This window comes from Chiloscyllium punctatum, chromosome 20, assembly GCF_047496795.1.
Source record: "Chiloscyllium punctatum isolate Juve2018m chromosome 20, sChiPun1.3, whole genome shotgun sequence".
In the NCBI taxonomy this organism is placed as follows: Eukaryota; Metazoa; Chordata; class Chondrichthyes; order Orectolobiformes; family Hemiscylliidae; genus Chiloscyllium; species Chiloscyllium punctatum.
Window position 1 is genome coordinate 87,631,228 of NC_092758.1, and position 288,358 is coordinate 87,919,585.

At 46.3% G+C, this 288,358-nt stretch overlaps 1 protein-coding gene, 1 long non-coding RNA gene and 1 other non-coding gene across 9 annotated transcripts; all 3 read left to right on the forward strand.

Annotated features, from left to right (window-relative positions):
• Positions 1 to 25,968: 25,968 nt before the first annotated feature.
• LOC140492242 (uncharacterized) lies at positions 25,969 to 36,453 on the forward strand. 5 transcript variants are annotated; one of them, XR_011963522.1, is made up of 5 exons: positions 25,969 to 26,029; positions 30,566 to 30,621; positions 34,546 to 34,601; positions 36,051 to 36,154; positions 36,255 to 36,453. It is a non-coding gene; the product is annotated as an uncharacterized lncRNA (long non-coding RNA). The 5 variants fall into 5 exon arrangements; XR_011963523.1 differs by having other exon boundaries at positions 25,980 to 26,117; XR_011963525.1 differs by having other exon boundaries at positions 26,013 to 26,034.
• On the forward strand, positions 28,573 to 28,778 carry LOC140492336 (small nucleolar RNA SNORA74). Its single transcript, XR_011963537.1, has one exon. It is a non-coding gene; the product is annotated as a small nucleolar RNA SNORA74 (small nucleolar RNA).
• Positions 36,454 to 47,686: 11,233 nt separating the features above from the next.
• LOC140492244 (fibroblast growth factor receptor-like 1) lies at positions 47,687 to 207,675 on the forward strand. 3 transcript variants are annotated; one of them, XM_072591158.1, is made up of 7 exons: positions 47,687 to 48,051; positions 54,853 to 54,955; positions 121,768 to 122,040; positions 196,605 to 196,700; positions 199,054 to 199,323; positions 203,315 to 203,668; positions 205,765 to 207,675. In XM_072591158.1, exons 2-7 carry the CDS (start codon positions 54,871 to 54,873, stop codon positions 206,145 to 206,147), a joined length of 1,461 nt encoding a protein of 486 aa, XP_072447259.1. In that variant the 5' UTR covers positions 47,687 to 48,051; positions 54,853 to 54,870; the 3' UTR covers positions 206,148 to 207,675. The 3 variants fall into 3 exon arrangements, with proteins under 3 accessions (XP_072447259.1, XP_072447260.1, XP_072447261.1); XM_072591159.1 differs by lacking the exon at positions 47,687 to 48,051 and adding an exon at positions 48,278 to 48,436; XM_072591160.1 differs by lacking the exon at positions 47,687 to 48,051 and having other exon boundaries at positions 54,906 to 55,061.
• The last annotated feature ends 80,683 nt before the right edge of the window (positions 207,676 to 288,358 follow it).

Here is a 288,358-nt window from a genome sequence, read left to right on the forward strand (position 1 = left end):
GGTAACATCGTCAGTGGTGACCTCCAAGTGAAGTGAAGCTGTTGTCTTCTGCTTTCTATTTATATCTTTCTCCCGGATGGGGTTCCTGGGGTTTGTGGTGATGTCATTTCCTGTTTGTTTTCTGAGGGGTTGATAGATGGCATCTAGATCTATGTGTTTGTTTATGGCGTTGTGGTTGGAGTGCCAGGCCTCTAGGAATTCTCTAGCATGTCTTTGCTTAGCCTGTCCCAGGATAGATGTGTTGTCCCAGTCGAAATGGTGTTTTTTTTTCCTCCGTGTGTAGGACTACGAGGGAGAGAGGGTTGTGTCTTTTTGTGGCTAGCTGGTATTCGTGTATCCTGGTGGCTAACATTCTTCCTGTTTGTCCAACGTAGTGTTTGTGGCAGTCCTTGCATGGAATTTTGTAGATAACGTTGGTTTTGTCCATGGGTTGTACTGGGTCTTTTAAGTTTGTTAGTTTTTGTTTGAGAATGTTGGTGGGTTTGTGTGCTACTAGGATTCCGAGGGGTACGTCTCCTCAGGGTTAACCGAGATGATCACCTGGTTTGTCAGGACTTTGCTGTGCTTCAATCATAAGGTGTCTGTCTCACAATTTTAACATCTCTGACTTACTACAGTATTTAAATCATAGTTTATAGCAATTCATGAGGGAAATAAACTGGCTTTCTTCAAGTTTGGGATGTTCTGCTCAGGCGGAGAAAGGACAGCTCCTTCCCTACCAGACATTCAATGGCACCTGCCCAAACAGCCACACCCACAAGCTGTTTGGTGCCTGGGAGCCAATCACATGGTTGTTGGCAGGCAGGGGACCTTTGACCTTGACAATGGGTCACCATTGTACAGATCAATCAGTTACTAGTTACTGACCGAAGCTCCAATCAGTTCCAGCTCATCTCCAGTAATCCTCCTCAGGGCTTGAGTAACCAGCTGTGTAAACAGCGTCTGCAATGAGTGAAAGGTAACTCGCTTTTAAAAGGTGTAGCAATCCCTTCCACAATACTTGTTTTTGAAACAATCCTTTTCCAGTTTCAATCACAATCAAAAACACTTAAAAAAATAAAAAGATACAGTCTGTACATTAGATCAAATGCAGTCGTTAATTACAAGATTTTCTTGCGTGGAAGAAAGAGAAAAATTATCACCTTCTAACATCAAGAAAAAGTAGGAAAAATATTACATCAGAGGGGGGACTGTCTGACACAAGCAGAAAAAACCAAAATGAGTGCAGTTCAAAAGTCACAAAACTACACAAGCTGTTACAGGTGGGGTCTCACCAAGGCCCTGCACAGCTGCAGGAAGACATCTGTGCCCTAAACTCAAATTCTCTTACACATAAGGCCAACACGCCAATTGCTTTCCTAACTACTTGCTCGGACCTGCACGCATGTTATCAGTGACTGGTGTACAAGGGCACCCATGTCCTTTTGTACGCCAACATTTCCCATCTCCCTCCATCTCTCTCTTTGTATCACCCTCTCTCTCTATCTCTCTCTCCCTATTTCTCTACCTTTTTCTGTCTCTCCCTCTATCTCTCCCTCTGTGTCTCTCCTTCTCTCACTCTTACTCCATTTCTGTCTCTATCTCACTCTAAATCTTTCCCTATATCTCTTTCTTTCAGCCTCTCCCTAGCTCTCTCTCTTTCAATTTCTCTCTATCTCACCCTCTATCTTTCTCTCTCTGACTGTCCCTGACTCTCGCTTTGTCTCTGTCTGTCTCACTTTTACTCTTTGTCTGTCTCTCTCTTTCCGTGTCTCCCTATCTCTCCCTTCCTCTCTCACTCTCTTTGTCTCACTGTCTCTAAGCTGTGCAGCCTTGCAGCTTCAGAGAAGTTCAATACTGATCTTATGCTTCCAGGTTAGTTTAGTGCTAGTCTGTAATGCTCTGTGTGTCTGCGTATTCTCCTCTCTTTGTGTCCATGTCTTGGGTGCCTGACAGAGAAAATGTTTAGAAGGGATAAAGTTTATGTTACATAAATTAGAGACGCTGTCCTTTATTAATTCTTGTTTAAGTTATACAATTATAGATCAGCAATTCATCCGACCTTCTTTCTGCATTGGCTAAAAACAGTTTGAATGCAATATATACTAATGTTCTTGTTTATGGGAAAACTCTGATATGTATATTGGCAATTCATGGTGTAGCTCTATAAGACTTTAGTCAGACTGCATTTGGAGTATTATATACAGTTTTGGGCACCACATTATAGGATAGATGTGGAGGCTTTGGAGAGGGTGCAGGAAGGTACATTACTACCTAAATGGAGTCAAGTTAGGTAAAGGGGCAGTACAAAGAGATCTGGGACACTCTGGAGGCAGGAAACATGTTTCCGCTGATGGGCGAGTGCCAAACCAGAGGACACAGCTTAAAAATACAGGGTAGACCATTTAGGATAGAGATGAGGAGAAACTTCTTCACCCAGAGAGTGGTGGCTGTGTGGAATGCTCTGCCCCAGAGGGCAGTGGAGGCCCAGTCTCTGGATTCATTTAAGAAAGAGTTGGATAGAACTCTCAAGGATTGTGGAATCAAGGGTTATGGAGATAAAGCAGGAACAGGATACTGATTAAGGATGATCAGCCATGATCATATTGAATGGTGGTGCAGGCTCGAAGGGCAGAATGGCCTACTCCTGCACCTATTGTCTATTGTCTATTATCTATGGGGTGTTCTTGTACACCAGTCAATGAAGGCAAGCATGCAGGTACAGCAGGTAGTGAAGAAAGCTAATAGTATGCTGGCCTTCATAACAAGAGGGATTGAGTATAGAAGCAAAGAGGTTCTTCTGCAGCTGTACAGGGCTCTGGTGAGACTGCACCTGGAATATTGTGTGCAGTTCTGGTCTCCAAATTTGAGGAAAGACATTCTGGCTATTGAGGGAGTGCAGCATAGGTTCACAAGGTCAATTCCTGGAATGGCGGGACTATCTTCTGTTGAAAGATTGGAGCAACTGGGCTTGTATACCCTTGAGTTTAGAAGACTGAGAGGGGATCTGATTGAGATGTATAAGATTATTAAAGGATTGGACACTCTGGAGGCAGGAGGTTACTATAGAATTTGGAAATTAGGAATCAGACAATAGACAATAGGTGCAGGAGTAGGCCATTCTGCCTTTCGAGCCTGCACCACCATTCATTATGATCATGACTGATCGTCCTCAATCAGTATGCTGTTCCTGCCTTATCTCCAAAACCCTTGATTCCACTATCCTTAAGACCTCTATCCAACTACTTTCTTAAACGAATCCAGAGACTGGGCCTCCACTGCCTTCTAGGGCAGAGCATTCCACACAGCCACCACTCTCTGGGTGAAGAAGTTTCTCCTCTCATCTCTGTCCTAAATGGTCTACCCCTTATTTTTAAGCTGTGTCCTCTGGTTCGGCACTCATCCGTCAGCGGATTCCCATAGCCAATCCACCCTAACCTGGACATCTTTGGACTGTGGGAGGAAACACACGCAGACACGGGGAGAGTGTGCAAACTCCACACAGACAGTCGCTCAAGGCTGGAATCGAACCTGGGACCCTGGTGCTGTGAGGCAGCAGTGCTAACCACTGAGCCACTGTGCCACCCACCGGCATTTAAAATTTCTTAAATTTTAAACATGACTTAATCCAAACTAAAGGCCAATCTTGCTTTAGAATAACTAACTGGTCATTACCAAGCTGCCTCCTTTGTTTTATTGGTTCCCAATGGGAAATCTTTACATTGCAATGTGAAATGACTCGAGGGTGCTTTCAAATATCATTCCTTTCCTGCTCATCCTGAAACTCAAGAAGATAGAGAAAGAAAAGAGCACCTCCCTCTCTTCCTCACCGAGCTTCCTTCATAGAGTCATCCAGCACGGAAACAGACCATTCAGCCCAACCAGTCCATGCTGACCATAATCCCAAACTAAACTCGTCCCACCTACCTGCTCCTGGCCCATTTCCCTCCAAACCTTTCCTATTCATGTATCTAACCAAACATCTTTTAAATGTTGTTAATGTACCCACATCTACCACTTCCTCTGGAAGTTCATTCCACACATGAACCACCAATTTGTGTAAAACAAATTGTCCCTCATGTCTTTTTCAAATCTTTCTCCTCTCTCCTTAAAAATATGCCCCCCCCCCCATACTTGAAATCCCCCACCCTAAGGAATAGACTTTGTCTATGCCCTTCATGATTTTATAAACCTCTATTAGGTCACCCTTCAATCTCCCACGCTCCAGTGAGAAAAAGGATAATAGTAAAATGAAGTTTGATTCTAAGTTTGATCTTAGAATAAAATAAAACATCAGGACAATATTGAGGGCCACAGTGCCTGTGCTATGCTATGCTGTTCTATGTTCTATCCAGCCTCTCCTTACAACTCAACCTTACATTCTTGAAAACGTCCTGGTAAAACTGTTCTGAACTGATTTCAGCTTAATAATATCTTTCTTATAACAAGACGGCCAGACCTGGACACAGTATTCCAGAAGAAGACTCACCAGTATCCTCAACATGATGTCCCAACTCTTGTACTCAAAGGACTGAGCAATGCAAACTTGCAACGATTGCACCCAGTACTGGCGTTTCATAATCTCATTGCGTTTAGAATTAAAATCACCGACCACACTCCATAGTTGGAAAGAGAGAAGAACTGGAGGAAAATCTTCAACTCTCCCAACTCCTCAATTCCAGGAAGTGTTTCTATCACTTTCTTGACTCTCGTCAAAGCACAGCACAAAGGTAGAAGGATCAGCTCTGGGTTCTGACATAATCTTGAAGCTGTGAACTAGCTCAGTTCAGATGGTTATAGAGTCTGTTGACACTGACTGTCTTGAAGCAAGGGAATAAGCAGGAGGTTGGAAGATCATGGTGAGCCAGGCAGCATCTGGAGGTGGAGAAGTCAACATTTCGGGTCTAACCCTTCTTCAGGACATGGGGGTGGGTGTGGGGAGAGCTGCAGTTAAAAGGGGTTGGGGGGGGCAAGGTAGTGAGGAAGGGCTAAGTGAAGAGAGGTAGAGGGTATGACCTCGTTGGTCAATGGAAGGAATGAAGCCAGTCCCACCAGTCTGGGAGGAGTGGTCAATAAGAAGATTGGAAGGGAGGGGGAGGGGTGGGCAGAGAGTCGGGGGATGGGAAGGGGGGTTATTTGAAATTGGAGAACTCAACATTGAGTCCTCTGGGCTGTTGGCTGACGAGGTGGAGGTTAAGATGTTGTTTCTCCAATTTGCGGTGTGGTCTGTTGTGGCAATGGAGGAGGCCAAAGATGATCATGTTGGGAAGGAGAGGGAAGGGGAATTAAAATGGACGGTGACTGGGAGGTCCGGTTGGTCCCTGCGGGCCCAGCTGAGATGCTCAGTGAACCATTCCCAGAGTTGGCATTTGGTCTCCCCGATGTAGAGAAGACCACGTTGGGAGCCCCTGATACAGTAAACGTGGAGCAAGGGGTTGGCTGTCGCTGAGAGTGGAAGTTTACATACTTGGGTGACGGTTTGCTGCTGTTAAGTGAGAGATGGCAAACCTGTCTATTTTTAATTATTACTCATTGTAAATTATCACAATTATAGTGGGGAGGTTTTGTACCTTTTGGCAGTAATGTGTGAAAATGTACTTCAGATGACATGGCTTATGTCAGCAGGAGCAGGAGGATGGCTTCCATTTATAGAATCCCTGCAGTCTGGAATCAGACCATTCAACCCATCAAGCCCACACTGACCCTCTGAAGCGCACCCAACCCAGCCCACCCACATTTCCCATGGCTAATCCACCCAGCTCGTACATTCCGGGACACCTTAGCACGGCCAATCCACAGAACCTGTACATCTTTGGACTGTGGAAGGAAACCCATGCAGACAGTCACCCGAGGGTGGAATCGAACCTGGGTCCCTGGCGCTGTGAAGCAGCAATGAGCCACCATATCACCACACATGGTGAAGTGTCCTGTGTTTAACTTCCAAGCAGGGAAAGGTTTTCAATAAAGAAAATAGTTTGGTAAAGGAGCAAATAATTTCTATTATTTTACTAAAACGTCAGGTATGTGTCAAAAACTTTCCTGTTCAGGATCTTCTCCCTCCCCCTCCCCCACCAAAACTGACCAACTCTCTCATCGGCTTACAACTGTAAACAATTCAAGGCTGCGAAAGATTGAGAACATCACAGCTTTACACTGTAGGAGATGCCAAAGCCTACAGAAAGATGCGCCAGCTCACAAAACAGTCCTGAACACAGCGGGTTGTCATTCTATTGTTTCCTGTCACCATGCCATTGTAATTCCACACCAGCCGCTCCTCTCCGAGAAAATTCTCACTTTCACAGGTTTGCAGCTAATGGCAATGTAAACGGATTTCCATTCAGTAATCCTCATGGACAGTATAATCACTGCTAGTCTCTCAGGGAGAAGTACTTAGGGGAGGGAGGCCAAGTGATAATCGCCGAAGAAAACAATACACAGACATTTTACAGTTTCCAAATTTTCATATTTTCTCTGCAGATTCGAGAAATTGAGAGGAAACCACAAAACATAGTTCCTCACCAGTTAGTAACCTCAGATTGAATAAAGCAAAAATATATCTTTCTCCAAAAGAGAATTTCAGAGTAGAATCAAATCAATGGTTTCAAGTGGTTTACATGCTGAATAATGGATAGCTTGGAATGTATTCGGGGATGGAATGTAATTGTGAGATTTAACCTAAAGAAATCACTGAGCAACTACAGATGTGCCAGTTGAGAGACAATTCTAGCCACATGCATTAACTTTGGAATAAAATAATTTATACACAATGCAGGCAAATGTACTTTACTGATACATTGATGTAACAAACATCCATTACCATACAGAATTAAATCTTACAATATGCCTCTCTCGCCAATGTTTGAAACTCGAGATGAATTTGTCTGCTACAGCATATCTCAGTGCTATGGCTAGGTCTGGATGGTCAGTCATTGCCCAATTTGTTTGAGCTATTGCTGAGAAAGTTGATTTGCAAAGTAGGATGTGTGAACACCTGCCATAAACTAAGATCGATCTTCTGGGCATTGTAACTATTAACCTGGGAGAACCCACCAGGTATATCATCTGGCCATTGCTCTAACCTAGTGGTTGCTTGACTCCATGTCTGCTCTTCCTTGCATTATGGTCATAACCTTTGAACTTCGCCGTGTAAAGATGAGTCCTATTTCTTTTGCTCCACTCCCCCACTGTTCGCTGAACAAGCAAAGACAGGAGGACCAAACAGCTCCTATTATAGAGCATCATGACGATGGGTCAGAACTCCAAAGGGTCACACATATTGTTACCTTTGAATGCCACCTAAAAAAGAAAGGTAGATGTAAATTCAGTTGCTCTGAATTAGTGGTGCTGGAAGAGCACAGCAGTTCAGGCAGCATCCAAGGAGCTTCGACATCGAAGCTCCTCGGATGCTGCCTGAACTGCTGTGCTCTTCCAGCACCACTAATCCAGAATCTGGTTTCCAGTATCTGCAGTCATTGTTTTTACCTCGTAAATTCAGTTGCTGTCTAACAAAGCCCTGTGTCAGGCCCATGAAATGTCGCACATGCAGTGTGCCAGGGAAAGTTCAAACGGAGAGAGACACAACAGGAAGAGATAATGATTGGGCTGACTCCCTCCTTCTGCTCAGCAGAAAGCCACCTCTTGCAGATTTGGTTTTGGTCCTTTCAAGAATCTACAAAGTCATGGATTAAAGCTGACTGAGAGACAGAGCTAGGTGTGTTAGTGCCCTGTCACCTTTAGTTTGTGGGCCATATGCTTCGAGAGTTTCAGCTCTGATAACAGCCAATTCAACATCTCTGTACTGCAGGTAAAACCAAAGGAATAGACTGTCTCTCACACTGAGCGCTACCAAAGTCAGAAGCCACATGAGACCAGGTTATAGTCCAACAGGTTTATTTGAAATTACAAGCTTTCAGAGCGCTGCCCCTTCATCAGGTGAAGTTGAGGAAAGTGCATAGGCATAGAATTTATATGCTGAGAGATAATGGCAAGATTTGAGACATACAACAATGCAGAATCGTTGAACAGAAACTGATAGCCACGTTCTGTACCCATGAGGACAGCCTCACTGTGATCTTAGGTTCATGAAACACTACAGGTGACCCCACCAGACTGCTCTGTGCAAAATCTGTTTTAACACCATCATCTTGATAACTTGTTATGATCTCTCTACCTTAGTTCATTTGTACAGTTTTGGATTACTTGTTACTTTGGTTATACCCTCAGCATAGTACTCTTATAGCTATCATGTTATTCTAGCCACTTGATTTGTTTCTAGCATCACCGTATATTTAATTTTCTAGCATTATATCTCACTGCCTTAATTAATCGGATTATAGGTCATCCTTTCACTTGTTATTCAGCTGTTGACACTTTACTCACACCATTTATATTTGTCTGTTGACACTCTTAATTACCCAGAATTATCTTGCCATTATCTCTCTGCCTATAAATTCTGTGCCTGTGTGTTCCCCTCCACTTCACCTGACAAAGGGACAGCGCTTCGTAAGCTTGTGATTTCAAATAAACCTGTTGCACTGCAACCTGGTGTCGTGTGACTTCTGACTGTGTCCACCCAGTTCAACACTGTCACACACTGGGTCAGATTGATGCAGCACACTGTCACACAGTGGGTCAGATTGACATCACACTGTCACACAGTGGGTCAGATTGACAACGCACTGTCACACAGAGGGTCAGATTGATGTAGCACACTGTCACACAGTGGGTCAGATTGATGTAGCACACTGTCACACAGTGGGTCAGATTGATGCAGCACACTGTCACACAGTGGGTCAGATTGACATCACACTGTCACACAGTGGGTCAGATTGACAACGCACTGTCACACAGAGGGTCAGATTGATGCAGCACACTGTCACACAGTGGGTCAGATTGATGTAGCACACTGTCACACAGTGGGTCAGATTGATGCAGCACACTGTCACACAGTGGGTCAGATTGACATCGCACTGTCACACAGTGGGTCAGATTGATGTAGCACACTGTCACACAGTGGGTCAGATTGACATCGCACTGTCACACAGTGGGTCAGATTGATGTAGCGCACTGTCACACACTGGGTCAGATTGATATAGCACACTATCACACAGTGTGCTCCCTCTGCTGATCAGCTATTGATTATGACAGCAAGCTGCCCAAACTTGTATCTCTCCATGCTTCAGGCTCACTGCCTTTATTCCTGATGAAGGGCTTTTGCCCGAAACGTCGATTTTGCTGCTCGTTGGATGCTGCCTGAACTGCTGTGCTCTTCCAGCACCACTAATCCAGTATTTGGTTTTCAGCATCTGCAGTCATTGTTTTTACCTTTTAAACTTGTGGAACAGTCCATCTTCCGCAGCTACACTGGCACCACCCCCCACCTTTTCCTCCGCTACATCGATGACTGTATCGGCGCTGCCTCATGCTCCCACGAGGAGGTTGAACAGTTCATCCACTTTACCAACACCTTCCACTCCGACCTCAAATTCACCTGGACCGTCTCAGACTCCTCCCTCCCCTTCCCAGACCTCTCCATTTCTATCTCGGACGACCGACTCAACACAGACATTTATTATAAACCAACCGACTCCCACAGCTACCTGGACTACACCTCCTCCCACCCTGCCCCCTGTAAAAACACCATCCCATATTCCCAATTCCTTCGTCTCCGCCGCATCTGCTCCCAGGAGGACCAGTTCCAATACCGAATAACCCAGATGGCCTCCTTCTTCAAAGACCACAATTTCCCCCCAGACGTGATCGACGATGCTCTCCACCGCATCTCCTCCACTTCCCGCTCCTCTCCCCTTGAGCCCCGCCCCTCCAATCGCCACCAGGACAGAACCCCACTGGTCCTCACCTCCCACCCCACCAACCTCCAGATACAGCGTATCATCCGCCGTCATTTCCGTCACCTCCAAACAGACCCCACCACCAGGGATATATTTCCCTCCCCTCCCCTATCAGCATTCCAAAAAGACCACTCCCTCCGTGACTCCCTCGTCAGGTCCACACCCCCCACCAACCCAACCTCCACTCCCGGCACCTTACTCTGCAACCACAAGAAATGCAAAACTTGCGCCCACACCTCCCCCCTCACTTCCCTCCAAGGCCCCAAGGGATCCTTCCATATCCACCACAAATTCACCTGCACCTCCACACACATCATTTATTGCATCTATATTGGGGAGACAGGCCGCCTACTTGCGGAACGTTTCAGAGAACACCTCTGGGACACCTGGACCAACCAACCCAACCACCCCATGGCTCAACACTTCAACTCCCCCGCCCACTCCTCCAAGGACATGCAGGTCCTTGGACTCCTCCATCGCCAGACCATAGCAACACGATGGTTGGAGGAAGAGCGCCTCATCTTCCTCCTGGGAACCCTCCAACCACAAGGGATGAACTCAGATTTCTCCAGTTTCCTCATTTCCCCTCCCCCCACCTTGTCTCAGTTAAATCCCTCAAACTCCGCACCGCCTTCCTAACCTGCAATCTTCTTCCTGACCTCTCCGCCCCCACTCCCACTCCGGCCTATCACCCTCACCTTGACCTCCTTCCACCTATCGCATTTCCAATGCCCCTCCCCCAAGTCCCTCCTCCCTACCTTTTATCTTAGCCTGCTTGGCACACCCTCCTCATTCCTGAAGAAGGGCTCATGCCTGAAACGTCGATTCTCCTGCTCCTTGGATGCTGCCTGACCTGCTGCGCTCTTCCAGCAACACATTTTCAGCTCTGATCTCCAGCATCTGCAGTCCCCACTTTCTCCTCCAGCTTTGTGCCTGCCCTGAACCACGGGACACGACACACAGCCTTTGAGTTTTGTCTTCGGGGGAGCGTTCTAAAGCAGATGTAGTCAACTCCACGTGTGTGTGCATGAAGAGTGCCGGTTATTAACCTTGCCCCAGTCCATGAACATCAAACATGGAACAGTGAGCACAGTTCAGGCCCTTCGGCCCTTGATATTGTGCTGACCATTTATACTGTTCTATGATCAGACTAATCTACATACCCTTCATTTTACTATCATCCATGTTCCTATCCAAGAGTCACTTAAATGTCCCTAATGCCTCTGACTCTGCTCCCACTGCTGGCAGGGCATTCCACACACCCTCCACTCCCTGAGTAAAGAACCTATCTCTGGCATCTCCTCTAAACCTTCCTCCAATCACCTTAAAATGATGCCCCCCCCCGCATGATAGGCATTTCCACCCTGGGGAAAAGTCTCTGTCTATCCACCCTATCTGTGCCTCTCAACATCTTGTACACCTCTATCAAGTCACCTCTTATCCTCCTTCGCTCCAATGAGAAAAGCCCCAGCTCCCTCAACCTTTCTTCATAAGACATGCCCTCCAGTCCAGGCAGCATCCTGGTAAATCTCCTCTGCACCCTCTCTAAAGCTTCCACATCTTCCCTATAATGAGGTGACCAGAACTGAACACAATATTCCAAGTGAGGTGGTTGCTTATCCTGTCCTGTCCTTGAGGCAGCATTGCATTGAAAGGGGCCAGTCTGCTCCAGAGTGCAGCACGGAATCCTTCCATAAGTGGGTCATATGCTGCCATAAAGATATCCTGGGAGCACATGTCAGGTGCCTAGATGCATGGAGGGGGGTGACTTCAGTCACTACTTACACAGCACGCCCTAGGTGCCAGTGACCAGGGTTCAGGAGTGTTTAGAGAAGCAAGAGGCAACCTGAGGTTGCTCGGCAACCACTCTGACATTCACACTGGGAGGTCTCGGTGTTTAGTTTCTGTCTGGTGGCTGGGTGAAGGGAAAAGCACATGGCAATGAGGTGATATCACTGTTGCCTCACTGTTGCCTCACAGTATCAGGGACCCGGGTTCGATTCCAGCCTCAGGCAACTGTCTGTGTGGAGTTTGTACATTCTCCCCGTGTCTGTGTGGTTTCCTCCCACAGTCCAAAGATGTCCCGGTTAGGGTGGATTGGCCATGCTAAATTGTCCCATAGTGTCCAGGGATGTACAGGTTAGGGTGTATTGCCCATGCTAAATTGTCCCATAGTGTCCAGGGATGTAGAGGTTAGGGTGGATTGGCCATGCTAAATTGTCCCATAGTGTCCAGGGATGTATGGGTTAGGGTGGATTGGCCATGCTAAATTGTTCCATCGTGTCCAGGGATGTAGAGGTTAGGGTGAATTGGCCATGCTAAATTGTCCCATAGTGTCCAGGGATGTAGAGGTTAGGGTGGATTGGCCATGCTAAATTGTCCCATAGTGTCCAGGGATGTATGGGTTAGGGTGGATTGGCCATGCTAAATTGTCCCATAGTGTCCAGGGATGTACACGTTAGGGTGAATTGGCCATGCTAAATTGTCCCATAGTGTCCAGGGATGTGTAGGTTAGGGTGGATTGGCCATGCTAAATTGTCCCATAGTGTCCAGGGATGTAGAGGTTAGGGTGGATTGGCCATGCTAAATTGTCCCATAGTGTCCAGGGATGTACAGGTTAGGGTGGATTGGCCGTGCTAAATTGTCCCATAGTGTTCAGGGATGTGTAGGTTAGGGTGAATTGGCCATGCTAAATTGTTCCATCGTGTCCAGGGATGTAGAGGTTAGGGTGAATTGGCCATGCTAAATTGTCCCATAGTGTCCAGGGATGTAGAGGTTAGGGTGGATTGGCCATGCTAAATTGTCCCATAGTGTCCAGGGATGTATGGGTTAGGGTGGATTGGCCATGCTAAATTGTCCCATAGTGTCCAGGGATGTACACGTTAGGGTGAATTGGCCATGCTAAATTGTCCCATAGTGTCCAGGGATGTAGAGGTTAGGGTGGATTGGCCATGCTAAATTGTCCCATAGTGTCCAGGGATGTACAGGTTAGGGTGGATTGGCCGTGCTAAATTGTCCCATAGTGTTCAGGGATGTGTAGGTTAGGGTGAATTGGCCATGCTAAATTGTTCCATCGTGTCCAGGGATGTAGAGGTTAGGGTGAATTGGCCATGCTAAATTGTCCCATAGTGTCCAGGGATGTGTAGGTTAGGGTGGATTGGCCATTCTAAATTGTTCCATAGTGTCCAGGGATGTACAGGTTAGGGTGGATTGGCCATGCTAAATTGTCCCATAGTGTCCAGGGATGTACAGGTTAGGGTGGATTGGCCGTGCTAAATTGTCCCATAGTGTCCAGGGATGTAGAGGTTAGGGTGGATTGGCCATGCTAAATTGTCCCATAGTGTCCAGGGATGTAGAGGTTAGGGTGAATGAGTAATGAGTGATGAGTGCTGCACACAGATCTCTCACTGTGCACAGGTGAGAATCTCATCACATTGGAAACCTGGGACTGGAAAATGAAGCTTCTTGCTCTGTAATGTCATGAACTGCACTCACTTATTATCTCAACAAATTGTCACAAGTTTCTCACCGTGGCCCGAGTCATTCAGGAGCTGGGAATTTAATGCCATGGTCTTTCATATGAATGTAATCTGTAACCCATTGTTAATCCGTTATATAAAGAAACTTCTTGCATCAATAGATATGGAGCTGGTAATACACAGCAAGTCATCCTCGGATTCTCTCTGACCTGTGGTGCTTTTCCAGCTTCACCTCAACTTCCAGCATCTGCAGGCCTCACTGCCTCCAAAAAACAACTTCTTGTTTTTAATATCAGATCCTCTTGTGTTTAGAATTGTGAGTGGTTTCCCTCTAACACATTACACGGCCTGTAGAGGACAGTGGTACATACCAATCACATGGTGATGTGATTGGCTCCCTGCTAGGCCCCCATCTCCCTGTACCCAAAGAGCTGAGGTAGCTGGGTGATAAACTCTACATTGGTTTCAGCTTTTGCTGTTCCCCATGTAAATGACAGCCCGTGACGTTCATTGACAAAGCGCATTTGGTATTTATTATTTCCAGAGCCCAGTACAATATGAACAGCAAAGACAGTGAAGTGGCAGCACCTGCCCTGATTCAGATTGAACACATTGTTTTGTACAACAAGCACTTTTTCATCTGCACTTTGGAGCAGGGTTTTGAAAATAAATCAAATCGCACAAACAAGCTGCTTGGTTTCGGCTTCTTGAAAAGTAGCAGCTAATCCTTCTCTCACTGGCTGCTGTTCTTACAGCCAGAAATATCAGGCTGTGTCTCTGGGAGATACACTGGAGACAGGGAAAGGATGGAGCATATCGGAAAGGAAATGGAGTGAAACTGGGGAAGTGTTACTCTCCATCGATAGTTGCTCTGTGCAGCTCCGGTGTAAATGAGGTTGCCACTCTGGAGGGAGTTTTGCTAACTGTCTCAGTTGGAAAAGCACCAGCAATATCAAAATGTGACAAAGCCTGCCAACTGATCAGGTCCACTCCCTGCTTTAGCTCTTTCCTCACCTTTCTCCCAGTCAAACCTAACCACTCAAGCCCCAGTGAGCGCCAACAGAAATCACACAAATCAAACTTAAAGCAGTTAGAGAGAATCCCCCCATAGGGCCCACAGCATCACAGATGCCAGTCTTCAGCAATTCAACTCACTGCACGCCACAAAGAATGGCTGGAGAGCAGGAGCTTGGAGCTTTTCTGCAGTGCTACACGCTCCAGACTGTGGTCACACTGTTCCAGGACAACATTGGCACTGATGGCACCACATGGAAATTTGCCTGGATCCACAAAAAGCAGGACCAATCCAAGCCAACCACTTACTGCCCTTTAGGGCCACTCTCGATTATCTCAGTAATGAAAGGGGGCAGTGTCAGTGCCATCACATGGCACTTGCTCCACAATCACCTGCTCACTGACTCTCAGCTCCTGACCCCATCATCCAAACTGCAGAGTTGAGCTTTTAGGGTCTGCCCTTGACATCAAGGCAAACGCGAGAACAATATGGAATCCAATAGGCCTTGCTCCATAATGTCCAGCATCCACTCAACCAGGCTCCCGCACCATCACCTTCCAAACCCTAACCTCTACCATTGCTTCCAAATAACCCTGTTGGACTATAACCTGGTGTTGTGTGATTTTTAACTTTGTCCACCCCCCCCCCCCCCCCCCTCCCAGTCCAACACTGGCTCCTCCACATCATGGCTACCATCCAGAAGGACAAGGCTAGCAGAAGGATGGAAACACTGCCACCTTGTGGATTGCCCTCAAAGCGCGCTGCCTTGGAAGTGCCTTCACCATCAAGTTTTCAAAATCATGGAGCTCACTTCCTATTGGCCCTGTGAATGTGCCAGTGAAGATGGATTGCAGAGGTTTAAGAAGACGGCTCACCACCGTCCCCTCAAGGGGCGTAGCCAAACAAATGCTGGTTTACCTAGTAATTCCCACATCCCATGAACATCCCCTTTCTCGGTGGTTCATGGCGGTGTCTTGGTTCAGTGTGTGAGTGGATCAGCCTGGGACATGTTCCTGAGGCACCGGGAGAGGGGGGCAGTTCCAGCTGCAGTAAGGGTGTCTGCAGCCATAGAGTATGGACAGCTGAGCAAGATTAGTGGAGGACTCATCAAAGACTACTGAACTTTTGACTTATACCTTTGTTTTCCCAGTTTAAACTGTGAAAGACTTTAACAGAAACTATTACTGATTTCTTTGGGAAATTCTACCATTGAGAGGATGTTTCCACTGGTAGGAGAGACTAGGACCCGAGGAATCAGCCTTAGAGCAAAGGGAAAATCTTTTCAAACGGAGATAAGGAGAAACGTCTTCAGCTAGAGAGTGGTGAATCTGTGGAATTCACTGCTACAGAAGGCTGTTGAGGCCAGGTCACTGAGTATATTTAAGACTGAGGTAGATAGGTTCTTGAGTATAAAGGGGATCAAGGGTTACAGGGAGAAAGTGGGAGAATGGGGTTGAGAAACTTATCAGCCATGATTGAATAGTGGAGCAGGCTCGATGGGCTGGATGGCCTAATTTATGCTCCTGTGTCTTGTGGTCTTATGGTCTTCTTATGGGCGGCACGGTGGCACAGTGGTTAGCACTGCTGCCTCGCAGCGCCGGAGACCCGGGTTCAATTCCCACCTCAGGCGACTGACTGTGTGGAGTTTGCACATTCTCCCCGTGTCTGTGTGGGTTTCCTCTGGGTGCTCTGGTTTCCTCCCACAGTCCAAAGATGTGCAGGTCAGGTGAATTGGCCATGCTAAATTGCCCGTAGTGTGAGGTAAGGGGTAGATGTAGATGTAGATGTAGGGGTATGGGTGGGTTACGCTTCGGCGGGGCGGTGTGGACTTGTTGGGCCGAAGGGCCCGTTTCCACACTGTAAGTAATCTAATCTAATCTAACCTTTCTCCTATTCTATGAAGTAAAGCTTAACTTTTTAACTCTCCTTTCTTTTCCTACTTTGTACCTAGGCGCCTTTGTCCCAAAGATGGCATGTGTGTGGCAACATTATACAATGTTCACTGTACTCCTGTACTTGAGTACACGTGGCAATAAAATCTCAGTCAAATAGTGAAAACAATGTTGTTTATGAGGGGTAGGAATGAAGGTTTGGAACCAACATGTCTATTAGACTCACTCTGATTTAATGAATGCCAGTATATTTCTCAGGACAGCCATTGGCATTTGTAATTAGCTGTTTCACTGTTTTGTATCATTTTCTTCAAGTCTATAACAAGTACGTGGAATGAATGAGATGTTACCACGGTAATGAGCACTGACAACAACTCATAGTGAAAGAGCAAGTAGAAACTGCAAATATCAGATCATAAGCGAGTGAGGTTGTTTAACAAGATTAATTCATGCTTATGCATAAACCCATTGAAGGCATTGTTTTCCTAAAAGGCCGTTTGTCTACTTGTCCCGTTGTTGTCACAGGGACTGGTAACTAACGCACAAATTGTGTGATAAGGAGAAATGTCAGTATCGAGGGTGTTTGGATCTATGTCACCTGCCAAAGAATGAACTCAACCTTATCAGTGAAATAACTGCAGCAAAATGTTCAGAACTCAAAGATCCCCAAGATATGTAGAGGCTAGCATGATGTAATGAATAATTTACCCTGTCAACGGTATAGAATGGGGCTGGCAAAGCTCCTCATCTTTCTCAACCTACCCTTGACATGTCCATCACACACTGCACCATCACCTCCTCCCCACTATTAAACTGGGAGGGGCTATACTGGCTGGGTTCCATCATTTTCCATCCAATTGTAAATGGGGACTCACGTGGAATGTCTTATCTCCCCACTCCTGCAGTGTTACCTCTGAAATCTCTCAAGCATCCATCTGGGAGCCTTTTTATTTCACATTTAAATGCTGCCCCTTGGTGGCATTCTCCAAAACTGCAGGCTCCATTTCCACAGGTACTCTGATGACACACAGTTCTGCACCTCACCGCCACCAGTGCATACATTGCCTGACTCTTTCAGCGTCTCTGTCCTATCAAATTGCCAGTCTGACATCTCTATCACATTTCAACCAATTAGGGAGAGCAAAGACAGCAGCCATCATCTTGAGTCCCCAACATTAACTCCATTCCATGCCTCCGTTCCACTTCCCGACAGCTACCTGAGTCTGAATTAGATAGTTTGCGACCTTGACTCGGAGTTGAACGCTTTGCCATCATTAAAATTGTCTGTTTCAGCCTCCATAGTTAGACACAACTCTAACACCAGCCTCAATCTATCTCCTACTGAAAGCTTCATCCGTGCCTTTACCTCCAGAGCAGATTATTCCTGAGCACCACTGGCTGCCTTTCCTAGTTCTATGACGTAGAGTGTTGGACGGGGGTGGGCAAAGTTAAAAATCCCACAACACCAGGTTATACTCTAACAGATTTACTTGGAAGTACTAGCTTTCGGAGTGCTGCTCCTTCATCACGTAGCTATGGGACAGGACCATAAGACACAGAATTTATAGCAAAAGATTACAATGTCATGCAACTCTAACGATACGTTGAACAAACCTAGATTGTTGTTAAGTCTTTCATCTTTTAGAATGAGATACAGGCGGACTCTAACCTCACACCTTTAATGCATTGTCTGAGCTAAGATGTCACTTTTTTTTATAAAACCTTAGGTAATCTCGAGAATGTGACTAGAAAGAAGTTCTGGAATTTACATATCAATAAACCGAAACCTGCAATCCATTTTAAAAGATGAAAGACTTAACACAATCTAGGTTTGTTCAATATATCATTTCAGTTGCATGACACTGTAATCTTTTGCTATAAATTCTGTGTCTTATGATCCTACTCCACAACCACCTGATGAAGGAGCACCGCTCTGAAAGCTAGTGCTTCTAAATAAACCTGTTGAACTATAACATGGTGTTGGGGATTTATAACTAAAATTATGAGGGGCAATGGATAAGGTAAATAGACACGGTCTTTTCCCTAGGGTGGGGGAGTCCAAAACTAGAGGGCATAGGTTTAAGGTGAGAGGGGAAGGATGTAGGGACCTAAGGGGCAACTTGTTCACACAGAGGGTGGTACGTGTATGCAATGAGCTGCCAGAGGAAGTGGTGGAGGCTGGTACCATTACAACATTTAAAAGGCATCTGGATGCGTGAATGAATAGGAAGGGTTTGGAGGGATATGGGCCGGTTGCTGGCAAATGGGACTAGATCAGTTTATGATATGGACGAGTTAGACCGAAGGGTCAAGATCAAGGGTAGCTCTTTGTTCGTCATTTCTACCAAATGCAACTGATACAGTAAAAACGAGGCAGCGTTCCTCCAGGACCAAGGGTGCTACATGGACAGCACAAAATACACACTCATACACAGGGCAGCATAAAGTGCATAACAAGGGCAAAACACCGCAAGACAGCACGGTAATTCCTGACATTTCAAGACAATAGACAGAGTGGTGTACAAATCACAGTGTAATAAAAGAATGATAATTAATAAAACATTGCTCTAGCAACAATTCAAAGTCATGCAAAGAGTTTCCGGTCTGGTTCCGTGCTCTACAACTCTATGACTCCATGTTATCCATGGGGCTTGCAATCAAAGGTTTAGACTTCTGAATACCTCATGGTCAATGAGTTGCTTGCCCAGAGACAACCATGATCATTGTATCTCCAACACGGTGACTGAGGAGGGGCAAACAGGGATCTGAATTCACCGCACTCCCTCTGAGAAGTGGGGGGTATTCGAGCTCATACCCCGAATAAATGGCCAGTTTCGGGCCTCCATCTCCTCCCTACTTCCCTCTTCCCATGGCTGATCACAAAATTAACTGAATGTGCTTGCTTGCCCTGTGTTCCCCCGATTGAGCTGCCTTCCCTAAAATTACATCCTAATTTGTTCAAGAGTTCTAAGTGGAAGCTTGGTTCAGCGCTTCGCAGTGAGTGAAAAGGAAAATAATCAATTATACCTGCAATTATTGATGTCTTGCAGAATTGTTACTGAGTTCCGGGACATTCAAAGCCACAGCTGACATTCTTAATGAGGGGGTTTGGGAAAAAAAACAGGTCTATGTAATGCAACTCAATTCACTCCAGCTCAAAATATCAGCCCATTGGTAGTCAGTTGACTCAGCCAGGGATTTAATGCTGATGGATTGTTCCTCACTCCATTAACCTTCCTATTCGGGTCTGTTGTGAAGCAAGTTTCTGTAATGTCATCCACTTATCCAATTAACGCCTGAGAAGGCACATAGGAGTGGCTCAGATTACACACCTCCTAAACCCTTGCAACACAATACAGATGAAGGCCATTCAGACTCCCTGATCCAGCACCGTGGCTCAGTGGTTAGCACTGCTGCCTCAGAGCGCCAGGGACCCAGGTTCGATTCCAGCCTTGAGACACTGTCTGTGTGGAGTTTGCACATTCTCTTCATGTCTGTGTGAGTTTGCTCCAATTTCCTCCCACAATCCAAAGATGTGCAGGTTAGGGTGGATTGGCCATGCTAAATTACCCATAGTGTCCAGGGATGTACAGGTTAGGGTGGATTGGCCGTGCTAAATTACCCATAGTGTCCAGGGATGTGTAGGTTAGGGTGGATTGGCCATGCTAAATTACCCATAGTGTCCGGGGATGTACAGGTTAGGGTGGATTGGCCATGCTAAATTGTCCTATAGTGTCCAGAGATGTACAGGTTAGGGTGGATTGGCCATGCTAAATTGTCCTATAGTGTCCAGGGATGTACAGGTTAGGGTGAATTGGCCGTGCTAAATTACCCATAGTGTCCAGGGATGTGCAGGTTAGGGTGGATTGGCCATGCTAAATTGTCCTATAGTGTCCAGAGATGTACAGGTTAGGGTGGATTGGCCATGCTAAATTACCCATAGTGTCCAGGGATGTACAGGTTAGGGTGGATTGGCCGTGCTAAATTACCCATAGTGTCCAGGGATGTGTAGGTTAGGGTGGATTGGCCATGCTAAATTACCCATAGTGTCCGGGGATGTACAGGTTAGGGTGGATTGGCCATGCTAAATTGTCCTATAGTGTCCAGAGATGTACAGGTTAGGGTGGATTGGCCATGCTAAATTGTCCTATAGTGTCCAGAGATGTACAGGTTAGGGTGAATTGGCCGTGCTAAATTACCCATAGTGTCCAGGGATGTACAGGTTAGAGTGGATTGGCCATGCTAAATTACCCATAGTGTCCAGGGATGTACAGGTTAGAGTGGATTGGCCATGCTAAATTACCCATAGTGTCCAGGGATGTACAGGTTAGGGTGGATTGGCCATGCTAAATTACCCATAGTGTCCAGGGATGTACAGGTTAGGGTGGATTGGCCGTGCTAAATTACCCATAGTGCTCAGGGATGTGTGGGTTAGCCATGGGGAATGTAGGGTTACTGGGGTGGGTCTGGGTGAGATGCCCTTCAAAGGGTCAGTGTGAACCTGCTGGGCTGAATGACCAGCTTCCACACTGTGGGGATTCTTTGACTGCTTTTCTGAAAGAGCTACATAATTAGCCCAAACCCCCTGCCTCTTTTGAATTACCTTTCACTGTTTACCATTCAAGCATTTACACTTTTATTTAAATTATTTTTCAAATCAACCCGCAGAGGGATGTAAATGCACACCTCTGGAGCGATGGGACTTGAACTCTGGGCCTCCCAGTGCAGGGGTAGGGACACTACAGTGCCTTAGGAATGAGAGCAGTATTTCCATAAAACATTGCTTCGAAGCTGAGTGGCACAGATGACTTCAAATGTTGTACAACAACAGACAGTGTCTATAACACGGCACAACTGCAGCAAGCAGAGTAACTAGTCAGCTAACAATAACAATTTTGTCCTGTACAAAGGTACAGTTGGCACGTGTATCACTTCGGTTTTTATTGATCTCGAAAGACTTCAGCGTCCCTGTTTCTATCGGTGGCTCATGCTGGGTTTGTGCATCTCAGTGCAGAGACGGAGGAAAGAAGCAGAGAAAGTAAGACTTGCATTTGCTTAGCACCTGGGGATAGCCCAAAGCCCTTTACACTTCATAAGAAAGGACAACAGCCAGTTTGGGCACAGCAAGCTCCCACAGAAAGCAGTTAACTAAATGACTGGTTAGGTAAAAACAATGACTGCAGATGCTGAAAATCAAATACTGGATTAGTGGTGCTGGAAGAGCACAGCAGTTCAGGCAGCATCCAACGAGCAGAGAAATCAACGTTTCGGGCAAAAGCCCTTCACGTTGATTTCGCTGCTCGTTGGATGCTGCCTGAACTGCTGTGCTCTTCCAGCACCACTAATCCAGTAAATGACTGGTTAACCTACTGTGGTGATGAGGCTTGAAGGATAAATGTTGACTGTGACAGCTGCAGTAAAGTGTTCCTATCGCATGAGTTACTTATTGAGAGAGACAATTCAAATTATTATTGGTCCAACTCACAGAGGAAGCAGTTTCTAAGCCGAGTTGAGTAAAAGTCTATAATCATGACTTTGACTGAGTAAATTGCCTCTGTTCCCTTTTACAGTCCTTCCTGTTTCGTATACTGATGTCAGGAGCAGTACCAGGCATACCTAAAAATTGTGAAGCCAAATTCATGAAGCTACAACATGGGACTATGTATATGTCAAACAGCAGCACGCGATAGACAGGGTTAAGTAATCCACATACAACAGACAAGATCAAACTCTGCAGTCCTGCCACATCCAACCAAAAACAACTAACAGAAAGAGGAGGTTCTGTGAATATCTCCATCCTGAATAATGGGGGCACACAGCACATTAGGGAAAAATCCATCTTCAACCAGATGTAGGTGATCCATTTTGACCTCCCTGAGTCCCCAACATCACAGACACCAGCCTGCAACCAGATTGGATTAGAATCCCTACAGTATGGAAACACACCAACCCTCCGAAGAGTCACCCATCCAGACCCATTCCCCTACTCTATATTTACGCCTGACTTGGAAATTTAGCATGACCAACCCATCCTAACCTGCACATCTTTTGGATTGTGGGAGGAAACCCATGCAGACATGAGAAGAATGTGCAACTCCACAGAGACAGTCGCCCGAGGTGGGAATCGAACCCAAGTCCCTGTTGCTGTGAGGCTGCAGTGCTAACCACTGAGCCACCATGACACCCTTCAAGTCATTCAACATGATATCAAGAAATGGCTGAAGATATTGGATGCTGCAAAGGCTGTGGACCCTGGCAACATTCTGGCAACAGCATCCGAGTTTTGTACTCCAGAACACACCACACCACTAGCCAAATTATTCCTGTTCAGCTACAGCCTTGGCATTCACTGGGCAATGTGGAAAATCTCCCAGGGAGCAGGACAACTCCAACCCAGCTAATTACAACCTCAACAGTTCACCCCTGACCATCAGTGAAATGTAGGAAGGAGTTGTCAACAGTAGTGTCAAGTGATACCAGCTCAGTAATAACCAGCTTACTGGCTCTCAGTTTGGGGACACTCAGCTCTAGATCACATTGTAGCCTTGATCCAGAGTTGGACAAAAGACCCGAACTTCAAAGATAAGGAAAGGTGAGAACAACTGTTGTTGCAATCAAGGCAACATTTGATCAAGTTTGGCATAAAGATCCCGAACAAGATTGGAATCATTGTGAATCTGAGAGGAACCCCTCCATCGATGGGAGTCTTGACCTAACAGAAAGGAGATTGTTGGGCTCATACAATCTAAACATGAGAGAAACTCAGCAGGTCTGATAGGGTTCTGTGGAAAGAGAAACAGAATTAGCATTTCAGGTCTAACATGATTCTTCTTCAGAATTTCTCAGATACTGAAACAGTCTCTGTCCACACACAACGAGATCAGAAAACAAAATAAAAACTGGACTATGAACAATTTAAGGAGAAAGTGAGGACTGCAGATGCTGGAGATCAGAGCTGAAAATGTGTTGCTGGAAAAGTGCAGCAGGTCAGGCAGCATCCAAGGAGCAGGAGAATCGACATTTCAGGCATGAGCCCTTCTTCAGGACCAAGGTTAACAGTATATGAACAATTCCTGAAGAAGGGCTCATGCCCGAAACATCGATTCTCCTGCTCCTTGGATGCTGCCTGACCTGCTGCGCTTTTCCAGCAACACATTTTGAGCTATGAACAATTTAAGACATGCGGTCCATTACAGGTTCTTGGGAGGAATGATGTGACTTTGCAAGCATGAGAAATCCTTTGTTTCATATTTAAAATCACACAACACCAGGTTATAGTCCAACTGGTTAGTTTGGAAGCACTAGCTTTCGGAGCGCAGCTCCTTCGTCAGGTGGTTGTGGAGTATAAAATCATAAGACACAGAATTTATAGCAAAATTATTATAAATTGCTAAAAGTTCTGTGTCTTACTATCTTATACTTCACATCTACCTGATGAAGGAACAGCGTTCTGAAAGCTAGTGTGCTTCCAAACTAACCTGTTGGACTATAACCTGGTGTTGTGTGATTTTTAACTTTGTACACCACAGTCCAACACCGGCATCTCCAAATCATTTGTTTCATGTCTGAGACGTAGAATCCCTTCAGCATGGGAGCAAGCCATTCAGTCTATCAAGTCCACACTGCCCCTGCAAAGGACATCCCTCCTCCCCACAACCCTGCATTTTCCATGGCTAATCCACCCAACCTGCATATCCCAGGAGAATATGCAAACTCCACACAGATTGTCGCCCAAGAGTGGAATTGAACCTGGGTCCCTGGCACTGTGAGGCAGCGGTGCTAACCACTATGCCATTCCAGTCTGATGGTAATATATTGATAGAGATTGATGGCTCAGATTAATCAACAGCCCTATTATCATTGTTTATTTTATGCAACTACCAGATGATAAACAAGATGGAGCTTGGTTATATCTCATTGAGGAATTGTGGTGCTCAATTGGAACGAAGCAAAGTGGAAGAGGGAGGAAACGGGAAAACTCTAATGCTGTATTTATTGTGCCGAAGGTTACATATGCAATATTGTGATGGTGGTAACAACAGTGTTTTACAAAGTGATAGCCAGCAGCCTCCACTTCTAGTGCAATTTCAAACATGAAAAGAAATCTGGTCAACTGGTATGTTCCTTCCAACTGCTAAGGTGTGTTTGGTAAGGAGGCGATCAGAATTTTGTTAACCTAGGATTTTATTTCCTAGGGTTGGGGACTCCAAAAGGAGTAGGGTGAGAGGGGAAAGATTTAAAAAGGATCTGAGGGGTAACTTTTTCACACAGAGGATGGTGCATGTATGGAATGAGCTGCCAGAGGAACTGGTGGAGGCTGGTACAACAACAACACTTAAAAGGCATCTAGATGGGTACATGAGTAGGAAGGGGTTAGAGGGATATGGGTCAAATGCTGGCAAATGGGACTAGGTTTAATTTTATTTGAAATCCTTAAGAATGAGTGGTGATAAGGTACTTGAGTGTACAGACAAACACAGTAAGAGTCAGAGTTTGAGCTCAGCTGTCTCTCTCAAACAGACAAACAAATTTTTTTTAAAATGTATTTCTGTAGCACTTTAACACAGGCAGTGAAATACTTGCTAATTGAAGCTACTTGTTGGAAGGTAAATATCAAAAATAATACGTTAGTGTTATAAGTGAAAAACACTAAAATGTAAGGCAACTTACCTGAAGGAAAAAAGTTAATGTTTGGCAGTGATAACTTTTTATCTGAACAGTGGCTCAGTGGTTAGCACTGCTGCCTCTCGGCGCCAGGGACCCAGGTCCAATTTCACCCTCAGGCAACACTCTGTGTGGAGTTTGTACATTCTCCCTGTGTCTGAAACCAAAAGAGAAAATGCTGGAAAATCTCAGCAGGTCTGGCAGCATCTGTAAGGAGAGAAAAGAGCTGACGTTTCTAGTCTAACTGACCCTTTGTCAAAGCTTTTTCTCCCTGTGTTTGTGTGGGTTTCCTTTCACCGTCTAAAGCCTTGCATGTTAGGTGGGTTGGTAATGCTAAATTGTCCAATGTATCCAGGGATGTGCAGGCTAGGCGGGTCAGCCATGGGCAATGCAGAGTTACAGAGATAGGGTGGGGGGTGGTGAGTCTGGGTGGGATGCCCTTTGGAGGGCTGGTGTGGACTCGATGGGCTGAATGGTCTGCTTCCATACTGTGGGAATTCTGTGATTCTATTTTATGATTTGCACCACCCAAGTGCCATCACCACCACCCTCTCAAAGGCGATTAGAGGAGAACGATTAACTGCTGGCAACCAGCAATGCCTAATTCTCAAGTTAACAAAAATGGTCTTTGGAATCTGTGCTGTAGGTTTCTCCATATTCTTTTATTTCTCAACATAAGAAAACACAAAAAGGTAACAAAATACAAAGGGAAAAAAGTGTTGAAGGCACAACATTGCTGTGTTTCTCTGGACGGAATAGAAGATTTAGGCATCTTATGTGATTTGCACTGAAATTTATGTATTTTGGTTTAGTTTAAGCACACATAGAATAATAGAATCTGCAGTGTGGAATTATTGAATTAATTGCTGTGGTTCCCGAGACTAGGAATTGCCCAGCTGAATCTTCACTTTCCCAGGCAATTCTTACAGATGAATTGGGTCTGTCACTCTTATACACCTAAGAGAGACTGGCGCTGGTCTTATGCCTTGATCAAAGATGGCGCACCGCGGGTGCGGCTCGTTAGAGCCAAGGCGACGCATGGGAGTATTCCGCCCGCCACGTTCTGACTCTCGCGAGAATTGTGAGAGGCCTTTAAGGGGACGGCCAGCGGCGCGGCCGGCCTCCATTTTGTCGTGTCCGCTGGCGGAGGTGAGGTGCGCGGGGGAAAAGGTGGTCGAGTGTAATCCGGTGCCATCCTGCGTGGGAGAGGCCTGTCTGGCCTCCGGGTTGCCACGGGGTAATGGAGCAGAGTGTGAGGGGTTGATATGCAGTGAAGGATGGGGCTTATTTTGTTTATTTTCTAGTTTTTTTGGGGGGTGGGGAGGTGAATAGCAATGGCTGCCGATCCCAGGTAAAGCCAGCTCCAGGGTTTGTGTTAACCCTCGGTTTGTGTGTCCTTACAATCTCGGGTACCTTCAGTAACTTAACAAATGCACTTAGTGTGTGATTGTAATCCCAGCCTTGGGAGGGGGGTGGGGGTTCCAGTATTTTGATCCATGCTCTGAACAACATGCTTGTGTTTCCAGGTTTGGGGTGTGGCATGGTGGTAATGTCCCTGCCTCTGGGCCAGGAGGTCTGGGTTCAACTCCCACCTGCTCCAGGCTGTTGGAATATTGTGTGCAATTCTGGTCTCCTTCCTATTGGAAGAATGTTGTGAAACTTGAAAGGGTTCAGAAAAGATTTACAAGGATGTTGCCAGCGTAAGTTAGACCATGTCTTTTCCCCTGGGGTGGGGGAGTCCAGAACTAGAGGGGCATAGGTTTAGGGTGAGAGGAGAGAGATGAGAGACCAAAGGGGCAACTTTTTCACGTATATGGTACGTGTATGGAATGAGCTGCCAGAGGATGTGGAGGGTGGTACAATTACAGCATTTAAGAGGCATTTGGATGGGTATATGTGAATAGGAAGGGTTTGGAGGGATATGGGCCAGGTCGGACTGTAGCAAGTGGGACTAGATTAAGTTGGGATATCTGGATGGGTTGGACTGAAGGGTCTGTTTCCATGCTGTACATCCTGACTGACTTCTGCCAGCTTATTCCATATGTACACCATTCTCTGAATGAAAATGTTGCCCCCTTAGGTCCCTTTTAAATCTTTCCCCTCACCCTAAAACTATGCCTTCCCGTTCAGGACTCTTCATCTCACGAACAGGCCCCGCTCCTTTTGCTCTATCCATGTCCCTCATAATATTTTATAAATGCACTTAGGCAGGTTGATTTCAAAATATTGTTTGTCCTTATCTCTGGTTATCATTCCTTGACTGGAATTGCCTGTGTTGAGGGTTGGGGTTTGCAAATTTTGACCTGGATCACTTGCTGAGTAAATGGTTTTGGGTGGCTGGCTTTCAACTTTTTTAAAAATCTGATGCTGAGCTGCGTAAAGATTGGTTACTGGGAGGTTGGTTGGACAGCTAGGTGTTAAATGGTGAATTAAAGATTTAGGTTGACAAATTTGGAGTGTGTCCCTTGGCAACTGAAAACACAGCTGTTTCTAGTGTATTTTCTGCCCATCCAATCAACATGGGTGACCCTAGTGGTATTATTGCTGGATTGTTAATCCTCAGCCGTTGGGGGCCTGAGCTTAAATTCAGCAGATGGTGGAACTTGAATAATCTAGAAACTAATCTAGTGATGGCCATAAATTAGTTTTAAGGAAAAACTCATCTGAATTCTTTGCATGGCCTTGTTTTCCTGTGAGTCCAGACCTGCAACCACATGCCAGCTAACATTGAGGAAACAAACTGCAGATGCTGAAATGTAAAGTAGATGAGCAAGCTGCTGGAAGAACACGGCAAGCCAGGCAGCGTCAGGAGGTGGAGAAGCTGACGTTTTGGATACAACCCTCCTTCAGAGTTGACTTCTCCACTTCCTGATGCTGCCTGGCTTGCTGTGCTCTTCCAGCCTCTTGCTTGTCTACAGCTAGTGTTTTGTGTAGATGACTCTTCAGAGCTCTGAATAATCTTGACTGTTAGCTTGTTCTGACTGCTGCTTGACCAGTACAGATTCCAGCATCTGTGGTAATTTGCATTCACAGCAATATGGTTGACTTTTAACTGTGCTCTGGGCAATTAGGGATGGGCAGTAAATGCTGGCCTAGGATATATTAAAATCTCAGGCTGTGCCAGCAATTTATTGTCTGTCCTTAACTGCCCAGTGGGCAGTTGTTAACCACACTTTTGGTCTGGAGTCACATGTCAGTCAGACAAGGTAAGGATGGCAGCTTCCTTCCCTAAAGGACATGAGTGAATCAGGTTGACTTTTTTCACAAAAATTGGCAATGATTTGTGGTCATTAGACCCTTAATTCCAGATTTTTAAAATTGAAATAAATTTCACAATTTGCCTTGGTGGGACTTGAACCTTGGTGTCCAGAACATTAGAGTTTCTGAATTAATAGTCAAATGATGATACTGCTGGCTGTTGCTCCTTTCCTTCCCGAAAGACTTGAGACCAGATGTTCAGGAGACCAGAATTGCAGGGATGGGATCTTAAAGGGATGTTTTGGGCTTGGGAGGGAAGCAGTTTCAAATGGCCTTCAGGGTTATTTGGAATTTCTTTTAAGATACACAAACCTTTCAATGGCATCACTGGTATCTGAGATTTTAAAAGGTGCATGCTATACAACTTGCTATAATTTAGCCTTTCCATGCACCTGTTGCTGCCAAGTGTTTTATATCTGCCTTGTTCAGTTCTTCCCAGTGGTATGTCAGCTGTCCAGTGCCACTCAGTGCCTGTGCCAGTGTTACACAGCTGGGAGATTAATGGGGTTGCTCTTTCACTGGCTGTTAGCTGTTACTGTTCTAGTCATGGCTAGTAGCTGGTCTGGGTAGTGTTGTGCATCCTTTTGAGAGTGGTCCATCGTTCACTGCTAAGGATGGCCCTAGTCTGGTTGCATACACTTTTTATATTTAAAAAAACTATAACAGCTTGATGTAATTTGAGTTGTGATTAAAATGTACAATTGAGATGTCCGTCTTATGAATTATCTCTCTGGTAGAGATTTTCTGGACTTGCAGTTATTTTAGGGAGTTGATCATCTTTGTTTCGGAGGGTGCATCTGGGTGATATAGAAATGCCAGGAATCCCGATTGAGCATCAAACATAGAACATTACAGTGTAGTGCAGGCCCTTTGGTCCTCTGTTACGCTAATCTGTGAAACCCATCTTACCTATACTATTCAACTATCATCCGTATGCTTATCCAATCACCATTTTTAAATGCCCTTAAAGTTTGAGAGTCTACTACTGTTGCAGCAGGGTATTCCACGCCCTTGATAAGTAAAGAACATACCCCTTACTTCTGTTATGTCTATCACCCCTCAATTTTAATACTATGTCCCCTCATGCAAGCCATCACCATCTGAGGCTCTCATTGTCCATTCTATCTAATCCTCTGATTATCTTGTACGTCTCTATTAAGTCACCCCTCTACCTTCTCTCTAATGAAGACAGCCTCAAGTCCCTCAGCCTTTCATCATAAGACATTCCCTCCAGACCCGGTGACATCCTGGTAAATATCCTCTGAGCCCTTGCCAAGGCTTCCACATCCTTCCTATAATGCAGCGACAAGAACTATGCCATACTTCTAAGTGTGGCTGCACCAGAGTTTTGTACAGTTGCATCACGACCTTGTGACTCCAAAACTCAATCCTTCTACCAATAAAAGCTAACACAGTATATGCTTTAACAATCCTATCGACCTGGGTGGCAATTTTCAGGGATCTAAGCACATGAACACCAATCTCTCTCTGCTTATCCACACTACCAAGAATCTTACCATTAGCCCAGTATTATTTATTCCTGTTCCTCCTTCCAAAGTGAATCACTTCTCTGCATTAAACTCAATTTGCAACCTCTCAGCCGATCTCTGCAGCTTATTGATATCCTGTAACCTGGAACATCTTCCGCATTGTCCACAACTCCACTACAAATTTACTAATCTATCCTTCTTTGCCCTCATCTGAGTCACTTATAAAAATGACAAACAGCAGTGGCCCAAAGCTGATACTTGCGGTACACCACTAGTAACTGAATTCCGGGGTGAACACTTCCCATCAACCGCCACCCTCTGTCGTCTTTCAGCTAGTCAATTTCTGATCCAAACTACTAAATCACCCTCAATCCCATGCCTCTATTTTCTGTAATAGTCTACTGTGGGGAACCTTGTCAAACGCCTTACGGGAATCCACATCAACTGCTTTACCCTCTCTCATCACTTTGGTCACCTTCTCAAAGAACTCAAGGTTTGTGAGGCACAATCTACCCTTCACAAAACTGTTGACTATCCCTGTTCAAGTATTCCTTTCTAGATGATTATAAATCCTATCTCTCAACTTTGTCCACCCAGTCTAATACTGGCACCTCCAAATTATAATTACTACGGTTGACTCTACTCCTTCTTGAATAAGGGGACAACACTTGCTGTTCTTCAGCCTTCTGGTGCTATTACTGTAGACGATGACCTAAAGATCAAAGATTCTGTAATCTCCTCCCCAGCTTCAATGAGAATCCTAGGTTATTAATTTTAAGCTTGTGGGGCTAGGCTGTACAAGGGCTAATATGTCTTTTTGTTTTAATGATTTAAAAGAAAATGGATGGAAAATAAGTGAAGTTTCAGGAATCCAGTGGGTCTTATAGCAGTTCTGTTGGTCCATGTGTTGAGTGTTTGTGGCATTTATTCTTTGCAGTGTTGAATGTTCATTTGTGATTTGGTGAGAAGCATGGACACTACCTGTCAGCTCAGGTGAGTTTTTTTCCTTTGCTTTACTGCTTTGTACTGTTCAGATTCTCAGTTTTGTAATATGTCCCAAATTTGGTGTTTTCAGCAAATTCACATTGCCTTGTGTACATTCTTGGGTTGTAATAACAAATTAGCAGTGGACCAAAATGTGCCAAATATCATGGTAAGATTGTGAATGAACTTTGCCCTCCTTTCCTATCTGAACTTTGATCGCACCAAAAAACTGCCATTGGTCTCAACCTTGGTGTTTTTAATTTCAGAGGGCTGTGGGTATGCTTCACCCAGTTGGTTCAATTAGAACCACAAGAGCTTCACGGTACTTCCCAGCATCTAATTTCAAATTTCTGCCTCATTGGTTGTGTGAAAGCAATCTTTGGGTCCTCTTTCTCTATTCCCCTCATTCATGGCATATAGGTGTTGCTGGCCAGGCCAACATTTTATTTCTTCCCTCCTAATTGCCCAGAGGACAGTCTCTATTCAGTCTTTTAAATCCCATGCTTCAGTCCCTTTCTTTAAAAACAGGGTCTTGTTGCAAGTTTTCAAGTGGTGAACACAAACTGTTTTAGTGTAAAACATGGATACTGTCTTCCCTTTACATGTGGAACAAAGTATGATTAGATTATTAGGATTGTACAAGAACTGTGGACATTGGCACTTGGAGAACCTTGCCAGATCTGGCAGCATCTTTTGGGGTGGGGGCACTTGATGTTTTGAAGGCAATGTGACAAGTGCAAAATACGCCGCCTGTAACACCAGATGCCATTTTGGCCCTCTATGCAGTAGTTCAATCACTCCCATTTCCCTATCCTGTCATAGAACATAGAAGAATACAGCGCAGTACAGGCCCTTTGGCCCTCGATGTTGCACCGATCCAAGCCCACCTAACCTACACTAACCCACTATCCTCCATATGCCTATCCAATGCCTGTTTAAATCTCCATAAAGAGGGAGAGTCCACCACTGCTACTGGCAGGGCATTCCATGAACTCACGACTCGCAGAGTAAAGAATTTCCCCCTAACATCTGTCCTATACCTACCACCCCTTAATTTAAAGCTATGCCCCCTCATAATAGCTGACTCCATATGTGGAAAAAGGTTCTCATGGTCAACCCTATCTAAACCCCTAATCATCTTGTACACCTCTATCAAGTCACCCCTAAACCTTCTTTTCTCCAATGAAAACAGCCCCAAGTGCCTCAGCCTTTCCTCATACGATCTTCCTACCATACCAGGCAACATCCTGGTAAACCTCCCCTGCACCAGTTCCAGTGCCTCCACATCCTTCCTATAGTATGGCGACCAAAACGGCACACAATACTCCAGATGCGGCCGCACCAGTGTCTTATACAACTGCATCATGACCTCAGGACTCCGGAACTCAACTCCTCTGCCAATAAAAGCCAGTATGCCATATGCCGCCTTCACCGCACTATTTACCTGGGTGGCAACTTTCAGAGATCTGTGTACATGGACACCAAGATCCCTCTGCTCATCCAAACTGTCAAATATCCGACCATTAGCCCAGTACCCCATCTTTTTGTTACTCTTAACAAAGTGAATCACCTCACTTAGCTACATTGAACTCCATTTGCCACCTTTCTGCCCAGCTCTGAAGCTTATCCATATCCCGCTGTAACCTGACACATCCTTCCTCACTGTCAACAACTCCACTGACTTTCGTATCGTCGGCAAACTTGCTCACCCAACCTTCTAGCCTCCCCTCCAGGTCATTTATAAAAATGACAAAACAGCAATGGTCCCAAAACAGATCCTTGCGGAACACCGCTAGTAACTGCACTCCAAGATGAACCTTACCATCAACTACTACCCTCTGTCATCTTCCAGCCAGCCAATTCCTAATCCAAACCTCCAACTCCCCCTCAATGCCATACCTCTGTATTTTTTGCAGTAGCCTACCATGGGGAACCTTATCAAACTCCTAAAATCCATATACACCACATCTACCACTTTCCTCGTCCACCCCCTTAGTCACTTTCTCGAAGAATTCAATAAGGTTTGTGAGGCACGACCTGCCCTTCACAAAACCATGCTGACTACCCTTGATCATATTATTCCTATCCAGATGTTCATAAATCCTATCCCTTACAATTCTCTCTAAGACTTTGCCCACAACAGAAGTGAGACTCACCGGCCTATAGTTACTAGGATTATCCCTACTCTCCCCTTCTTGAACAAGGGAACCACATTTGCTATCCTCCAGTCTTCTGGCACTATTCCTGGAGACAACGAGGACATAAAAATTAAGGTCAATGGCTCTTCAATCTCCTCCCTTGCTTCCCAGAGAATCCTAGGATAATGCCATCAGGCCCAGGGGACTTATCTATTTTCACCCTTTCCAGAATTTCCAACACCTCTTCCCTACATACCTCAAAGCCGTCCATTCTAATTACTTGTGACTTAGTATTCACATTGGCAACAATGTCCTGTTCCTGAGTGAATACTGACGAAAAGTATTCATTCAGTATCTCCCCAATCTCTTCAGCCTCCACACATGACTTCCCACTACTATCTTTGACTGGTTCCTACCCTAGTCATTCTTTTATTCCTAACATACCTATAGAAAGCCTTAGGGTTTTCCCTAATCCTACCAACTAAGGACTTTTCATGTCCCCTCCTTGCTGCTCTTGACTCTCTTCAGATCCTTCCTGGCTACCTTATAACACTCAAATGCCCCAATTGAACCTTCGCGCCTCATCTTTACCTAGGCCGCCCTCTTCCATTTAACAAGGGACTCCAATTCCTTATTAAACCACAGCTCCCTCACACGACCCTTTCCTCCCTGCCTGACAGGTACATACTTATCAAGGACACTCAATAGTTGCTCCTTGAACAAGCTCCACATATCAATTATGCCCTTGCCTTGAAGCCTACTTTTCTAAGCCACACATCCTAAGTCATGCCTCACTGCATCATAATTTCCCTGCCCCCAGCTATAACTCTTGCCCTGCAGTGCACGCTTATCCCTCTCCATCACTAGAGTAGAAAGTCACCGAATTGAGGTTACTGTCCCCAAAGTGCTTACCTACCTCTAATTCTAATACCTGGCCTGGTTCGTTACTCAGAACCAAATCCAGTATGGCCTCACCTCTTGTTGGCCTGTCTACATATTGTCAGAAACCCTCCTGCATACATTGGACAAACACCAACCCATCTAACAAACTCAAGCTATAGCTTTCCCAATCAATATCAGGAAAGTTAAAGTCCCCCATAACGACCACCTTACTACTTTCACTCTTCTCCTGAATCATCCTCTCAATCCTTTCTTCTACGTCTCTCGGACTACTAGGAGGCCTGTAGAAAACTCTTAACAGGGTGGCTTCACCTTTCCTATTCCTAACCTTGAAGTGTACACACTTCAAGCCACTTTCCTGTTTACAGGCACCCTCCTTTGAGATTGATGCCATGTGCCTAACCTCCCTACACTCCAGGTCCTGCACCCTAAAGCTACAGTCTAGGTTCCCATGCCCCTGCAGAGTTAGTTTAAACCCCCCCACAGAGCACTAGCAAACCTCCCGCCAAGGATACTGGTGCCCCTCAGGTTCAGGTAGCACTGGTATCCTGGTAGCACTGAGTTTATTTCCGTTCTTTATAAATAATTGACCATTGCTTAGTGTGACCGTGTGGAGTCCCAAGTTGCTACATTAGTTACGGTTTTGCTTTGGCGTTCTAAGGGCTTGGACAAATGAGACCCAACACCAATTCCTGAAGTGGGTGTCAGAACCACTTTACTACTACTGCCCTTGACTGGTTACCTACTTTTTTTAAAAAAAATCATTGGCTTCACAATTATGGCAAGTCATACAGATCTCCAGTAGGATTTCACACTGCAAAGCTTTTTTATAACCTGTGCCTAATTTTCTCCTTTGAAATGGTCATTTCTAATAAATCTGTTTTTAAATCTGTAGTGTGAATCATGTCTGGAGATGTCACTTCAGTGCTGTTTCTCAAGCTGTGAGCTAAGGTAAACAACTGTCATTAATCATTCTATATCTGTAGTTGGTCTGACTTAGCCAAAATGACTGAATTGTTGAAAGTGTTTTGAATGCTGACGTTGGTAAGTTTGTCTTATTTGTCAGCACTGTTTCTGTTTAATTTGAGAAGTGTCTAACTGCCTGCTGAGTTTTGTAACAATCCCTCAGTACTTGATGGAATTATCTGTTGCCTGCCTTTTTTAATGTATTAAAAAATTGAGCTTTTAAAGAAAGTGACTTTTATATTGAACTTGGAAGCTTGTGGCTTGAGTGTTGAGGTTCTTTGGAAATTGGGCTGATCCAAAAGAGGCCAGCCTCCTTTTGAATACTCCAGGGTGTGCGGGTTTCCTGAAGCTGTTTCAGGGCAACATCAGATGAGCCTAGATTCATTCAGAACAATGAGTTGGATGTATAGTAGATAACATTGCTGTCACTCTGAATACAACTAGACTAGTGTTAAGGGTTGGTATAGTGGGGGATATAACCAAGTCTGTACAATCACAGCATGAGCCAATCCTCTCTGTGATAATCTAAACTTGGGACATTATAAACAGGGCTTTGGCACGGGCTGCAGTGGCTCTTACCCCACAGGAGCCTGACTGAAAGACCTGTAACAAACATTCAGCGTTCACTTGTATTGCTTCTGAAATTTCTTCCTATATCTGTTATTTTGTGCCTTGGCAACTGTTCTGTACTTCTGAATGCCCTCGGACACTTTCTAGTTGAAAGATCTTGTACAAAAGGCAAGCTGTTGTTTTAGATTGGGGACCAGCAGTAAAGTGGTTTTTGACTGGCTCCAGTATTTAATGTTTAATTTTGACTATGTATGTAGAAGGGTCTAGTGTATCCACTCAGACTTGCAGAAACACTGGGTGTACACTACTTACACTTTGGGTTGTTGCTGGGAATGGAATGTTTGAGTTGTAGAAGTTGGATAGGGTTAGGCTGAGAGGTGACCTTGTTAGAAATCTCTAATGGGGAATGGCAGGTGTCTTTTCCCTAGGGTGAGGGATTTCAAGATGGGTAGTACACTTTTCTGAAGTATATGAAGGATTTAAAGAAATCGGGGGCATATTTTTAAGTGGTTCATATTGAATAAACTGTTAAAGGAAGTAGGTACAATATCTAATCCATTTTGATAAGTACACAAATGGGGTGGGCCAGGAGCTCACAGGTAGGACAAGTTTTAGTTTGGGGTTATGGTAGTGTGGACTGGTTAGATTGAAGGGTCTGTTTCTGTGCTGTATGACTCTGATCATCTACAAAATGTAGCACTAGCTGCACCATTGCTGCCACCCTATCCAGTCTTGTTGTGAGACATGACTGACAACAGCACATTTGAATACAGACATGTTAAAACAATGTCCTGTGCAGCTGATCTTAAATACATATGATCGTCCAGATGGTGCTATGATAACATTGTCACATTTTCTTTCCAGGGAGCACCAGAACATTAGGTTTGTTCCAGTCACTAATGAAGCTCCATCCCTAATATGGATCAGTTGCTTTGAGAGGTTCTCCAACTGTTTCTTCTCAGCTACTGGTAAATGTATTAAAATGCAAGGTGCTGTTTTAGTGATTTAGTGTTATAATTCAGTCATTTTGAATACTGTTTACTACAAATGTTGACTTTCTTTTTTCAGTACCTTTGGAATCTGGGGTCAACAGTATGCTGAAGATTCAGCTATCCACGATTTGTGCGCTGTGCTGGATGAGAAAGTAGTGCTGTTCGATTACTTTGAGAAAAGTAACAATTTTTAAAGTGGTGCATCTCAGCTGGTTAATGCTCAAAGTCTGCACTCTTTTATGTTGCACAAATAAAGATGAGTCCTCTGTAGTTCATGCATTTGTGTCCTAGTGACTTAAAGGTTGGCAACTAAATTTGAGATGGCACCATTTAAAATGGTAGTCTTCAAGAAACCAGGAAACATGTTAAACTGATCATGTCATAAACACTACAGATTTGTAGTTTGCAAAATTTAAGATTGGGGGGTCAGTTTGAATCACACCATTTTCTTGATGGAGCATCTATACACCGACTGGAACTTGATTTGGAATGATTCTTTCCTGATGACCTTGTGCTCCCCCCCCCCCCCCCCCCCCCCCCCCCCCCCCCCCCCCCCCAAAACGTTGACTCTCCTGCTCTGCTGCTGCTGCCTGATCATCTGTGCTTTTTCCAGCACCACACTCTTTGACTCTGATCTCTAATCTCCAGCATCTGCAGTCCTCGCTTTCTCCCTGGACTGGATTTGCCGTACTACTGGTTTGATAGCATAGTATGAATTGGCAGTGGGTTTTTAATCCCCATCCAGTTTTCCTTGAACTGAAGGTGTCTTTGCACAGTTGTATAATCAGTGCTGAGGAGAATTTTAAAGCATCCTGCCTTTTCTTGAGTTTAAGTCCTCGGTAGCCTGTTTGAGATCAGACCAAATGTCAGAATGATTACTGATATTTTCAAGACCGCAACTGCAAAAAAAAACCGTTTGCAGGATGTTCCATATTTTGAATCAGTGTGAAAAATGTTTGCAGTGTCGTTTCTTTGATCACATCTGTACTGTGGAGGCTTTTTCCTCTGGAGGCTGTAATAACAGGCTGGCATCTTTAGTAATTTTCTAAAATCTGCCTCATTGTCACTTGCATAGTGCTGGAGTAGTTTTACCATGTCAGCATCGTAGTCTAAAAGAAAATAACTATGTTCTGTTTCCACTTGAGGACCTTGTGGCTTAGGAAGATTGTGGTAAGAACCAGGATTCCAGTTGAAACTCAGTGAATCAGCACAGGATGTAAATTGCAATTTTAGTAATGACAGTAGAATGTAATAGCAAAACTTGCTAACCTTGAGGGAAAGTGATGACTGACTGGTAATCTCATGGGGAAATCTGAAACAATTACAGAAAATGCTGATGTACCAGGGACAGATGGCAGATGGTAAAATTTTGTAATGAAGAGTTAGCCTTGTAACCACTGTCAGGGGTACATTTAATGTGCATTTTTGCCTCGTCTCCCTGACTGATGTAAATCTCCAATGTAGCTTGACCTACCTGCCCTCTTCCAATTAATGGAAGTAAATTAATACAACCCTACAAGCATTCTGTTCCTGTCCTTGTTTGCTATGATTTGCCTGTACTGCTTGTGAAACAAGCTTTCAGACTCTACTTGAGTGCATGAGTACAGTAAAGCACATCAATGCCTGCATCCCATTAATAAGCTAGATTGTATTTAAGGTGGTCACTGCCGAACATGAATAGAAGTTGTCCTCGCCAGCCCAAACCTGAATCTTGTTGCATATTAGTACAAGACTGTATCGCTCAGTATCCTCCCATTGCATATCTTATGTAAGATCATTGGAGCAGTTAAAGATTAGTCTAGGATAGTATCCTGAGCAGCTCATGTTGCAGTGTCCTGGAGTGAGCTGATGAGCCTTCAGCAATTAAAGAAATGTTTCTTCATGTGCAATATTACTCAGTCTCCTGTTGCAGGCTATTTCATAACACCTGTTTGCCAATCCCAAACCTGGCCTTACTGACAACTGTTTCTTTTACTTCCAAAACTTGTGTAGAGCACAAACCTAGTAGCATCCTGGAAATGACTGAGGAATGCTACTGTCTGCCAATCTAAATCTTAACCACAACCTGTGGCATACACTTCATGAGCCAGCCTGTTCTGAGGAGTGGCATTGACCTTCCATGACCTTAAGTTTTGTTAGCAAACCTTTGAATCAATATTAAAGTTCAGCATAAATGTGTTATTGGGCTGAGAAATGATAGTTTAATTTAGATAAATAGGTGGTGCTGCATTTTGGGAAAGCAAATCTTAGCAGGACTTATACACCTTAATGGTAAGGTCCGAGGGACTGGTGTTGAACAGAGACCTTGGAGTGCAGGTTCGTAGCTCCTTGAGAGTGGAGTTGCAGGTAGATAGGATAGTGAAGGTGTTTGGTATGCTTTCCTTTATTGGTCAGAGTATTGAGTACAGGAGTTGGGAGGTCATGAGGCTGTACAGGACATTGGTTAGGCCACTGTTGGAATATTGTGTGAAATTCTGGTCTTCCTATTGGATGTTGCCAGTGTTGGAGGATTTAAGCGATAGGGAGAGATTGAACAGGCTGGGGCTGTTCTCCCTGGAGCATTGGAGGCTGAGGGGTGACCTTAGAGGGTTATGAAATCTGGAGAATGGATAGAATAAATAGACAAGGTCTTTTACCTGGGGTTGGGGGTGGGGGGGGGGGGGGGGGGAAGGAAGAGGAAAGAGTCCAGGACTAGTGGGCATAGGTTTAGGGTCAGGGAGCAAGATATAAAAGAGACTTAAGGGGCAACTTTTTCAGAGGGTGGTACGTGAATGGAATGAGCTGCCAGAGGAAGCAGGCCATTTGGCCCATCAGGTCCACACCAACCTTCTGAAGAGCATCACATCCAGACCCAACCCACTATCCTCTCTTTGTAACCCTGCACTTCCCATGGCTAATCCACCTGGCCTGCACATTCTTGGATAGTAAATGCAATTTAGCATGGCTATGCCTTTTCTGCATCATTTTATATCTTAATGTTTTCTATTCAACCTGTTCAGAAATGTTACTACACAACCTCCGAAGCAGGTGGGACTTGAACACAGGCCTCCTGGCTCTAAGGTAGGGATATTGCCACCACCCACAAAAGCCCTACGTTAAACATTTAAGCTTTCTTCGATTATCAAAAACACTCATTTCAATCTAATTTAGCTTCACAGACAGTATGCGGTGATTCACAAGGTATGAACACACCAGGGTTATTGGAGCGCAGAGTGATGTAGGTGGGAGATTCTGTACTGACAATGTGTTCTAGCACTAAACTACTTGTAGTGTGATGAAAAGAATTAAATAAGGTTATGCATTCTGTTTAATATGACCAAGGAGGTGTAAGTTAATTCCATCATTAAGTGAAACCTGATGTATTGACTTTCCACTCTTGTCTACTTTTTAACGGTGAATAGACTTGATTCAGTTTGCAGCTTAAATTGCAGTCTGGTTGAATGTTTATTCTTCCATTGCTGGCAGCCTAGGAAAACCCAATATTGTTTGTGTCAATTCATAAGCTAACTCTAACTACAGTAATAAGGATACCATCATTTTCAATCTGTAGCGCTAACACTTTGAATTTATGTAGTGCCAGTAACGTCACAAAAATATTGAAAGCTCCACAGAACCTACCTCTGACACTGTGCCGAACAGTTAAGTCACGTCAATATTGCCAATGTCTGTTAAATTTGATTTGATTTATTACTGTCCCATGGTACAGTGAAAAGCTTCTGCTTTGTGCACAGCACAGGTCAATCCTACCACACAAGGTGCGTTAGGGTAATAGATCAGAGTGAGGAGTACAATGTTACAGTCAGAGAAGGTGCACAGAGAGCAAGATTAACGTTAAGTTTAAAATTTGAAAGGTCCGTTCAGGAGTTGTTGCCGGGTGTGGAAGGTTTGAGTTATAAGGAGACGCTGGATAGGCTGGGACTTTGTTCACTAGAGCACAGGAGGTTGAAAGGTAACCTGATAGAAGTTAATAAAACAATGAGGGGTATAGATAGTGTTAATGGTAGGTGTCTTTTCCCTAAAATGGGGAATTTCAAGACTAGGAGGCACATTTTTAAGGTGAAAGGAGAGAGATTTTAAAAAGTCATGAGGGGCTATCTTTTACACGGTGGTTCATGTGTGGAATGAACTTCCTGAGGAAGTGGTGGATGTGGGTACAATTACAATGTTTAAAAGACATTTGGATAAGTATGTGAATAGGAAAGGTTTGGAGGGATATGGGCCAGGAGCAGGCAGGTGGGACTAGTGTGGTTTGGGATTATGGTCAGTATGGACTGGTTGAGCCAAAGGGACTGCTTCTGTGCTGGATGACTCAAAGTCTAATAACAGCTGGGAAGAAGCTGTTCTTGAATCTGTTGGTGTGTGTGTTTAAGCTTCAGTATCTTCTGCCTGATGGAAGAGTTTGGGAGAGATTATAACTGGAGGTTTGGGGGGGCGGGGGGGGGAAGAAATGTCTTTGTTGGCTGCCTTCCCAAGGGAGTGGGAAGTGTAGATGTTGTTAGGGCCAGTTGGTGATGGAGTGGGACAATAATGAGGGAGGAGCTGCCAAGTCCCTGGGGGGTAGTGTTGTGTGTGGGGGGGGGGGGGGGGGGGGGGGGGGGGCGCAGTGTTAGGGGATCTCCGTTTGGCTCTGGGTGCTGGCAGAGCTCCAGGATAGAGGGGTTCCAGGGGCGTATGGTCAAGGATGTGCATGAGGAGCTGTGGGTCATCTTAGCCATTACTAAGGTTCATCCCCAAGAAAAGAGATTATCCAGGGAGGGATTAGACAGCCATGGCTGACAAAGGAAGTCAGGAAATGTATTAAAGAAAAAGAGAGATCCTATAAAGTGGCCAAGAGCAGTGGGAAATCGGAAGATTGGGAAGGCTACAAAAACAGAGGATAGCAAAGAGTAATAAGAAAGGAGAGGATCAAATATGAAGGTAGGCTAGCCAGTAATATTAGAAACGATAGTAAAAGTTTCTTTCAATACATAAGAAACAAACGACAGACAAAAGTAGACATTGGACCACTTCAAACTGATGCTGGAAGCCTAGTGATGGGAGATAAGGAAATAGCAGGAGAACTTAACAAGTACTTTGTGTCAGTTTTCACAGTGGAAGACAGGAGTAATATCCCAACAATTAAAGGGAGTCAGGGGGCTGAGTTGAGTATGGTTGTCATTACAAAAGAGATAGTGCTAGAAAAGCTAAAAAGTCTTAAAATTGATAAATCTCCTGGCCCCGATGGGATACATCCTAGAGTTCTGAGAGAGGTGGCTGAGGAATTAGCGGAGGCATTGGTTGAGATCTTTCAAGAGTCACGGAAAGTCCCAGATGATTGGAAGATCACAGTTGTAACCCCATTGTTCAAGAAAGGATCAAGACAAAAGATGGAAAATTATAGGCCAATTAGCCTAACCTCGGTTGTTGGTAAAATTCTAGAATCCATCATTAAGGATGAAGTTTCTAAATTCTTAGAGCAGAGTCTGATTAGAACAAGTAAACATGGATTTACTAAGGGGAGGTCATGCCTGACAAACCTGTTGGTATTCTTTTGAAGAGGTGACAAGCAGGTTAGACCAGGGAAACCAGTGGATGTGGTCTATCTAGACTTCCAAAAGGCCTTTGATAAGGTGCCACATGGGAGGCTGCTGAGCAAGGTGAGGGCCCATGGTGTTCGAGGTGAGCTATTGGGATGGATTGAGGATTGGCTGTCTGACAGAAGGCAGAGAGTTGGGATAAAAGGTTCTCTTTCAGAATGGCAGCCGGTGACGAGCGGTGTCCCGCAGGGTTCAGTTTTGGGGCCACAGCTGTTCGCATTATATATTAATGATCTGGATGAAGGGACTGGGGGCATTCTAGCGAAGTTTGCCGATGATACGAAGATAGGTGGACAGGCAGGTAGTACTGAGGAAGTGGGGAGGCTGCAGAAGGATCTAGACAGTTTGGGAGAGTGGTCCAGGAAATGGCTGATGGAATTCAATGTGAACAAATTCGAGGTCTTGCACTTTGGCAAAAAGAATAAAAGCACAGACTACTTTCTAAACGGTGAGAAAATTCGTAAAGCCAAAGTACAAAGGGATCTGGGAGTGCTAGTCGAGGATTCTCTAAAGGTCAACATGCAGGGTGAATCCGTGATTAAGAAAGCAAATGCAATGTTGTCTCTTATCTCAAGAGGGTTGGAATATAAAAGCACCGTTGTGCTACTGAGACTTTATAAAGCTCTGGTTAGGCCCCATTTGGAGTACTGTGTCCAGTTTTGGTCCCCACACCTCAGGAAGGACATACTGGCACTGGAACGTGTCCAGCGGAGATTCACACGGATGATCCCTGGAATGGTAGGTCTAACATACGAGGAACAGCTGAGGATCCTGGGATTGTATTCATTGGAGTTTAGAAGATTAAGGGGAGACTTAATAGAGACGTACAAGATAATACATGGTTTGGAAAGGGTGGATGCTAGGAAATTGTTTCTGTTAGGTGAGGAGACTAGGACCTGTGGACACAGCCTTAGAATTAGAGGGGGTAAATTCAGAACAGAAATGCGGAGACATTTCTTCAGCCAGAGAGTGGTGGGCCTGTGGAATTCATTGCCGCAGAGTGCAGTGGAGGCCGGGACGCTAAATGTCTTCAAGCCGAGATTGATAGATTCTTGTTGTCTCTGGGAATTAAGGGCTACAGGGAGAATGTGGGTAAGTGGAGTTGAAGTGCCCAGCAGCTGTGATTGAATGGCGGAGTGGACTCGAGGGGCCGAATGGCCTGCCTTCCACTCCTATGTCCTATGGTCTTACTTTGGAGAGGTTCCAGATATTCAATCAGCTAACGTTTTCTGGGTAAGGATTAACTTTATGGGAGTGGAGCCCTGTGAATTCTGTGGTGTTTACTCTTCCAGGCTCAGGGGAGACGCCCATCTGAAACTTTAATTCTGGATTTTCAGATTTAGATTTAGACTTTATCGTCATGTGACCTGAAGAACGCAAGAACAGGAGTGTAGTTTCCAATGACGCCATACACAGCACCATCTTAGATACAAGTACCAACTACAAAACCTTAAGCACAAGGTAGAAAGAAATAAGAAACAATTACAGTTAGTATTAAGTCAAAACATAAAGAAATAAAGCTAAAGGTTCAGCCATTCGAGTCTTTCCATGATGGGGCCACATTTCCTTTGAGGACTCGATCTCTCTGCTCTTCGATGATTTCCCCGTGCTCCCCTGCCCTCATCGTCACTGTGGATGGTGGAGGAAATTCCATCCTCGTGTTGGATCTCTGACACTAAAGCCCCGATCCGGCCACCGTCCACACCAGGCCTCGGCCCTGCCTTCGGTCCACGTGCCGCGGGCATCGGGAACTCGCCGAGAGTCGCGGCCCAGGGTCCCCCACCACTGTCTCCTACTGGACGCCTCTCCGGCTGCCAGATTCAACGGCCTGATAAACTGCTGCTGCCTCTCTTCAGGAGGAACCACAAACCCAATAAAGACTAAAGAGAAGGAAACAAAAAAAGGGGGAGAAGAAAGAAGGGGAAGAGCAGGTGAGAGGTGCCAGAAATCCCCACACAGCCAGCTATGGCTGGAGTTCCCCCCGGTCCTGACCTGGGCCAGGAGAAAGTGAGGACTGCAGATGCTGGAGATCAGAGTCAAAACGTGTGGTGCTGGAAAAGCACAGCAGGTCGGGCAGCATCCGAAGAGCAGGAGAGTTGACAGACATTCCTGATGAAAATGTGTCAGTTTCTGTTGATGAGATGGAGAGGTCCAGGAAGGAGAGGGTGGTGTCAGAGATGGTCCAGGTGAATTTAAGGTCAGGGTGGAATGTGTTGGTGAAGTTGATGAACTCCTCAACCTCCTCGTACTCCCACAAGGTGGCACCGATGCAGTCAGACTGACTCGGCACTGACATTTTCTACAAACCCACTGACTCCCAAAGTTACAACTCCTCCCACCCTGCCTGCTGCAAAAACGCTATCCCTTATTCCCAATTCCTCCGCCTCCGCCGTATCTGCTCCCAGGAGGACCAGTTCCACCACAGAACACACCACATGGCCTCCTTCTTTAGAGACCGCAATTTCCCATCCCACGTGGTTGAAGATGCCCTCCAACGCATCTCATCCACATCCCGCACCTCCGCCCTCAGACCCCACCCCTCCAACCGTAACAAGGACAGAACGCCCCTGGTGCTCACCTTCCACCCTACCAACCTTCGCATAAACCAAATCATCTGCCGACATTTCCACCACCTCCAAACAGACCCCACCACCAGAGATATATTTCCCTCCCCACCCTATTCACTTTCCATAAAAACCATTCCCTCCACGACTCCCTCTTCAGGTCCACACCCCCCTACAAACCACCCTCCCCTCCCGGCACCCTCCCCTGCCACCGCTGGAATTGCAAAACCTGTGCCCACACCTCCTCCCTCACCTCCATCCAAGGCACCAAGGAGCCTTCCACATCCATCAAAGTTTTATCTGCACATCCGCCAGTGTCATTTATTGTATCCGTTGTTCCCGATGCGATCTCCTCTACATTGGGGAGACTGGGCGCCTCCTAGCAGAGCGCTTTAGGGAACATCTCTGGGACACCCGCACCAATCAACCACACCGCCCCATGGTCCAACATTTCAACTCCACCTCCCACTCTGCCGAGGACATGGAGGTCCTGGGCCACCTTCACCGCCGCTCCCTCACCACCAGACGCCTGGAGGAAGAACGCCTCATCTTCCGCCTCGGAACACTTCAACCCCAGGGCATCAATGTGGACTTCAACAGTTTCCACATTCCCCTTCCCCCACCTCACCCCAGTTCCAAACTTCCAGCTCAGTACCGCCCTCATGACCTGTCCCACTTGTTAATCTCCCTTCCCATCTATCTGCTCCACCCTCCTCTCTGACCTATCACCTTTCCCCCACCTCCACCCACCTATTGCACTCTCAGCTACCTTCACCCCAGCCCCACCCCCTCTCATTTATCTCACCACCCCCAAGACTCCTAGCCTCGTTCCTAATGAAGGGCTCATGCCCAAAACGTCGATTCTCCTGCTCCTCGGATGCTGCCTGACCTGCTGCGCTTTTCCAGTGCCACACTTTTTGACCAATATCTGGGCCATTCATTTCAGCTTTTGTAACCCTGCCCAGACCAGGCCGGGGACAGAACCTAATATCTTTATTGACCAAAGCAGTGGCCCCATATAGGAACAGGTTTAGCTCACTTCATTAGATGGCTAGTTTACATGCATTATGTACGGCAACAATGTGGGCTCAATTTCTGCACCAGCTGAGGTTAATGTGAAGGATTCTCTTTCAAGTGATTCTCTCACGTGAAGGACTCTCCTTCTCAACCTCTCCCCTCAACTGAGGTTTGGTGGCTCTGAGGTTTAATCACTGCTCGTTGTTCCTCTGTAATCAGAGAACAGCCCACTGGTCTGCTCAAACTATTGTGGCTTTAATTCGTATCAAGATATGCAGTGCACAATAGACAAAATCTCTTCCCTGAGTTTGGGGAGTCAGAACTAGAGGGTATAGGTTTAGAGTGAAAGGGGAAAGATATAAAAGAGACCTATGAGGAAACCTTTTCACGCAGAGGGTGGTACGTGTATGGAATGAGCTGCCAGAGGATGTGGTGGGGGCTGGTACAATTGCAACATTTAAAAGGCATCTGGATGGGGACGTGAATAGGAAAGGTTTGGAGGGAGATGGGGTAGGTGCTGCAGGTGGGACTAGATTGGGTTGGGATATCTGGTCGGCATGGACGGGTTGGACCGAAGGGTCTGTTTCCGTGCTGTACATCTCTATGACTCTACAGCTTATTGAACATTTCTAACATCAGAGGTTTTAGTAGGACGGAGGTTATTTGAAGACAAAAGAAGTCTGATCAGTAAGAAGGGCCCAGAATCAATTTCAAGCCAATGCTTAGATAACTGATATTTCCAGCAATTTTCAGTTTTAGTTACAAACCCATTCAGAATCGGATGGTGGCTCAGTAGTCAGCACTGCTGCCTCACTGTGCTAGGGATCCAGGGTTTAATTCCAGCCATGGGTAACTCTCTGTTAGGACATGATCTCCCCGTGTCTGTGTGGGTTTCCTCTGAGTGCTCTGGCTTCCTCCCACAGTCCGGAGATCTTGCAGGTTACGGTGGATTGGCCATGCTAAATTGCCCCACAGTGTCCAGGGATGTGCTTGGTGGATTAGCCATGGGAAATGCAGCATTACAGAAATAGGGTAGGTCAGTTTGAATTGACTTTTCTCCTGCTCCTCGGATGCTGCCTGGCCAGCTGTGCTTTTCCAGCACCACACTCTCGACTCTGATCTCCAACATCTGTGGTCCTCACTTTCTCTTAGGTCAGTGTGACTCAATGGGGAGAATGGCCCGATTCCACACTGTAGGGATTCTGGATGAGACTCGCCCAAGCCAGGGAGATGAGATCAGGAATCTATCCAGATCTCTCGCTCATGATTTCTGACAAATACCTGATGGAAAGTCATGATGTGGAGATGCCGGTGTTGAAAGTTAAAAATCACAGACAACCACCTGATGGAGGAGCAGCGCTCCGAAAGCTAGTGCTTCCAATTAAAGCTGTTGGACTATAACCTGGTGTTGTGTGATTTTTAACTCTGATGGAAAATGACGTTAAACCAGAGTAGGAACAGAAGACGCATCAAATGAATTACCTCAGGCTGAATGTCACATGACAGCATAAAGAATGGGGCGGGGTGGTTGCTGGTTTGATAAAGTAATGCTTTGGATCTTCAGCCACAATTCCCTTTTTTACAGAAAAAGGTAAATATTAACTATGCCTTGATTGGAAGCACTAGCTTTCGGAGCTCTGCTCCTTGATCAGGTGGTTGTGGAGTACACAACTGTAAGACACAGAATCTATAACGAAAGTTTACAGTGTGATGTAACTGAAATTATACATTGAAAAATACCTGGATTGTTGGGTCTTTCATCTGTTCAGGTTAACCTGAAAATGTAACTTCTAAAAAAAAGGTTTTGTGATTTACAGATGGAAGAAGTGAAACTATCATGGTATTCGAACAGATGAGAGACTCAACAAACAATTAAGTTATTTTTCAATGTATAATTTCAGTTACATCACACTGTAAACTTTCGTTATAGATTCTGTGTGTTAGGATTGAGCCCTCCACTACCACCTGATGAAGGAGTGATGCTCCGAAAGCTAGTGCTTCCAATTAAACCTGTTGGACTATAACCTGGTGTTGTGTGATTTTTAACTTTGTCCACCCCAGTCCAACACCGGCATCTCCAAATCATGCGTTGATTGACTTGATTCCTGAAGAAGGGCTCATGCCCGAAACGTCGATTCTCCTGTTCCTTGGACCTGCTGCACTTTTCCAGCAACACATTTTTCAGCTCTGATCTCCAGCATCTGCAAGTCCCCACTTTCTCCTCCTTGGTCCCTATCTCCCCTTCTTTGCAATACATGAAGCTTCCAGCAGAGGGCGGTGGACGGCAGAAGTTGCTGAAAAGTTTTGAGCAGCTGTGAAAGTTTTGAACTGTTTTCAGAGTGGACCAACAGTGTCCCGCACCGCCAACCTGACAGGGGAGGGGGCACTGTACCAGCTCGCAACCTCAGCGACAGAATTCCACCTCTACATGGAAAAGCAATTCAGTCACGACCAGTGTCAGTGCAGCCTTTAACATTGGGATAATTCAGACGCCTTGGGGACGGTACAGCGACAATTCAACCGCTGTTTCGGGACCAACAAATTCTGGAAATTAACAACCCCTGTTACAAAATATACAAATATATATATTTACTCACAAACCCTCCAGCTCTTTTTTTTTAAAAAGATGTTTTAGTATTGGAACACTGCCTGTGATGTTTGGGCATTGAGAGCTTTATGGAAAACCGTTTATACTGGTGGGCACAGACTTTGTGGGGTAAGTTGTATTTTTTTTTAAAAAAAGAAAAATAATATATATTTGGAGTGTTCGCGGATTGCTTTAAGGGAAGGGGGGTGTGTGTGAAAGAGAGTAAGAGTAACAGATGGACAGATACACACACACACACACACACACATAGTGAGGCAGATGGAGACCAGGCAAAAATCATTGGTAAAATCGGAGTTAGGAGCGGCTGAGTTTGAGAGTGGAGCGAAAATCGACAGAGACAGAAGACAAGAGGGGAAAGATGGAAAGAAAGGGACACGCGAATATGAGAAATGAGCCAAAGAGAGTGAGAAATATGACTCGGGGAAGCACTGAGGGCGAAAGGATTATTGAATGTGTCCAAGAAGCAAAGGGCGAAGGAACATTAGGAATTAAGGTGCAGTTTTCCAAGGACTTTGGTATCTCCTGGATAATTTGAATTTAATGCAGCTGGGTTATAATGGAGCATAAAGGGTTTCCTTCACTCAAAGCGCTGGGAATGGGAAGATCTGAACGCTGCTGTGTACTTGCAGTGCAATTTCAAAAGCATGTCATGGAATGAATGCTGCAGAAATCCCTCTGTCTTTGGTCCTGACATCATTAGTATGAAGAGCCACAGTCAGCTGTAATTTTAATTTCTGCTCTTCAGCTTTTGGAGTTCAGTTTACTATCTGAAAGAAAGTCATTCCGATTACTTTCTGTTTGGTCAGGTTCCAGACGTAATGTTTAGAAAAGCATATTGGAAATCTAAGAAATAAAGTTTCTATAAAGCAGCCTTTCAGTGATCCTAAGAATTTGCCGGTGAGGGCTAGGCAATAGGGAGGTATTTTCAATGTAATCAGTGTCATACAAGAATGTTACAATGGCATATGGGAGGCAGTGTTGCCCTGAATCTGTGGGACTTGAGTGGAGTTATTATGAGGAATGGAACGTTACCTCAAGGAATGTGGGGGGACATAATAGAGCAGTGAGAAGTCTGGAATAAATGATAATATATCATTGAGGAATGTGGAGTATATGTAACATTATATGGGGAGTGTGAAGTTTTTAATAATGTTACAGTGAGGAGTGCGGGGTTTATAATGTAAGAGTGAGGAGTATATCGTAATGTTACAGTGTGGAGTATATAAGAGTGTATTACACTGTGGACAGCAAGGCATCTAACCAAGTAATCCTGAAGTTTGAGAATTATGTGAGGATTAGAGTTAGGATTGTGGCACTAAGAAGCAGTTTTACTCTGAGGGCTGATGTGACTATTAGAGCGTTGTTATTATTACAAATACAGGATTTCAGAGGATTACATTTAAGTTTTAATATATATCCTAGTGTTACAAAGAGTGTTTGATTCAAGGTTACAGGAACAGTTGCAGGAATTGTTAGTTACATCAATCAGAGGCATCAGGGGCTATGATTTAAGGAAGGAAACAGAGGGTGGTAGTGGAGGGTTGATTTTGGATTGAAGGCCTGTGACCAGCTGTGTTCCCCAGGGATCGATACTAAGTGCACTTTGGTTTGTCATTTATATAAATAATTTGGATGAGGATATAGGAGGCTGGGTTAGTAAGTTTGAGGATGACATCAAAATTGGTGGTCAATGAATAAGGTTATCTAAGATTACAAGGGATCTTGATCAATTGGGTCAATGGGCTGAGGGGTGGCAGATGGAGTTTAATTTGGATAAGTGTAAGGTGTTGCATTTTGATAAAACAAACAAAGGAAGGAGTTAATGGTAGGGCCTTGGGTTGTTTTGTAAAACAGAGACCAAGGGGTTCACGTGCAGAGTTTGTTGAAATTTCCATCACAGGTAGACAAGGTGATTAAGAGGTGTTTAGCAAGCTTGCCTTCATTGCTCAGTCCCTTGAGTATAGGCGTTGGGGATGTCATGTTGAGGTTGTACAGGACATTGGTGAGGCTTGTGCTGGAATACTGTGTCCAGTTCTGGTCGCCCAGTTATAGGAAAGATATTCTTAAACTGGAGAGGGTTCAGAAAAAAAATTACCAGGATATTACCGGGTATGGAGGGTTTGAGATATAGAAATACACTGAAAGACTAGGATTTGTTTCTGGAGTGTGAGAAGATTGGAGGGTAACCTTATGGAGGTTTACAAAGTCATGAGGGGTGTGGATAAGGTGAATGACAAGGGCCTTTTCCCGAGGGTGGGGAGTTCAAAACTAGGGGGCATTTTTTAAGGAGAAGGGCAACTTTTTTTTAGAGAATGGTTAGCATGTGGGATAAACTGTCAGAGGAAATGGTGGATGCAGATATAGTTACAATGTTTCAGAGACATTTTGGATAAGTTCATGAATTAGAAAGGTTTGGAGGGATATGGAACAACTGCAGGTAGGTGGGACTGGTTTAATTTGGGAACATGGTCAGCGTGGACTGGTTGGACCAAAGGGTCTGTTTCCGTGCTGTAGGACTGTATGACTGTAAGAGTGATTTAGTGTGAGACGTGAAACATCGCAGGAGGTTACAGTAAGGAATGTAAAGTATATCAGACAGGTATGATAGTTTATGTCATAACATTTTCTTCCTGTTACCTAAGTTAATTAAAAAGATCACATGATTATATACATTTATTTTAACGCTGTACTTTTTTAAAAAGAAATAAGAGAGCTTTGGAATATGCTGGGGTGACAATTGATGTCATATAAATACAGTCCTTTAGCTCTTTTTAACTTCTGGGGTATACAATCAGGAACAGTGGCTCAGTGGTTAGTACTGCTGCCTCACAGCACCAGGGTCCAAGGTTTGATTCCAGCCTCGGGCGACTGTCTGTGTGGAGTTTGCACATTCTCCCCGTGTCTGTGTGGGTTTCCTCTGGGTGCTCCGGTTTCCTCCCACAGTCCAAAGATGTACAGGTTAGGATGGATTGGCCATGTTAAGTTGCCAGTAGTGTAAGGTGCATTAGTCAGAGGGAAATGGCTCTTTGGAGGGTCAGTGTGGGCCAAAGTTACCACACTGTAGGGAATCTAAAAAAAACAGATAAATTCTACGAGATTACTGAAGAACAACACCATTGTTTAATAAGCTATTTGATAGGGTAACACTCCACGTATTTTTTCTCTTGCATATAGTATAGAGAGGGCATATCTGTGCAATACATGTATAGTAACACTACCCTCTTTATTATATATTACATTATGTATATTGTAGGTCTCTTCCATCCAGAAGATGGTAATATTGCTTTGTGACTTTACACAGGAACACTTCTGTGTTACAATCACACAGCTATATATTGTAGGTTGTGAGGTTTTTCTATGTATCACGATGCAGGTTGTTCACGCATTATACACAGTAATACTGCAGTCTGATAAAGCCAGGCTACTGCGTGTAAAGAAAAAATGAATTACATTTATAGAATGGATTTTATGACTTTGGATCTTCCCAAAGGGTTTCACAGCCAATGCAGTCCTCACAAAGTGTTGGAAAAATAGCAGCCAGTTTGTTCACAGCACGATCCAAGTCACCAATGAGATCAAGGATCAGATCATTTCTTTGAGTGATATTGCTGAAGGACAAATTTTCCCCTGTGCACCGAGCGTTCTTCCCTGGGCTTCAACTAATGCAGCAGAGTTTTTGATGTCCAGCCGATGAGGCCTTGGTTTTGGATTTCAGCAGATCAGCAGCTTCTCTGATCATGCTGCTTCCCTTTAGTCCTGCATTCTAATCTCAGCCGAGATTTTGCATCGAAGCCTCTGGAGGGGAGTTTGAATCTGCAGCCTCCTGGGCCAGAGGCAAGAGGGCAGTCTCTTTCTCAGGATGTGATGTGTTTCATGTGTTTTATCACTCTCTAGATAATAAATAATAATAGGACGTCAGAGCAAATTCCTGCAGATGCTGGAATCTGAACTGAAGATAACAAATGCTGGAGCTCACAGTGGGTCAGACAGCATCCATGGAGAGAGAGCAAGCTATCGGTTCGAGTCTACGTGAACCTAATGAAGAGTCATCTAGACATGAAACGTTAGCTTACGCTCTCTCTCGCTTTCCCTCTCGCTCTCTCGCTCTCTCTCTCTCTCCCTCCCTCTCCACGGATGCTGCCTGACCTGCTGTGATCTCCAGCATTTATTGTTTTCAGTTTACAGTATATAATAGGACACTTGTATAATAGTCATGATGCTCTATGTTTGAGAAATGGCTTCATGTATTGCACATTGCATCTATTTTATATCATGGAGCGTAACATTATTTTAAGAGAAACTGCTCTGCCTAATAAAATAAAACTGGTGGAAAGAATGGCAAAGAATTCCCAATTTTATACAGCAGCTCGTCACCTCAGGCTATCCAGTTCCTGGTCATGAAGGACCTCTTTTATATACATAAGGACAATGCTCTCTTGTATACGACAGTACTGCTCTGGGTAGAACATAGAACATTCCAGCGCAGTACAGGCCCTTCAGCCGTTGATGTTGTGCTGACCTAAAGCCCATCTATCCTACACTATTCCATTCTCATCCATGTACCTCTCCAATGGCCATTTAAATGCCCTTAAAGTTGGCAACTCTACTATTATTGCAGGCAGTATGTTCCACACCCTCACTACTCTCTGAGTAAAGAACCTATCTCTGACATCTATCCTGTATCTATCACCCCTCAATTTAAAGCTATGTCCCCTCGTGCTCGCCATCTGAGGAAAAAGGCTCTCCCTGTCCACCCTATCTAACCCTCTGATTATCTTATATGTCTCAGTTAAGTAATCTTCTAACTTCCTTCTCTCTAATGAAAACAGCCTCAAGTCCCTCAGCCTTTCCTTGTAATACCTTCCCTCCAAACCAGGCAACATCCCAGTAAATCTCCTCTGCACCCTTTCCAAAGCTTCCACATCCTTCCTATAATGCACTGACCAGAACTGCACGCAGTAATAACATAATCACTGTACGTAAACAATATGACAGCTCTATGTATTACGTATGGTGATACACCTTTTTGTATCTGGTTCTGAATTGTTTAGAATGACAGTTCTGTATTATCTACAGAAACTCTATTCAGTGTGTACGGACTGAAACACTTCTGTATTTTACATAAGATCACAACACCATTATATACAGGAAAATTCTGGTATTATATACTGTAACACTGTTCTATTATGCACTGTAATGTAGTTTGTATGTACCATAGAATAGCTTTGTATTCTGTACAGTATTGTTGTTCTGAGCTGTAGACAATCTATGTATTAAATGGGGTCTTACAGCACAGAAACAGACCCTTCGATCCAACCAGTCCACACCAACCATGTTCCCAAACTAGTTCCACCTGCCTGCTGCTGGCTCATATCCCTCCAAACCTTACCGATTCATGAACTTATCCAAATGTCTTTTAAATGTTGTAACTGTACTTGCATCCACCACTTCCTCTGGCAGTTCATTCCACACACAAACCACCCTCTGTGTCTTAACGTTCCCTCCTACGTCCTTTTTAAATCTTTCTGTGCTCACCTTTAAAATATGCCTCCTAGTTCTGAACTCCCCCACCCTCAGGAAAAGACCCCAATCATTCACCTTATCTTGAGCCCCTTGTGATTTTATGAACCTCGGTAAGGTCACCCCTCGACCTTCAGTGAAAGAAGTCCCAGTCTTTCCAGTCTACTTTTATATCTCAAACCCTCCATTCTCAGAAACATCCTGGCAAATGTCCTTTTGGAAGGGAAACTGCCATCCTTATCTGGTCCGGCCTACAGCAATGTGGTTGACTCTGAACTGCCCTCTGGGCAATTAGGGATGGGCAATAAATGCTGGCCTAGCCAGCAATGTTTTCATCCTGCGAACGAATTTAAAAAAAATCTTTCCTGAATGCTCTCCATGTAACTGAATCCCTCCTATAACTGGGCGACCAGAACTGGACACAGAAAAGATCTCACCAACGTACTGTACAATGTCAACATGACATCCCAACCCCTGTACTTAAATCTCAATGGGTAATTGAACAACGTCAAGGGCTAGTCCTATCTCATATATGTGGAGAAAGTGAGGACTGCAGATGCTGGAAATCAGAATCGAGAGTGTGGTGCTGGAAAAGCACAGCTGGTCAGGCAGCATCTGAGGAGCAGGAGAATCAATGTTTTGGGCATAAGCCCTTCCTAATAAAGGGCTTATTAGGGGATCAATGTGAATTTCACCAGTTTCCTCATTTCCCCTCCACCTTATCGCAGCCCCAAGCCTCCAACTCAGCATCGCCCTCTTGACCTGTCCACTACCTTTCCCACCAATCCGCTCCAGCACCTTCTCCGACCTATCACACTCTCAGCTACCTTCCCCACCCACCCTCCCCTCAGCTCCTCCACGCCCCCTCCCATTTATCTCTCAGCTCCCCCCCACCAGCCCACAAGCCTCATTCCTGATGAAAGGCTTGTGCCTGAAACATTGATTCTCCTGATCCTCCGATGCTGCCTGACCTGCTGTGTTTTTCCAGCACCACACTCTCGACTATTATAAACAGCATGTTTGCTTCCTTAAAAGCTCTCTAATATCTGCAGTGAATTATATGCAGCCATCCGGCTGTGTATAATATAGTTCCTCCACTCTGTTATAGGTTGAAACAGTTCTGTGGTTATACACATTAAAGCTCTGCTGTATATAACAAGATGAATACTTTCCTTCCCTGGTTTGAGTGAGGGACACCGCCCAGGTGCTTTATCCTGTGGCAGAGTCTATCCTGAAGGACACTGTGTTGGCAATTCCAAATCTTGCCGGTGTGGTGGACGTTGATTTGCCTACACTGCCAACCTCAACATTCTGGCCGTGCCAGGAAACCACAGAAGAAAAGATCATACAGACTAATTCTTTCTCTTTTCTTTGTTTTATTTTCTATAGCCTTAAGCAGTGGTGTTGATGCACAGAGGCAATAGGCTGAGGATGGACTTATTGTATCTCCTGGCTTTCACAGTGGTGTTTGGACACTGCAGTGGTGTAAGGGGTGAGTAAAATACTCAACACTGACTGTTTTCTCTTGTTGAGCATTGAGGAATGAAAGGATGGGATCCATACGCTGGACACCAGAGTAATTCCAATGAAAATACAAGGTAAATCATGAATTAGGCGTTGGTCGCCAAGATTTAGAGTTAAAAGCGTTCAGATTGTAGAGCAGAGCATGTTTGAAAGTGTTTGGGCGTTCTTAGAGCCGTTTAAAGGAGAGAAGCTGATGGGATATGATTTCATTTCCAATTATTGTATAAATTGGAACGTTCGGTGGAAATTTGGGCAGCCAGGATTACCCATGACCGAATCGAGCTGACTTTCCCTGTGGAAAATACATCAAGTCTCCAGGGTATCCTGCCCAGTTACCCCCTCTCTTTTCTGCCCAGTGCAATAGCGGGCTGACACGGGAAGGAGTATGGAACAGTGGTGACCACAGCCGTAAGAGAATAAAAAGCACTTTGTATTTATGTGGCAAACTCAACCACTTTGGGAGGTCTCAAGACGTTTTGCAGACAATGAATAACTTTCTTAAACTTTGCGCAATGTAGGAAATATGCACAGCATGGCACCACAAGTAAAGGCAGAAGTCATAGAGATGTACAGCACAGAAACTGACCCTTCGGTCCAACCCGTCCATGCTGACCAGATATCCTAACCCAATCTCATCCCATTTGCTAGCTTTTGGCCCATATCCCTCCAAACCCTTTCTATTCATATACCCAGCCAGATGCCTTTTAAAATGCTGTAACTGTACCAGCCTCCACCACTTCCTCTGGCAGCTCATTCCATACACACACCACCCTCTGCGTGAAAACGTTGCCATTAGGTCTCTTTTAATTTGTTCCCTTCTCACCTTAACCCTATGCCCTCTAGTTCTGGACTCCCCCACCCCAGGGAAAAGACCTTGTCTATTTATCCTATCCATGCCCCTCATGATTTTATAAACCTCTATAAGGTCACCCCTCGGTCTCCGATGCTCAATTGATCAAGTAATGACCAGGGTCACTTGTTTTGGGCATTGGTTGAGGGATCGAGAGTGTGTTGCTGGGAAAACACAGCAGGTCAGGCAGCATCCGAGGAGCAGGAAAATCGATGTTTCTGGCATCAGCCCTTCATCAGGAATGTGGAAGAGTGATTAAGGTTTTGGTTGAGGGATGAGTGTTTGCCAAGAATCTGTGGAGAACTTTCTTCAAAATACTTCTATGGGATCTTTCGCGTTAATATAAGAAGGCAGACAGGACTTTAATTTATCATCTAATCCAAAAGACAGATCCTCTAGCATTCCCTCAGAACTGCATCTAATCTGCATATAGATATTGTGGTGATGACTGACACCTCTCAGTGTGTAGAGTAGGGCACAGTGAGTACCAATAGCACAACCAATTAGCAATGTTACAGCAACATAGTCAGGTTCACGACGACTTGATTAAAATGCCAACACAATACAGTAGAACCTCGATTATCCGAACATCAATTATCCAAATTTTGGATTATCCGAACAAGTTCTCAAGGTCCCGTAAAAACAGCATTAGGCAATTCAGCATTCAGTTATCGGCTAAACACCATTAGGGTGTGCATTGTCAGATAACCGGGGCAGGTTCAAATCCTAGCACTCATAAATTACCGCTTGTTTCCAGTTATCCAAACGATCAATTATCTGAACAAAATACTCTCTGCCCATCTCGTTTGGATAATTGAGGTCTTTGGTAAGAAGAACAAATAACTTTTCAAAGCAGGAAGCGTGAATATTGAGAGCTCAGAAGCATTGCTTTCCTTGCCTTGTCATGTTTATAGATACTTAACTTTTATAAAAAGAAACTATTTGCTGCCCTGGTTATCTGGTGCTAGTAACTACTCTTGGCCAAGGAACCGGTGTATGGACCTGGTGTTATGTTCAATGTTGTCTGATGTGCCCAGTGTGCACTGCTGGATTGATACAGACTTGGCTCCGGATTTATTTTAAAACTATTTTTGGGTTGTGGACATCATTGATAAGACTGGCGTGTTCTGCTCACCATCAGTGGCCCCCTGTCGGCTATCAGGGAGGGTTAAGGATTCTGCCAGAAGGTGATGATGGAATGGGGATATATTTTCAATCCATAATGGCAAATGGGACTGAAAGAAAATGTTGATAAGATCATAGGAAGTTGCGGTGGGAGTGGGCCATTTGACCCTTCATCCAAAGGATCACATCTGATCTGCTTGTGGCTTTAACTCCATCTCCCTGTCTGTCGCCCAATGACTTGTGACTGTGTTGTCAGTCAGAAGTCTGTCTAACACCAGCCTAGAAGGAATTCAATGTGAAACCATGCACCAGTTTCTCTTATCTTCCTAGAAGGTGCAAGTCGCAGGTTTGGAATGTGGTCAAAAGGGGGAAGCCTTTGATGGGAAAGGGAGGGAGACTGATTCACAGAAAGTTGATGTTTCTGAACAACGAGGGGGTGTGGGAATGAAGAACGACTATTTGAGTAATGGTTCCAGAGGGACTCACTCGTAAACGGTGCACTGGCACGTAAACAGCAATCCATCTTCTGGGCTGCTCTTGGTTGGAAGTGATCCTCTGCAGGATCTGTGAATTCTGGGCACATTTTGAGGTGCTGTAATTAAAGGAACAGTGCGTCCCATCATCCAATAAACCTTGTTCAACAGCCACATGTGAGGTTAATTGGTTTTTGCGTCACAAAATCCAGATTGAGGCTTGCTTCTCAGTTTTGCCCTTCTGCAGGGTATTGGAGATATCTGAGCTGGAGTAAGAAACCTCGTATCAATCAATTCAATGACTGAACTCTCATTGAGACATGCAGCGTTTAAACCGGGAGATAGGAATTATAATACTTAATTCAATGTAACATCATGAGACATAGAGTCATAAATTCATATTTAACTTTTTAAATCTCCATTCTGAAGGAATGAGCCTCCCTACTTGTAGAATTATAGTTTTGGTGCCACACAATAGACAATAGGTGCAGGAGTAGGCCATTCTGCCCTTCGAGCCTGCACCACCATTCAATATGATCATGGCTGATCATCCTCAATCAGTATCCTGTTCCTGCCTTATCTCCATAACCCTTGATTCCACTATCCTTGAGAGCTCTATCCAACTCTTTCTTAAATGAATCCAGAGACTGGGCCTCCATTGCCCTCTGGGGCAGAGCATTCCACACAGCCACCACTCTCTGAGTGAAGAGGTTTCTCCTCATCTCTGTCCTAAATGGTCTACCCCGTATTTTTAAGCTGTGTCCTCTGGTTCGGCACTCACCCATCAGCGGAAACATGTTCCTGCCTCCAGAGTGTCCAATCCTTTAATAATCCTATATGTCTCAATCAGATCCCCTCTCAGTCCTCTAAACTCAAGGGTATACAAGCCCAGTTGCTCCAGTCTTTCAGTGTAAGGTAGTCCCTTATTGGTTATTAAAAAAAAAGCATCAATGCTACATTTTTGCTTCTGACATATTGAGGAGGTCTCTATTAGCCGAATAAGCCATATCCTCATTTCCTTTATTGCAAAGACAGCTGAAGAACAAATCTGCTGAAGGAGCAGTCCAGATGTGATAGTGATTTGCAGATTTCCTTCTCTATTGAGATCTGCCGGTGTGCCTGAGGTTGCTTCATCATAATCACTGAGCACTGACAGCCTCACTACCAGTTCTTTGCAAAATCCAAGTGTACAACTTTCCTTGCACTAATTCTCCCCCAGCTGCACATTCCCTGTATTTTAGCTCCTGTGTGCCTTTTTTGTTGCTTTTCTGGCCATTCTCTCCCCACACCCTGTTATTATCTCTCGCACTGTGCTGCAAACTCCTCTCTCGGTCTGTCCCAAACTCTTTCTCTCCGACTATAATTTCAAAAGGGTTGTTTGAGATTCACCAAGAGGCAGGAAGGATCTCTGTGAAGGCTGAGAATGTCACTTTGATGACTGCAGCTGTCGGGTATATTTTAAACTTTGCAGGCTGTGAGATGACGTTCGGGAATGGATGAATTATCTGAAAGGGATTTGCTGTTCTTCCCTTTCATCATTTCACAGCAGGCCATATTTCGCAAGTTTCGCTTGCTTCCAGTAAACTGATTTTTGTGGGAACGTACATGGGGCACTTTATGTTGTGGTTGTTAGTTTAATGAAAGGGACAGTCAGGGTTCAACAGTAACAGGAATGAGGAACTTCAGAAGCTGGGCTCGTTTAATTTTTATGCGGGTGTCACTGACTAGGCCCAGCATTTATTGCCCGTCCTTAGTTGCCCCTGAGAAGGTGGGGTGAGCTACCTTCTTGAACCGCCACAATCCAAGTGCTGTAGGTAGACCCACAATACCCAGGAGGAGGGAATTCCAGGATTCTGACCCAGCAACAGTGAAGGAACCAGCGATATATTTCCAAGTCAGGTTGGTGAGTGACTTGGAGGGAACATGCAGGGTGTTCCCATGTATCTGCTGCCTTTGTCCTTCCAGATGGATGTGGTTGTAGAATTGGAAGGTGTTGTCTGAAGATCTTTCAGACCACGTGCGGGGCCCTGTGCTGAGCTTCCACACTGTAATGTCTATCTGAAATTTCCCACCTTACTGTAATATCAACCTTTTTAATGCTGTCCTATTTTTAACTTATTTTTCAACTCTGTCAGTAACGCAACTATTTGTATTCCTCTGCTGTATCCAAGAATTGTACCTAGCTACTTGAACCCAAGATGTCACCATAAGAAGACAGATATTGTAAAGGCTTTGCACTGGGCTCCTGTCATAGCGTTGGTGTGACAATTAAAGGATGTTGTATTGAAATCTCTGTTTTGTGTTATTTTGTTGCCAAAGCATTTATTATTGAGGGGGTAGTGAAGAGTCGGCCATGTTGCTGGGGTCACATGTCAGCCAGACCAGCAGAGGTGGACAGATTTCCTTCCCTAAAGGACATTTATGAACCTGATGGTTCATAAATGGTTTCACTGTCATCATTAGACTCATAATTCCAGATCCTTAACTGAATTCAGAGATCTGGATTTGAACCCAGGTGCCCCAGAGCATTAGCTGAGTTTCTGGATTAATAGCCTTGCGATAATACCACGAAGCCACTTGTGCTGCCAATTAAGTGGGTTGCTTTGTCCTGGAAAGTGTCAATCTTTTGAGTGTTGTTGGAGCTGCACCCATCCAGGGCAAGTGAGGAATACAGGCTTTGGGGAGTCAAGGGGTGAGTGACTCACCGCAGGATTCCTAGTCTCTAACCTTGTAGCCACAGTACTTACCTGACTAGTGCAGTTCAGTTTCTAGTCAATGGTAACCCCATGTATGTTGAGCTAGTGATGGTCTGCCATTGACTGTCAAGGATGATGGTTAGAGATGATCATTGTCATTTATTAGCTAAATCTAGGACAGTGTCACACAAATATTACTCACCCTTATCAGTCCAGGACTGTATGTTGTCCAGATCCTGTTACATGAGGATCAGGCTGCTCCAGTATTTGAGGAGACACACACGTGGTGCTGAATGCTCTGCAGTGTTCCCAATTCTGACCTTATGGTGAGGGAAGGTCAACAATGAAGCAGCTGAAAATGGTTGGGCCACAGGCACTACCCTGACCAAGTCCCCTGTTCTTCTGAGAACAAACAGGGGAAAGGGAAGAGTTGCAGAAAAGCAAAATCCTGCAGATGGTGGAAACCTGAAATAAAAACAGGAAGTGCTGGAGAAGCTCAGCAGGTCTGGCAGCATCTGTAGATCGAGAGAAAACAAAGTTAACATTTGGAGTCCAATGGCTTTTCTTTGGAAGTTGAAGAAAGTAAAATTGTGCACTTTTTAATGCTGTAGACAGAGGGGCAGGAGAGCCTGTGGAACAGATAATGGGGTGTCTAAGGCAAAAAACAGAGGCAGCGATAATGGGTGTAAATGAGGGATAGATCTGTAACATAGATGTAAATGTTGGCTGTGAATCAGAGAAAAGGGATCCACTCTGGATCAAGTGAGTGGATCCAATTGGGAACACACTGCCTGAAGGGTTGGTGCAGGCAGTTTTAACTGTTGGGTTCAAAGCATATACTGCCAGAGTTGGGCATTTACGAACCAGTCAGTCAGAGTGCAAACACTCAATGCTGTCCATAAACTTCAACCTGTACAGCAAGTTAGAGCCAATAGAGAGCAGATGTCACATCAATCGTACATGGTAAATATAAATGACTAAATATATGGCGACAACTGCAGAAATGTACATAGATTGGGAGAAGCTATTTCTTCAGAGTTGGCAATGAATCGGGAAGAGGTGATCTCCCTGCTTGTACAGAGGACAGAATGACCATCAGAGGTCCACCAGACCCCAGCAACGGAAATAGATGAGCAACAGCAATTATCATGGCAACAGAACTCTCCCCAGGAATGCCACACACCAGCGAAGGGGAATATAACCCCAGAAATGAGATGACAGAAGAACAGCCAACAACAATATAAACATCTCCCATTAGGAGACTTGCACAGCTGAACGACTATGCATGGAATGCATATGTAGAGACTGACAAAAGTCAAACAGAATAGAGTTAACACACTGCTCTGTTAATGATCATTTTCTTTGTGACCATGTTCATTGGGTAATTTGCATACATTTTGCGAATGATGGTGCATGCACTTTTTTTATGATAAGTGGGAGGTTTGGAGAAATGCAATTGAATTCCACAAACAAGCGCCTTTCCTTAGTCATGTCTTGTGAGTGTTTTTGTCTGCAATCTGGGGTAGCTATTACATAAACATCACAGAGACACCAAGCCGTCCAGCACGGAAACAGACCCTTCGGTCCAACCAGTCCATGCCGAACATAATCCCAAACTAAACTGGTCCCACCTGCCTGCTCCTGACCCCTATCCCTCCAAACCTTTCCTATTCAGGTACTTATCTGAATGTCTTTTAAATGTGGCAACTGTACCCACATCCACCACTTCCTCAGGAAGTTCATTCCACACACGAACCACCCTCTGTGTAACAAAATTACCCCTCGCGTCTTTTTTAAATCTCTCTCCTCTCACCTTAAAAATATACCCCCTCGTCTAGGAATCCCCAAATCTAGAGCAAAAATACTCTACGTGGACGGGTGGGACTGAAGGGTCTGTTTCCATGCTGTACACCTCAATGACTCTTTGACTCTATAACCCCATCTATACCCCTCATGATTGATATGTCTTTCATTCAATAAGGTCCCAGCTTACTTAAAAAGCCAAGGTAAGCTGATGTAGTTTTTATGAAGTGTGTCCAACAGGGACAACTGTGACCACTTACTGAGATCTCCTGACGAATTAGCACTTTATAATGCCATTACTGATTAGGAAGCGCAGTGTCTCCGTGAAGCAGTAACCTTTACCGTAGGGCAAGAGAGTGACTGAGGGTGAAATGGACATGGGATTTCAGGGAACTTTTTATGTTCCATCATGTTAACAAAGGCATTAACCTCTTAAACTAAAGAACTGCAGGTGCTGGAAATCAGAAACAAAAGTAGAGATTGGTGGGAAAACTCAGCAGGTCTGGTAGCATCCATGGAGAGAAAGCAGAGTTAACATTTTGGGTCCAGTGACTCTCCTTCAGAACTTAAACTATTTATTTTTAAATTATATAGCAGACAGAGAAACTTCATACAATTGTCTACATCCTACTACTTAGCTTGAAGCAAATAGTTAGACAATAGACAATAGACAATAGACAATAGACAATAGATGCAGGAGTAGGCCATTCTGCCCTTCGAGCCTGCACCGCCATTCAATATGATCATGGCTGATCATTCCTAATCAGTATCCTGTTCCAGCCTTATCTCCATACCCCTTGACTCCACTATCTTTAAGAGCTCTATCCAATTCTTTCTTAAATGAATCCAGAGACTGGGCCTCCACTGCCCTCTGGGGCAGAGCATTCCACACAGCCACCACTCTCTGGGTGAAGTAGTTTCTCCTCATCTCTGTCCTAAATGGTCTACCCCGTATTTTTAAGTTGTGTCCTCTGGTTCGGCACTCCCCCATCAACGGAAATATGTTCCCTCCTGCCAGAGTGTCCAGTCCTTTCATAAGCCTATATGTTTCAATCAGATCCCCTCTCAGTCTTCTAAACTCAAGGGTATACAAGCCCAGTCGCTTCAGTCTTTCCGTGTAAGGCAATCCTGCCATTCCAGGAATTGACCTCGTGAACCTACGCTGCACTCCCTCAATAGCCAGAATGTCTTTCCTCAAATTTGGAGACCAGAACTGTACACAGTACTCCAGGTGTGGTCTCACCAGGGCCCTGTACAGCTGCAGAAGCACCTCTTTGCTTCTATACTCAATCCCTCTTGTTATGAAGGCCAGCATGCTATTAGCCTTCTTCACGACCTGCTGTACCTGCATGCTTGCCTTCATTGACTGGTGGACAAGAACACCCAGATCTCTCTGAACAGCCCCTTTACCTAATTTGATACCATTGAGGTAGTAATCTGCCTTCCTGTTCTTGCCACCAAAGTGGATAACCAGACATTTATCCACATTAAACTGCATCTGCCATGCATCTGCCCACTCACCTAACTTGTCCAGGTCACCCTGTAATCCCCTAACATCCTCATCACACTTCACCCTACCACCTAGCTTTGTGTCATCAGCAAATTTGCTAATGTTATTGCTGATACCATCTTCTATATCATTTACATATATTGTAAAAAGCTGCGGTCCCAGCACGGATCCCTGCGGTACCCACTGGTCACTGCCTGCCATTTCGAAATGGAGCCGTTAATCACTACCCTTTGTTTCCTATTAGCCAACCAATTCTCTATCCAATCTAGTACTTTGCCCCCAATCCCGTGCGCCCTAATTTTACTCACTAACCTCTTGTGTGGGACTTTATCAAAAGCTTTCTGAAAGTCCAGGTACACTACATCCACTGGATCTCCCTCGTCCATCTTCCGAGTTACATCCTCAAAAAATTCAAGAAGATTAGTCAAGCATGATTTCCCCTTCATAAATCCATGCTGACTCTGTCCTATCCTGTTACTATTATCCAGATGTGCCGTAATTTCATCCTTTATAATAGACTCCAGCATCTTTCCCACCACTGAGGTCAGACTAACTGGTTAAGGGAACTATCTTGTTTGCATTGGAAGTGGTCAACTCCACGGCTAATTGTAGTGCTAGGGCAGAGATCAATGACTTGGTCTTGGGTAGTGGAGACACAAAATTGGTTTATTTATTATCACATGTACTGAGGTACAGTGAAAAGTTTTGTTTTGCGTGCAGTACAGGCAGATCATACTACATAACGATCATAGGATAATAGGACAGAGCGAGGAATACAATGTTATGGCTGCAGAGAAGGTGCACAGAGAGCTAGATTAGCATTAGATTTGAAATTTGAAATATCCATTCAGAAGTCTAACAAAAGCAGGGAAGAAGCTGTTCTTGAATCTGTTGGTGCGTGTGTTTAAGCCATTGTATCTTCTGCCTGGTGGAAAAGGGTGGGAGAGATTATAATAATTGGGGTAGGAGGGGTCTTTGATGATGTTGGCTCCTTTCCTGAGGCAGTGCAAAGTGTAGATGGAGTCAGTGGATGGAAGGTTGGCTTGTGTGATGGACTGGGCTGTGTTCGCCACTCTGTCTCTAGTTTCTTACTCAAACCTTATTGGTAACATGAGGTGGCAATAGGTGGGGAGTGAACAGTGAGGAAGCTTGTAAAGGGCTGTAGGAGGGGATGGTCTGAAACATAACATAGTCGGGTTCCAACATTGTGCAATGCCCAAGCTTTAAAACTAGGTGCACCTCTCCTGAAATATGTGTGAGCCAACAGCGCATGTTGAAGTGTTAATTGCTGACTTGTAACTCACTGATTTGTTCAACAAATACTTCCCTGTTATGAAACTGTTCAATTCACGCCAGTTGTACAATGTGATTATCTGAGGGAAACAGAGGGAATCAGAGTTAGGGAGTAGACCATTTGGCCCTTCAAGCCTGCTCCACCATTCAATAGGATCATGGGGAACCTGGATCTAACCCTGTGAATTCCAGATGTGTTTATGGTCAGCTTCAACGATGAAAGATGAAACTGCATCATCTACTGAAGGTTAGAGACTGAGGGGTGACCTTATTGAGGTTTATCAAAACATGAGGTGCATGGATAGGGTGAAGAGTCAAAGTCTTTTCTCCACAGTAGGGGAGTCCAAAACTAGAGGGCGTAGGTTTAAGGTGAGAGGGGAAGAATTTAAAAGGGACCTGAGGGTTAACTTTTACAAGTGGTGGAGGCTGGTACAATTAAAACATTTAAAAGGCATCTGGATTGGTATATGCATAGGAAGGGTTTGGAGGGATATGGGCCAAGTGCTGACAAATGGGACTAGATTAATTTAGGATATCTGGTTGGCATGGACGGGTTGGACTGAAGGCTCTATTGCCGTGCTGTACAGCTCCATGACTCTGTGAAAGAAACATTTGCCTCCGTTTATCCTGTGATGAGGGATGCAGCAAGGAAAGAGCATTTAACTCCCACCTTTATCCAAAGATGTACAGGTTAGGGTGGATTGCCCCATAGTGTCCATGAACATGCAGGCTAGGTGGGTTAGCCAAGGGAAAGGCAGGGTTACAGGGATAGGGTGGGGGGCTGGGTCAGAGTGGGATGCTCTTCAGAGGGTCGGTGCAGTCTCGATGGGTCGAATGACCTCTTCCCACTCTTTTGGGTTCTATGACTACATCATCTATCATCACTTGGTATGTTCACAGAGCTCCTCCTAAAGTCCTGCTGTGACTTCAGAGATTAGTGCTTGCATTGTTTGAGACTCTTTGTACCTTTTATTAGAGATTTAAAGCAGCTCTTTTACAGACTATGCAACCATTCTCCACCACACTCAACGTCCCACCCCACTGCGATTGGAGGAATGTAAAATCAGCCCAGGTGGGGCGGCTGAACTGATTAGCCTTCCTTTCAAACCTTGCCACGTGTTACAATCAATGCCTTTCTTATTGACTTTGGTAGATTCTCTGCTGATGTAAAAGCAGAGAATAGGGAAAGCTGCACAGATATTTCCAGGTCATATTTGTTTCGCTGAGGCACACACAGTGTACATTCGCACACAGAGTGCAAGCCAGGAAATCCCACTGACTAATAAATATTGCTTTGTTGGTGCAATTAACTTGACTGCTGTCTCCCAGCATGGAAGCGCAGTGCTCCTGACCTGGTCTTGAGTAGTTCCATATTAACTGCACACAGTGTTCTCTCACACAATGTGATATCTCCGTCTCAGATAAATGCACGCATGCATGCATACAGTAACTGCATGTACATTATACGCACTGCTCTGTCGCAGTCACTTACATACATGTGTGGTGGTACGGTGGCTCAGTGGTTAAAACTGCTTACCTCACAGCGCCAGGGAACCCGGTTCGATTCCCCAGCATCAGGCGACTGTGTGGGGTTTGCACGTCCTATCCAGGTCTGTGCGGGTTTCCTCCAGGTGCTCCGGTTTCCCCAAAAGATGTGCAGGTTACATGGATAGGCCATAGAGGGAGAAAGTGAGGACTGCAGATGCTGGAGAGTCAGAGTCGAAAAGGGTGGCGCTGGAAAAGCACAGCCGGTCAGGCAGCGTCTGAGGAGCAGGAGAATCAATGATGTCCAGGGATGTTTGGGTTAGCCATGGGGAATTCAGGGTTAGGAGGAGGAGGGGGGGGGGAAGGTGTTGGGTCTGGGTGGGAGTCTCTTCAGAGGGTTAGTGCAATCTCAGTGGACTGAATGGCATCTTTCCACATGTTGGGATTCGAATTGTATTGTGGTCACAGGCACACACCGTTTCGTTCTCTCTCTCTCTCGGGCACACAGACATGCTGTGGTTACACGTAGCATGTACACTGTTCTCTCTCACACACACAAGGTGCACGCTGTGCTCACAAGTACACACAGTTACTGTGCTACATCATCCTTTGTGTCTCCGTTGTCCATACTGAGTTAAAGTTCAGAATTGCCAATTGAAGCATCAGTGCACACATTTTATATAACACATTGCCCAGGCATTGTTTTATTGTGTGTGTGAGTAAGCTCCAATGTTAGTTAACGGAATCCGATGAACCGATTCGAGGTGAGAGGTGTCATGTTTTTGTGCCTGACCCAACAATTGCTGGTAAAGCTCAGCAGGTCTGGCAGCATCTGTGGAGAGAAATCAAGAGTTAACATTTCTGGTCCGGTGACCCTTCCTCAGAATGTTAACTCTGATTTCTCTCCACAGACGCTGCCGGACCTGCTGAGCTTTTCCTGTAATTGCCTTCTGCATTTCTGATTTCCAGCAGATGCAGTTCTTTCGGTTTTTACAAGGTAATGGCTTATTGAGCAGATCCCAGTACGTTGTAGTCAATTAGTGGAAGCAAGGGAAATGTTGGCGAGAGCCTCCGAACTGAAAATGGCAGGCAACTGAGTTTACTTCCTCAAATGGCGGTTTGTCTTGGTGAAGGTGTGTGTGGGGGGGCTGTGTCCAGTTCCAAAGGTCATCTACTGGTCAAGTTTCGGAGTAAAATAGTAGAGACACATAATTGATCAGAAAATCCTGAGTTGAGTTGATGGAAAGAATCTATAGTGTACTGAGTTCAATTCTGGTCACCACATTACAGGAAGGAGAGGCTTTGGAGAGGGTGCAGAAGAGGTTTACCAGGATGCTGCTGGGATTAGAGGGTATGAGCTCTAAGGAGAGGCTAGAATAATTCGGGTTGCTTTCTCTGGAGCAGTGGAGGCTGAGGGGAGACCTGATAGAAGTCTATAAAATTACAAATGCATCAATAGGGTTGATGGTCAGAGTTGAAATGTCTAATACAAGGGGGTATGCATTTAAAGGTGAGGGGGGGAAAATTCAAAGGAGATGGGAGGGGTTTGTTTTTCACACAGTGTGTGGTAGGAGTCTGGAACGCACTGCCAGGTGGGGTGGTGGTTGAGATGCGATAGGAGTGTTTGAGGGACTTTTAGATCAGCACATGAATGTGCAAGGAATGGAGGGATATAGGCCAAGGGCAGGCAAAAGGGATTAGTTTAATTTGACGTCATGTTCGGCACAAACATTGTGGGCCAAAGGGCCTGTTCCTGTGCTGTACTGTTCTATGTTCTAAAGTGGGAGCTGAGTTGCTGGGAGAGTCAGTCCTGGCTCTCTGAGTCAATCCAAATACTGTGTTAGCTTTAGAGTGGGACATCGATGGAGGGCATTCCAAACATTCAGCCACAACAAAGGATTTCCAAAGGGCATGATTGCTTTGAGCTTAATACGTGCCGTGATCTGATTGCAATCTTGTCAGAGGGTAGGAGGAAATGCTGCTTCTCAAACAGAAAATGAGAAAGGATTACTGAGTCTAGCCCTTCAGAAATGTTTCTGAAGCATTGTATCCCCGTTCTCGAAAATACAGTTCCCTAATTCTTCACTGACATTATCACCAAATCACGTTGCTGGAATACATGTTATCCCAGAACTACCTGTATATTCAGCCTTTCGAAATGGCAACACTTTGTGTTCTGCACACCAAAAAAACCACGTTCAACTATATTTTTTTCATATACATGTGACAATAAATCTAAATCGAATCTAATCTAAGGCTGGACTGTGACCCAACCCAACTCTTGAGTGATCCTAACAAACATCACCTCCCCAGGCTAACATATGACAATGGTCACTTGAACAAAATGGAGATATTGATATCGTCGGTATTGTAACCCAGCTTCGATCAAGACAGAGTGCGAGACTTTAAAATATGCAAATTCTTTTGAACATGAGCCCAAGCTTTTGTTGGCAGTCTTGGATCTGCTCGCTCTATCTGGTGCAGTTAAAACTGGGATGTGGAGGTGCCGGTGTTGAACTGGGTTGGGCAAAGTCAGGAGTCACAGGACACCAAGTTAGAGTCCAATAGGTTTAGTTGAAATCACAAGCTTTTGGAGTGCTGCCCCTTTGTCAGGTGTAGTGAGGAGTGTGTCAGGTGACAAAGGGGCAGCGCTCTGAAAGCTTGTGATTTCAAATAAACCTGTCGGTCTCTAACCTGGTGTCGTGTGACTTCTGACCAGAGAGGGTATCCAATTGAAACGCTGTTCTTTCTGGGAAGTGGACTAACAGTTGCACAAAAGCCTTTGAGTGACACTATTCCCCCTTTTAGGAAAGATTGCAGGATTTCTCACTGAAATTCTGACTCTACCAGAAACAGGTGCCCAGATCCCAGGACAGCTGTGACCGCTGACAGACTTGCTGATAATATTGTGCTCCACATTCCAAAACACTATTCTCTCTGTACATGACTCCCTCTGTCACTGCAAAGACCCAGCAGAAGTCTGGATCAACAGGCCCACAATGTCTGAAGTTCCTTTTTAATGCCAGATTGTTGGACTTAGCATTTTGGGTGAGGTGGGGACAGGACTTGAGGGTTGTCGGGTCGTGGGGAGGAATTGTGGTGGAGTCGTGGTTGGAAAGTTGCTCCTTCGCGGGAACTGTAGCTGGTCATCAGGAAAACTGCGTGATATGTCACAGACTGAAACTCTATGCAGGAGGGTCCCAAGTCTGGAGAGAGAGAATGAGGTAAAGTCGGGGAGGTGGGGGGGGGGGGGGTTGATTTAGAATACAATCCCAAACTGCTGCAAATGCTCAAGTGGGGCAGAGCAAATAGGGGAGGCAATGGCCTAGTGGTCTCGACTGTTAATCCAGAGACTCAGCAAACATTCTGGGGACGTGGGTTCAAATCCCACTACAGCAGATGGTGGAATTTGTATTCAATTTGAAAAATAAACATCTGTAATTAAGGGTCTAATCGCAGCACCTCTACAGTATGGAAGCAGGCCATTCAGCCCATCACGTCCACACTGACCCTCAAAAGAGCATGCCACCTGGACCTACCCTATCCCTGTAATTCCCATGGCCAATCCACCTCATCAACACACCCTTGGACCATGGCAGGAAAGCACACAGACAGTCACCCAACGCTGGGACTGAACCTGGGTCCCTGGCACTGTGAGGCAGCAGTGCAGACCACTGAGCCACTGTGTCACTCCATGATGGTCATGAACCCATTGTCAATTGTCAGGAAAACCCCATCTGGGTCACTAATGTCTTTTAAGGAAAGAAACAGCCATCCTTACCTGGTCTGGCCTACGTGTGGCTCCAGAACTACTGCAACGTGGTTGACTCTTAATTGCCCTCTGCGCAATTAGGGATGGGTAATAAATGCTGGCCTGGCCAGTGATGCCCTCATCCTGTGAATAAATGAAAATAAACATCTGTTGAGAAAGAAACTGAGCTAATGTGAAATTTCACATCCCGCCCACACTGGGATGAAGGAGGTTTTGGGTCTGGAGCCCACCATTTCCCTCTCCCCCTTCCCCATCTCCCTCTCACTCTTCCCCATCTCCCTCTCCCCTGTCCCACTCCCCCCGTCCCTCTCCCCCATCCCTCTCCCCCTCTCCCCCCATCCCTCTCCCCCATCCCTCTCCCCCCATCCCTCTCCCCCCATCCCTCTCCCCCCATCCCTCTCCCCCCATCCCTCTCCCCCCATCCCTCTCCCCCCATCCCTCACCCCCATCCCTCACCCCCATCCCTCACCCCCATCCCTCTCCCCCATCCCTTTCCCCCCATCCCTCTCCCCCATCCCTTTTCCCCCCATCCCTCTCCCCCATCCCTTTTCCCCCCATCCCTCTCCCCCATCCCTTTTCCCCCCATCCCTCTCCCCCATCCCTTTTCCCCCCATCCCTCTCCCCCATCCCTTTCCCCCCCATCCCTCTCCCCCATCCCTTTCCCCCCATCCCTCTCCCCCATCCCTTTCCCCCCATCCCTCTCCCCCATCCCTTTTCCCCCCATCCCTCTCCCCCCATCCCTCTCCCCCCATCCCTCTCCCCCCATCCCTCTGCCCCATCCCTCTGCCCCCATCCCTCTGCCCCCATCCCTCTGCCCCCATCTCTCTCCCCACCTCTCTCCCCCACCTCTCTCACCCATCCCTCTCTTCCCCCCATCCCTCTCCCCCCATCCCACTCCCCCCATCCCACTCCCCCCATCCCTCTCCCCCCATCCCTCTCCCCCCATCCCTCTCCCCCCATCCCTCTCCCCCCATCCCTCTCCCCCCATCCCTCTGCCCCCATCCCTCTGCCCCCATCTCTCTCCCCCACCTCTCTCCCCCATCCGTCTCTTATCCCCCATCCCTCTCTTCCCCCCATCCCTCTCTTCCCCCATCCCTCTCTTCCCCCCCATCCCTCTCTTCCCCCCCATCCCTCTCTTCCCCCCCATCCCTCTCTTCCCCCCCATCCCTCTCTTTCCCCCATCCCTCTCTTTCCCCCCATCCCTCTCTTTCCCCCCATCCCTCTCTTTCCCCCCATCCCTCTCTTTCCCCCCATCCCTCTCTTCCCCACCATCCCTCTCTTCCCCCCCATCCCTCTCTTTCCCCCCATCCCTCTCTTTCCCCCCATCCCTCTCTTCCCCACCATCCCTCTCTTCCCCCCCATCCCTCTCTTTCCCCCCATCCCTCTCTTTCCCCCATCCCTCTCTTTCCCCCCATCCCTCTCTTTCCCCCCATCCCTCTCTTTCCCCCCATCCCTCTCTTTCCCCCCATCCCTCTCTTCCCCCCATCCCTCTCTTCCCCCCCATCCCTCTCTTCCCCCCCATCCCTCTCTCCCCCCCCATCCCTCTCTCCCCCATCCCTCTCTCCCCCATCCCTCTCCCCCATTCCTCTCTCTCTGTCTCTCCCCCTCTCCCTCCCTCTTAACCCATCCATCTCCCACAGGAATGCCTGCACAAGATATTTTTTAAACACTTGCCTGACGAGGCACCCCTGGTCAAAGTGTCCTCCTGGATCTTTAACCTGAAACTGCAGCCTGCTGCAGGATCTTGAACGTTTCTTATTGGCCAAGAGGCTGCATCTCTCTGCCAATCAGAGGGCAATTCGCATAGACATGCGTTTGGAGCAACAGGATAATTACAGGCAGGAGGAGACCATTCAGCCCCTCCAGGCTGCCCTGGAGGATCATGGCTAATTTGATTGTGACCTTAACCTCAAGTTCCTGCCTGGAACCTCCTCACCCTCTTAACCCCTCACCCTCCACCAACCTCCCCATTACTGTATAAAAACAACGGAGTGAGGCTACGCATCTACAAATCATTGGTCAACCCATATTTGGAGGATTGTGTTCAGTTCTGGGCTCCTTATTTAAGGAAGAATGTTAAATGGGAGATTCAAAGGAGTTTTATTGGAATGATACCAGGAATGTGGGATTTTAGATACAAGGAAAGGTCAGAGAGATTGGGCTCTTTCTCCTTACTGAAGGTGTTTAAAATTATGACCAATTTTGACAGGGTAAAGGAGAATATTCTGTTTCCCCGGTTAGTATGTCAGTAACTGAAGGGGGGAGGTGGGGGGGGGGGTCACTGCATCAAGGTTGTCAACAAGAGAGCTCGAAGTAAGATCAGGAGAGATTTCTTTATTCAGAGAGCTGTTCCGATTTGGAATGTGTTGCCTGGGACAGTGAGTGAGGAGGTTTCAGAAGAAAGTTGGACATATATTTGGAAGTGATGAAGTGAGAGGGTTATGGCGATAGGGCTGGAGAGTGGGAATACCTGGGTAGCTCTTTCTAGAGCCAGTACAGATATGATGGGATATAGAGTCATAGAGATGTACAGCATGGAAACAAACCCCTCAGTCCAACTCGTCCATGCCGACCAGATATCCTAAATTAATCCAGTCCCATTTGCCAGCATTTGGTCCATACCCCTCTAAACCCTTCCTATTCATATACCCATCCAGATGCCTTTTAAATGCTGTAATTGCACCAGCCTCCACCACTTCCTCTGTCAGCTCATTCCAGACACGTACCACCCTCTGCGTGAAAAAGTTGTCCCTTGGGTTGAATGGCGATTTCCTGTACCGTAAAATTTGATGTTTCTATAAACCCTTGTAGATCAAAAGTGTACCCACCTCAGCCTTGAGATAGGTTTAATTTCCCATCTCCCACGGCTGGTTGGAGCCAGGGAATCCCAAACACTAACAGCCGTCTGAAGAAGTGAAACTCCACCTCATCCCCATCACCTGGGCGATTCCTTCTTTTCAAACAGTATGCCGTCATTCTAGCTAGCCCAGAAAGGGGGAGACACTCCCTCAGCGTCACCCCATCGAGGTGTGTGAATGGGGTAAGGACAATCCCAGTCTCTGTCTGCAGTGTGGGCTGAGCTGGCTGATTACTCGGGTAAGCTGTGACAGACCTTGGGATGGGGGAACGGCAGAGCTGCTGTCCCTGGTCATGGCCCCCAACACACACACCATTTTCCAGTCCCGTCTCATAGCTCCCCTACAGTGTGGAAACAGGCCCTTCGGCCCAACAAATCTTCACCGACCCTCCAAAGAGTAACCCATCCAGACACATTTCCCCTACCCTATTATCCTACACTTACCCCTGACCAATGCACCTACCCTACACATCCCTGAACACCATTGGCAATCTAGCATGGCCAATCTGCCATAACCTGCACACTTTGGATTGTGGGATGAAACCCGGAGCAAACCCACACAGACATGGGGAGAATGTGCAAACTCCACACAGACAGTTGCCCGAGGCTGGAATTGAACCTGGATCCTTGGTGCTGTGAGGCAGCAGTGCTAACCACTGTACCACTGTGCCATGTCCTTGGTAGCTAAGTGCGAGATGAGGCTGTCAATCATAACTCAACCACACAGGTTGGTGGGCCACAGCCACCAACACGGGCTGTTCATTTCTCTTGCTTGCAAGTGAGAGCACAATTGATGAAGAAGGTTGGAAGTCTTTAGCTGTGTTTCCGATTGAAAATAGCCTGAGGTGGTCTTCATCAATCAGAGTGTTTCACACATTAAAAAGTGACTTCCACATGATTAAGCCCACCATCGGAGTAATTTATGTCTGTTTGCTGTGGCACATGTGCTAGTGATATGTCTGAAGTCACTGAGTTTGCTTCATTAATACCACAGCGGCCTGTACAAGATCTGACTGAGGCGTATATTGCATTTGATGGCGCCTGACACTTCATGTGAGGGTAGAGGTAGGGAGGTATTGCCCAACATAGTCTTCAAACGTGGAGTGACAGTGAAGGTTAGCAACTCTGTAGAACCTGTGAGAGTTCTCCCCAACACAAGTGTATATGGCTGTGATCAATCACAGCCTGTCATCACTGCATCACAACAATACATCACTGTGACAGGCCCAGAAGCCAGGGCCTACTCATTTATCATCTTCGTCATTAGTGACAGGGTCCACAAAGCACCAAGCATTTTGTCTGTCAGATGGAGGCCTTGCACTCTCTGAGCCATTGAATCGAAGTGTGGCTGACCAGGAATTTTAAAACAACATTTAGACAGTTCTTAAAATAAAAAAGGACACGAGTTCAGAAAAGCCGTTGTGTTCCTTGTTCCAGGAGTGTCCAGCCATGTAATCCAGACTCAGCCCCCACCCCATCTCTGTAACCCCGCATTTGCCATGGCTAATCTACCTAATCTGCACATCCTGATACACCATGGGGCATGGCCAGTCCGTCTACCTGCTACATCCTTGTGGGAGGAAACCGGAGCAGGGTGGGATGGTCTGCAGAGGGTTGGTGCAGACTCGCTGGGCTGAATGGCCTCTTGCCACCCTGCAGAGATTCTGGGATTCTATGCAGGAGTTGGCACAGGTCTAGTACTCCCACAAACCTGGAGGCGCAGGAACCCTGCTCCACAGCACATTGGTTACACAGATCTGTTTTGTTAACGTTAGCGTTCTCATTTGGCATCTTCCGAAATCAAAGAGAGCCTGGAGTTGAAGAAAAGAGCAGACTGTGTATGGGTCACCTGGTCTTGTCATGAACACCTCGTGCAACAAAGACTCTATTGACTCAGTGTAGCTGTCACAAATGATTAAGTAGCCAGTGTGTCCCGTGTGAATAGAATGAAGTTTGAGTTGATTGGCTGTCAGTACATACATCACTGCTGCACCAGTAACCTCTTTAATATCTACACTCTGTATTACTGATGGTGGCTGTATTTTTTACCAGGTTGCTTTCGGAAGTGTGGAGCGATTTCCTTGTGACTGATTGACCATGCAACACTCTCTGCGTGACTCATTAACCCCTGCCCTGCTCCCCACAAAGCCCCTACCACCACCACCACCGTGTGACTCAGTAATCTCCCACCTTGTCATTGAGTAACCGTCACCAGTGCTGTGTGGACGAGAGTGCAGGGCGATGGATCGGTGCTGTCCTATAGCAGCTCCGCCACTGGGTTGGACTTAAGTGACACGGGGAGACTGCAGTCCTTTCAGCCAGTGAGTCAGTCAGCGAAGGAACCACACAGTTACAGGGTTGGGGTTGCAGTGTTAGCATCATGCAGCAGTAATAGGTCACACAGTAATAGGACTGTACTGTTACAGGATCACTCAGTTACATATTCACAGGACTGCATCATTACGGGGTGAGTTAATGACTCTGTAACAGTGCAGTTCTGTCATTAACTCACCTGCACTAATACTGGTTTCGACCCACAGTAAAAGGACCCTTTCACAGAGGGTCTGGCTCAGTGTAAGTCTATTGCTGCCTGACCTGAAGAAGGGTTATACCCGAAACATTGACTTCTCCACCTCCTGATGCTGCCTGGCTTGCTGTGGTCTTCCAGCCTCCTGCCTGTCTACCTTGGATTCTGACTTTGTAATAGAGCAGATCTGTTGCTGTCTGCTGGGCCCTTTACTGGAGGTCAACACCCCTGCCTTTACCTTCTGGGGTTAGAGGTCACGGCACCATATTCAGGGGCAGCAGCAGCACAGACACTTAATCTCTGCAAGCATCAGTTAAACTTCCCGAGCAGGTGCTAAACATCCTAGACTTTCCACTCCTTTCCAGGTAGTCCCCACCCGGGGTTACCCTAGAATCCCTACAATGTGGAAAGAGGCCATTCAGCCCGTTGATTCTACATGGACTTTCCGAACAGCAATCCACCCAAATCTACACCTGTAACCCTACATTTTTCATGGTCAATCCACCCTAACCAGCTCACCCCAGGCACTATATCATGGTCAATCCACCCTAACCTGCACATCCTGGACACTATATCATGGTCAATCCACCCTAACCTGCACACCTTTGGACCGTGGGAGATAACCAGAGCAAACCTGCACAGACACGGGGAGAATGTGCAAACTCCACACAGACAGTCGCCTGAGGCTGGAATCGAACCCAGATCCCTGACACCATGGCATCAGTGTTAACCACTGAGCCAGCATGCCACCTAACCTACATCCTTTCCGCTGCAGCCTCCTTCCCTCAGCGATCCTCTGTGCCTGTGCCACTTCAGCTATTGCTAACCAATGTCAATCTTGGCCTGGCAATGACAATGCTCTCCAAAGAGGACAAAGCAGTACCACCTCACTCCTACCTCGGGCAAGGGCAGTACCTCACCTACTGCACACCTCAGACATGTGGTGGTCACTCTGAATGCAGATGTGACTCACTCTTGGACAATGTAATTGGGAAGGGGATCTTAATTCCAAGGAGCCAGCCTTTTACTTTTTTTAAGATCTTATTTCTTTTCTTTTCTTTTTTATATATGTTGTACATTAGTTGTGCTTACATCACCCCCACAGCACCCATTTTTGAGTGGGTGAGAGAATGTGTGAGAGAGTGAATGAGTTCATGTGTGAGAGCGAGTGTGTGAGTGAGTGAGAGCACGTGTTCGTGAGTACATGACAGCACGTGTATTTGTGAGTGAGAGCGCGTGTGTGTGAGTGATAGCATGTGTGTGAATGAGTGAGAGCATATGTGTCTGTGTGTGCGTGTGTGTGCGTGTGTGTCTGTGTGTGTGCGTGTGTATGTTTGTGCGTGTGTGTCTGTGTGTGCATGTGTGCGCGTGCGTGTATGTTTGTGTGTGCGTGTCTGCGTGTGTGTGTGCGTGTCTGCGCATGTGTGTATGTTTGTTGGTGTGTGCGTGTGTGTGTTTTTGCAGGGACTCAGTGAGGACACACATGTGCAAAAGATTTTATTCAATATTTCCAGCAACAGGGAAACACCCATGTGATCAGGGAACCAGGAACAAGGAAGGCCTGATCGGGGGCAAAGGACGATAAAATGTGGAGCTGGAAAAGCGCAGCAGGTTAGACAGCAGAGTTCTGAGTCAGGACCTGACCCGAAACGTCGATGTTTCTGCTCCTCTGATGCTATCTGGCCTGCTGCGCTTTTCCAGCCCCACATTTTATCAACTATGACTTCCAGCACCTGCGGTCGTTACTGGCTCCGATGGGGGCAATGCTTGGAGAAAAATAAAGTGGAGGGGGTAGGGACGAAATTAAAATGGAGTTGGGAGGGTGGGGACGCGTGCAGTAAGTGGATGTAAAGCACTCCAGCCCCTACAGTGCCCACCTCTCTCTAAAGGCATTGACAGCATTAATAGACACCGTGCACTTCATCTCCAGGGACACCTGGGCCTGAAGGTAACCATGGCGATCGGCCCTAACGACCCCCTCCAGGGTCCGCTGCCTGTTTGTGGCCATTTTGGCCAAGCCCAGGAGTAGTCCCACAGGGAGCTCCTCTTCCCCCTCCCCCTCCCACACCTCTGCCCAAGGTGCCCAGGTGGGACTGAAGTGCAACCAAAAAAAGAGCAGAAGGTTCTTTGGGTAACTAAAAAGGGAGGAGCTGGCTTTTACTGAGCATGAATGGCATGCAGATCCATGAGAAAGGATTTCCTGACACTTGCCAATGCTCTTTCAGTTTGAATCTGCTCCCACAGCACAGGCACCTGTCTGAGAGGGGTCCTTGTCAACTTGCCTGACATCAGAGAAATGAAGAGAAGTGACTCACCAATTACCTGTTCCCTGCTCTCTTTACTTCTCCGTGTCATTCCCTCGTTTAGGTTTAATTGCTCTGGTCAGGGACCAGCACAGTGCGCAGTCCTGTAAAATTCTTTAGTGCCTTACTTGGATTTAATCATTAACGCCCATAAAGTAAATGACTTAACGATGTCATTAGACCTGTCCACAAAGGAATTTCGTGTGACTGCATTAACCAGGTTGGTATTAGGAAAAGACGTTTTAAAAAGCCCCTAAGGTAAAACGGCGAACTGCAGAGGCTGAACATCTGAAACAGAAATTGCTGGAGAAACTCAGCAGGTCAGGTAGTATCTGTGGAGAGAAAGCAGAGTTAACATTTCAGGTCCAGTGAGCCTTCCAGATGACACGGCAAAGGCTATAGGTCCAGGCTGCATCACAGCAATAGTCCTAAAGACTGGTCTCTAGAACAAACTGCCCAGCCAAGCTGTTCCACAATAGGTGCAATGCCTTGTGCAATATTTCCCAGCTATCTCTCACTCAGAAGAGACAGGAGAAGTCCTCACTGGTGAATTATCACACCATCACCCTCCTCTCAATCAGCAACAAAGTGATAGCATTGTTGATGATGTCCATCCAGTGACACTCCATTGCAATACCCTGCTCATTGAGGCTCATTTTGGGTTCTGTCAGAGCCACTCAGTTCCAGGCCTCATGACAGCCTTCTCCCAAAATGTTCAAAAGAGCTGAGAAGACGTTCGCAGGTCAGAGTGATTGTCCTTGGCACCAAGGCAGCACTTGAGCAAACGTGGCATCAAGGAGCCCTGGCAAAACTGAAGGGACTGAGAATGAGGAGGGGGTGGGGGGGAGGGCACTCTGCTGGCTGGACTGATGCCTGTTACAAAAGGAAGATAGTCTAGTTGTTGGAGATCAGTCAGCCCAGCTCTGCAGGAGTTCCTCAGGGTAGTGCGAGCCATCTTTAGCTTCTTCCTCAGTGACCTTCAGTCCTTCAGTAGACTGGGAGGGGGCTTGCTCGTTCAGGATTGCAGTGTCCTGTACCTTTCAAAATTCCTCAGATACTGAACCAATCCGTATGCAACAAATTCTGGATGGGATCAAGGAATGCGATGGCATTATCCCCAATTACTGGCATCCTGGGGTTACCACTGACGTGGATGTTTAACGTTGTCCCTCCAATAGTACCTACAAGTTGTGACCTCTGAGGCAGGCCTGACTCCGCAGAGTCTGTCCACCATCGACAAGGCACAAGTCAGGAGTGTGATGGAATACTCCCCACTTGCCCTGGATGTGGGCAGCTCCAACAACACTAAAAAAACTTGACACCTTTATGAAGCTTGGTTACTAGCTCAGTGGTTAGCACTGCTACCTCACAGCCTTGAGGACGTAGGTTCAATTCCAGCCCCGGGCAACTGTCTCTGTGGAATTTGCACATTCTCCCCGTGTCTATGTGGGTTTCCTCCGGGTGCTCCGGTTTCCTCCCACAGTCCAAAGATGTGCAGGCTAGGGTGGATTGGCCATGCTAAATTGCCCTGTGGTGTCCAGAGATGTGCAAGGCTGGGTGGGTAAGGACCCCATTTGGGGTAACAAGGATGAAATGGGCTGCTCTTCAGAGGGTCAGTGTAGACTCAGTGGGCCAAATAGCCTCTTTCTGCACTGTAGGGATTCTATCATTCAATCATCTTTGACTGAGCTGCGTTCTGTCCAACACCTTTAACATTCACTCTCTCCAACATCGGCATGTAGTGGCTTCCATCTACAAGACAGACAGCAGCAGCTTAGAGTCTCCTTTGGCAGCACCTTCCAAATCCGAAACCTCTAGGTAGAAAGACAAGAACAGAAGATGCATTGGAACAACAGGTTGTCATCTTGACTTGAAACCACATCCTGATTGCTCCACTCGATGAGTGAATGGGTTAAAATTGACCCACATACTCTCATCCTGAAAACAGAGTTGTAGCAGCAAATGGTGTGTTTTGTCTGAAGGTGCAGCTGGTGAGTCTAATTGCTCACAGTCTGTGACTGGGTGAGATTTTATTCAGGCAGAATCCCCCCCCCAACCCCAGCCCCATCGCAGATGAGGGTAGGTGCTACTACCAGTGACCTGTTTTAACTGAAGCTTGAGGCAGGTTACTCGCTGAATGGTGAGAGATTTACAGCTTTTCTTTTCCCAGTTGTGCCAGGTGATCCCGGTTAACTTTCCCGCCTGGTGTGGGGGGTGGGGGCGGCTGACGCCAGGTGAGATGAACTTAATCGGTGCCCACCACGAAGGTTGCAAACTCGGACCTGCTGGTCTGCGTGCCACACACCCGGTTATCGTCCAGGGGCACAGCTCCTAACAAATCACTGTCAGACTTTGGAGCTCTGACAGGTGGGAGTCGGTACTGATATCCCCTGCTTTTTGAAAGTTCGCTTGACATCACTTCACTTTCACAAAAGACCTATGTTAGTACGGGTTACACTAATCGAAAGAAATCTGAAGTGGATTTTCACTTTTACGAGAAAAGGTGAAATCTTTCCCACATAAGTCAATGCTTCTTTTCCTTATACCATTTCAGCTTACGGAAGGTTTCTTGGGAACGCTCTACTTTCAGATAATGGGGGATACCTGTTTTTCTTAAATATTGGATTAGATTCCCTACAGTGTGGAAACAGGCCCTTCGGCCCAACAAGTCCACACCAACCCTCCCAAGAGTCACCCACCCAGACTCATTTCCTCTGACTAATGCACCTAACACTATGGGCAATTCAGCATGGCCAATCCACCCTAACCTACACGTCTTTGGAATGTGGGAGGAAGCCCATGCAGACTGGGGAGAATGTGCAAACTCCACACAGAGAGTCACCCAAGGCTGGAATCGAACCTGGGACCCTAGTGCTGTGAGGCAGCAGTGCTAACCGCTGAGCCACTCATTATTTGAAAGCAGATGTCTATGATCCCTCTAACCTGAGTTTGCCCCCTTTCCAGGAGTCAACCTTCTTGATACGACTGCAGGAGAAAACCATAGGGAAACTAAAATTGTGACTTTTTTGTTTTCAAAGTTTTCATTTATTCGTTGCTTAAATATTGGATGGAGGCACAAGATTTGATTGACTGACCAGGCAGCCAATTGGGTGTAGAGCAATCCATTCGATTCCCAATTGGCAGGGGAAGCTGCCCTCTGTGAGGGTCAATGTCTCACTGACTAATGGCAGGGATGGATGGCATGGTGGCTCAGGGGTCAGCACTGCTGCCTCACAGTGCCAGGGACCCAGGTTCGATTCCAGCCTTGGGTGACTGTCTGTGTGGAGTTCACACATTCTTCCTGTGTCTGTGTGGGTTTCCTCCAGGTGCTCCAGTTCCGTCCCACAGTCCAAAGATGTACAGGTCAGGGTGGATTGGCCATGGGAAATTGCCCCATAGTGTTCAGTGATGTGTAGGCTAGATGCATTAGTCAGAGGTAACTGTAGACTAATAGGGTAGGGGAATGGGTCTAGGTGGGTTACTCTTCAGAGGGTTGGTGTGGATTTGTTGGGTTGAATGGCCTGTTTCAAAACTGTAAGGATTCTAAAAGTATAGGGGTGCAATTGTTGGCAATGAGAGGTCCCCCATCGGGGAATCAGTTTGTACAACCTCTGCTAGCCTGGAGTAGACCATCAGGACAAACGGTTCCTGAGTTAACCTCTTTGGTATGACGACTATTGTTTACTGACCAACACTCTCTCTCACCCACGTTATAAAATGTTATAATTGAAGCTAAAATCTACTGGGCACTCTGTCAAACTGAGGTTCTTGGTAATATACACAGATTAAACAGCATTGCTAAATATTCAAGAGATGACTACATGCTCTGCCAATTGTCCCTTTCAACTGCAAATAGGTTAGCTTGTGTAAAAAAAGGGACAGGAGTAGGCCACTCTGCCCCTCAAATCTGTGGTGACACTTAGAAGCAGTGAATCTGTCTCAGATTTCAAAGTAACATTAATAACTGATCCAGTAAGCCTTGACTCAGAACCAAGTACAGATTCTGATTTAAAATGGGTGAATTTCGTGGGTCAACTCCAAATGTTTGAAATGAGCTTCTATTTCTTTAAATTTAGTTTTCTCTTCAACCTGTTCAGAGATGTTATCTCTGGAGCAGGTGGGACTTGAACCTGGGCCGCTCAGTCCAGGGGTGGGGACTCTACCCTTGCAAGAGCCTTTTGCAATGATCTGCCGTTGGAAGTGGGATACAGATTGGGAGTGGCATGCAGCAGCGATATGAGGAATCCTGAATCTCTTGTCCCAGCCCTCCTAACGCCTGTGTTTCACTAGTTAACAGCAACGGTGCTGCGGTAACCAGTCAGGTCTTTATTGTTCAGTGCAAGTCAGCCTTAACCAGAGCACCATGAGCTTGGCCGAGAGCTTGTTTGTACAGCTGTTGAGATGATGGTGCTGGTTGCATGCCTGAGGTGAATAAGGCAGAGAGAATGGTTGTCAGCTGACTCCAGCTCTCAAAGGGTCTGTCTGCAGAAACTGCTGGTGGCCAGTGATGAGGAAGGACGGGCAAGGGCTCTGAATGTTGCATGCGTGCGTGGTGACAGACACTGCACAGGCTGCTGAATGGCTCTCAGACTTCAAAGGAACATTTGGCTCTTTCTGAAGAGAAACCTGCGGATAATTTAGATGGTCCAGATTCCGACCTGGAATCAATCGATGCTATCATGAAAGACCTCTGATTATCCAGAACTGGAGACACCTTCCGTCAGTTATAAATAGAAACACCCCAATTTGCTATGGCCACCCCTCCCCCACCCCCCCAAACCCTTTCCTAAACAATAGCCAGACTTACTGAATGACCTCCAAATGAAGAAATTACTGACGAGTTCCTACATTTTTGTAGCACTGACTTTAACGCACGTCAGAATCAACTCAAATTGCTCAGGAATTAACATGCAAATGATACTTCAAATAAAAAGGTAAGTGCTGTTTTAATTAGGAATGTGACAAAATTCTGTCTTAATCAAATGTAAGCATTTCCAACAACCGCCCCCCCCATGTAAAAGGAGCACTACATAATGACTCAATCTCCCCCGCCCCCATCCCCCCAATATTCCGTTCCCTATTCAGAGTGGGTTGGTGGTCCGAACAGCAGCCTTCACCTCCAGGTGGCATAAATGCAATTGATCATCTGCAAGACACACTTTGACAAATCCTGTCCTGATCAGGCCTTTCCAGAGATATTTTTCAACCAAATGACCAGTTTATGGTATGTCCATTTCCGGGAGAGCACCCAGCTCTCTCTTTTCTGAGCTGTACATGCAGTGTTCTAGACTGTAGACCCTTTTAGCTAGCTCACACATTGCCTCCAATAGCTCCTGTCCCCGTTTGTACCAAAAGGAAAGCCTGACCTCTTCCTGAGGGAGAATTGTTTCTCCTCACAAGAATTCCATGTTCCCCTCCCTGTCTCTGCCTTCTTTCTCTTCATATCTGTATCTGTGTGCTGACCTCCTTTCAATTAGATTGCCTACAGTATGGAAACAGGCCACACCGACCCTCCGAAGGGCAACCCAAGACCCACTTCCCTTTGACTAATGCACCTAGCACTGTGGCCAATTCACCTAACCTGCATATCTTTGGACTGTGGGAGGAAACCGGAGCAAACGCACGCAGACACGGGGAGAATGTGCAAACTCCGCACAGAGAGTCACCCGAGGCTGGAATTGAACCTGGATTCCCGGCGCTGAGATGCAGCAGTACTAACCACTGTGCCACTGTGTTTGGTTCTTTTCCTTGAGATTCTTACACACTTGATGCAACTGCAAAACGCCAACTTCTGTGAACAGCCAAAATTTATTAAACAAGTACAAGCTTTGGCTGATCACTTAACACTGCTCACAACACCTGTGAAGTGTGTCAAGAGAAGCTCTCTGAGCAAAGGAACCAGTTCTTCCTTTACACAGTACAAGGGTTTCACATCATAGTCAGTAACACCCACACGACAACCCCCAGCCATTCCCCCACAGTCACATGCTACTCGAGGTATAATGTAGTGATCGCATCATTTCCAGAGGTAATGTGATCAAGTCATTCCTTAATGGCAAGACCTGGTGTAAATTATACTTTTTTTTGTAACTGTAGGGTACGGTCAGAATTTTAACTGCAATGTTCTTATTGATTCTGAATACGGGATGATGATGCAAATGGTTCTAAATGGCAAGGGATGGGAATGTAAATTCCTTACATTCTACCTGTAAGACAAAGGCATCCCACCCTAAGACAGGCATGTCACCCTACCCAGGGACATCCAATTTCCTGCAGGTCAGCAGAGCAAATTAACCCTTTAATATCCTCCAATGTCTTTGCCGGTGATTCTCCTTTATGTCAGCCATTTGCACACAATCGCAGAATTGTTACAGCAGGCAAGGAGGCCATTCAACCCATCTGCTCTTTGCCTCCAAATGCAACTTTATCCTGATCCATTCCTCAGCCCCCTCCCTGAAACCATACACTCCCTTCCTTCCAACCCAATCGCCTCTTAAATGCTTTGATGGAATCTGCCTCTGCCACACTCTCAGACAGTGCTTCCCAGAGTTTAGCTCCATTTTCTTCCTCGCACTTCTTTCGACAATTACTGCAGATCCGTTTCCTCTTGTTTTCAATTTTTTCCACCAATGGGAACAAAGTTTTCCCAACCCACTTTGTCCAGATTCCTCACGATTTTGCAAAGCTCTGTCAAACCTTCTGTCTGATTTCATTTCAGCCAGGAAATAGTCCTACCTTCTGCAATGTGAGTCACTGCCATATTAGAGGGATTCTACGTGAACAAGACAGGCTATTTGGGTGATGGATCAATTGGTTGCATCAGATGTATGACATCATGTCAACCTGGACAGTTTTGATAGCATTTATATTCTCACGTTGTCTCTTCAATGTCAAGTATGCTCAAGGATAGGGATACAAAACAGGGTCAGGCTTGATGACCATGATCTCCATAACCGAATACAATTTGGTAAATTCCATTATTCCCAATGGATTGAGATGAAAATCTGCAGGAGTCCTTCGTGCAGAGAGAGCCAACATGGATTAAAAAATGATGAGGATCAAGAGTCCCATGAGAAAGAGAAAATATCCGATTGGAAAGTAAAGATTAGAACGGGCTCCCTCGGAAAGCTCCCCAGATATATTCCTCCTTATGCCATTACAAAGCCAGACTGAGGAATTTAGTGGGAAGGTCTTCCCAAAAGCATCCGGTAATGTCAGTGCTGCCAATAGAGAACCATGTTCAGAGAATCGGGATTATCATCCCAAGATGTTTTCAGATTTGGTACTCCACTGGGACCACTGACTTTAACTTCATGTTTATGTGTGTTCTTAGTGTAGTAATTGCAATAAAGTCAGGCAGGTAGGCCTCAGAATATGAGTTTTCTGATTGATTGGAGCTGTTAATCTGGTCCAACCGGGGAGCCCTGGCTGACACACAAGAACAGGAGTGTCAAACACCCAGTTTGCTCTGAGAGCTGGCTCAGAGGGAGCTGCATCAGTGTCAAAGATCCTCCATTTATTCATATAGGCCGACTTGAAAATGGGATACCAGCATCCGCGGAGTTCTTTCAGTGGCAATGGGAGTTAAGCACATTCCTGTGGAAATTCACTCGTATTGGTCATCTTTGAGTTAGGGTAAGCATTTCTTACATCATGTCTTTGGGAAGCTTGACTTGTTCAATCCTGCCTTCAAAGGCTGGGCCCAGTATGTGGAAAGAATGGGTTATTTTTTCGAAGTAAATGACATTGGAGCGAATGGAAAGCAACGAGTAATTCTCCCGACAGCTTGTGGACCCACAGCTTTTTCAGTTATTAGGAGCCTAACCTTCCCTGAGGCACCAGATACTAAAACCTTTCAAGAGTTATCGACTTTACTCGGTAATTTGGGAACCGGTGGAATCTGTATCAGGATTTTTGACAAGGTTATGATGACTGGTAGAGGCACGTTACTTTGATTTGCCTTTTAGTGAAATGCTGAGAGACCGTTTGGTATGTCGGATTAATGATGTAACCATGCCAACTAACTGAAGCCCAGCTGGACTTCAATCAAGCACTGCAACTGGCTTTATCATTAGAAAATAAGGAGCGTATGAGTTGCAGGGTACTCCAATGGAAGTGGACACCCTCGCTAGTCCAACTGAGCTTGGGGGACACCACTTGAGTGAAAACAATTACATAGCCTCCGTCAGGACATATCCTGAACAGAGAGACCCTCGGTCAACCCCCAACAAAACCCTAAACAAAGCCAAGCCTCAGTCAAATGGTTCACATTTTCTTCAGGAGCTAGGCTGGCAAGCCATTGTAGCTGCTTCCAGGTAAGCAAGATGCGAGACAACAAAGGAGTCCCACTCGACCTAAATGGTGTAAGAAACCCCATAGACTGGTACCCAGGAGAGTGCACACTCTGGAAAGCCCACCTACATGTGGTTTGGAACAGTTACATTGCTTAGCAACATCCAATTCAGAGCCAATCAAGACAAATGTTTGGTTCAGTGGTCACCTGGTTGTAATGGAGGTCAATACTGGGGCAGCCATATCAGTGATCGTGGAATCAGTCTTTAACAAACTTCACTCCAGACTCCAGCCCTTACATTTGCACACACTCTCGACTAGACTGAGAATCAATGCCCAAGAACTCCTACAGATCAAGAGTAAACTTTGGTTCCGGTCTCTTCTGAGGAGCAGGTGGTTCAGTTCCCACTGAGTGTAGTAAAAGGCTCAGGACCAAACCTGATAGGGTGCAATTGGTTGAGAAAGATTCACCTTGATTGGATCAACTTTTTTTCAATTAGAAAATGGCTGCCTGAGTGAAGTCCTAATTAAATACCCGGATGTTTTTCAGGAAGGTCTCGGGGTTATCAAAGGAGCCAAGGCCACCTTGCAGGTTGACCAGGAAGCAATTCCATGATTCTGCAAGGCCTGCCCAGTGCCATTTGCCTTAAGGGGAAAACTAGAGACTGGAACCAGGGGGCTGGAAAGTGAAGGAATCAAACCAGTGCAGTTTGGGAATGGGCAGCTTCAGTCGTACTGATGGTGATATCCAATGGTTTGGTTCGCCTTTGTGGGAATTTTAAACAAAGGGTAAACTGCTTTTTACAGCTTTTCAGTGGATGATGGAGAACATTTTACAAGGTCTACTCCCGGTCGCCACTTATCTGGATGATTGTGTAATAACAGGAAAGATCAATAAGGAGCACTTAAAGCACTTGGACACAGTCCTTTGACATTTCTCCCAAGTGGGCATGTACCTTCGAAGGGAAAAATGTGTCTTCCTGGCACCCCAAGTGACCTCCTTGGGCTAAAGTGTTGCTAAGACTGGGTTACACCCATTAGAAGATAAAGTGAGGACAATCAAAGGTATCCCACATCAGTACTGGAGCTTTGGCCTTTCCTTGGGCTGGCGAACTATTACGGAAAGTTCATACATAACCTGGCCTCCATCCTGGCACCTTTGCATCAACTCTGAAAATAAGAGTCAGCCTTGGAAATGGTCATGCAGCCAAGCGATGGCTTTCAGGGAAGTGAAGGAACAGTTTATCATTCTCTAAGGTGTTGGCACACTATGATGCAAAGAGAGGTCTGGTGTTGACATGCAATGATTTCTCGTAGAGGGTAGTATTAGGTGGCAATGAAGAGAAAAGCCCAAACGCATGTGCTATCCAGGACTTTGGAAATGCAGAGTGTAAATACACCCAGATAGAGAAGGGAGGTTTGGCAGTCATAATTAGAGTTAGGAAGTTCCACCAATATATTTACGGAAGTCCATTAGTAATAGTAACAGACAACAAACCCCTGCATGGTCTAATTAAAGAGGACATGGCAGTGCCACCCGTAGCTATAGATCAAATTCAGTGATGAGCTGCGATGCTAAATGCATAGAATTACAAATTGGAACACCATCTGGGAGGCCAAGTAGCAAATGCAGGTGCATTGAGCAGCTCCCCGCTGCCAGATACACCACTGGCAGTGCCGCTATTGGAAGAGTCCCTCATGGTTTTAAACTTTCTGGACATTTCCAGTCACAGCTGACAATATCAGACTTTGGAAGCGGAAAGATCCAGCCCTGGCAAAACTGAAACAGTTTGTGGTGCTGGGGGACACCAAAGGGCCATCGCACCACCAGAACTGAAACCTTTTTTGGACCCAGAGAGGCCAAATCACAGTAGACGATGGCATATTTTTATGGGGAGCAAGAGTGATTGTCCAGCGCAAAGGTCACTGCCACATACTGGCTGAACTCCACCAGGGTCATCCAGGGGGGTTTCCAAAAGGGAAGATGTTGGTGGGAAGTTATGTCTGGGTGGTCAGGATTGGATGCAGACAAGAACGCGATGGTGGGGCAGTGCCCAGAGCGCCAAACATTGCTACCAGGAGCTCTCCGACATTCATGGGATTGGCCAGGTAAACCCTGGACTCGGTTAAACATCAACCATGCCTGTCCTTTCATGGGCCCAATATTCTTAGTCATTATGGATGGACACACACAGAGTTCATTTGTCAAACGTGGGGATGACAATAGAAAAACTGCATATATGTTTGCAGACTCCCGGAAGTATTGGTAAACAGGTAATGGGCCCTGTTTACCAGCAGGGAATAAAGCTGAATGGTATTTGACATATAAGGACTGTGAAGTCACGCTTAAACAAACAGCCTTCAACTTCACTCAATACCAAACCATCCCGTTTCCTGTTTGATATCGAACCACCCCTCGTGCAACGATAGGGAAAGCTCCAGCAGATTTGCTAACAGGGAGAAGACTATGCACCAGGTGAAATCTGATCTTTCCCGGACTTTTGGGGGGGTTGGGGGTGGGAGGTGAAACAGCACCAGGAATGTCAATGCCAGATACAAGACTCCGCTAAGCGAGAGAGACCGTTTTACTTCAGGGGACAAGGCTTGTTGTAGGAATCACTGGAATGGCATGGGAAGAGGCAGGGTTGAAGCAAGGTCAGTTCCAGTGACTTGTGGAGTTCAGGAAGGTGCAACAGTCCTCAACAAACACGTGGACTGTATGAAAGCTGCAAACTTGCAAACGGTGTGGAGCAAAACATACCCGGTTCCATGACAGCTTTTCCAACTGTTCTTGAAACCATGGGTTCTCTCCCTCCACTAAGTGTGAAAGACACCTCAGAATCTGAGATGGACACAGCGGATTTCACCGCCTTGATGCTTTTACTGCCTGAAGAAGAGAATGAATTTCTCCGGAGATGCTCCGGGTGCAAGAGGCGAGCTACTGTGTGATACATGCTGCCCATATCCCAGGCAGGGCTGGAGGAATCTGACCCGGTGCTAAAACGCCCCAGGAGGAGCTTTCGTAAAAAAGACCCAGTCTGTGTCCTCAGACTCAGAGGGGGAGGGATGTACTGATTGTAATGAGGTCTGCCAGGTGGATCAGAGAGAATCTGAGTTCCTTGATTGGTGCTGTTAATCTGGATCAATCAGGGAGCCCTGGCTGACAGATACAAACAGGAGTGTCAGGGGTTCTGTTCACACTGAGAGCTGGCTCTGAGGAAGCTGGATCAGTGTCAAGGACTCTCTGTGTGTAAATGAAGGGGGACTTGGTTACGGGATACTGGCCTCTGGGGTGTTATTTCAGACAGCATTAATCAGGAAGGATCATGGGATCCCTACAGTGTGGAAACTGGCCATTCAGCCCAACAAGTCCATACCGACCCTCTGAAGAGTATCCCACATAAACCCATTCCCTGTCCCTACTAGCACATCCCTGAACACTATGGGCTATTTAGCATGGCCAGTTCACCCTAACCTGCATATCTTTGGACTATGGGAGGAAACCGGAGCACCCAGAGGAAACCCGCACAGACACTGAGAGAATGTGCAAACTCCACACAGAGAGTCGCCCGAGGCTGGAATCGAACCTGGGTCCCTGGCACTGTAAGGCAGCAGTGCCAACCACTGAGCCGCTGTGCTGCCCAAAGAGAACCATGGCGATAGGACATGTCAGTGGAATTGAGGATTATCAGATCAGGCATGATCTCATTGAATGGTGGAGAAGGCTTGATGGGCCAAATGACTTCTCCAACTCCTACATCTTAAGGTGTTAAGATCTTAACATCTGATTTCAATCAGGCTAGCCCGAGACTGGACAGCTGTCTGCTTGTTCAGTCTGGGCAGGAATTGTCTGCTGTACAAACCTGATAAGCAGTGTATTTGTTAAGATAAGGATGTTCACAATCAGTGACTCTGTATTAAAGGAAGCTTCCCGAGTACATTAAAGACTTTTGACAGCAGCAACCCATCTCGGGAACAACCTGTTCTAAATCTGTCTGAATTTGACATTGCATTGCCTTTTTAACCCCCTCTTTATACCCCACAACAATCTTAGCAGTTAGTAACATATTTTCGCTGTTGGGTTAAATGGAATGTGCTATTCCCGGAGTGGGGTTTCATACGTGTTTCGGGAAGAGAGGGGAATAGATAAGGCTATACCTCATACTTAACAATAATTATTTGTAAAGTGGAAACCATTTGGTGCAAGGAAGCTTCAATGGCATTAACACAGTCACAGACAGTCAGCTCAGGACTCTCAGCAATAGGACTGTGCTTTCATAGTCATAGAGTCATACAGCACAGAAAAGGCCCATCAAGTCTGCACTGACATAATTATTTCCAAAGGCACGGTAATCCCAATTTCCTGCATTTGTCCCATATCTTTGAATGTTATGTTATATCAAATGCTCATCCAAACAGTTTGTTTAGAGGGTGTAAGGTTTCCGGACTTTGCTACTGTCCCAGGAAGCGCATTCCAAATTCCAGCCACCCTTTGAATGAAAAGGTTTCCTTCCAAATCCCTTCTGAATCTCTTGCCCCTTACCCCAAAAGTACACCCTCTTAATGATGGACCCATCAATCTTAGGGGACCAGCTGCTCTCTATTAACCCTGCCCATAGCCCCGCCTAATCTTATAAGCTTTTGATTGAATGATTAATCTTAAAAAAGACCTTTTCAGGAGGGGTGGGGTTGTTGCTTTCTTCAACATTTTTCTGATAAATCAGTTGCGATTCATCACGAGCCAACCAGGTTTCAATTATGTGTAACAAGTAGCAGTGTTGAAAATCGAGTAATGGGGATTATTCTAAGGCCTGTTTTCAATTTGGTTTTGTGTATAGCTAGGCTGGCTCATCCCTGATGACAGCAACAAAAAGGGATTTTCTTTTTCCCTCTCCGATCTTCCCGCTAATAACCCAGCATGGATCAATAAAGATTTCCCAGCAGCACCCAGTGAGTGCAGACGAGAGATGTACTGAGGGGCAAGTTCCTGAGGGTTTTCATGTGACGTGTGAGTGATTACACATGAAAGCTTGTGAAAACTTTGACTGAAAGCTTGCAGTTCTGGTGCGAACTACAGAGCAGGCACAGTGGATCCACACTGTGCGGAATAAGATGTATGTGTTCTATTAGATGCATATTTGAACAGTCTTTAACATCCAGCAGGACTGTGGTTGCAAGGCACTTGAAGGTTAGCTCTGGATTTCTCTTCTCTGACAGGTTTCCTTCAGGAATGTGATTGAATTCAAATATCAGAAATGCACTGGAGACCCAGTGGGACCACACTGGCTGATAGATGCATTGGAGACCCAGTGGGACCACACTGGCTGGTGGATGCATTGGAGACCCAGTGAGGGCACACTGGCCGGTAGGTGCACTGGAGACCCAGTGGGACCACACTGGCTGGTAGATGCATTGGAGACCCAGTGGGACCACACTGGCTGGTAGATGCACTGGAGACCCAGTGGGACCACACTGGCTGGTAGATGCACTGGAGACCCAGTGGGACCACACTGGCTGGTAGATGCACTGGAGACCCAGTGAGGGCACACTGGCTGGTAGATGCACTGGAGACTCAGTGGGACCACACTGGCCGGTAGGTACACGTGTGGCACAGTGAAACCTTTCTCCATAACTGGCACCTCTTTTTCCTGAGATGATGATAATGAATCTTAGCTCTACCCAGATTCTGACCTTTATATAATGAACAGCTTCTGCTCCAAGTATGGTTTGATCAATGCCTTGCACAAATTCAGCATCGCAGGGACATCACTGGGCTCTGGATCATTCATGCTTTTGGTGTGATAAGGTCCTTCAGCTTTAAAAATGACATCTCACTCTAGATTGGCATTGCTCGAGGCCCCTTTAGTTGTAACAGTGTCAGTGTGTGTCTAATGTCTGACAGCAGAGTCCAGAACAGGCACACCGTGACATCAATCGGCACGCACAGTTAATCATGACACACTCTGCTCCTCCCAGACACGCATGTCATGTCAAAGGATTATCAGTTACTTCTCGGTAAATTGCTCATTTATCTCTTCACGCTGCGATGGGACCACAATTTGTTAAAATTAAAATGTTCTTTAGGGAGTGGCATGGCTGAAGCCAAAAGACTTTTTCCTTTACTGCTTTAGACTTCTGCATCAGTACATTGACATGGGGGCTTCGCGTCCACATTGAGTTCAGAGCCTCAGCCATGAGCAATGCAGTCAGTCCCTGTCCTGTTCTGAGAATAGGGGAGTATCACACAGAGTAGGACCTACTGCCAGAAGACAGAGCAGAAGGAGGAAACAAGGAGCTCTCTGTAGAACACCATATCCACAGTCTTTTTCTTTTTAAAAGAACGCTTCCTGTACCTGGCTTTCAGTGAGAAACAACATTTCAATATCACTGAGATCTACCGACCGATACATCCTCACAGCAAGGAAAGGATCACAATGCCCCCTAACTTGCCCAAGTGACTGTGGCTCTGAGCAGGTATGTGTTGCTATCATAGTAAAGAGCAATATCATTCCGTTAGCAGGACATTGCTGCATAAGGAGTGCCTCTGTAACTCCTCACAAAGAGAGGCACTTCGCTTCACTCGCTCTCTCCAGGCCGTGGGTTCACAGGGATTACAGACTAGCCCATTCTGTAGGATGGAATCAGCTGCCTGCGCATTGCTTTGTGGGCACTGTCTGTCAAAATGGAGATGAAAGGACTCCATTCCCTCAATATGCACCTCACATGCGAACACAGGCAGCACCTGAGTAATTGTCAGTATCCTGTTAGCGATCGTGGTCTGAGCCTGTTCTCTGTGCCACCCGACACCCACCACAAGCCAAAAGTTGATTGATGGGGCACATGGCTTATCCACTGTTGACAGAGCAGGGCAGTGGCTAGCACAGCTGCCTCACGGTGCCAGGGACCCAGGTTCGATTCCACCCTCTGGTGACTGTCTGTGTGGAGTTTGCACATTCTCCCCATCTCTGGGTGGGTTTCCTCCTACAGTCTAAAGATGTGTAGGTTAGAGTGGATTTTCCATCCTAAATCGCCCATAGTATCCAGGGATATGTTGGCTAGGAGGATTGGCCATGCTAAAAATAGTTCTGCACTGTGCAATGACTCCTCTGTTGCCTCCAGAGGGGTTATTGCAGCAGGTCTGTCATGGGAGACAGTCTTTTCCACTGTCTACCAGCCAAGAAACTGAGGGAAAAGTGGAGGGACAAGGGCCTGGGCTGTATCTAACATAATGCTTGGATTAAGGTAGCAATACCATCATTCCTCAGTCATGTGCAATCCCAAAATCCCTAGCTTTCTTTAGTTACTGCTCGTCACGTCCTCCTCACTCCCACAAAGCAAGAATAAAAGTTGGTATAAAGTACACATTCCAATCCAAATTTACGAGTGAAATCATGTCGCGTTGCACAAACAAATCGCCCTTGCACATTCTGTTAGTGTCCTTCCTGTAGGTGGTTTTTGCCAGTTGTGCTGGTTGTGCACAGTGCGATCCCAGTGGTTGATGTGTGGCTGGTGAAAGGTTGCTAATTTCCCCAGACAGAGACTGCAGGGAAACAGATTCTGTGATTGATTCTGTCACAGAATGTGGGCATCATTGGCAAGGTCACTCATTGCCCATGCCCTTGAAACTGAGTATGCCATGAGGCCATTTCAGAGGATAGTTAAGAGTCAACTACATTGCTGTGGTGTAAGGGTGGTAGACTTGCTCACTGATAGTTTCATGGCCATCATTACTGAGAGTAACCTTCAGTTCATGGATAGCTGGCACCAGTACCGGGGGAGAAGGGAGCTCTTTGGGTGGAATGGACTTCACTTGAACTGTGTTGGGACCAATGTCCTAATGGTTAAAATACCTAGGCTGTAGAGAGAACTTTAAACTAATTGAAGAGGGGTAGGGTTTGGGAGAGGGAAATGTAGGCTTGGTAAGCAGGAGGATGTGGCAACATTACAGGGAGCAATTTGGATAATGATATCTAGAGTGTTCAAAAGGAAAAAAGGATTACAGGGAGGAAAAAAATGATAAAAAGGCAAAATTAATGGCTGTTTACCTGAAAGACCATGGTATCAGGAGGAAAATAGATGAATCAGCAGCAAAAATGCAGGTTAATTGGTATGATCTTATAGCCATTGTGGAGACATGGTTAGAAGGAGATGTGTACAGATCTAATCGCCCAGTTATAGGAAGGATATTATTAAACTGGAGAGGCTTCAGAAGAGATTTACCAGGGTCTTTCCCGGACTGGAGGTTTGAGTTATAAAGAAAGGCTGGATAGGAAGCTGAGAGGTGACTGTGTAGAGGTTTATAAAATCATGAAGGGTAAAAAACAGGGTTAATGGTAACTGTCTTTTCCTTAGGGAGGGGAACTTCAAGACTAGGTAGTATATTTTTAAGGTGTGAGGAGAAATATTTAAAACAGACATGAGGGGCAGCACTTTTACACCGGGAGCGGTTCGTGTGTGGAATGAAAGTCCTGAGGAAGTGATGGATGCGGGTACAGTTACAACATTTGAAAGACATTTGGATAAGTACATGGATAGGAGAGGTTTGGAAGGATATGGGCCAGGAGCAGGCAGGTGGGACTAGTGTAGTTTGGGATTATGGTCAGCATGGACTGGTTGGACCGAAGGGTCTGTTTCCGTGCTGGATGGCTTTTTGAGGAAAGGCTGATGGGATAACATTGTTAGTGCGAGATGGAATAAGTACAGCAGCAAGAAATAATCTTGGATTGGATAAGGTAGACACCATAGAGGTGGAGGCCAGAAATGGGAAGGGGAAGAAAATACTGGTGTGAGTAAATTGTGCCCTCCACCTCCAACAGTAGCTGTGTGGTGGAATAAATCAGGAGATAATGAGGGCTTGTTAAAAAGACAATACATTAATCATGGATGACTTTAATCTTCACGTTGATTGAGATAGTCAGACTGAGAGAGGTCACTTAAGGAAGAATTCATGGAGCATGTTTGGGACAGTTGTCGAAAACAATCTGTTGTGGATCCAACAAGGGATCAGGTTATTTTGGATCTTGTGATGAGTAATGAGGCAGGGTCTAATAAATAATGTCAGTGTATAAGATCCTGTCTGAAACAGTGAGCACAACATAGTAGAACTTAGTTTGAGAGGGAGGATCTTGGGCCAGAAACAACTGTGCTAAACTTAAATAAGGGTAATTTGAAACAAATGAGAGTGTATCTGGCTGGAGTGGGCTGGGATGGAGGTTGGCTGCAAAACCAGTTGAGGAACAATGGCAGACATTTCAGAAAATAGTTAACGGCTCACCTCGAAGATTGTTCACAATGAGAACGAAGGATTCCAGGTAGGGAATGAACCAACCAGGGTTAACCAGGCAAGTTAAGGATAGCATCAAATTGAAAGAGAAAACATACAATGTGGTTATGGTTACTGGTAAGCCAGAGGATTAGGAAATTTTAAAAACCAACAAAAGACAATCAGAAAATATACTTTGAGGGTAAGCTTGCAAGTAATATTACAACAGAGATCAAGAGCTTATTTAAATATCTAAAATGGAAAAGAGTTTACTGATCAATCTCCTACTATCCCTGGGGGTGACCATTACCCAGAAACTTAACTGGACTGCTCACATAATCACAGTGGCTACGAGAGCAGGTCAGAGGCTGGGAATAGTGCGGTGAGTAATTCACCTCTGACTCCCATCATGTCCAAAACAAAGTCAGGAGTGTGGTGGAATACTCCCCACTTCTCTGGATGGGCACAGTTCCAACAACACTCACAAAGCATGATACCATCCAGGACAAAGCAGCCCGCCTGATTGGTACCACATCCACTCCCTTCAGTGGCAGCAGTGTCTACTATCTACAAGATGCACTGCAGAAACTCACCAAGCCTCCAAATCCACAATCTAGAAGGACAGGGGCAGCAGATACATGGGAACACCACCCCTTGCAAGTTCCCCTCCAAGTCACTCCCCATCCTGACTTAGAAGTATATCGCCATTCCTTCACTGTCGCTGGGTCAAAATCCTGGAATTCCCTCCCCCAGGGCATTGTGGGTCAACCCACAGCAGATGGACTGCAGCTCACCCCCACCTTCTTAAGGGGCAACTAGGGACGGGCAATAAATGCTGAGCCCAATCAGTGATGCTTGCATCCCATAAAGTGAATGAATAGAAAAATGTGGAAAAGTTGTTTCCCCTTGTGGAAGAATCTAGAACCAAAGGATATAAACTCAGAATAAATGTCACACATCTCAAAGAGAGAAAGGAAGAATGTTATCTCTCCTATGGGAGTGAATCTGTGAAATTCTTTACTGCAGATGGCTGTAGAGACTAGCTCATTAAGTATATTCAAGGCTGAGACAAGGACATGTTTAATCAGTGAGGGAATTTAAGGTTTATGGGGAAAAAGCAGGAAGGTGGAGTTGCAGGTGATCAGATCAGCCACGATCTCCTGGAAAGGTAGATTGGACTTGGTCGGCTAAATGACTCACTTCTGTTTCTTATGGTCAGTTCTCGGTTTGTTCAGTCAATTTCAGTTCTGGGGTGGGAATTGAACCCACGTCCCCAGCGCATTAGCCTGGGCCTCTGGATTACTAGTCCAGTGACGTTATCATTTCCTCTGCTCCACTTGCACATCTTGGCCTTGGCTGGCAGGTTGGAAAGGCAGCAGCAAGGGCAGTGGTGAAGGGAAAGGGGCTGCGGGGAGTGAGAGAACATATGCTATCATAGTGAGAAAGGACAGCAGCTTCAAATGCTGTTGGGGGGAGTCATTACCACTTCCCCGGTCACTCACTGGACAGTAAGTAGCTGCAGCATTATGACTCCACCCATGAGCAGCCACTGCAGAATATGGCACCTGACTCCATTCGGAAGTTGGAGACCAACCTTTCCAATATGGACTGGCTGCGTACCTCCACCAATTGTCAATAGACCCCCACCTTGATGTGGTATCTGATGACTGGTCTTAATGTCCATTGCCATCTGACTAGTTCAGCCTACTACCACAGAGGTTCAGGCCTCTGTACGATGGTTCCTATACCTCCAATGTGTGAAGGGGATTCCAAGGCCCTACAGCAAATCTCCTTTCGCGACATCGGAATGCCACAGTGCCTCTTTCGTATCCCGGAGCCCCATTGGGATTTAATGACAAACCTTAATATTATCTATGTACTTGCAGAACGTTGGACTCAACCCACATACGGCTGAGTTGTTGTCTGGGAAAGGGAGGTGGGGCCTCTGTTCATGCAGTCAAGGTTAAATCGTGAGAATCATAAAACAGGAGGAGACCATCATATTTTAACACTTGTCATGTTATCACAGCTTTTCTGTAAGCTATAAGGATTATTCCCTTTGAAAGTGTATTGAAGAGAGCATATCTATATATCAGTGTTTCAACAAGTTGCTTGTCCTCTTTTATAACAAGACCTTGCTACTTTGATCATCGATAAAGTCCTCTGATTATTCTCACAATTTCCACTGCTGCCAGTCTGGAAGATCTCTGTGTCTCACCCCCTAGAGACGGTGCTCTTTGATGAAGGGAAGCCAAGTGACGTGTTACCTGTTGGGGGATGCACTGTGCAAGAGCCTGGGCCAATCCAGCAACGCGCCTCCGACAAGAGCCGGGGGGACACCCTCTTTCCCTGGCATTGATCTCGTGTAATCCTGAGTCAATCCCAGCTCAGCTGGCCCAGGTCCAAGTCCCTTTCTGGAACCTCTTATCTGCAGGCCCATGGAAAATGTGCAGTTCAAGGTTTCATGAGGGAACTTCAAAGAATAGTAGAGGTCAGACAGGCAATGAAGAAATAACATTGGCTTCGCTTTCCGATTTATAAAGTCTGTTAAAAGATGGTGGGTTGGGTAATATAATATTTCACACATAAAGGGCTCTTTTATTTATTTCATCTGTACTTTTCACTTGCCTTTATTATTTTCTCACAGTGGCATGCCTTTGTGTTTATATTAAAGACCTAGTTTGGTGTTGATATCTTGCCCGGATCTAGTGCTGCAACATTAATCCAATACTCTTAGTTATGACTAAGGGAGCACCACCACTGACTCACCACCCAATTAACACAAGACAGATATTCAGAGACGCGTACAGCACAGAAAAGGCCATTTGGCCCATCGGATCCACACCAACATAACTACCACGGGGAGTGTCCTAATCCCAATTTCCTGCACTTGTCCCATATCCTTGTCCCATCTCTAATAGGAATCATTGAGACTTTTAACATATGTTGTCTTATATTCCGTTGACAGCAGGGTAGCACATTGATTGAACTTCTCGCTCAGGTAGCTGGGTTTGTAATTCAGCTGAGTGAAATAACCCCACAGAAGCCGGTATCCCCCCTCCAAGTCACGCTTAATTTACACCTGCATTGTATCTTGACCCAGCTCCCTCGGATCCAGCTCACAGAGTGAATAGAATCCCTGACACTCCTGTTTCTACCTGTCAGCCAAGGCTCCCTGATTGGACCAGGTTAACAGCCCCAATCAGGGAACTCCTGTTCTATGAGGTCCACCTGGCTGACCTCATTCCAATCACTGCAGTGAATCCCAGTCTATTACATCCAACGTGCGAGTCATCATCGTTCCTACTTTATTGGGAACGTCTGTGTCACTCTCCTCTGAGGAATGAGCCTGGTTTTAGCCACTGAGAAAAGACTCCGGAAGTTTCTGCCTGAAACATTCTAGTTTGCCTTTCCCTAACGAACAGCGTGGTTGCAAAGACAAAGTGTTTTGGGGTTAATGGGCACGATTAGAGGTTAGAGTTAAAGTTCTTTTAGACAGCCTTTTTTTTAACAATTATGGACGCCGTGGGCAATTTAGCACGGCCAATCCGCCCTAACCTGCATATCCCTGGACATTACGGGCAATTTAGCACGGCCAATCCGCCCTAACCTGCATATCCCTGGACATTACGGGCAATTTAGCACGACCAATCCGCCCTAACCTGCATATCCCTGGACATTACGGGCAATTTAGCATGGCCAATCCACCCTAACCTGCATATCCCTGGGCATTACAGGCAATTTAGCACAGCTAAAACACCAAGCCTGCATAGTCTTGGGACAGTGGGAAGCAACCACACAGACACGCAAAGAACGTGCAAACTCCACACAGTCACCCAAGGCTGGAATTGAACCCAGATCCCTGGCGCTGTGAGGCAGCAGTGCTGACCATTTGAGCCACTCTAACACCTGCTGGGGCTGGAGACTTTTCTCTCCCACCCGCACTGGGTGTCACCTCAAGGCTGGGAGTCTGCACTGGATGTCACCTCAAGGTCGTGAATCTGCACTGGGTGTCACCTCGAGGCTGGAAGTCTTTGAGGCCAGGAATCCATTGAGTCCATGCTGGGTCACCTCTCCATCAGTGCAGCCTCCTAAGGAATAGGAAGGTAAATAGAGAGATAGGAAGGAGAAAACAAGCAAAAAAAAACAAAAAAAAAGAAAAGAGAAAAAAAGAAGGAAAACAAAATGGGTGGAGTAGACGAGCTCCACTTTAAGAGCCTACTCAACCACCATTTTGTTTCTGATGTATCATCCTCTTGGGAAAGTGCACTGAAATGAAAGGCCTACTAATCCAGGGGTCACCACAACAATTTAGGATTTAATCACATTATTTAAAGTCCCCAATATACCTGCCTGGTAATCTCAGGTTAATCGAATACAACAGCCAGGTTTTGGTAAAAACCAAAAGAACTGCAGATGTTTGAACAGACCGTGATATCTTGATTCAGTCAGAAACCACCCACTCCTGAATAAAAACTGAAAGAACTCCTCTTGCTGTAAACCAGAAATGAGAACAGAAGTTGCTGGAAAAGCTCAGCAGGTCTGGCAGCATCTGTGGAGAGAAATCAGAGTTAACGTTTTGGGTCTGGTGATTCTTCCTCACTGACTAGGTTTTGGCAATAATCAATAAACTGTTGCTCATGACAAACAAATCAGTTTGAACCACAGGCAAACAAAACATAACTTATCAACTTATAACTCACTAACTTAAACTATCCCTTCTTAAACCCCTTGACAAATATGTAGACAACTGAGATTAGAGTGGTGCTGGAAAAGCACAGCAGGTCAGGCAGCATCCGAGGAGCAGGAAAATCGACGTTTCGGGCAAAAGCCCTTCATCAGGAATACAGGCCTTTTGCTCGATGAAGGGCTTTTGCCCAAAACGTCGATTTTCCTGCTCCTCGGATGCTGCCTGACCTGCTGTGCTTTTCCAGCACCACTCTAATCTTGACTGTGATCTCCAGCATCTGCAATCCTCACTTTCACTACATATGTCGATATGCACAGATAAACAAAAAAAAATAGATATTATAGGTAGAAGGAAATGATATTCAGGGAATAATGCTCAATAATATCCAGAGGATTCATTGAATTGTCCTTAGCTCCTTCTGAGTTTTTCTGATCTCTGATCTTTTCAATTCACTGAAGAAACTGGGCACTGGGATACCTATTGTTCTGTCTTTCAGTCACATACTAGAGACAGCAGGTTATAGGCAAATGGTGAGTGAGAATAGTTAGCTATCTTGCAATTCTTTGTTGTTTCCCTGCGAGGAGAGAGAGAGATTATTGTCCCGTTAGGATCTGGAGGCTTTCTGCTGGTCTACTGCTCATGCACAGGCTGTCCATCTGTCCATAAGCTAATCAGGGAGTCGTCATCAAGCTGGGAACTCACGCCTCACACAAAGGGTCCTGACTGTAAAGCCAACTTGAAGATTGTCTCACCCCACTGCTAGAACACGGTAACAGTGCAAACACAGCTCACAATGAAGCCCAGTAACCTGTTTTAGAAACAGCAACGTCTTCTTCCATGGTTTCCTTGGTTTAAAGCAGTACTCCTTTCCCCCATTTTGGTCCACAATCCAAAAATAAATAGAAGGTAACGCCACCGATGGTTTCCCAATGGGAAGCACTCTGTGGGAGGAAACCCAATAGAAAGTCGGGAAGTTGGTCAGGTCATTGCAGAGATGTTCTATACCCAATAGCTGGTACTCCCAGTTCAAGGTAAATGGGGCTGACTTTCATAGACTGAGTGAACAATTTCTAAAGCTGGACAGTAACTGCAAAGTCAAACATTTAATGGCTGAGGAAATCTTCAAACCCACTCGGATCACAGTGGGCCAATGGTATTGACTAAGAGGAGTTAAACCAGCACATATCAAAGGCCAGAGTACTCAGCTTGGCTACACCTATCCGTGAGATCCTGTGACCTGCATTCTGAAGGCAAAGCATCCTGTCTGTGCATCACAGCATGGGGTGGCAACTGCTCTGCTCGAGACCACAAGAAACTACAGAGAGTGGTGAACACAGGCCAGTCCATCACACAAACCAGCCTTCCAGCCCAGTCCATCACACAAACCAGCCTTCCATCCATTGACTCCATCTATACTTCCTGCAACCTTGGGAAAGCAGCCAGCATCATCACAGAGCCCTCCCACCCCAGTTATAATCTCTTCCATCTCTTCCAACCTCTTCCATCAGGCAGAAGGTACAAAAGTTTAAAAACACATAGCCACAGATTTAAGAGCAGCATCTTCCCCACTGCTATCAGACTTATGAACGGACCTCTCATATATCAGAGATGATCTTTCTCTGCACCTTCTCTATAGCTGTAACACTATATTCTGATGTACTTACATTAGGGATGATTTGTCTGTTCCCGTGCTCTATGACTCTATAAGGTTGGATGCCAATGTCTATGGATGTTTGGTACACATGGCCAGTACCTATGATGCCTACCCTGAGATGTTGGTGTCCAACATGGAGAGCAAATGGAGAGCTGAACTTACCAGGTATCTGCTCTAACTTCCATATTAAAGAAAATCAACATTTGTCTTGTTCGACGCATCTTCTAAGAGAGGGAGCTGAATATTAACCAAACGACACCAGGTTGCAGTCCAACAGGTTTATTTGAAATCACAAGCTTTCAGAGCACTGGTCTTTCATCAGGTGACTTCACCTGACCAAGGGGCAGCGCTCCGAAAGCTTGTGATTTCAAATAAACCTGTTGGACTATAACCTGGTGTCGTGTGAGTTCTGACTGTGTCCACCCCAGTGCAACACTGGCACCTCCACATCCTGAACATCCTGATAATTGTGGCATTATTAAGGTGGTTAGCAAGCTGTAATCTGCCTTAATTGGCAACTCACTGCCGCCTAGCAAGAAACCCCCCTCACTTGTTGGCAAATGCATGAAAAATACATTGAGTTACTCCCAACATTGAGATAGGTTTCACAGGGTTTCTTGTCGAACTCTGTCACACATCTTGCTACACATCACATCCCTCAGATCCCCTGTAAGATTCTGCCCTCTGTTTATTGGAAGCACGTTTAAAGTTTAGCAAATGACAGAGAAAAGAAAGGATTACTAATATACCACTGACGTACCAATACAACTTTAACTACCATACCCCATGAACCCCCTACACTCTCACACCCATGCACAGACTCTCACACACACAGGCACAAACACATACACAGACACACACCCGCACAGAGGCACACACACACACACGCACACACACACAGGCACACAGACAGACACACACACACACAGAGCACACACGCACACAGGCACACAAACAGACAGAGGCACACAGACAGACAGACACACACACAGGCACACACACAGACAGACAGGCACACAAAGGCACACAGACACACTCACAGGCACACAGATACACACACGCAGGCGCACAGACAGACAGACACACACACACACACAGGCACATAGACATACACACGCAGAGGCACACAAACAGACATACGCACTTACACACGTACGCACACCCACAGGCACATGCACATGTGCACACACATTCACAATCACACACACACATCCACAGTCTCTCTCACACTTCCACAGTCTCACACACACAATCACACAAACAGACACACAAACACAAACATGCTAATGATTATCACGGATGGATTAACATAAATATCACAGGAGGAAATTTACTGACAGGGGAAACAAAATTCTGAAGATCAGAAATGCAGATCTCAGGGGTAGGTTCACAAAAGTTTTGATTTTACCAATGATGACAAGCTGTTGTTTCCATGTTGATGATCATACCTCAGTTTGGGAGTTGATCAGGTGGATTTACGTCGCTTCTTGTACTAGAATTCTTTCTTATAAGTTTCTTGGTCATCTTATGTCTTTACGCTCACATCAGGAGAAGGGGGAAAGATATTTTCTGTTTTCTGGCCCTTGGCTGCACTGCACCAACCAATCTGTAATAAACTACAGCTCAACCAATCAGAGGCCTGTTGCCAGGCAGTTCTCCCCAACTCAAAGACTCCTGGTGCCACTCTGTCTGAACGCTATAAGAATCTCTCTGCTCCAACAGCAACATAGACCTGTACGGTGAAAAATGTGCACCGCTTAATTTTTCCGAGTGATGAAACTCTACTATTTTTGAGCATTATTAGCCGAGCTGCTCCCCTTCTAGTTAATTGTCCAAAAAGAGAAGCCAGATAGTCTCTCACATTGGAGAGGTCTAGAGAAACAGATGCATAAATCATTCGAAGTATGGGTGGGCTAAAGGAGCCATTTAAAAGGCAAGCCAAGCACTGGAGCTTCTTTCAAATGAGAGAATCGAAAAGCAAAGAAGTGATGTTCAAAGTGTGTTAAACCTTGTTCAGGCGTGTGATGGAATACTCCCCACGGGCCTGGATGAATGCAGCTCCAGCAACACTCAAGAAGCTCAACACCATGCAGGACAATACCGACATTGATTGGCACCATATCCCTCCACCACTAACCACTCCCTCCACGGTTGATCATCTAACTCAGTAATCTCTTCCCACTTTTTCTCCATGCCCTTCAATACCCTACGGCTGGGTAGCAGAAGTGAATGCTGTTTACAAATTGATACCATCGCAACCTGACATCCTTCCTTTGCGGAAACTTCCAACACAAAACCCCTGTGAGGTAGGAAGACAGAAGTAGTGGGTGGAGGGGAATACCACCATCTGTAAGCTCCCCCTTCTGAGCTAGACACCTTCCTGACTTGGAACTACATCAGCATTCCCTCACTGTCACTGGGATGGAACCCTGGAACTCTCTAACACCAGTTCAAGAGTATGGCTCACCACTCACCTCCCAAGAATGAACTTTTAAACAGGACTGAGCGATGAAAACTATCCAGGATGATTGAGCAAGGGTTGACTTTTATTTTCACTTGAAAAGGCCAAGACTAGATCTGAGACTTAGAGACCTTTGTCTTGATGAAAGAGTCTGATCAGATAGATGCAGCGAAGACAGTTCTGTTTGTAGGAGAGATCTGAACTAGGAGCCATAACTATAAAACCCAATAAGGATTCCTTCTGAGAAAACGAACAGGCAATGACATCACAGGAAATGATGTCACCAATCCAAGGAAATCTGAACACATAAATAGAAAGCAAGTCACTAACACCAGTGCTTCACGAAGGCTCACTGATGATATTACCTGGTATGGTGATGAAATGTCTGAAAACAAACCTTTCAGCTCAGCGAGCAAACTTATGTCCAAAACATCAACCTGAGCTACAAATCTTCTCAAAACTCGCTAACCCAATAAGGAATTCAGAAGACACAGAGTCATACAGCACAGAAACAGACCCTTTGGTCCAATTTATCCATGCTAAACCAAGTTTCCCAAACTAAACTCGTCCCATCTGGCTGCATTTGGCTCATTGCCCTCTCAAACTTTCCTATTCACGTAGCTGTTCAAACATCTTTTAAATGGTGTAACTCTACCTGCATCCACCACTTCCTCTGGTAGTTCATTCCACAAGTGAACCACCCTGTGTGTAAACATTTTGCCCCAAGGTCCCTTTTTAAATTTTTCTCCTCTCACCTTAAAAATATGGCCCCTAGTTTTGAACTCCCTTACCCTGGGGTAAAGACCTTCATTATTCACCTTATCGATGCCCCTCATAATTGTATAGATCTCTGTGTAAGGTCACCCCTCAGCCTCCAAAGCTCAATAGAAAACAGTCCCAGCCTCTCCTTATAACTCAAACCCCCAGTCACTGCAACATCCTATTAAATCTCTTCTGAACTCTCACCAATTAAATAATAACTTTCCTTTAACAGGGCACACAGTATTCCAGAAGAGATCTCACCTATGTCCTGTACTACCTCAACATGACATCTCAACTCTTACTTGCAATGGTCTGAGTAATGAAGGCAAATGCTTTCTTAACTACCCTGTCTACCTGTGACACAACATTCAAAAAATTGTGTATCTGAACTCCTAGGTCTGTCTGTTCGCCAACACTACCCATTGTCCTACTATGTAAGTCCTGTCCTTGCTTGTTTTACCAAAATGCAATACCTTTGCATTTATCCAACTTAAACTCCATCTGCCACTCCTTGGCCCATTGACTCAATTGATCAAAATCCCTTTGTAATCTGAGATAAGCTTCTTCACTGTCCACTATACTGCCAATTTTTCTGTCATCCACAAATTTACTAACCATGCCTCCTAAATTCTCATCCAAATCACTCATATAAATGACAAACAAAAGTAGACCCAGGATCAATCCCTGCTGAACACTGCTGGTCACAAACCTCCACTCCGAAAAACAACTCTCCACCATGCTGTCTCCTATCGTCAAGTCAATTTTATATCCAGTTGGCAACCTCTTGTTGAACCTCATGTGAACTACGTTTACGAATCAGACTACCACATGGAACCTTGGGTGGCTACTGGGCGGCACAGTGGCTCAGTGGTTAGCACTGCTGCCTTACAGTGCCAGGAACTTGGGTTCAATTCCCATCTCGGGTGACTGTCTGTGTAGAATTTGTACGTTCTCCCTATATCTGTGTGGGTTTGCTCCGGTTTCTTCCCACAATCCAAAGATGTGCAAGTCAGGTGATTTGGCTGTGCTAAATTGCACATAGTCAGGGATAAATATAGGGTAGGGGAATGAGTCTGGGTGGGTTACTCTTTGGAGGGCTGATGTGGACTTGTTGGGCCTGGTTCCCTACTGTAGGGAGTCTAATCTAATCAAAGGCTTTACTAAAGTCCATTTAGACAACAACTACTGCTCTGCCCTCATCAATCCTTTTGACTATGTTCTCAAAAAACTCAGTCAAGTCAGACACAATTTCCCACGCACAAAGCCATGCTGACTATCCCTAATCAGTCCTTGCCTCTCCAAATGCCTGTAAATCTTCTCTTACCCACCACTTATGTCAGACTCACAGCTCAATAGTTTGCTGGCTTCTCCTTACAGTCTTTCTTAAATAAGGCACAACATCTTAAAGATAGTGGAGTCAAGGGGTATGGAGATAAGGCTGGAACAGGATACTGATTAGGAATGATCAGCCATGATCATATTGAATGGCGGTGCAGGCTCGAAGGGCAGAATGGCCTACTCCTGCATCTATTGTCTATTGTCTATTGTCTATTGTCTATTAGCCACCCTCCAACCCTCACCTCACCCGTGGCAGTAGATGATACAAATATCTCTGCTCGGGATCCCCAATTTCTTCCATAACTTCCCACAATATCCTGGGATACACAGAGTCATAGAGATGTACAGCACAGAAACTGACCCTTCGGCCCAACTCGTCCATGCCGACCAGATATCCTAAATTCTACTCCCATTTTGCTAGCAAATGACCCATATCCCTCTAAACCCTTCCTATTCATATACCCATCCAGATGCCTTTTAAATGCTGTCATTGTCCCAGCCTCCACCACTTCCTTTGATAACTCATTTCATACTTGATCAGGTGCCAGAGATTCATCCCCTTTAATGTTTTTTAAGACCGCTAGCACCTCCTCTCCTGTAGTGGGGACTGTTTCCGAGACGTCAATATTTCTTTCCCCCAAGTTCTGAAGCCTCCATTTCTTTCTCCACTGTAAAAACTGATGTGAAATATACATTTAGAATCTCTTGCATCTCCTGTGGTTCCACACAAAGACAACGCCGTTGATCTTTAAGGGGCCCGATTCTCTCCTTCATTGCCCTTTTGCTATAATATATTTATAAAATCTCTTTGGATTAACCTTAGACTTATCTGTCAAGGCTATCTCATATCCCCTCTGTGGCCCTCCTGATTTCCCTGTTAAGAATGCCCCTACATGCTTATACTCTTCAAGAGATTTACTTGATCCCTGTTGTCTACGCTTTCAGTCGAACAGGAATATGATATCTCTGAACTCTCATTATCACACTTATGAAAGCCTCTCAGTTGCTGCTTATCCCTTTACCTGCAAACAGTTTACTCCATCAACTTTTGGAAGCTTCTGTCTCATACCATTAAAATTGGCCTTACTCCAATTAAGAACTTTAATGTTTATACATGGCCTATCCCTTTCCATAACTAATAGAATCATGATCGTTGCTGCCAAAGCGCTGCCCCACTAATACCCTAGTCACTTTCCCTGCCTTATCTCCCAACAGAAGGCTACATTTTACTCCTTTGCTAGTAGATACAACTACACATTGAGAAAGAAAATTTTCTTGAACACATTTAATAAATTCCTCATCATCCAAGCCCTTAAACCATGGCAGTCCCAGCCTATGTTTGGAAAGTTACAATCCCCTGTCCTTACAACCCTATCATTCTTACATATATCTGAAATCTCTCAACATATTTACTCATCAACTTCCCATTGACCATTGGGGGCCCTATCGAACAATCCTAGCAAGGTGATCATCCCTTTCTTATTTCTGAGTTCCACCCATATAGCTTCATTGGACTATCCCTCAGAAATATCCTCTCTAAGTAGAGCAGTAATGTTTTCCCGAAGCAAAACACCACTCTCCCTCCTCTTTTGCCTCCCTTTCTATCCTCCCTGTAGCATATTGAACCCAGGAACATTGAGTTGCCTGTTAGTCCCTCCCTCAGCCATGTTTCTGTAATTGCTAGATTATCCCAGTCCAGTGTTCCCATCACTGATTGATTGGTCAAGCAGGGACAATGGTGAGGCTGACAGTCACCATCAGATCATCCAGGGAAATTTTGCTGAGGGTAATTCAAAACAAATTATTTATTAGTTTATGGACCAGGCCAGACCCACCTCAAAGCATTTTAAGAAGGTAGACCAGAGCCTAATCTTTTGAGATGTTTTAAGCAGATGTAAGGTGAATATTCCAGGAGCAATGCAACTGGCGAAAAGGTAAATCTGAACATGAGTTCTTACAGGAGAGAGATGTCAGAGAGAGAGAGAGAGAAAGAGGATCAGTATGGACCTGTTTCTTTGGGTCTCTAGCTAAAACCTGACCAGCAGCTACAAACCAGAGCACGGTGCTATCAATTAGGAGAAAGTGAGGGCTGCAGATGCTCTATGGATGCTGCCTGGCATGCTGCGCTTTCCCAGCACCACACTTTTCAACCATGGTTCTATCAATATCAAGCTCATGAGTTCAAGTCCCACACTTGCCAAACGTAGATGGCATTTTAAAAATTTATTGCTGTCACATGTGCCAGGATACAGTGAAAAACGATGTTTCGTGTGCTCTATAGTCAGATAATATGCATCAGGGTAGTAGGACAGAGTGCAGAGTACAGTATTACAATGACAGAGAAGGTGCAGAGAGACAGAGAGAGAGAGAGATCAGCATTAACATTTGAGAGGTCTGTTCAAAAGTCTGATAACACCGGGGAAGACACTGTTCTTGAATCTGGTGGCACATGTATTCAAGATGTATTCACATGGCCCGGTGGAAGAGAATACACCCAGGGTGGGAGGGGTTTTTGATGATGTTAGTTGCTTTCCCACCATAGTGGGAAGTAAAGATGGAGTCAATGGATGGAAGGCTGGTTTGTGTAATGGACTGAGCTGTAAGACTGGTTTGTGTGATGGACTGGGCTGTAAGGCTGGTTTGTGTGATGGACTGAGCTGTAAGACTGGTTTGTGTGATGGACTGGGCTGTAAGGCTGGTTTGTGTAATGGACTGAGCTGTAAGGCTGGTTTGTGTGATGGACTGGGCTGTAAGACTGGTTTGTGTAATGGACTGAGCTGTAAGGCTGGTTTGTGTGATGGACTGGGCTGTAAGGCTGGTTTGTGTGATGGACTGGGCTGTAAGACTGGTTTGTGTGATGGACTGGGCTGTAAGACTGGTTTGTGTGATGGACTGGACTGTAAGGCTGGTTTGTGTGATGGACTGGACTGTAAGACTGATTTGTGTAATGGACTGGACTGTAAGACTGGTTTGTGCAATGCACTGAGCTGTAAGACTGGTTTGTGTGATGGACTGGACTGTAAGGCTGGTTTGTGTGATGGACTGGACTGTAAGACTGATTTGTGTAATGGACTGGACTGTAAGGCTGGTTTGTGCAATGCACTGAGCTGTAAGACTGGTTTGTGTGATGGACGGGGCTGTAAGACTGGTTTGTGTGATGGACTGGACTGTAAGGCTGGTTTGTGTGATGGACTGGACTGTAAGACTGATTTGTGTAATGGACTGGACTGTAAGACTGGTTTGTGCAATGCACTGAGCTGTAAGACTGGTTTGTGTGATGGACTGGACTGTAAGGCTGGTTTGTGTGATGGACTGGACTGTAAGACTGGTTTGTGCGATGGACTGAGCCTGTAAGGCTGGTTTGTGTGATGGACTGAGCTGTAAGGCTGGTTTGTGTGATGGACTGAGCTGTAAGACTGGTTTGTGTGATGGACTGGGCTGTAAGGCTGGTTTGTGTGATGGACTGAGCTGTAAGGCTGGTTTGTGTGATGGACTGGGCTGTAAGGCTGGTTTGTGTGATGGACTGAGCTGTAAGACTGGTTTGTGCGATGTACTGAGCTGTAAGACTGGTTAGTGTGATGGACTGGGCTGTGTTCACAGATGTGGGCCTGGGAAGAGCAGTAGCCTCAATTCTACATGTTCTGAAGAAGTATCACTGGACCCAATTGTTGACCCTGCTTTTTCTCCACAGAATGCTGCTGGACCTGCTGAGTTTTTCTAGTAAGTTTAGTTGTTGTTTCTGATTTCTGGCATCTGCTGTTCTTCATTAATTTGAAGGGGTTGATTGTAATGCAAAGTAACTCCCAACAGCATGTGTTGAATTCCATCACCAGTTGAGGTTTCCATGCAGGACTCTCCCTTCCAACCTCTCCCCTCGCCTGAGGCACAGTGACCCTCAGATCAAACCACCACCAAAGAGTCATAGAGCTGTATCAGCACGGAAACAGACCCTTCAGTCCAACTTGTCCATGCCAACCAGATATCCTAAATTAATCTAGTCCCATTTGCCAGCACCTGGCCCATATCCCTCTAAACCCTTCCTATTCATATACCCATCCAGATGCCTTTTAAATGCTGTAATTGTACCAGCCTCCATCACTTCCTCTGGCAGCTCATTCCATAAACACACCACCCTCTGTGGGAAAAAGTTGCCCTTTTACATTATTCCCTTCTCACTCTAAACCTATGCCCCTGAATTCTGGACTCCCCCACCCCAGGGAAAAGTACTTGTCCATTTACCTAATCCATGCCCCTCATGATTTTGTAAACCTCTATAAGGTCACCCCTCAGCCTCCAACACTCCAGGGAAAACAGCCCCAGCCTGTTCAGCCTCTCCCTGTAGCTCAAACCCTCCAGCTCTGGCAAAAGTCTAGTAAGTCTTTTCTGAATCCTTTCAAGTTTCACAGCATCTTACCAGTTGCCTTTCTCTGTGGCCATTTGATCCCTTTAAAGCTGGAGACTGAGAAGATTTGTAGACCCACCAATAGTGAGGGAATGGAGGGGGTTTAATTGGTTGCAATGGAAAGGTGTGGGTGAGGGACGGTGAACAGAACTCTGTGGGACCTGACTCACAAAATGTTCTGCACTCTGATTAATGGGAAGCCATTGTCTTCATATTTTTCAAGAAATTCTTTTGAAACGAAGTTTCCACCCTGCCATTGCAATACTCAAATACAGGTGGCTTTCAATCCACTAAAGTCCTCCAAATAAAAATGAAATACTGAGGATGCTGGAGTCCTGAAATAAAATCTGAACTCCAAGGCCGAAATAGAGTTCCACCAGACTCAAGACATTAACTCTGTTTCTCTCTCCACAATTGCTGCCAGATCTGCTGGGTTTCTTCAGTATTTTCTGTTTCTATTTTATGCAACCAATATCCTTAACATTTCTCACTTTCACTCGGGTTCAGGGTCACTGTTGCAACATTTAATTCCCAGAATGATGTTTCTCATACCATCTCCCTTTCAGATCGGTACTTCTGTGAGGAAATATTTTGCAGACAATATTCCAAAGTTTGATTTTTGGTATTACTGACCATTCACCATATTTAGACACAGTCAGCTCTGATATAAAGTGATAGTTCTGGTCTCATGTGATCTCACCTTATTAAGAAGATTGCACAATAACTGTGCCATTTAAGTTGATGGGGCCAGAATCACATTATAGCTAATCCAGGTAAGGTAAGTTTGCATTCTACAAATAATGGTGTAAATTCTTCAATTGTGTTAAAACCAATTCACATTGAAGAAGCACACCTTATGGTCAAACTGACTGTACATGCTTTCAAATGGCCAACATTTGGGAGGCCCTGGGCTCAATCAGAGAGACCTTTTCACTCTTCTGTGTTGTTCTCGAACTTTCTGGAACAGCTCACCATATTTATCCCCCCTAGTGTTAAGTAGGTAGATTGTACACTTTCTTAGACTGAAAATTTCCCGTACAATAGATAATCAAACAGATGTCACTGTCCCTATTAACATTCAGCTCAGTATTCTTAAAAACAATAAGGTATGCCAGCAAAGGGCTCTATCTTTGTCCTCTTCTGTTTCTCTCTCCCTCTTTAACGTCTCTCTTTAGTTGTTTCAATGGTCCCATGTTGTCTGCAGACATATGCCTGAACCATTTGTCTTTAATGAGTGTCCATCTCTTTCTCTTTAGCATCTATCTTGGTGGTCTCTCTCTCTCTCTGTCTCTCTCTCTCTCTCTCTTTCTCTCTCTATCTCTTTCTCTCACTATTTCTTTCTCTCCCTCTCTCCATCTCTCTCTCTCTTTCTCTATCTTTCTATCTCTCTATCTTTCTCTCTCTATTTATATCTGTCTCACTCTCTCTGTATCTCTATCTCACTCTCTATCTCTCTCTCTCTCTATCTCTCTCTTGCTCTATATCTCTATCTATCTCTCATTCTGTCCATCTCTTGCTCTATTTCGCTCTATCTATCTCTCGCTCTATCTATCTCTGTCTCCATATCTCTCTGTCCCCATCTCTCTCTAGCAGACTCTTGTCTGGTGCCGAGTGGCTTTATGTCAGGTTTTGTACCCTGTGTCCGTTGAGCTGTGACAGAACCTTTTTATTCATTCTTTTCCCCATTCACAGAAGCCTCAGAATTAACACAGGAAACAGGGTGGCCCTCCCCAGAGGGAGTGCAACAAACGCAGACCAGACTGATCACTGGGGTCTCAGGATCGTCCTAGAGGAAAGATTGAGGAAACTGAGCCTATCTTCTCCAGCATTTAGACCCAGAGATCTCGTTGACAAGTACATAAAGGCCTCGGCAGGTTAGAGGAAGGAATGATGATTTCCCCGGCTTAGAGTGTTCCACAATCAGAGGACAGGGTCTCTGAAAAAGGGGTAACCATTTAGAGCTGAGATGAGGACTTTCTTCGCTCAGAGTCCTGTTACTCACTGGGTCTGAAACAGATGATGCAGAGACTCAACAGCCTTTGAGAGAGAGACACACAAGTTTGATGTTTCAAGTCCAATCTAAAGAAGGGTCAGCCTGGACTCAAAACCTGAACGGGGAAAAAGTGCAGACTGCAGATGCTGGAGATCAGAGTCAAGAGTGTGGTGCTGCAAAAGCACAGCAGGTCAGGCAGCATCCGAGGAGCAGGAGAATCGACGTTTCAGGCAAACATTGACTCCCCTGCTCCTCAGATGCTGCCTGACCTGCTGTGCTTTTCCAGCACCACACTCTTCAACTCAAAACCTGAACAGTTTCTCTCTTCACCATCCTGTTGACATTCTCCAGTATCCTCAGTGCTTGTTTCAGATTTCCAGCATTCACAGTATTTTCCTTTTATTCCAGATGTTAAATTGCTCTGTTATGTATCTAATCCCTCTTTTCCTCAGCTGTATATTTCTTCTTTACCTGCCTTATCCCATCTTAAGCTCCAGCTTGATTTCCTTTCTCTTTCTCGTCCCTCTTCTTTGCTGTTAATTCACAATTCTATCTGGGTGTATCACAGCTTGGTATGGTAACTGCTCTGCCCAGGACTGTAAGAAACTACAGAGAAACTACACAGCCCAGTCCATCACACAAACCCAACCTTCCATCCACTGACTCCATCTACACTTCTCACTGCCTTGGGAAGACAGCCAACATCATCAAAGACCCCTCCCACCCCATTTATAATCTCTCCCAACCTCTTCCTTCAGTCAGAAGATACAGAAGCTTAAACACATGTACCAACAGATTCAGGAACAGCTTCTTCCCCTCTGTTATTAGACTGCTGAATGGACCTCTCTAAGTTCAAATCGAATGTTGCTTTTGCTTTTTGTGCAGCTTCTCTGGAACGGTAACTTTGTGTTCCTCACTCTGTGATCTTTGTACGGTATGATCTGCCTGCATTGCATGCAAAACAAAACTTGTCACTGTACTTAGGTACATGGGACAATAATCAATTAAATCAAATTAAGTCAAATCAAATCAAATCAATTCACTCTTTGCTTCCCATTTCAAACATTTTCCCTCTCACCCTGTGAGTGTATAGACGACAATGAATCAAGGGTGTCACCCAACTCCACCTTCCTAAGATAATTCCGTTGATGATATCAGAGGCAAGGAGCATCTCCAGTGTCCAAGAGAATGTGCTTTTTCATGTACCCAGCATCTGAGTAGAATGGTTTAATAATAGTTTGCAGTTCTGTCGCATCTTTAACTGTCTTGGAGCACAGTGGGATGTGTCCCTACTTCTTGACCTCAGAACCTCCAGGTTCAAGTCCCACTCCTGGGTCTAAATGGCCAAGGGAGATACATTCTGTATGGAATGAGCTGCCAGAGGAAGTGGTGGAGGCTGGTGCGATTGCAACATTTAAGAGGCATCTGGATGGGTATATGAATAGGAAGGGTTTGGAGGGATATGGGCCGGATGCTGGCAGGTGGGACTAGATTGGGTTGGGATATCTGGTCAGCATGGACGGATTGGACCGAAGAGTCTTTTTCTGTGCTGTACATCTCTATGACTTTAAGTGACATTTAACCCTTTCCTTCCTGCCCAGGAATGCAAAAGCAGCCTGTTTTGTTTTGCCTTGTTACTTTAACCAGGATTGGGAAGCTCAGTGTAGACCTCAGCAAGTATTTGTGCCTCTATAGTGCTCTCCCTGCATACTCTGTGCCAAATGGAGAAATTCAGTGAACTGGAGGGCAGCAACGAAGGAGTTGCTTTTGGGGAGGGTGGCTGGGAGAGATGGACCTCAGAGCACCATCGGTCAAACCAGCCACCAAACAGATCGTCAACTTGCAAAACCTTCCAAGATAAGCCAAAGGCAGGCAGTAAGAAGGAGAAAGTTTTCTTGGTGTGTCATGAACCTTTATCATTGCTGTTCTTAGCCCCAGGCTCTGCCCCAAGCCAGACTCTCTGCTGACCTATAAATGGATGGATCAGAAGCAGATCTACAAGCTTCCTCTGCCAGTCAATAAAACGGGACCTCCACATTCCTCACTACCTCCAACAAGCTTCCAGCCCTTCACTAATCCAAGATCTGAACTGGAACATGCCATCACCAGTATCTTCAGCCTCGGGAAACCATCCCAACGTACTGCACAGGAGCATTGCCAAAGGGGACATGTTTGGTCAGCTAGCCTCCAGCATCCTCACGTTCACCTCTCAGCTAGCCAGAGGCTTGGTGGTAGGGGCTTTTTAAAGGAGCAGGTGGGGTGGATCCGAGTGGCGTCACATTGGGATTACCGAGCCACACATACAACTGAAAGCATGGTCACCCAAGGCTGGAGCGATGGTACTCCGCGATGTTGAGAGGACAAGGGTAGAGGAGGACGTTTTGAGCCAGGGCCTTTTTCAGCCCCAGTGCCTTTCCGGGAATCAGGGAGCCTGAGGATGGTGAGCAGGGGGAGGAGTATTCACCCAGCCTGAGGGAGAACCTGAAAACACAAAGACTGAGGAGAAATATTATCGTTGGACCAAGATGATGGATGGAAGTGTTATACCTGGCTTGAGAATTCTAAATCATATGAAGAAAGTGGAAACGGTTTGATGTATTAGAATTCCATTCTGGAATTATGTTGGAATTGTACTTGGATCTGAATTGCAATTATCAGGCACGGTTTGAAGAAATAAATAAATATAAGAAGGAGCAGGCAGAGGGATTCTAAGAAAAGTCTTTGTTTTTATTGTTTATTATTTTGCTTACTGGATGTTTTCAACTCCGAGGCAGCCTAACCTGTGTGAGAGACAAGAAAGAAACTCTTTTGTATTTTGCTTTGTTTTCCAGAAAGGGGTTTTAAGTTCCCTTGCCAGCTCAGTTGGCAAACACGTCTTCGCCCAGGGTCACCGGGTCAACCAACCCCTGCCGCCTCGAACCCCATCTCAGAATTCCTTCACCTCTGTCCCCCCCCCCCCCCCACCCCTTTCCTGTCTCCTCAAGAGATACATTGCTTTGACCGATGGTGCTCTGAGGTCCATCTCTCCCAGCCACCCTCCCTAAAAGCAACTCCTTCGTTGCTGCCCTCAAGTTCACTGCATTTGGCACAGGGAGAGTGCTACATAGGCTACACTGAGTTTCCCAATCCTGGTTGAAGTAACAAGGCAAGACATAACAGACTGCGTTAGCATTCCTGGGCGGGAAGGAAAGAATTAAATGTCGCTTGCAGGGATGATTCCCAGAACTGTCTATTGTTTGACAACCCGCTGCAAAATGAGCATTTCTCAGAGTGATGGCTGCAGTCAGATTCATACATGATGCTCACTCACATCAAACAGAACAAACAGTACATATTAAAGCACAGAGCAGGTAGAACTGGTACAGCATGTGGAAAAGAAGGGAAAATGTGAAAGACCGGTTTAAAGAGATACAATCGATTACTGTGATTCTGGCCTTTTGTCACAGAGTCCTGGTAGTTATTTTAAGCCTCAGTTTCACCCTGGCCCTGTGACACATACACACACGCACAGAACTAAAAATCACACCCATTAACAAATGACCCATTCACATCTGAAGTGAAAATGAGAGGTTGCTGTTTGGAATAAGCTGGTAATGCAACAGGAAATGATTTGAATAAATGTGAAGGTACAGAGGCGTCCAAGGTACACACTTGCCAGGTTTCTGGCACAGAAACTTTCCGACATCAATGCAGTGAGAGAATCTCCAGGGAAGGGGAGAGCCAGGAATGGGAAGGTTAAGAATGAGGCGCGAGGGAGGGAGACTAGGGCCACCACCATTTCCAAGAAACACAGCCTCGGAGCTGAAATCCATTTCAGTAAAACATCACATGATGTTTTTACTTTCCGTTAACCTTTGCCCTGCTGAATAAATAAGGAGCGCGTGTGTATGAGAGAGAGAGCGTGAGTGAGTGAGAGAGAGAGAGAGAGAGTAGTGACTGAGTGTGAGTGTGTTTGTGTCTGTGTGTCTGTGAGTGCGTATCTTTGTGTTTATGAGTCTGTGCATGTGTGTGTTTGTAAGTCTTTGTGTCTGTGCTTAACAGTGTGTGTGCGCGTGTGTGTGCATGTGTACATGTGAGTCTCTGTGTGTGTGTTTGAGAGTCTGTGTGTGTGTGTTTGTGAGTCTGTGTGTTTGTGCTTAACAGTGTGTGCGCGCGTGTGTGTGCATGTGTACATGTGAGTCTCTGTGTGTGTGTTTGAGAGTCTGTGTGTGTGTTTGTGAGTCTGTGTGTCTGTGCTTAACAGTGTGTGCGCACGTGTGTGTGCATGTGTACATGTGAGTCTCTGTGTGTGTGTTTGAGAGTCTGTATGTGTGTGAGTCTGTGTGTCTGTGCTTGACAGTGTGTGTACGTGTGTATGTGCTGTCGGTGCTTGACAGCGTGTGTATGTGTGAGTCTGTGTGTGTATGTGTTTGTGAGTCTGTGAGTGTGTGTGTGTTCATGTCTTTGTGTGAGTCTCTGTGTGTGTGTTTGAGAGTCTGTGTGTGTGTTTGTAAGTATGTGTGTGCATGTCTATGTGTGTCTGTGCTTGACAGTTTGTGTGCGTGTGCATGTGTATGTGTATGTGTGAGTCTGTGTGTATGGGTTTGAGAGTTTGTGTGTATGTGTGTGTGTGTTTGTGAGTCTGTGTGTGTGTCTGTGCTTGACAGTGTGTGTGCGTGTGTATGTGTGTGACTGTGTCTGCCTGTCTGTGGGTGTGGGTGTGTATGTGTGAGTCTGTGTGTTTGTGAGTTTGTCTGTGTGCGTGTGTGTGGATGGTTGGCACAGCAAATGCTGTGAGAAGCAGTTTATGATCCAGAATAATGTATCACTGTTGAGCACAAAAATGTCATTTTTCAAAAAAGACTTTTTTTTTCAAGGTGCTGGGGAATAGAAAAGGGAATTGGGTGGGTGGTCACATTTGAGTGTGAATGATTAACCTTCATCTCCAGTCGCTGCTTTTAAATGCAAACCAGAAGGAATGGGTTGTTCTGAGGAAGGCTAACTCCAAACTGTAACATTCACTCTGACTTCTCTCCACAGATGCTGCCAGACCTGCTGAGTTTTTCTAGCAATTTCTGTGTTTGTTTCTGATTTACAGCAAGTGGAGTTCTTTTGTTTTTTTATTCAGGAGTGGGTGGTTTCTGACTGAATCAAGATACCACGGTCTGTTCAAACAGTGAACTCTACAGATCCCAGCAGAGGGCTGCACTCTGACAACTGGTCCAATCATGTCTCACTGACTAATGCTCCTGGCTATTGTGGGCTCCCACTGGGAGATGGGCTATGAAGACCAGGAAAACACTGCCACATAGACACCCAAAATGACCAGGGGTACCATCTCTGCCCTCCCTTCTGCAATCAATTGCAGAACCGTTATTCCAACCTATTTACAAAGCAAATATACAATTATATTTCCATAGTTACAGATGTGCAGAAGCACACATGCCTTTGCACATGCCCATTGGAGCACGCAAACTCTTTGCATGCATGCACTCAATATGCATTTTGAGGCCACCAGACCTGTCTATTTTGCAGCTTCTGGAGCTTCCTGCTTTAATGTTGAAGTGCTAAGCTCTAGTCATGGGAAATACAGGGACAGAAGAATTGCTTCACACTAATTCAGATTGGCTGCTACTTGTTTCAGGACAGTGCGCTGACTTTTTGTTTTATCATGGGATGTGGCCGTTGTTGGCTGGGCCAGCATTTATTACTGGTTCCTTGTTACCCCTGGAGAAGGTGTTCGTGAGCTGCTGCCTTGAACTACAGCAGTCCATGAGATATAGGAACGCCCACCTTGCTGCTCAAAAGGCAGTTCCAGGATTTTGGCCCAGCGATAGTGAAGGAACAGCGATACATTTCCAAGTCAGGATGCCGAGTGGCTTGGAAGGGAACTTAAAGATAGGGTAGTGGTCTTCCCACTAAATTGCATGTTCCCATGTATCTGCTGCTGCTGTCCTTCTGAATGGTATTGGCCATAGCTTTGGAAGATGCTGCCTAAGGAGACTTGGTTAATTTCTGCAGTGCATCTTGTAGATGATAAACACTGCTGCTACTGAGTGTCAGTGGATGTGGTGGTAAACAAGTGGACTGTTTTATCCTGAACTGAGCCAAGTATCCTGGGTGTTGTTGGAGCTGCCCCCATCCAGGCAAGTGGGGACAATTCCATCACACTCCTGACTTGTGCCCTGTAGATGGTGAACGGGTTTTGGGGAGTCAGGAGGTGACTTATTCACTGCAGTATTCCTATCTCTGACCTGGTCTTTAGCTAATGTGTTTATGTAGTTAGTCAAGTTGAGTTTCTGGTCAATGATAACCCCCAGGGATGTTGACAGTGGGGCTGCTCAGTGATTGTAATGCTATTGGGTATCAAGGAGTGATGGGCTTTTTTTTTGTCTCTTATTGGAGGTGGTATTGGAAAGACATTTGTGTGGCACAAGTGTTACTTACCATTTGTCAGCCCAAGCCTGGATATTGTCCAGATCTTGTTGCATTTGACTATGGATGACTACAGTGTCTGAGGAGTGACGAATGGTACTGAACATTGACGAACATCCTCAATTCTGATGTTATGATGGAGGGAAGGTCATTGATGAAGCAGCTGAAGATGGTTGGGCCTAGGACACTATCCTGAGGAACTCCTGCAGAGATGTCCTGAAGCTGAGATAACTGACCTCCAACAACCATCTTTGTATGTGCCAGTAATGGCTCCAACCTGTCGAGCGTTTACCCCCGATACCCATTGATTCGGGTTGTATTGTTAGGGCTCCTCGATGCCACATTTGGTCGAATGTGGCCTTGATGTCAAGGGCTGTCACTCTCATCTCACGTTGGGAATTCAACTCTGTTATCCGTGTGTGAACCAAGGCTGGAATGAAGTCAGGAGCTGGGTGTCCCTTTGGCAGAACACAAACTGAACAGGAGTGACTTAGCACCTTTCCTTACTGATGTCTAATATAGGATTGGATCAAACAGCAACCATTCAAAATGCACCACAGTAAATTATGGTTTAATAATAGCAGAGTAACACATTTGGTTACCTTTGTAAAAGGTACATAGCAAAATGGACATGGTTTGTTGGGTTAGCAGCTGAGTTTCAGCTTTGGTAACCCCTTCAAACATATTCCTAGGAATGGAATTATTTCACTGTGTTTGTCCACTGTTCAATGACTGGTTGGGTTCAGTTCTGACACACCCTGGGATAGCTTCCCCGTGGAGTGTGCAAATTCCCCTCCAAACCATTCACCATGCAGACTTGAAATTTTATCGCCGTTCCTTCAGAGTCACTCAGGCAAAACCCAGGAACTCACTCCCTAAGGGCATTGTGGGTCTACCTACAGCACACAGAGTGCAGCGGTTCCAGAAGGCAGCTCAACTACACCTTCTCAAGGGCTAACTAGGGACGGGCAATGAATGCTGGGCCCAGCCAGCAATGCCGACATCTTATGAATGATTTTGTTAAAATAAAAGATGTTGAGGGTGGTTTGCAGGTGGAATGAACTTCCTGAGGAAGTGGTGGGTGTGAGTACAGTTACAACATTCAAAAGACATTTGGATAAGTACATGAATAGGAAAGGGTTGGAGGGATATGGGCCAGGAGAAGGCAGGTGGAACAAGATTAGTTTGAGATTATGTTTGGCATGGACTGGTTGGGCCGAAGGGTCTGTTTCTGTGCTGTATGACTCTATATTCAGAGCTCTCTTCCACCAATGGTAATTGATGCTAAGTCAGTTGTTAATCTGAGATCTGAGAAGTATGATTCTTGTTAGCTAAAGATATAAGAGATTATGAGGCAAAGGCTCATTTGAAGGTAGTCACAGAAAACCATGTGTCAAAATGGCCATCTTCTTTTCCCAAAAATGATGGGGTCAGTTGACGTACTGACTTGACATGGGTCATTTGGCAGATTTCAGGCTGGTTCGGGTAAAAGCACAAGATATTCTTGTTTATTTATTATGTCTTAAGCTACGTTAAGTAATCACCTCAAGGAATTGGGACACTCATCTCCATTTTCCAGGCTGCCTATGGAGTTGGTCCAGCCTGTAAGATATGATAGCAAATGGTCTGGGACACCAATAACTAATAATCGCTTATCCACCAATCAAGGATTTACAAGGATGTTGCCGGCGTTGGAGGGTTTGAGCTACAGGGAGAGGCTGAATAGGCTAGGGTTATTTTCCCTGGAGTATCGGACGCCATGGGGTCATGAGGTTTATAAAATCATGAGGGGCACAGATAGGGTAAATAGATGAAGGGTGGGAAAATCCAAAACTAGAGGGTGTAAGTTTAAGGTGAGAGGGGAAAGATTTAAAAGGGAGCTAAGGGGCAATGTTTTCACACAATGGGTGGTACGTGTATGGAATGAGCTGCCAGAAGAAGTGGTGGAAGGTGGTATAATTACAATATTTAAAAGGCATCTAGATTTGTACATGAGTTGGAAGGGTTTAGAGGGATATGGGCCAAGTGCTGGCAAATGGAATTAGATTAATTTAGGATATCTGGTCAGCATGGACGAGTTTAGATTAGATTAGATTACATTACTTACAGTGTGAAAACAGGTCCTTCAGCCCAACAAGTCCATACCGACCCTCCGAAGAGCAACCCACCCAGACCCATTCCACTACATTTTACCCCTTCACCTAACACTACGGGCAATTTAGCATGGCCAATTCACCTAACCTGCAGTTTTTTGGACTGTGGGAGGAAACCAGAGCACCCGGAGGAAACCCATGCAGACGCGGGGAGAACGTGCAAACTCCACACAGTCAGTCGCCTGAGGCGAGAATTGAACCCGGGTCCCCGGCGCTGTGAGGCAGCAGTGCTAACCACTGTGCCACCGTGCCGCCAAAGTTGGACCAAAGGGTCTGTTTCCATGCTGTACATCTTTGTAACTGCAACAATAACTGCGGGTCAGTATAGCATATTGTTGTGAATGCCAATGAGACAGTCTATACTCAGGTATGTACCCATCGCGAGCTGAAGCCTCAAGTGTACCAGGCAATGCTATATTTTCCTGCCTTGTACCATCAATGGCACCATAGAGGGGTAGTCTGTGAGATAACACCACCCCAGTCCCAATGGATCCTATAGATCTCAGATCAATGGGCAAGATCCAGGATCTATAAGCAGTTTGGAGGATACCAGAGATGCTGGAAGTTGATGAGTGGATTTCATTATAATGCCTTTCCCCGAGATTTCAGGCCAGCTCCCCCCTTGTAGCCTTACTGACCGCTGATCCTCTCTCTTTAATGTCCAGGCCCCCCGAGGATTGCTAAGAAAGTGATGAGCAGGCAGGCGGTCAAGCTTGGCCGCACGGTCAGGTTGGCCTGTCCTGTCGAGGGTGACCCTCCCCCGCTGACCATGTGGATCAAAGATGGCCGCACCATCCACAGTGGCTGGACTAGGTTCCGAGTCCTTCAGCACGGTCTCAAAATCAAGGAGGTGGAAATGGAGGACGCGGGAGTGTACGTCTGCAGAGCAACCAATGGCTTTGGCAGCATCCATCTCAACTACACCCTCATCATCATCAGTAAGTAGACCGACCGCCTTTGATCTCGATCTTGTTTGGTATGGTTCCTTCTTCCCTCAGTTCACACGCCTTGTCAAATGCTGGGACATACTGCTTTACTGGGTTCCGTGACACACACCAATACTTTTGCTGAAGGATTTACAAAATAAAACTTTACATCTATGCGCAGTCTTGCTTGCCCTCAGGGCTTTGCAAAGTGTTTCCTCAGTCAATGGATGGCATTGGAAGTCTAGTTGCTGTTGTATTTTGTTGGAGGTCTGTTAGGAAGTTGATAAAGCTTTGCAATGTACAAAATGGCCGTCTCTCTCTCTCTCTCTCTCTCTCTCTCTCTCTCTCTTTCTCTCTCTTTCTGTCTCTCTCTCTCTCTCTCTCTCTCTCTCGTGAATACCATTTCCCAATGGAGGTCACAAAGTACTCTAGACCCTGTCCTTCCATTAAATCTGGGAGAATGTTTGTTTATTTATTTACTCTTTCATGGGATGTGGATGTTCCTGGTTAGGCCAACATTTATTGCCCATCCCTATTTGTTAAGGAAGTTAAGAGTCAATCACATTGCTATGGGTCTGGAGTCACGGTTAAGCCAGTCTAGGTAAGGATGGCAGTTTCCTTCCATAAAGGGCATTTGTGAACGTGATGGGCTTTCCCCCAATAATCGCTTCATGGTCATTATTCATAATTCCAGATTTTTTAATGAACTCAAATTCCACCATCAACTGTGGCAGGATTCGAACCCAGGTCCCCGGAACATTCTGGATGAGTCGTCTAGTGGTAGAATATAGAACAATACTGCACAAGGACGGGGTCTTGGGCCCACGATGTTGTGCTGAACATGATGCCAAACTAAATTAATCCCTTCTGCCCTTAGTCCATATCCCTCCATTCCTTGCGTACCCATGTGCTTATTTAAAAGTCCTTTAAACACCCCTACATTATCTACCTCCTCCACCACCCCTAGCAGCGCGTTCCAGACTCTTACCTCTCTCTGTGTAAAAAAGCTTGCCCATGTCTCATTTGAACATCTCCCCCACCCCCTCACCTTAAATGCATGCCCCCAAGTTTTAAAGATTTCAATTGTGGGGAAAAGATTCTGACTGTCAAATCTATCTATGCATCTCACAACTTTATAGACTTCTATCAAGTCTCTCCTCAGCCTCCACTGCTCCAGAGAAAACAACCTGAGTTTTTCTAGTCTCTCCTTCGAGCTCATACTCTCTAATCCCGGCAGCACCCTAGTAAACCTCTTCTGCACCCCCCCGGTCCAAAGCCTCCACTTCCTTCCTGTCATGTGGCAACTGGAATTGTCTGCTGTACTCTCAGAATGGCCTAACCAAAGTCTTATAAAGCTGCAATATGACATCCTGACTCTTGTACCCAATAGTGATAATACTACTAAACTGTTGGAAATCACACAACATCAAGTTATAGTCCAACAGGTTTATTTGGAAGCTCTAGCTTTCAGAACGCTGCTCCTTCATCAGGTGGTGTGTGCTTCCAAATAAACCTGGTGGACTATAACCTGGTGCTGTGTGATTTCTAACCTTGTCCACCCCAGTCCAACACCAGCGGCTCCAAATTGTGGCTGAACTATTGCCTCCCCATGTTGCCACATTGAGGCAATGAGCAAGGAAGATTTTTAACGTCGACAATTTTGACCAAAATCAAAACAAATTGGCATTTGGGTTATCAGCCGGATAACCTGACTATCCCGTCCCCAAATTCTCCATCAGCCTGTTCATTTTCCAGGGTGGAAAGTCTCACAGCAGCATGTACAAAAGTGTAAAATTCCTGCCTCCTTCTTTAATGTTGCTGAGGTAATGTCAACCCGTTCCAAAACAGAACCTTGACTTACTAACAAAACCTTTTTGTCTTCAAAAATAGTACATTTGGCACTGAATTATTTGTTAAAGTGCCAATCTAACCCACTGTGCAACTGGTGCTACATACAAATCATCTGCTTTTGTGAATCCAATTATAATCACTATTAGACAGATGAGTAAAACAGACACTGACGTTGGAAAGGATCCACAGTGACAAACAGAAGCTAAAGAACCACAGATCAACTAAGAACGAAAGTGTGTGAGGGAGAAAGACAGACAGGGAGAAAGAGAGAGTGAGAGAGAGGTACAGATTGGAGAGATAAAACAGAGACAGGAAGATAAAGTAAGGATGTTATAGATATCGAATGGGGCAGGAAGGAGAAGGAAGAACAGAGCAGGAACGATGTAAATTAGGATAAATTTCCGTGAAAGAGAAAGAGAAGGGAATGAAGAACACATAGAAGGAAAGGGGGTAACCGATGGGCAGGTAAGGGGATATGGACAGTGCAGAGGAGAAAGAGCAAACAGGAGAAAAGAAAACAGTGAATAGACAAAACAGTATTCAGTCAAAACATTTGGAAAAGGAACTGGATGGTCTTTTGAAAAGGAATAAAGTACTGAGTTACAGGAAGAAAGCAGGAGGACAGCTCAATGTGAATTGTTCATTCAGAGAGCTGGGCCAGACATAATCAGTCAATTTCCTCCTTCTGCACCCTAACAGTTTGACGATTGGGTGAAGTACAGAGGGAAGATACAGAGAGCAAGGGAGAGGTAAAGCTGCAGTACTGAGAGTGTGAGATAATAGGACATGGTTAAAGAGAGAAAGTAAAGATACACAGACAAATATCACTGATGCATGGAGAATGTGGGTATTCTTTCTCAAGTACTTAGAGTCATAGAATTATGATGATGGACAGCATGGAAACAGACCCTTCTGTCCAACTTGTCCATGCTGACCAGATTTCTTAAACTAAATTAGTCCCATTTGCCAGCATTTGGCCCATTTCCCTCTAAACTTTCCTTTTCATATATCTATCCAAATACCTTTTAAATGCTGTAATTGTACCAGCCTCCATCACATCCTCTGGTAGCTCATTCCATACACACACCACCCTCTGTGTGAAAAAGTTGCCCCTTAGGTCCCTTTTAAATCTTTCCCTTCTCACCTTAATATGGAGGTGGCGGTGTTGGACTGGGATGGACAAAGTCAGAAGTCACATGACACCAGGTTATAGTCCAATAAGTTTATTTGAAATCACAAGCTTTCAGAATGGACAGTGCTCCAAAAGCTTGTGATTTCAAATAAACCTGAAGTTGTGTGACTTCTGACCCTCTCACCTTAAACCTTATGCCCTGTAGTTTTGGACTCCCCCACCCCTGGGGAAAAGACCAGGGCTATTCACTTTATCGAGGCTTATATACTTGTATGACAATAGACAATAGACAATAGATGCAGGAGTAGGCCATTCAGCCCTTCGAGCCTGCACCGCCATTCAATATGATCATGGCTGATCATTCCCAATCAGTATCCTGTTCCAGCCTTATCTCCATAACCCTTGACTCCACTATCTTTAAGAGCTCTATCCAATTCTTTCTTAAATGAATCCAGAGACTGGGCCTCCACTGCCCTCTGGGGCAGAGCATTCCACACAGCCACCACTCTCTGGGTGAAGAAGTTTCTCCTCATCTCTGTCCTAAATGGTCGACCCCGTATTTTTAAGTTGTGTCCTCTGGTTCGGCACTCCCCCATCAGCGGAAATATGTTTCCTCCTGCCAGAGTGTCCGGTCCTTTCATAATCCTATACGTTTCAATCAGATCCCCTCTCAGTCTTCTAAACTCAAGGGTATACAAGCCCAGTCACTTCAGTCTTTCCGTGTAAGGCAATCCTGCCATTCCAGGAATTGACCTCGTGAACCTACGCTGCACTCCCTCAATAGCCAGAATGTCTTTCCTCAAATTTGGAGACCAGAACTGTACACAGTACTCCAGGTGTGGTCTCACCAGGGCCCTGTACAGCTGCAGAAGCACCTCTTTGCTTCTATACTCAATTCCTCTTGTTATGAAGGCCAGCATGCTATTAGCCTTCTTCACGACCTGCTGTACCTGCATGCTTACCTTCATTGACTGGTGTACAAGAACACCCAGATCCCTCTGAACAGCCCCTTTACCTAATTTGATACCATTGAGGTAGTAATCTGCCTTCCTGTTCTTGCCACCAAAGTGGATAACCAGACATTTATCCACATTAAACTGCATCTGCCATGCATCTGCCCACTCACCTAACCTGTCCAGGTCACCCTGTAATCTCCTAACATCCTCATCACATTTCACCCTACCACGCAGCTTTGTATCATCAGCAAATTTGCTAATGTTATTGCTGATACCATCTTCTATATCATTTATATATATTGTAAAAAGCTGCGGTCCCAGCACGGATCCCTGCGGTACCCCACTGGTCACTGCCTGCCATTCCGAAATGGAGCCGTTAATCACTACCCTTTGTTTCCTATTAGCCAACCAATTCTCTATCCAATCTAGTACTTTGCCGCCAATACCGTGCGCCCTAATTTTACTCACTAACCTCTTGTGTGGGACTTTATCAAAAGCTTTCTGAAAGTCCAGGTACACTACATCCACCGGATCTCCCCCGTCCATCCTCCGAGTTACATCCTCAAAAAATTCAAGAAGATTAGTCAAGCATGATTTCCCCTTCATAAATCCATGCTGACTCTGTCCTATCCTGTTACTATTATCCAGATGTGCCGTAATTTCATCCTTTATAATAGACTCCAGCATCTTTCCCACCACTGAGGTCAGACTAACTGGTCTATAATTTCCTGCTTTCTCCCGCCCACCCTTCTTAAAAAGTGGCACAACATTAGCCGCCCTCCAATCCTCAGGAACCGACCCCGATTCTATTGAACTCTGGAAAATAATCACCAGCGCATCCACGATTTCCCGAGCCACCTCCTTCAGTACCCTGGGATGCAGGCCATCAGGTCCCGGAGACTTATCAACCTTCAGACCTAACAGTCTCTCCAACACCAAATCCTGGCAAATATAAATTCCCTTAAGTTCAGGTCCTTCTGCCACTGTTACCTCAGGGAGATTGCTTGTGTCTTCCCCAGTGAACACAGATCTGAAGTACCCATTTAATTCCTCTGCCATTTCTTTGTTCCCAATAATATATTCCCCTGTTTCTGTCTTCAAGGGCCCAATTTTTGTCCTAACCATTTTTTTGCCTTGGACATACCTAAAAAAGCTTTTACTATCCTCCTTTATATTCTTGGCCAGTTTACCTTCGTACCTCATTTTTTCTCTGCGTATTTCCTTCTTACTAATCCTCTGTTGTTCTTTAAAAGCTTCCCAGTCCTCAGTTTTCCCACTTATCTTCGCTAAGTTATACTTTTTCTCTTTTAACTTTATATGTTTCTTTACTTCCCTCGTCAGCCATGGCCGCCCATGTCTCCTCCTGGGATCTTTCTTCCTTTTAGGAATGAACTGATCCTGCAACTTCTGCATTATACACAGAAATATCCGCCATTGTTCCTCCACGGTCTTCCCTGTTAAGGTATTGCACCATTGAACTTTGGCCAGTTGCTCCCTCATAGCTCCATATTTCCCTTTATTCAACTGAAATATTGTCACTTCCGATTGTACCCACTCCCTCTCAAATTGCAGATCGAAGCTTATTGTATGCTATCCTGTCCAGCTATGGGTGAAAACACAGTTATAAAATATGGGAGTCAATCTTGCTGCCAAGTATTGGGGTGCAGTCTATTTTGAACTGACCTCTATCCAGGTGAATAGACTATCCACCAAGAATGTGAATCTCTGATGGTCAACAGATTTACATTTGAAAGTGTGACTGAAGCGAATCTGTGGATTCGAGATACTGGTAGTTCTGCTGTTATGCGATAGTACCTAACACTATGGACAATTTAGCATGGCCAATCCACCTGACCTGTGGGAGGAAACCAGAGCACCCTGAGGAAACCCATGCAGACATGGGAGAATGTGCAAACTCCACATGGACAGTTGCCCAAGGCTGGCATTGAACCTGGGAGCCTGGTGCTGTGAGGCAGCAGTGCTAACCACTGAGCCACCATGCCATCCAAACGTCAGACACAGTCCCCTATTTGTCCATACAGCGAATCCACGTTGACTGAATGTGCATTATAAGAGAAGGAGCCTGCATCCCTCAAAGGGTTAATGGGTCAAGAGTTGGTGATGAATACATGCCTTCCTTCAGTACGGTGGGGGGGGTGGTGGGGGGGGGGGGGGAGGGGAGGGGAGCGAGACAGAACCATCTGACAAACAGAATATATTAGAAAATGGAAACTTTCAAAACAGAACTTGAAGTAACAAAACATCCAGTATTTGTGGATTTATCTTCTCCTGTTGGGATCGGCTTGACAGTGACTCGTGTAACATTGACCGACAGCCAAAGGAAGGAGCTGGGCCCACTCAGTCCATAACCTTTCCTGCTTTCAATTGTCCCCAGAGCCAAACTGAAGGGGGATCATGTGCTGAAAGTCTCAATGTGTTCACTGAAAATGCAGCAGGCTCTTTTTTTAAAATCGTCTCCCAAGAAATGCTGGCAGAGTGCACAGGGAGGGATTGGGGATAGCGTGCCTGTTAGCTTAGTAACTGTCAGCTCTTTGAGCACAACTGCACTTGGACTCGACTGCCCTCTCCCCCATTACTCTGCTTATTGTTCCTGGGAAAGGAGTGATATGCAGAGTGACAGGGGAGAGGGCAGACAAAGTGCCGGCCTCTTAACAATTCTGCAATTTTGTGACTTCTGACCTCCCCACGGTCCACTTCAATCTGCAAGCTTTCAAAATCATCTTCCCTCTCTCTTCAGCCTTGTGCTCCCCTCACAGCAGAGCTACTGCTTGAGCATCATGTGGCTCTGTGGGTTAGTGTTGCTGCTTCACAATGCTACAGACCTGGGACCACAATCCCAGCCTCAGGTGACTGCCTGTGTGGGGTTTGCATATTCTCCCTGTGACTGCGTGGGGTTCCTCCAAGTGTGCACAGGTTAGGTGGATTGTCCATGCTAAAGTGTCTGGGGGCTGTGCAGGCTTGATGGATTAACCATGGGAATCACAGGGTATGGGTCTGGATGGGGTTCTCTTCAGAGAATTGGTGTGGCCTGCTTCCACAGTGTAGGAGTTCTGTTTGATTATTGTGTGCATGAATGTATATATTGTGGAAAATAATGTGAAAGTTTGACCTTAACTCAAAAAAAATTGCATTATTTGTGACTCAGTTGGCAATACTCTTAACAATGAGTCAGGAAGTTCGTGGGTTCAAGTTCCACTCCAGGATTGAAGTGCAGAAATGAAACTTGATGCACCAGCAGAGCACTGAGAGAATTCTGCACTATTTGAGGTCCATTGCTCAGCTGGGATACCCAGCCCAGAGACCCTGCCACAGGTAGATGTACAATAGGGCATTAGCTATTTGCAAAAGGAGCAGAGGAGTTATTCCTGCTGTCCTGGCCCTCAATTACCACCTGCCATTATCTGGTCCTATTTATGGCATTTTGCTTTTTGAGTATTAATGTTTACAACAGTGCCCACACTTCCGAAGCTGTCTACAAAACAGTTTGAGGTATCTGCGTTTGTGAATAGTGCGACTTGGCTGCTGTTTGTCAGGCCAGTATATGGGAAGGTCAGGAAATTGGGAAAATGCCCACTGCCTATGTTTGGATTTGGATCATTAATCAGAGTTTTGCTAAACCCCTTGCATAACGCAGGAACAGCAGTGAAACCATTCAGGCCCGAAGACGGGGTCCCCTGTTCAATTGGATCAAGACTTTGCTCTATCATCATTCATACCCTGGCCGAACACAATCTGTCCATCTCAGTTTGGAAATGTTCAATTAACCAACTCTCAGAGGCTTTCATGGGGAGGAATTTCTAGCTGTTCACAACCCTTCACATAAATGAGGACTTCCTGATTTCAGCCATTGATCTAATTAAAAGATTAGACTTTGGGTTCCCTCTGCCAGATGATATCGTCCTCCGTCCATCCTGTCAAATCCTTTAATCATCGTGACCTTCTCAATTAGATCACCCCATAATCTTCGAAATTCAAGGGAATGTAAGCCTTCTGTATTCACCCTATCCTTATAATTTAAAAATCACACAACACCAGGTTATAGTCCAACAGGTTTAATTGGAAGCACACTAGCAATGCTCCTTCATCAGGTGATAGTGGAGGGCTTGATTGTAACGCAGAATTTATAATTTAACACATTTAACCAAGTATTATTCTAATCGATCTACACTACAATCTCTCCAAAGTCAGTACATCCGTGCTAAGGGATGGTGCACAGGACTGAAAGCAGTTTTTTTTTTCAAACTATGTTACAGGGCTAACAGCTGTACGTGTCTGTAAAGTCGGAATTCACATCACACCAGGTTACAGGGCGTTCTGCTATAGCACAACAGTTGTGCTCATCTGCAAACCTGTGCTATAGAGAATCGCGCTATCACTGCGGAAAATCACTCTGTGGAAGATTACTAATAGAAAATCGCGATACCCGTTCAGTAGAAAGTTTGCATTATCCAAACAGCATCCACAATTCGTCAATCGCGTTATAGCCAATTTGCGTTGAGGAAACGCGCTTTGTACCAAAGCGACCTGTATAGTACAACAGGTTTTTTTGAAATCACAAGCTTTCAAAGGGCTGCCCCTTCATCAAATGAAGGGGGGGAAAATGTGCAGACACAGAATTTATAGGCGGAGAGATCATTGCAAGATCATTTTGGGTAATTAGGTTGGTAAGTCACTGATTTCAGATGCTGCAGCAGCTTGGTTGTAGGCAGAATCTCTTTGCAATGTAACTGGTGTTTGGGAATGGTGCTACCCAATGTTAAATTCCCATCATTGCTCCTTCAGTGACAGATACAAAGCTGCTGTCCACTTGAAGAACCGTGCACTGTTATGATCAAGCAGTGTCTCAGCTGGCATTGTAGCAGGTGATGGTGTGTTTGAGGATTATCCATGCCATCCAAGATTGGCCCTTGTAAGGTCTCAACCAGGAAAGGGAAAACATAATAGATGAAAAAATTAAAACATTGGAACATGAAATTGTTCAGCTGGAGAAGGTTCAGAAGAGGTTTACCAGGATGTTGCCTGGAATGGAGGACTGAGTTATAAGGAGAGGCTGGATAGACTAGGACTTCTTTCACTGGAGCTTAGGAGGCTGAGGGGTGACTGTATAGAGGTTTATAAAATCATGAAGGACACGGATGAGTTAACTGACGGGTGTCTTTTCCCAAGGGTGGGGGATTTCAAGACTAGGGGGCATTGTTTTAAGGTGAGAGGAGACAGATTTAAAAAAGACATGAGGGCAATCTTTTGACACAGAGGGTGGTTTGCATGTGGAATTAACTTCCTGAGGAAGTGGTGGGTGTGGGTACAGTTACAACATTTAAAAGACATTTGAATAAGTACATAATTAGAAAAGGGTTGGAGAGATACAGGCTAGGAGCAGGCAGGTGGGACTAGCAGTAAGTTTGGGATTATGTTTGGACCAAAGGATCTGTTTCCATGCTGTGTGACTCTATGACAAGATAGCAATCTTGTTGATGAATATTTCGTAATTCAACTCCATTCAATGACGCCAAGTCCCTCACCACACCCTGTACCCGAGTCCTCTCACCCCTCACTCGCACTCCTTTCTTGTAGACGACGCATTGGACAGGCACTGCTGAATCTCAGGTCCTTCTTACTAGGCAAGCATTCACAGTATCACAGAAGTCTTACTGTACAGAAAAAGGCCATTTGGCCCATCGTACCTTTGCTGAATGAGCCTCATTTCTCTACTACCAACCTCTTGCCTACTCCCGATATCCTTGCAAAGTATTTTTTAATCATCCAAAGCCCCAACTGAACCTTGCCCCACCACACTTCCAACCAGTGCATTCCATACCCTGACTAATCGTTCAGTGTAAAAATGTTTCCTCACTTCCCTCTTGCTTCTTTCACTGATCACTCTAACTCAATGCTTTTTACACAAGGGAAGAGTTTCTCCTTATCTACTTTTTCCAACCCACTCCTGATTGTGAAGATCTTTATCAAATCCAAGGAGAACAGACCCAATCTCTTCAGTCTATCCTCCTCACTGAAGTTTCTCATCCCCTGGAACCAGTTTTGTAAACCGTTTCTGGATCCTCTCCAGATGCTTTCACATCCTTCCTATAATGTGGTGTTCAATCCTACTCCAGACACAAGAAGATTATTCCTGTCACTTCCAAACCTTGTGCCCGTCCTCCTCTCACCCCACCCCCGATTCATGATAACAGCTTTAAACTTGCACTGGTATAGTGAACAGCAGTGGTAAAGATAAACCAGTAGCCCTGTTGAAGCCCATGGGCAATGAGAACAATTGTAATAACATCAACTAGCAAAGGTTTATCACTCAAATCTGGATGAAATTGAGGTTTTTATCCCTTAGTGCTAAAAGATCTGTCAGGCACCATTAAGGGGATTGTCAGTTAATGAGATTTGCAAAGCAGATTTCCACTTTGAAATACTATTGTCTGTAAAAATTAATATTAACAGGCTCCTTTAACAGAGGAAAATTCTCCGTCCACTGGTGAAAATAAATAAGTATATCCCTTAAATGGTTCCTGTCACTGAGACCCGCTGCCTCTCCGGTACTTCGGGCTGTGGATAATAAACAGAAGGTTTTGGCATTAATTCTGGTTCAGAAAGAAATGCTTGAAGGTCAGGGGAAAGGAAAGGAGTAAAGAGTCTGGAACCTAGATTTGGATAAAGGGCTTCTCTGTTGAGAGCGGAATCCAATATCACAAGGGAAGATCCGGAATCTGGAAAGGGGTCAGGTAAAACAGACAAAATAAGCTCCAGCCAGCAGGCACAGGTAGAGCAGCTGATGGGAAGCCCACACACCAGGAGGAACCTGGTAAGTCTTGTTCTTGCAAGTCATAGAGTCATAGAGATGTATAACACAGAAACAGACCCTTCGGTCCAACTCGTCCATGCCGACCCGATATCCTAACCGAATCTAGTTCCATTTGCCAGCACTTGGCCCATATCCCTCTAAACCCTTCCTATTCATGGACCCAGCCAGACGCCTTTTAAATGTTGTCATCGTACCAGCCTCCACCACTTCCTCTGGCAGCTCATTCCATACACACTACACCCTCTGTGTGAAAACGTTGCCCCTTAGATCCCTTTTATATCTTTCCCCTCTCACCCTAACCTATGCTGTCTAGTTCTGGACTCTCCCGCCCCAGGGTAAAGACCTTGTCTATTCACCTTATCCAAGCTCCTCGAGATTTTAGAAACCTCTATAAAGTCATCCCTCAGCCTCCAACACACTCCAATAGACATTTCAGCCTATTCAGTCTCTCTCTCTACAGTCATGTAAACTGAGGAGTAAGCACTTGTAATCTAAGGTTTCCATGTAGACCCTGTGTATCGTACACCCTCCTGTCCTCAGGAGTGTCTCGGCTGATGGAAAATACAATTGAGCCCTTCAGAAATGTGAAAGGATCTGGTCCTTATTGTGTCTGCAGACTTGGCCAGTTTCAGTGGGGAATCTCATACAAGCTCCTCCTTAGGTAGAATAAGGTTTTGGAATGGACAAATGCATTGATTTATCGCAGCATTGCAAACCAGTGGGAAGGGATGTTTTGTTATGTGCTCACGAGGACGATAAAACGAACACAAGCCCTTTCTAAAAATTCGAAGAATTGCAGATGCTGCAAATCAGAAAGTAAAACGGATATTGCTGGAAAAGCTCAGCAGGTCTGGCAGCATCCGTGGAGAGAAATCAGGGTTAACTTTTCAGGTGGAGTGACCCTTTCCCAGACCATTCTAATTAGATTTACCAGTGCAATGTACTGTCAGAGGAAGTGGTAGATGCAGGTGCAGTTACAACATTTGAACTGGTTCAGGAGTAGGAAAGGTTGGGAGGGATATGGGCCAGGAGCAGGCAAGTGGGACTAGATTATTTTGGGAAACTTGGTCAGCATGGACTGGTTGGACCGAAGGGTCTGTTTCTGTGCTGGATGACTCTTTAAGTTAGTGGCATTGTAATTAAACAGTGCCCTACCTTTATGCTACCTTTTCAAATTTTCCCTTTTCCGACTGGAGTCCACACTATTCCGGGGTCAGGAAGCCAAGCAGATGATCGTACCCAGTCACCAGTATTGCTTCACCTTCACTTTTCAACTCCTTGTTGCCCTGGGCTGTGGTCCTCCAGTGCTATGTAGTATTTGCCACCTCTCCCAGAATGTGGTACTGGACCAGTGTAGTTCAAGGCAGTTCACTTGCACTAACCCTCCTTTGTCTTTGTTTTGTTTTGGGCCTATCTAAAAATTAGTGGTAAAGAATGCACCACCGTCGAGGTCCAAAGATTTATTTCTGTACATAATTCTTTGAAGTTTGCATCACATATAGACAGAGTGGTTAAAAAGTCATTTGGCACACTTGCCTTCATTGCTCTGTCCTTTGAGTATAGGAGATGGGACGTTATATTAAGGTTGTACAGGATATTGGTGAGGCCTCTTCTGGAATACTGTGTCCCATTCTGGTCGCCTAGTTATAGGAAGGATATGATTAAGCTGGAGAGGGTTCAGAAGAGATCTACCAGGATGTTGCCGGGTAAGGAAGGTGTGAGTTATAAAGAGAGGCTTGATAGGCTGGGACTTTTTCACTGGAGCGTAGGAGGTTGAGAGGTGACCGGCTAGAAGTTTATAAAGTCATGAGGGGTATAGATAAGTTAGTGGTAGATGTCTTTTCCCTCGGATGGGGAATTTCAAGACTAGGGGGCGCATTTTTAAGGTGAGAGGAGAGGAATTTAAAAAAGACATGAGGGTCCAATTTTTTCCACAGAGGGTGGTTCGCGTATGGAATGTACTTCCTGAGGAAGTGGTGGATGTGGGTGCAGTTAGAATGTTTAAAAGACATTAGGGTAAACACATGAATAGGAAAAATTTGGAGGGATATGGGCAAGTGAGACAAATTTAATTTGGGATTATGGTCGGCATGGAACTGGTTGGGCCGAAGGGTCTGCTTCCATGCTGTATGGTTCTCTGATCGCAGTAAATACCATTACATTTGGTTAGTCTTAACTATGAGGTCCTTAAGGCGCTGGTGCAGATACATATGCTTCCTTTTATAGCTGGAGGAGCTCTTTCTTCATCTCAGTGGAATCAATGGAGCAAATGTAACATGAACGTTAAACCTTTAAGGACCATAGCCTTGTTCAAAACTGGATACAATATATAGCAGAACTTTCCTCAGGCAGATCTGAATCATGCGATGTGCGGTATTTGAGATGAAATTTAAGATGAAAATCGCAAATTTATCCAGATCTGTTTTGCCATATGCTGCCTATTAACTGTACAGAATAATAGTGTTCAACAAGATTCAGTGTAACACAGAATGTACTGTAACACACCATGCCGCATATTTTCATACAGAGAAAGTAATTCCATAATTCTGAATTCCCAAAAGGAGCGAGTATGGGACAGAGAGAGGGCTGCAAGGTTACAATCGATTTCTTTGTTGCGTGCTTTCTGCACAGCTCTGCTTTGGAATTATAGAATTATCGTCAATCAATGGTATATAATACATTGCTATGTTTCACAAGTGTTTCCCTGTGCATAGTATAGACTTTATATCGTTCACTGTTATGTGCATTCATATGTTATATGAATGAATACGTTAGGAGGAGAAACAGGCTAATCAACCTCTTTCAGTTTGTCCACACTCTGTAAGATCATGGCTGATCTGTCTATGTTTTAAATACCATGTTCCCATCTATCCCGATAAACCTTTGACAATAATCTGTTCTTATTCCTGATGAAGGGTTTTCACCTGAAATGTCGATGCTGCCTGACCTGTGCTTTTCCAGCACCACTCTAATCCTGACAATAATCTGACTTACTCCACCTTAAAAGTGTCTGATGACTGCACCTCCACCACCTTCTAATTCTAATTCTGCACAACTCTCGGAGAGAGAAAAGGAAAATTCAATCTCAAAGTCCTAAAGGTGTGACCCCTAAAAATATGACGGCGTGCCCCAGTTCTGGACTCACCCACAAGAGGAACCATCCTTCCCGAGTCCACCTCGACAAAACTGTTCAGCACCTTATGCACTTCACCTTCTTAACTGCTCGACCTACATGCTAACCCTTCATGTCTCAGTTAGGTCACTCAGTGTCTCAAATTGCTCCAGTCATTTTCCATTTAAGTAATACGCTGATTTTTTTAAAAAATCCTACCTGCCAAAGAAACAACTCCACACTTTCCCGCATCATACATTATCTACTGGATTTTTGCCCACTCGCTTGTCCACATCTATATCTGTCTGCACTTTTTTTTAATTATTACTCTATGAGAAATGTGCATTGTTGACTCGTTCAACCTTTATTACCCGTCCCTAGTTGTCCCTTGAGAAGGTGGGGGTGAGTTGCCTTCTTGAACTGCTGTAGTCCCACCTGCTGTGGATTGACCCACAATGCCCCGGGGGAGGGAATTCCAGGATTTTGACCCAGTGCCAGCAAAGGAACGACGATGTATTCCCTTGTCAGGATGGTTAGTGGCTTGGAGGGGAAGTTGAAGGTGGTGATGATCCCATGTATCTGCTACCCTTGTCCTTCCAGGTGGAAGTGGTCATGGGTTTGGAAGGTGCTCTTTGAGGGTCTTTGGTGAATTTCTACAATGCATCTTTAGATAGTGCACACTACTGCTACTGAGCGTCAGTGGTGGAGGGAGTGGAGGTTTGTGGATGTGGTGCCAATCAAGCAGGGGCTACTTTGTCCCAATTGGTGTCAAGCCTCTTGAGTGTTCAAAGTTAAAACTCACACAACACCAGGTTATAGTCCAACAGGTTTAATTGGAAACAACCACCTGATGAAGGAGCAGCGCTCCGAAAACTAGTATTTCCAATTAAACCTGTTGGACTATAACCTGGTGTTGTGTGGTTCTTAGCTTTGTCCACCCCAATCCAACACCTGCATCTCCACATCATTCTTGTGTGTTGTTGGAGCTGCCCCCATCCAGGGCAAGTGGAGAGTATTCCATCACACTCCTGACTTTGTGCTTTGTCGATGGTGGACAGGCTTTGGGGTCAGTGTTCTTGCCAAAGTATTCCAATTCTAAGTCCTGTTCTTGTAGCCATTGTGTTTATATGGATAGTGCAGTTCGGTTTCTGGGCAATGATCACCCCCAGGATGTTGGTAGTGGGGGAGTCAGTGATGGTAATGTGCTTGAACATCAAAGGGGCAGTGGTTAGATTGTCTCTTATTGGAGATGGTCATTGCCTGGCACTAGTCTAGCACAAATGTTACTTGCCACTTGTCAGCCCGAGTGTGGATATTGTCCAGTTCTTGCTGCATTTCAACATCTTCCTTGTGTCCTCTTCACTACCTCTGTTTGTGTTTTCCAAATATTTAGCTTATATGTCTCCACTCTCTCCTTTTAAGCTATTAATTTAAATTGTAAAAAGCCAAGGCCAGATATCACTGCAATTTATTATAGGCCTGTGTATTACATGCAGGGTCTAATGGTATATATTGTCACATTACTGGATAATGCAATATGCCTTGCATTTTATACAGGGCACTACTACACATAGTGTTCTGCACATCACACCTACTGCATAAGATTATTGTAGTGTGTAATAATTTATCACATTCTGGCTAGTTGTTATGATGTTACACTTCCAGTAGAGCATGCTATGTATTGTTACAATTTGTTATAGCAGACTATTTTATTTACAATTGTTACAATATGGGGTAAACCCTTCTGCTTAATTTAAAACAAGCAACACAAAAAAAAATTATCCCATGCAGTAATCTGTAAAAATTTGAGTGGCCAAGAACTGTTTAAAGTAAAAATTCACAACTTTATTTCTTAAAGTATAACAGAGAATAACTACCTAACAACTATTTACAACTCCTTCCTCTAACCTATCTTTTACTTTCCATTCTATAATACTGGTCTGATAAAACTCCCAATTAAGATTTACAAAACCATACTTCTTATCTTGAAACCAGGCAGCTTTTGTACTTCTATTCAGATCATCCTGTGTCATCTTTTCTTTTACTTAGGAATTTCTGCGTCACAAGTTATTGATCGAAGAGATACCTTTTTAAGAGAGCTATTTTTCAGGCAGTCTGGTTACATGCTGGGCTTGGCAGTTTTCCTCTCAACTGTTCAATTTTCCCCTGTCATATACCCCAGAGCATCGGATTGTGTCATTGGCTTTTAAGATTGTCAGATCTAGTTCAAACTAGATTGGAGTTTGATATTTTTCGGGGTATCATTTAACTGATTGGCCAAATTCAAATTTGTTTTTGTATCCAGACAATGAGCTAATCGGGTTGTTTGAGCAAGTGTTACATTGTTACCTTATTGAGAACACTTGGTGCTGTGTCTGCTGCTTTCAGTTCACAATAACACAATGTATGGTCATATAATATACAGCAATCATAGCATCTTAGACATTTCAGCCGATTATCGCTGTCTCTATTCCAATATTTGGGGTGCTGTTTGTGCCTATTCCTGTGCGTTTGCGATCTCCACATCCGGTTACCTCACTTTACAAATTTACTCCTCGTACTTTTCTCTTGAAATGTTTGCTAATTGCTGAGATTTGATACCAGATGTTGTTTGAGAGAGAGCATTCCATGTTTTCATGTCCCTGGGGGGATTAAATGTTTCTGAGACTTCCCGAATCCTAATTCCCACTGGAGCAGCTGGAGGCTCTGGGGACTCCTGTGAAATTCTCCCAAAGATTCCATGTGCAGGTATTCCAATTCCATGACCCATTGGAGGGCAACTGGGACATTCCCTAAGCTGACATCTTTATCTCTCCTCATTCAACAGCCGTGATATTTCATTCCCCAACACCAGCCCCACCACCCCCCCACCTCTGCAGGTGAAGGTGTGCCTGTCACCTGTATCAGAGAGAGAGGTAAATGCTGCATCAGCTGCCATCTGTATCAGAGAGAGAGGTAAATGCTGCCATCAGCTGCCATCTGTATCAGAGAGAGAGGTAAATGCTGCCATCAGCTGCCATCTGTATCAGAGAGAGAGGTAAATGCTCTGCGATGGCCGGGGAATAGGCAGTCTCCATGCCTGTGTCCTCTACAGTGCCTATCACCCTGTTCCTCAAAAGGCTTCTGAGTGTTACTTGGTGCAGCCTCTCTCTCACTCACTCACACCAGGAAGATGTGAGGGCTGCAGATGCTGAAGATCAGAGTCGAGAGTGCGATGCTGGAAAGGTACAGCCAGTCAGGCAGCATCCGAGGAGGAGGAAAATCAACGATTCAGGCATAAGTTCTTCCTCAGGAATTTGATTCCCATCTGATACCCCATTCCTGATGAAGGGCTTATGCCTGAAACGTCGATTCTCCTGCTCTTCGGATGCTGCCTGACTTTTTGAGCTTTTCCAGCGCCACACTCTTGACTCACTCACACCACCCAGTCTGAGTGTGCCAAAAGCCATCTCCTTCCCATTGCTCATGTTTAATTCCAGACGACAGTGAGCGCTCCTCTTGGGGCAGCTTCCGGCCTCCACCTGACTGTGTCAGGTAACCCCCACTCACCACCTCCCCCAAACATCCATGTCCCCTTTCCATCCCCTCAATTCCACAGACATCACAGTTCCTCCAGTGTCTACCCAACCCATCTACATGTGCTTACCACCCGGGCGCTAGTGGAGGCGGGGGGAGTATCAATGGTGGCTGTTCCCTGTTCTCGCATCTGGCTCTTGCCGACGACAGGTGACCCCCACCACCCCAGTCATTAATCAGCCAGGCTGAACCGTACTCCCCCTCCTACATATCCTTCCCAAATGTCATCGGTCCTTCCTCAGACCTTGGTATTTGTTGCTGTCTCGCGAGACCATGCCACTCGTGAAAAGGTGGAGGGAGATGCTCTTGACATTGAGCTGGCTCTTGTTGACGTCCTGTCTGATTCTGCCACCCATCTTGCCACAGCCCCATGTGGCTCAGTGGCTAGCACGGCTACTTCACAGCGCCAGGGACCTGGGTTTGATTCCAGCCTTGGGCAATTGTCTGTTTGGCATTTCCTGCATGGGTTTCCTCCCAGAGTCCAAAGATGTGCAGGTTAGGGTGGATTGGCCATGCGATGTTCAGGGATGTGTAGGTTAGATAGAGTAATAGGGAAGGGGAATGGGTCTGGGTGGGTTACTCTTTGGAGGGTCAGTGTGGACTTGCTGGGCCGAAGGGCCTGTCTCCACACTTAGGGATTATTTGAGCCCTGTGGGATTCCACCCAAGCATGTCGTTGTGTGTTTTTTTATTTACTCGGTCTGACGAGTGTCGCTGGGCAGGTAGAGTCTCAATATCCCAATGTGCACCCTCGGCGAGGTGTAGGTTGGCGCATATTTGACAGGAAGGGGAAGGGCTTTATTTTGCACTGACAAGTTCGACAATCTAAATCTGTAAATGTCCATGGAAGGTTACAGCTGCTGCAGTTGTAGCTGGATATTTCTTTATTTGAATTCAAGGCACGGTCATCCTCAAGGTCTTCTGCCAGGCACAGCCGTTCAGGATGAGTGATTATTTTATCAGCAGCTTCAAGCCGAGACACTGCTGGGCACCAGTTTCAGGTTACTGACACATGACAGATGCCTCTCTTTTCTTTCTGTAATTTTTTGGGGCCTAGTAGAGGTCAAGGCCTGAAAGGTCAAGGTTCTTCTGTCTAAAGGAATGCTTGCCTCCAAATCACAAGGTTAACAAGACTCCCAAGGTTGCCAAGCAACAGGGAGGCCTTTCCCTCCTCAATACTGAAAGGCCTCAGACCTGTTAGCAATTATTACATTTATATTCAAGGTATTGAAAATGTCATCCTTTTTTAAAAAACTGATAAGAGCTAGTGAGAAAGCCATTTTTCTTTAAGGTAGTGTTTTGTATAATATGGAGATGTAGTGCTGACTAACAGTGGGAGGTGATGACCTAGTGGTATTATCACTCGACTGTTAATCTAGAGACCCAGGTGTTATGTGGGGACCTGGGTTCAATTCCTGCCACAGCAGATGGTGGAATTTGGATTTAAGGGGAAAAATTCTGTGAGTCATTAATAGTGACTATGAAGCCATTGCTGAGTGTGTCAGGGTGAAAAATGCATCTGGTTCACTAATGTCCTTCAGGGAAGGAAGCTGTTGGCCTCCCTGTGGGTCAGCAGTGTGGTTAACACTTAACTTCTGGGCAGTTAGTGATGAGTGATGCCCTCATCCTATGAATGAATTTTAAAAAAGCACACCGATAATGAACAAATATCCTCTCCCTTTTTGATGACATCAGATGCCTTTTAAATAGGAGCACAACGCAGCAGATATCAATAGATGTGAAGCTGGAAAAGCACAGCAGGTCAGACAGCATCTGAGGAGCAGGAAAACCAATGTTTCAGGCCAAAAACCCTTCTTCAGGGCTGAGGAGGGGTATTGGCCTGTAATGATTACTTTCCTGCTCCTTAGATGCTGTCTGACCCGCTGTGCTATTAACACTGGCCTCCAGCATCTGCAGTCCATACTGTCTCCAATTCACAATATGGCAGATGCTGGAAATCTGAAATGGGCACAGAAATTTCTGGAGAAACTCTTGTAGGTTCTGGCAGCATCTGTGGAGACAGACCCAGAGATGACATTTAGAGTCCGCCCTCATTTTCAGAACCTTTCAATAGGTGCTGTCATCCAGTGAAACGATGGGGAGTTGGGGTGACTTGCCTGGATGAGTTGGATTGTGTTTACAAAGCTTGCCTTTGCTTACATGGAAGGGAAGAAAGGCAGCACAGTGGCTCAGTGGTTAGCACTACCGCCTCACGTCGCCAGGGATCTGGGGTCGATTCCAGCCTAGGATGTCTCTGTAGAGTTCGCACATTCTCCCCATGTCTGTGAGGGGTTTCCTCCCACAGTCCAAAGATGCGCAGGTTAGGGTGGATTGGCCATGCTAAATTATCTATAGTATCCAGGAATGTGTAGGTTTGCCATGGGCAATATAGGGGGATAGGTCTGGATGGGATACTCTTCAGAGAGTTGTTGTGGACTTGTTGGGCATGATTGGCCTGTTTCCACACTGTTGGACTCTATTAAAGAGATTGGGCCTACTTTGTATGAGAACGAAATAGGTTAGGAGGTGATCCAGTCGATGTGTTCAGATTCTCAAGCAGTCTTGAGAGTCATATAAATGTACAACATGGAAACAGGCCCTTCAGCCCAACTCGGAGAAAGTGAGGACTGCAGATTAGAATCGAGGGTGTGGTGCTGGAAAAGCACATCAGGTCAGGCAACATCCGAGGAGTAGGAGAATCAACATTTCAGGCATAAGCCCTCCATCAGGAATGAGGTTGGGAGTCTTCAGTCCAACTTGTCCATGCCGACCAGATATCCTAGCCTAGTCAAGTCCCATATGCCAGCACTTGGCCCATATCCTTCTAAACCCTTCCTATTCATATATCAATCCAAACGCCTTTTAAATGTTGTCATTGTACCAGCCTCCACCATTTCCTCTGGCAGCTCATTCCATACACGTACCACCTTCTGTGTGAAAAAGTTGCCCCTTTGGTTTCTTTTACATTTTTCCCCTCTCACCCTAAACCTAGGGAACAGCTTGTTCCATTGGCTGGTGAATCGTTACTGGAGTGCATTGATTTATACCTGTGGTTACCGTCAGGAGTACAATGGCAGGGATTGGGGAAGTGCAACATTCCTCCCTGGGATAGTGTGGAAGCCGACTCTGTGGTAATTCTGAGCAAGGAAGCCATAAAATATTTGAAAGATAAACATACGAAAAGGGTTTGAGGGACAAGAAGCAAGCAAGGAATTGCAACAAAGCTTGTTCAGTGTTGGTGATGGCAAGAGCAGTGAAAATGGCTCAGTTGTGACGACACTATTAAGAACTGGGAGGGAGGGGGCTGTGGAGAGGGCCCAGAGCTATTTCAGAGGAAGGAAAAAAATAGATGTTGAGTACCTCATCGCCCATGCCCAGTATAGCGGTGACCCTGCCTAGAGGTCATGTGATGCCACACCGGACCATCTCTTCCACACAAAGCCCTGCAGAAACCAACAAAAGGTGTTCTGTCTATTGGACCCTGGCCCCAATCCTGCACAGAGCCATTTCTGTTTAGGTTTGGAGAAAGATTTCCTCTGCTTGTGTATCTTGGCGGACTGTGTGCTGTTTGTGCTATGTCCACTTTCTGGAATTCAGAAACACTTTCTCTCAGTTTTCTTTACCAAGGTATCTGCAAGGGGAGGGAGGGATGAAAAAAACGAACAAGAAGGGGTCTCTAGTTTTCCCTGCTGTGCTGGCAGGAGCACGGTGTGTTGGTTAGATTTTGCAAGGGCCAGCTCTGTCTGTAACACAGTAATTTCCTGTGTTCTACAGCGGAGAGAACACTTGCAGGCGAGCCAGATTTCAGAACCGGTGCTTCGAATCTCAGCACAAAGGGGAAGGTATTTCCACTTCACACTTTGTAGAATCTGCAACATTTTATTTTTGCGCAGATGATGCTCGTTTGGAGCAGGCAGGAGCACGTGGGTACGTAGCCTGCTGTTCAGATTGTGGTTTGTTGATGAGTTGATCCCAGCCAGATGTGGCGCCCAAGTCTTTGAGGTTCTCACTTTCTGGAGTTATGTCGTTGCAGAGTTCCCAGAGTTCCACCTGATTTGAAGTCCAGTAGTTGGCCACAGCTCAATCTTTAGTACGATGGGGCAAGTGACCTCATGGAGGCATGCGATCTGCATGATTGTGTCACATTTTGGAAGACTTCACCGCTTCATCAGATCTCCACACAATTAATTCCCGTTGTGAGGTAGGAATGTGGTCGCTGGATAGCAGTTGGAGTTTGTTCTTTCCCTTCCCTAACCTGGCCAATGGCAGAGCCCCTACAGCTGAAACCAATGATCCAGCACAGAACCAGACCCTTCGGTCCAATCTGTGCAGATATCCCAACCCAACCTAGTCCCACATGCCAACACCCGGCCCATATCTCTCCAAACCCTTCCAATTCATGTACCAATCTAGATGCCTTTGAAATGTTGTCATTGTACCAGCCTCCACCACTTCCTCTGGCAGCTCATTCCATACACATACCACCCTCTGCGTGAAAAGGTTGCCCCTTAGGTCTCTTTTAAATCTTTCCCCTCTCACTCTAAACCTATGCCCTCTAGTTCTGGACTCCCCCACCCCAGGGAAAAGACTCAGGGAAAAATCCAGGGAAAATCCCATCCATGCCCCTCATGATTTTGAAAACCTCTATAAGGTCACCCCTCAGCCTCCGATGCTCCAGGGAACACAGCCCCAGCCTGTTCAACCTCTCCCTGTAGCTCAAATCCTCAACATCCTGGCAACATCCTTGTAAATCTTTTGTGGCACGGTGGCACAGTGGTTAGCACTGCTGCCTCACAGCGCCAGAGACCCGGGTTCAATTCCCGCCTCAGGTGACTGACTGTGTGGAGTTTGCACATTCTCCCCGTGTCTGCGTGGGTTTCCTCCGGGTGCTCCGGTTTCCTCCCACAGTCCAAAGATGTGCAGGTCAGGTGAATTGGCCATGCTAAAATTGTCCGTAGTGTTAGGTAAGGGGTAAATGTAGGGGTATGGGTGGGTTGCGCTTCGGCGGGTCGGTGTGGACTTGTTGGGCCGAAGGGCCTGTTTCCACACTGTAAAGTAATCTAAAGTAATCTAATCCAAACCCTTTCAAGTTTCACAACATCCTTCCAATAAGAAGGAGACCAGAATTGCATGCGATATTCCAACAGTGGCCTAACTAATGTCCTGTACAGCCGCAACATGACCTCCCAATTCCTGTACTCAATACTCTGACCAATAAAGGAAAGCATACCAAACGCCTTCTTCACTATCCTATCTACCTGCAACTCTACTTTCAATGAGCTATGAACTTGCACTTGAAACTTCTTAAAAATCATAGAGTCCCTACAGTGTGGGAGCAGGCCATTCAGCCCATGGAGTTGACACTGACCCTCTGAACAAAGAGTCATACCAGACTCAAAACATTGGCTGTCTTCTGCTCTGCCCTCACAGGTGCTGCCGAGTTTATCCAGCACTTCCTCTTTGTCTCAGACGCGCTGTCAGTATTTTGGTTTTAGTACCATCCCTCATTTGGGGAGTAACCAATTCCAATGACCTTGCTTTCTGCCATCGCTGAAGAATCATTTAGCAGGCATCCTCAGCAGTCCACACGTGCAAATTATTTTTACGCAATGGAGGAGGTTTAATTGAAAATAAGACAATTCTATCCATCCTGCACTAACCAGCATTCACGGTCAGTGAACCAAGTCTGTCTCGGCCATCATCAATGTCATGTTGTCTTCCAGCACATTTCTCTGCACTGGTGTGTTTATTCCACAAAGTGTTTTTCTCCTGAGATTTGAACTATGAAGCAAAAAATGACTTATTCGTTGTGTCTCTCTCCCTTATTGCCCTTGACAAGGTGGTGCTCAGCAAATCTCCTTAAAACCGCTGAGGTCTGTGTGGTGAAGATATCACACAGCGCTGTGAGGTCATGGGTGGCAAGATTTAGACCCAATGATAACAATGCAGACTGAATTCAGAAAGTTATGTGGCTTGGAGGGGATCTTGCAAATGGTGACATTCCCTTACAACAGCTGTCATCGAGTCAGAGAGATGTACAGACACTTTGGTCCAACTCGTCCATGCCGACCAGATGTCCTAAATACATTTGCCAGCATTTGGCCCATATCCCTCTAAACCCTTCCTATTCATATACCCATCCAGATGCCTTTTAAATGTTGTAATTATACCAGCCTCCACCACTTCCTCTGGCAGCTCATTCTGTACATACACCACCTCCTGAGTGAAAAAGTTACCTCTTAGGTCTCTTTTATATCTTTCCCCTCTCACTCTAAACCTATGCCCTCTGGTTCTGGACTCCCTCACCCCAGGGAAATGACCTTGTCTATTTACCCTATCCATGCCCCTCATGATTTTATAAGCCTCTATAAGGTCACCCCTCAGCCTCCGACGCTCCAGGGAAAACAGGTCCAGCCTGTTCAGCCTCTCCCTATAGCTCTGATCCTCGAACTCTGGCAACATCCTTGTAAATCTCTTCTGAAGCCTTTCAAGTTTCACAACATCCTTCCTAGAGCAAGGAGGCCAGATTTGAACATAGTATTCCAAAAGTGGCCTAACCAATAAGCTCAGCTGCAAACAATACCTCCCAACTCCTACACTCAATGCACTGACCAATTAAGGCAATCATACCAAACACATCCTTCACCATCCTATTTACCTGTGACTCCATTTGTCCTTCTTGGTAGTAGAGGTCTGGGGAAGGATACTGTCACAGGCGTCTTGGCGAGATGCTGCAGTATACCTTGCAGATGGTACTCACTGCTGTGTGTTTCAGTGGTGGGAAAAGGTGAACTGTTGGGCTGGTGGATGGGATATGGCCCAAGTGGGTTGGTTTGGCCTCAATGGGGCCACTCCTCTTGAGCCTGATTGGAATAAAACTCACCCAGGGGGCAAGTGGAGCATATTCTACCTCCTGACTTGCACCGTGTCGATGGTGCACGGATTTTGGCAAATCTTGAGGTGATTAACTCGCCACAGAATTCCCAGTTTCTGACCTCGTGTTGCAACCACAGTACTTATGTGGCTGGTCCAGCCAAATCCCTGGTCAGGTGGTCACCCCCACGGTGTTGATGGTGGAGAATTCACTAATGATAATGCCATCCAATGTCACAGGAAAGTGGATAAAGCATCACTTGCTCAAGATACTCACTGACTGTCATTTGTGTGGTGAGAATGTCGCTTACCACTCACTCTTTGAGACAACTGTCAAGATGGAAGGGTAGACTCTCCTCTAGAGTATCGCCTTTGTCATTAGAATGGGCTAAGAATTGAATTGGGACCATCAGCAATTTGCTCAAAAGTTGTGGGTCTGAAATAATTTTCACAGCTGCCCAATGATAGGAAGAATCCATCCACTGAGGAAGGAAAGTAAATGGAGAGAAGGAAATATATTTTCTGCTTGAAAGCAAAGTCAACAAGACTGGACAAACAGATATTTTGTGTTCTTCACTTGCATTTTTCCAAGGGATAGTCAACCAGAAGCAAACAACCATATAAAAATTTGAACAATATAAGTAGTCATCTACTAAACAGCATGGCGTGGTTCCAGTCTGTCTGGGTTTGTAACTCACTTCAGAAATTGTTTGCTCCACATTTGCAGACCATTAACTAACACATGCTTTCATTCAACAGGAAGAAAAAAGCATAGCCTGGACCAGTGTAGGGTCACAGTGCCCAGCTTTCTCTCTCCCCACGGTGGGAGACAGTCTGTGTTCTCAGTCACCGTTACGGGAGTGAGTCTGTATCTCCCAGTCACTAACACAGGAGAGGTTCACATTTCTCAGTCACTATTACAGAAAAGAGTCGTGGAGTTATGCAGCATGGAAACAGACCCTTCGGTCCAACCCATCCGCACCATCCAGCTATCTCAATCTCACCATTTGGCAGCACTTGGCCCATATCCCTCCAAACCCTTCCTGTTCATATAACCATCCAGGTGCCTTTTAAATGTTGTAATTGTACCAGCCTCTACCACTTCCTCTGGCAGCTCATTCCATACACGTACCACCCTCTGTGTGAAAACATTGCCCCTGAGGTTCCTTTTAATTGTTGCTAGGCTTGGAGGGTTTGAGCTATCGGGAGAGATTGAACAGGCTGGGGCTGTTTTCCCTGGAGCGTTGGAGGATGAGGGGTGACCTTATAGAGGTTTATAAAATCATGGGGGGCATGGATAGGGTAAATAGACAAAGCCTTTTTCTTAAGTTAGGGGAGTCCATAACTAGAGAGCACAGGTTTAAGGGGCAATGTTTTCATGCAGAGGGTGATGTGTATATGGAATGAGCTGCCAGAGGAAGTGGTGGAGGCTGGCATAACATTTATAAAGCTGGAGGGGAACATGAATGGGAAGGGTTTAGAGGGATATGGGCCAAATATTAGCAAATGGTACAAGTTTAATTTAGGATATGTGGTCAACATGGATGAGTTAGACCAAAAGGTCTATATCGATATTATGTATCTCTATGACTCAAAATTCATCACTGAGGTCTGTGTTGACCACATCTGCTATTCAGTGTGCTTTGTGAGATCTTCCCCTCAACCACAGGTTTCCCTGTTACCCATATTCACCCCATGTTCATTCTCAATTTTAAATATACGTTTGTATTGCAGGCTGTATTGCAACTTTGACTTTGTCTGGTAGATATTATTTTTGTTTGTTCAGAACCTTGGAATCCTGTGGCCTTATTCTCTTAGTAAGTACCAGGGATCTCAAATACTGCCTACTTTAAACAGAACAAAACCCCCAGCCAGCTCATAACATGAATTTGGTGCTTATGTCACGAGGCGTAAGACATTTCTACCGATAGAGATCGGTAACCTCTAACACATTGAAAGTCCCAAGGCCACAGATATGTGGGAACACCACCATCTGCAAGTCCCCCTCCAGCCACACACCATCCTGACTTAGAACTGTATCATTGTTCCTTCATTGTGGCTGGGTCCGAACTCTGGCTCTCCCTCCCGTCTGGTATTGTGGAGATGTGACTATATCCTGGGAATACAATGGGTCAAACAGGCACCACCAACTCCAGGGCAATTAGTGATGGGCAACAAACGCTGGTCTAGCCAATGGCACCCACATCCTGTGAAAGAATGTTGTAAAAAGGAAGCTGGACAATTCATAAGGAAGAGAGAGAACAACAATGGGATCAGCTGATGAAGGTCTTTTCCCCAGGGTCCAGAACTAGACTAGACTAAGTATCTACCAGACAAAGTCAAAGTTGCAATACAGCCTGCAATACAAACGTACATTTAAAATCGAGAATGAACATGAGGTCTAAGGTGAGAGGGGAAAGAGGGGCAACGTTTTCGCTCAAAGGTTGGTACATTATGAAATGAGGAAGTGGTGGAGGCTGGTACAATTCCAACATTTAAAAGGCATCTGGATGGAAAATATGAATAGGAAGAGTTTAGAGGGATATGGGCCAAATGCTGGCCAATGGGACTAGATTAATTACAGATACCTGGTTGGCATGGATGAGTTGGACTGAAGGGTCTATTTCCATGCTGTACATCTCTAAGACTATGACTATAAATGAACAAAACTGGGATGGGAGGATCTTAGGGAGAACATTAGCTCTGGCCTTGACTGATTGTGCTGAATGATTGTGAGCTGGGCTTTCTGCATAATTCAACTTCAAAAAATACACGTGAAATTCTACAATTGCATACTAGATTTAAGCAATATGTTCTGGTATTACCAACGATACTTACTGGCTTGCTATAGTTATTTCAATCCCAGACACACAGTTACAAACCTAGACATGGCTCTGTGTCAGCAGCTCTGTCACCACCTTCAGCTCAACTCGTTTCGAGCAAGTGCTCAGTCAATGAGACACATATTCTTTTAATATGGGGACTCTGAAATATAACTTCTGGTAAAATAAAGATTAAAAGCTCCTACTGGAGCATGAAATCCAGACAACTCTGCTTGTCCCCATGCCAATTCTGCCATGTTGGAAAGGAGCCAGTTTAAGAAGTTGGGTCTGACTATGACTAATTCCTACTGCCTGATTTCATTTCCACGGCAGTTTACTCCAGCAGTTTATGTTACTATATCTGAAGCTCTCTGGGCCTTAATTAGGAAGACTATCAATAGAGTATATTTATTCTCCTGCTTGCCTCCCTTCCTCCCCAGCCCCCACCTCCCAGAATTCTCCTCAATCCCTCCTGAAAGAAAGATTGGAAAACCTGCATTTGTAAACACACCTTTTCTTGACCATAGGGCGTCCCAGGCATTTCACAGCTAAAATGTGAAGTTTAGTCGCTGTTTCAAAGTGAGAAAGTGGCCTATTCCAGCATAGCTAGCTCCCAAAAACAGCAGTCTGATAAGAACTAGGAACAAGAGTAGGCCATTCAGCCCATCGAGCCTGCTCCCCCATTCAATAAGATCATGGCTGATCTTTTCATGGACTCAGCTCCACTTCCCCACCCGCTCACCATAATCCTTAATTCCTTTACTGTTCAAAAATCTATCTTTGCCTGAAAAACATTCAGTGAGGTAGCCTCAACTGCTTCACTAGGCAAGGAATTCCAAAGCCCAGTGCTTCAGAGAACATCTCCGGGACACCCGCACCAACCAACCCCACCACCCCATGGCCGAACATTTCAATTCCCCCTCCCACTCCACCGAGGACATGCAAGTCCTGGGCCTCCTCCATCACCACTCCCTCACCACCCGATGCCTGGAGGAAGAAAGCCTCACCTTCAACCTCGGGACCCTCCAACCCCAGGGCATCAATGTGGACTTCACCAGTTTCCTCCTTTCCCTTCCCTCCACATTATCCAAGATCCAACCTTCCAGCTCAACACAGTCCTCATGACCTGTCCTACCTGTCCATCTTCCTTCCCATCTATCCACTCCACCCTCCTCTCTGACCTATCACCTTTACCCCCACCTACTGCACTCTCAGCTACCTTCTCCCCAGACCCACCTCATCCCCCCTCCCATTTACCTCTCCACCCCTGAGGTTCCCAGCCTCATTCCTGATGAAGGGCTCTGGCCCGAAACATCGATTTTCCTGCTCCTCGGATGCTGCCTGACCTGCTGTGCTGTTCCAGCACCACACTCTCAAGTCACATGTAGGCCCAGACCAGGTAAGGATGGTAGTTTCCTTCCCTAAAGGACATTAGTGAAGGGTTTTTCCAAACAATCTGCAATGGATTCATGGTCATCATTATATTCGTAATTCGAGATATTTATTGATTTCAAATTCCACTATCTGCCGTGGTGGGACTCAAACCTGGGTCCTCAGAACATTACCTGGGTCTCTGGGTGATCAGCCCAGCAACAATACCAGTAGGCCATCACCTCCCACATAATTTTATATGTTTCTATAAGACTTCCCCCCTCATTCTTCTAAATAATGATTCATTTTCCTTGGTATTGTTGGTCAAGGGATAGATTTTGACAGGGAAAAGTCACGGGTTGTTTCCTAAAGTAGGCAGGATGTCGGTTTTAATGTTTCATCTGGAGACGATACAGGAGTAAAGTCCAATGTTTTGTTCTGCAGTTGTGCTTGGGTGGACAGGGTGCGCGAACCCACAACCTTTTGGTGCAGTGACAGGAGTGACAGATGCTAGGAGTGTCATGCTGGGGTGTATCTCCAAAGGTTGCACTTTGCTGTTGGAAGTGGACAGCCTTCACAAAGGGCACCTCACGTACCTGTGCATGTCCCACACAGAGTCTCCAAATAGTGACCTGCAGTGAGGGACAATGGCTGTGTATCTCCTTCCATCATCCAGAGTGTGGGAAGCTGTCCACAGCATTACAAACACTTCCCTGCTTGAACCCTATGACCTTGCAACCGAGCCAGCCTCAAACCCGGGCATCTGAAGTTTTTGCTCACCTATAAACCATGCACTTTGGTGAAACAAACAAAAACGAGCCTCATGCAATTAAAAGTAGAGCCTTGGGTAGTGTTGTAGAACAGGGAGACCTTGGGGATCAGGTATATAATTTGTTGAAGTATAGTTAAATTGGTTAAGATTAGATTACCTACAGTGTGGAAACAGGCCCTTCGGCCCAACCAGTCCACACCGACCCTCCGAAGAGCAACCCACACAGACCCACTTCCCTCTGACTAATGCACCTAACACTATGGCCAATTCACCTGACCTGCACATCTTTAGATTGTGGGAGGAAACCCACACAGACACGGGGAGAATGTGCAGACTCCACACAGACAGTTACCCGAGACTGGAATTGAACCTGGGAACCTGGACCTGGCAGCAGTGCCACCCACTGAGCTACCATTTAGTATGCTTGCCTTCATTGCACAGACCTTTAAGTTGTAGGAGTTGAGATATTATGTTAAGGTTGTACAGGACATTGGTGAGATCTCTTCTGGAGTACTGTGTCCAGTTCTGGTCGCCCTGTTATAGGAAGGATATTATTAAGCTGGAGAGGGTTCAGAGAAGATTTATCAAGGTGTTGCCGGGAATGGAGGGTTTGAGTTATAAGAGAGAGATTGGATAGATTGGGACTGTTTTCACCGGAGTACAGGAAGTTGAGGACAGCCTTATAAACACCTTACAGATGTTTATAAAATAATGAAGGGCATAGATAAGGTGAAAGGCAGGTGTCGTTTCCCTACGGTGGGGGATTTCAAAGCTAGGGGACATATTTTTAAGATGAGAGGAGAAAGATTTGAAAAGGGCTTAAAAGGCATTTTTTTTCACAGAAAGTGTGTGGAATTAACTTCCTGAGGAAGTGGTGGGTGTGGGTACAATTACAATGTTTAAAAGACATTTGGATAAGTACATGAATAGGAAAGGTTTGGAGGGACAGGGGCCAGGAGCAGGCAGGTGGGACTAGTTGAGTTTGGGATTATGGTCTGTTTCCATGCTGGGTGACTTGATGACTAATTGCTGTCTGCCTTTCCATACCGAGCCATGAAGAAGCTCTCCAATCTGTGCTGAGCTAACGATATTCATTTCTTCACTGTTCCTCCATTACTCCAGGCCCTTCACAGTCTGCTCTGTAGTAATCCTGACATCTGTTTCGCCTGCTTGTTTCCTATGAATGAGTTGACACACCCCCTGGATCATGTACAATGAATGGACTGATTTTCTGTACCTTGTTAATCGCACCACAAACCCGATTCCACAAACCCTATCCGATGGGGGCTTTAGGAAAATAAACATGTTAGTGCATTAAGGAATCAGCACACACAGTCTCTCTCTCTCTCTCTCCCTCTCTCTCTCACACACACACGCACACACACACATACACACACTTACATACACACAGAGTTTTGCTAAGTCATCTACTTATGCTGGAAATGGATTCAGGTCACTGTGTAACTACAGTGGGTCCTTTGTACAGCTGTCTTTGGGAGACTTATGGACAGCTCGATCTGTGCTTTACTTAGGGGCAGTCCGTAAATGTCATTGTTGTCAGTGGAGTGTAAAGAGTAGAGAGAGAAAGCATGTGATCAAAGCTCTGAGCTCCTGTCTGCTCTCTCCATGAAAGGAGGGCAGTGCAGATTTACCAGAAAGACTGGGGCTCAAACAGTTAAATTATGAGCATAAACCACACTTGTATTCCATTGACTGGAACGATTAATGGGTGATTTAATTGAGCTATTTAAGATAATTAAAGGAGTTGATAGAGTAGATAGGAAGAAACAGTTTCCTGGGGTGGTGGAGTCTGAACAAGGAGGAAGGGAGACTCTTAAAGTTACAACTCAGCTGTACAGGGGCTAATGTCAGTGAGTTCTTCCTCAGACAACAGAAAAAGCAACGTCTAGAACTCTCACCCCACAAAGAGACTACTTTCATTGAAAATTCAAACGTTGGACGGATTTGCTGTTAAGCAATGGTATCAAGGTTGTGGAATAAAGATCAAAAGATGGAGCAGAGTCACCAGCTACAATCGAACAATGAAGCAGACTTCAGGGCTGAATGGTCTGCTCCAAACCCCATGTTATTTTAACCCCTGTAAACTCACTCAGGAGCAAAGACACTAACTTGCATTGAGATGTCACCATTCAGTGTCCAAACTCATTATACATCACTCACGTGACCCATCTCAATGAGCAATGGTACAGCTGTGAGGAGGGGGAAAGGGAGGGGGAGTGCAGTCCACATAGACTGCCAACACAAGAGCATGGCTCAGTGGTTAGAACCAGTACCTCACAGCACTAGGAACCTGGGTTCGATTCCACCCTTGGGTGATGGTCTATGTGGAGATTGCATGTTCTCCCTGTGTCTGTGTGGGCTCCCTCCAGGTGCCCTGGTTTCCTCCCACAGCCAAAGGTTAGGGTTGGTTTGGCCATGGGAAATGCAGGGTTAGAGGGTGGCTGTGTCTGTGTAGGATGCTCTTCAGTGGGTTGGTGTGGGACTTGATAGGCCAAATGGCCTGCTTCCACACTGCAGGGATTGTATGGACCATCTGTTTTCTTTTAAGGGCTAGCACTGAGGCAGAATATCCAAATGTGAGGAAACAATTTGAGATATTTTTAATCAACCTGCTCTGACATGTTATGGTGGAGCTGGGATTTGAGCCCAGGTTTCCTGACTCAGAGATAGGTACAAAAGCCCTAACTAGATCTGAGCCCAATATTTTGGGTAAAGCTAGTAGTGTACCAATGACCCCTAGATTGGCAGCCAAATGTAGTGATTGTAACTAGGTCAGCCAGGTGGACCTCACAGAGTGTGAGTTGCCTGACTGGGGCTGGTAATCTGGTCCAATCAGGGAGCCCTGGCTGACAGAGAGAAACAGGAATGTCAGAGGTTCTGTTGACTCAGAGAGCTGGCACTGAGGGAGCTGTGTGTGTAAATAAAGGGGACTTGGTGATGGGATACTGGACTCTGTGGACTTATTTCACCAAATAAGATTAAGATTCTAAAATGGTGGACGAAGAGTAGTATTCCTGAAGAAGGGTTCATGCCGAAACATCGACTCTCCTGCTCCTTGGATGCTGCCTGACCTGCTGCGCTTTTCCAGCAACACATTTTCAGCTCCGATCTCCAGCATCTGCAGTCCTCACTTTCTCCTAGAAGAGTAGTATTGGTCTTGCAGCTGCCCCTGGGAGTCAAGCTTATTTCTAGATTTGCTTCTAGATTTCTTACAGTTAGTACATCTCAGTAGTATAAGATTTTTATTTTGATTCATTTTTAATAAGAAATGTTTGGAGGGATATGGGCCAGGAGCAGGCAAGTGGGACTAGTTTAGTTTGGGATTAAGGTCGGCATGGACTGGTTGGGCCGAAGGGTCTGTTTCCGTGCTGTATGACTCTAAATACATCCCCAGCGGAGTTACTTCAGTTGACTAAATTATAAACAACCCGTTCAGGCATGATATGAGGAAGAGTGACTGGATTTGAAATGCTAACTCTGATTTTTCTCCATTGATGTTGCCAGACCTGCTGAGCTTTTCCAGCAACGTCTGTGTATGTTTATGATATGATACAACTCAAGGGCAGATGGGGCTTGAACCCAGACCTCCTGGTCATGAGGTAAAGATGCTACCACTGCGCCACAAGACCCTGGATGAGGCGCGACAGCCTTCTTTTTAAGTTCCTACCCAATGGCATTCAGCAGAGTATTAATTTGGACACTGACTGGGTGCTGAATCTGGGATTTAATGGCAAGTTCCTCACTGGCTGTAATAGTTAGTGTCTGAACCACTGGGGCAAGCCTTGTTTGGTCCTGTATGTCTTTGTGGTGAGCATTCTTTCTTAAAATAAAACGGCAACCTATTGGCAGCAGAGTCTGAACAAAGAAGTATTCTTCCTGCTGTTATGAAAAGGGAGTTAACACATAAAAAAGTGAGAGGTCTGAGTCGGATTTTCAAGTTCCTTACAGGGCATGATGAAACTTGTGGTGAAACCTGGCAAACAGACACAAATACCGATTGAAAACATAGACTCGCTGCTGGCCTTTATCCCACGTTTGGTGATGGGGAGGTTTGCTATTCAAAGAGCCCAAGCTAAGCATCCAACATTGGTCTTGACTCCATCTGGGGCACTGCAGAGGGCCTGGGAACCACACCTCTCAAGGTCTACCTCAGGGTTCAGAGAAGGTTTATCAGAGTGATGCTGGGGCTTCAGGACTTAAATTAACAAGGGGCAACTTCCATTTACTTAGTCCAAAGTGACACCGCATCAGGTTATAGACCAATAGGTTTATTTGAAATCACAAGCTTTCGGAGCGCTGCTCCATCGTCAGGTGAAGGCACAAGTCAGGAGTGTGATGGAATACTCCCCACTTGCCCTGGATGGGTGCAGCTCTACAACCCCAAGAAACTTGACACCATCCAGGACAAAGCAGCCCACTTGATTGGTACCACATCCTCACGCGTCCATTCCCTCCACCACCGACGCTCAGTAGCAGCAGTGTGTACCATCTACAAGGTGCACTGCAGGAATCCACCAACATTTATATGACACCTTCCAACCCACGGTCACTTCCATCTCAGAGGACAAGGGCAGCAGGTACATGGGAACACCAGTCCCTGCAAGTTCCCCTCCAAGCCACTCTCCCATCCTGACTTGGAAATATATCGCCGTTCCTTCACTGTCACTGGGTCAAAATACTGGAATTCCCTCTCTAAGAGCATTGTGGTTACAGCAAGTGGTCTGCAGCGGTTCAAGAACACAGCTCACCACTACCACCTTCTCAAAGGACAACTAGGAACGGGCAATAAATACCAGCCCAGTGAGTGAAGCTCACAACCCAGGAATGAAACAGAAAAGGTCACATTCCAGTGACTGGAGGACAAAAATCTGGGATGACACCAGCTCCCCCCCAGGCCCCCTGGTGTGGTAATGAGGGACAACAGAATTACACAATATTTACCCTCCGACCTGCATTGTTTCAAAAGGAGGGTAGAATAATCCAATCGCACTGTTTCAAAGATTAGCAAAGTTATCTGGGGTGTTGCTTGCGGTGTAATGATAGCAAGTTTGATCATAAGCTGGCCATGTACCAGTGACATCCATAGTCCTGTGCAAGCAACTTGTGAAAAGGTAGACAAGTTTGTGTCAGTGAGAGATGTACTTGCTCAGAAGAGTCTATGAACAATATAAAACTGTTTGCAGATATCTACAGGAATGTGGCATGGGAAGGTGAAACCAATACAGGCCCACAATCAACAGTCAGCCTGGTATGGTGGCTCAGTGGTTACTATTGCAGCCTCACAGCGCCAGGGACACAGGTTTGATTCTACCCTTGGGCAACTGTCTGTGTGGAGTTTGTACATTCTCCCTGTGTCTGTGTGGGTTTCCTCCGGGTGCTCTGGTTTCCTCCCACAGTCCAGAGATGTCCAGGTCAGGTGAATTGGACATGCTAAATTGCCCCTAGTGTTCAGGGATGTGTAGGCTAGACATAGTAGTCGGGAGTAAATGTAAAGTAACAGGGGAATGGGTCTGGGTGGGTTACTCTTCAGAGGGTTTGGGTGGATTTGCTGGGCCGAAGGGCCTTTTTCCACACTGTTTGGATTGTCTGCTCAATAATCAGAGTAGAACCCTAGAACATGAGCCATTCTGGTCTCTGTTTACCATTTAATCAACTTCACAAAACAAATTATTTTTTCATTGTCGCATTATTATTTGGGGGAGCTTGTCGAATGCAAATTGGTTTCTGCACTTCACCCAGCACAGCATAGCAAGCACATCCTTGGTTGGAAAGTGCTTCCTGACAGCCTAAAGGTGCTATAGCAATGCAAGTCTTTCTGTTGTGAATGCCTGAGTTTGTCTGAGGTTCAGGAGAGTTGTGTTGGGGGTCCAGCATTGATTCAAGTGAGGATGGTGAGTGTGTGAGGTAGAGGGTAACAGAACGCTGAGGGTGCTTTAACTCTGAGGGGATTGTCAGGAGAGTGTAAAATGCAGTGAGTATGCTGAGCAGAAAATAATACCGAGCCCGGAGTCACTGTTCGAGATGAGTTGAGCGTATGGCAAAGCAATAATGTCTACACAGAGATCAGACAGCATTGCAAACAAGGGGTTTATTGATTCAGAACAACAGGGGAAGACTGCAGAAGTTTTCCACGCCACTCAAATTGGGGTGACATGTAATTTTAGGAAACACACGATGTACATTCCAGCAGTGTAAATCGTTGGTCTTCATTTGAAGCTGTGGATTGCAATGTGGCTTATTAAACTGAACATAATTACAGACTAGGGCTCAGCGCTGATTGGGAAGTTGACTTCTGGAAGTGAAGTCTGTGGGTCTTGTACAGTCTGCCTTGTTGTGGGTGCAGCGGGTTGCACAGAGCTGCTGTGTGCCACTAATCAAGGACCTTGTGCCTTGCCCCATGTTTTATTTTAACCCCTCGTGAGCTTGGTTTACTGATTCACCAGGCGGAGGTGGGAGTGAGGAAATGGGCGGATCATGCAGAGGGAAAGGAGACATTTGGGAATGGCATGTTGTTGTCCAACTAATGCTCAGGTCTCCCCGCCTAAGTAGTTTAAAGTGTCAGTTTTGCTTAGGCCGCAGAAGTCCTTTTGTATGACAAATTGTTATACTTCTGCGGGTGCCCTAGTTGTGCAAACTTCAGGGCTATGTCTGTCATACAGCACGAAAACAGACCCTTCGGCCCAACTCATCCATGCCGACCAGATTTCCTGAACTGAACTAGTCCCATTTGTTTGCATTGTGGACTGCAGCGGTTCAAGAAGGCAGCTCAACCCTACCTTCTCAAGGGGCAACTAGGGACAGGCAATAAATACTGGGCCCAGCCAGTGACACCCTCATCCCACAAATTAATTTTAATTTTTTAAAAAAATTTTGTCCATATCCCTCTAAACCCTTCCTATTCCTAAAGCCATCCAGATGCCTTTTAAATGTTCCATTTGTACCAGCCTCTACCACTTCCTCTGGCAGCTCATCCTATACACGCAACCACCCTCTGTGTGAAATAAGTTGCCCTCAGATCCCTTTGAAATCTTACCCCTCTCATCCTAACTCTACCTCTCTAGTTTTCGACTCTCCCACCCTGGGGAAAAGACCTTGGCTGTTCCCCTTATCTATACCCCTCATGATTTTATAAGCCTCTTTAAGGTCATCCCTCACTCTCCCACACTCCAGGGAAATAAAACTCCCAGCTTTTTCAGTCTCTCCTTATAACTCAAGTGAGTTGCTTAAACCAGCACACTATTTTATGACCCATGAGATAGTGTAAGAAATTAGAGAATTGGTGTTTGGTTGATTGATTTATTGTCATATGTACCGAAGTACAGTGAGAAGGTTTGTTTTCCGAGCAGTGCAGGCAGTTCATAGTAAGCAAGGATGTACAGAACAAAAGACTTAGACAGAGGCATATAGGTAGCATTGCAAGAGAGATCAACGTTAGCAAGGTCAGCATTATTTGATGTGGAAGGGGCAGTGCTGGACTGGGGTGAACAAACTTAAAAATCACACAACACCAGATAATAGTCCAACACGTTTATTTGGAAGCACTAGCTTTCGGAGCGCTATTCCACTACCTGATGAAGGAGCAGCGCTCCAAAAGCTAGTGCTTCCAAATAAACGTGTTGGACTATAATCTGGTGTTGTGTGATTTTTTTTAAAGCATTACTTGAGGCGAGAGAGTCCATTCATAAGTTTAATAACAGCAGGGAAGAAATTGTTCCTGAAGCTACTGGCGCATGTGTTCAGGCTTTTGTATCTTCTGCCTGACGGGAGAGGTTGTAGGAGATCCTTACAGGGGTGCTAAGGGTCTTTGATGATGTTGGCAGATGTCCGGGGCGGTGAGATGTGTAGGTGAAGACAATGGATGGAAGGTTGGCTTCCGCGATGGTCTGGGCAGAGCAGATGCCATACCAGGCTGTTATACACTGGGACAGTCTGCTTTACTTGCTGTTTGAAGCTATTCTCTCGGATTCGCTAGCCAATAATGGAAATGTCATCAAAATTGCTCCTGGTCTGCCCATTTCTTTGCGTGTGTTAGCCGCAGTGATGGTTGCTGAGGTGGTGGGGAGGGGAAGGACAGGTCACACAAAGCAAAAATGTCTCGAATGCTTCCCTCCATATTGAATTTCTGTTCCAAGCCTACTGAACATTCATTAGTGGCAACCCTTCACCATCCGTGATTGCCAAGCAATACCTCACCCGAGAGCTATCGCAAACTTTTACGTTTGTTGCTTGTTTTCTTTTTGTGTGAGCAGAATCGGAAGAAAGTCTGCCGAGGCTGAGCCAGTAGGTGAGGGAACAAGCGAAGCGAGCTAGCAAGCCGAAGGAGGGATGTGTGCATTTTCGGAAAACAAGAGTTGGGGCCACTGCACCAATTAAAAAGGGACTCAGAAATGTGTCCAGGCTCTTGTTAGTACAAGATCAAATTTATCAAAGGGCACACTAAAGGAGCTGGGGTCACGACAGCGGGGCAGTGGGAGTACTAATGAGAGGAGAGAGAGAGAGAGAGGGGAGTGAAGGGAAGCAGCAGGAGGCAAAATGGACAGCCTGAAGTTGAAAGGCTGCTCTATTTTGGTTTTCTTTGCTGGGAGGATTTGTGTAATTTGTTCACATTTGGAAGAGGGGGAGTGGCTGTGGGTCACAGTTGAAGAGAAAGGGGATGGAAATGGGAAAGGCTAAGCTGGGGTGTGAAGGAGGAATGTGCTTGATGTGTCGGAGCAGACATGTGGCTGTCTTTCAAACCGCAAACAACAAAGGCAGAAACTTGTCTTTGGAATTTATTCTCCTGCTGCACTTGTACCGAAGCGGTAAATAGACAGAGATCTTAGAGGACTGAAGGGAATCCAGTAACTCCCCAGCATGTGTCTCACATTAATCCAACGGCGAGAGTGATTCTCATGACCAGGCCTTCTCTGTTTCATCAAGCTCTTCCTCTTGAAGATTTCTTTCTCTCATATTCTTCTAATGTACTGCTGTCTGATTTTGGAGTAGGTTTCTACTCCTGTCTGCTTGATAGTGTAATCTTCTCGATCTTGTTGTGGGCGTTCGAAGCTACTTACAGAGGTAAGGGAAACCTTAACATTATTGCCAGGGCACCTTCCTGTGGCTTCATTGATTAGATTAGATTCCCTACAGTATGGAAACAGGCCCTTCGGCCCAGCAAGTCCACACTGACCCTCCAAAGAGTAACCCATCCAGACCCATTCCCCTACCATGTATTTATCCCTGACCAATGCACCTAACGCTATGGAAACTTAGCATGGCCAGTCCGCCCTGACCTGCACAACTTTGGATTGTGGGAGGAAACCCTGGCAGACACGGGGAGAACGTGCAAAATCTACACAGACAATCGCCCGAGGCTGGAATCGAACCCAGGTCCCTGGCGCAGTAGTGCTAACCACCCAGCCACCATGTTGCTATGAAAATGAAAGAGAAGACAAGATCAGGTGACATTGCATCACTTCATAGAATCGTAGAGTTATAGAGCTGTACAGCACGGAAAAAGACCCTTCGGTCCAACTCGTCCATGCCAACCATATATCCCAACTTAATTTAGTCCCATTTGCCAGCACTTGGCCCATATCCCTCTAAACCCTTCCTATCCATATACCCATCCAGATGCCTTTTAAATGCTGTAATTGTACCAGCCTCCACCACTTCCTCTGGCAGCTCATTCCATACATGCACCACCCTCTGGTTCCTTTTAAATCTTTCCCATCTCACCCTAAAACTATACCCTCGAGTTCTTGAGGATTCCTGGCACAGTGAAGTAGCAGTGGTAACCACTGAGCCACTGTGTATTCCATATTTGTTCATGTGTGTCACTGGGTTAAGTATTTTTCTGCAACAGAAAGGTAATATTGGACAGGAGAGTTCACTGCTTCTCAGCAATAGGGCACGTAAACCTTGAATCTTCAGTGTGCCTAGGCAGGCAATGTATATACGGGATGGTGCACAGGTATAACCTCTCCCGTCATGTTGAGAGTTACAGATAGTAGGAAACCTATATTTTCAATAATCTGAATGGTCATAGCCCTATTAGAAGTGCCCAAAGTAGCGAGAGAAAGGTTTGCACTTGGTATTGCTGGTTATCTGGTATGGAGTAGATAATCTTCACTCCACGGGGACGTTCACTGGTCAGTTTGGTTAACTTGGATGGACAGCACTAAAACTGAGACTGTGCAAAGAAGAGTTTACAGGACAAAAACGGATCATTTAGCCCAACAGCTCCACGAATTATCCACAAGGTCAAAATGTGTGGCACTGGAAGAGCACAGTCGGTCAGGCAGCATCCGAGGAGCAGGAGAGTCGATGTTTCGAGCATAAGCTCTCCATCAGGAAGGGTTAATTCCTGATGGAGAGCTTATGCCCAAAACGTTGACTCTCCTGCTCCTCAGATGCTGCCTGATCGGCTGTGTTTTTCCAGCACCACACATTTTGACTCTGATCTCCAGCATCTGCAGTCCTCACTTTCTCCTTATTATCCACATAATACTCCAACTTATTCCATCAATGTTCCTCCAGGTGCTGACCCAGCTTGCAGAGCAGGTTGGGCCAGGACAGTTACTCCATCAGCACCGACTCAGTCAGCAAGCTGTTCACCCCACCAAAGATGTTTCCTCCAAAGTCACGTGCCCTATATACTATTTAGGAGCAATGTGCACAAGCCTGGCATCTGTGACCTTCGCCATCCAACATGGCACAGCAAGTCATTGGCCATCAGCCCCCAGGAGATCCATTGCCCAGTCTGCTGTTGACAAGAGACCCAGCCAAGGTAGGTGGCTCCAAGCAAAACTGAACATCGCACTCAATACAGAGAAAGGCCTCCATGTTCTAACACTCCAGTCAATGAGAGAATGGCTCCAAACCAGACTGTAGGTGGCAAATTCCCCACTGCCATTATGATCAACTTGAGCTTCCTCCATCTTCTCTCGGCTAAATCTGACACCCAAGCCTTTCTCCTCTTCCATGTGCTTGGATTAGTGTTCACAGTTTGTCTCTGCTGTTCATTCAACTACTCCCTGTGGCAGCCAGTTACACATTCTCACCACTCTTGGATTCATTGATGACTGTTACATATTGTTGGAAATATTCTCTCGATCCGATTTTAAAGGCCTCTATTAAGTCACTCTTTTTAAATCAAGAGAAATGTGACCCATCTTGTCAATTCTCCCCTCGTATGTATCCCCACACTATGAAAAGAGGCCAGTTGGCATTCGCAAACCCTTCCCTTTAACAACAAGCCATCAGGACATTAGCTCCTTTGCAGGGAGATGATGGCCTAGAGGTATTATCCATGGACTGTTAATCCAAAGACCCAGATGATGTTCTGGGGGACCCGGGTTCAAATCCTGCGGTGACGGCTGGTGGAATTTGCATTCAGTTAAAGTTAAAAAGTCTGCAATTAAGAGTTTAATCATGGAACTGTTGCTGGGTGGGGAGAGGAACCATCTGGTTCACTAATCCTCTTTAGGGAAGGAATCTATTATTCTCACCTTATATGACTTCAAATCCATGGCAATATGGGTGACTCTTAAGTGCCCTCTCGGGAATAAATACTGCCTTAGCCAGCGATGCCCACCTCCCTGTGAATGAATAAAGAAAGAGAATAAACCCTGTATTCTGACCATGTTGAACAGAGCAATGGTGTGAACTCCAATGGGTACCTCACTGTTTAACATGACGCCAATCCTTTCCAATACAGCAAGTAAAAGACAGTCAGTCTTGCATTTGTGTAGCACCTGTCACACAAATGTTGGGTGCCTGACAGCACTTTCCAGCCAATGACGCGCTTTTCAAAATGTGGTCGCCGTGGTCAGGTCAAATAGGCGTGGAAGCCAATTTGCGGACAGCAGGCTGCCACAAACCAATCAGCACCTCCAACCTTGCACGGGCAGAGAGCAGGCTAGGCCCTGAGTTCAACCGAGCCTTCCTGCATCCGAGACCCTTCACAGTCACACTCTCTATCTCTCTCTCTCGCACACACACACACATCCTTGTCAACAGGAGCAGGGGCACTAGAAAAATGGACAGGTGACCATTAAACAAGCACCTCCTGCCCACTAGTGATGCTGATGTAGAGATCACAGAATCTCTACTGTGTAGAAACATGCCACTCGGCCCAACAAGTCCACACCAACCCTCCGAGGAGCATGGCACCCCACCACCCTATCCCCATAATCCTGTGTTTCCCATGGCTAACCCACCCAGCCTACACATCACTGGACACTATGGGCAATTTAGCATGGCCAATCCACCCTATCCACATCTTTGGACTGTGGGAGGAAACCCACATAGACACGGGGGAATGTGAAAACTCCACACAGACAGTTACCCAAGGCTGAGAATCGAACCCAGGTCCCTGGCGCTGTGAGGTAGCAGTGCTAACCACTGAGCCAGTTTAGGCTGGTGACAGTACTACCCAGTAATCTTTGCCATATTAAGCTGGAGAATGTGATTAAAATTGAAATGAAACAAGGCAAGGAGCTGGAGGGAGAAATGGCCTTTTCCAAGCTTCCCTCGCTTAACACATGAAAAGCGAGATTGTCAGATCAAATTGTTCCCATCTGTCTTCGGTTAATGCTTCCATTTTCCTCTCATTACATGAAGTACAGGAATTGTCAAGCTACAGAAAGTGCCAGCTATTTGTTTAACCTTTCAGCAAAATGTTCATTTTGTTCAAGAGAAAACACAGCAATTAAAGAAGGAGCCATTCGGCATTTCTGAATGAGGATTTTTTTTCAGGCATGGAAACTGCCAAATAAACCCTTCTCTATTCTCACAGACTGGTCTTTGTGAAGGCTTCCACTGAAAAATCACTGATACTGTAATACTAGCGGAGGGTTGTGTTTGAGCTTCACATAGAGGAGTGTAGGTTGCGTGTTAATACTGAGACCACCCTGTACGTTCAGTGCTGCAGAGGGTGGTGGAATTACTCAATACTGTAGTCCAGCACGACTTGCAATAGTTGAAGCCTCACACAGTACGTGACAGTGGTGCCAATGGCTGCAACATTGCCCTGGGATTTCCAGGACTTTTTTCAAAAGCCATTCACGGGATGTGGGTCTCACTGGCTGGACCAGCATCTATTGACCATCCTTAGTTGTCCTTGAGAAGGTTGGGCTGAGCTGACCCCCCTGGAAATACTAAACTCCATTTGGTGCAGGCTATTAGAAAGGTAATTGCAGGGTTTTGACCCAGTGACACAGAAGGAACAATGATGCGGTTCCAAGTCAGGGCGGTGAGTGGCTTGAGGGGAACTAGCCAATGGTGGTGTACCCATGTATCTACTGCCTTTGGTCTTCTAGATGGTAGACATCATGTGCTTGAATGGTCCACATCCTGCTATTCCCTGCCTGTTCATATGTCTGTCTCAATGTGTCTTTACCACTGTTACCATATCTACTTCCAACACCTTCCCCAACAACAAGGGAAATTACGATGCTGTAAGACAGGATTTGAGGAGCATACGTTGGGAGCATAGGCTGTCAGGGAAGGATGTGGTGGAAATGTGGAACTTTTTCAAGGAGCAGATACGACGTGTCCTTGATATGTATGTACCGATCAGGCAGGAAAGAAATGGTCGTGTGAGGGAGCCTTGGTTGACGAGGGAGGTTGAATGTCTAGTAAAGAGGAAGAAGGAGGCTTACATAAGGTTGAGGAAACAAGGTTCAGACAGCGCAGTGGAGGGATACAGGATAGCCAGAAGGGACCTGAAGAAAGGGATTAGGAGAGCTAAGAGAGGGCATGAAAAATCCCTGGCGGATAGGATCAAGGATAACCCCAAGGCATTCTATGCGTATGTGAGAAACCTGAGAATGACGAGAACGAGGGTAGGTCCGATCAAGGACAGTGGTGGGAGACTGTGTATTGAGTCGGAAGAGATAGGAGAGGTCTTGAACAAGTACTTCTCTTCAGTATTTACGAACGAGAGGGACCGTATTGTTGAAGAGGAGAGTGTGAAACGGACTGATAAGCTAGAAGAGATACCTGCTAGGAAGGAAGATGTGTTGGGCATTTTGAACAACTTGAGGATAGACAAGTCCTCCGGGCCTGACGGGATATATCCTAGGATTATGTGGGAAGCAAGAGAGGAAATTGCAGTACCGTTGGCAATGATCTTCTCGTCTTCACTGGCAACTGGGGTGGTACCAGGGGACTGGAGAGTAGCGAATGTTGTGCCCCTGTTCAAAAAAGGGAATAGGGATAACCCCGGGAATTACAGGCCAGTTAGTCTTACTTCTGTGGTAGGCAAAGTAATGGAAAGGGTACTGAGGGATAGGATTTACGAGTATCTGGAACGGCACTGCTTGATTAGGGACAGCCAGCACGGATTTGTGAAGGGTAGGTCTTGCCTTACAAGTCTTATTGAATTCTTCGAGGAGGTGACCAAGCATGTGGATGAGGGTAGAGCAGTGGATGTAGTGTACATGGATTTTAGTAAGGCCTTTGATAAGGTTCCCCATGGTAGGCTTATGCGGAAAGTCAGGAGGCATGGGATAGAGGGAAATTTGGCCAATTGGATAGAAAACTGGGTAACCGGTCGAAGTCAGAGAGTGGTGGTAGATGGTAAATATTCAGCATGGAGTCCAGTTACAAGTGGAGTTCCGCAGGGATCAGTTCTGGGTCCTCTGCTGTTTGTAATTTTTATTAATGACTTAGATGAGGGAGTCGAAGGGTGGGTCAGTAAATTTGCAGATGATACAAAGATAGGTGGAGTTGTGGACAGTGAGGAGGGCTGTTGTCGGCTGCAGAGGGACTTAGATATGATGCAGAGCTGGGCTGAGGAGTGGCAGATGGAGTTCAACCCTGCCAAGTGTGAGGTTGTCCATTTTGGAAGGACAAATAAGAATGCGGAATACAGGGTTAACGGTAGGGTTCTTAGTAAGGTAGAGGGATCTTGGGGTCTATGTTCATAGATCTTTGAAGGTTGCCACACAGGTGGATAGAGTTTGTAAGAAGGCCTATGGAGTATTATCGTTCATTAGCAGAGGGATTGAATTCAAGAGTCGTGAGGTGATGTTGCAGCTGTACAGGACTTTGGTTAGGCCACATTTGGAGTACTGTGTGCAGTTCTGGTCGCCTCACTTTAGGAAAGATGTGGAAGCTTTGGAGAGGGTGCAGAGAAGATTTACCAGGATGTTGCCTGGAATGGAGAGTAGGTCGTACGAGGATAGGTTGAGAGTTCTCGGCCTTTTCTCGTTGGAACGGCGAAGGATGAGGGGTGACTTGATAGAGGTTTATAAGATGATCAGAGGAATAGATAGAGTAGACAGTCAGAAACTTTTTCCCCGGGTACAGAGTGTTTCAAGGGGACATAAATTTAAGGTGAAGGGTGGAAGGTATAGGGGGGATGTCAGGGGTAGGTTCTTTACCCAGAGAGTGGTGGGGGCATGGAATGCGCTGCCCGTGGGAGTGGAAGAGTCAGATTCATTGGCGACCTTTAAGCGGCATTTGGATAGGTACATGGATGGGTGCTTAATCTAGGATAGAAGTTCGGCACAACATCGTGGGCCGAAGGGCCTGTTCTGTGCTGTATTGTTCTATGTTCTATGTTCTAACACGTTCCAGGCACCTACCACCCTCTGTGTAAAAAAACAGTCATCACACATCTCCTTTAAATTTTCTCCATCTCATTACGCCCCTCGTAATTGACTTTTCAATGCTGAGAAAAGACTCCAACTCTCCACCCTATCCATGCCTCGCTATTACATAAACTTCTCTTGGGTCATTCCCTCAGCCTCCAAAGCTCTCACGAAAACAATCCAAGTCTGTCCAAACTCTCCTTATAGCTAATACGCTTCAATCCAGGGAATCCCCTTGTCTTTTGCATCCTCTCCACATCCATCCTGTAGTCTTGTGTCCAGAGGTCCACACAATGCTCCAAATATGGCTGAACCATGTGGGATTAGTTTAGAATGGCATCATGGTTGGCACAGTCATGATGGGCCGAAGGGCCTGTTGCTATACTGTAATCTTCTATGTTCTATGTAGAATCATAGAGTCATACAGCACAGAAACAAACCCATTAGTCCAACCAATCCATGCTGACCACGTTCCCAAACTAAACTAGTCCCACCTGCCTGCTCCTGGCCCTCCAAACCTTTCCTGTTCATGTATTTATGCAAAAGTCTTTTAAATGTTGTACCTGCATCCACCACTTCCTCAGGAAGTTCATTTCACACACAATCCACTGTCTGTATAAACGTTGCCCCTCATGTCCTTTTTAAATCTTACTCCCCTCACCTTAAAACCATGCCCCCTAGGTGAGAACTCCCTCGCTCTTGCCATTCAATTTATCCATGGCCCCCCATGATTTTATAAACCTCTACAAGATCATCCCTCAGCCTCCCACATTCCAATGAGAAAAGTTTCAGCCTATGCAGCCTTTCCTTGTATTTCAACATTCCATTCCCAGCAACATCCTGGTAAATCTTTTCCGAACCCCTTCCAGTTTAATAATGATCATTCCTTAACTTACTCATCCACCTATGGTTTCACCCAGCTCAGTTCTATCCCGTTGAAGACAATGGGGGTTCTACCAGCATGGGGTCTCACAGCCTGTGCCCAACTGGTCAAGGAATGGGCAGGTCTAGCAGCTGGTCCCTACCTCCATGTGGGCCCATGGTGGTCAAGTTGGAAATAACTTCTACGGCCATTTCTGCAGATAGGTTTTGTCATAAACTGAGGGTGATGGAGAGTGAGGGACAAATTGGCTTCTCCAGGTACCAAAGGAACCCTTCCATTTCACAGAGCTCCCTCTCTACTTCCTGTCCAGTTCCAGGTGTAAAGTAGGTGATATCAGATCGGTCACTCTCAAAAACAGGGTAAAGTCAGTACACCACTACAGGACCAGAGGGCTGCTGTCTGACGAAAGAGACAGAGAGAACTGGTAGTGGTTTAACCTCAGGTAAGGGAGAGGTTGAGCAGGAGAGTAGCCTCAGCCAGTACGGGAATTGAACCCAGGCTGTTGGCATCACTCAGCATCTAGCCAACTAAGCTAACCAATGTCCATGGGCAGGGCACTGGCAGTTATCTAATGGGCACACAGGTGGGTAACTGCTGAGGTGTAGAGGTGTATAATAGGAGTATCTCATGAGTGGGTATATAGCAGGTGGGATTCATATAGATAGGGCGTATAATACATAGGACCACACAGCACACGAACAAACCCTTCGGCTCACGATTTTGTGCTAAACATGACTCCAAATTACACTAATCCCTTCTGCCTGCCCTTGGTCCATATCCCCCATTCCTTGCATATTCATGTGTTTATCTAAAAGTCCCTTAAACGCCCCTATTGTATCTGCCCCTACCACTACCCCTGGCAACACGGTCCACATTCCTATCACTCTCAGTGTAAAAAACTTACCCCTCACATCTCTTTTGAATTCCCCCCTCCCCCCCACCTTTAAATACATGCCCTCCCAGTATTAGACATTTCAACTCTGGGAAAGAGATTCTGACCATCAACCCTATCTATGCATCTGATCATTTTATAGACTTCTATCAAGTCTCCCCTCAACCTCTGCCATTCCAGAGAAAACCACCCGATGTTTTCTAGCCTCTCCTTTTAGCTCCTACCCTCTAATCCTGGTAAACCTCTTCTGCACCCGCTCTAAAGCCTCCATATCCTTCCTGTAGTGTGGCGACCAGAGTTGAATAGAGTGCCCTAGTGTGGCCTAACCAAATTCTTATAAAGCTGCAACATGACATCCTGACTCTTGTACTGAACTCCCTGACCAATAAAGGCCATACACCATCTTTACCACCCTATCCACTTGCGTGGCTGCTTTCAGGAAGCTACAGATTTGAACCCCAAGATCCCTCTGTACATCAATGCTGTTCAGGGTCCTGCCATTAACTGTAGATAATGGTTTTGTACCCTGGGCTGGAGTGTAATATACAGGGTGTTATTGGGCAGGGTGTACCAGACATGGGGTTTACAGCAAGCGGGGTAGATCATGGCTGCGTTGTGCAGGAAACAGAATGCGTTACGGGGTGAAGGGCAGCAGTTTATTGCAAGCGGGGAGTGTAATTATTGGAAGAGGCACCTTTTTCAATATTCAATGGGAGTCACCACATTATGGTGATATAAATCATGGTATTTCAAAGATAAAATCAACCCATTATAGAGATACCATCATCATTATAGAGATATGATCACTGCATTATAGCGATACAATCAGTATTCACTGTTTTATTGAACGGAAAAGAAAGACTGCAATTTAAACTGAGCCTTTCATGCACTTTATGGGGAATGAATTACTTTTGAAGTATACTCACTGTTGTAATGCAGCCTATTGCATTGATACAATCACCCTTCTATTCCTACTTCCCTCATTTGCTTATCTGCCTCCCCTTTAATGTATCAATGCAATTTGCCTGAACTACTCCATGTGGTAGCACATTTCAAAGTCTTTGGGTTTCTCTGGAATTCCATCCTGGGTTTCTGGTGGCTATCTTACGTTAATGGCCCAGGTCTTTAAATCCTCTATGGATGGACACTCTATGTTGATGGACACACGACCTATCAACAGTTCCAGAGGAAGGTGACACACCCTGCTCTGAGTATACTGATAGGTGTAAGCTCTTGGTTCGGGTACGTGATCTGGGGAGATGTTGTTGTGCTAAAGGAATTAGACTTCGCCTCCCAGTGTAATGCTCTGACAACAAAGTCAATCCCACTATGGCAGCTTCTGTTCAATTAATGAAGAAAACGTTTAGATTTGAAAGCTAGCATTGCAAATGAAATTATCATCAATTATCGTAAAACACCCATCCAGTTCACTAATGTCCATTAGGGAAAGGAATCTGTCATAGAGTCATAGAGCACGGAAACAGACCCTTCGGTCTAACCAGACCATGCTGAACATAATCCCAAACTAAATAAATCACAGACCCACAGCAATTTTATTTACTGCTCTCTGAAATGACCCAGCAAACCATCAGATAAGGTCAAATAAGGAAGGGCAACAAATATTGGCTTTTCCAGTGATGCCCATGTCCCGTAGAAGAATAAAACCAATTTTCTTTTTGCAGCCTCGCCACTATTTACTTTTATAAATCGCAAGTCCAAAGAGTCCACATACTTTAGATGTGGCCTGACAAAGTTGAATGTGACATATCTGCCTTTCAATCTACTGCCCAAGAAATGAGATTAGTTACAGTGTGGAAACAGGCCCCGCGGCCCAACAAGTCCACACCAACCCGCCGAAGCGCAACACAGTGCTTGATTTGTTGTAGTTATTGGTCTTATTAAACTGCATCTCTGCTTTTGCTGACATCTCCACCTGTACCAATGTCCCTCCGACCCCCACCTAAGCAGTAAGTAACTTCCCTAATCTCCTTACTAAAGTATGTCTCAATCTTTCCTCATACAGATCCACGTTGACATCATTTCTCAAGTGATACTCGTTCTGCATGTTTATTAATATATTCTTGTATTTTCTCACAATATTCACTTGTATCAACAGCACTCAATTTGTGGTATCTTCTGCAAATTTGCAATTCTACTCTCAATCCCTGAGATCAAATTATTAACCTAAATTGGAAACACCAATGGTCACACCACAGAATCCTGTGGAGCCCCACTTCCCATTGTTTACCAATTTAAGGAGCTGTCCTTCATTCCTGATTCTTCATTTTCAGTTTTGTAGGGTCCATTTCTCTACTTTTCCACAGGCTCTGCATGCCTGATTTTAACCATCATGCATTTTATGAAGCTGTTATGGGAAGCCTTTTGAAAATCCAATCCACTAGATTACCTTTGTCAGCGTCTTCTGTTGTTTTATCAAAAGATTCCGAAGACCTATGCATCTGAGTTGAATACTGACCACTACTAAATTTTCAATTTCTTGATGTTTTTCAACTCCATAAATATTTTCCTGCTGCTTATATGCAGCTACTGGTGGCACAGTAATAAGCACTGTTGCCTCACAGCACCAGGGACCCAGGTTCAGCTTCCACCTCAGGCAGCTGTCTGCATGGAGTTTGCGCATTCTCCCTACGTCTGTGTGGGTTTCCTCCCACAATCCAAAGATGTGAATTGCCCGTAGTGTTAGTCAGGGGTAAACATAGGGTAGGAGAATGGGTCTGGGATTGAACTCTTCAGAGGGTCAGTGTGGACTTTTTGGGCTGAAGGGCCTGTTTCCATGCTGTAGGAAATCTAATTTAATTTGTCTTTCATTCCCTAGACTTATTTAATCTGTCAGCTTAGATATTGGGATAATATTAGCTGTTTGCCTGTGTTAAAGACTACACCATTTTCAAACAAAATTTTTGATGTGTGTGTGTGTGCGCACGTATCTGCACCGTCTTTTCAAACTTCTGCAGAGGTGTGCAGAGAGACAATCCCTGGACTGAAGAGATACAAACAGTGTTATAGACATTCTAATCAATGAATCAATTCAATCCTTTGATGAGGATAATTCCATTGATGTTATGTATGCGCAATTGCAAAAGGCACTTAATAAAGTACATTGTGACATAAGTGTTAATTAAACTGAAGTATCTCCATGAAGATAAAATTGGCTCATTGACAGAAAACAGGGATTGGGGTGAACTGCTTGTCCTCAGACCCCAAAGTCAATGCTTCTCCTGCCTGGAAGACATCTGCTCCCTTCATACCAAGACCCGCTGGTGTCCTCAGAGCTGCCCGATTGGTGGCACGGTGGTTCAGTGGTTCGCACTGCTGCCTCACAGCACCAGGGACCCAGGTTCAATTCTACTCTCAGGAGACTGTTTGTGTGACACTTGCACATTCTCCTTGTGTCTGCGTAGGTTTCCTCCCACAGTCTAAAGATGTGTAGGTTAGGGTGAATTGGCTATGCTAAATTGCCCCATAGTGTCTAGGCATGTGCAGGCTGGGTAGGTTAGCAATGGCAAATGCAGGGTTACAGGGATAGAGTGGGATTCTGTTTGGAGGGTCAGTGTGGACTTGATGAGGTGAATGGCCTAGTTCCACGTTACAGGGATTCTGTGATTTGGTTTCTTCATCAGGCAGTACCTGAGACACTACCAGACTCAAAGAGTCAACCCTGAATCTGTACCCAAAATCTTTGAGGTCAAGTTAGGAAGAGAGGTTCATATAGACAAGAGGCTTTTGGTTTTTTCACTAGAGAAACAGGATACAAAAACAAGCAACTTATTTCTGTTTTTAATTCAGTCATGGGATGAGTGTTTTAATGGATAGGCCAGCATTTATTACCCATCCCTAATTGCACAGACAGCAGTTCGGAGTCAACCATATTGCAGTGGATCTGGAGTCAAATGTGGGCCAGACAAGATAAGGATGGCAAATTTCCGTCCCTAAAGAGCATTACGTGGGTTTTTCCTGACAACTGACTCATCGTCATCAGCTCTGATGAGGAGTTGTCTAGACTTGAAATGTTAGCTTGTGCTCTCTCTATGACTGGCTGTGATCTCCAGCATTTGTTGTTTTTAGTACAGACTCCAGCAGTAATTTCCTCCTTCATGGTCAACATTGGACTCTTAATTCCAGAATTTTTCCCTTCAATTCAAATTCCACCATCTGCTGTGGCAGAGATTCGAACCCAGCTCCCCAGAACATTACCTGGGTCTCTGGATTAACAATCCATTGATAATACCATTGGTCCATTAGCCTCCCCTTTTCAATGCTTGTAAAAGCGATCGTTCAGAGAGAGCACTACCTCTTCAGATGTCAAGATCTTCAAGAGAGAGAGTTACAGCGATGAAAGCTGCATGTACAATTTGGCAGAATCATTGTAGAATCCCTACAGTATGGAAACAGGCCCTTCAGCCCAACCAGTCCACACCAACCCTCCAAAGAGTAACCCACCCTGACCTATTCCCCATTACTCTACATTTACCCCTAACTAATGCACCTAACCCCACATCCCTGAACACAATGGGCAATTTAGCATGGCCAATTCACCTAATCTGCATATCTTCGGTGCACCCAGAGGAAACCCACGCAGACACGGGGAGAATGTGCAAACTCCACACAGGCAGTCGTCTGAGGCTGGAATCGAACCGGGGTCCCTGGTGCTGTGAGTCAGTAGTGTTACTGTGCCAGCAGAGGAAGGGTTAATGGGAAGTCTCGCTTATTTCACTGGTGTGCATTCTTACAATGCAGGGGTTTGACATCGGCCCGCTGTTCACGAGAGAACTTTCATGATTTCGGTCTGAAAAAGCACAACTTCCCTCGCTGGTCTGAGCACTTGTGTCACACAGCACCTGCTGTCTATAAATACCGCGGAGGCCCCCTTTATCTTCTGGAGCTCCAATACCGGCCCATTTGACGTCAGCCTGTATGACTGTCAGCTGGCACCGGTGTCCGGCTCTCACTAACCTCCCCCCCCACCCCACCCCCTTTCCATAGGGCCACCTGCTCCAGGATTCCAGATGCCAGGCTGCAGCCTGTGAGGGAGTAGCTTTGGTCTCTCTCTCGCTCCCTGTGCGGTTCGGTTCCCAAACAGTTCCCTCCTTGCCGTGATTCTCTCAAACTGACAAAACCTGAGTGTGGGTGGGTGGGCAGCAGAACGACTATCCTGGTCTGAACACTTCACCATCGCCTCTTGCAGCTCCCATTTATGGGGGGGGGGGGGGAGGCGAGGAGGAAACTGCAGGATGAAATGGTCACCATCGGCGAGGGTTAGTGAAGGAGAGATGAGATCCTAGTAACAGCAGAGACTTCGAGGATAAGTGGGGAAAGGTTGAGGGAGCCAGGGCTTTTCTCGTTGGAGCGAAGAAGGATGAGAGGTGACTTGATGGAGGTGTACAAGATGTTGACAGGCACAGATAGGGTGGATAGTCAGAGACTTTTTCCCAGGGTGGAAATGGCTATCATGAGAGGGCATCAATTTAAGGTGAAGGGAGGAAGGTTTAGGGATGATGTCAGAGGCAGGTCCTTTACACAGAGAGTGATGGGTGAGTGGAATGCACTGCCAGCAGTGGTAACAGAGTCAGATCATCAGGGACATTTAAGCGAATCTTGGAAAGGCACATGGATGATAATACAATGAAGAGGATGTAGGTTAGTCTGATCTTAGAGTTGGATAAAAGGCCAGCACAACATCAAAGGCCAAAGGGCCTATGCTGTGCTGTACTGTTCTATGTTCTATATTGGGTTGGCTGGCTTGGTGGCTCAGTGGTTAGCACTGCTGCCTCACAGCACCAAAGACCCTGGTTCAATTCCACCCTCGGGTGACTGTCTGTGTGGTGTTTGCACATTCTCCCAGTGTCTACATGGCTGTCCTCTGGGTACTCTGGTTTCGTCCCACAATCCAAAGATACTGAGGCTAGGTGGATTGTCATGTAGTGTGTAGGGAGGTGCAGGATAGGTGGGTCAGCCATGGGAAATGCAGTGTTATGGGGATTGGGTGGGATGCTCTTTGAACGGTTTGTGCAGACCTGCTGGGCTGTATAGCCTCTATCTGCACTGTGTGGATTCTGGGATGTACAAGGGTCACAGAGGAGATCTAACCGACATGCAGTTAGTTACACTCAGGGTCTGAGAGAAATGCTGTTGTAACATAGAGGGTTTAAGAGACAGGTATATTTACAGTTCTCCAGGCTCTGATGTGTAGTTACCCTTGCAGGTAAGTATGACTCAGGATATTACCATTTATATTTGATTGCTGATGGCAACATGGTACAAGCTTGTGAATGGGATCTGAAAATTTAATATTGCTGTATGCCTCAAACTTACCCTACACCCCATGAAATCCCCAATCTTTGTTTCTGTCTCTCCAAATTTTCTTGTGATGCCTCCACTGTTCCATAAATTTATTTGCTGTTTCCCTCGGAGATATGAATGTCCCTCCTATTTTCTTATACTTTTCTCTCTCTCTCTGCACATGTGTGTATGTGTGCACGCTGGCATGCATGTGTCTGTGTGTGTGTGAGAGTGTGTTTATGGGTGGATATCTGTGTGTATATGTGTGTTTGTGAATGTGTGTGTTGAAAATGTGTGTGAGTGTGCCTGTGTGTGATAATGCATGCAAGTGTGTCTGAGTGTGTGTGAGAGACTGTGAGTGAGTGTGGGTGTGGTTGATGTACAGCACAGAGTGGTGAATGTGCAACATGTAATTACAGAAGCTGTCATTGCTACTCAAATAAAATGTTAAGATAAATAATTCAATCAAAGAGCCAGGCTTCTTATTTAACTTCCAAAAAGAAGATTGCAAGGCCCTTGGAACGTTTACCCAGAGATTGGTGGGGGCATGGAATGCGCTGCCTGTGGGAGTGGCAGAGTCAGAATCATTGGCGACAAATGCTTTCTTCTCTATCCTGTCTACCTGAAACTCAACTTTCAAGAAACGATGAACCTGCACTCCAAGGTCTCTTTGTTCAGCAACGGTCCCCAGGACCTTACTATTAACCTGGACAGGTTGGACCAAAGGGTCTGTTTCCATGCTGTACATCTTTAAGTACATAAGCCCTGTCCTGATTTGCTTTTTCAAAATGCAGCCCCTCATATTTATCTAAACTAAACTCCATCTGCCACTCCTCAGCCCATTGGCCCATTGGATCCAGATCCCGCTCCACTCTGAGCTGGTCTAGGAGGGATGCACTTCAGAGGGTTGGGGGGAACTCAATGGGTCGAATGGTCTATTCCCACACTGTAGGGATTTGACAATTTTGTTCTCCACAACTGGGTTCCACCTGTCCAAAGTTCTCATGGGACTCAAATCTTTCACAGGCCCTGAGCGAAACATAGCTCCTAGCATCTCCAACGTGACTGCCTATATTTAGCCTCGGCGGATTACCTTGATCCCCAGTTCAATGGGCACGATGCCTGGGATTAGTGTTTGCACCGATGGCAGTGCCCTCTCCTCTAGCCTGCAGCTCAGCTCCTCCCAGCGGTTAAGCCCCATTGGTTCTGAAGTGGCTGAATTTGTTTCCGTTTCAGTAGAAATCGTCTGGTGTGTGCATTATGCTGCTTTTCCTGCTCAGATCATCAAAGGCTCTGATCAGAGCCCAGGAGACCTCTCAGCAGGTTTGGAGTTTCTCAGAACCCCAGAGAGTCCAGGAGATTCAGAGCCGCTGTGAATCTTTACTCATTCTAACTTTATTTTAGTTTTAAACAAATAAGCTTTGGTACCACAAAACCTCGTGGCCTTTCAGATAAACAGAACAAAACAGACACAAAAGCTGAGGGAGAGGCCGGGGCTGTTTTCCCTGGAGCATCGGAGGCTGAGGGGTGACCTTATAGAGGTTTACAAAATCATGAGGGGCATGGATAGGGTAAATAGACAAGGTCTTTTCCCTGGGGTGGGGGAGTCCAGAACTAGAAGGGCATAGGTTTAGGGTGAGGGGCGAGAGATATAAAAGGAAACTGTGGGGCAACATTTTCATGCAGGGGGTGGTATGTGTATGGAATGAGCTGCCAGAGGAAGTGGTGGAGGCTGATACAATTACAACATTTCAAAGGCATCTGGATGGGTATATGAATAGGAAGGATTTAGATGAATATGGGACAAGTGCTGGCAAATGGAACTAGATTAATTTAGGATATCTGTTTTGCATGGACGAGTTGGACTGAAGGGTCTGTTTCCGTGCTGTCCATCTCTTTGACTCTATGATACACACCAACAGACTCAAGAATAACTTCCTCCCTGCTGTTATTAGACTTCTGAATGGAGTACTCAAATGTCAAATCTAATGTCGACCTTGCTCTCTGTGCACATTCTCTGCAGCCATAACATTGTATTCCTTGTTCTGTTCTATCACTCTATGATCTTTGTATGGCATGATCTGCCTGTGCAGCACGCAAAACAAAACCTTTCACAGTGCCTAGGCACATGTGACAATAATAAATTAAATCAAAAACACATTACACTCACAGTATAAAGCAAAATCTCCAGGTTTACATGATAACATCTTCACTGTGTTCTGTACAACCTACTCAATGCCCTTAGGGAGGGAATTCCAGGATTTTGACCCAGTAACAGTGAAGGAACCAGCGCTATATTTCCAAGTCGGGATAGTGTGTGAATTGGTGGGAAACCTAGAGTCACAGAGATGTACAGCACAGAAACAGACTCTTCAGTCCAACTCGTCCATGCCGACCAGATATCCCAACCCAATCTAGTCCCATTTGCCAGCATTTGGCCCATATTCCTTTCAACCCTTCCTATTCATATACCTATATGGGCGGCACGGTGGCACAGTGGTTAGCACTGCTGCCTCGTAGCGCCAGAGACCCGGGTTCAAATCCCGCCTCAGGCGACTGTCTGTGTGGAGTTTGCACGTTCTCCCCGTGTCTGCGTGGGTTTCCTCTGGGTGCTCCGGTTTCCTCCCACAGTCCAAAAAATGTGCAGGTTAGGTGAATTGCCCATGCTAAATTGCCCGTAGTGTTAGGTAAGGGGTAGATGTAGATGTAGGGGTATGGGTAGGTTACGCTTCGGCGGGGCGGTGTGGACTTGTTGGGCCGAAGGGCCTGTTTCCACACTGTAAGTAATCTAAGCTAAACTATCCAGATGAAATGCTATAATTGTACTAGTCTCTACCACTTCCTCTTGCAGCTCATTTCGTACATGCTCTGTGTTGCCCGTTAGGCAACTTTCAATTCTTTCCCCTGTCACCTTAAACTTCTGCCCAAACCTGCCTATTGCGTAGAGTTTATAAAATAGAGACAGGCCATTCAGCCCATTTTAATGCCTCACTCAAGCTTCTTCCATCTCTGAGTGATTGGCACACAATCTTTAAAACCAGTCAGTTTGAGGGGCAGGTAGTTCTGACAGAAACCATGCTGGTATTAACCCCTCATCTCGCTCCACAGTGAAACTGGTTCTCCATAAATCCTTCACTCCTGCCTGAATCTACTCTGTCCAGTCTCCTAAGAATCTTGATCTTTCAATAAGGTCACCTTGCAATCTTCTGAATTTCAATGACTACAGGCCCAACCTACTCTATACCACCCTTCATCAGACAGACCCTTCATCCCTAGGATCAGCCAAGTGAATCTTCTCTGGAGTGCCTCCAATACCAGTATATCTTTCCTCAGGTAAGGAGCCCAACACTGTTCACAGTCTCCCAGCTGTGATCTGATTAGTGTCCATGCCAACCAGACATCCTAACCTAATCTTGTCCCATTTGCCAGCATTTGATCCATATCCCTCTAAACCCTTCCTATTCATATACGCATCCAATGTTCTAATTGTACCAGCCTCCACCACTTCCTCTGGCAGCTCATTCCATACACGTACCACCCTCTGTGTTGCCCCTTAGGTCCCTTTCAAGTCTTTCCCCTGTCACCTTAAACCTATAGTTTTAGCAAAACCTCCCCACTTTTATACTCCATTCCCTTTGAATTAAAGTTCAACATCCCACTTGTCTTCTGTATTACCCGGTGAGCTAACTGTTTTTTGTGATTCAGAGACAAGGACTCCCAATTCCCTCTGCTCTGCAGTTTTATGCAGTCTTTCTTAAATAATATTCAGCTCCTCTCTTCTTCCTGCCAAAGTGCACAACCTTATGTTTCCCCACATGATAGTCCATCTGCCAAGTTTTTGCCCGCTCGCTTAGCCCGTCCATATCCCTTCGTGTGTCGTCCCCACAACTTGCCTTCCCCCTCTATTTTTGTGTCCTAGACAAACTTGGCTGGGGTGCTTTCACTTTCCTTATCCAAGTCATGAGTACAACCGTCCAAATCAGGTTAATGCACTTACTCCTGGCAGCTATGGAGCTCAGGCACAAAGGGAGTGGGGTGGCAGGAGCATGAGCGAGATGGAGAAAGAGTTAGAAATCTTGCTATACTGCAGACAAGAGTACATTTCAAACCCTGAGCTCATAGGAGTCGCAGTTTGGGTTTAATTAGGTTCCCCTGATTTCCTGCGCAGGGTTACAAAAACATAGCTCCATGCTAAGTTTACAATAGTGACCTTTCTCTGTGGAAAATAAGCAAGAGGTGTTACAAAGGAGTACTGTCCTACACTTGCACCCCCTCAACCTCCCCCACCCAACACACACACGCACACACAGACTGAAGACCCTGAGGAAATGGAACTTTCTCAAGCCTTAAATAACTCTTTCTTCCCACTTTTAATACCTCTGTGTTTCTCAACTACTCATTGTGAAGACACAGAGAATTTAATGTTTTACATAAATCTCATTCTACGCCCCCCGACACACACACACACACACACACACACACACACACACTCTTCACATGGACGTCACTTGGTGCCAACTGGCTCTGGAAGTGTGGAAGAGACAGCAATATTGGTTGTGGAACAGGCTGCTACTTTTCATACAGTTGTTTCCATTTGCGTTTCTTTCAATCGGGAATCCAGAGCCATAGGTTAATGTTCTGGGGACACAGGGTGAAATCCTGCCCTGGCTGCTGATAGAATTTAAATTCAATTCATAAATAGCTTGCCTCAGTAATGGGGACCATGAAACTGCCATCAGTCATTCAAAAGACCCATTCAATTCTCTAATGTCTTTCCGGGACGGAAATGTTCCATCCTTGGAGACAAAAGTGCTGGAAAGACACAGCAGGGTCAGGCAGGTAGGGGATTATTGCAATTGGTCAGTCGGAAGGGTGGGGCAGATAGGTGAGTGGAAAGATGGACAGGTCACGTCAGGGAGGCAAGAGGGAAGGGGAGAGTTGGACATGGGATAAGGCTGGGGGAGGAAGGAGCTTGAAGCTGGCGAAGTCAATATCGAGGCCTTTGGGCTGTACATTCCCCAGGTGAAATATCAGGTATTGTTCGTCCAGTTTACGCTTGGCCTCACACTGACAGCGGAAAAGGCTAAGGATGGGCATGTCGTTGAAGGGAGTGGGAGGGCAGAGTTAAAATGGATGGCGACCAGAAGGTGGGAGTTGGTTGATGTCTGGTCTGCTGGCTCCAGCCACACTGCAAAATGGTTTCCTCTTAACTGCCCTCCGAAGTGTCCAAGAAAGTCGCTCAGTCCCAGGGAATGTAGGTGAAAGTGAGGACTGCAGATGCTGGAGATCAGAGTCGAGAGTGTGGTGCTGGAAAAGCACGGCAGGCCAGGCAGCATCCGAGGAGCAGGACAGTCAATGTTTCAGGCATAAGCCCTTCATCAGGAATGAGATCATTCCAGAGAATGTAGGGTTGGGTAACATTCTTACTAAAGATGCTTGCATCTCATTTTGGAATAAAGGAGAAAGAAATATTTAAACATCTTGGCTCCAATTTTGAGACAGTGCGACGTATTCCCTAGCACAACGCAGTTAGACTGGGGTTCATCTCCAAAACAAGACAGAATTGCGAATCTAGACCCCGCTGACAAGCCAGGACCATCCTGAGGAAGTGCTGCCATGTTGATGGTGGGATCAAGGTAAGAAACCTTGGTCGAATGGACAAGATCCTGTGGCCCAACTGGACAAAAGTGCTGGAAAGTTCTTCCCTAACACCTGGTCTACATTTATCCCTCAAGAACCTCACAAATGGCACGGTCACATCTGTGTGAGCTTGCTGTGTACACAAAATGGCTGCCCACACCTTCTCTGCTCCAACATTTGGCTGCAAAGAAATTTGAGATGTTGCAAGGTTTCAGAAAAGCACAACTTGACGCATTTTCTTTTTCCTTCCGTGATCTGTTAGCAGAAAGCTCTTACAAAAGTCCATCCGCACTTTGGAGGGCTCGATCAGTCGGTCAGGTGATCAGAGTTGGCCTAGTCAGCTCAGGCTGAGTGAAATCTTTGCTGCCTGGTTCAGCGCTCGCTCACCGTGTCTCGGTGATAGAAACAAGCAAATGTATCTGGAGGGTTTAAGTATGGAAGAGTGCTCACCAAGGAACAATCTTCCTCATTCAGCTCTGGTGCTGCACAAATTAGACCAGGAAAAGCAGTCAGCAGCTCGCTCATTAAACACTGCGAGCTTTTTAAAAGCAAAGATCTGGCATGTCATCCCACAGTGGTTTCCAGACTTCTGTCACTTATTTTGCTTTTTTTTCCCTCTCAAGCATAGAATGACGAAGCTGGTCTCTCTGTAATTAGGTTTTGAACTCTGCCCACACCGACCCAATTTGTGGATGATTTCGTTGCTTCGATTTTTAAACAATGACCCAGTTGCGATCAGCAGGGGGTGTTGTAGGGTGGCACGGTGGCTCAGTGGTTAGCACTGCTGCCCCACAGCACTCGAGACCCAGGCCCGATTCCAGCCTTGAGCGACTGTCTGTGTGGAGTTTGCACATTCTCTCCGCGTCTGCGTGGGTTTCCTCCGGGTGCTCCGGTTTCCTCCCACAATCCAAAGATGTGCAGGTTAGGTGAATTGGCCATGCTAAATTGCCCCATAGTGTTCAGGGAAATGTGCAGGCTAGGTGTTTTAGTCAGAAGAAATGTAGAGAAATGGGTCTGGGTGGGTTGCTCTTTGGAGGGTCAGTGTGGACTTGATGGGCCAAATGGCCTGTTTCCATACTGTAGGGATTCTAACCTTCACTCGTCCAGGCAGGAGGGTTGTGCCTTTTGCCCATCCAACCACCCCCCGCCCCCCTTTGAAGATTCCATCACATTCCAGACGCTGCGGGATCCAGTTCCACTTTCCGGGAATGCGGTTTTACAAATCACGCCTGCACCCCGTTCCCAGCGATTGAGAATCCAGCCCGTGATGCTGGTGCAAAGTAAAGTCAGGCAGGATGCAAAGGCTGATATCTGATCCAGGGCCACGCCATTTCCACTAGACCACTTGTGCTGCTTACTGTTCTCTCAGAGCATTAACCCTTTCACTCCAGATTCTTCACCACTGCTGGGGTCAGGGTTCTGAAGGAATAGGCAAAGGAATTCCAGGCTAACTTGCCTCAGGAACAATACTGCTCCTTTAAACAATCACATGTTGTGCACTAACCCCAGTTCACACTCTATTCACAAAAACAGCTTCCTGCCTTCCTATTCCAACACTGAGCAAATTGAGATCATTCCCCTCATTTGCAATGGACTCACCCCAACTTGGACTGTTCCATTTTCACATGCCTTCCTCTCAGGACTATCCCATTGGTAGCCCCACCATTAGTTACAGATCAGGCTTGAGTCTGGCTCAGGGATTGGTGCAAAGCTCTGCGTCATTGAGTCACTGAGCCATCCAGCACGGAAACAGACGCTTAAGTCCAACCAGTCCATGCCAAACATAATCCCAAACTGAACTAGTCCCACCTGCCTGCTCCTGATCCATATCCCTCCAACCCTTTCCTATCCATTTTCTTAACCAAATGTCTTTTAGACATTGTAACTGTACCCACATCCACCACTTCCTCAGCAAGTTAATTCCACACGCGAACCACCCTCTGTGTAAAAAAGTTGCCTCTCACGTCTTTTTTAAATCTCTCTCCTCTCACCTGAGAAATGTGCCCCCTAGTCTTGAAATCCCCCATCCGAGGGAAAAGACAACCTCCATTAAACCTAACTATGCCCTTCATGATTTTGTAAACATCTACAAGGTCATCTCTCAGCCCCCTACGCTCCAGTGAAAATAGTCCCAGTCTATCCAGCCTTTCTTTGTCACTCAAACTTTCCATACCCAGCAAATTCCTGGTAAATCTCTTCTGATCCCTCTCCAGCTTCATGATATCCTTCCCATAACAGGGCAAACTAGAACTGGACACAGTATTCCAGAAGAGGCCTGTCAAAAAGTAACCTGAGGTGATTAATGGGGCGCACGGTGGCACAGTGGTTAGCACTGCTGCCTCACAGCGCCTGAGACCCGGGTTCAATTCCCGCCTCAGGCGACTGACTGTGTGGAGTTTGCATGTTCTCCCTGTGTCTGCGTGGGTTTCCTCCGGGTGCTCCGGTTTCCTCCCACACTCCAAAGATGTGCAGGTCAGGTGAATTGGCCATGCTAAATTGCCCGTAGTGTGAGGTAAGGGGTAGATGTAGATGTAGGGGTATGGGTGGGTTACGCTTCGGCGGGGCGGTGTGGACTTGTTGGGCCGAAGGGCCTGTTTCCACACTGTAAGTAATCTAATCTAAGTAATCTAATCTAATCTAAAAAAAACCCATGTCTCTGCAACGCCTGGCTCACCCACAGCATCGGGGATGGGGGACACATCTCTGCGTTGAAGGCAGATTCAGGCTGATATTGTTGCCACGTCTGCTGTCAAATCAGCTGGGGGGGGCGGGGTCACACACCCCCTCACCGCTCTCCCCCTCTCCAGCTTGCGGGTCTGGAGTCACATGTAGGCCAGACCAGGTAAGGCTGCCAGTTTCCTTCCCTTAAGGACATCAGTGAACCAGATGGGTTTTCCCAACAATCGACAATGAATTTGTGGGTCATCTCTTAAGTCCAGATTTTTAAAAATTGAATTCAAATTCTATCATCTGCCGGGATTCGAACCTGGGTCATAGAATCATAGAATCCCTACAGTGTGGAAGCAGGCCATTCGGCCCATCAAGCGCTCATTGACCCTCAGAAGAGCATCCCACCCAGACCCGCTTCCTACCTCTGCAGCACTGCAGACCCACTTGCGCAGAGTCTCCGAAATCCCTCCTCTTCTGGGAGAGGACCTGGTTCATGATGCTGCCTCTTTCTAACCAGTCCTTGAGCTGGGCTGGCTGTGTGTTGAACCTAAAAGCTCCTCCTGCATTCTCTTATTTTCCAGTGACTACGTATTGAAATCCTAACACTCCCAGCCCACTCTCAGCTAATGTGGTGTACAAGTGGAGATGCTGATGGCGGGAGATGGGGGACAGGTGGGGAGAGTATGGAACAGGAGAGACTTCAGATGGTTCCAGTAGTACCATGGATGCCCTTGGTCAGATTCCCATGAAGTCATGGTATTTGTTAAAAGCAACTTAATCCCCAGGGGAATTCTAGGACGCTGTGAGCCCATCAGCCAGTCAGGGCTTGTCTTGTCTATTCCTATCAAATATCAGCTGTGCGTCAAATGGAGCAAGGCAATTAACCCATTAGGGGCTGTACAGCAGGAAAAGGGAAAAGATATTTGAAAATGTCCCCATTAAACTCTGTAAGAGTGGGCCCACATTATGTGTGGAATGAATATTTTGCAACAGAGTCACTGATATTGTGAGATCATGGGGCAGGACAGGCAATGACCTCGTGGTATTATCACTGATAATCCAGATTCCCAAGCAATGTTCTGGGGACTCGGGTCTGCGTGGGTTTTCTCCGGGTGCTCCGGTTTCTTCCCACAGTCCAAAGATGTGCAGGTCAGGCTAAATTGACTACGGTGTCCTGGGATGGGCAGGCTAGGTGGGTTAGCCATGGGGAGTGCAGTGTTACAGAAGTGGGTGGGTGGGTCTGGGTGGGATGCTCTTCTGAGGGTCAGTGTGCACTCGATGGGCCGAATGGCCTGCTCCTACACTGTAGGGATTCTACGATTCTACAACCCACGTTGAGCAGAGATTCACATGGATGATCCCTGGAATGTTAGGCCTAACATCTGATGAACGGCTGAGGATCCTGGGATTGTATTCATTAGAGTTTAGAAGGTTGAGGGGAGATCCAATAGAAACTTACACGATAATGCATGGCTTAGAAAGGGTGGACGCTGGGAAGTTGTTTCCATTAGGCAGGGAGACTAGGACCCGTGGGCACGGCCTTAGAATTAGAGGGGATCAATTTTGCACGGAAATAAGGAGACATTTCTTCAGCCAGAGAGTGGTGGGCCTGTGGAATTCATTGCCACGGAGCGCAGTGGAGGCCAGGATGTTAAATGTCTTCAAGGCAAAGATTGATAAATTCTTGATCTCAAAAGAAATTAAGAAATATGGGGAAAGTGCAGGTGAGTGGAGTTGAAATGCCCATCAGCCATGATTGAATGACAGAGTGGACTCGACGGGCCAAATGGCCTTACTTCCACTCCAAGGTCTTATGGTCCTGTGGACCCGGGTTTGAATCCCGCCAGGGCAGATGGTGGAATTTGGATTCAATAAAAAAAAAATCTGGATTTAAGAGTCTAATGATGACCCACAAATTCATTGTCAATTGTTGAAAAAACCCAACTGGGTCACTAATGTCCTTCAGGGAAATAAACTACCACCCTTACCTGGTCTGGGCCTACATGTGACTCCAAACCCACAGCAATGTGCTTAATTCTTAACAGTCCTCTGGGGCAATTAGGAATGGGCAATAAATACTGGTCTAGCTTCATCCCATGAATGAATAATAAAGTTATAAGCTTTATTTTACATGCAAATGTGTACCATATAGCTGCACAAGGCAGTCGTTGTACGTTATGGTCCAAGGTGTGTGCAGATGTAAGCTAGTTGCTGGGCGCTAATAGTTTAAACAGGAGAGCATTAAAACCAAGTGTAATTCTCCCTCTAACCAGTGTTGCATGCATTAAAATATCAATGTTTCTTAAATACTTTGTAAGAATTCTCTGTGGTGCTGTCATGCTGCAGACCTGTCACCAAGTTAATGGGACAAGCAACGTGATCATCACTGCACTGCACGATCAGAGTAGGATGGTCACAAAATTCTGAACCCAAACTGAGTCGGTGACAGGAACAACTCAACCTGGAAATAGCTCATAATTCACAGTCCCAGAAATATAGGAGAGCTCCCCTGGTCAGGGGGCGTAGGATCCCACACATAGGAGCAAATCACAGAAACCTTACCTTAGAAGCAGCCATTCAACCAATCGCGTCCACGTCATTCCTCAGAGGAGCATCCCCCCAAACCCACCACCCTACCTCTGCATTTCCCATGGCCAATCCTCCTACCCTGCGCATCCCTGGACCCTATGGGGTAATTTCCCATGGCCAATCCACCTTAATCTGCACATCTTTGGACTGTGGGAGGAAACCAGAGCACCCGGAGGAAACCCACGCAGCCACGGGGAGAATGTACAAACTCCGCACATACAGTCGTCCAAGGCTGGAATCGAACCTGGGACCCTAGTGCTGTGAGGCAGCAGTGCTAACCACTGAGCCATCCATGGTGGCATAATTGAAGTTACAGATTGCATCCATTCAGAGACTTGTAACAAACACTGAGAACATTTTAATGGGAAACTTTGTTTTCCATCAGTCAGACCAGAATAGCTCAAATCCAAAAGGTCTAAACAAAATCAAATCCGACGAACAGCAGCTGCTGGAAATCAGAAACAAAGTCAGAAATTGTTGGAAAAATTCAGCAGGTCAGGCAGCATCTGTGAAGAGAAAGCAGAGTTAACATTCTGGCTCCAGTGACTCTACTCCAGAATTGGGAGTTGTGGGTCACTGGACCCAAAACATTAACAGTGCTTTCTCTCCACAGGTTCTGCCTGACCTGCTGAGTTTTCCCAACAATTTCTGATTCTGTTTCAAATCCAAAAGGTGTTGATTTGGTTGAATGCATGCCGGGTAGTTTTTTGCAACAATATTTCTGAGCTACCAGGAGAACACACCATACCATACCATACCACATCTAATTAATGACCTGGTGAGAGAACATTGTTCTAACAGTGATCAACATTTGACTGAAAGCATTGCTATATTTGCAAAAGAGAAATGTGACACACTTACTTGGATTCTGGAAATTCACACAATTAAGTTTAATAGGATGAGACAGAGACTGGTGAATGTATAACTGGTGAGGTGCTGCATTTTGGAAAAGCAAATCTTAGCAGGACTTATACACTTAATGGGAGTGTTGCTGAACAAAGAGACCTTGGAGCGCAGGTTCGTTGCTCCTGGAAAGTAGAGTCGCAGGTAAATAGAATATTGAAAAAGGCGTTTGGTATGCTTGCCTTTGTTGGTCAGGGTATTGAGTACAGGAGTTGGGAGGTCATGTTGCAGCTGTACAGGACGTTGGTTAGGCCACTTTTGGAATATTGCACGCAATTCGTTTCTCTCTCCTATCGGAAAGATGTTGTGAAACTGAAAAGGGTTCAGAAAAGATTTACAAGGATGTTGCCAGGGTTGGAGTATTTCAGTTAGAGAGTGAGTCTGAATAAGCTGAGGCTGTTTTCCCTGGACTGTCAGAGGCTGAGGGGTGACCTTATTGAGATTTATAAAATCATGAGGGGCATGGATAGGGCGAATAGAGAAAGTCTTTACCCAGGGGTGGGAGAGACCAGATCTGGAAGGCATAGGTTTAGGGAGAGGGGAAAGATATAAAAGGGAACTAAGGGGCAACATTTTCACACAGAGGGGTTGAACGTGTATTAAGTGAGCTGCCAGAGGATGTGGTGGAGGCTGGTACAATTATAGCATTTAAAAGGCATCTGGATGGGTATAAGAATAGGAAGGGTTTAGAGGGATATGGGCCAAGTGCTGGCAAATGGGACTAGATTAGTTTAAGATACCTGTTGGACGAGTTGGACCAAAGGGTCTCAGCGACTAATTAAGAGGTAAAACGACTGATGAACGGTTTTCCAAAGCGGTATTTGGCCTGTATATATCTAAGAGGAAAAAGCTGTACTTACCATACAAAATGGCCAAAGTTAACAAAGAGCTGAACAATAACATAAAGCTAAAGGAAAAAGCACACCAAAATATGAGAAATAACACAGATCCAGGCAACTGAGAGAATTATAAAGTACAGTATAGGAAAATAAAAATGATGCAAGTTGCAGAACAGAGGCTTGATGAGAGCGTTAAAAAAGCATCAAGATTAAGGCAAGATATTTTACATTTATAATGTTTTAAAGGTGACGGAGACTCTTTAATAACAATAATATCACAATGTAGTGGTATTGGAAATTAAAATAAGCAAACGGCAAACTTGTTGAATAACTACTTTGTGTTGAGTAAATTCACTGTGGAGCTGGGATAATTTCCATGACATTCCAGGGAAATTAATAATGTATCAACTGGAACTTACTAAAGTCAACATGACTGAAAAGGTGGTATTTGGACAAACACTGGCACTAGAGAAAAACAAGGGCCCCAGCAAGTGATGCTTTCCACACCATCTCTTAACGGAGGTCAGTGCGGAAATTGCAAACGTTTTGTTTTTCCAAAGCTCTCTTGAATTCGGGAGTGGTTCCTTCAGATTGGAAAATTCCAAATGTTTTTTTTTCCAATTGCATTATTTAAAAAGGTGAGAGAGTAAAACTCAGAGATTTTAGATTTGTTAGTCCAACAGCTGTTTTGGGGAAGTTACTGGAATCTATAGTAACGCACATGCTTTAAGCATAGAGAGCACGTCAGAAAAGTTTGAACTAATTTGAGACAGCCAACATTGCTTCTTAAAGGGCAGGTTGTATTTGAAAAAACTGATTTGACATTTTGAGGAAATAACTACAGTCGTAGAGAGGAATGTTGTTTATGAGCGTGGTTTTCAGGAAGCACATAATAACGTTCCACATAAGAGACTGTTAACTAAAGTTAAAACTCATTAAATTGAAGACTGTTTCTTAACCTGGTTAGGACAGTGGTTAGGCATTAGAAGCTGGATAGCAGGAATGGGTGTGTACTCAACTTAGAAGGTAGTTACGAGCAACCTAGAGATTGCCACTATTCCCTGTGTTTATTAATGACTTACATTACGTTACAAAACAAGTTTATCCAAGGTTATTGATGAACTCAAGGGCTGGTGAGGTAGTAATTGCTGTGGACAGATTAAGTGAATGATTGTGGCAGACACATTTCAACACAAGTAAACAGAATCTCAGAGTCATCGAGATGTACAGCACAGAAACAGACCTTTTCATGCAACTTGTCCATCCAATCAGCTGTCTGAAATTAATCTAATTCCATTTGACAACATTTGGCCCATATTCCTTTAAAACATTCTTATTCATATACCCATCCAAATGCCTTTTAAATGTTGCAATTGTACCAGCCTCCACCACTTCCTCTGGCAACTCATTCCATACACGTACCACCCTCTGTGTGAAAAGGTTGCCCCTTAGGTCTCTTTTAAATCTTTCCCTTCTCACCCTTAACCTATGCCCACTGGTTTTGGACTCCACCACCCCAGGGAAAAGACCTCATCTATTCACTCTTTCCATGCCCCTCATAATTTATAAATGTCTATAAGGCCATCTCTCAGCCTCCGACGCTCCAGGGTAAACAGCCCCAGCCTCTTCAGCCTCTCCCTATAGCTCAAACCCTCCAACCCTGGCAACATCCTTGTAAATCTTTTCTGAACCCTTCCAAATTTCACAACATACGAAGCTATAACAGGGAGACCAGAATTGCATGCAGTATTCCAAAGGTGGCCTAATCTATGTCCTGTATAGTTGCAACATGACCTCCCAACTCCTACACTCAATGCTCTAACCAACAAAGGAAAGCATACAAAATGCCTTCTTCACTATCCTATCTACGTGTGACTCAATTTTCAGGGAACTATGAATCTGCACTCCAAGGTCTCTTTGTTCAGCAACATTCCCTAGGACTTTACCATTAAATGTATAAGTCCTGCCCTGATTTGCCTTTCCAAAATGCAGCACCTCGCATTTGTCTAAATCAAACTCCATTTACCACTCCTCAGCCCATTGGCCCATCTGATCAAGATCCCATTGTAATCTGAGGTAACCTTATTCATTCCCACTAAACCTCCAATTTTGGTGTCACCTGCAAACTTGCTAACTCTACCTCCTCTGTTCACATCCAAATCATTTATATAAATTACGAAAAGCAGTGGACCCAGCACAGATCCTTGTGGCGCACCACTGGTCATAGGGGCCCAGTCTGAAATGGTCTCGTCATCTGTTATAGATTAGGAAAGAATTGATCAGAGCATTTTTTTTAAACATCGCAGTCATCGGAAAAGTGAAAACTTAAAGAGGTTTGGAAGGGTATCATTGAAAAATAGCAGTCATGTACAAAACAAATCAAAAATGCTAATGAAATATTTGGAGCAGATTACAGCAGATGGTGGAAAATGTACTGAAAACAATAAATGCTGGAGATCACAGCAGGTCAGGCAGCATCCGTGGAGAGAGAGCACGCTAACATTTTGAGTCCAGATGACTCTTCATCATAGCAGGAATATGAACCTTTGTAAGTGGAGGTATCAAACATAAAGGGAGTAAATGTACCTGGGAATAGTATCTGGAATATTGTGGACAATTCGAAACTCTGCTTCTTAGAAACAGTCTACTGGTCTTGGAAGCACAACAGTGCCGATTCGCCATAATGTTACCAGGGCTCCCAGGGTTAAATTATAAGGTGAGGATATATAAGCTAGAATTGTTCTCCTTGGAATATTGAAGGTTAAAGAGTGAATGAGGTTTCTAGGATTTTTGAAAGGACTCAATGGTACAGGTGAGGAGAAAATAATTCTACCTCTTTTTTTCATTCTTTCATCATCGCTAGCAAGGCCAATACCTGCTTCTATCCCGAATTACCTTTTAATCGAATGTCTTGCTTAGCCAATGAAAACTGAGTGTAACCGTTAGCGGTGTAGATCTGCAGTCATGTGGGAAAGGCTGGGAGTATTCCTTCACTAATGCAGCTTAGTGAATGAGGTGGGTTTTAATATTAAAAGTTAACTATGGTCACCTATACTCAGACAAAAATGGAATTTTCAGCAATTTCTATTTTTGTCTCTGACTTACAGCATCTACAGTTCTTTTGGGTTTCACCATTACTCAGACTAGCTTTGTAAATCATTTGTATTCATTGAATTCAAACTCCACTAGCTGCCATGGTTGAACATTTGCTTCTGAAGGATTAGCTTGGGCCCTGTAGGGATCAGCAGTGTAGTAACCTTACCTCTATACCCCCCAATCACCTTGTCCCAGCTGGTATGGAGACCTCATAAAATCAGAGCCAAGTAATCAGGTTAAGAAAGAATTAGGAAATAGACCATCATACAAGAGGTGATAGAACTATGGATGCAGAAAATGGGAGGTACTAACAAAAGTATTTTGCATCAGAGTGTCCTGTAGAAAAGGATATGGAAGCTCGAGAACGTGAGGAAATAAATAGCAACATCTTGAATAATGTCCATATCACAGAGGAGGTGGTGCTGGATGTCTTAAAATCCCCAGGATCTGATCAGGTGTACCCTAGTGGGCCGCACAGTGACTCAGTGGTTAGCACTGCTGCCTCACAGCACCAGAGACCTGGGTTCAATTCCCGCCTCAGGTGACTCTCTGTGTAGAGTTTGCACATTCTCCCCGTGTCTGCGTGGGTTTCCTCCGGGTGCTCCGGTTTCCTCCCACAGTCCAAAAAACTGCAGGTTAGGTGAATTGGCCAAGTTAAATTGCCCGTAGTGTTAGGTGAAGGGGTAAATGTAGGGGACTGGGTCTGAGTGGGTTGCACTTCGGCGAGTCGGTGTGGACTTGTTGGGCCGAAGGGCCTGTTTCCACACTGTAAGTAATCTAATCTTAAAAAAAAACTCTGCGGGAAGCTAGGGAAGTGATTGCTGGGGCCCTTGCTGAGACGTTTGTGTCATCGATAGTCACAGGTGAGGTACCAGAAGACTGGAGGTTGGCTAACGTGGTGCCACTGTTTAAGAAAGGTGGTAAGGACAAGCCAGGGAACTACAGACCAGTGAGACTGACGTCAGTGGTGGGCATGTTATTGGAGGGAAATCTGAACGACAGGATTTACATATTTGGAAAGGCAAAGACTGATTAGGGATAGTCAACATGTCTCACAAAATTGATTGAGTTTTTTTGATGAAGTGAAGAAGTAATGAATGGGATTGATGAGGGCAGAGTGGTGAACATGATCTATGTTGACTTCAGTAAGGCGTTTGACAACGTTAGACTGGTTAGCAAAGTTAGGTCACATGAAATAGAGGGAGGACTAGCTATTTGGACACAGAACTGGCTTCAAGGTAGAAGACAGAGGGTGCTGTGGAGCCCCTGGATCCCTGAGACCCCTGTGACCAGTGGAGTGCCACAAGGATCGGTGCTGGGTCCACTACTTTTCATCATTTATATAAATGATTTGGATGTGAGCATAAGAGATATAGTTACTAAGTTTGCAGATGACACCAAAATTGGAGGTGTGATGGACAGCAAAGAAGGTTACCTCAGAATACAATGGGATTTTGATCAGATGGGCCAATGGACTGAGGAGTGGCAGATGGAGCTTAATTTAGATAAATGCGAGGTGCTGCATTTTGGGAAAGCAAATCTTACCAGGACTTATACACTTATTGGTAAGGTCCTAGGGAATGTTGCTGAATAAAGAGACCATGGAGTGCAAGTTCATTGTTCCTTGAAAGTGGAGTCACAAGTAGACAGGATAGTGAAGAAGGCATTTGGTATAATTGTCTTTATTGGTCAGTGCATTGAGTACAGGAGTTGGGAGGTCATGTTGCGGCTGTACAGGACATTGGTTAGGCTACTGTTGGAATATTGTGTGCAATTCTGGTCTCCCTGCTAAAGGAAGAATGTTGTGAAACTTGAAAGTGTTCAGAAAAGATTTACAAGGATGTTGCCAGGGTTGGAAGATTTGAGCTATAGGGAGAGGTTGAATAGGCTGGGGCTGTTTTCCCTGGAGCGTCGGAGGCTGTTGGGTGACCTTATAGAGGTTTATAAAATCATGAAGGGCATGGAGGAGTAAATAGACAAAGTTTTTTCCCTGGAGTGAGGGAGTCCAGAACTAGAGGGCATAGGTTTAAGATGAGAGGGGAAAGATATAAAACAGACCTAAGGGGTAACTTTTTCACACAGAGGGTGGTGCGTGTATGGAATGAGTTGCCAGAGGAAGCGGTGGAGGCTGGTACAATTACAGTATTTAAAAGGCATCAGAATGGGTATATGAATAGGAAGGGTTTAGAGGGATATGGGCCGGGTGCTGGCATATGGGACTAAATCAGTTTAGGATATCTGGTTGGCATGAATGAGTTGGACTGAAGGGTCTGTTTCCGTGCTGTATAGTTCTATGACCCTATGACTCTAACAGATACCAGCTCAATTAGTCATTTAAAATCTCGGATTGGTCGATTTTTATTAACCAAGATTATGAAAGGGATAAGGAGCTAAAATGGATGCAAGTGGCATTGTGAAAGAGATGAGCTCTGATCTTCGTGAATGTTGGAGTAGGTTTGAGGGGCTGAACAGTGAGGTCTATTTTACTGTGTTCCCTTTGTAGAATTACAACAGAATGTTTAACAAATAAACAACTCTGGCTGTGAGAAGAATTTTCTCAGGCAACAAGGAGTATTCAAGTTTCCCTGTCAATTTACCATCTGAAGATGTCCACAGAATCGTCTGTACTGCAGAGTGACAGAAAACTGCAATGAAACGAGAGCGAAAACAATGCCCGAGTTCACAAAAGATAGCACATTGTCTAAAAATAGCAAGTTTTACCATTAGTCGGTCCTCCTATTTCAAAAGTGTTTTCCCAAAATGGGAAGGATCCAAGAAAAATATGCATCAAATTCAAATCAGCAAAAAGGCCGGCTTCAGTTTCAAGAACTGGAAGAGAAATTGCTTTTCAAAAATCAAAGTGGAAATAAATCTTCTTTGGATGAGTTACAAGGAATCTTGGGGCATTAGGCTTTTGCAAGCTTCAAGTGAAAGTATGTTCGCCAGCAAGACAGGCAGACGCCACACTACTCCTGGATTTGCAAATGAGGTGCCTTGCTTGTGGTACAGTAAGGGCAGAGTTACGTTAATTGCATCTGGGTATCTCATTGTTAATGACCTACTGGAGATGCTGCAGACCAAAATGCAACAGAAAAACTGAAAGAAGCACTGGAAATTAACAACACGGCAAGGTGGCTCAGTGGTAAGCACTGTTGCCTCACAGCACCAGGGTCCCAGGTTCGATTCCTGTGTGGGTTTTCTCCGGGTGTTCTGGTTTCCTCCTACAGTCCAAAGATGTGCAGGTCAGATGAATTGGCCATGATAAATTACCCATAGGGTTAGGTGCATTAGTCAGGGGGATTGGGTCTGGATGGGTTATTCTTCAGAAGGTCAGTGTGGACTTGTTGGGCTGAAGGGCCTGTTTCCATACTGTAAATAATGTAATCTAATCTAAAAACAGAAACAGCAGGTTTGGCAGCATTGATAGAACTGTCTGGTGAAGGATCACTGAACCTGACACATTAACTCTGATTTCTCTCCACAGATGCTGCCAGACCTGCTGAGCTTTTCCAGCAACATATGTTTTTGTTTCTAAATACCACATAACTTGGATTGTCAGTTCTCTGTAAATCTTCAATGTGATGTTTTGAGGGTGAGGGTTGGGTAAAAGAATGGGTTGTGATGATACTGTGGCTTGAAGAGGTGTCTTTTGTTTGTTTTTTTGTGGAGAAAGGTTGAGAGAGAAGTAGTGAGCAGTCTACTCAGAGTCACCAGAGTACACAGCTTGTGAGGACTTTTTTTTACAATTGGAACAATAGAAGCAGCCTGAATGGGTGGGGTCAAGCTCCCACAGAAGCAGGATTTTTAATTTTAGTTTTTCAATGGTAGTTTTGGGGTATTGAAGCTAGATGTAGAAGCTGCAAAGAACAATGCAGCATAGGAACAGACCTTTCGGCCCTCCAAGCCTGTGCTGACACAGTTTGCCCTTTCATACAAAAACTGTCTTCACTTACAGGATCCAAATCCCTCTATCCCCTTCCTTTTCACGTATCTATCCAGGTGTTTCTTGAATGCTGCTGTTGTAAGTGCTTCCACCACCCCCTCTGGCAGCATGTTCTAGACACTCACCACCCTCTGTGCGTGAAAAACCTGCCTCGCACATCTCTCTTAAACATCACCCCTCACACTGTGAACCTGTGTACCCTAGTAATTGACCCCTCAACCCTGGGAAATAGCCTCATACTCTTCACTCTAGCCAGGCCATTCACAATCTTATAACCTTCTATCAGGTCGCCCCTCAACCTCCTGCGTTCCAGTGATAACAAACCCAGCCTATCCAACCTCACTTCATAGCTAAGATCCCCCATACCAGGTAACATCCTGATAACCCTTTTCTGTGCCCTCATCCTTCTGGTAGTGTGGTGGCCAGAACTGTATGCAATATTCCAAGTGTGGCCAAACTAAAGTTATAAAGTCATAGAGATGTGCAGCATGGAAATAGACCCTTCGGTCCAACCCGTCCATGCCGACCAGATATCCCAACCCAATCTAGTCCCACCTGCCAGCACCCGGCCCATATCCCTCCAAACCCTTCCTATTCATATACCCATCCAAATGCCTCTTAAATATTGCAATTGTACCAGCCTCCACCACATCCTCTGGCAGCTCATTCCATACACGTACCACCCTCTGCGTGAAAACGTTGCCCTGTAGGTCTATTTTATATCTTTCCCCTCTCACCCTAAACCTATGCCCTCTAGTTCTGGACTCCCCCACCCTAGGGAAAAGACTTTGCCTATTTACCGTATCCATGCCCCTCATGATTTTGTAAACCTCTATAATATTACCCCTCAGCCTCCGACGCTCCAGGGAAAACAGCGTCAGCCTGTTCAGCCTCTCCCTATAGGTCAAATCCTCCAACCCTGGCAGCAGCATAACTTGTCTATCCTTATACTCAAAGCCCCTTCCAATGAAAGCAAGTATGCCAAAGGCTTCTTTAACTACCTTATCTACCTGCACTGCCACCTTCAGTGATCTGTGGACCTGCAGTACATCTCTCCCTACTACTCTCTCTCTCAAACAGATGTTCTTTCCTCCTGGACTGTGAGACAATCTATTTTACTGAATTTGCCTTTTGCCAAGGGCATGTTTATGAGATGTTACGATATTGGAACAGGTCCTGTTTATTGGAACAAATAAGTAGTTAAGTAATCTATTATTCTGTTAAGTTTTCCAATGAATTATTCCAATTTCTTCTTTCTTTTGTTTTATTTTAACTATAGTGTATAAATAAAGTGTGTTTTGCTTCAAACCTGGCAGTTTGACCAATCAAATTGCATTCAGAACACAACGCCTGGCACTTACCTTTAAAATAAGAAAAAGTTAAGGTCTGGGCTGTCTCCTTAATATGTTTTGAGGGGGGTTCGGTCTGGTCCATATCAGGATAAAGAAACTGAATCCTGCAAAAGTGGGTTGTTAATACTTTAAATCACAGGCACATGCAGAAATCCTAGAGTGAGATGGGGAAGTGATGACCTAGTGGAATTATTGCTGGAACACTAATCCAGCATCCCAGGTAACATTCCAGGGACAAATCTTGCCATGGCAGATGGTGGAATTTGTATTCAATAACAGTCTGGTATTGAGCATCTAACAAAAACATTGTCAAAAATAAAAACCCATCTGGTTCACTAATGACCTTTAGAGAAGGGAACTGCCAACCTTACCTGGTCTTGGCCTATATGTGACTCTAGACCCACAGCAACGTGTTTGATCCTTAACTGCTCTCTGGGAACTTAGGGATGGGCAATAAATGCTGGCCTAGACAGTGACTCCCTCATCCCATGAATGATCAAAACAAACAAGACTCCTTCCAGCTTCTGCCCCTCAAGTGACTGTGTGTGTTGTATGTGTGTGTGCCTTTTTACAGATGACAGCAGCAGTAGCAGTGTGAGCAGTGGTCAGCCCCTTCCTGAGGGATCGCAGTCAGACTTTGCAAGTGAAGACACCCCTGGAAAGCAGCTGGGTAAGTAGCCACTGGAAACTTGACGGTTCCTTTTCTGGGACAGGGACCTGGCTCCTAATGAAGACCAGGCTGAGTTATTTGCTGGCACGTGAACTGATTTGGATTCTGGACGGTCTCAATCTCATTCCCTTTCCGAGCTGTAGGGTCAAAGACTGGAGCAGCAAAGTGTTCCCTGTCATGGAAATGCCTCCCAAAACTCCCCTGCTGTTAGATGTGGTGGTGGGTGAAGGATTTACTTCCCCGTGGCATATTTAACATATTTGATGGAGCAGAGGTCAGAGGGATTTACTGTCTCACATAACCCAAAGTGCCCTGACCTGAGAGTAGAAAATGAGACTCAGGAGCATGGCATTCCTTCCTCGAGGTGACTTCTCTTGCTGAGGGTCCAATCTAGTTCTGGATGTAGGTTTGCTCACTGAGCTGGAAGGTTCATCTTCAGATGTTTCGTCACCATACTAGGTAACATCTTCAGTAAGCCTCCAAATTAAGCATTGGTGGTGTAGCCTGTTTTCTATTTATATATTTGAGCTTCCTTGTTTTGGTGATGTCATTTCCTGTGGTGACATCATTCCTATGATGATGTCATTTCCTGTTCTTTTTCTCAGGGGTGTAAATTGGATCCAAGTCAATTTGTTTGTCGATAGAAGTCCAGTTGGAATGCTATGCTTCTAGGAATTCTCGTATGTGTCTCTGTTTGGCTGTTTGAACAGGAAATGACATCACCACCCCAAGGGAACTCAAACATATAAATAGAAAGCAGGTTACACCACCAGTGCTTCATTCGGAGGCTCACTGAAGATGTTACCTAGTATGGTGACAAAATGTCTGAAAACAAACCTTCCAGCTCAGCGAGCAAACCTACATCCAGAACCTCAACCTGTGCTACAAATCTTCTCAAAACTCAGTCCAATTCAGTGTTCGCCTTATGTGCAAGTCATGCTGCTATAACGTGACAGTTATGTTTCACCACAACCTCACTTTGTAGGAGGTCACTACATCCGTTCAGTGTGTTCGCGTTATCCAAACAACATCCACAATCCATCAATCACGTTGTAGCCAATTCATGCTGATGTTATAGCAGAACAACCTGTACACAATAACAATTTTTATGACTGGGTTTATTTACTGTCGGTGATGATGGCACTCAGTAAGTTCCTCACTTTTCTACAAGAACCCCGGGATGTGTTATGCATCTTCCTAGTGTCCAGCTTCAGAATCGGCTCTCCTCTGCCATCTCAGACTAGGAGGATATTGTCCTGTACTGACCGCAGGCATCTCCTCATTCACATCAGGGTACCAGGGGTGCCCTGCTGGCTACATGGGGGCTTAAGTCAGAGCTGAGGATATTAATGATCCAGGAGCACATTCAGAGTATGTGACTGGCACTGACTCTAAGGTACTGGCCACGTCCCATAACATCTCCCAGAAACTCCAGAGGGAGTTTTCTGATAGGTATAGAATCGAATCCCTACAGTGCGGGCCATTCACCCTGTTGACTCCATACCAACCCTCCAAAGAGCAGCCCACCCAGACCCAGCCCCCTACCCTTTCTTCATAACTCCATGTTTCCCATGGCTAACCCACCTAGCCTGCAGGTCACTGGACACTTTAACACCAATCCACTCTAACCTGCGTATCTTTGGACTGTGGGAGGAAACCGGAGCACCCGGAGGAAACCCACGCAGACACAGGGAGAATGTGAAAACTCCACACAGTTACCTGAGGCTGGAATCGAACCCGGGTCTCTGGTGCTGTGAGGCAACAGTGCTAACCACTGAGTCACCAATTATTTCAAATAAACCTGACTCGAGAGACCCCAGAGCAAGAAGGGACATGAGCCTAGGTCTCCTGGTCTGGAGGCAGGGACATTACCACTGCACCACCCGCATCCCTAGCTACTCTGATAACTTTACCACACCCACTGGGGGCAGCCCATTGAGTACTTGAAGCATTTGGTCTGTGGGGTGGCACGGTGCCTCAGGGGTTAGCACTGCTGCCTCACAGCACCAGGGTTCGATTCCGGCCTTGGGTGACTGTCTGTGTGGAGTTTGCACATTCTCCCCGTGTCTGCGTGGGTTTTCTCCCAGAGTCCAAAGATGTGCAGGTTAGGGCTAACCTGCCTGTAGTGTTCAGGAATATGTAGGTTAGATGTATTAGTCAGGGGAAAATGTAGAGTAAAAGGGCAGGGGGATGGCTGTGGGCAGGTTACTGTCGGTGTGGACCTTTGTTGGGTTGAAGGGCCTGTTTCCACACCGTGGGGATTTTATGATTCTACACAACGATCCAAGCGAAGCTCAGTGTCTTGACATCTCTTCCTCTAAACCCCCATCCCAATTCCCTCTCCTCCCCTCAGTGAAGCCTCGGTTTACACAGCCCAGTAAGATGCGGCAGCGGGTGATAGCGCGACCTGTTGGCAGCTCAGTCCGGCTGAAGTGCACGGCCAGCGGGAACCCCCGGCCCAACATCGTGTGGTGGAAGGACGACCAGCAGCTGTCGGAGAACAAGAGGAACAGGTGGACCCTGAGCCTGAGGAATCTCAAACCCGAGAGCAGTGGGAAGTACACGTGCCACGTCTTCAACTCGGCCGGAGAGATCAACGCCACCTACAAACTCGATGTGGTTGGTGAGTCTCTGCTCTCACAGGAGATGACCTCAGAAAGGTGTGCGGGGGTGGTACAGGGGTAAGGGACTTTCATTTGTGTAGCACCTCTCCCAACCTCAGGGCAGCTCTCAGCTAATGGCATACCTTTGAAGTGAAGTCAATGTAGTAATGAAGGAAACGAGGTAGTCAGTGGAGAGGAGCTGGTGCCCTCGTGGTCCTATTGCTTCATTATTAATCCAGAGGCTCCAGGTATTGTTCTGGGGACACAGGTTCAAACCCTATCATGGCAGATGATGGAATGTGAATTCAATAATAATCTAACATTTAAAGTCTATTATTGACTGCAAAACCACTGTTTTAAAAAAAAAGGGATAAACCTATCCTGCTCATAAATATCCTTTAGGGAAGGAATCTGCCATCCTTACCTGGTCTGACCTCCATGTGACTCCAGACCCACAGCCACGGGGTTGACTCCTAACTGCCCTCTGGGCAATTAAGGATGGCTAATAAATACTGGCCTAGCCAGAGATGCTCTCATCTAGTGAATCATTAAACAAAAACTTCTCACAAGCTGTAATGACTGGGTAAAGGGTCTCTGTGCTACAGCTGTAGTGTCCCTGCGTCTGGGCCAGGAGGCCTGGGTTTAAGTCCTATTTGCCTCAGAAGTGTATCGCAGCACAGATTGGGTGAAAATGTCTGTAGTGACTGGATAACCTGACTGTTCATTGAGGGGTGAATATTAACTCCCTCATATTTGAAACAAAAACAGAAATTGCTGGAAAAACTCAGCAGAATGCCTTCTCTCCATCGATGCTGCCAGATCTGCTGAGTTTCTTCAGCAATTTCTGTTTGTCTTTCTGATTTCCAGCATAGAACATAGAACAATACAGCACAGAACAGGCCCTTCGGCCCTCGATGTTGCACCAACCTGTGAACTATTCTCAGCTCATCCCCCTACACTATCCCATCATCATCCATGTGCTTATCCAAGGATTGTTTAAATCTCCCTAATGTGGCTGAGTTAACTACATTAGCAGGTAGGGCATCCCACACCCTTAACACTCTCTGCGTAAAGAACTTGCCTCTGACATCTGTCTTAAATCTACCACTCCTCAATTTGTAGTTATGCCCCCTCGTACACACTGACGTCATCATCCTAGGAAAATGACTGTCACTGTCTACCCTATCTAATCCTCTGATCATCTTGTATGTCTCTATCAAATCCCCTCTTAGCCTTCTTCTTTTCAATGAGAACAGACCCAAGTCTCTCAGCCTTTCCTCATAAGATCTTCCTTCCAGACCAGGCAACATCCTGGTAAATTTCCTCTGCACCTTTTCCAATGCTTCCACATTCTTCTCGAAATATGGTGATCAGGACTGTACACAATACTCCAAGTGTGGCTGCATTAGCGTTTTGTATAGTTGCAGCAAGATATTGCGGCTCGGGAACTCAACCCCTTTCTGAATAAAACATAACACACCATATGCCTTCTTACAGCACTATCCACCTGGGTGGCAACTTTCAGGGATCTATGTACATGAACTCCAAGATCCCTCTGCATATCCACACTACCAAGAATCTTTCCATTGACCCAGTACACTGCCTTCCTGTTATTCTTACCAAAGTGTATCACCTCACATTTAACTGCATTGAACTCCATTTTCCACCTCTCAGCCTAATTCTGCAGTTTATCCAAGTTCCCCTGCAATGTAACATTCTTCCACAGTGTCCACTACTCCATCAACTTTAGTGTCATCTGCAAATTTACTAATCCATCCACCTATGCCTGTGTCTAAGTCATTTATAATAATGACAAACAGCAGTGGTCCCAAAACAGATCCTTGTGGAACACCACTAGTAACCGGACTCCAGGCTGAATATTTTCCATCAACCACCACTCACTGCCTTCTTACAGAAAGCCAGTTTCTAATCCAAACTGCTAAATCACCCTCAATTCCATACCTCTGCATTTTCTCCAACAGCCTACCATGTGAATCTTATCAAAGGCTTTACTGAAGTCCATGTACACCACGTCAACTGCCCTACCCTCATCTACCTGCTTGGTCACCTCAGTTCTTTATTCTTTTTATGTCATGTCCCTTCCTATTTGAAACCGGACCATGGAATCTTATATCATTGCCCAAGAGGCTAAGCACTGCCTTATCATCTCATCTTAAAGATAGCGTCTCTGACAGTGCAGCACTCCCTCAGTTTTACATTGGTGTCATCAGCCTGGATTGTGTATATCTCAGCGTTTGAACTGCAGCCTTCTGTCGCAGAGATAAGTGTGCAGAGTCAGTGCAGTTTAGAGATCTCTGGGTTTAGAAGAGGGTTATCTGAGTGTCCTTACCATGGAAGGGAGAGATTCACCAAAATTTGTGTCGAAAGAGTGGATGAGAGTCATAGAGTCATGCAGCATGGAAACTGATCAAGTCTCCTAAACGGAACTAGTCCCATTTGCCTGCATTTGACCCATATCCCTCTAAACCCTTCCATTCGTGTTCCTGTCCAAATGCCTTTTAAATGTTGTAATTGTTCCTGCACCCACCACTTCCTCTGGCAGCTCATTCAATACATGAACTACCTTCTGTGTGACAAAGTTGCCCCTTGAGTTCCATTTAAATCTTTCTCCTGTCACCAATGCCCTCTAGTTTTGGATTCCCATACCGTTGGCTGTTCAACTTATCTGTGCCCCTCATGAGTTTATAAACCTCTGTCCGGGTGATTTTGGATTGCAGAAAGAGGCAGAGTTATAATGGAGGGAGCCATGGGAACAGTTTTATGGACTGGAACATGGATTTTAAAATTTAACGTGTTGGGTGAACGGAAATGGAAATACAGAGTATTCAAGGGGTGCCGTGACAACACACTGACTGACTTGACAAGACAAAAAGGGTCAATCAAGTCAGAAGACAGAGAAACACACACACACACACACACACACACATTTGTCACTCCAGAATGTCCCTAAGGATGGAGAGAGACTCTGATCATGGGGGGGACAGCTGTCATGTCCATCCAAGTGACCAATCCATGAGCTAGCACTGGCAGAGATGGAGCCTCCCTCTCTGAGAGTGGGAGAAGAACCCAGACCAAAGTGGGGTATTTAAAAGTAACATTTCAAAAATTAGAGCCTGTGCTGCGAGTCAGTGCACAAACACTGCAATCTTGTCTCAAATTCCTCCTCTGCGACTTTATAACTCTGTTAAAACTGCATGGAGTATGAGAGGGAAGGGGATTACAGCCCAGCCCATTCGCATGGCCAACTCCCAACCAGATGTATGTCACTGTGGAGAAGGAGGCCATTCAGCCCTGTGCCTGTACTAGCTCGTTAAATAAACATCCGTTACCTCGCGCCAATCTCTTGACATTTCCCCGAACCTTTGCAGATTATTTTTATCCAAATAATCATCCGAAGTTCCCTTGAATGCTTTACATCAACTTGTCCCCACTGTTCCAGTGACTGCACACTTACCACTTCTCGAACCCTCCCCACATACACACACACAGACACACACAAATAGACACACACTCACACATAGACACACAAACACATGCACACACAGACAGGTACAGACATACACACATACACAGATCCATATATACACACACTCACATATATATATATATATATATATAGAAACATAGACACAGACACACACATACAGATACACAGACACACACAGACACACACACATGGACACACAGACACACATACATACACAGACACACACATGGACACACAGACACACACCTACAGATACACAGACACACACACACAGACACAAACACACAGACACACACACATGGACACACAGACACACTCACATACACACACATACAGAGACACAGACACACACACTCTCCGAAACGTACGCTATCGCCTCGGACAGAAATTAAGGCAATGAGAAACAAAAATCTCGGGGCAACAAATGGGGAAATCATGTTCTAGAAAGGTTTCTCATTCCAATCATTGGCTTTTGACCTTTATTTGGTTTTGTTTTGTCACAGAGAGGACAAGATCCAAGCCTGTTTTAACCGGCACTCATCCAGTGAACACCACCGTCGAGTATGGAGGTACAACATCCTTCCAGTGTAAGGTACGCAGCGATGTGAAGCCTGTGGTCCAGTGGCTAAGACGCGTGGAGTATGGGACTGAGAGCAAGTACAATTCCACCATCGAGGTCGGGGGTCAGAGGTTTGTGGTCCTCCCGGCCGGTGATGTCTGGTTTCGCCCAGATGGTTCTTACCTCAACAAGCTGCTAATAGCACGGGCGACGGAAGACCACTCCGGCATGTACATCTGCCTGGGGGCCAACACCATGGGCTACAGTTTCCGCAGCGCCTACCTCACTGTGCTCCCAGGTGGGTCAGCCATCTTGCTTTGGGTTAAGGAATCAACTTGAAATGACTCAGGAACATTGAGATAGAACAGGGCAGACACAAACCTGTTCAATGTAATGCCTAACCCTTATCATTAACAATGATTTGAATATCCTTTTGTCACTTGTACTCCTGTACTGTGAACCTTTTTTTTGCAATGGCTGTCTTTTAATGGCTTCATCTTAGATACAAGTACCTAGGTACAAATCTTACAGAGTAAAAAAAATTGTTGTTGTACAAAAAAGGATTAAAAGGAAAGCAGTAGCATTACTTACAGTGTCCAAGAATGACTAAGAAATGAGGTAGTTATAACATTGTGAGAAGGATTTACATTACAATCCAGTTAAGTTCCAAAATGACCCATTCTAACGTAACAATTCTTGGTGATACCCATTTAAATCCGTCTCCGAATTAAGTTTCCAATGTCTTCCTGAAGTCATAGAGTCATACAGCACAGAAACAGACCCTTCAGCCCAACTCGTCCAAGTAAACCAGGATTCCGGGACTGAACTAGTCCCACTTGCCTGCGTTTGACCCATATCCCTCCTCACCTTTCCTATCTGTGCACCTGTCCAAATGTCTTTTAAGAGTTGTAATTGTACCTACCTGTACCTCTAACATAACTTTTATGTTAGAGTTTCCGTTGTTTACACTGGGACAACAAAAGAACATGAGAACTCGGAGCAGGAGTATGCCATCCGGCCCCTCGAACCTGCTCCCCCATTCAATAAGATCATGGCTGACCTCTTCGTGGCCTCATCTCCACTTACCTGCCCCCTCACCATGACCCTTAACTCCCCTTTACTGATCAAAACTCTATCTATCTTTACCTTAAAAACATTCAGTGAGGAAGCCCCAACCACTTCCCTGGGCAGGGAATCCCACAGATTCACAGCCCTTTGGGTGAAGAAGTTCCTCCTCAGCTCAGTCTGAAATCTGCTGGCCAGGACGTGAAGAAGCTTAGACCACTCTCAGAGATGGCAGTTTGATGAAATCCTTGCAGTCTGTACAAAATGGTTTTGGACAGACTCAAGCCAGGCAGCAGCTCAAGACTTAGCTGGGCACACGTGCAGGAGTCAATATTGCTCCCATTTCAGCATTTGTTGATATTAAGTTCAATCCAAGAGGCTTTGGGGATGGTGGGTGTGACAATCACGATTATCAGTTTCGAAAGTACAGGTTGTTCTGCTATAATGTGGTAGCTGTGTTCCTGTGCGACCCTCCACTATGGAAATCGCAATACAAAATCGCACTATAGAAAATCATGCTATAGAAAATCACAATAGAAAAACGTGCTATAGAAAATCGCACTATAGAAAATCACGCTATAGAAAATCACAGTAGAAAAACGCGCTATAGAAAATCACAATAGAAAAACGCGCTATAAAAAAATGCGCTATAGAAAATCGCGCTATAGAAAATTCACTGTAGAAAATCGCACTATAGAAAATCATGCTATTAAAATCATGATAGAAAAATGCGCTATAGAAAATTGCACTATGGAAAATCGCACTATTGCAAACCACTATTAAAAACCACGATAGAAAATTGCGCTATAGAAAATCGTGCTATAGAAAATTGCGCTATGGAAAATCGTGCTATAGAAAATTGCACTATGGAAAATCATGCTATAGAAAATTGCGCTATGAAAACCTCCCTGTAGAAGATCGCTAATAGAAAATTGCGATACCCATTCAGTAGAAAGTTCACATTATCCAAACAATGTCCACAGTTCATCAATCGCATTATGGCAGAATCACCTGTACAGACATATTACTGGGGCAGATCATTCACTCGATCTGGGAGTGTTTGGCAGGAGGGATGTCCTCTCTGTGCACGAACATGCTCTGAGAGGAATTGTGAACAGCGCAGGCCAGTACCATTCCACAGTGATAGCTGGCATCCGAAATGGGATGAATTTGGCCAAGACTGTGGGAGATTGAGTGAACATTGAGAGACCTGCCTCTCTGCACCACACAGCCCTCAGTAAAATGGGACTCCTAGTTTGGAAACACTGTGGTGACTGCTTTCTTTCCTTTTCTGTTGCATGTTATTTCTGGACCGTCGCTCGCATGCAGACCCCAAGATCGAGAAGACGACCACTTCTTCGCGTGCGGCCAGTGGCTTACCGTGGCCAGTGATCATTGGAATCCCAGCAGGTGCCATCTTCATCTCTGGCATGATCCTGCTCTGGTTTTGCCAGGCTCGGAGGCACAGCCCTGTGCCACCTCCACACCGGCACCAGAGGGACTGCATGGTCCTGGACAAAGACTGTGTGCCCATCAGCAGCCCGGAGTTCACCGTGGCCTCCCAGCCCCATCTGCTGGTCCAAGCTCCCGGCATGGTGCCCGCTGTTACCCCCAAAATGTACCCCAAGATCTACACGGACTACCACACCCACACCCACGCGCACACAGAGGGTAAAATCCACCAGCATCAACACTTCCACTACCAGTGTTAGCTGTGAAGGTCTGCATCTGGCAAGGGCGGGGGGCACCATGCCAACTGGTGACACTCTCATGGAAGAACACCAAGTGCAAAATGAGATGTTGGCTCCCAAACTCATTGCCGGTGAGGTATTTTTCTGTCTGAAATGTGAACCCACAGCCCCACTTTGAGAAGTCTGTTTCGCTGACCTCAAGCGACAGCTCCCTTGCGCGTCCAGCTCCAACAGAACTCCTCCTTGGCTTCAGTGGGGGTAGGACAAGGACTGGAATCAGCCGTAGTCTGAAGGACCCAACTGCCAAGAGAGAGGTGGCTGCTGCCAACGCCTGATCTAAACTATCTCCAAGAGATTCTGCCTTTGTTTGATCTGTTTATCTTGTTTCTCTGTGTTACTAATCTCTCTAAAGTGATGGGCTACCTGTCCACTCCTTATTTTCTGCACAGTTCAGCTTTTATTTGTTTGAAGTGAGGTGTCCAGAAATGTCTAAGGTGGATAATGGGGCAGGTTTGGCTTTCTGACATTTCCCAGCCAGGTATTTGTCTCTCGATCGGTTAGGATCCCTTTGCTTTGAACGCATTGAGGTTTTTTGATGAGCCATCATGATCAGCAAAGCAAGAAAAGTGTATTTGACTTATCCTTCCCTCCCAGGCCGTGCCATCCTCTGCTTTAGACTTGACCAGAGTAACAGCTTGAAGACACTGGGCCCGAATATTTAATGGTCAGCCAGTGCAAGGGAGGTGATGGCCAAGTGGTATTATTGCAAGACTATTAATCCAGAAAGCTCAGCTAATATTCTGGGGACCTGGGTTCAAATCCCATCATGGTGGAATTTGAATTCTAATGAAAACTCTGGATTAAGTGATAAACATTGTTGATTTTTGGAAAAATCCATCTGGTTCACTAACGTTTTTTAGGGAAGGGAATCTACCATCCTCACCTGGCCTGGCCTACATGTGACTCCGACCCTCAGCAATGTGGTTGACTTCCAATTAGGGATGGCGACTGAGATGAATTAAAGAAAGTGATGCCTCTTCCCCCATGTTTTAGTGAAGCCATATTTCTTGACAATCTCTAATCTCAATCAGGAACGAAAATTTATAACAAACTAAAGCAATTGTTCTTCTCTTCTGGACTGTTGGTTCCTGCTCCAGTTCCAGGTAAAGAAATTAGGGTCAGCAATTGGGGTTACATAGAACAGAGAGCAGTACAGCACAGTACAGGCCTTTCAGCCCACGATGTTGTGCCGACCACTGATCCTCATGGATGCACCCTCAAATTTCTGTGACCATATGCATGTCCAGTAGTCTCTTAAATGTCCCCAAAGACCTTGCTTCCACAACTCATCTCCCCTTAGTCCAATCCATGCTTTTTCAGGCAAATATCTGGACACCTCTGCACTGAGGTATGCAAGGGCGTGACTGTATATCTGCTCAACAGTATGAGGTAAAAAGACAGCAAAAATATGTACAAAGGATATAATTGGATGATATTTTCTCATCAAAATATTTATGAGAAGTCAAATAATTTTATTAATAAAAAAGGAAAAGCCTTCTTTCTATGTTGAAACATTGCTTGATGGGACACTCCAATGCGGGGTCCTCCAGTTTAGCTATCTCAGACTTGCACAGCGATGATACACAGGTGAGTTTAAGGAAATGTTTTTGTGAATTTTTCAAATCAATTCAAGCAAGAAGTAGTGGGACAGTGTGGACACCAATCCTCAGAATCCTCACCACCTCCATCCTCTGAGTTCCTCATCTCGTCAGGTCACCTCAAGGGTCGGAATCTTGGCATTCGAAGTTCAGTTCCTCAGCCCCCCCAACGAGACAAGATTTATCTCTAGATGTTTCACACTCACTCCCACGGCACTGGTTCATTGTGGTTCAGCTACACTTACAGTGGGGCTGCTGTGCAGTGATTGAGATGAAAGAATCCCTTTAACTGTCCCCCCCCCCCCCTCCTGTGATCGGGGAATGACAATCTCACGGAAGGTGACAGACCTCTAGCTTTCTCTCCCTGCCATGTGAAAGTGTTCTCCTAGCTCCCTGTGTGTAACAACTCTGATAGAACTATGTATTGAGCTGAATTAGTTTCATTGTCACTTGCACTCAAATGTTGCTGCTAATGGCCCTGTTTTAGGTACAAGATACCGAGGTACAGATTCTGAAGTACTTGGTACACAACTGAAAGAACAGTCAATAACACTGTACCAGCATGAAACTTCATTATGTGGGCAGAAATACACCTAATCACAGAATCCCGACAGTGTGAGAGCAGGCCATTCCGCCCATTGAGTCCACACCAATCCCACCCAGACACACCTCATCCTTGTAACCCTGCATTTCCCATGGCTAACCTGCATTTCTTTGAACTGAGGGAGGAAACCCACGCAGCCAAGGGGAGAATGTGCAAACTCCACACACACAATCATCCGAGGCTGGAATCGAACCCGGGTTCCCGGCGCTGTGAAGCAGCAGTGCTAACCATTGAGCCACTGTTTGTTTTCAAGCTTCCTCTGTGACTTTCTAAATCAGATCTGGGAGAGTGCTCCAACCCATGTATACACGTCCTTCTGTTGTATCCATGGAGGATTGTGATACGTCCACCATTAAATCCTATTGACCATTCCAGAGGAAGTGCTGGATGTGGGCATAATTACAATAAAAGACACTTGGATAAGTACATGAATAGGAAAGGTTTGGAGGGATATGGGTCAAGTGTAGGCAGGTGGGACTAGTTTAGTTTAGGATTATGGTCAGCATGGATGGGTTGGACCGAAGGGTCTGTTTCCGTGCTGGACGACTGTATGTTCCACTGAATTTTCAGTTGCACTAGAACTAATGGAGACATTGGAAACACAACAAAGCAGTGATATTCACGTTTCCACACGAGCACAATAAACTTTGATATTTATATCGCATCTTTCACATCGATGGAATGTCCAAAAGCACCATCCAGCCAATGAAGTGTTTGAAGTGTAGCCATTGTGAAAAACAAGAGCAGCTCCCACAAACCTCAGTGAGGTGCTGAGCAAAGGGCGTGAGCCTGTGGTGAGGCTGGCTGAAGATGAGGGACATCAGGAAAAATCTTCACTTTCTCTTCAAAGTGGAGCTGTTGGGTGTGTTACAAAGACCTGAGCGAGTGGACAGGACCTCAAATAACATCTGATCCTGTAGACAGCACCATTGACGCTGCAGCACTCCCTCAATAACGAAGTGGAGAGAGTCAACCTTCATCAGGTCCACAATCCTCGGACTCAGAGATAAGAGAAAGTGGACACTCCAGTCTCAAAATAGTTTGCAGGTGCAGAACCAATGAAGAGAAACTCAAGTTAAAATGGGAAAAAAATAAAGCCGGCTTTACTCAGTAAGAAAAGTGGTCACTTATAATACAGTGACAAAGAAAGACTTTCGTCAGCCACTCAGTGTGGAATTAAGCCAAGTGCGCAGCATCCAGGGGTCCACATTTTTTATCCCAATCTGTGTGGAGTAAACTGTTCTCATCCTGAGCACAGATGAGAAATGAGGTGTGAAGAACACAGACAGAAGTTCCCACTCCAAGTCTCCATTCATTTACCAGGCGTGAAACATGTCACTGTGAAATCAGGCAGGGAAGAAAAACAACACGAACTTCCTATCCTCTGGAAAGAATGTTTAATTTGAGACCAAGGCAAAAGACTTCACAAGAAAGGTGCAATTTGATTCAGTTGGTGTTAGATTATTATTGGAAGGTTTGTCCAGCAATATTTCAGTGTCGAGACATGCTGACACATCTTTTCAAAGAACATGTAGTGCACATTTACGGGATGGGGATTTCAAATTCAGGACCAGCACAAGGGCAACTGCAGAATTCAGAGAAATGCAGAAACTGCACTAATAGACACAAACTGCAGGGCCTGCAATGAGAGACACACACTGCAGGAACTGCACTGATAAACACACACTGCAGGAACTGCACTGATAGACACACACTGCAGGAAGTGCACTGATAGACAAACATTGCAGGAACTGAACTGATAGATACACATTGCAGGAACTGCACTGATAGACACACATTGCAGGAACTGAACAGATAGACACACACTGCAGGAATTGCACTGATAGACACACACTGCAGGAAGTGAACTGATATACACACACTGCAGGAATTGCACTGATAGACACACATTACAGGAACATACCTGACTGACTCACACAGCAGGAACTGCACTGATAGACACACACAGCAGGAACTGCACTGACAGACACACACTGCAGGAACTGCACTGACAGACACACACTGCAGGAACTGCACCGACAGACACACACTGCAGGAACTGCACCGACAGACACACACTGCAGGAACTGCACCGACAGACACACACTGCAGGAACTGCACCGACAGACACACACTGCAGGAACTGCACTGACAGACACACACTGCAGGAACTGCACTGACAGACACACACTGCAGGAACTGCACTGATTGACACACACTGCAGGAACTGCACTGACAGACACACACTGCAGGAACTGCACTGACAGACACACACTGCAGGAACTGCACTGACAGACACACACTGCAGGAAAAGCACTGATAGACACGAAGTGCAGGAACTGCACTGATAGACACACACTGCAGGAACTGCTCAGAGAGACACACACTGCAGGAATTGCACTGATAGACACACACTGCAGGAAAAGCACTGATAGACACACACTGCAGGAAAAGCACTGATAGACACACACTGCAGGAAACGCACTGATAGACACACATTGCAGGAACACCACTGATAGACACACCCTGCAGGAACTGCTCAGAGACACACACTGCAGGAATTGCACTGATAGATACACATTGCAGGAACTCCACTGATAGACCCACATTGCAGGGACGGAACTGAAAAACACACACGGCAGGAACAGCACTGATAGACACACACTGCAGGAACTGCACTGATAGACACACACTGCAGGAATTGCAGTGATAGACACACACTGCAGGAAACGCACTGATAGACACACACTGCAGGAATTGAACCGATAGACACACACTGCAGGAACTGCACTGATAGACACACACTGCAGGAACTGCACTGATAGACACACACTGCAGGAACTGCACTGACAGACACACACTGCAGGAACTGCACTGACAGACACACATAGCAAAAATTGAACTGGTAGACACACACTGCAGGAACTGCACTGATTGACACACACTGCAGGAACTGCACTGTTTGACACACACTGCAGGAAAAGCACTGATAGACACACACTGCAGCAACTGCACTGATAGACACACCCTGCAGGAACTGCTCAGAGAGACACACACTGCAGGAATTGCACTGATAGACACACACTGCAGGAACTGAACTGGTAGACACACACTGCAGGAACGGCACTGATTGACACACACACTGCAGGAACTGCACTGTTTGACACACACTGCAGGAAAAGCACTGATAGACACACACTGCAGCAACTGCACTGATAGACACACCCTGCAGGAACTGCTCAGAGAGACACACACTGCAGGAATTGCACTGATAGACACACACTGCAGGAACTGAACTGGTAGACACACACTGCAGGAACGGCACTGATTGACACACACACTGCAGGAACTGCACTGATGGACACACACTGCAGGAACTGCACTGATAGACACACACTGCAGGAAAAGCACTGATAGACACACACGGCAGGAACTACACTGATATAAAAACAGAGCAAGAATTGAACTGGTAGACACACACTGCAGGAATTGAACAGATAGAAACACACTGCAGCAACTGAACTGATAGACACACACTGCAGGAATTGCACTGATAGACACACACTGCAGGAACTGCACTGATAGACACGAAGTGCAGGAACTGCACTGAGAGACACACACTGCAGGAACTGCTCAGAGAGACACACACTGCAGGAAAAGCACTGATAGACACACACTGCAGGAAAAGCACTGATAGACACACACTGCAGGAAACGCACTGATAGACACACATTGCAGGAACACCACTGATAGACACACCCTGCAGGAACTGCTCAGAGACACACACTGCAGGAATTGCACTGATAGATACACATTGCAGGAACTCCACTGATAGACCCACATTGCAGGGACGGAACTGAAAAACACACACGGCAGGAACAGCACTGATAGACACACACTGCAGGAACTGCACTGATAGACACACACTGCAGGAATTGCAGTGATAGACACACACTGCAGGAAACGCACTGATAGACACACACTGCAGGAATTGAACCGATAGACACACACTGCAGGAACTGCACTGATAGACACACACTGCAGGAACTGCACTGATAGACACACACTGCAGGAACTGCACTGACAGACACACACTGCAGGAACTGCACTGACAGACACACATAGCAAAAATTGAACTGGTAGACACACACTGCAGGAACTGCACTGATTGACACACACTGCAGGAACTGCACTGTTTGACACACACTGCAGGAAAAGCACTGATAGACACACACTGCAGCAACTGCACTGATAGACACACCCTGCAGGAACTGCTCAGAGAGACACACACTGCAGGAATTGCACTGATAGACACACACTGCAGGAACTGAACTGGTAGACACACACTGCAGGAACGGCACTGATTGACACACACACTGCAGGAACTGCACTGTTTGACACACACTGCAGGAAAAGCACTGATAGACACACACTGCAGCAACTGCACTGATAGACACACCCTGCAGGAACTGCTCAGAGAGACACACACTGCAGGAATTGCACTGATAGACACACACTGCAGGAACTGAACTGGTAGACACACACTGCAGGAACGGCACTGATTGACACACACACTGCAGGAACTGCACTGATGGACACACACTGCAGGAACTGCACTGATAGACACACACTGCAGGAAAAGCACTGATAGACACACACGGCAGGAACTACACTGATATAAAAACAGAGCAAGAATTGAACTGGTAGACACACACTGCAGGAATTGAACAGATAGAAACACACTGCAGCAACTGAACTGATAGACACACACTGCAGGAATTGCACTGATAGACACACACTGCAGGAACTGCACTGATAGACACGAAGTGCAGGAACTGCACTGAGAGACACACACTGCAGGAACTGCTCAGAGAGACACACACTGCAGGAATTGCACTGATAGACACACACTGCAGGAAAAGCACTGATAGACACAAAGTGCAGGAACTGCACTGATAGACACACACTGCAGGGACTGCACTGATATACACACACTGCAGGAATTGAACAGATCGACACACACTGCAGGGACTGCACTGATAGACACAAACTGCAGGAATTGAATTGATAGACACACATTACAGGAACACCACTGATAGACACACCCTGCAGGAACTGCTCAGAGACACACACTGCAGGAATTGCACTGATAGACACACACTGCAGGAACACCACTGATAGACACACCCTGCAGGAACTGCACTGATAGACACACACTGCAGGGACTGCACTGATAGACACACACTGCAGGAAACGCACTGATAGACACACACTGCAGGAACTGAACTGATACACACACACTGCAGCAACTGCACTGATAGACACACACTGCAGGAACTGCACTGATATACACACACTGCAGGAACTGCACTGACAGACACACACTGCAGGAACTGCACTGACAGACACACACTGCAGGAACTGCACTGACAGACACACACTGCAGGAACTGCACTGATAGACACACACTACAGGAACTGCACTGATCGAAACACACTGCAGGAACTGCACTGATCGACACACACTGCAGGAACTGCACTGATCGACACACACTGCAGGAACTGCACTGATCGACACACACTGCAGGAACTGCACTGATCGACACACACTGCAGGAACTGCACTGATAGACACACACTGCAGCAACTGCATTGATCGACACACACTGCAGGAACTGCACTGATAGACACACACTGCAGGAACTGCACTGAGAGACACACACTGCAGGAACTGCACTGATAGACACACACTACAGGAACTGCACTGATCGAAACACACTGCAGGAACTGCACTGATCGACACACACTGCAGGAACTGCACTGATCGACACACACTGCAGGAACTGCACTGATCGACACACACTGCAGGAACTGCACTGATCGACACACACTGCAGGAACTGCACTGATCGACACACACTGCAGCAACTGCACTGATAGACACACACTGCAGGAAGTGAACTGATATACACACACTGCAGGAATTGCACTGATAGACACACATTACAGGAACATACCTGACTGACTCACACAGCAGGAACTGCACTGATAGACACGCACAGCAGGAACTGCACCGACAGACACACACTGCAGGAACTGCACCGACAGACACACACTGCAGGAACTGCACCGACAGACACACACTGCAGGAACTGCACCGACAGACACACACTGCAGGAACTGCACCGACAGACACACACTGCAGGAACTGCACTGACAGACACACACTGCAGGAACTGCACTGACAGACACACACTGCAGGAACTGCACTGACAGACACACACTGCAGGAACTGCACTGATTGACACACACTGCAGGAACTGCACTGACAGACACACACTGCAGGAACTGCACTGACAGACACACACTGCAGGAACTGCACTGACAGACACACACTGCAGGAAAAGCACTGATAGACACGAAGTGCAGGAACTGCACTGATAGACACACACTGCAGGAACTGCTCAGAGAGACACACACTGCAGGAATTGCACTGATAGACACACACTGCAGGAAAAGCACTGATAGACACACACTGCAGGAAAAGCACTGATAGACACACACTGCAGGAAACGCACTGATAGACACACATTGCAGGAACACCACTGATAGACACACCCTGCAGGAACTGCTCAGAGACACACATTGCAGGAATTGCACTGATAGACACAAACTGCAGGAACTCCACTGATAGACCCACATTGCAGGGACGGAACTGAAAAACACACACGGCAGGAACAGCACTGATAGACACAAACTGCAGGAACTGCACTGATAGACACACACTGCAGGAATTGCAGTGATAGACACACACTGCAGGAAACGCACTGATAGACACACACTGCAGGAATTGAACCGATAGACACACACTGCAGGAACTGCACTGATAGACACACACTGCAGGAACTGCACTGATAGACACACACTGCAGGAACTGCACTGACAGACACACACTGCAGGAACTGCACTGACAGACACACATAGCAAAAATTGAACTGGTAGACACACACTGCAGGAACTGCACTGATTGACACACACTGCAGGAACTGCACTGTTTGACACACACTGCAGGAAAAGCACTGATAGACACACACTGCAGCAACTGCACTGATAGACACACCCTGCAGGAACTGCTCAGAGAGACACACACTGCAGGAATTGCACTGATAGACACACACTGCAGGAACTGAACTGGTAGACACACACGGCAGGAACGGCACTGATTGACACACACACTGCAGGAACTGCACTGTTTGACACACACTGCAGGAAAAGCACTGATAGACACACACTGCAGCAACTGCACTGATAGACACACCCTGCAGGAACTGCTCAGAGAGACACACACTGCAGGAATTGCACTGATAGACACACACTGCAGGAACTGAACTGGTAGACACACACTGCAGGAACGGCACTGATTGACACACACACTGCAGGAACTGCACTGATGGACACACACTGCAGGAACTGCACTGATAGACACACACTGCAGGAAAAGCACTGATAGACACACACGGCAGGAACTACACTGATATAAAAACAGAGCAAGAATTGAACTGGTAGACACACACTGCAGGAATTGAACAGATAGAAACACACTGCAGCAACTGAACTGATAGACACACACTGCAGGAATTGCACTGATAGACACACACTGCAGGAACTGCACTGATAGACACGAAGTGCAGGAACTGCACTGAGAGACACACACTGCAGGAACTGCTCAGAGAGACACACACTGCAGGAACTGCACTGATAGACACACACTGCAGGAACTGCACTGATAGACACACACTGCAGGAACTGCACTGAGAGACACACACTGCAGGAACTGCACTGATAGACACACACTCCAGGAACTGCACTGATAGACACACACTGCAGGAACTGCACTGATAGACACACACTGCAGGAACTGCACTGATAGACACACACTGCAGGAACTGCACTGATAGACACACACTGCAGGAACTGCACTGATAGACACGAAGTGCAGGAACTGCACTGAGAGACACACACTGCAGGAACTGCTCAGAGAGACACACTGCAGGAACTGCACTGATAGACACGAAGTGCAGGAACTGCACTGAGAGACACACACTGCAGGAACTGCTCAGAGAGACACACACTGCAGGAACTGCACTGATAGACACACACTGCAGGAACTGCACTGATAGACACACACTGCAGGAACTGCACTGATAGACACACACTCCAGGAACTGCACTGATAGACACACACTGCAGGAACTGCACTGATAGACACACACTGCAGGAACTGCACTGATAGACACACACTGCAGGAACTGCACTGATAGACACACACTGCAGGAACTGCACTGATAGACACACACGGCAGGAACTGCACTGATAGACACACACTGCAGGAACTGCTCAGAGAGACACACACTGCAGGAACTGCACTGATAGACACACACTGCAGGAACTGCACTGATAGACACACACTGCAGGAACTGCACTGATAGACCCACACTGCAGGAACTGCACTGATAGACACACACTGCAGGAACTGCACTGATAGACACACACTGCAGGAACTGCACTGATAGACACACACGGCAGGAACTGCTCAGAGAGACACACACTGCAGGAACTGCACTGATAGACACACACTGCAGGAACTGCACTGATAGACACACACTCCAGGAACTGCACTGATAGACACACACTGCAGGAACTGCACTGATAGACACACACTGCAGGAACTGCTCAGAGAGACACACACTGCAGGAACTGCACTGATAGACACACACTGCAGGAACTGCACTGATAGACACACACGGCAGGAACTGCACTGATAGACACACACTGCAGGCACTGCTCAGAGAGACACACACTGCAGGAACTGCACTGATAGACACGAAGTGCAGGAACTGCACTGAGAGACACACACTGCAGGAACTGCACTGATAGACACACACTGCAGGAACTGCACTGATAGACACACACGGCAGGAACTGCACTGATAGACACACACTGCAGGAACTGCTCAGAGAGACACACACTGCAGGAACTGCACTGATAGACACGAAGTGCAGGAACTGCACTGAGAGACACACACTGCAGGAACTGCTCAGAGAGACACACACTGCAGGAACTGCACTGATAGACACGAAGTGCAGGAACTGCACTGAGAGACACACACTGCAGGAACTGCTCAGAGAGACACACACTGCAGGAACTGCACTGATAGACACACACTGCAGGAACTGCACTGATAGACACACACTGCAGGAACTGCACTGATAGACACACACTGCAGGAACTGCACTGATAGACACACACTGCAGGAACTGCACTGATAGACACACACTGCAGGAACTGCTCAGAGAGACACACACTGCAGGAACTGCACTGATAGACACACTGCAGGAACTGCACTGATAGACACACACTGCAGGAACTGCACTGATAGACACACACTGCAGGAACTGCTCAGAGATACACACACTGCAGGAATTGAACTGATAGACACACATTGCAGGAACAGCACTGATAGACACACACTGCAGTAACTGCACTGATAGAAACACATTGCAGGAACTACATTGAGAGAACCACATTGCCGGATTTGAACTGATAGACCCACAGTGCAGGAAACGCACTGGTAGACACACATAGCAAGAATTGAACTGATTGACACACACTGCAGGAAAAGCACTGATAGACACAAAGTGCAGGAACTGCACTGATAGACACACACTGCAGGAACTGCACTGATTGACACACACTGCAGGAAAAGCACTGATAGACACAAAGTGCAGGAACTGCACTGATAGACACACAATGCAGGAACTGCACTGATTGACACACACTGCAGGAAAAGCACTGATAGACACAAAGTGCAGGAACTGCACTGATAGACACACAATGCAGGAACTGCACTGATAGACACACACTGCAGGAACTGCACTGATAGACACACACTGAAGGAACTGCACTGAAACACAGACACTGCAACAACTGCACTGATAGTCACACACTGCAGGAACTGCACTGATAGACACACACTGCAGGAACTGAATTGATAGACACACACTGCAGGAACTGCACTGATAGACACACCCTGCAGGAACTGCTCAGAGAGACACACACTGCAGGAACTGCACTGATAGACACACACTTCAGGAACTGCACTGATAGACACACAGCAGGAACTGCTCAGATATACCCACACTGCAGGAACTGCAGTGATAGACACACATTGCAGGAACTACACTGAGAGAACCACATTGACGGAATTGAACTGATATACCCACATTGCAGGAACAGCACTGATAGACACACACTGCAGGAACTGCACGGATGGACACACACTGCAGGAACTGCACTGATGGACACACACTGCAGGAACTGCGCTGATAGACACACACTGCAGGAATTGCAATGATAGACACACACACTGCAGGAACTGCACTGATATACACACACTGCAGGAACTGCAGTGATAGACACACACTGCAGGAACTGCACTGATAGACACACACACTGCAGGAACTGCACTGATGGACACACACTGCAGGAATTGCACTGATGGACACACACTGCAGGAACTGCGCTGATAGACACACACTGCAGGCAAAGCACTGATAGACACACACTGCAGGAACTGCACTGATAGACACACAATGCAGGAACTGCACTGATAGACACACAATGCAGGAACTGCACTGATACACACACTGCAGGAAAAGCACTGATAGACACAAAGTGCAGGAACTGCACTGATATACACACACTGCAGGAACTGCACTGATAGACACACCCTGCAGGAAGTGCTCAGAGAGACACACACTGCAGGAATTGCACCAATAGACACACACTGCCGGAACAGCACAAATAGACACACACTGCAGGAACTGCACTGATAGACACACACTGCAGGAACTGCACTGATCGAAACACACTGCAGGAACTGCACTGATTGACACACACTGCAGGAACTGCACTGATCGACACACACTGCAGGAACTGCACTGATCGACACACACTGCAGGAACTGCACTGATCGACACACACTGCAGGAACTGCACTGATAGACATACATTGCAGGAACTGAACTGATAAACACACACGGCAGGAACTGCACTGATACACACACCCAGCAGGAACTGAACTGATACACACACACTGGAGGAACTGAACTGATACACACACACTGCAGGAACTGCACTGATAGACACACAATGCAGGAAATGCACTGATAGACACACAATGCAGGAAAAGCACTGATAGACACAAAGTGCAGGAACTGCACTGATATACACACACTGCAGGAACTGCACTGACAGACACACACTGAAGGAACTGCACTGACAGACACACACTGCAGGAACTGCACTGACAGACACACACTGCAGGAACTGCACTGATAGACACACACTACAGGAACTGCACTGATCGAAACACACTGCAGGAACTGCACTGATCGACACACACTGCAGGAACTGCACTGATCGACACACACTGCAGGAACTGCACTGATCGACACACACTGCAGGAACTGCACTGATCGACACACACTGCAGGAACTGCACTGATAGACACACACTGCAGCAACTGCATTGATCGACACACACTGCAGGAACTGCACTGATAGACACACACTGCAGGAACTGCACTGAGAGACACACACTGCAGGAACTGCACTGAGAGACACACACTGCAGGAACTGCACTGAGAGACACACACTGCAGGAACTGCAGAGACACACACTGCAGGAACTGCACTGATAGACACACACTGCAGGAACTGCACTGATAGACATACACTGCAGGAACTGAACTGATAGACACACACTGCATGAACTGCACTGATAGACAAAGATAGCAAGAATTCAACTGATAGACACACACTGCAGGAACTGCTCAGAGAGACACACACTGCAGGAACTGCAATGATAGACACACATAGCAAGAATTCAACTGATAGACACACACTGCAAGAATTGAACAGATACAAACACACTGCAGGAACTGCACTGATAGACACACACTGCAGGAACTGCACTGATAGACACACACTGCTAGAACTGCACTGAGAGACACACACTGCAGGAAATGAACTGATAGACCCACATTGCAGGAACTGAACTGATAAACACACACTGCAAGAACTGCACTGATAGACACACACTGCAGGAACTGCACGGATGGACACACACTGCAGGAACTGCACTGATAGACACACACTGCAGGAACTGCACTGAGAGACACACACTGCATGAACTGCACTGATTGACACACACTGCAGGAACTGCACTGACAGACACACACTGCAGGAACTGCACTGACCGACACAAACTGCAGGAACTGCACTGATAGACACACAATGCAGGAACTGAAGTGATACACACACACTGCAGCAACTGCACTGATATACACACACTGTAGGAACTGCACTGATAGACCCACATTGCAGGAACTGAACTGAGAAACACACACTGCAGGAATTGCACTGATAGACACACACTGCAGGAACTGCACTGATAGACCCACATTGCAGGAACTGAACTGAGAAACACACACTGCAGGAAGTGCACTGATAGACACACACTGCCGGAACAGCACAAAGAGACACACACTGCAGGAACTGCACTGATAGACACACACTGCAGGAACTGCACTGATAGACACACACTGCAGGAACTGCACTGATAGACACACACTGCAGGAACTGCACTGATAGACACACACTGCAGGAACTGCAGTGATAGACACACATTGCAGGAACTGCACGGATGGACACACACTGCAGGAAGTGCACTGATAGACACACACTGCCGGAACAGCACAAAGAGACACACACTGCAGGAACTGCACTGATAGACACACACTGCAGGAAATGCACTGATCGATACACACTGCAGGAACTGCACTGATCGACAAACACTGCAGGAACTGAACTGAATGCCACACTGCAGGAAACGCACTGGTAGACACAAACTGCAGGAACTGCACTGATTGACACACACTGCAGGAACTGAACTGATAGACACACATTGCAGGATCTCCCCTGATAGACCCACATTGCAGGAACTGAACTGATAAACACACACTGCAGGAAAAGCACAAATAGACACACACTGCAGGAACTGCACTGATAGACACACACTGAAGGAACTGCACTGATAGACACACACTGCAGGAACTGCACTGATAGACAAAGATAGCAAGAATTCAACTGATAGACACACACTGCAGGAACTGCTCAGAGAGACACACACTGCAGGAATTGCACTGACAGACACACACTGCAGGAACTGCACTAATAGACGCACACTGCAGGAACTGCACAGATAGACACACAATACAGGAACTGCACTAATAGAAACACACTGCAGGAACTGCTCAGAGATACACACACTGCAGGAACTGCACTGATAGACACACACTGCAGGAACTGCACTGATAGACCCACATTGCAGGAACTGAACTGAGAAACACACTCTGCAGGAAGTGCACTGATAGACACACACTGCAGGAACAGCACAAATAGACACACACTGCAGGAACTGCACTGATCGACACACACTGCAGGAACTGCACTGATCGACACACACTGCAGGAACTGCACTGATCGACACACACTGCAGGAAATGCACTGATAGACACACACTGCAGGAACTGCACTGATAGACACACACTGCAGGAACTGCAGTGATAGACACACACTGCAGGAACTGCACTGATAGACAAAGATAGAAAGAATTCAACTGATAGACACACATCGCAAGAATTCAACTGATAGACACACACTGCAAGAATTGAACAGATAGAAACACACTGCAGGAACTGCACTGATACACACACCCAGCAGGAACTGAACTGATAGACACACACTGCAGGAACTGCACTGATCAACACACACTGCAGGAACTGAACTGAAAGACACACATTGCAGGAAATGCACTGATAGACATTCACTGCATGAACTGCACTGATAGATAAAGATAGCAAGAATTCAACTGATACACACACCCAGCAGGAACTGAACTGATAGACACACACTGTAGGAACTGCACTGATAGACATACACTGCAGGAACTGAACTGATAGACACACACTGTAGGAACTGCACTGATAGACACACATAGCAAGAATTCAACTGATACACACACCCAGCAGGAACTGAACTGATAGACACACACTGGAGGAACTGAACTGATACACACACACTGCAGGAACTGCAGTGATAGACACACACTGCAGGAACTGCACTGATCGACACACATTGCAGGAAATGCACTGATAGACATTCACTGCATGAACTGCACTGATAGATAAAAATAGCAAGAATTCAACTGATAGACACACACTGCAAGAATTCAACTGATAGACACACACTGCAAGAATTCAACTGATAGACACACACTGCAAGAATTCAACTGATAGACACACACTGCAGGAACTGAACTGATAGACACACACTGCAGGAACTGCACTGATAGATACACCCTGCAGGAACTGAACTGATACACACACAATGCAGGAACTGCATGATAGACACACACTGGAGGAACTGAACTGATACACACACACTGCAGCAACTGCACTGATAGACACACACTGCAGGGACTGCACTGATAGACACACACTGCAGGGACTGCACTGATAGACACACACTGCAGGAACTGCACTGATAGACACACACTGCAGGAACTGCACTGATAGACACACCCTGCAGGAAGTGCTCAGAGAGACACACACTGCAGGAACTGCACTGATAGACACACAGAGCAAGAATTAGACTGATCGACACACACTGCAGGATCTGCACTGATAGACACACAATGCAGGATCTGCACTGATAGACACACAATGTATGAACTGCACAAATAGACACACATTACAGGGACTGAACTGATAGACACACACTGCAGGAACTGCACGGACAGACACACACTGCAGGAATTGCACTGACAGACACACACTGCAGGAACTGCACTAATAGACGCACACTGCAGGAACTGCAAAGATAGACACACACTGCAGGAACTGAACTGATAGACACACAATGCAGGATCTGCACTGATAGACACACAATGTATGAACTGCACAAATAGACACACATTACAGGGACTGAACTGATAGACACACACTGCAGGAACTGCACGGATAGACACACACTGTAGGAACTGCACGAATAGACGCACACTGCAGGAACTGCACAGATAGACACACACTGCACGAACAGCACTGATAGAAACACACTGCAGGAACTGCTCAGAGATACACACACTGCAGGAATTGAACTGATAGACACACACTGCAAGAATTGAACAGATAGAAACACACTGCAGGAACTGAACTGATAGACACACACTGCAGGAACTGAACTGAAACACACACACTGCAGGAACTGAACTGAAACACACACAATGCAGGAACTGCACTGATAGACACACACTGGAGGAACTGAACTGATACACACACACTGCAGCAACTGCACTGATAGACACACACTGCAGGAACTGCACTGATAGACACACACTGCAGGAACTGAACTGATACACACACAGAGCAAGAATTGAACTGGTAGACACACACTGCAGGAGCTGCACTGATTGACCCACAATGCAGGAACTGCACTGATAGACACACAATGCAGGAACTGCACTGTTAGACACACACTGCAGGAATTGAACTGATAGACACACACTGCAAGAATTGAACAGATAGAAACACACTGCAGGAACTGAACTGATAGACACACACTGCAGGAACTGAACTGAAACACACACACTGCAGGAACTGAACTGAAACACACACAATGCAGGAACTGCACAAGTAGACACACACTGCAGGAACGGCACTGATAGACACACACTGCAGGAACGGCACTGATAGACACACACTGCAGGAACTGCACTGATAGACACGAAGTGCAGGAACTGCACTGAGAGACACACACTGCAGGAACTGCTCAGAGAGACACACACTGCAGGAATTGCACTGATAGACACACACTGCAGGAAAAGCACTGATAGACACAAAGTGCAGGAACTGCACTGATAGACACACACTGCAGGGACTGCACTGATAGACGCAAACTGCAGGAATTGAATTGATAGACACACATTGCAGGAACACCACTGATAGACACACCCTGCAGGAACTGCTCAGAGACACACACTGCAGGAATTGCACTGATAGACACACACTGCAGGAACACCACTGATAGACACACCCTGCAGCAACTGCACTGATAGACACAAAGTGCACGAACTGCACTGATAGAGACACACACTGCAGGAACTGCACTGATAGAGACACACTGCAGGAACTGCACTGATAGACACACACTGCAGGAACTGCACTGATAGACACACACTGCAGCAACTGCACTGATAGACACACACTGCAGGAACTGCACTGATAGACACACACTGCAGGAACTGCACTGATAGACACACACTGCAGGAACTGCACTGATAGACACACACTGCAGGAACTGCACTGATAGACACACAATGCAGGAACTGCACTGATTGACACACACTGCAGGAAAAGCACTGATAGACACAAGGTGCAGGAACTGCACTGATAGACACACAATGCAGGAACTGCACTGATAGACACACACTGCAGGAACTGCACTGATAGACACACACTGAAGGAACTGCACTGAAACACAGACACTGCAACAACTGCACTGATAGTCACACACTACAGGAACTGCACTGATAGACACACACTGCAGGAACTGAATTGATAGACACACACTGCAGGAACTGCACTGATAGACACACCCTGCAGGAACTGCTCAGAGAGACACACACTGCAGGAACTGCACTGATAGACACACACTTCAGGAACTGCACAAGTAGACACACAGCAGGAACTGCTCAGATATACCCACACTGCAGGAACTGCAGTGATAGACACACATTGCAGGAACTACACTGAGAGAACCACATTGACGGAATTGAACTGATAGACCCACATTGCAGGAACAGCACTGATAGACGCACACTGCAGGAACTGCACGGATGGACACACACTGCAGGAACTGCACTGATGGACACACACTGCAGGAACTGCGCTGATAGACACACACTGCAGGAATTGCACTGATAGACACACACACTGCAGGAACTGCACTGATATACACACACTGCAGGAACTGCAGTGATAGACACACACTGCAGGAACTGCACTGATAGACACACACACTGCAGGAACTGCACTGATGGACACACACTGCAGGAATTGCACTGATGGACACACACTGCAGGAACTGCGCTGATAGACACACACTGCAGGCAAAGCACTGATAGACACACACGGCAGGAACAGCACTGATAGACACACACTGCAGGAACTGCACTGATAGACACACAATGCAGGAACTGCACTGATAGACACACAATGCAGGAACTGCACTGATACACACACTGCAGGAAAAGCACTGATAGACACAAAGTGCAGGAACTGCACTGATATACACACACTGCAGGAACTGCACTGATAGACACACCCTGCAGGAAGTGCTCAGAGAGACACACACTGCAGGAATTGCACCAATAGACACACACTGCCGGAACAGCACAAATAGACACACACTGCAGGAACTGCACTGATAGACACACACTGCAGGAATTGCACTGATCGAAACACACTGCAGGAACTGCACTGATTGACACACACTGCATGAACTGCACTGATCGACACACACTGCAGGAACTGCACTGATCGACACACACTGCAGGAACTGCACTGATCGACACACACTGCAGGAACTGCACTGATAGACATACATTGCAGGAACTGAACTGATAAACACACACGGCAGGAACTGCACTGATACACACACCCAGCAGGAACTGAACTGATACACACACACTGGAGGAACTGAACTGATACACACACACTGCAGGAACTGCACTGATAGACACACAATGCAGGAACTGCACTGATAGACACACAATGCAGGAACTGCACTGATACACACACTGCAGGAAAAGCACTGATAGACACAAAGTGCAGGAACTGCACTGATATACACACACTGCAGGAACTGCACTGACAGACACACACTGCAGGAACTGCACTGACAGACACACACTGCAGGAACTGCACTGACAGACACACACTGCAGGAACTGCACTGATAGACACACACTACAGGAACTGCACTGATCGAAACACACTGCAGGAACTGCACTGATCGACACACACTGCAGGAACTGCACTGATCGACACACACTGCAGGAACTGCACTGATCGACACACACTGCAGGAACTGCACTGATAGACACACACTGCAGCAACTGCATTGATCGACACACACTGCAGGAACTGCACTGATAGACACACACTGCAGGAACTGCACTGAGAGACACACACTGCAGGAACTGCACTGAGAGACACACACTGCAGGAACTGCACTGAGTGACACACACTGCAGGAACTGCACTGAGAGACACACACTGCAGGAACTGCACTTATAGACACACACTGCAGGAACTGCACTGATAGACATACACTGCAGGAACTGAACTGATAGACACACACTGCATGAACTGCACTGATAGACAAAGATAGCAAGAATTCAACTGATAGACACACACTGCAGGAACTGCTCAGAGAGACACACAATGCAGGAACTGCACTGATAGACACACACTGCAGGAACTGCACTGATAGACACACACTGAAGGAACTGCACTGAAACACAGACACTGCAACAACTGCACTGATAGTCACACACTACAGGAACTGCACTGATAGACACACACTGCAGGAACTGAATTGATAGACACACACTGCAGGAACTGCACTGATAGACACACCCTGCAGGAACTGCTCAGAGAGACACACACTGCAGGAACTGCACTGATAGACACACACTTCAGGAACTGCACAAGTAGACACACAGCAGGAACTGCTCAGATATACCCACACTGCAGGAACTGCAGTGATAGACACACATTGCAGGAACTACACTGAGAGAACCACATTGACGGAATTGAACTGATAGACCCACATTGCAGGAACAGCACTGATAGACGCACACTGCAGGAACTGCACGGATGGACACACACTGCAGGAACTGCACTGATGGACACACACTGCAGGAACTGCGCTGATAGACACACACTGCAGGAATTGCACTGATAGACACACACACTGCAGGAACTGCACTGATATACACACACTGCAGGAACTGCAGTGATAGACACACACTGCAGGAACTGCACTGATAGACACACACACTGCAGGAACTGCACTGATGGACACACACTGCAGGAATTGCACTGATGGACACACACTGCAGGAACTGCGCTGATAGACACACACTGCAGGCAAAGCACTGATAGACACACACGGCAGGAACAGCACTGATAGACACACACTGCAGGAACTGCACTGATAGACACACAATGCAGGAACTGCACTGATAGACACACAATGCAGGAACTGCACTGATACACACACTGCAGGAAAAGCACTGATAGACACAAAGTGCAGGAACTGCACTGATATACACACACTGCAGGAACTGCACTGATAGACACACCCTGCAGGAAGTGCTCAGAGAGACACACACTGCAGGAATTGCACCAATAGACACACACTGCCGGAACAGCACAAATAGACACACACTGCAGGAACTGCACTGATAGACACACACTGCAGGAATTGCACTGATCGAAACACACTGCAGGAACTGCACTGATTGACACACACTGCATGAACTGCACTGATCGACACACACTGCAGGAACTGCACTGATCGACACACACTGCAGGAACTGCACTGATCGACACACACTGCAGGAACTGCACTGATAGACATACATTGCAGGAACTGAACTGATAAACACACACGGCAGGAACTGCACTGATACACACACCCAGCAGGAACTGAACTGATACACACACACTGGAGGAACTGAACTGATACACACACACTGCAGGAACTGCACTGATAGACACACAATGCAGGAACTGCACTGATAGACACACAATGCAGGAACTGCACTGATACACACACTGCAGGAAAAGCACTGATAGACACAAAGTGCAGGAACTGCACTGATATACACACACTGCAGGAACTGCACTGACAGACACACACTGCAGGAACTGCACTGACAGACACACACTGCAGGAACTGCACTGACAGACACACACTGCAGGAACTGCACTGATAGACACACACTACAGGAACTGCACTGATCGAAACACACTGCAGGAACTGCACTGATCGACACACACTGCAGGAACTGCACTGATCGACACACACTGCAGGAACTGCACTGATCGACACACACTGCAGGAACTGCACTGATAGACACACACTGCAGCAACTGCATTGATCGACACACACTGCAGGAACTGCACTGATAGACACACACTGCAGGAACTGCACTGAGAGACACACACTGCAGGAACTGCACTGAGAGACACACACTGCAGGAACTGCACTGAGTGACACACACTGCAGGAACTGCACTGAGAGACACACACTGCAGGAACTGCACTTATAGACACACACTGCAGGAACTGCACTGATAGACATACACTGCAGGAACTGAACTGATAGACACACACTGCATGAACTGCACTGATAGACAAAGATAGCAAGAATTCAACTGATAGACACACACTGCAGGAACTGCTCAGAGAGACACACACTGCAGGAACTGCAATGATAGACACACATAGCAAGAATTCAACTGATAGACACACACTGCAAAAATTGAACAGATACAAACACACTGCAGGAACTGAACTGATAGACACACACTGCAGCAACTGCATTGATCTACACACACTGCAGGAACTGCACTGATAGACACACACTGCAGGAACTGCACTGAGAGACACACACTGCAGGAACTGCACTGAGAGACACACACTGCAGGAACTGCACTGATAGACACACACTGCAGGAACTGCACTGATAGACACACACTGCAGGAACTGCACTGAGAGACACACACTGCAGGAAATGAACTGATAGACCCACATTGCAGGAACTGAACTGATAAACACACACTGCAAGAACTGCACTGATAGACACACACTGCAGGAACTGCACGGATGGACACACACTGCAGGAACTGCACTGATAGACACACACTGCAGGAACTGCACTGAGAGACACACACTGCAGGAACTGCACTGACAGACACACACTGCAGGAACTGCACTGACCGACACAAACTGCAGGAACTGCACTGATAGACACACAATGCAGGAACTGAAGTGATACACACACACTGCAGCAACTGCACTGATATACACACACTGTAGGAACTGCACTGATAGACCCACATTGCAGGAACTGAACTGAGAAACACACACTGCAGGAATTGCACTGATAGACACACACTGCAGGAACTGCACTGATAGACCCACATTGCAGGAACTGAACTGAGAAAAACACACTGCAGGAAGTGCACTGATAGACACACACTGCCGGAACAGCACAAAGAGACACACACTGCATGAACTGCACTGATAGACACACACTGCAGGAACTGAACTGAATGCCACACTGCAGGAACTGCACTGATCGACAAACACTGCAGGAACTGAACTGAATGCCACACTGCAGGAAACGCACTGGTAGACACAAACTGCAGGAACTGCACTGATTGACACACACTGCAGGAACTGAACTGATAGACACACATTGCAGGATCTCCCCTGATAGACCCACATTGCAGGAACTGAACTGATAAACACACACTGCAGGAAAAGCACAAATAGACACACACTGCAGGAACTGCACTGATAGACACACACTGAAGGAACTGCACTGATAGACACACACTGCAGGAACTGCACTGATAGACAAAGATAGCAAGAATTCAACTGATAGACACACACTGCAGGAACTGCTCAGAGAGACACACACTGCAGGAATTGCACTGACAGACACACACTGCAGGAACTGCACTAATAGACGCACACTGCAGGAACTGCACAGATAGACACACAATACAGGAACTGCACTAATAGAAACACACTGCAGGAACTGCTCAGAGATACACACACTGCAGGAATTGAACTGATAGACACACACTGCAGGAACTGCACTGATAGACCCACATTGCAGGAACTGAACTGAGAAACACACTCTGCAGGAAGTGCACTGATAGACACACACTGCAGGAACAGCACAAATAGACACACACTGCAGGAACTGCACTGATAGACACACACTGCACGAACTGCACTGATAGACACACACTGCACGAACTGCACTGATCGACACACACTGCAGGAACTGCACTGATAGACACACACTGCAGGAACTGCACTGATAGACACACACTGCAGGAACTGCAGTGATAGACACACACTGCAGGAACTGCACTGATAGACAAAGATAGAAAGAATTCAACTGATAGACACACATCGCAAGAATTCAACTGATAGACACACACTGCAAGAATTGAACAGATAGACACACACTGCAGGAACTGCACTGATACACACACCCAGCAGGAACTGAACTGATACACACACACTGCAGGAACTGAACTGATACACACACACTGCAGCAACTGCACTGATAGACACACACTGCAGGAACTGCACTGATACACACACCCAGCAGGAACTGCACTGATACACACACACTGCAGGAACTGAACTGATACACACACACTGCAGCAACTGCACTGATAGACACACACTGCAGGAACTGCACTGATAGACACACACTGCAGGAAATGCACTGATAGACACACACTGCAGGAACTGAACTGATACACACACACTGCAGCAACTGAATTGATAGACACACACTGCAGGAACGGCACCGATAGACACACATTCCAGGAACTGAACTGATAGACACACACTGCAGCAACTGCACTGATAGACACACACTGCAGGAACTGCACTGATAGACACACACTGCAGGAACTGCACTGATAGACACACACTGCAGGAACTGAACTGATAGACACACACTGCAGGAACTGCACTGATAGACACACACTGCAGGAACTGCACTGATAGACACACAATGCAGGAACTGAACTGATAGACACACACTGTAGGAACTGCACTGATAGACACACATAGCAAGAATTCAACTGATACACACACCCAGCAGGAACTGAACTGATAGACACACACTGCAGGAAATGCACTGATAGACATTCACTGCATGAACTGCACTGATAGATAAAGATAGCAAGAATTCAACTGATAGACACACACTGCAAGAATTCAACTGATAGACACACACTGCAAGAATTCAACTGATAGACACACACTGCAGGAACTGAACTGATAGACACACACTGCAGGAACTGCACTGATAGATACACCCTGCAGGAACTGAACTGTTACACACACAATGCAGGAAGTGCATGATAGACACACACTGGAGGAACTGAACTGATACACACACACTGCAGCAACTGCACTGATAGACACACACTGCAGGGACTGCACTGATAGACACACACTGCGGGGACTGCACTGATAGACACACACTGCAGGAACTGCACTGATAGACACACACTGCAGGAACTGCACTGATAGACACACACTGCAGGAACTGCACTGATAGACACACACTGCAGGAAAAGCACAAATAGACACACACTGCAGGAACTGCACTGATAGACACACAGAGCAAGAATTAGACTGATCGACACACACTGCAGGATCTGCACTGATAGACACACAATGCAGGATCTGCACTGAAAGACACACAATGTATGAACTGCACAAATAGACACACATTACAGGGACTGAACTGATAGACACACTCTGCAGGAACTGCACGGATAGACACACACTGCAGGAATTGCACTGACAGACACACACTGCAGGAACTGCACTAATAGACGCACACTGCAGGAACTGCAAAGATAGACACACACTGCAGGAACTGAACTGATAGACACACAATGCAGGATCTGCACTGATAGACACACAATGTATGAACTGCACAAATAGACACACATTACAGGGACTGAACTGATAGACACACACTGCAGGAACTGCACGGATAGACACACACTGTAGGAACTGCACGGATAGACGCACACTGCAGGAACTGCACAGATAGACACACACTGCACGAACAGCACTGATAGAAACACACTGCAGGAACTGCTCAGAGATACACACACTGCAGGAATTGAACTGATAGACCCACATTGCAGGAACTGAACTGAGAGACACACACTGCAGGAACTGCACTGATAGACACACACTGCACGAACTGCACTGATCGACACACACTGCAGGAACTGCACTGATAGACACACACTGCAGGAACTGCACTGATAGACAAAGATAGCAAGAATTCAACTGATAGACACACACTGCAGGAATGGCACTGATAGACACACACTGCAGGAACGGCACTGATAGACACACACTGCAGGAATGGCACTGATAGACACGCAGTTCAGGAACTGCACTGATAGACACACATTGCAGGATCTGCACTGATAGACACACACTGCAGGAACTGCACAAGTAGACACACACTGCAGGAACTGCACTGATAGACACACATTTCAGGAACTGAACTGATAGACACACACTGCAGGAAGTGCTCAGATATACCCACGCTGCAGGAACTGCAGTGATAAACACACATTGCAGGAACTACACTGAGAGAACCACATTGACGGAATTGAACTGATAGACCCACATTGCAGGAACAGCACTGATAGACACACACTGCAGGAACTGCACTGATGGACACACACTGCAGGGTCTGCACTGATATACACACACTGCAGGGACTGCACTGATATACACACACTGCAGGGACTGCACTGATAGACACACACTGCAGGAACTGAACAGACAGACACACACTGCAGGAACTGCACTGATTGATACACACTGCAGGATCTGCACTGATAGAAACACACTGCAGGATCTGCACTGATAGACACACACTGCAGGAACTGCACTGATTGACACACACTGCAGGAACTGCACTGATTGACACACACTGCAGGAACTGCACTGATTGACACACACTGCAGGAACTGCACTGATAGACAGGCAATGCAGGAACTGCACTGATAGACACACATTACAGGAACAGACCTGACTGACTCACACAGCAGGAACTGAACTGATAGACACACACTGCAGGAACTGCACTGATAGACACACATTTCAGGAACTGAACTGATAGACACACACTGCAGGAACTGCACTGATAGACACACACTGCAGGAACTGCACTGATAGACACACACTGCAGGAACTGCACTGATAGACACACATTGCAGGAATTGTACTGATAGACACACACTGCAGGAACTGCATTGATCGACGCACACTGCAGGAACTACTCAGACAGACACACTCTGCAGGAACTGCATTAATAGACACGCACTGCAGAACTGCACTAATAGACACACACTGCAGGATCTGAATTGATAGACACACACTGCAGGAACTGCACTGATAGACACATATTACAGAAAGTGCACAGACAGACGCACACTGCAGGAACTGCTCAGAGAGACACACACTGCAGGAACTGCACTGATGGACACACACTGCAGGAACTGAACTGATAGACACACACTGCAGGAACTGCACTGATAGACACACACTGCAGTAACTGCACTGATAGACACACACTGCAGGAACTGCTCAGAGAGACACACACTGCAGGAACTGCACTGAAAGACACACACTGCAGGAACTGCACTGATAGACCCACATTGCAGGAACTGCACTGATAGACACACACTGCAAGATCTGAACTGATAGAAACACACTGCAGGAACTGTACTGATAGACAAACATTCAGGAGCAACACAGAGACACACACTGCAGCAACTGCACTGATGGACACACACTGCAAGATCTGAACTGATAGACACACACTGCAGGAACTGTACTGATAGACACACACTGCAGGGACTGCACTAATAGACACACACTGCAGGGACTGCACTGAGAGACACACACTGCAGGAACTGTACTGATAGACACACACTGCAGGAACTGCACTGACAGACACACATAGCAAGAATTCAACTGATAGACACACACTGCAGGAACTGCAGTGATAGACACACACTGCAGGAAAAGCACTGATAGACACACACTGCAGGAACTGAATTGATAGTCAGACACTGCAGGAACAGCACTGATAGACACACACTGCAGGAACTGCACAGATAGACACACATTGCAGGAACTGCAGTGATAGACCCACATTGCAGGAACTGCTTAGAGAGACACACACTGCAGGAATTGCACTGATAGACACACACTGCAGTAACTGCACTGATAGACACACACTGCAGGAACTGCACTGTTAGACACCCACTGCAGGAACTGCACTGATCGGCACACACTGCAGGAACTGTACTGATAGTCACACACACGGCAGGAACTGCACTGATAGACACACACTGCAGCAACTGTACTGATAGATACACACTGCAGGAACTGCACTGATAGACACAAACTGCAGGAACTGCACTGATAGACACACACTGCAGGAACTGCACTGATAGACACACACTGCAGGAAACGCACTGATAGACACACACTGCAGGAACTGAACTGATACACACACACTGCAGCAACTGCACTGATAGACACACTCTGCAGGAACTGCATTAATAGACACGCACTGCAGAACTGCACTAATAGACACACACTGCAGGATCTGAATTGATAGACACACACTGCAGGAACTGCACTGATAGACACATATTACAGAAAGTGCACAGACAGACGCACACTGCAGGAACTGCTCAGAGAGACACACACTGCAGGAACTGCACTGATGGACACACACTGCAGGAACTGAACTGATAGACACACACTGCAGGAACTGCACTGATAGACACACACTGCAGTAACTGCACTGATAGACACACACTGCAGGAACTGCTCAGAGAGACACACACTGCAGGAACTGCACTGAAAGACACACACTGCAGGAACTGCACTGATAGACCCACATTGCAGGAACTGCACTGATAGACACACACTGCAAGATCTGAACTGATAGAAACACACTGCAGGAACTGTACTGATAGACAAACATTCAGGAGCTACACAGAGACACACACTGCAGCAACTGCACTGATGGACACACACTGCAAGATCTGAACTGATAGACACACACTGCAGGAACTGTACTGATAGACACACACTGCAGGGACTGCACTAATAGACACACACTGCAGGGACTGCACTGAGAGACACACACTGCAGGAACTGTACTGATAGACACACACTGCAGGAACTGCACTGACAGACACACATAGCAAGAATTCAACTGATAGACACACACTGCAGGAACTGCAGTGATAGACACACACTGCAGGAAAAGCACTGATAGACACACACTGCAGGAACTGAATTGATAGTCACACACTGCAGGAACAGCACTGATAGACACACACTGCAGGAACTGCACTGATAGACACACATTGCAGGAACTGCAGTGATAGACCCACATTGCAGGAACTGCTTAGAGAGACACACACTGCAGGAATTGCACTGATAGACACACACTGCAGTAACTGCACTGATAGACACACACTGCAGGAACTGCACTGTTAGACACCCACTGCAGGAACTGCACTGATCGGCACACACTGCAGGAACTGTACTGATAGTCACACACACGGCAGGAACTGCACTGATAGACACACACTGCAGCAACTGTACTGATAGATACACACTGCAGGAACTGCACTGATAGACACACACTGCAGGAACTGCACTGATAGACACACACTGCAGGAACTGCACTGATAGACACAAACTGCAGGAACTGCACTGATAGACACACACTGCAGGAACTGCACTGATAGACACACACTGCAGGGACTGCACTGATAGATACACACTGCAAGAACTGCACTGATAGACACACAATGCAGGAACTGCACTGATAGACACACACTGCATGAACTGCACTGATAGACACACATAGCAAGAATTCAACTGACAGACACACACTGCAGAAACTGCTCAGAGAGACACACACTGCAGGAACTGCACTGATAGACGCACACTGCCGGAACTGAACAGATAGACACATACTGCAGGAACTGCACTGATAAACACATACTGCAGGAACTGCACTGATAGACACGCAATGCAGGAACTGCACTGATAGACAATCACTGCAGGAACTGCACTGATAGACACACACTGCAGGAACTGTACTGATAGACACACACTGCAGGAAATGCACTGGAAGACACACACTGCCTGAACTGCACTGATAGACACACATAGCAAGAATTCAACTGATAGACACACACTGCAGAAACTGCTCAGAGAGACACACACTGCAGGAACTGAACTGATAGACACACACTGCAGGAACTGCACGGATGGACACACATTGCAGGGACTGAACTGATAGACACACACTGCAGGAACTGCACTGATAGACACACAAGGCAGGAACTGCACTGATAGACACACAATGCAGGAACTGCACTGATAGACACACACTGCAGGAACTGCACTGATAGACACACACTGCAGGAACTGAATTGATAGACACACACTGCAGGAACACCACTGATCGACACACCCTGCAGGAACTGCTCAGAGAGACACACACTGCAGGAATTGCACTGATAGACATACACTGCAGGAACTGAACTGATAGACCCACATTGCAGGAACTGAACTGATAGACACACATTGCAGGAACACCACTGATAGACACATACTTCAGGAACTGCACAAGTAGACACACACTGCAGGAATGGCACTGATAGACACACACTGCAGGAACGGCACTGATAGACACACACTGCAGGAATGGCACTGATAGACACGCAGTTCAGGAACTGCACTGATAGACACACATTGCAGGATCTGCACTGATAGACACACACTGCAGGAACTGCACAAGTAGACACACACTGCAGGAACTGCACTGATAGACACACATTTCAGGAACTGAACTGATAGACACACACTGCAGGAAGTGCTCAGATATACCCACGCTGCAGGAACTGCAGTGATAAACACACATTGCAGGAACTACACTGAGAGAACCACATTGACGGAATTGAACTGATAGACCCACATTGCAGGAACAGCACTGATAGACACACACTGCAGGAACTGCACTGATGGACACACACTGCAGGGTCTGCACTGATATACACACACTGCAGGGACTGCACTGATAGACACACACTGCAGGAACTGAACAGACAGACACACACTGCAGGAACTGCACTGATTGATACACACTGCAGGATCTGCACTGATAGAAACACACTGCAGCATCTGCACTGATAGACACACACTGCAGGAACTGCACTGATTGACACACACTGCAGGAACTGCACTGATTGACACACACTGCAGGAACTGCACTGATTGACACACACTGCAGGAACTGCACTGATAGACAGGCAATGCAGGAACTGCACTGATAGACACACATTACAGGAACAGACCTGACTGACTCACACAGCAGGAACTGAACTGATAGACACACACTGCAGGAACTGCACTGATAGACACACATTTCAGGAACTGAACTGATAGACACACACTGCAGGAACTGCACTGATAGATACACCCTGCAGGAACTGAACTGTTACACACACAATGCAGGAAGTGCATGATAGACACACACTGGAGGAACTGAACTGATACACACACACTGCAGCAACTGCACTGATAGACACACACTGCAGGGACTGCACTGATAGACACACACTGCGGGGACTGCACTGATAGACACACACTGCAGGAACTGCACTGATAGACACACACTGCAGGAACTGCACTGATAGACACACACTGCAGGAACTGCACTGATAGACACACACTGCAGGAAAAGCACAAATAGACACACACTGCAGGAACTGCACTGATAGACACACAGAGCAAGAATTAGACTGATCGACACACACTGCAGGATCTGCACTGATAGACACACAATGCAGGATCTGCACTGATAGACACACAATGTATGAACTGCACAAATAGACACACATTACAGGGACTGAACTGATAGACACACTCTGCAGGAACTGCACGGATAGACACACACTGCAGGAATTGCACTGACAGACACACACTGCAGGAACTGCACTAATAGACGCACACTGCAGGAACTGCAAAGATAGACACACACTGCAGGAACTGAACTGATAGACACACAATGCAGGATCTGCACTGATAGACACACAATGTATGAACTGCACAAATAGACACACATTACAGGGACTGAACTGATAGACACACACTGCAGGAACTGCACGGATAGACACACACTGTAGGAACTGCACGGATAGACGCACACTGCAGGAACTGCACAGATAGACACACACTGCACGAACAGCACTGATAGAAACACACTGCAGGAACTGCTCAGAGATACACACACTGCAGGAATTGAACTGATAGACCCACATTGCAGGAACTGAACTGAGAGACACACACTGCAGGAACTGCACTGATAGACACACACTGCACGAACTGCACTGATCGACACACACTGCAGGAACTGCACTGATAGACACACACTGCAGGAACTGCACTGATAGACAAAGATAGCAAGAATTCAACTGATAGACACACACTGCAGGAATGGCACTGATAGACACACACTGCAGGAACGGCACTGATAGACACACACTGCAGGAATGGCACTGATAGACACGCAGTTCAGGAACTGCACTGATAGACACACATTGCAGGATCTGCACTGATAGACACACACTGCAGGAACTGCACAAGTAGACACACACTGCAGGAACTGCACTGATAGACACACATTTCAGGAACTGAACTGATAGACACACACTGCAGGAAGTGCTCAGATATACCCACGCTGCAGGAACTGCAGTGATAAACACACATTGCAGGAACTACACTGAGAGAACCACATTGACGGAATTGAACTGATAGACCCACATTGCAGGAACAGCACTGATAGACACACACTGCAGGAACTGCACTGATGGACACACACTGCAGGGTCTGCACTGATATACACACACTGCAGGGACTGCACTGATAGACACACACTGCAGGAACTGAACAGACAGACACACACTGCAGGAACTGCACTGATTGATACACACTGCAGGATCTGCACTGATAGAAACACACTGCAGGATCTGCACTGATAGACACACACTGCAGGAACTGCACTGATTGACACACACTGCAGGAACTGCACTGATTGACACACACTGCAGGAACTGCACTGATTGACACACACTGCAGGAACTGCACTGATAGACAGGCAATGCAGGAACTGCACTGATAGACACACATTACAGGAACAGACCTGACTGACTCACACAGCAGGAACTGAACTGATAGACACACACTGCAGGAACTGCACTGATAGACACACATTTCAGGAACTGAACTGATAGACACACACTGCAGGAACTGCACTGATAGACACACACTGCAGGAACTGCACTGATAGACACACACTGCAGGAACTGCACTGATAGACACACATTGCAGGAATTGTACTGATAGACACACACTGCAGGAACTGCATTGATCGACGCACACTGCAGGAACTACTCAGACAGACACACTCTGCAGGAACTGCATTAATAGACACGCACTGCAGAACTGCACTAATAGACACACACTGCAGGATCTGAATTGATAGACACACACTGCAGGAACTGCACTGATAGACACATATTACAGAAAGTGCACAGACAGACGCACACTGCAGGAACTGCTCAGAGAGACACACACTGCAGGAACTGCACTGATGGACACACACTGCAGGAACTGCACTGATAGACACACACTGCAGGAACTGCACTGATAGACACACACTGCAGTAACTGCACTGATAGACACACACTGCAGGAACTGCTCAGAGAGACACACACTGCAGGAACTGCACTGAAAGACACACACTGCAGGAACTGCACTGATAGACACACACTGCAAGATCTGAACTGATAGAAACACACTGCAGGAACTGTACTGATAGACAAACATTCAGGAGCAACACAGAGACACACACTGCAGCAACTGCACTGATGGACACACACTGCAAGATCTGAACTGATAGACACACACTGCAGGAACTGTACTGATAGACACACACTGCAGGGACTGCACTAATAGACACACACTGCAGGGACTGCACTGAGAGACACACACTGCAGGAACTGTACTGATAGACACACACTGCAGGAACTGCACTGACAGACACACATAGCAAGAATTCAACTGATAGACACACACTGCAGGAACTGCAGTGATAGACACACACTGCAGGAAAAGCACTGATAGACACACACTGCAGGAACTGAATTGATAGTCAGACACTGCAGGAACAGCACTGATAGACACACACTGCAGGAACTGCACAGATAGACACACATTGCAGGAACTGCAGTGATAGACCCACATTGCAGGAACTGCTTAGAGAGACACACACTGCAGGAATTGCACTGATAGACACACACTGCAGTAACTGCACTGATAGACACACACTGCAGGAACTGCACTGTTAGACACCCACTGCAGGAACTGCACTGATCGGCACACACGGCAGGAACTGTACTGATAGTCACACACACGGCAGGAACTGCACTGATAGACACACACTGCAGCAACTGTACTGATAGATACACACTGCAGGAACTGCACTGATAGACACACACTGCAGGAACTGCACTGATAGACACACACTGCAGGAACTGCACTGATAGACACAAACTGCAGGAACTGCACTGATAGACACACACTGCAGGAACTGCACTGATAGACACACACTGCAGGGACTGCACTGATAGATACACACTGCAAGAACTGCACTGATAGACACACAATGCAGGAACTGCACTGATAGACACACACTGCATGAACTGCACTGATAGACACACATAGCAAGAATTCAACTGACAGACACACACTGCAGAAACTGCTCAGAGAGACACACACTGCAGGAACTGCACTGATAGACGCACACTGCCGGAACTGAACAGATAGACACATACTGCAGGAACTGCACTGATAAACACATACTGCAGGAACTGCACTGATAGACACGCAATGCAGGAACTGCACTGATAGACAATCACTGCAGGAACTGCACTGATAGACACACACTGCAGGAACTGTACTGATAGACACACACTGCAGGAAATGCACTGGAAGACACACACTGCCTGAACTGCACTGATAGACACACATAGCAAGAATTCAACTGATAGACACACACTGCAGAAACTGCTCAGAGAGACACACACTGCAGGAACTGAACTGATAGACACACACTGCAGGAACTGCACGGATGGACACACATTGCAGGGACTGAACTGATAGACACACACTGCAGGAACTGCACTGATAGACACACAAGGCAGGAACTGCACTGATAGACACACAATGCAGGAACTGCACTGATAGACACACACTGCAGGAACTGCACTGATAGACACACACTGCAGGAACTGCTCAGAGAGACACACACTGCAGGAATTGCACTGATAGACATACACTGCAGGAACTGAACTGATAGACCCACATTGCAGGAACTGAACTGATAGACACACATTGCAGGAACACCACTGATAGACACATACTTCAGGAACTGCACAAGTAGACACACACTGCAGGAATGGCACTGATAGACACACACTGCAGGAACGGCACTGATAGACACACACTGCAGGAATGGCACTGATAGACACGCAGTTCAGGAACTGCACTGATAGACACACATTTCAGGAACTGAACTGATAGACACACACTGCAGGAAGTGCTCAGATATACCCACGCTGCAGGAACTGCAGTGATAAACACACATTGCAGGAACTACACTGAGAGAACCACATTGACGGAATTGAACTGATAGACCCACATTGCAGGAACAGCACTGATAGACACACACTGCAGGAACTGCACTGATGGACACACACTGCAGGGTCTGCACTGATATACACACACTGCAGGGACTGCACTGATAGACACACACTGCAGGAACTGAACAGACAGACACACACTGCAGGAACTGCACTGATTGATACACACTGCAGGATCTGCACTGATAGAAACACACTGCAGGATCTGCACTGATAGACACACACTGCAGGAACTGCACTGATTGACACACACTGCAGGAACTGCACTGATTGACACACACTGCAGGAACTGCACTGATTGACACACACTGCAGGAACTGCACTGATAGACAGGCAATGCAGGAACTGCACTGATAGACACACATTACAGGAACAGACCTGACTGACTCACACAGCAGGAACTGAACTGATAGACACACACTGCAGGAACTGCACTGATAGACACACATTTCAGGAACTGAACTGATAGACACACACTGCAGGAACTGCACTGATAGACACACACTGCAGGAACTGCACTGATAGACACACACTGCAGGAACTGCACTGATAGACACACATTGCAGGAATTGTACTGATAGACACACACTGCAGGAACTGCATTGATCGACGCACACTGCAGGAACTACTCAGACAGACACACTCTGCAGGAACTGCATTAATAGACACGCACTGCAGAACTGCACTAATAGACACACACTGCAGGATCTGAATTGATAGACACACACTGCAGGAACTGCACTGATAGACACATATTACAGAAAGTGCACAGACAGACGCACACTGCAGGAACTGCTCAGAGAGACACACACTGCAGGAACTGCACTGATGGACACACACTGCAGGAACTGCACTGATAGACACACACTGCAGGAACTGCACTGATAGACACACACTGCAGTAACTGCACTGATAGACACACACTGCAGGAACTGCTCAGAGAGACACACACTGCAGGAACTGCACTGAAAGACACACACTGCAGGAACTGCACTGATAGACACACACTGCAAGATCTGAACTGATAGAAACACACTGCAGGAACTGTACTGATAGACAAACATTCAGGAGCAACACAGAGACACACACTGCAGCAACTGCACTGATGGACACACACTGCAAGATCTGAACTGATAGACACACACTGCAGGAACTGTACTGATAGACACACACTGCAGGGACTGCACTAATAGACACACACTGCAGGGACTGCACTGAGAGACACACACTGCAGGAACTGTACTGATAGACACACACTGCAGGAACTGCACTGACAGACACACATAGCAAGAATTCAACTGATAGACACACACTGCAGGAACTGCAGTGATAGACACACACTGCAGGAAAAGCACTGATAGACACACACTGCAGGAACTGAATTGATAGTCAGACACTGCAGGAACAGCACTGATAGACACACACTGCAGGAACTGCACAGATAGACACACATTGCAGGAACTGCAGTGATAGACCCACATTGCAGGAACTGCTTAGAGAGACACACACTGCAGGAATTGCACTGATAGACACACACTGCAGTAACTGCACTGATAGACACACACTGCAGGAACTGCACTGTTAGACACCCACTGCAGGAACTGCACTGATCGGCACACACTGCAGGAACTGAACTGATAGTCACACACACGGCAGGAACTGCACTGATAGACACACACTGCAGCAACTGTACTGATAGATACACACTGCAGGAACTGCACTGATAGACACAAACTGCAGGAACTGCACTGATAGACACACACTGCAGGAACTGCACTGATAGACACACACTGCAGGAACTGCACTGATTGACACACACTGCAGGGACTGCACTGATAGATACACACTGCAAGAACTGCACTGATAGACACACAATGCAGGAACTGCACTGATAGACACACACTGCATGAACTGCACTGATAGACACACATAGCAAGAATTCAACTGACAGACACACACTGCAGAAACTGCTCAGAGAGACACACACTGCAGGAACTGCACTGATAGACGCACACTGCCGGAACTGAACAGATAGACACATACTGCAGGAACTGCACTGATAAACACATACTGCAGGAACTGCACTGATAGACACGCAATGCAGGAACTGCACTGATAGACAATCACTGCAGGAACTGCACTGATAGACACACACTGCAGGAACTGTACTGATAGACACACACTGCAGGAAATGCACTGGAAGACACACACTGCCTGAACTGCACTGATAGACACACATAGTAAGAATTCAACTGATAGACACACACTGCAGAAACTGCTCAGAGAGACACACACTGCAGGAACTGAACTGATAGACACACACTGCAGGAACTGCACGGATGGACACACATTGCAGGAACTGAACTGATAGACAAACACTGCAGGAACTGAATTGATAGACACACACTGCAGGAACGGCACTGATAGACACGCAATGCATGAACTGCACGGATTGACACACACTGCAGGAACTGCACTGATAGACACACACTGCAGGAAAAGCACAAATAGACACACACTGCAGGAACAGCACTGATACACACACACTGCAGGATCTGCTCAGAGAGACACATACTGCAGGAACTGCACTGATAAACACACATTGCAGGAACTGCACTGATAGACACACATTGCAGGAAAAGCACAAATAGACACACACTGCAGGAACTGCACTGATAAACACACACTGCAGGAACTGCACTGATAGACCCACATTGCAGGAACTGCTCAGAGAGACACACACTGCAGGAATTGCACTGATAGACACACACTGCAGGAACACCACTAATAGACACACACGGCAGGAATTGAACTGATCGAAACACACTGCAGGAACTCAGCTGATAGACACACACTGCAGGAACTGCACTGATAGACACACACTGCAGGAACTGCAGTGATAGACACACACTGCAGGAACTGCACTGATAGACACACATTGCAGGAACTGCACTGATTGACACACACTGCAGGAACTGCACTGGTAGACACACACTGCAGGAACTGACCTGACTGACTCACACAGCAGGAACTGCACGGATGGACACACACTGCAGGAACTGCACTGATAGACCCACATTCCAGGAATTGAACTGATAGACACACATTGCAGGAACTGCACAGGTTGACACACACTGCAGGAACTGCACTGATAGACACACACTGCAGGAACTGCACTGATAGACACAATGTATGAACTGCACAAATAGACACACATTACAGGGACTGAACTGATAGACACACACTGCAGGAACTGCACTGATAGACACACAATGCAGGAACTGCACTGATAGAACACACTGCAGGAACTGAACTGTACACACACACTGCAGCAACTGCACTGATAGTCACACACTGCAGGAACTGCACTGATAGACACATACTGCAGGAACTGAATTGATAGACACACACTGCAGGAACACCACTGATCGACACACCCTGCAGGAACTGCTCAGAGAGACACACACTGCAGGAATTGCACTGATCGACATACACTGTAGGAACTGAACTGATAGACCCACATTGCAGGAACTGAACTGATAGACACACATTGCAGGAACACCACTGATAGACACACACTTCAGGAACTGCACAAGTAGACACACACTGCAGGAATGGCACTGATAGACACACACTGCAGGAACGGCACTGATAGACACACACTGCAGGAACGGCACTGATAGACACACACTGCAGGAACTGCAGTGTTAGACACACACTGCAGGAAGTGCTCAGATATACCCACGCTGCAGGAACTGCAGTGATAAACACACATTGCAGGAACTACACTGAGAGAACCACATTAACGGAATTGAACTGATAGACCCACATTGCAGGAACAGCACTGATAGACACACACTGCAGGAACTGCACAAGTAGACACACACTGCAGGAACGGCACTGATAGACACACACTGCAGGAATGGCACTGATAGACACGCAGTTCAGGAACTGCACTGATAGACACACATTGCAGGATCTGCACTGATAGACACACACTGCAGGAACTGCACAAGTAGACACACACTGCAGGAACTGCACTGATAGACATACACTGCAGGAACTGCAGTGTTAGACACACACTGCAGGAAGTGCTCAGATATACCCACGCTGCAGGAACTGCAGTGATAAACACACATTGCAGGAACTACACTGAGAGAACCACATTGACGGAATTGAACTGATAGACCCACATTGCAGGAACAGCACTGATAGACACACACTGCAGGAACTGCACTGATGGACACACACTGCAGGGTCTGCACTGATATACACACACTGCAGGGACTGCACTGATAGACACACACTGCAGGAACTGAACAGATAGACACACACTGCAGGAACTGCACTGATTGATACACACTGCAGGATCTGCACTGATAGAAACACACTGCAGGATCTGCACTGATAGACACACACTGCAGGAACTGCACTGATTGACACACACTGCAGGAACTGCACTGATTGACACACACTGCAGGAACTGCACTGATTGCCACACACTGCAGGAACTGCACTGATAGACACGCAATGCAGGAACTGCACTGATAGACACACATTACAGGAACAGACCTGACTGACTCACACAGCAGGAACTGAACTGATAGACACACACTGCAGGAACTGCACTGATAGACACACATTTCAGGAACTGAACTGATAGACACACACTGCAGGAACTGAATTGATAGACACACACTGCAGGAACTGCACTGATAGACACACACTGCAGGAACTGCACTGATAGACACACACTGCAGGAACTGCACTGATAGACACACATTGCAGGAATTGTACTGATAGACACACACTGCAGGAACTGCACTGATCGACGCACACTGCAGGAACTACTCAGAGAGACACACTCTGCAGGAACTGCATTAATAGACACGCACTGCAGAACTGCACTAATAGACACACACTGCAGGATCTGAATTGATAGACACACACTGCAGGAACTGCACTGATAGACACATATTACAGAAAGTGCACAGACAGACGCACACTGCAGGAACTGCTCAGAGAGACACACACTGCAGGAACTGCACTGATGGACACACACTGCAGGAACTGAACTGATAGACACACACTGCAGGAACTGCACTGATAGACACACACTGCAGTAACTGCACTGATAGACACACACTGCAGGAACTGCTCAGAGAGACACACACTGCAGGAACTGCACTGAAAGACACACACTGCAGGAACTGCACTGATAGACCCACATTGCAGGAACTGCACTGATAGACACACACTGCAAGATCTGAACTGATAGAAACACACTGCAGGAACTGTACTGATAGACAAACATTCAGGAGCTACACAGAGACACACACTGCAGCAACTGCACTGATGGACACACACTGCAAGATCTGAACTGATAGACACACACTGCAGGAACTGTACTGATAGACACACACTGCAGGGACTGCACCAATAGACACACACTGCAGGGACTGCACTGAGAGACACACACTGCAGGAACTGTACTGATAGACACACACTGCAGGAACTGCACTGACAGACACACATAGCAAGAATTCAACTGATAGACACACACTGCAGGAACTGCAGTGATAGACACACACTGCAGGAAAAGCACTGATAGACACACACTGCAGGAACTGAATTGATAGTCACACACTGCAGGAACAGCACTGATAGACACACATTGCAGGAACTGCACTGATAGACCCACATTGCAGGAACTGCTTAGAGAGACACACACTGCAGGAATTGCACTGATAGACACACACTGCAGTAACTGCACTGATAGACACACACTGCAGGAACTGCACTGTTAGACACCCACTGCAGGAACTGCACTGATCGACACACACTGCAGTAACTGCACTGATAGACACACACTGCAGGATCTGCACTGATAGACACACACTGCAGGAAACGCACTGGTAGACACACACTGCATGAACTGCACTGATAGACAAAGATAGCAAGAATTCAACTGATCGACACACACTGCAGGAACTGCACTGATAGACAAAGATAGCAAGAATTGAACTGGTAGACACACACTGCAGGAACTGCACTGATTGACACACACTGCAGGAAAAGCACTGATAGACACAAAGTGCAGGAATTGCACTGATAGACACACACTGCAGGAACTGAACTGATAGACCCACATTGCAGGAACACCACTGATAGAAACACTGCAGGAACTGCACCGATAGACACACACTGCAGGAACTGCACTGATAGACACACAGAGCAAGAATTGAACTGGAAAACACACTGTGCAGGAACTGCACTGATTGACACACACTGCAGGAACTGCACTGATAGACACACAAGGCAGGAACTGCACTGATAGACACACAATGCAGGAACTGCACTGATAGACACACAATGCAGGAACTGCACTGATAGACACACACTGCAGGAACTGCACTGATAGACACACGCTGCAGGAACTGAATTGATAGACACACACTGCAGGAACACCACTGATCGACACACCCTGCAGGAACTGCTCAGAGAGACACACACTGCAGGAATTGCACTGATAGACATACACTGCAGGAACTGAACTGATAGACCCACATTGCAGGAACTGAACTGATAGACACACATTGCAGGAACACCACTGATAGACACACACTTCAGGAACTGCACAAGTAGACACACACTGCAGGAATGGCACTGATAGACACACACTGCAGGAACGGCACTGATAGACACACACTGCAGGAATGGCACTGATAGACACGCAGTTCAGGAACTGCACTGATAGACACACATTGCAGGATCTGCACTGATAGACACACACTGCAGGAACTGCACAAGTAGACACACACTGCAGGAACTGCACTGATAGACATACACTGCAGGAACTGCAGTGTTAGACACACACTGCAGGAAGTGCTCAGATATACCCACGCTGCAGGAACTGCAGTGATAAACACACATTGCAGGAACTACACTGAGAGAACCACATTGACGGAATTGAACTGATAGACCCACATTGCAGGAACAGCACTGATAGACACACACTGCAGGAACTGCACTGATGGACACACACTGCAGGGTCTGCACTGATATACACACACTGCAGGGACTGCACTGATAGACACACACTGCAGGAACTGAACAGACAGACACACACTGCAGGAACTGCACTGATTGACACACACTGCAGGAACTGCACTGATAGACAGGCAATGCAGGAACTGCACTGATAGACACACATTACAGGAACAGACCTGACTGACTCACACAGCAGGAACTGAACTGATAGACACACACTGCAGGAACTGCACTGATAGACACACATTTCAGGAACTGAACTGATAGACACACACTGCAGGAACTGCACTGATAGACACACACTGCAGGAACTGCACTGATAGACACACATTGCAGGAATTGTACTGATAGACACACACTGCAGGAACTGCATTGATCGACGCACACTGCAGGAACTACTCAGAGAGACACACTCTGCAGGAACTGCATTAATAGACACGCACTGCAGAACTGCACTAATAGACACACACTGCAGGATCTGAATTGATAGACACACACTGCAGGAACTGCACTGATAGACACACACTGCAGGAACTGCACTGATAGACACACATTGCAGGAATTGTACTGATAGACACACACTGCAGGAACTGCATTGATCGACGCACACTGCAGGAACTACTCAGACAGACACACTCTGCAGGAACTGCATTAATAGACACGCACTGCAGAACTGCACTAATAGACACACACTGCAGGATCTGAATTGATAGACACACACTGCAGGAACTGCACTGATAGACACATATTACAGAAAGTGCACAGACAGACGCACACTGCAGGAACTGCTCAGAGAGACACACACTGCAGGAACTGCACTGATGGACACACACTGCAGGAACTGAACTGATAGACACACACTGCAGGAACTGCACTGATAGACACACACTGCAGTAACTGCACTGATAGACACACACTGCAGGAACTGCTCAGAGAGACACACACTGCAGGAACTGCACTGAAAGACACACACTGCAGGAACTGCACTGATAGACCCACATTGCAGGAACTGCACTGATAGACACACACTGCAAGATCTGAACTGATAGAAACACACTGCAGGAACTGTACTGATAGACAAACATTCAGGAGCTACACAGAGACACACACTGCAGCAACTGCACTGATGGACACACACTGCAAGATCTGAACTGATAGACACACACTGCAGGAACTGTACTGATAGACACACACTGCAGGGACTGCACTAATAGACACACACTGCAGGGACTGCACTGAGAGACACACACTGCAGGAACTGTACTGATAGACACACACTGCAGGAACTGCACTGACAGACACACATAGCAAGAATTCAACTGATAGACACACACTGCAGGAACTGCACTGATCGACACACACTGCAGGAAAAGCACTGATAGACACACACTGCAGGAACTGAATTGATAGTCAGACACTGCAGGAACAGCACTGATAGACACACACTGCAGGAACTGCACTGATAGACACACATTGCAGGAACTGCAGTGATAGACCCACATTGCAGGAACTGCTTAGAGAGACACACACTGCAGGAATTGCACTGATAGACACACACTGCAGTAACTGCACTGATAGACACACACTGCAGGTACTGCACTGTTAGACACCCACTGCAGGAACTGCACTGATAGACACGCAATGCAGGAACTGCACTGATAGACACACACTGCAGGAAATGCACTGGAAGACACACACTGCCTGAACTGCACTGATAGACACACATAGCAAGAATTCAACTGATAGACACACACTGCAGAAACTGCTCAGAGAGACACACACTGCAGGAACTGAACTGATAGACACACACTGCAGGAACTGCACGGATGGACACACATTGCAGGAACTGAACTGATAGACAAACACTGCAGGAACTGAATTGATAGACACACACTGCAGGAACGGCACTGATAGACACACACTGCAGGAACTGCACTGATAGACACACACAGCAGGAAATGCACTGGAAGACACACACTGCCTGAACTGCACTGATAGACACACATAGCAAGAATTCAACTGATAGACACACACTGCAGGAACTGCACGGATGGACACACATTGCAGGAACTGAACTGATAGACAAACACTGCAGGAACTGAATTGATAGACACACACTGCAGGAACGGCACTGATAGACACGCAATGCATGAACTGCACTGATAGACAATCACTGCAGGAACTGCACAGATAGACACACACTGCAGGAACTGCAGTGATAGACACACATTGCAGGAACTGCACGGATGGACACACACTGCAGGAACTGCACTGATAGACACACACTGCAGGAAAAGCACAAATAGACACACACTGCAGGAACAGCACTGATACACACACACTGCAGGATCTGCTCAGAGAGACACACACTGCAGGAACTGCACTGATAAACACACATTGCAGGAACTGCACTGATAGACACACATTGCAGGAAAAGCACAAATAGACACACACTGCAGGAACTGCACTGATAAACACACACTGCAGGAACTGCACTGATAGACCCACATTGCAGGAACTGCTCAGAGAGACACACACTGCAGGAATTGCACTGATAGACACACACTGCAGGAACACCACTAATAGACACACACGGCAGGAATTGAACTGATCGAAACACACTGCAGGAACTCAGCTGATAGACACACACTGCAGGAACTGCACTGATAGACACACACTGCAGGAACTGCAGTGATAGACACACACTGCAGGAACTGCACTGATAGACACACATTGCAGGAACTGCACTGATTGACACACACTGCAGGAACTGCACTGGTAGACACACACTGCAGGAACTGACCTGACTGACTCACACAGCAGGAACTGCACGGATGGACACACACTGCAGGAACTGCACTGATAGACCCACATTCCAGGAATTGAACTGATAGACACACATTGCAGGAACTGCACAGGTTGACACACACTGCAGGAACTGCACTGATAGACACACACTGCAGGAACTGCACTGATAGACACAATGTATGAACTGCAAAAATAGACACACATTACAGGGACTGAACTGATAGACACACACTGCAGGAACTGCACGGATAGACACACACTGTAGGAACTGAACTGATCGACACATACTGCAGGAACTGAACTGATAGACACAATGTATGAACTGCACAAATAGACACACATTACAGGGACTGAACTGATAGACACACACTGCAGGAACTGCACTGATAGACACACAATGCAGGAACTGCACTGATAGACACACACTGCAGGAACTGAACTGTACACACACACTGCAGCAACTGCACTGATAGTCACACACTGCAGGAACTGCACTGATAGACACATACTGCAGGAACTGAATTGATAGACACACACTGCAGGAACACCACTGATCGACACACCCTGCAGGAACTGCTCAGAGAGACACACACTGCAGGAATTGCACTGATCGACATACACTGTAGGAACTGAACTGATAGACCCACATTGCAGGAACTGAACTGATAGACACACATTGCAGGAACACCACTGATAGACACACACTTCAGGAACTGCACAAGTAGACACACACTGCAGGAATGGCACTGATAGACACACACTGCAGGAACGGCACTGATAGACACACACTGCAGGAACGGCACTGATAGACACACACTGCAGGAACTGCAGTGTTAGACACACACTGCAGGAAGTGCTCAGATATACCCACGCTGCAGGAACTGCAGTGATAAACACACATTGCAGGAACTACACTGAGAGAACCACATTAACGGAATTGAACTGATAGACCCACATTGCAGGAACAGCACTGATAGACACACACTGCAGGAACTGCACTGATGGACACACACTGCAGGGTCTGCACTGATATACACACACTGCAGGGACTGCACTGATAGACACACACTGCAGGAACTGAACAGATAGACACACACTGCAGGAACTGCACTGATTGATACACACTGCAGGATCTGCACTGATAGAAACACACTGCAGGATCTGCACTGATAGACACACACTGCAGGAACTGCACTGATTGACACACACTGCAGGAACTGCACTGATTGACACACACTGCAGGAACTGCACTGATTGACACACACTGCAGGAACTGAACTGATAGACCCACATTGCAGGAACACCACTGATAGAAACACTGCAGGAACTGCACCGATAGACACACACTGCAGGAACTGCACTGATAGACACACAGAGCAAGAATTGAACTGGAAAACACACTGTGCAGGAACTGCACTGATTGACACACACTGCAGGAACTGCACTGATAGACACACAAGGCAGGAACTGCACTGATAGACACACAATGCAGGAACTGCACTGATAGACACACAATGCAGGAACTGCACTGATAGACACACACTGCAGGAACTGCACTGATAGACACACGCTGCAGGAACTGAATTGATAGACACACACTGCAGGAACACCACTGATCGACACACCCTGCAGGAACTGCTCAGAGAGACACACACTGCAGGAATTGCACTGATAGACATACACTGCAGGAACTGAACTGATAGACCCACATTGCAGGAACTGAACTGATAGACACACATTGCAGGAACACCACTGATAGACACACACTTCAGGAACTGCACAAGTAGACACACACTGCAGGAATGGCACTGATAGACACACACTGCAGGAACGGCACTGATAGACACACACTGCAGGAATGGCACTGATAGACACGCAGTTCAGGAACTGCACTGATAGACACACATTGCAGGATCTGCACTGATAGACACACACTGCAGGAACTGCACAAGTAGACACACACTGCAGGAACTGCACTGATAGACATACACTGCAGGAACTGCAGTGTTAGACACACACTGCAGGAAGTGCTCAGATATACCCACGCTGCAGGAACTGCAGTGATAAACACACATTGCAGGAACTACACTGAGAGAACCACATTGACGGAATTGAACTGATAGACCCACATTGCAGGAACAGCACTGATAGACACACACTGCAGGAACTGCACTGATGGACACACACTGCAGGGTCTGCACTGATATACACACACTGCAGGGACTGCACTGATAGACACACACTGCAGGAACTGAACAGACAGACACACACTGCAGGAACTGCACTGATTGACACACACTGCAGGAACTGCACTGATAGACAGGCAATGCAGGAACTGCACTGATAGACACACATTACAGGAACAGACCTGACTGACTCACACAGCAGGAACTGAACTGATAGACACACACTGCAGGAACTGCACTGATAGACACACATTTCAGGAACTGAACTGATAGACACACACTGCAGGAACTGCACTGATAGACACACACTGCAGGAACTGCACTGATAGACACACATTGCAGGAATTGTACTGATAGACACACACTGCAGGAACTGCATTGATCGACGCACACTGCAGGAACTACTCAGAGAGACACACTCTGCAGGAACTGCATTAATAGACACGCACTGCAGAACTGCACTAATAGACACACACTGCAGGATCTGAATTGATAGACACACACTGCAGGAACTGCACTGATAGACACACACTGCAGGAACTGCACTGATAGACACACATTGCAGGAATTGTACTGATAGACACACACTGCAGGAACTGCATTGATCGACGCACACTGCAGGAACTACTCAGACAGACACACTCTGCAGGAACTGCATTAATAGACACGCACTGCAGAACTGCACTAATAGACACACACTGCAGGATCTGAATTGATAGACACACACTGCAGGAACTGCACTGATAGACACATATTACAGAAAGTGCACAGACAGACGCACACTGCAGGAACTGCTCAGAGAGACACACACTGCAGGAACTGCACTGATGGACACACACTGCAGGAACTGAACTGATAGACACACACTGCAGGAACTGCACTGATAGACACACACTGCAAGATCTGAACTGATAGAAACACACTGCAGGAACTGTACTGATAGACAAACATTCAGGAGCTACACAGAGACACACACTGCAGCAACTGCACTGATGGACACACACTGCAAGATCTGAACTGATAGACACACACTGCAGGAACTGTACTGATAGACACACACTGCAGGGACTGCACTAATAGACACACACTGCAGGGACTGCACTGAGAGACACACACTGCAGGAACTGTACTGATAGACACACACTGCAGGAACTGCACTGACAGACACACATAGCAAGAATTCAACTGATAGACACACACTGCAGGAACTGCACTGATCGACACACACTGCAGGAAAAGCACTGATAGACACACACTGCAGGAACTGAATTGATAGTCAGACACTGCAGGAACAGCACTGATAGACACACACTGCAGGAACTGCACTGATAGACACACATTGCAGGAACTGCAGTGATAGACCCACATTGCAGGAACTGCTTAGAGAGACACACACTGCAGGAATTGCACTGATAGACACACACTGCAGTAACTGCACTGATAGACACACACTGCAGGAACTGCACTGTTAGACACCCACTGCAGGAACTGCACTGATAGACACGCAATGCAGGAACTGCACTGATAGACACACACTGCAGGAAATGCACTGGAAGACACACACTGCCTGAACTGCACTGATAGACACACATAGCAAGAATTCAACTGATAGACACACACTGCAGAAACTGCTCAGAGAGACACACACTGCAGGAACTGAACTGATAGACACACACTGCAGGAACTGCACGGATGGACACACATTGCAGGAACTGAACTGATAGACAAACACTGCAGGAACTGAATTGATAGACACACACTGCAGGAACGGCACTGATAGACACACACTGCAGGAACTGCACTGATAGACACACACAGCAGGAAATGCACTGGAAGACACACACTGCCTGAACTGCACTGATAGACACACATAGCAAGAATTCAACTGATAGACACACACTGCAGGAACTGCACGGATGGACACACATTGCAGGAACTGAACTGATAGACAAACACTGCAGGAACTGAATTGATAGACACACACTGCAGGAACGGCACTGATAGACACGCAATGCATGAACTGCACTGATAGACAATCACTGCAGGAACTGCACAGATAGACACACACTGCAGGAACTGCAGTGATAGACACACATTGCAGGAACTGCACGGATGGACACACACTGCAGGAACTGCACTGATAGACACACACTGCAGGAAAAGCACAAATAGACACACACTGCAGGAACAGCACTGATACACACACACTGCAGGATCTGCTCAGAGAGACACACACTGCAGGAACTGCACTGATAAACACACATTGCAGGAACTGCACTGATAGACACACATTGCAGGAAAAGCACAAATAGACACACACTGCAGGAACTGCACTGATAAACACACACTGCAGGAACTGCACTGATAGACCCACATTGCAGGAACTGCTCAGAGAGACACACACTGCAGGAATTGCACTGATAGACACACACTGCAGGAACACCACTAATAGACACACACGGCAGGAATTGAACTGATCGAAACACACTGCAGGAACTGAGCTGATCGACACACACTGCAGGAACTGCACTGATAGACACACACTGCAGGAACTGCAGTGATAGACACACACTGCAGGAACTGCACTGATAGACACACATTGCAGGAACTGCACTGATTGACACACACTGCAGGAACTGCACTGGTAGACACACACTGCAGGAACTGACCTGACTGACTCACACAGCAGGAACTGCACGGATGGACACACACTGCAGGAACTGCACTGATAGACCCACATTCCAGGAATTGAACTGATAGACACACATTGCAGGAACTGCACAGGTTGACACACACTGCAGGAACTGCACTGATAGACACACACTGCAGGAACTGCACTGATAGACACAATGTATGAACTGCAAAAATAGACACACATTACAGGGACTGAACTGATAGACACACACTGCAGGAACTGCACGGATAGACACACACTGTAGGAACTGAACTGATCGACACATACTGCAGGAACTGAACTGATAGACACAATGTATGAACTGCACAAATAGACACACATTACAGGGACTGAACTGATAGACACACACTGCAGGAACTGCACTGATAGACACACAATGCAGGAACTGCACTGATAGACACACACTGCAGGAACTGAACTGTACACACACACTGCAGCAACTGCACTGATAGTCACACACTGCAGGAACTGCACTGATAGACACATACTGCAGGAACTGAATTGATAGACACACACTGCAGGAACACCACTGATCGACACACCCTGCAGGAACTGCTCAGAGAGACACACACTGCAGGAATTGCACTGATCGACATACACTGTAGGAACTGAACTGATAGACCCACATTGCAGGAACTGAACTGATAGACACACATTGCAGGAACACCACTGATAGACACACACTTCAGGAACTGCACAAGTAGACACACACTGCAGGAATGGCACTGATAGACACACACTGCAGGAACGGCACTGATAGACACACACTTCAGGAACGGCACTGATAGACACACACTGCAGGAACTGCAGTGTTAGACACACACTGCAGGAAGTGCTCAGATATACCCACGCTGCAGGAACTGCAGTGATAAACACACATTGCAGGAACTACACTGAGAGAACCACATTAACGGAATTGAACTGATAGACCCACATTGCAGGAACAGCACTGATAGACACACACTGCAGGAACTGCACAAGTAGACACACACTGCAGGAACTGCACTGATAGACACACACTGCAGGAACTGCAGTGTTAGACACACACTGCAGGAAGTGCTCAGATATACCCACGCTGCAGGAACTGCAGTGATAAACACACATTGCAGGAACTACACTGAGAGAACCACATTAACGGAATTGAACTGATAGACCCACATTGCAGGAACAGCACTGATAGACACACACTGCAGGAACTGCACTGATGGACACACACTGCAGGGTCTGCACTGATATACACACACTGCAGGGACTGCACTGATAGACACACACTGCAGGAACTGAACAGATAGACACACACTGCAGGAACTGCACTGATTGATACACACTGCAGGATCTGCACTGATAGAAACACACTGCAGGATCTGCACTGATAGACACACACTGCAGGAACTGCACTGATTGACACACACTGCAGGAACTGCACTGATTGACACACACTGCAGGAACTGCACTGATTGACACACACTGCAGGAACTGAACTGATAGACCCACATTGCAGGAACACCACTGATAGAAACACTGCAGGAACTGCACCGATAGACACACACTGCAGGAACTGCACTGATAGACACACAGAGCAAGAATTGAACTGGAAAACACACTGTGCAGGAACTGCACTGATAGACACACGCTGCAGGAACTGAATTGATAGACACACACTGCAGGAACACCACTGATCGACACACCCTGCAGGAACTGCTCAGAGAGACACACACTGCAGGAATTGCACTGATAGACATACACTGCAGGAACTGAACTGATAGACCCACATTGCAGGAACTGAACTGATAGACACACATTGCAGGAACACCACTGATAGACACACACTTCAGGAACTGCACAAGTAGACACACACTGCAGGAATGGCACTGATAGACACACACTGCAGGAACGGCACTGATAGACACACACTGCAGGAATGGCACTGATAGACACGCAGTTCAGGAACTGCACTGATAGACACACATTGCAGGATCTGCACTGATAGACACACACTGCAGGAACTGCACAAGTAGACACACACTGCAGGAACTGCACTGATAGACATACACTGCAGGAACTGCAGTGTTAGACACACACTGCAGGAAGTGCTCAGATATACCCACGCTGCAGGAACTGCAGTGATAAACACACATTGCAGGAACTACACTGAGAGAACCACATTGACGGAATTGAACTGATAGACCCACATTGCAGGAACAGCACTGATAGACACACACTGCAGGAACTGCACTGATGGACACACACTGCAGGGTCTGCACTGATATACACACACTGCAGGGACTGCACTGATAGACACACACTGCAGGAACTGAACAGACAGACACACACTGCAGGAACTGCACTGATTGACACACACTGCAGGAACTGCACTGATAGACAGGCAATGCAGGAACTGCACTGATAGACACACATTACAGGAACAGACCTGACTGACTCACACAGCAGGAACTGAACTGATAGACACACACTGCAGGAACTGCACTGATAGACACACATTTCAGGAACTGAACTGATAGACACACACTGCAGGAACTGCACTGATAGACACACACTGCAGGAACTGCACTGATAGACACACATTGCAGGAATTGTACTGATAGACACACACTGCAGGAACTGCATTGATCGACGCACACTGCAGGAACTACTCAGAGAGACACACTCTGCAGGAACTGCATTAATAGACACGCACTGCAGAACTGCACTAATAGACACACACTGCAGGATCTGAATTGATAGACACACACTGCAGGAACTGCACTGATAGACACACACTGCAGGAACTGCACTGATAGACACACATTGCAGGAATTGTACTGATAGACACACACTGCAGGAACTGCATTGATCGACGCACACTGCAGGAACTACTCAGACAGACACACTCTGCAGGAACTGCATTAATAGACACGCACTGCAGAACTGCACTAATAGACACACACTGCAGGATCTGAATTGATAGACACACACTGCAGGAACTGCACTGATAGACACATATTACAGAAAGTGCACAGACAGACGCACACTGCAGGAACTGCTCAGAGAGACACACACTGCAGGAACTGCACTGATGGACACACACTGCAGGAACTGAACTGATAGACACACACTGCAGGAACTGCACTGATAGACACACACTGCAGTAACTGCACTGATAGACACACACTGCAGGAACTGCTCAGAGAGACACACACTGCAGGAACTGCACTGAAAGACACACACTGCAGGAACTGCACTGATAGACCCACATTGCAGGAACTGCACTGATAGACACACACTGCAAGATCTGAACTGATAGAAACACACTGCAGGAACTGTACTGATAGACAAACATTCAGGAGCTACACAGAGACACACACTGCAGCAACTGCACTGATGGACACACACTGCAAGATCTGAACTGATAGACACACACTGCAGGAACTGTACTGATAGACACACACTGCAGGGACTGCACTAATAGACACACACTGCAGGGACTGCACTGAGAGACACACACTGCAGGAACTGTACTGATAGACACACACTGCAGGAACTGCACTGACAGACACACATAGCAAGAATTCAACTGATAGACACACACTGCAGGAACTGCACTGATCGACACACACTGCAGGAAAAGCACTGATAGACACACACTGCAGGAACTGAATTGATAGTCACACACTGCAGGAACAGCACTGATAGACACACACTGCAGGAACTGCACTGATAGACACACATTGCAGGAACTGCAGTGATAGACCCACATTGCAGGAACTGCTTAGAGAGACACACACTGCAGGAATTGCACTGATAGACACACACTGCAGTAACTGCACTGATAGACACACACTGCAGGAACTGCACTGTTAGACACCCACTGCAGGAACTGCACTGATAGACACGCAATGCAGGAACTGCACTGATAGACACACACTGCAGGAAATGCACTGGAAGACACACACTGCCTGAACTGCACTGATAGACACACATAGCAAGAATTCAACTGATAGACACACACTGCAGAAACTGCTCAGAGAGACACACACTGCAGGAACTGAACTGATAGACACACACTGCAGGAACTGCACGGATGGACACACATTGCAGGAACTGAACTGATAGACAAACACTGCAGGAACTGAATTGATAGACACACACTGCAGGAACGGCACTGATAGACACACACTGCAGGAACTGCACTGATAGACACACACAGCAGGAAATGCACTGGAAGACACACACTGCCTGAACTGCACTGATAGACACACATAGCAAGAATTCAACTGATAGACACACACTGCAGGAACTGCACGGATGGACACACATTGCAGGAACTGAACTGATAGACAAACACTGCAGGAACTGAATTGATAGACACACACTGCAGGAACGGCACTGATAGACACGCAATGCATGAACTGCACTGATAGACAATCACTGCAGGAACTGCACAGATAGACACACACTGCAGGAACTGCAGTGATAGACACACATTGCAGGAACTGCACGGATGGACACACACTGCAGGAACTGCACTGATAGACACACACTGCAGGAAAAGCACAAATAGACACACACTGCAGGAACAGCACTGATACACACACACTGCAGGATCTGCTCAGAGAGACACACACTGCAGGAACTGCACTGATAAACACACATTGCAGGAACTGCACTGATAGACACACATTGCAGGAAAAGCACAAATAGACACACACTGCAGGAACTGCACTGATAAACACACACTGCAGGAACTGCACTGATAGACCCACATTGCAGGAACTGCTCAGAGAGACACACACTGCAGGAATTGCACTGATAGACACACACTGCAGGAACACCACTAATAGACACACACGGCAGGAATTGAACTGATCGAAACACACTGCAGGAACTGAGCTGATAGACACACACTGCAGGAACTGCACTGATAGACACACACTGCAGGAACTGCAGTGATAGACACACACTGCAGGAACTGCACTGATAGACACACATTGCAGGAACTGCACTGATTGACACACACTGCAGGAACTGCACTGGTAGACACACACTGCAGGAACTGACCTGACTGACTCACACAGCAGGAACTGCACGGATGGACACACACTGCAGGAACTGCACTGATAGACCCACATTCCAGGAATTGAACTGATAGACACACATTGCAGGAACTGCACAGGTTGACACACACTGCAGGAACTGCACTGATAGACACACACTGCAGGAACTGCACTGATAGACACAATGTATGAACTGCAAAAATAGACACACATTACAGGGACTGAACTGATAGACACACACTGCAGGAACTGCACGGATAGACACACACTGTAGGAACTGAACTGATCGACACATACTGCAGGAACTGAACTGATAGACACAATGTATGAACTGCACAAATAGACACACATTACAGGGACTGAACTGATAGACACACACTGCAGGAACTGCACTGATAGACACACAATGCAGGAACTGCACTGATAGACACACACTGCAGGAACTGAACTGTACACACACACTGCAGCAACTGCACTGATAGTCACACACTGCAGGAACTGCACTGATAGACACATACTGCAGGAACTGAATTGATAGACACACACTGCAGGAACACCACTGATCGACACACCCTGCAGGAACTGCTCAGAGAGACACACACTGCAGGAATTGCACTGATCGACATACACTGTAGGAACTGAACTGATAGACCCACATTGCAGGAACTGAACTGATAGACACACACTGCAGGAACTGAACTGATAGACACAATGTATGAACTGCACAAATAGACACACATTACAGGGACTGAACTGATAGACACACACTGCAGGAACTGCACGGATAGACACACACTGTAGGAACTGCACGAATAGACGCACACTGCAGGAACTGCACAGATAGACACACAATACAGGAACTGACCTGACTGACTCACACAGCAGGAACTGCACAGATGGACACACACTGCAGGAACTGAACTGATCGACACATACTGCAGGAACTGAACTGATAGACACAATGTATGAACTGCACAAATAGACACACATTACAGGGACTGAACTGATAGACACACACTGCAGGAACTGCACGGATAGACACACACTGTAGGAACTGCACGAATAGACGCACACTGCAGGAACTGCACAGATAGACACACAATACAGGAACTGACCTGACTGACTCACACAGCAGGAACTGCACAGATGGACACACACTGCAGGAACTGCACTGATAGACACACATTGCTGGAACAGCACTGATAGACACACACTGCAGTAACTGCACTGATAGACACACACTGCAGGATCTGCACTGATAGACACACACTGCAGGAAACGCACTGGCAGACACACACTGCATGAACTGCACTGATAGACAAAGATAGCAAGAATTCAACTGATCGACACACACTGCAGGAACTGCACTGATAGACACACACTGCAGGAAAAGCACTGATAGACACAAAGTGCAGGAATTGCACTGATAGACACACACTGCAGGAACTGAACTGATAGACCCACATTGCAGGAACACCACTGATAGACACACACTTCAGGAACTGCACAAGTTGACACACACTGCAGGAACTGCACCGATAGACACACACTGCAGGAACTGCACTGATAGACACACAATGCAGGAACTGCACTGATAGACACACAATGCAGGAACTGCACTGATAGACACACAATGCAGGAACTGCACTGATAGACACACAATGCAGGAACTGCACTGATAGACACACACTGCAGGAACTGAACTGGTACACACACACTGCAGCAACTGCACTGATAGTCACACACTGCAGGAACTGCACTGATAGACACACACTGCAGGAACTGAATTGATAGACACACACTGCAGGAACACCACTGATCGACACACCCTGCAGGAACTGCTCAGAGAGACACACACTGCAGGAATTGCACTGATCGACATACACTGTAGGAACTGAACTGATAGACCCACATTGCAGGAACTGAACTGATAGACACACATTGCAGGAACACCACTGATAGACACACACTTCAGGAACTGCACAAGTAGACACACACTGCAGGAACGGCACTGATAGACACACACTGCAGGAACGGCACTGATAGACACGCAGTTCAGGAACTGCACTGATAGACACACATTGCAGGATCTGCACTGATAGACACACACTGCAGGAACTGCACAAGTAGACACACACTGCAGGAACTGCACTGATAGACACACACTGCAGGAACTGCAGTGTTAGACACACACTGCAGGAAGTGCTCAGATATACCCACGCTGCAGGAACTGCAGTGATAAACACACATTGCAGGAACTACACTGAGAGAACCACATTAACGGAATTGAACTGACAGACCCACATTGCAGGAACAGCACTGATAGACACACACTGCAGGAACTGCACTGATGGACACACACTGCAGGGTCTGCACTGATATACACACACTGCAGGGACTGCACTGATAGACACACACTGCAGGAACTGAACAGATAGACACACACTGCAGGAACTGCACTGATTGATACACACTGCAGGATCTGCACTGATAGAAACACACTGCAGGATCTGCACTGATAGACACACACTGCAGGAACTGCACTGATTGACACACACTGCAGGAACTGCACTGATTGACACACACTGCAGGAACTGCACTGATTGACACACACTGCAGGAACTGCACTGATAGACACACACTGCAGGAACTGAACTGATAGACACACATTGCAGGATCTCCCCTGATAGACACACACTGCAGGAACTGAACTGATAAACACACACTGCGAGAACTGCACTGATAAACACACACTGCAGAAACTGCTCAGAGAGACACACACTGCAGGAATTGCACTGATAGACACACACTGCAGGAACTGCACTGATAGACACACACAGCAGGAACTGCACTGATAGACACACACTGCAGGAACTGCACTGATAGACACACACTGCACGAATTGCACAAGTCGACACACACTGCAGGAACTGCACTGGTAGACACACACTGCAGGAACTGCAGTGATAGACACACACTGCAGGAACTCAACTGATAAACACACACTGAAAGAACTGCACTGATAAACACACACTGCAGGAATTGCACTGATAGACACACACTGCAGGAACTGCACTGGTAGACACAGAATTCAGGAACTGAACTGATAGACACACACTGCAGGAATTGCACAAGTCGACACACACTGCAGGAACTGCATTGATAGACACACACTGCAGGAACTGAACTGATCGACACACATTGCAGGAACTCCACTGATAGACCCACATTGCCGGAACTGAACTGATAAACACACACTGAAAGAACTGCACTGATAGACACACACTGCAGGAATTGCACTGATAGACACACACTGCAGGAACTGAACTGATAGACACGCATTGCAGGAACTCCACTGATAGACCCACATTGCAGGAACTGAACTGATAGACACACACTGCAGGAACAGCACTGATAGACACACACTGCAGGAATTGCACTGATAGACACACACTGCAGGAACTGCACTGATAGACACACACTGCAGGAACTGACCTGACTGACTCACACAGCAGGAACTGCACGGATGGACACACACTGCAGGAACTGCACTGATACACCCACATTCCAGGAATTGAACTGATAGACACACATTGCAGGAACTGCACAGGTTGACACACACTGCAGGAACTGCACTGATAGACACACACTGCAGGAACTGCACTGATAGACACAATGTATGAACTGCAAAAATAGACACACATTACAGGGACTGAACTGATAGACACACACTGCAGGAACTGCACGGATAGACACACACTGTAGGAACTGAACTGATCGACACATACTGCAGGAACTGAACTGATAGACACAATGTATGAACTGCACAAATAGACACACATTACAGGGACTGAACTGATAGACACACACTGCAGGAACTGCACTGATAGACACACAATGCAGGAACTGCACTGATAGACACACACTGCAGGAACTGAACTGTACACACACACTGCAGCAACTGCACTGATAGTCACACACTGCAGGAACTGCACTGATAGACACATACTGCAGGAACTGAATTGATAGACACACACTGCAGGAACACCACTGATCGACACACCCTGCAGGAACTGCTCAGAGAGACACACACTGCAGGAATTGCACTGATCGACATACACTGTAGGAACTGAACTGATAGACCCACATTGCAGGAACTGAACTGATAGACACACACTGCAGGAACTGAACTGATAGACACAATGTATGAACTGCACAAATAGACACACATTACAGGGACTGAACTGATAGACACACACTGCAGGAACTGCACGGATAGACACACACTGTAGGAACTGCACGAATAGACGCACACTGCAGGAACTGCACAGATAGACACACAATACAGGAACTGACCTGACTGACTCACACAGCAGGAACTGCACAGATGGACACACACTGCAGGAACTGAACTGATCGACACATACTGCAGGAACTGAACTGATAGACACAATGTATGAACTGCATAAATAGACACACATTACAGGGACTGAACTGATAGACACACACTGCAGGAACTGCACGGATAGACACACACTGTAGGAACTGCACGAATAGACGCACACTGCAGGAACTGCACAGATAGACACACAATACAGGAACTGACCTGACTGACTCACACAGCAGGAACTGCACAGATGGACACACACTGCAGGAACTGCACTGATAGACACACATTGCTGGAACAGCACTGATAGACACACACTGCAGTAACTGCACTGATAGACACACACTGCAGTATCTGCACTGATAGACACACACTGCAGGAAACGCACTGGCAGACACACACTGCATGAACTGCACTGATAGACAAAGATAGCAAGAATTCAACTGATCGACACACACTGCAGGAACTGCACTGATAGACACACACTGCAGGAAAAGCACTGATAGACACAAAGTGCAGGAATTACACTGATAGACACACACTGCAGGAACTGAACTGATAGACCCACATTGCAGGAACACCACTGATAGACACACACTTCAGGAACTGCACAAGTTGACACACACTGCAGGAACTGCACCGATAGACACACACTGCAGGAACTGCACTGATAGACACACAATGCAGGAACTGCACTGATAGACACACACTGCAGGAACTGCACTGATAGACACACAATGCAGGAACTGCACTGATAGACACACAATGCAGGAACTGCACTGATAGACACACACTGCAGGAACTGAACTGGTACACACACACTGCAGCAACTGCACTGATAGTCACACACTGCAGGAACTGCACTGATAGACACACACTGCAGGAACTGAATTGATAGACACACACTGCAGGAACACCACTGATCGACACACCCTGCAGGAACTGCTCAGAGAGACACACACTGCAGGAATTGCACTGATCGACATACACTGTAGGAACTGAACTGATAGACCCACATTGCAGGAACTGAACTGATAGACACACATTGCAGGAACACCACTGATAGACACACACTTCAGGAACTGCACAAGTAGACACACACTGCAGGAACGGCACTGATAGACACACACTGCAGGAACGGCACTGATAGACACGCAGTTCAGGAACTGCACTGATAGACACACATTGCAGGATCTGCACTGATAGACACACACTGCAGGAACTGCACAAGTAGACACACACTGCAGGAACTGCACTGATAGACACACACTGCAGGAACTGCAGTGTTAGACACACACTGCAGGAAGTGCTCAGATATACCCACGCTGCAGGAACTGCAGTGATAAACACACATTGCAGGAACTACACTGAGAGAACCACATTAACGGAATTGAACTGACAGACCCACATTGCAGGAACAGCACTGATAGACACACACTGCAGGAACTGCACTGATGGACACACACTGCAGGGTCTGCACTGATATACACACACTGCAGGGACTGCACTGATAGACACACACTGCAGGAACTGCACTGATTGATACACACTGCAGGAACTGCACAAATAGACACACACTGCAGGATCTGCACTGATTGACACACACTGCAGGAACGGCACTGATTGACACACACTGCAGGAACTGCACTGATAGACACACACTGCAGGAACTGAACTGATAGACACACATTGCAGGATCTCCCCTGATAGACACACACTGCAGGAACTGAACTGATAAACACACACTGCGAGAACTGCACTGATAAACACACACTGCAGAAACTGCTCAGAGAGACACACACTGCAGGAATTGTACTGATAGACACACACTGCAGGAACTGCACTGATAGACACACACAGCAGGAACTGCACTGATAGACACACACTGCAGGAACTGCACTGATAGACACACACTGCACGAATTGCACAAGTCGACACACACTGCAGGAACTGCACTGGTAGACACACACTGCAGGAACTGCAGTGATAGACACACACTGCAGGAACTCAACTGATAAACACACACTGAAAGAACTGCACTGATAAACACACACTGCAGGAACTGCTCAGAGAGACACACACTGCAGGAATTGCACTGATAGACACACACTGCAGGAACTGCACTGGTAGACACAGAATTCAGGAACTGAACTGATAGACACACACTGCAGGAATTGCACAAGTCGACACACACTGCAGGAACTGCATTGATAGACACACACTGCAGGAACTGAACTGATAGACACACATTGCAGGAACTCCACTGATAGACCCACATTGCCGGAACTGAACTGATAAACACACACTGAAAGAACTGCACTGATAGACACACACTGCAGGAATTGCACTGATAGACACACACTGCAGGAACTGAACTGATAGACACGCATTGCAGGAACTCCACTGATAGACCCACATTGCAGGAACTGAACTGATAGACACACACTGCAGGAACAGCACTGATAGACACACATTGCAGGAATTGCACTGATAGACACACACTGCAGGAACTGCACTGATAGACACACACTGCAGGAACTGCACTGATAGACACACACTGCAGGAACTGCTCATAGAGACACACACTGCAGGAATTGTACTGATAGACACACATTGCCGGAACTGCACTGATAGACACACACTGCAGGAACTGAACTGATAGACACACGTCGCAGGAACAGCACTGATAGACACACACTGCAGGAACTGAGCTGATAGACACACACTGCAGGAACTGCACTGATAGACACACACTGCAGGAACTGAGCTGATAGACACACACTGCAGGAACTGCACTGATAGACACTCACTGCAGGAAGTGCACTGATAGACAAACACTGCAGGAACTGCACTGATAGACACACACTGCAGGAATAGCACTGATAGACACACACTGCAGGAACTGAGCTGATAGACACACACTGCAGGAACTGCACTGATAGACACACACTGCAGGAACTGCAGTGATAGACACACACTGCAGGAACTGCACTGATAGACACACATTGCAGGAACTGCACTGATTGACACACACTGCAGGAACTGCACTGGTAGACAAACACTGCAGGAACTGACCTGACTGACTCACACAGCAGGAACTGCACGGATGGACACACACTGCAGGAACTGCACTGATCGACCCACATTCCAGGAATTGAACTGATAGACACACACTGCAGGAACTGCACTGATAGACGCACATTGCAGGAACTCCAAAGATAGACCCACATTGCAGGAACTCCAAAGATAGACCCACATTGCAGGAACTGAACTGATAAACACACACTGCAGGAACTGCACTGATAGACACATACTGCAGGAACAGCACTGATCGAAACACACTGCAGGAACTGCTCAGAGAGACACTGACTGCAGGAATTGCACTGAAAACACGCACTGCAGGAACTGCACTGATAGACCCACACTGCAGGAACTGCTCAGAGAGAAACACACTTCAGGAATTGCACTGATAGACACACACTGCAGGAATGGAACTCATAGACACACACTGCAGGAATTGCACTGATACACACACTGCAGGAATTGCACTGATAGATATACACAGCAGGAATTGCACCGATAGACACACACTGCAGGAACTGCACTGATTGACACAAATTGCAGGAATTGAACTGATAAGACACACACTGCAGGAACACCACTGATAGACACACACTGCAGGAACTGCACTGATACACACACACTGCAGGAACTGCACTGATAGACCCACATTGCAGGAACTGCTCAGAGAGACACACACTGCAGGAATTGCACTGATAGACACACACTGCAGGAACACCACTAATAGACACACACGGCAGGAATTGAACTGATCGAAACACACTGCAGGAACTGAGCTGATAGACACACACTGCAGGAACTGCACTGATAGACACACACTGCAGGAACTGCAGTGATAGACACACACTGCAGGAACTGCACTGATAGACACACATTGCAGGAACTGCACTGATTGACACACACTGCAGGAACTGCACTGGTAGACACACACTGCAGGAACTGACCTGACTGACTCACACAGCAGGAACTGCACGGATGGACACACACTGCAGGAACTGCACTGATAGACCCACATTCCAGGAATTGAACTGATAGACACACATTGCAGGAACTGCACAAGTTGACACACACTGCAGGAACTGCACTGATAGACACACACTGCAGGAACTGCACTGATAGACACAATGTATGAACTGCACAAATAGACACACATTACAGGGACTGAACTGATAGACACACACTGCAGGAACTGCACGGATAGACACACACTGTAGGAACTGAACTGATCGACACATACTGCAGGAACTGAACTGATAGACACAATGTATGAACTGCACAAATAGACACACATTACAGGGACTGAACTGATAGACACACACTGCAGGAACTGCACGGATAGACACACACTGTAGGAACTGCACGAATAGACGCACACTGCAGGAACTGCACAGATAGACACACAATACAGGAACTGACCTGACTGACTCACACAGCAGGAACTGCACAGATGGACACACACTGCAGGAACTGCACTGATAGACACACATTGCTGGAACAGCACTGATAGACACACACTGCAGTAACTGCACTGATAGACACACACTGCAGGATCTGCACTGATAGACACACACTGCAGGAAACGCACTGGTAGACACACACTGCATGAACTGCACTGATAGACAAAGATAGCAAGAATTGAACTGGTAGACACACACTGCAGGAACTGCACTGATTGACACACACTGCAGGAACTGCACTGATTGACACACACTGCAGGAACTGCACTGATTGACACACACTGCAGGAACTGCACTGATAGACACACACTGCAGGAACTGAACTGATAGACACACATTGCAGGATCTCCCCTGATAGACACACACTGCAGGAACTGAACTGATAAACACACACTGCGAGAACTGCACTGATAAACACACACTGCAGAAACTGCTCAGAGAGACACACACTGCAGGAATTGCACTGATAGACACACACTGCAGGAACTGCACTGATAGACACACACAGCAGGAACTGCACTGATAGACACACACTGCAGGAACTGCACTGATAGACACACACTGCACGAATTGCACAAGTCGACACACACTGCAGGAACTGCACTGGTAGACACACACTGCAGGAACTGCAGTGATAGACACACACTGCAGGAACTCAACTGATAAACACACACTGAAAGAACTGCACTGATAAACACACACTGCAGGAACTGCTCAGAGAGACACACACTGCAGGAATTGCACTGATAGACACACACTGCAGGAACTGCACTGGTAGACACAGAATTCAGGAACTGAACTGATAGACACACACTGCAGGAATTGCACAAGTCGACAAACACTGCAGGAACTGCATTGATAGACACACACTGCAGGAACTGAACTGATCGACACACATTGCAGGAACTCCACTGATAGACCCACATTGCCGGAACTGAACTGATAAACACACACTGAAAGAACTGCACTGATAGACACACACTGCAGGAATTGCACTGATAGACACACACTGCAGGAACTGAACTGATAGACACGCATTGCAGGAACTCCACTGATAGACCCACATTGCAGGAACTGAACTGATAGACACACACTGCAGGAACAGCACTGATAGACACACACTGCAGGAACTGCACAAGTTGACACACACTGCAGGAACTGCACTGATAGACACACACTGCAGGAACTGACCTGACTGACTCACACAGCAGGAAAAGCACTGATAGACACACACTGCAGGAACTGCACTGATAGACACACACTGCAGGAACTGCTCATAGAGACACACACTGCAGGAATTGTACTGATAGACACACATTGCCGGAACTGCACTGATAGACACACACTGCAGGAACTGAACTGATAGACACACGTTGCAGGAACAGCACTGATAGACACTCACTGCAGGAAGTGCACTGATAGACAAACACTGCAAGAACTGCACTGATAGACCCACATTGCAAGAACACCACTGATAGACACACACTTCAGGAACTGCACAAGTTGACACACACTGCAGGAACTGCACCGATAGCCACACACTGCAGGAACTGCACTGATAGACACACAATGCAGGAACTGCACTGATAGACACACACTGCAGGAACACCACTGATCGACACACCATGCAGGAACTGCTCAGAGAGACACACACTGCAGGAATTGCACTGATCGACATACACTGTAGGAACTGAACTGATAGACCCACATTGCAGGAACTGAACTGATAGACACACATTGCAGGAACACCACTGATAGACACACACTTCAGGAACTGCACAAGTAGACACACACTGCAGGAATGGCACTGATAGACACACACTGCAGGAACGGCACTGATAGACACACACTGCAGGAACGGCACTGATAGACACGCAGTTCAGGAACTGCACTGATAGACACACATTGCAGGATCTGCACTGATAGACACACACTGCAGGAACTGCACAAGTAGACACACACTGCAGGAACTGCACTGATAGACACACACTGCAGGAACTGCACTGATAGACACACACTGCAGGAACTGCAGTGTTGGACACACACTGCAGGAAGTGCTCAGATATACCCACGCTGCAGGAACTGCAGTGATAAACACACATTGCAGGAACTATACTGAGAGAACCACATTAACGGAATTGAACTGATAGACCCACATTGCAGGAACATCACTGATAGACACACACTGCAGGAACTGCACTGATGGACACACACTGCAGGATCTGCACTGATATACACACACTGCAGGGACTGCACTGATAGACACACACTGCAGGAACTGAACAGATAGACACACACTGCAGGAACTGCACTGATTGATACACACTGCAGGATCTGCACTGATAGAAACACACTGCAGGATCTGCACTGATAGACACACACTGCAGGAACTGCACTGATTGACACACACTGCAGGAACTGCACTGATTGACACACACTGCAGGAACTGCACTGATTGACACACACTGCAGGAACTGAACTGATAGACACACACTGCAGGATCTCCCCTGATAGACACACACTGCAGGAACTGAACTGATAAACACACACTGCGAGAACTGCACTGATAAACACACACTGCAGGAACTGCTCAGAGAGACACACACTGCAGGAATTGCACTGATAGACACACACTGCAGGAACTGCACTGATAGACACACACAGCAGGAACTGCACTGATAGACACACACTGCAGGAACTGCACTGATAGACACACACTGCACGAATTGCACAAGTCGACACACACTGCAGGAACTGCACTGGTAGACACACACTGCAGGAACTGCAGTGATAGACACACACTGCAGGAACTCAACTGATAAACACACACTGAAAGAACTGCACTGATAAACACACACTGCAGGAACTGCTCAGAGAGACACACACTGCAGGAATTGCACTGATAGACACACACTGCAGGAACTGCACTGGTAGACACAGAATTCAGGAACTGAACTGATAGACACACACTGCAGGAATTGCACAAGTCGACACACACTGCAGGAACTGCATTGATAGACACACACTGCAGGAACTGAACTGATAGACACACATTGCAGGAACTCCACTGATAGACCCACATTGCAGGAACTGAACTGATAAACACACACTGAAAGAACTGCACTGATAGACACACACTGCAGGAATTGCACTGATAAACACACACTGCAGGAACTGAACTGATAGACACGCATTGCAGGAACTCCACTGATAGACCCACATTGCAGGAACTGAACTGATAGACACACACTGCAGGAACAGCACTGATAGACACACACTGCAGGAATTGCACTGATAGACACACACTGCAGGAACTGCACTGATAGGCACACACTGCAGGAACTGCACTGATAGACACACACTGCAGGAACTGCTCATAGAGACACACACTGCAGGAATTGTACTGATAGACACACATTGCCGGAACTGCACTGATAGACACACACTGCAGGAACTGAACTGATAGACACACGTTGCAGGAACAGCACTGATAGACACTCACTGCAGGAAGTGCACTGATAGACAAACACTGCAGGAACTGCACTGATAGACACACACTGCAGGAACAGCACTGATAGACACACACTTCAGGAACTGAGCTGATAGACACACACTGCAGGAACTGCACTGATAGACACACACTGCAGGAACTGAGCTGATAGACACACACTGCAGGAACTGCACTGATAGACACACACTGCAGGAACTGCACTGATAGACACACACTGCAGGAACTGCAGTGATAGACACACACTGCAGGAACTGCACTGATAGACACACATTGCAGGAACTGCACTGATTGACACACACTGCAGGAACTGCACTGGTAGACAAACACTGCAGGAACTGACCTGACTGACTCACACAGCAGGAACTGCACGGATGGACACACACTGCAGGAACTGCACTGATCGACCCACATTCCAGGAATTGAACTGATAGACACACATTGCAGGAACTGCACTGATAGACCGACATTGCAGGAACTGCACTGATATACACACACTGCAGGAACTGCACTGATAGACACACACTGCAGGAACTGCACTGATAGACGCACATTGCAGGAACTCCAAAGATAGACCCACATTGCAGGAACTCCAAAGATAGACCCACATTGCAGGAACTGAACTGATAAACACACACTGCAGGAACTGCACTGATAGACACATACTGCAGGAACAGCACTGATCGAAACACACTGCAGGAACTGCTCAGAGAGACACTGACTGCAGGAATTGCACTGAAAACACGCACTGCAGGAACTGCACTGATAGACCCACACAGCAGGAACTGCTCAGAGAGACACACACTGCAGGAATTGCACTGATAGACACACACTCCAGGAATGGAACTGATAGACACACACTGCAGGAATTGCACTGATACACACACTGCAGGAATTGCACTGATAGATATACACTGCAGGAATAGCACCGATAGACACACACTGCAGGAACTGCACTGATTGACCCAAATTGCAGGAATTGAACTGATAGACACACACTGCAGGAACACCACTGATAGACACACACTGCAGGAACTGCACTGATACACACACTGCAGGAACTGAACTGATAGACAATCACTGCAGGAACTGCTCAGAGAGACACACACTGCAGGAACTGAACTGATAGACACACACTGCAGGAACTGCTCAGAGAGACACACACTGCAGGAACTGCACTGATTGACACACACTGCAGGAAAAGCACTGATAGACACAAAGTGCAGAAACTGCACTGATAGACACACACTGCAGGAACTGCACTGATAGACACACAATGTAGGAACTGCACTGGTGGAGACACACTGCAGGAACTGCACTAATAGACACACACTGCAGGAACTGCACTGATAGACACACACTGCAGGAACTGCACTGATAGACACACACTGCAGGAACTGCACTGATAGACACAAACTGCAGGAACTGCTCAGAGAGACACACACTGCAGGAATTGAACAGATAGAAACACACTGCAGGAACTGAACTGATAGACACATACTGCAGGAACTGCACTGATAGACACACACTGCAGGAACTGCACTGGTGGACACACACTGCAGGAACTGCACTGATAGACACACACTGCAGGAACTGCTCAGAGAGACACACACTGCAGGAATTGAACAGATAGACAGACAATGCAGGAACTGTACTGGTGGACACACACTGCAGGAACTGCACTGATAGACACACACTGCAGGAACTGCTCAGAGAGACACACACTGCAGGAATTGAACAGATAGACACACACTGCAGGAACTGCACTGATAGACACACACTGCACGAACTGCACTGATAGACACACAATGCAGGAACTGCGCTGATAGACACACACTGCAGGAACTGAACTGATACACACACACTGCAGGAACTGAACTGATAGACACACACTGCAGGAACTGCTCAGAGAGACACACACTGCAGGGACTGCGCTGATAGACACACACTGCAGGGACTGCACTGATAGACGCACAGTGCAGGAACTGAACTGATAGACAATCACTGCAGGAACTGCTCAGAGAGACACACACTGCAGGAACTGAACTGATAGACACACACTGCAGGAACTGCTCAGAGAGACACACACTGCAGGGACTGCGCTGATAGACACACACTGCAGGGACTGCACTGATTGACACACACTGCAGGAAAAGCACAAATAGACACACACTGCAGGAACTGCACTGATAAACACACACTGCAGGAACTGCACTGACAGACACACACTGCAGGAACTGCTCAGAGAGACACACACTGCAGGAACTGAAAGAATTGACACACACTGCAGGACCTGCTCATAGAGACACACAGTGCAGGAATTGCACTGATAGACACACACTGCAGGAACTGCACTGATAGACCCACATTCCAGGAGTTGAACTGATAGACACACATTGCAGGAACTGAACTGATAAACACACACTGCAGGAACTGCACTGATAGACACACAATGCAGGAACTGCACTGGTGGACACACACTGCAGGAACTGAACTGATAGACACACACTGCAGGAACTGCACTGATAGACACACACTGCAGTAACTGCACTGATAGACACACACTGCAGGAACTGCTCAGAGAGACACACACTGCAGGAATTGCACTGATAGACACACACTGCAGGAACTGCACTGATAGACACACACTGCAGGAACTGCACTGATAAACACATACTGCAGGAACTGCACAGATAGACACGCAATGCAGGAACTGCACTGATAGACACCCATTATAGGAACAGACCTGACTGACTCACACAGCAGGAACTGCAGTGACAGACACACACTGCAGGAACTGAACTGATAGACAATCACTGCAGGAACTGCACTGATGGACACACACTGCAGGAACTGCACTGAAAGACACACACTGCATGAACTTCTCAGAGAGACACACACTGCAGGAATTGAACAGATAGACACATACTGCAGGAACTGAACTGATAGACACACACTGCAGGAACTGCACTGATAGACACACATTTCAGGAACTGAACTGATAGACACACACTGCAGGAACTGAATTGATAGACACACACTGCAGGAACTGCAGTGATAGACACACACTGCAGGAACTGCACTGATAGACACACATTGCAGGAATTGTACTGATCGACACACACTGCAGGAACTGCACTGATCGACGCACACTGCAGGAACTACTCAGACAGACACACTCTGCAGGAACTGCATTAATAGACACGCACTGCAGAACTGCACTAATAGACACACACTGCAGGATCTGAATTGATAGACACACACTGCAGGAACTGCACTGATAGACACATATTACAGAAAGTGCACAGACAGACGCACACTGCAGGAACTGCTCAGAGAGACACACACTGCAGGAACTGCACTGATGGACACACACTGCAGGAACTGAACTGATAGACACACACTGCAGGAACTGCACTGATAGACACACACTGCAGTAACTGCACTAATAGACACACACTGCAGGAACTGATCAGAGAGACACACACTGCAGGAATTGCACTGATAGACACACACTGCAGGAATTGCACTGATAGACACACACTGCAGGAATGGAACTGATAGACACACACTGCAGGAACTGCACTGATAGACACACACTGCAGGAATGGAACTGATAGACACACACTGCAGGAACTGCACTGATACACACACTGCAGGAATTGCACTGATAGATATACACTGCAGGAATTGCACCGATAGACACACATTACAGGAACTGCACTGATAGACACACACTGCAGGAACTGCACTGATAGACACACACTGCAGGAACTGCACTGATAAACACATACTGCAGGAACTGCACTGATAGACACGCAATGCAGGAACTGCACTGATAGACACACATTACAGGAACAGACCTGACTGACTCACACAGCAGGAACTGAACTGATAGACACACACTGCAGGAACTGCACTGATAGACACACACTGCAGGAACTGCACTGATAGACACACACTGCAGGAACTGCACTGATAGACACACACTGCAGGAACTGCACTGATAGACACACATTGCAGGAATTGTACTGATAGACACACACTGCAGGAACTGCACTGATCGACGCACACTGCAGGAACTACTCAGAGAGACACACTCTGCAGGAACTGCATTAATAGACACGCACTGCAGAACTGCACTAATAGACACACACTGCAGGATCTGAATTGATAGACACACACTGCAGGAACTGCACTGATAGACACATATTACAGAAAGTGCACAGACAGACGCACACTGCAGGAACTGCTCAGAGAGACACACACTGCAGGAACTGCACTGATGGACACACACTGCAGGAACTGAACTGATAGACACACACTGCAGGAACTGCACTGATAGACACACACTGCAGTAACTGCACTGATAGACACACACTGCAGGAACTGCTCAGAGAGACACACACTGCAGGAACTGCACTGAAAGACACACACTGCAGGAACTGCACTGATAGACCCACATTGCAGGAACTGCACTGATAGACACACACTGCAAGATCTGAACTGATAGAAAAACACTGCAGGAACTGTACTGATAGACAAACATTCAGGAGCTACACAGAGACACACACTGCAGCAACTGCACTGATGGACACACACTGCAAGATCTGAACTGATAGACACACACTGCAGGAACTGTACTGATAGACACACACTGCAGGGACTGCACTAATAGACACACACTGCAGGGACTGCACTGAGAGACACACACTGCAGGAACTGTACTGATAGACACACACTGCAGGAACTGCACTGACAGACACACATAGCAAGAATTCAACTGATAGACACACACTGCAGGAAAAGCACTGATAGACACACACTGCAGGAACTGAATTGATAGTCACACACTGCAGGAACAGCACTGATAGACACACACTGCAGGAACTGCACTGATAGACACACATTGCAGGAACTGCACTGATAGACCCACATTGCAGGAACTGATTAGAGAGACTCACACTGCAGGAATTGCACTGATAGACACACACTGCAGTAACTGCACTGATAGACACACACTGCAGGAACTGCACTGTTAGACACCCACTGCAGGAACTGCACAGATCGACACACACTGCAGGAACTGTACTGATAGACACACACGGCAGGAACTGCACTGATAGACACACACTGCAGCACTGTACTGATAGATACACCCTGCAGGAACTGCTCAGAGAGACACACACTGCAGGAACTGCACTGATAGACACACACTGCAGGAACTGCACTGATAGACACAAACTGCAGGAAAAGCACAAACAGACACACACTGCAGGAACTGCACTGATAGACACAAACTGCAGGAACTGCACTGATAGACACACACTGCAGGAACTGCACTGATAGACACACACTGCAGGGACTGCACTGATAGATACACACTGCAAGAACTGCACTGATAGACACACAATGCAGGAACTGCACTGATAGACACACACTGCATGAACTGCACTGATAGACACACATAGCAAGAATTCAACTGACAGACACACACTGCAGTGAACTGCACTGATAGACACACACTGCCGGAACTGAACAGATAGACACATACTGCAGGAACTGCACTGATAAACACATACTGCAGGAACTGCACTGATAGACACGCAATGCAGGAACTGCACTGATAGACAATCACTGCAGGAACTGCACTGATAGACACACACTGCAGGAACTGTACTGATAGACACACACTGCAGGAAAAGCACTGATAGACACACACTGCAGGAACTGCACTGATAGACACACACAGCAGGAAATGCACTGGAAGACACACACTGCCTGAACTGCACTGATAGACACACATAGCAAGAATTCAACTGATAGACACAGACTGCAGGAACTGCACGGATGGACACACATTGCAGGAACTGAACTGATAGACAAACACTGCAGGAACTGAATTGATAGACACACACTGCAGGAACGGCACTGATAGACACGCAATGCAGGAACTGCACTGATAGACAATCACTGCAGGAACTGCACTGATAGACACACACTGCAGGAACTGCACAGATAGACACACACTGCAGGAACTGCAGTGATAGACACACATTGCAGGAACTGCACGGATGGACACACACTGCAGGAACTGCACTGATAGACACACACTGCAGGAAAAGCACAAATAGACACACACTGCAGGAACAGCACTGATACACACACACTGCAGGAACTGCACTGATAAACACACATTGCAGGAACTGCACTGATAGACACACATTGCAGGAAAAGCACAAATAGACACACACTGCAGGAACTGCACTAATAAACACACACTGCAGGAACTGCACTGATAGACACACACTGCAAGAATAGCACTGATAGAAACACACTGCAGGATCTGCACTGATAGACAAGCACTGCGGGAACTGCACTGATATACACACACTGCAGGGACTGCACTGATAGACACACACTGCAGGAACTGAATTGATAGACACACATTGCAGGAACTGCACTGATAGACACACACTGCAGGAACTGCACTGATAGACACATACTGCATGAACTGCACTGATAGACACACACTGCAGGAAAAGCACAAATAGACACACACTGCAGGAACTGCACTGATAAACACACACTGCAGTAACTGCACTGATAGACAAACACTGCAGGAACTGCACTGATAGACAAGCACTGCGGGAACTGCACTGATATACACACACTGCAGGGATGCACTGATAGACACACAGTGCAGGAATTGCACTGATAGACACACACTGCAGGAACTGCACTGATAGACACATATTCCATGAACTGAACTGATAGATACACATTGCAGGAACTGCACTGATAGACCCACATTGCAGGAACTGAACTGATAAACACACACTGCAGGAACAGCACTGATAGACACACACTGCAGGAACTGCTCAGAGAGACACACACTGCAGGAATTGCACTGATAGACACACACTGCAGGAAGTGAACTGATGGACACACATAACAAGAATTCAACTGATAGAAACACACTGCAGGAACTGCACTGATAGACACACACTGCAGGAACTGCACTGATAGACACACATTCCAGGAACTGAACTGATAGACACACACTGCAAGAATAGCACTGATAGACACACACTGCAGGAACTGAACTGACAGACACACACTGTATGAACTGCACAAATAGACACACATTACAGGAACTGAACTGATAGACACACAATGCAGGAACTGCACTGATAGACAAACACTGCAGGAACTGCACTGATAGACACACACTGCAGGAACTGAACTGATAGATACACATTGCAGGAACTGCACTTATAGACGCACATTGCAGGAACTGAACTGATAAACACACACTGCAGGAACTGCACTGATAGACACACACTGCAGGAACTGCACTGATAGACACACATTCCAGGAACTGAACTGATAGACACACACTGCAAGAATAGCACTGATAGACACACACTGCAGGAACTGCACTGATAGACACACACTGCAGGAACTGAACTGATAGACACACACTGCAGGAACTGAACTGATAGACACACACTGCAAGAATAGCACTGATAGACACACACTGCAGGAACTGCACTGATAGACACACACTGCAGGAACTGAACTGATAGACACACACTGCAAGAATAGCACTGATAGACACACACTGCAGGAACTGCACTGATAGACACACACTGCAGGAACTGAACTGATAGACACACACTGCAGGAACTGAACTGATAGACACACACTGCAGGAACTGCACTGATAAACACATACTGCAGGAACTGCACTGATAGACACGCAATGCAGGAACTGCACTGATAGACAATCACTGCAGGAACTGCACTGATAGACACACACTGCAGGAACTGTACTGATAGACACACACTGCAGGAAAAGCACTGATAGACACACACTGCAGGAACTGCACTGATAGACACACACAGCAGGAAATGCACTGGAAGACACACACTGCCTGAACTGCACTGATAGACACACATAGCAAGAATTCAACTGATAGACACAGACTGCAGGAACTGCACGGATGGACACACATTGCAGGAACTGAACTGATAGACAAACACTGCAGGAACTGAATTGATAGACACACACTGCAGGAACGGCACTGATAGACACGCAATGCAGGAACTGCACTGATAGACAATCACTGCAGGAACTGCACTGATAGACACACACTGCAGGAACTGCACAGATAGACACACACTGCAGGAACTGCAGTGATAGACACACATTGCAGGAACTGCACGGATGGACACACACTGCAGGAACTGCACTGATAGACACACACTGCAGGAAAAGCACAAATAGACACACACTGCAGGAACAGCACTGATACACACACACTGCAGGAACTGCACTGATAAACACACATTGCAGGAACTGCACTGATAGACACACATTGCAGGAAAAGCACAAATAGACACACACTGCAGGAACTGCACTAATAAACACACACTGCAGGAACTGCACTGATAGACACACACTGCAAGAATAGCACTGATAGAAACACACTGCAGGATCTGCACTGATAGACAAGCACTGCGGGAACTGCACTGATATACACACACTGCAGGGACTGCACTGATAGACACACACTGCAGGAACTGAATTGATAGACACACACTGCAGGAACTGCACTGATAGACACACACTGCAGGAACTGCACTGATAGACACATACTGCATGAACTGCACTGATAGACACACACTGCAGGAAAAGCACAAATAGACACACACTGCAGGAACTGCACTGATAAACACACACTGCAGTAACTGCACTGATAGACAAACACTGCAGGAACTGCACTGATAGACAAGCACTGCGGGAACTGCACTGATATACACACACTGCAGGGATGCACTGATAGACACACAGTGCAGGAATTGCACTGATAGACACACACTGCAGGAACTGCACTGATAGACACATATTCCATGAACTGAACTGATAGATACACATTGCAGGAACTGCACTGATAGACCCACATTGCAGGAACTGAACTGATAAACACACACTGCAGGAACAGCACTGATAGACACACACTGCAGGAACTGCTCAGAGAGACACACACTGCAGGAATTGCACTGATAGACACACACTGCAGGAAGTGAACTGATGGACACACATAACAAGAATTCAACTGATAGAAACACACTGCAGGAACTGCACTGATAGACACACACTGCAGGAACTGCACTGATAGACACACATTCCAGGAACTGAACTGATAGACACACACTGCAAGAATAGCACTGATAGACACACACTGCAGGAACTGAACTGACAGACACACACTGTATGAACTGCACAAATAGACACACATTACAGGAACTGAACTGATAGACACACAATGCAGGAACTGCACTGATAGACAAACACTGCAGGAACTGCACTGATAGACACACACTGCAGGAACTGAACTGATAGATACACATTGCAGGAACTGCACTTATAGACGCACATTGCAGGAACTGAACTGATAAACACACACTGCAGGAACTGCACTGATAGACACACACTGCAGGAACTGCACTGATAGACACACATTCCAGGAACTGAACTGATAGACACACACTGCAAGAATAGCACTGATAGACACACACTGCAGGAACTGCACTGATAGACACACACTGCAGGAACTGAACTGATAGACACACACTGCAGGAACTGAACTGATAGACACACACTGCAAGAATAGCACTGATAGACACACACTGCAGGAACTGCACTGATAGACACACACTGCAGGAACTGAACTGATAGACACACACTGCAAGAATAGCACTGATAGACACACACTGCAGGAACTGCACTGATAGACACACACTGCAGGAACTGAACTGATAGACACACACTGCAGGAACTGAACTGATAGACACACACTGCAAGAATAGCACTGATAGACACACACTGCAGGAACTGCACTGATAGACACACACTGCAGGAACTGAACAGATAGACACACACTGCAGGAACTGCACTGATTGATACACACTGCAGGATCTGCACTGATAGAAACACACTGCAGGATCTGCACTGATAGACACACACTGCAGGAACTGCACTGATTGACACACACTGCAGGAACTGCACTGATTGACACACACTGCAGGAACTGCACTGATTGACACACACTGCAGGAACTGAACTGATAGACACACACTGCAGGATCTCCCCTGATAGACACACACTGCAGGAACTGAACTGATAAACACACACTGCGAGAACTGCACTGATAAACACACACTGCAGGAACTGCTCAGAGAGACACACACTGCAGGAATTGCACTGATAGACACACACTGCAGGAACTGCACTGATAGACACACACAGCAGGAACTGCACTGATAGACACACACTGCAGGAACTGCACTGATAGACACACACTGCACGAATTGCACAAGTCGACACACACTGCAGGAACTGCACTGGTAGACACACACTGCAGGAACTGCAGTGATAGACACACACTGCAGGAACTCAACTGATAAACACACACTGAAAGAACTGCACTGATAAACACACACTGCAGGAACTGCTCAGAGAGACACACACTGCAGGAATTGCACTGATAGACACACACTGCAGGAACTGCACTGGTAGACACACACTGCAGGAACTGCATTGATAGACACACACTGCAGGAACTGAACTGATAGACACACATTGCAGGAACTCCACTGATAGACCCACATTGCAGGAACTGAACTGATAAACACACACTGAAAGAACTGCACTGATAGACACACACTGCAGGAATTGCACTGATAAACACACACTGCAGGAACTGAACTGATAGACACGCATTGCAGGAACTCCACTGATAGACCCACATTGCAGGAACTGAACTGATAGACACACACTGCAGGAACAGCACTGATAGACACACACTGCAGGAATTGCACTGATAGACACACACTGCAGGAACTGCACTGATAGGCACACACTGCAGGAACTGCACTGATAGACACACACTGCAGGAACTGCTCATAGAGACACACACTGCAGGAATTGTACTGATAGACACACATTGCCGGAACTGCACTGATAGACACACACTGCAGGAACTGAACTGATAGACACACGTTGCAGGAACAGCACTGATAGACACTCACTGCAGGAAGTGCACTGATAGACAAACACTGCAGGAACTGCACTGATAGACACACACTGCAGGAACAGCACTGATAGACACACACTTCAGGAACTGAGCTGATAGACACACACTGCAGGAACTGCACTGATAGACACACACTGCAGGAACTGAGCTGATAGACACACACTGCAGGAACTGCACTGATAGACACACACTGCAGGAACTGAGCTGATAGACACACACTGCAGGAACTGCACTGATAGACACACACTGCAGGAACTGCACTGATAGACACACACTGCAGGAACTGCAGTGATAGACACACACTGCAGGAACTGCACTGATAGACACACATTGCAGGAACTGCACTGATTGACACACACTGCAGGAACTGCACTGGTAGACAAACACTGCAGGAACTGACCTGACTGACTCACACAGCAGGAACTGCACGGATGGACACACACTGCAGGAACTGCACTGATCGACCCACATTCCAGGAATTGAACTGATAGACACACATTGCAGGAACTGCACTGATAGACCGACATTGCAGGAACTGCACTGATATACACACACTGCAGGAACTGCACTGATAGACACACACTGCAGGAACTGCACTGATAGACGCACATTGCAGGAACTCCAAAGATAGACCCACATTGCAGGAACTCCAAAGATAGACCCACATTGCAGGAACTGAACTGATAAACACACACTGCAGGAACTGCACTGATAGACACATACTGCAGGAACAGCACTGATCGAAACACACTGCAGGAACTGCTCAGAGAGACACTGACTGCAGGAATTGCACTGAAAACACGCACTGCAGGAACTGCACTGATAGACCCACACAGCAGGAACTGCTCAGAGAGACACACACTGCAGGAATTGCACTGATAGACACACACTCCAGGAATGGAACTGATAGACACACACTGCAGGAATTGCACTGATACACACACACTGCAGGAACTGCACTGATAGATATACACTGCAGGAATAGCACCGATAAACACACACTGCAGGAACTGCACTGATTGACCCAAATTGCAGGAATTGAACTGATAGACACACACTGCAGGAACACCACTGATAGACACACACTGCAGGAACTGCACTGATACACACACTGCAGGAACTGCACTGATAGACACACACTGCAGGAACTGAACTGATAGACAATCACTGCAGGAACTGCTCAGAGAGACACACACTGCAGGAACTGAACTGATAGACACACACTGCAGGAACTGCTCAGAGAGACACACACTGCAGGAACTGCACTGATTGACACACACTGCAGGAAAAGCACTGATAGACACAAAGTGCAGAAACTGCACTGATAGACACACACTGCAGGAACTGCACTGATAGACACACAATGTAGGAACTGCACTGGTGGAGACACACTGCAGGAACTGCACTAATAGACACACACTGCAGGAACTGCACTGATAGACACACACTGCAGGAAATGAACAGATAGAAACACACTGCAGGAACTGAACTGATAGACACACACTGCAGGAACTGCACTGATAGACACAAACTGCAGGAACTGCTCAGAGAGACACACACTGCAGGAATTGAACAGATAGAAACACACTGCAGGAACTGAACTGATAGACACATACTGCAGGAACTGCACTGATAGACACACACTGCAGGAACTGCACTGGTGGACACACACTGCAGGAACTGCACTGATAGACACACACTGCAGGAACTGCTCAGAGAGACACACACTGCAGGAATTGAACAGATAGACAGACAATGCAGGAACTGTACTGGTGGACACACACTGCAGGAACTGCACTGATAGACACACACTGCAGGAACTGCTCAGAGAGACACACACTGCAGGAATTGAACAGATAGACACACACTGCAGGAACTGCACTGATAGACACACACTGCACGAACTGCACTGATAGACACACAATGCAGGAACTGCGCTGATAGACACACACTGCAGGAACTGAACTGATACACACACACTGCAGGAACTGAACTGATAGACACACACTGCAGGAACTGCTCAGAGAGACACACACTGCAGGGACTGCGCTGATAGACACACACTGCAGGGACTGCACTGATAGACGCACAGTGCAGGAACTGAACTGATAGACAATCACTGCAGGAACTGCTCAGAGAGACACACACTGCAGGAACTGAACTGATAGACACACACTGCAGGAACTGCTCAGAGAGACACACACTGCAGGGACTGCGCTGATAGACACACACTGCAGGGACTGCACTGATTGACACACACTGCAGGAAAAGCACAAATAGACACACACTGCAGGAACTGCACTGATAAACACACACTGCAGGAACTGCACTGACAGACACACACTGCAGGAACTGCTCAGAGAGACACACACTGCAGGAACTGAAAGAATTGACACACACTGCAGGACCTGCTCATAGAGACACACAGTGCAGGAATTGCACTGATAGACACACACTGCAGGAACTGCACTGATAGACCCACATTCCAGGAGTTGAACTGATAGACACACATTGCAGGAACTGAACTGATAAACACACACTGCAGGAACTGCACTGATAGACACACAATGCAGGAACTGCACTGGTGGACACACACTGCAGGAACTGCACTGATAGACACACACTGCAGTAACTGCACTGATAGACACACACTGCAGGAACTGCTCAGAGAGACACACACTGCAGGAATTGCACTGATAGACACACACTGCAGGAACTGCACTGATAGACACACACTGCAGGAACTGCACTGATAAACACATACTGCAGGAACTGCACAGATAGACACGCAATGCAGGAACTGCACTG

Bases quoted from the DNA above. Each gene is read 5' to 3' on its own strand.
- LOC140492244 (XM_072591158.1), top strand. From the start codon at position 54,871: ATGCACAGAGGCAATAGGCTGAGGATGGACTTATTGTATCTCCTGGCT. The intron at 196,701-199,053 runs GTAAGTAGCCAC...TCCTCCCCTCAG, and splicing joins CACCCCTGGAAAGCAGCTGG to TGAAGCCTCGGTTTACACAG. The intron at 199,324-203,314 runs GTGAGTCTCTGC...GTTTTGTCACAG, and splicing joins CTACAAACTCGATGTGGTTG to AGAGGACAAGATCCAAGCCT.